Source organism: Lithobates pipiens, unplaced genomic scaffold (assembly GCF_037356315.1).
Source record: "Lithobates pipiens isolate NorthernLeopardFrog02 unplaced genomic scaffold, aLitPip1_a1.2 Scaffold_3, whole genome shotgun sequence".
Lineage (NCBI taxonomy): Eukaryota > Metazoa > Chordata > Amphibia > Anura > Ranidae > Lithobates > Lithobates pipiens.
The window spans coordinates 239362443-239606235 of NW_027507790.1; the positions used below are offsets into that span (position 1 = coordinate 239362443).

At 43.8% G+C, this 243793-nt stretch overlaps 1 protein-coding gene across 1 annotated transcript; it reads left to right on the top strand.

Moving 5' to 3' along the window:
• Window positions 1-85854: 85854 nt before the first annotated feature.
• On the top strand, window positions 85855-236054 carry LOC143941041 (phospholipid-transporting ATPase IC-like). Its single transcript, XM_077462950.1, is given in 29 exon segments — window positions 85855-86218; window positions 142924-143113; window positions 155259-155356; window positions 166437-166550; window positions 171345-171443; window positions 174756-174817; window positions 175888-175960; window positions 179097-179167; window positions 180207-180289; window positions 193212-193370; window positions 193997-194085; window positions 197250-197446; window positions 200919-201127; window positions 202324-202367; window positions 203125-203281; window positions 205120-205311; window positions 206925-207037; window positions 208856-209020; window positions 209439-209550; window positions 213336-213411; window positions 213683-213815; window positions 220993-221281; window positions 221688-221836; window positions 221838-221912; window positions 224099-224182; window positions 224281-224526; window positions 228015-228153; window positions 233826-233956; window positions 235355-236054. Coding segments are annotated over 28 exon segments (3768 nt in total). The 5' UTR covers window positions 85855-86218; window positions 142924-142935; the 3' UTR covers window positions 235586-236054.
• Window positions 236055-243793: the final 7739 nt, after the last annotated feature.

Genomic DNA, 243793 nt, shown 5'->3' on the forward strand with positions numbered 1-243793 from the left:
TCATAACTTAGTTTTGTTTGTAAAATCTCATTATGATCAGTGATACCAGTGACAGCTACAGACGACAGTGAGAAATCACAACCCAACTTAAACTTAGGGAAAAGCCAGGTCAAAAACTATACAATCAGTCTCAGATAACTACTACAGCTCAACCAAAAACTAAATTGACATAGTAGCCCTGTTTTGGACAAGGGGGCTACACGTGCTTACATTGGTCCAAGCAAGCTGGACTAACTATGCACAACAAAAAGACTATAACTGCATTTCAAGCTGTTTGTCCTGAGCTCAGCTTGTAACAATCTAGCCAAACTCTAATGTGTTTATTTGGAGTTGAGTTAGGAGGGTAATACATGTTTGGGGTGCGTACAGTCTGGGGGCACAAAGACTGTTCTAGCCCAGTTGCCCCATGTCATTGCGTTGACACAGGATCCTCCATCAGCAATGTAACTTCTCTAACGAAATGTGCAGAGCAAGCACAAGAGCTGCTGCTAAGAGAGAAATAAGAGAATCCCCCAGGAATAGGAGTCTTCTCTGAATGACATATATATCCCATTTCATTGGCATCCTAATGGGTGTTTAGAAGGAGATCTTTGCTCTAAGTGAAAACCAGGATATTGTTTTAAACGAGAAGCTGTTAAAACCACAGATTATAACCAAATACCACATTTAATCTCTGGAAATAGCTCAATTATTACTCAGGAACTCCCACCCAAAAAATGATCTGTGTGTCCACCTCCTCCGCTGATTCATTGATTGGCAACTCGGCATACAAAAAAACACACAGCAATATGTTTAAGTAGCAGAGAGGTTTGGATAAAGGACATCTGTACAGAAAGAAATATGTAGGCTGACATTGCTGCTACCAGTCTCAGTTTGTCATGCTGGTCCAGTGGCTTCAGTTTTCTTTGAATCACTGTCCTGCAACACAAGGAGACATCTGGATTCTTGACTTCACTCTGACTTCAGTGCTGCATGCTGGCCCTGAGAAAGGGCAGCAAAGAAGCCTAGTGGTTGACACTTCTGCCTTGTGGTACTAGGTTTATTGGTTTAAATCCCAACAATGATACCACCTGCATGGAGTTTGTATGTTCTCCCTGTGCTTGCATGGGCTTCCTCCCACACTTACAAGACATGGTCAGGAGAGTTAAACTGAACCTTACTCTGTCCTGCCTTCTAAGCCTCCATATTTGTCTATGGCCATCTGTCACCTTAAAGCAGTGGTCTCCAAACTTTTCAGTATGAGGACCAGATCATATATATTACAAATATTTGTGGGCCCAAATATCACAATCCCTCATGTCAGGTTTGCCGATCAGAGTCCCTCCTTACATCAGGGTCCCCATCAAAGTCCTCCCTTACATCAGGGTCCCCATCAGAGTCCTCCCTACATCAGGGTACCCATCTATATCCACCTTTAACCTCAGGGTCCCCATTCTTACATCAGGATCCGCATCTGTGTCCCCTCTTGCATCTGTGTCCCCCCTTACATCAGCGTCTCAGGGTTCCTATCAGAAACTCTCTTACATCAGCATCCCTATCAGAGCTCCTCCTACATCAGGGTACCCCTGAGGAAGTCATGTGACCTTGACAACACGCATTGGGCGGAGCCAGGTAATTTAGTGCCTGCTGAAACCAGAAGTAACACAGGCTGATACTTTTGCTTTTACTTGTAAGTGTTATTTTAATAATAAATCCCCTTTGTTTAAGCATACTGCCCTAAGGGGATCCCCTCTGTTATCTCAGTCCATTACAGGACATACACACAATATTTTAAAGTGCCATATACCCTCCATATGTGACCATCTCAGAGTGACAGAAAAAGGAGATTCACAAGAAGCACCTATACGGAGCAGGCTTCAAGGCAGCCCCTGCCTAAGGGGAAGGCGCTATTAGACCTGGCATTTAGTAGGTCCATCCTTTGAGGTGAGAGCATAGGTGAAAGGTGGTGGGAATTGCGATTATATATGGAAGATTGCACTGGATGAAATATTTCATCACTGGATGTGTACACAGTTGTTTTTTGCAAAAGACCTTTATTTGCTTCATACTAAAGAGACTCTTATGCATCATCCCTTGCACTGTGGAAATATATATATATATATATATATATATATATGTACAGTTGTGCTCATAAGTTTACATACCCTGGCATAATTTATGATTTCTTGGCCATTTTTCCAGAGAATATGAATGATAACACAAAAACATTTCATTCACTCATGGTTAGTCTTTGGCTGAAGCCATTTATTATCAATCAACTGTGTTTACTCTTTTTCAATCATAATGACTACAGAAACTACCGAAATGACCCTGAAGAAAAGTTTGCATACCCTAATTTTGGCCTGATAACATGCACACAAGTTGACATAAAGGGGTTTGAATGGCTATTAAAGGTAACCATCCTCACATGTGATCTGTTTTCTTGTAATCAATTAGTTTATGGACTCCTGACAGACCCTTGCATCTTTTATCAGTGCTGCACTGACGTTTCTGGATTCTGAGTCATTAGGAAAGCAAAAGAATTATCATAAGATCTGCGGGAAAAGATAGTTGAACTGTATAAAACAGGAAAGGGATTTAAAAAAAGGCATATAAAAAGATATCCAAGGAATTGAGTGCCAATCAGCAGTGTTCAAACTCTGATAAAAAAGTGGAAAATGAGGGGTTCTGTTGAAACCAAACCATGGTCAGGCAGACCAACTAAAATTTCAGCCACAACAGCCAGGAAAATTGTTCGGGATGCAAAGAAAACCCCCCCAAACAACTTTAGGTGAAATACAGGACTCTCTAAAAACATGTGGTGTGGCTGTTTCAAGATGCACAATAAGGAGGCACTTGAAGAAAGATGGGCTGCATGGTCAAGTCTCCAGAAGAAAGCCATTATTACACAATGCCACAAAAAACAAAATTTAGCTTTTTGGCCACAACCATAAATGCTACTGTAGCGCAGCGGTTTTGCCACCCAAGCTATCATATTCATATGTTGTTCCTTAAGTAAGAGTTTGGCTCCCTCTAGTTAATGTTAGGACTTTTCGTACAATTAATGAGAAACAGCGCTGCAAACCATTAAGGGAAATGTAGTTTCATGGCAGGAGGCCTGTATGTGGGCCCAGGGCTGGGGAAGCCTGCGGCCTACAGCGGAGAATGGATCGCCCGCCCTAGAGGGGATCATTGTGAACTGACCTGCAGATTGAGCAGGAGAATCACTCTGCATTACAGAACATTTGAGGTTTCCTGCTTTACAGTCACCGGCCATCTGAAAGAGCAGTGTGGTGTGATGATGCAAGCTTTTGATGAAACTGAATTTCCAGGAAGAGATATCAAAAAGGAAGCCTTGCAAGCATCTAGACCTGGTGTGGTGAGCGGGCACCTGCCCAGATCAATATAGTGCACTGTGACTGTGAGAATTAGTTTCAGCTTGAGTGATCTCATTTGTCCATAGACTGTGTATAGTGGAACTTCAGGGTTTGCCTTCCCTCTATTGCAAAGTTAATGCTGGCATTGTGAGTGCTTTACATGTGCGAGTACGCAGTTATCAGCAGGGGCGTACCTAGAGCGTTTGGCACCCGGGGCGGATCCTACACCTGGCACCCCCCCACCAACTTTTAAATGAAAAAACACCCACAACTTTTTTTCATTTTCTCGAGAATATTTATTGCACAAATTTGTCAATGGGAGGAATCATGCCCTATTGTTGGTGTCAAAGGAAGGAATGGTGACTCATTGTTGGCGTCAGTGAGAGGAATAGTGTCCCAAGAGCCGGATAAAGATTTTTTCCCCACAAAATTGTCATTGTAATTGGTCATTCCTCTCACATGGCATGTGTATACTACAAATGACACCCCAAAATAAATTCTGCTACACCTCCTGAGAATTACAATACCACATGTCTGGGACTTTTTCACAGCCTGGCCACATAGAGAGGCCCAACATGCTGGGAGCACTGTCACATGTTCTAGGAGCATAAATTACACATCTAAATTGTTGACTAACTATTACACTTTTGAAAGCCCTGGAGCACCAGGACAATGACACGTGACAACGATGTGGCACTGATACGTGGCACTGATGACACATGACACTGATGACAGATGCCACTAATACGGGGCACTGATGAAAGATGGCACTTATACTTGGCACTGATGACACGTGGCACTAATACGTGGCACCAATGACAGATGGCACTAATACGTGGCACTGATGACACGTGACACTGATGACAGATGCACTGATACGTGGCATTGATGACACGTGACACTGATAACAGATGGCACGTGACACTGACAGGTGGCATTGATGACAAATGGCACTGATACGTGGCACTGGTGACACTGATATGGTACTGATGACAGATGTCACTAATACGTGGCACTGATGACAGATGGCACTAATATGTGGTACCGATGACACGTGACACTGATGACAGATGGCACTGATACGGGGCATTGATGACATGTGGCACTGATAATAGATGGCACGTGACACTGACAGGTGGCATTGATGACGAATGGCACTGATATGTAGCACGGACACGTGACGCTGATATGGCACTGATGACAGATGGCACTAATATGGGGCACTGATGACACGTGACACTGATATGGCACTGATGACAGATGTCACTAATACGTGGCACTGATGACAGATGGCACTAATATGTGGTACCGATAACACGTGACACTGATGACAGATGGCACTGATACGTGGCATTGATGACACGTGGCACTGATAACAGATGGCACGTGACACTGATACGTGGCACTGATGACACGTGGCACTGATAACAGATGGCACGTGACACTGATACGTGGCACTGATGACAGATGGCACTAATATGTGGCACTGATGACACGTGACACTGATGATAGATGGCACTAATACAGGGCACTGATGACAGATGGCACTAATACGGGGCACTGATGACAGATGGCACTTATACGTGTACGTTATACGTATACCTCTTGCAATAAAACATATTTTTAGCAATGCATTGTGCGTGATTTATATTTTCATTCGAGCCAGCCTAGTGCAATTTCACTTTAAGACTAGACTGGCAATGGCTGCTCAGTATTCACAGCAGGGAGAATTTTATGAGAAAAGTGTCTTTGGAGGGACTGTCCCTCCAAAGACACTTTTCTCATAAAATTCTCCCTACTGTGAATACTGAGCAGCCATTGCCAGTATTGTTCTTTAGGGACAAACAGTTTGAGCATATGGAAATGGCTGATTAAATAATTAAAAATTAGCCTGTACTTTACAGCCATTTTACAGTGTAAGGAACATTTCTGGATCATGTGTTTAGTATAGCAGTCCCTCAACTTACTCACTGTGTGCACTGTGCAGGAGATGCCAAATGCTGCCGATGCTGAGTCAGTGAGCCTGAGTAGCTGAATGAGTTAATCGCCGCCTTACTGCTCCTACACGCGTCACTCCGCGTCGCCGGGGGGGGGGGGGCGGCACTACAGAGGACGCACGCACTGTGACTGGCTGGCCGTGACCGGACGCACTGTGCCTGGATGGGCGATCAGCGGCCATGCCCGTAGCGCTGCCACCCCTATAATCGCGGAGGGGGGTGCCGGCCTGACACCCCCCAAGTGTGCGGCACCCGGGGCGGCCCGCACCCCCCGCCCCCTACTTAGTACGCCTCTGGTTATCAGCATGTCATTTTGTCAGGGACCTACCAACAGGAGAACTGGCATTAATAGCCAGCAGAATCGCAGATCTGCAAATACTAATTTCCCAATGCTAATGCGCATACGCACTCGCACAGGCAAGGACGGCCAGGACAACATAGTCGCCAGTGTGCACGTACGCGCTAATGCACGCGCCAACGTGCACGCTGATGCACGCCAGTGCGCACACCCATGCACCAATGCGCACACATGTGCGCTAATGTGCACGCAATACGTGAGAGATGCCAGTGTCCTATTTAAAGCCTGCTGCAGCAGTGACCAACTGCTGCATAATCTTCAGCTTCTTGTGTGTTCCTGAGTTCCTGTTCCCGTTGTCTTGGATACCTGTTAATGACCCGGCTTGCCTGATCTGTGTTGATCCCGGCTTGACCCATGGCTTGTTCCTGTCTACACGCTTGACCTTCTGCCCTGTGAATGACCCCAACTTGTTCCATTGACTTTCTTCCTGCTTGCTGTCCTATGCATGAACTCCGGCTTGGCTCCTGATCTGGCTTCTGGTTCCTTGTGCTGCGCAATCTCATCTGGTACTCCTGAAGTACCCCTACCCAGCGGTCTACCCAGCTCATCAGCTGTCTACCAGTGGACTTCTCTTCTCCACCTCAGCCTGCCCCAGCTAGCGACCCCTGCTGCTTTGAGTATAGCTCTCCCTGTGTCACCTTCCGGGGGCGCTCTGCACTTAGTCGCAAGGAAAGCCCTCCCAGCATTTCAGCCTCCGATCAGGTACGTGATACATTTCTTCTGCAGTTTGCTACCTACTTGTTTCCTGGATTTACAAATACTGCAGTCTAATAAACTAGCTGAAGAAAGAAGATGACAAAAAATGTAATTTTCTATAAAGCAGCACGACTTTGGTTTGCAGAGTGGGCAGTGTATTGCAACCTAGGGGGAGCCCTTGAGTACTTGATATAGACAAATGTATTTCACTGCAAATTTGGTGTAAGCTCTGAGGTTGGAGAGGGAAGGTGCCCAATATAAGTGCTTTATCATATTGGACATTAGCAGCACTACTGCTTGTCTGCATATACTCTCCAGGTGACCATTGAGTTCTGGGTTTCGATTACACATTGATTGTTGTAGATTTTCATTCTTCATATTTGAGTTAGCACTGTGTCAATTGTGTCAAATAAGTCTTTCAGTAAACTGCTTAAATGGTTAACTTACAATCTGTGTGAGACTCTATCTATTACTACAGCTGGTAAAGTGATGAGTACCAAGGTGACGGTAAATATACAGTATAGTCTACCATTAATGTGTTTCTCTTTACTGCTTGGCCCCACACTCATATTACCATACAGGTGTGCCAAAGGGGTTGAGTCTGTTCTTGGGGTTGATAGGCAGAGTACAGGATTATACATTCATCAGCAGCTCCTACCGGGGTAGTGCTACAATATATTTGGAGAGGAGTCAATGAGGCTTATGATGAAAGGTACAGAGGTGGATCGCTGATGTTTTGGGGATGTGTGAGCTCCAAAGGCACAGGAAATTTGGTCAAAATCGTTGGCAAGATGAATGCTGTTGGTTTTAAAAATACTGGAGGAACATTTGCATTCATCAGCCAGGAAGCTGCTTATGGGACCTACTTTGACATTGCAACATGACAATGATCCAAAACACAAGGCCAAGTCGACCTGTCATTGGCTACAGAAGAATAAATTGAAGGTTCTGGAGTGGCCATCTCAGTCTCCTGACCTCAATATCATTGAGCCACTCTGGGGAGATCTCAAGCATGCAGTTCATGCAAGACAGCCCAAGAATTTACAGGAACTGGAGGCTTTTTGCCAAGAGGAATGGGCAGCTTTACCATCTGAGAAGATAAAGAGCCTCATCCACAAATACCACATAAGACTTCAAGCTGTCATTGATGTTAAAGGGGGAAATACAGGGTATTAGGAACTGGGGTATGTACATTTTTTTTATCAGGAACATTTGGGTAGTTTCTGTTGTCATTGTGATTTAAAAAGAGTAAACACATTTGACTGATAATAAATGGCTTCAGCCAAACACTAACCATGAGTGAAAGAAGATTTTGTGTTATCAATTATATTCTCTGGAAAATGATCAAGAAATCATAAATTCTGCCAGGGTATTTAAACCTATAAGCACAAATAAGTATATATATATATATATATAAGTATTAATATTTTCATTTTATTGCACATGTTATGCACTTTATTTTCCTGACGCCTTCATGGCAGCACACACTGGGTTGTGACTCCGCCCCCACAACCTGACAGGATTGGTTAACTATAAATTTGAAGGGGAGACCTCCCGCTGCATTCTCTTTTTTATCCTCACCTGACAGGTTGGATTGTTCGAGTTTCAAAATACCTACAGATGAATAAGCCTCTTACCGCATCACCCCAGCAGGTTCAAGCCTCTCCTGTTTTGAAGTCCCTCCTGTACAGTCTCTAAAAGAGCTTTATGGAGGGAATCCCCGTTCTGGTGGTCTCAGGGGACATCTAACAAGTTTCTATAAGCTTTAAATAAGCTTTCATTTTGCAGTGGACTCTCTTTTCTATATTCTATATCTCGTTTTATGGCTGTACCTTTTCTTTCCTAGTCCAGGAGTTGCTGAGCCTTGCTGTCCTCCAGTACAGCTGTCATGGCCGCCGCTAGTGTCCCTGCCGTTCTGCGCATGTCCGTTTGCAGCTGGATCGTTTTTTTTTCTTCCCTGAAAGAAGTTTTTCCCTCTTCCAAGATGGCGCCGGTTTCCTCGAGATGTTCATTACATTACTATGGCGCCCTTTTTAAAAATACAGTTGTGTGCTTCTGCATGCTGCTGTTTACCTAGATACTGCCCTGTATCTCTGTTTTTCTGCTGGATAAGGTAAGAACGTTTTTCTTTCTACTACATTTGCATTGTCTTCTTGTTTTTAGCTTCTGCAGGTTTTTTGTTAAGGTTCTAGGTCTTAAAGGGGCAGGCAAAAAAAAAATGTTTTATTGTTTATTTTTCTGTTTATCGGTATTGCAAGAAAATCTCTTTTTTTCCCTTCAGTCTACTCTGTCTACTTTTGGAGTCCACTGCCCACGCAGACCATCGACAGCTAGAAAGGTAAGAGGCTCTACCGTCGTAGGTGAGTATTGAAGAAGGGGAGAAAAAAGAGTGCCGACTGCTAAGATGCTGCTTTTTTTGGCAGCCCTACCAGAACAAGAGGAGCAAGTTCCAGACATGGAAGAGGCTCAAGTTGCACTTCCAATAGAAGATCGCACAGAAGTCGCTCCAGGTCCTCATCTCATCAGAGACATGGTCGCTCCCACCACAGTCACCCTCGGCATAGCCGGTCGGACCACAGGAGGTCTCCTTCCTCTCATCACAGCCATCACGCCAGGCCCGCAGCTAACGCCTGCTGGATATGCAGCGCACCAGCCCTTCCGGAAAAGCTTGCCTGCCGTTATTGCTTCAATGAAGCAACTAAAGAGAAGGAAGCAGACGCTAGAATTGCTACTGACCTTATAAGGGAATCAGTACGGGAATCTATTTTGGCAACAGCACCCGCTATGGATGTGGCAGTCCCTAGTACATCCGCTGCACACCCGTATCACTCCCAGGCTTCAGAATCATCTTCGGATAATGATGGCCAGGAGATGTCTGCAGGGTTTGATTTTTCTTTGGTGGAGCCATTTGCAAGATCAGTCAAAGAGGCTATCGGCTGGGAAGACATTATTTCTGAGCCTCAGAAAACCCGCAAATATTTCCCCAATGTAAAGAGACGACCAGAGTCCTTTCCATTCATTGAGGAACTCTGAGATCTTATTAAGGACGAGTGGGAATCAGACAAACGACCAAGCATTGCTAACAGATTAGCGAAAATGTATCCTCTGGACCAATCAAAGGTTAAACCTTTAGTTAATGCTCCCATAGTGGATTCCTCCCTGATGCGTCTGGCCCGTCATGTCACCTTACCCATCGAGGATGCAGTCTCTTTTAAAGACGTACTGGACCGTAAAATGGACTTGGAATTAAAAAAGGCGTATTCCATGGCAGGGGGTTCCTGCAGGACGGCTATTACCATGGCAGTGGTGGCAAGAGCCATTTCGGGATGGGCAACTAAGATAGAAAAGGATCTTCTAGAGGGTACAGAAATGGAGAAATTAGTTTCTTCTTTGCAAGAGATTAGATTGGCGGGTGACTTTGTAGCGGAGGCCTCAGTGGACATCATAAAGTCCTCGGCCAGAACAATGTTGGCATCGGTGACAGCAAGAAGGGCCTTATGGCTGAAACCATGGATGGCCGATACAACTTCCAAAATTAATTGGTGCAAAATCCCTTATGATGGTTCTAATCTCTTTGGTGCCAAACTAGACTCGGCCATTTCCAAGGTCACGGGAGGGAAATCTGGGCTGATTCCCTCCGATAGAAGACCCAAGGCTCAGAAAGGGCCTTCTTTTAGACGCAATCTCCCGGATAAGTATAGGGAGTCCAGATCCTACCGTCCCAGCAGAGAGTTCAGGAGAGATTGGAAGAATACTAAGCCTTCCTTCCTAAGAATGCAGAAGACCAAGGCTACACCCGCAGGGGAGCACCCAAAGTCTTTTTGAAGGTTTGCCCACTCACCCAGCCCAGGTGGGCACCAGGCTAAGAGGTTTTCTTCAGATCTGGACAAGACATATACAGGAGACTTGGGCACTGTCCACAATCAAGTATGGGCACAAGTGGGAGTTCGTGAACAGGTTTCCAAGAAACCACTTTCAGGCTACCAGACTACCATCCACACTATTCAGGAGAAATCTCCTGATAGAATATGTAGCAGATTTAAAACAAAAGGGGGCTATTGTGGAGGTTCCATCAACTCAAAGAGGGAGAGGTTTCTACTCTCCTTTATTTTTGGTGAAAAAAAGGACAGGAGATTTTCGTCCAGTACTGGATCTCAAGAGGCTCAACAGGAACATCAGAGTAGAAGCCTTCAAGATGGAGAGTCTCCAATCCATACTCCTAGCGATAAGTCTGGGCGATTGGATGCTGTCAGTAGATTTGTCGGACGCCTATCTTCACATCCCAATACATCCGGCTTTTCAGAAATTTCTTCGATTCGCCATCAATCATTGCCATTTTCAGTTTCGGTGCCTTCCATTCGGCATTTCGTCAGCTCCCAGGACATTCACCAAAGTTCTCTTACCGTTAGTGGCATTCCTCAGGGGAAAAGGTCTTCAAATTCATTATTACTTAGACGACATCCTACTGTTAGCAAAAAGTCAAGAATTATTGCTTCAGCATCGGGAAATTCTTCTTTCGACCCTCCACAACTTCGGATGGATCGTCAATTTGAAAAAAAGCAGTTTACAACCCACTCAGAAGATGGTGTTTCTAGGAGCACATCTGGACACCGAACTGAAAAGAGTTCAACTCCCACAGGCAAAGATTCAGCCCCTAATTCAAAAAATGCGGAGACTGCTGTCAGCAAATCATCTGTCAGCCAGGGTCTGTCTAAGCATGCTGGGATCCATGTTGGCTACCATACCCATGGTGCAATGGTCCCAATGGCACATGAGGACACTGCAAAACTCCTTTCTCAAGCAGTGGGATGGAGTGTCCATGCATCAGATCATTGTCATCTCCAGGTCGGTAAAGCGATCAGTATGGTGGTGGACACACCAAAACAATTTAGAAAAATACAAGCCAATAGTCCCTCCAGATCCAGAAGTAGTGACTTCGGATGCTTGCCAGAGCGGCTGGGGAGGACACTACCAGGATCTAGCAGTCCAAGGCCAGTGGCAGTTCCAAGCCCTAGGAGTGGTTTCCAATATGTTGGAACTCAGGGTGGCCTTTCGCGCCCTGACGGCATTCACGTCTCTACTTTCGGGAAAGAGTGTGCTTATCAGGATGGAAAACAAGGTGGCAGTATCTTATGTACAGAGACAGGGAGGTACAAGAAGTGTTACCCTGATGAAGGAAGTTCGTCCCATTTTAGAATGGGCCCAGATTCACCTAACGGACTTGAGAGCGATGTATGTCCCAGCAACGCAGAATGTATTGGCGACTATCTGAGTCGGAGGTCGTTGTCCAACAACGAGTGGTCTTTGAGTCCTCAAATTTTTTCTCTCCTGACGGAAGCCTGGGGGACGCCAGAAATAGACCTAGCAGCCACACCTATAAACACCAAATGTCACAGGTTCCTGTCAAGGAATCCGTTTCCATCAGCCGAGGGAATAGACTGCCTGGTCCATCCATGGAATTTCAAGTTGGGGTACATATTCCCTCCTACTCCTCTGATTGCGAGGTTCCTATCCAGACTTCGGAGGTCCTCAGTAACAATAATCGCAGTGATTCCATTCTGGCCGAGGAGGCCGTGGTTTACAACCCTTCTGCAGCTCAGTCTCCAACCACCAATTCTTCTTCCACTAGAACCAGACCTTCTCTCACAGGGGTAGTTCCTTCATCCTGCTCCCGAGAGGTTACATCTGATGGCCTGGAAGTTGAAAGGTCTAGGCTGAAGGCGCAAGGCTGTTCTCAGGAGGTCATTTCTACCTTAATGCAGGCTAGGAAGGTTTCTACTAATTCCATCTACGCAAGGATTTGGGAAAAGTTCTGCCTCATGGCCCGAGAAAGAGATTGGAATCCTCTTTCTCCGGAACCGCCTCAAATTCTGGAGTTCCATCAGTCGGGAATTAACAAAGGCCTCAGTTCAAGCACCCTCAAGGTGCAGGTTTCGGCTCTTTCTGCTAAAACAGGCACAAAATGGGCTTTTCATCCCCTGGTCATACAATTTCTTAAGGCTAGTCTGAAGATAAAGCCTCCTAGGAAGCCTATTTTCCCATCTTGGGATCTGTCGGTAGTTCTCCATGCCTTTTCTAGTCCACCGTTTATTCCTGTGGAGTCTATTTCACTATGGGACTTGACTTTGAAACTTACTTTTCTAATTGCCATAACATCAGCCAAGAGAGTGTCAGAAATTCAAGCTCTGGTTATTTCAGAGCCTTATTTGGTTTTCTTTCCAGATAGGGTAGTTCTTAGACCCTCAGATCGTTTCATACCCAAGGTGGCTTCTTCCTTTCACTATAACCAAGATATTGTCCTTCCATCCTTCTCTGATGATCAGGGAGAGCCTCATCCGCTGGACATTAAAACCACCATCACCAACTACTTGTCAGCCACTATCTCCTTTAGGAAAACGGACTCTCTCTTGATTATTCCTCATGGAACCAGACGCGGACAGCCAGCTTCCTCACGCACTATTGCATCCTGGTTGGTGAGAGCCATTAGAAAGGCATATTCCACTCAGCATTTGGCGATTCCAGAAGACATCAGGGCTCATTCTACTAGGGCAGTGGCTACCTCCTGGGCAGCATATTGCAGAGTTTCTCCGGAGACGATTTGTAGAGCAGCAACCTGGTCTTCTGAACATACTTTCATTTCTCACTATAGAGTGAACTCTGCCCATTTGTCCTTGGCAGATTTTGGTAGATCTGTTATAAGAGCCAATTCTTCGGCATTGTAGGAATTAAATATTTTTTGCATTTACCCACCCGTCTGGCGAGTTATTTCCCAGTGTGTGCTGCCATGAAGGCGTCAGGAAAACGGAAAATTGTATACTCACCTTTCCGTAATTTTCCTTTCCTGACGCATCTTCATGGCACCACACAATGCCCTCCCGTTTTATTTGGTTTATGATGATATTTACAGAGAATGCCACGGGAGGTCTCCCCTTCAAATTTATAGTTAACCAATCCTGTCAGGTTGTGGGGGCGGAGTCACAACCCAGTGTGTGGTGCCATGAAGATGCGTCAGGAAAGGAAAATTACGGAAAAGTGAGTATACAATTTTCAGTTTTTTGCGCTTTGCACATATTCATGATTAATGAGGATTGTGAGTGTTCTTTTTTAGAGTGATTTTATATATGTTTGGGGAGGCACAACAGGGTTATTTTATTTATTGATGTGGAAACACATTATACTGTTTGCAGCCAGCCGTACGAAAATAGTGTTTTTTGTTAGATGGTAGCGCAGGATATATAACTGTTTTCACTTTAATAGGGTCCCCATCTTCATCCCCTCTAACATCAGGGTTCCCATCAGAGTTCCCTTTTACATGAGGGTTCCAGTCAGAGTTCCCCCTTACATCTGGGTCCCCATCAGTGTCCCTCTTACATAATGGTCCCCATCTTCATCCCCTTTTAGATCAAGGTCCACACCTGAATCCCCTCTTACATCAGGGTCCCCATCAGAGTTCTCCCTTAAATCAGGGTCCCCATCAGTGGTGCTTCAAAGTGTCTTCAAAGCCTCCATAGTCTATGACAAAGCTTGCTTGAAGCACTACCGAAGCACCACTGAAGCATCAAAAACACATAAAAAAAGCATGTTGAAGCAGTAGGTGCTTTAATGTGTGTTGAAGCCGAAGCAAGTGTAAATGAGCCCCAAAAGTAAGTATCATTGCTCATTTACACTTGCTTCGGCTTTAACACACATTGAGGTGCCTACCGCTTCAACATGCTTTTATGATGTGTCTTTGATGCCTCGGTGGTGCTTCGATGAAGCTTTGGTGATGCTTTGGTGAAGCGTTAACGATGCTTCGGTGATACTCTTTTGAAGCTTGGGAGATGCCTCGTGTGTGTGTGCGTGGATATCTCATACCTGCAATTTCTCCAAAACAAAGCGAAGCTAAAGCTGAATTAAAGCCTCTCAAAAGCTGCAGGTGCTTCAAGTGAGCTTCATGCGATCTTTGCCATAGACTTCTATGGAGGCTTTGATGTCGCTTTGAAGCACCACTAAAGCGACATGGGGTATATTTTTTGAAGCGAAGCAAAGCAAAGCAAAAGCAAGGTTTAAACAGGACTGTAAGCTAACCATTTTATTTAGTGACAGGGGCTTTGACTGGAATTCAGAGAGCTTTAACAAACCCTGTCCGAAGCCTTGTTTTGAAGCAAGTGTAAACTAGCCCTAAATGAGCCCGAACAGTATGGCTGTAGCAGCAGGGCAGGATTTGGGAGACGAAACAGGTCTGGATGGAGGAAGTTCCACCCTCCCGTGAATGCTAGGGCAAGCATTGGTGGGTGGTCCTAGCAACCAATAACTTGGATGCACAGGGGAGGGGGGGGGTTAGTGGAGACCATGTGCAGCCTATGCGGACCTTAATAACCTAATATGTGCACAATGTGGATACGACACTGACCCTGGCTGTCTAGATATAATCTTTCTGCGTCTAGATGTGGCCTATGAGCTGTAGTTTGGGAGCTTTTGCCTTAGAGGACTAATGAGAATGTGGAAAGGAGTAGACAAGTTTCACTTTTGTAGAGAAAATTGCAATTGTCAATTAACTAACGTTACCTGTATATAAAGATGGACTTCACCCCCTTCTACATGCTTATTGGTAATTCTTAACTTTATAGACTAATAGGCAGGCTTCAAAGGCTTGACATTTACAAACGTCAAAATTTGCATATGACTTCAGCTTCCTATATCTCTGATATACGGATCATTGTGACATGCAATTTTCAAGTAAGGAACACATTCTTATGTACTTTATTTATTTCTATGCTCAATATAAATTATGATAGATCCACTTTAAATATTTAAGCAAATGAGTGCAATTAATGGTTTTGCTCAAATTCTTTCCAGCATTAAAATAAACTGTTATGTTATGTGACAATTAATTCGTTTGGGAAATTAAACATTTTGCTAGGCCAGATGTATTTTTCGTGCCTAAATGTCTATTCCTGATTAAACCAATCTGCTCTGTGAATATTATATAAGCCACTATACATGGCTATATAGCAATATTCATAACACTTGACCTACTTTGCTTATTACACATGTACAGCAATGTGCGCCAAATGAAGGACTGCAGTCAATCACAGTTAAGGCGGTTATCAGTCTGAGTTTGGGGAAAAAAAAAACACACTAGTAACAATTCAAAGACAACTTTACATATTTACTGTACATTATTTAAAGCATAACGTCAGTCCCTGGATGCCCCCAGCGTGTGTGCTTGTTTTTTGCTTTGTTTTTTGTTTTCTTTAAAATTATTTTATTAAAGTTATCAAAACGAGCATGAAAGTACAAAACAATACAACAACCTTGCTTTGATTCCTTTTCAGCATACATTATTGGTTAAAGTGGAGGTCCACCCTAAAAAAACATTTATACATTAAAATATTCTTTGAAATAAATAAAGAAAAACATAGAAAAAATACATTTTTACTTACCAGAAACCCCTGTTCCTAGGCAATCTTTCTAATCTGCCCCTTCCTAGTCTGCGGAGCTGTTCCGTCACTTCCTCCTCTTCGGTGAGCTCCCCCGTCGTCTTCTGGGACCTGTGTGTGTCCCAGAAGATGACTGGGCCATTCACAAAGCGCCGTGTGGCTCGCGCATGCGCAGTAGGAAACAGACAGTGGAGCTGCAAGGCTCCACTGCCGGTTTTCCTTAGTTGCAATGACGGCGCCGGCATCCGATCCGATGGGCGGATCGGCCTTGGGGGGCCAACATCGTGGGTTCGCTGGACAGGTAAGTGCCCTTATTAAAAGTTGCAGTGTTTGTAGTTGCTGACTTAAAAAAAAAAAAAGGCTTTACGATGAAAGATTGTCAGTCAATAGCATATAGCCTATAAGTAATCTATTAAGTGGTCAGGTTGCTAAACCAGAAGTAACATGAGGCCTAAACAGGGTATGAATAACTTGAACACAATTACCAAATAAAATAAAAAAACACCTAATATCTTTATTTTGATGTGGAATATCTCTGCAATTATGTGAGATCTAACGTTAACTCCACTTGATTTTACCGGATCTAATGAATATCTATTAGACTGAAAGATTTTTTGGTCAGAAAATTTGATGGGGATGGGGGGGGGGGAGCCCGTCCTTATGTACCACCTAATATCTCTATTTTGATGTGGAATATCTCAGAAATTATATGAGATCTAACATTAAAACCACTCGATCTTACCGGATCTTACCAATATCTATTAGCCTGAATGATTTTTGGCCAGAAAATTTGATAAGGGGGGCCAGCCCCCCCTTTTTAATCACTTAATAAATCTCTAATTATGTGAGATCTAACGTTAAAACCACTTGATCTTACCGGATCAAACAAATTGCTTCCAAAATAGCTAACTGTTTGGTCAAGTCTTTAATAAGGGGAGGCTGGTGACGGGTTAGCCCCCTCCCCCCCTCCAGCAAATAACTGTTAATATTGCTTCTTCTGTGTGAGATCTAACATAAACAACGGTTGATCTAGCCTGATCTAACAAATATCTAACAAACTGCATAAGATTTTTTTAAAAATTTTGATATGGGGGGGGGGGGGGGGCTAACCCGGCAGAGGTAAAAGTGTGGAGAAGGCTTGGAAATGCTTATCATCCAAAGCGCACAACATTATCTGTAAAACATGGTGGAGGCAATGTGATGACATGTGCATGCATGGCTTCCAGTGGCACTGGGTCATAGGTGTTTATTGATGATGTGACAGAAGACAGAAGCAGCCGAATTAATTCTGCTGTGTTTAGAAATATACTGTTAGCCAAGATTCAGCCACATGCAACAAATTTGATTGGACGGCGCTTCACAGTACAGATGGACAATGATCCAAAACACACTGCAAAAGCAGCCCAGGAGCTTTTGTAGGAAAAGAAGTGGAATATTCTGCAATGGCAAAGTCAATCAACTGATCTTAACCCAACTGAACATGCATTTCACTTGCTGAAGGTAAAACTAAAGGCAGAAAGACCCACAAAGAACAACTGAGGTCAGCTACAGTTAGAGCCTGGCAAAGCATTAGAAAGGAGGAAACCCAGTCTTTGGTAATGCCAATGGGTGCCAGACTTCAGGCAGTCATTGCCAGTAAAGGATTCTCAACAAAATATTAAAAATGAACAATTTATTTATGATTATATTCAGGGCCGTCTTTAATATTGATTGGACCCTGGGCAAAAATTTTCTTAGGGCCCCCCTCCCCCCATGCAATTTCGCTTTCCACCTTCTCTGAGACATACAATAAATAGCAGCTAGACTTAAAATCAGTTTACTGTATCAGATCAGGCAGCGATTGCCATTGGTTGCCAGAGGTTACAGCATATCATTACTGCTTACTGACTGGTTGCTAGAGGTTACAGCACTCCTTAAGGCTCACCGATTAGTTGCTAGAGGTTACAGCACATTTCTGCTTGTTGATTGGCTGCTAGAGATTGCTGTACAGTAATACTGCTCACTGGTTGCTATAGGTTACAGCACATCTTCTCCTCACTGCAGGGGGGTATGATATACCTATGAATGCTGCCTTTATTTTCATATCAATGCAGTTGGCCTCAGCTATTTACATATGCATGTCACTGCTATTTACATATGAATGCCAGTATTTACATGTAAACACAGGTCTGCAGGTGAGTCATCTGTACACAACAATAGGGCAGAGCTGGACAGCATTAGTAGCAGCACAGGACTAAAACTTCAAGGGACAAGGGAATGTAAACTGGGATAGTTGGCAAGCATGAGGCAGCTGCTTTGGGCTCCACAACAATGACAGGGCCCAGGGCAGCTTCCCCTTTTGCCCTGCCTTAAAGACATTTGTCCAATTTCATTTGAGTCCCTGAAAATGGGGGGGGGGGGGCTGCGTATAAAAATGGTTGCAGTTCCTAAAATCTGTACTTGATATTTATGTTCAACCCCTTGAATTAAAGCTGAAAGTCTGCACTTCAAATTCATTTGGAATGATTCATTTTGATTTTATTCTGGTAGCATACAGAGCAAAATACCAACCAAGCCGCTCTCTTCGGTCCTCCCATGACCTCCTGCTCTCTAGCTCTCTTGTCACCTCCTCCCATGCTCGCCTCCAGAATTTCTTCAGAGCTTCTCCCATCCTTTGGAACTCCCTACCCCAATTTGTCCGGCTGTCCCCTAATCTATCCATCTTTACACTATCTCTGAAAACCCTTCTCTTTAAAGAAGCCTATGCTGCTTCCTAACTAATTCACTGTTTTACTTTCTCCAACAGCTCATCCCCTTTTGTATCACTTGACCCTCTCTCTTAAGCTGCGTACACACGGGCGGACTGTATGGCCTACTTAGTCCGTCATACAATCCGACGGACAGTCCATCATACTTTCGAATGAACGGACTTGACCACACACGGATGCACAAACAGTCCGTCGAAAGCTTGCGCGATGATGTGTACAGCACGTACGACGGGACTAGAAATAGGAAGTCCAATACACAGCAATGCAACCTTTCGCCGTGTAAATCCTTTCTGAGCATGCACCATTCTTAGTCCGTTGAACTAGCCTACTCACGAGCGGATTGTCCACTGAAACCAAAGTATGACGGACAGAATTACGGAAATTCCGAAATACTTAGTACGCCAGACTGCACGCTGAAAAAGTCAGCTGAAGCCCACACACGAGCGGACTGTCCGCTGAAATGTGTTTCGACGGACTAAGTAGGCCATACAGTCCGCCCGTGTGTACGCGGCCTTAGATTGTAAACTCTAATGAGCAGGGCCCTCTGATTCCTCTTGTAGCAAATTGTAATGTAACTGTACTGTTTGCCCTCACGTTGTAAAGCATAGCTCCCAGCCGTCCCTGATTTCAAAGGACTGTCCCTGATTTGGAGCAATGTCCCTCTGTCCCTCATTCCACCTAATTTGTCCCTCATTTTCGTCTGATCTATATAGTTGTATATAAAATGCTGTTTTTATGTGTTTCCCAGTGCTAAACCTTTCATCCAATTTCTAAATTGCTGTATTTGTACATTTTAAAAGCAAATATAAAGGAATAGTAGAGGTGAAAAAAAGTCCTTGTGGATTTAATTAACCTTTTTTTGGTTAATTCTCCTTTAAGGGGGTGTGGCAGGGGGTGTGTCCTATGCCTACATACATTTTTTAGTAGGTGTCCCTCATTCCCATCTCAAAATGTTGGGAGGTATGGTAAAGTGCTACGCAAACTTTTGGCACTATAAAAATCCTGTATAATAATAATATATAATAATAATAATATATATAATATTATTACTTTTTTTCCCCAAATATTTTAAACAGATTTTTGTCTTGTAAAAATGTACAAAACTGAGCCGATTGGTCATACCCTGGCTCATGTAAAACATCCAAGCTTACAAAGTGTACTAAATACAACAACAAAAAACTGAGAACGTAAACATCCAGGCGTGCTTGGCTCAAGACAGGAATAAAAAGTGAACACAATCAGTAAACCTTTTTTTATTTTTTATTTATTGTTTTTAGTAGTACAGTGCCATCTTCTGGTCAATAATAGGTACAGCTTCAGTAAGACACCAAAGACATTTGAAGTCGACAGAATTGAGGGGTTTATTAAAAGGGTTTCAGAAACAACAGCAATGCTTGAGATGTAATCAGCTAATATCAAACAATAATTACTATGGGAAATTAAATCTCTTACATGCATTGCCTGCAACATCAACACACTGGAGTGGATTTACTAAAGACAAATAGACTATGCACTTTGCAAGTGTCACCAGAACTAGTATCCCCGTTGGCAGATTTTCGTCCATTACTGTTCAGTGGAACATGTCCATGGACACTGACAGGGCAGACAATTAGTGGTGGTGGGTCGGGTGCGGCCCGCGGGCCATGGGTTGCCAACCCCTGGGTTAGGGGTTAAGGTTAGGGGTTATTTATTTATTATTACTTAGTATTCATTTATTTCTTATTTATGATTTGTATTTATGTGTGTATTTATTCATTTCTTATTATAATAAATATTATTAGTATTATTAGTAGTAGTAGTAGCATGAACACCCTAATCCTAACAAATAAATAAATAAATAACTCTAACTCCTAATCCTAACCCAAACCTAACCTTAACTCTAACCCCTTACCCTAATGAAACAAACAAAAAAAAAAAATAATAATAATAAAAGAAATAAACACTAATGGAAAAGCTAAAGAAAAGCTGAAATGATGCAACAGATATTAGTTCTCTCTCTATCTAAAATAACGGCAAAGCTCAAAAATGCTGTATAAAAATGCGCAAGGCACGCATAAAAACATGCCAAAATCACACATAAAAATGCATGAAAAAACACAGTAAAACGCTAAAAGATGCTACATGCAGGTGTTAATTCAGTCTATAAGGGGTGAGCATGGGAATATCCATACACTTTGTTCTCAGAAGTCTTGTTTATATTATTTCCTCTTCTGGTGGAATGTTGTTAGCCTATAACAGCCTTTCTCAACCAGGGTTCCGTTAACCCCTAGGGTTCCTCCAGAGTTTGCTAGGGTTTTGTTACCAATAATTAATTTCTTCCTCTCGGATAAGTTACTATTGACATCATTGATCTTTTTAGCTATGTATAAGGGGGGTATTCTTCCCAATGACCACCAATGTATGAAGCATTCTTCCCACTGATCACCAATGTAAGGAGCATTCTTCCCAATGACCACCAATGTATGGAGCATTCTTCCTATTGACCACCACACTCATGTAGCGGGAGCTGGGGATATAGTAATTATTGGCAGGGGTTCCCTAAGACCGTAAAGTTATTTCAAGGGTTCCTCCTTGTGAAAAAGTTTGAAAAAGGCTGGCTTTTAAAGTGTAAAGCCTGTTACACATGATGAGACTATCAGACAAATGATCGTCCATTTTTCGTGGCATTTTGTCTAAAATTAAGGGGTTACTCCAGTTATGAAAATTCTCGTATTACAGAATACAACTTCAGAGGTGATGTAATGTAATGAATTGTATTGTAATAAATTTGTTTATTTCCTAGCATGCATAGTCTCGGTCTTCTGATTTTTTTCAGATGAAAACTGTACTAATTATACGAAAATCGGGCGTTGTGTTCACTTGCATTAAAAATTCTCTAGCCTGCGCCTGCAGTTTTTGTCATCCGAAAAGTCAAAATCCGCTGTGGAAAGCACTATACTAACGATCAGATAATTGGCCGATTGCTCATCATACAAAATTTTTCTTCCAATTTTCTTATAGTGTGTATGGGCCTTTACTGTTTTTTCTATTTGGCCGATGTTCTTTACTTCTCATGGTCAAATGTTCTTAAAGAGGTTGTAAAGGGTCAAGGTTTTTTACCTTCATGCATATACAAGGTGCAGGGGTCACGCCAAGCTGCAGATCAGACACCACTGGTCCTGTCTGCACATTCTGTTTAAATAGGCCGTTTGGCACTGAAAATCGCGCACACATGTGCACCAGCTTGGCCAGCAGCATTGTTTCTTCCACAGGGCACATCCTGAAGTCTAGATACAACTTCAGCTATGATGGCTTTAAGGAGTTAGTCATTCTCCTAAAAAACCTACCGATTGCAGGTTAGGTTGTTCATTGCTTATTAAAATATGTTTCTGCTGAGCCATCAAATAGATACATATATTATATGAACACCACTACTATGGTTGAATGATAGCCTGCTAGGTTTGTGTCCATACCACCCCCTCCCCTCTTTTCTGTTTTTTTCGGTATGTTTTGTCTTCTCCTTATCTACTTTGGAGGAATGTTATAGCACTAATATATACTTGGAGTGATGCTTTTGGCTACTTACCCCTGGTCACATGTATTTGAACGCTATATATGGTGTCGTTTGATGCTTAGTGGACTCCTCTGTGAACTCTGCTGACAAGATAGTGAGACCCACTTTTTCCAACAACCCCTGAATGTGTCCTGGCGAAGAAAAACAGTGAAACATGTTGACTCACAGGGGCTCACTCATGTGGTACGGATTTTCATTTGTTGCACAATGTACTTTCGTCCATTATATGATATGTATTTTTAACTCTCTTCTTCTTTTTTGTTCTATTGCCTTATGAATTATTATCAATAAAAAATATATTTTTATACTCTAATGCTGCGTACACACGATCGGAATTTTGGTCGGTAAAAGCTATGATGGTTTTTCTGACCGGATTCCGCTCAAGCTCTCTTGCATACACACGGTCACACCAAATTCCGACCGTCAAGAATGCGGTGACGTACAACACATACGATGGGACTATAAAACCTAAGTTCAGGCTGCTTCTGCTAATCTCGTGTTTATCTCGTGTTAGTAGAAGTTTGGTTTTACTGCTGTTCAGTTTGTGCTTGTGGGTTTGTACCTGTTTTTCAGTGCGTGTAGTCAGTTTGTATCTATTTTTTAGTGCGTTCATGTCCACTCATTTCTGATTTTCAGCTCGCTCTTCACAGGCCTTGCTGTTCTCCAGTGCGGTTAGTTCGTTCTGACCAGCCGACCGTTTTGAAGCCATGTTGCGGTTACGTAGTGGTCATAGAGTTCACGCTATACAGGGGCTTGGTGTTGGGGTTCTAACTTTGACCCAAGCCCAGTCCATGAAAAAGAGTGGGGAGGAGTTCATGGACTAAGAATTGGTTACTCCAGCATGACCAATTCTCTCATATGCCTTTACTGTGGGAGATCTAGGAGAATAACCCTGATGATTTCAGGAATTTTCTCCAGATGACGGACCCCGTTTTTCACCATTTGTTGGCTTTGCTCACCCCTTATATTAGGAAGCAGGACACCTGCATGTGGCAAGCCATTACTCCCGAGCAGAGGCTAGTCACCACGTTGTAGTACTTGACGATGGGGAAGAGTCTACAGGACCTCAAGTTATATACAGGCATCTCCCCCCAGGCTCTGGGGATCATTATTACAGATACGCGTTCTGCCATCATTCAGGTCCTGAAGAAGGACTATATTAGGGTAAGTTTTCTCATCACATTATATGTATTTAATGTTTGCTAATGTATTGTATTTCTTTAATCAATCCATAATTACCCTGATTGTAATATGCTGTGAATGTCCTCTTTGTCCTCATTCATGCTGTAATCTTTTAATGCTCCTTTTTTGTCCTTCATGCATATTTGCCTTCACTAACCTCCCCAGCATGCTATCCTGGGCCCATATACACCTAGCCTAGTCTCTTAATAATGTATTTTGTCAGCTCCATTGTAGTGCTTTACCCTAAACACCCCCTAAAATGCATCCAAATGTTATTGTTATTGTCATTAAATTCAGGCAGAGTGCCAGAGGCTTTTTGTTGGCTCCCAAACTCATTTAGAACACCCCCCTTAAAAAAATTACAATGGGCCATCTGAGGGGGTGAGGAATCTGATAAGTGGACCTTATACTTTTGTCTTTAAATGCTCCTTAAAATAAATGTTATACTGATGTTGGCCAAGAATGTAGGTGTCTAATCTGCTTGCAATGTTTATGTGTGAAATTACTATTTTTTTGGGGGGTTTGACTCCATAGTTTCCTTCAACGCCACAGGAATGGCAGACTGTGGCCTCCCACTTTGCTCATCATTGGGTCTTTCCCAACTGCGGAGGGACAATCGATGGGAAACACGTCCACATCGTCCCACCACCCCATTCGGGGTCATACTATTTTAACTATAAGGGGTTTCATAGTATCGTGTTGATGGCGGTGGTGTCAGCGACATATGAGTTTCTATATGTGGATGTGGGGAAGAATGGGCAGATGTCGAATTGTGGAGTCTTTGCCCAGACCGAGTTCTACCAATGTCTCCAGAGTGGTGGCTTGGGATTGTCACCTGCAGAAGAGAATTTCGGAGGACTCCCATTTGTTTTTATTGCTGATGAAGCATTTGGTCTGGGTGATCACATGATGAGATGATCACATTCCCCCAGAGGACCCTCACCCCAGAGAAGAGGGTTTTTAATTACCGGCTGGCCAGAGCCAGAAGAGTAATGGAGAATACCTTCAGGATAATGGCCAGCCGGTTCCGCTTATTTCTAACAGCAATTAACATGGCAGAGTACAAACTTAAACACATCGTTTTATCCTGCTGCATACTGCACAACTTTTTAAAGCGAAATGCACCTGGATATGTTGCCACAGTTGGGCCTGAGGCCGGACTTCATGAGAATCCAATGATGGCCCTGGAAGCTGGCCACCCTGGCTTGCCCCCCCCAAAATGCCCGTGAAGTGCGTGAAAAATATGTGGAATATTTTACAGTTAGGAGGACCATTGCTATGCCAGCTGATTTTTTAATATTTTAAAAAAAAAAAAAAAAAAGATATGATAAAATCTTAAATTTGGATTTACTGCTTGTGTTTCTTTTATCTGTCTCTTAGGTTCTCCTAGTGCACTTGTAGTGCCAAGTGGTTTTAACGTTATTTAAATAACGCCCATTGTCACTGTAAACACCAACTTAATACAAAAAGTGTTATTGAGCATTGAAATAAGAAGCCACACATTGTTGAGTAGAAAGCCTTTTACTCCATGCACATTCACATGTGTGTTCTAAAACATGTTGTGGTAAAAAAAGACACATCTTTTTTTTTCAAAGTTTTACCTTGAAATTTTAGAAAAAGTACAGAAACAGGCATGTTTCCAAACATAACATACACAACTCTGGAACTTACAGTTCAACATTGCAATAAAGAAGGCAATATCAGACATTATAGTGTGAAAAATGTCTTGATCTTGCCTTCATCAGATGGGGTGATGTCACCCCTGTAAAAGCCAAAATTTAGAAGATGCACACAAATTGTGAGTCAATATGGGGATTTCCTTTCTGATCCCATACCTAATGTCAACATGTGCTATCTCCCATCATGGGGGATCAGTGGACGTTTTTTGGGGGTGCAACCACTTCCTGTCACCTACTAGAGTTGGGAAGAAGGGGTTGCACCCACAAAACACGTACATTGACATCCCCTGATGGCAGATAGCACTGTTTTCAGTGCTAAACAGTACAAATATCAATATTTAAACTATAAACATGTAGCTAGTGCTATTAGCAATGTGTTTAGGTTAAACAAAAGTCAAAAAATGTATTTTTCCATTTACATGGTACAGGAGGGGGTCAGAGGCTGTATGGACATGGTACAGGGGTCAGAAGCATGTGCGGACATGGTACAGGGGTCAGAAATCCAGATCAACACTGACTGACTTGAGCTGGAAGCTGGAGCGATCAGACACAAGTCTATATCAGTTTTAATGTTCATGGCTTCTTCATAAAACACTAGTATACTCCTTTTCATATAGCCAAGCCACCTCCATGCAACTCTGCAGGGCCCTCACCTATATTTTGGCCCCAGTGGGTCCCCTGGTACTTGCCTCTTGAGTCAGTTTTGGTTGTGTGGGAGATATGGACTAGTAGTTTTGGGCTAAGCACCTCTCTACCATTGAGCTATGGCTCTGTGATGATCCCTTGGCTCAAGTACTTTTGAAGCGACCTCTGTGTACTTCTATGTTTTTAATCTGCAACAGTTGTTATTCCATAGTATAATACTAACTTTCTTGCTATAAACTACAATCCTGAAGAAGGAGAATTATATACCCACTCCAAAACGCGTTGGGTGCAAGAAATACTAGTTAATTACTTGTCATTTCCTTTTGGATGACAACCCTGTAACATGCGTTTTTATATGCTTTGTATATGTTTTGTATTTTCATAATTCAACAATTTTTAATAATAAAAATCCACCACCAAGGGGTTTTGTTTACATTTTTGTAACATTGGATGTGGCACATTTATATGCCCAACAATAACCGACTTACTTTTGTAATGGTACAGGGGTCAGAGGCATGTGCGGACAAGGTACAGGGCTCAGAGGCGTGTGTGGACATGGTACAGGGCTCAGAGGTATGTGCGGACATGGTACAGGGCTCAGAGGCGTGTGCAGACATGGCACAAGGGTCAGAGGTGTGCGTGGACATGATAGGGGGTCATAGGACTGTGCAGACATGGTATAGGGGTCTGAGGCTTGTGTGGACATGGTACAGGGTTCTGAGGCATGTGCGGACATCGTACAGGGGTCTGAGGTGTGTGTAGACATGGTACAGGGGTCGGAGATGTGTGTGGACATGGTACGGGGTCATAGGAGTGTGCGGACACAGTACGGGGTCATAGGCGTGTGCGGACATGGTCCACTCATCAGAGGCATGTGTGGACATGGTACAGGCATCAGAGGCATGTGTGGACATGGTATGGGATCAAAGGCATGTGCGGACATGGTACAGGGTTCTGAGGCGTGTATGCGGACATGGTACAGGGGTCTGAGGCGTGTGCAGACATGGTACAAGAGGGCGGACTGTCTCTGGGGATGGACTTGCTCCTGCTCTGTCTTTCTGTCCTACCTTCTCGGTTCAGTAGGTCAGCAGCAGCAGCACAATACATGTCTGAGGTCTGACTAACTTGGATGTATGGTCAGTCAGCACTCTGTTTCAGAATATAGGCAAAGGCAATGATCGACCTCCCCGGGCAGACCCCTGCTGTGACGAGGCACGGCCGAAAACGAACGCCTGCCATTCAAAAAGGGCACCAGGTGACGCCATCACATCACTGCGCATGCGCCTTCCCACAGTGCCCAACTGAGTGCGCACGAGTCCTGCAGGCTTCGGAACGGGGCATGCACAGTTGCGCTGTCGGGCCACAGCCATCTTTTTAACAGACACAGCTTCCGTAACAGACATTTATGGGTGGCCTGAAAATAGGCTGAAATTTACGGGGTGCCCGTAAATTAACGGGCGGTTGGCAACACTGTTTGGAAGTGGGGTAAAATTGTCTGTTTGGGCAGAGTTCCAAGTTGAAAACATAATTAATTTGCTTAATCAAGCTTGAATAATTACCTTTTTTTGGACAAGTTTCACACATGGAGACACCCCAAGTATCCACTGGAGCACCTGTGTGGGTCATCCTCAAAAATGTGCTCTGGTGTCCCACACTAGTGCTCCTGAGTCCAGATGTGTAAACAGCTGCTGAGTGTCCTCTCCTTACATTACACTGAATGAAGTTTGCAATTCATTCTAGTTTCAAAGACATCTAGACAACAATGTCCTAAACTTCTTTTAATACAAATTAGCATGACCGAATGTAGTTAACCCTGTATCTGCCAAAAACATTGCATTTAGTTGGCAAACGAATGATGTTTCCTACGAACGATTACTGTGCCCACGAACATGAAAGTAGCCATTTTTAACTGTACAACAGTAAAGAAAAGCACATGATGGAGCAGCATGAAAGTAATAATCATAATAGGAAAACACGACAAATACTTACTTTTTAGAAGCACTTTCTTGATGCTTCTGTACTGATCCTGCTCCTTCAATTTCAGGTCTCACCAGCGTTTCCTCAATTGCTCCTTGGATCATCATATCCCAAAATTCACAACTTTTCTCATGATTTTGGCCTTTCTCAGATTTGGGTTTAGGTATGTCCATGCTTCCCACCATAGTCGGTCCTCTTCAATATGTTGACCACCTCCACGATCTCACCAAAGGACATATTGGAGGCCTTAAACCTCCTCCTGGATCCGGACGTTTTGGCCCCTGGGCTTTCCTCCTCATCGTTACTACTAGTAGTAAGCACCTGCTGTGTCTCCGCCATGTTCCTCTCCCACTGCAACGAAAGAGACGGGGCAGGGAATATTATATAAAGAACGCCAGGGGCGTGCGACACAGGTCCCCAATGCAGACATCGAGTTTGTGGAGAAGAAAATTGGTAGCTTGAAAAGCATGTATAGGAAGGAGCTTAATAAGGTCCAGGCTTCCATGAGATCAGGAGCAGCAGCAGAGGATGTGTATGTACCCAGTCTGTGGTACTACAACAGGATGCGGTTTCTGGAAGACCAGATTGAAGCCAGGGAATCACTTTCTACACTTCCTGCCCCCCTTCCATCCACCCTTCCATCAAGCCCAGCTGAGGCTTCCGAGGACCAACCTGAGCCTTCCATCCTGGAAGAAGTTGAGCTGGAGCCAGGTATAGTATTTTTTAACATATTTATTGTCCAAAAAATATTGTTGTTAACTAGATGTTATTATTGATAACAAAAGAATGATTTACCAAAAAGTGTTTGACATATCAATAGACAGTAGGGGCCAAATATGATTGTGACAAGCATGAAAATTGCTGGGCTAAGAAGGATAGTCTTTTCTATTTATTACAATTCAATTTGCAACAATCATGAGCTGAAAATTGTGTGTGTGTTTGATGAACCAAAAACTAAAACTATATCCCTTTTTCATACACAGGAAGACCTCAGCCAGGACGGGGCAGGGGTGAGTGTCAGCCAGGAGTTGGCAGGGCCCTGTAGCCTCACCAAACCCCAGGTGCCTCCCCTCCGTCTTACAACAAAAAGGACCAGGAAGGGGAGTAACGTGGAGGAGGCAGCACTGAGCCTCATTAAGGAGGCTAATGAGGCCCTGAAAACCTCCCCCAATGCTGAAGAGGCCTATGGCTGCTATATAGCTGCTAATTTGCAGAAAATGGAGGCGGGACAATGCCTCATGTGTGAGAATTTTTTTGTAGAGGCTATTCATAAGGGGTTGAGGGGCTGTCACGTACCTGGTGGTAGGAGCCCGGAGTGCAGGGAGCGGCCTCTCGTAAGCCTCTGGCTCGAGACCCCCTGAAGGTGAGAACAGGGGTTCTGGAGGGCAGAGGGCACAAGTGCCAAGTCCGTGAAGGTGGGCCTTGGTCAGGAACTGGCGTAGACAGCGAAGGACGAAGTCAGGTGACTCAGGAACGGTAAGACGTCAGCAGCTGGAAGCAAGCAGGTGGGCACCAACACGAAGTGGAACAGCAGGCGGAAGCGAAGTGGTCACAAGCCGGGTCGTCAACGGGCTGGCAGCAGAGGTACCGAAGGATAAGGCAGAAGAGTAGTCAGGAGGTCCGAAGGTCAGGGCAGGCAGCAGGCAGGATAATCAGGAACAAGCCGAGGTAAACAGAGACAGGAACAATCAGGCAAACAGAGCAACTCTCAGGAACGCTGTAGACAGGACAGCAACGAGCCCCTAGAGTGAATCACTTAAGAAGCCTTCTGGGCGCCAAAGACGGTCGCACGGCACGTCAGTTCGTGCCCACGTCAAACCGTGCAACCGAGCGTGGCCCCGCGCACCCGCGTGCGCACGTCTGCAACTCTGCGCACCCGCGTGCGCCCGATCGTACCAGCTCGCACTCGCGTGCGTACGTCTACAACTCTGCGCACCCGCGTGCGCCCGAACGTACCAGCTCGCACCCGCGTGCGTCCGCTCGCGCCAACGCGCGCCCGGGAAGACCCATCAGCGCTCAACGGACCGACATTGTGGGTAAGTCTTCCACGGGCTGCAGGGACTCGGGACCGACCATGACATTGCCCCCCCCCGAGGGGCAGCCTCCGGATGCCCAATTGGGCTATTCTATCAGGATGGGCCCTTCTGAAGGCGAGAATCAATCTTTCGGCATGAAGGTTGGATTCAGGTTCCCAAGAATTCTCCTCGGGTCCATACCCTTTCCATTTTACCAGGAACTGGACTTGATTCCGTCTACGCCTGCAGTCCAGGATAGACTCCACCTCGTATTCGATTTCACCGTCGACGACCACAGGTTCCGGTGGGACAATCCTCCGGCTGACAAAGGGGTCTGGAACGGCTGGCTTGAGTAACGCCACATGGAACACGGGGTGAATCCGGAAAGACTCAGGCAATTTCAGCTCAAAAGTTACCTCGTTAATTCTTCTAATAATAGGGAAGGGACCCACAAACCTTGGTCCCAACTTCTTGGTAGGGCAGGCCATCTTCAGGTTTAGTGTGGAGAGCCACACCTGGTCTCCAATTTTAAGTTCAAGCTCCCCCCTTCTTTTCCTGTCAAAGATTTCCTTATTACGTTTTTGAGTTTTCGCCAAGGTCTCCTGCAGAAGCTTATTATTGGCACTAAAGAAGTTGATACTCTCCTGGACAGCAGGTACCGGGCTTTCAGGCAGGTCTTGGGACAAGAATGAAGGGTGGAAGCCGTAATTAGCAAAGAATGGAGACTGACTTATGGCAGAATGGATGGAATTGTTGTAAGCGAACTCCGCTAACGGGAGCAAGGAAGTCCAGTCGTCCTGGGAGAAGGACGAAAAGCAGCGTAAGTATTGCTCTAGCGTCTGGTTTGTCCGCTCTGTTTGCCCGTTGGTCTGCGGGTGGTAGGCTGATGAAAGACAGAGGTCAATCTTTAAAGCCCTGCAGAGAGCTCTCCAAAACTTGGATGTGAACTGCACACCCCGATCCGAGATAATATTCGCGGGAACACCGTGCAGCCTTACGATTTCCTTAATAAAAACCTCAGCGGTCTCTGCAGCAGACGGGGTGCCCTTCATTGGCAGGAAGTGGGCCATCTTCGTTAGCCTATCCACCACCACGAAGATAGTGGAGTGACCTTCTGATGGAGGAAGTTCTACGATGAAATCCATCGAAATCATTCGCCAGGGCCTCTCTGGAACAGGTAATGGCTTCATCAGACCCCAGGCCCTGGACTTGCTGTTCTTATTACGGGTGCAAATGACACAAGCTTCCACATACCTCTTGCAATCGGTTCTCAGCTGGGGCCACCAAAAGGAGCGCTTGACCAACTCGGTAGTCTTGAAGGCGCCGAAATGACCGGCCAACGGGTGGTCATGACATGCACTGAGGACTGATACCCGAGCTTCCTGGGGGACAAAAATTTTATCTTCATGCCAGAGAAGTTCGTCTTGGGTCAGAAGCGTGACATTTGGCGGAGGAGTGGCACCCACGGAGGCTTGTTTGATCAGGGACAATAAATCGGCCTGAAGAAAAAGAAAGTTCCCTGAGGCCAAGATGGTATCCGGGTGTGGAGTAGTCTCAGGTTCATTGTACATTCGGGACAGGGCGTCCGGTTTGGTGTTCTTGGAACCCGGACGATACGTTATGTGGAACAGGAACCTGGAAAAGAAAAGAGCCCATCTGGCTTGGCGTGGTTTCAACCTCTTAGCGGATTTCAAGTATTCCAGGTTCCTGTGATCCGTATAGATGAGGATTGGATGCGTAGCTCCCTCCAGTAGGTAACGCCATTCCTCGAGAGCCGCTTTAATGGCCAATAGCTCCCGATCTCCGACATCATAGTTAGCTTCTGCCTCCGTTAATTTGCGGGAGAAAAATGCCACCGGGTGTAAGCGGGCCCTAGGACCATGTCTCTGGGAGAGAATTGCCCCAACCGCGATCTCAGAGGCATCAACCTCTAAAATATAGGGCCGGGTTGGATCAGGGTGTTTGAGGATGGTAGCTGACACGAATAAGTCCTTCAGGGTGGAGAAGGCTTTCTGAGCTTCTGGAGACCATTGGAATTTTAGACTCTGCCTGGTCAGTCTGGTGATGGGGGCAATGATAGTAGAGAACCCCTTGATAAATTTCCTATAGAAATTTGCGAATCCTATGAAACGCTGGACGCCTTTTCTGTCAGTGGGAGCGGGCCAATCCTGGATAGCGGAAACCTTCTGAGGGTCCATCTTGATGCCATCTACAGAGATTATCAACCCCAGGAATTGAATGCTAGATTGCTCAAAGGTACATTTCTCCGGCTTGGCGTATAACCCATGCAGACGAAGTCGGGATAGCACCTTCCTGACATGCTCCCGGTGCTCTGCCAGAGAGGAGGAGAAGATCAGGATATCGTCCAAGTAAGTGATGACGAACAGGTCTAGGTAATCCTTGAAAATGTCGTTAATAAAATGTTGGAACGTGGCGGGAGCGTTGCATAATCCAAAAGGCATGACAAGGTACTCGAAGTGCCCGAAGCGAGTACGAAAAGCCGTCTTCCACTCATCACCATCACGGATGCGGACCAGATTGTAAGCCCCCCGGAGATCCAGTTTTGAAAATACTGCTGCTGATCCCAGTCTCTGAAAAAGCTCCGGTACGAGTGGTAGGGGGTAACGATTTTTGATCGTTATTTTATTAAGGGCCCGGTAATCAATGCAAGGGCGCAGGGTCTGATCCTTTTTTTCCACGAAAAAGATCCCTGCCCCTGCCGGAGAAGTGGAGGGACGGATAAATCCCTTCCTGAGGTTATCGTCCAAATAAGACTTCAGAGTCACCAACTCAGTTTCAGACAGCGGGAAGATCCTCCCAAAAGGAATTTCTGCCCCAGGAAGTAACTCAATGGGGCAGTCGTATGGCCTGTGAGGGGGTAAGGTCTCTGCACCCTTCTTGCTAAATACGTCTAGGAAATCGTGGTAGGCAGCGGGTACAACTTGGCGGGTTTCTTCGTCAGCTTCCAGACAGAACAAGGAAGAAGAAGAGGCCTGGTCGGTTCCCGGAAGGCAGTGTTGGAGGCAGTAAGGAGAAGGAAATCTCAGCTCCCCAGTGGTCCAGTCAATACAGGGGTTATGTGCCCTCAGCCAGGGCATGCCGAGAATGATAGGGAAGAGGGGAGAGGTGATAATGTCCAGGCAGAGTAATTCTTGATGGACTCCAGCAATTGTAGTTAACAGGGGTTGAGTCTGTTGGGTAACAGGTCCGGACTTGAGAGTGGAACCATCGGCCAGGTGTATAGAAAGACCCCTTGCCCTGGGCCGAAGTGGTATATTATGTTTAGAGGCAAAGGTTGAATCCATAAAGCCACTGCAAGCACCGGAGTCAATAATGGCGTTGGTCTGGACGTTCCCTCCTGGTAGCTGCAAAGAAATGGACACAGTCAAATGGGAAGCAGCACTAGGACAGTCTAATGTGAGGGCAGGAGAAACACGGAGGGACTTACGGAGCTTAGCAGGGCAATTGCGCACAAAATGTCCAGACCCACCACAGTAGAGACAGAGGTTTCCTTCCCGACGGCGCTGGCGTTCTTCAGGCGTTAAAGAAGGCCGGAGTAAACCCAGCTGCATGGGCTCAGGGAGGTCTTGACTGGTCGTGGTGGTAGCAGGAGGGATGAGATGAGGAGAGCTGGGGACTCGTGGAAGCATCCAGACCGGACGAGATGTGGTTGTAGACCGCTCCAGACGGCGTTCCCTCAGCCGTCTGTCAATTTGGATTGCCAGATCTATTAGGGCTTCTAGAGTCTCTGGGATGCCTACTCGGGCGAGCTCATCCTTTAATGGTTCCGATAGGCCCATCCGGAACTGGTAACGTAATGCTGCATTATTCCAGTCCGTGTCAGAGCTCCAGCGTCGGAACTCCGACACGTAGTCCTCTACAGGCCGACGGCCTTGCTGCAGCGAGTGCAGAGCTGCTTCAGCGGTGGCGGTTAACTGTGGGTCCTCGTACAACCGCGACATGGCCTGGAAGAAGGTGTCCAGGGTCTCGAGGGAGCGATCTTTTCTTTCAAGAAGACGGTGGGCCCAAGACTGAGGTTCACCGGTCAGCAAAGAGATCACATAGCCCACCTTAGTGGCCTCGAGGGAGAAAGTCCTTGGCTGTAGGGCAAAGAACAGTTCGCAAGAGTTCCTGAAAGACCGGAATTTCCCTCGATCTCCGGAAAATCTCTCGGGTGTAGGCACCCTGGGTTCGGGTGGCAGCATTACTACAGCAGGAGTAGCAGGAGATCCGGAGGAAGCAGGAGAGGAAGCGGATAGGGCCTGAACCCGTTCCTCCAGTTGACTGTAGCCTTCCTGTAAGCTTTTCACCGCTTGAGTGAGACCTGCGAGATGGTGGCAAAGTTCGTCCATTGGAGACGCTCCCTGCGTGGGCTCGGACATGGCTGTCCTGTACTGTCACGTACCTGGTGGTAGGAGCCCGGAGTGCAGGGAGCGGCCTCTCGTAAGCCTCTGGCTCGAGACCCCCTGAAGGTGAGAACAGGGGTTCTGGAGGGCAGAGGGCACAAGTGCCAAGTCCGTGAAGGTGGGCCTTGGTCAGGAACTGGCGTAGACAGCGAAGGACGAAGTCAGGTGACTCAGGAACGGTAAGACGTCAGCAGCTGGAAGCAAGCAGGTGGGCACCAACACGAAGTGGAACAGCAGGCGGAAGCGAAGTGGTCACAAGCCGGGTCGTCAACGGGCTGGCAGCAGAGGTACCGAAGGATAAGGCAGAAGAGTAGTCAGGAGGTCCGAAGGTCAGGGCAGGCAGCAGGCAGGATAATCAGGAACAAGCCGAGGTAAACAGAGACAGGAACAATCAGGCAAACAGAGCAACTCTCAGGAACGCTGTAGACAGGACAGCAACGAGCCCCTAGAGTGAATCACTTAAGAAGCCTTCTGGGCGCCAAAGACGGTCGCACGGCACGTCAGTTCGTGCCCACGTCAAACCGTGCAACCGAGCGTGGCCCCGCGCACCCGCGTGCGCACGTCTGCAACTCTGCGCACCCGCGTGCGCCCGATCGTACCAGCTCGCACTCGCGTGCGTACGTCTACAACTCTGCGCACCCGCGTGCGCCCGAACGTACCAGCTCGCACCCGCGTGCGTCCGCTCGCGCCAACGCGCGCCCGGGAAGACCCATCAGCGCTCAACGGACCGACATTGTGGGTAAGTCTTCCACGGGCTGCAGGGACTCGGGACCGACCATGACAGGGGCCAAATGAGTGATAACATGCACTTATGTGCGCTCGCCCATCCTCCTCCTCCTGCCACAAATCCACCTCCAGAGCCACAGCCTCCAAGGAAGGCTGCAAGGAAGGCTGAAGGAAAGCGTGGAGGGAAGGCTGCAGGGAAGACAAGAAAGTGATGGCCTGGGTTCAGTCTGGACTGACAGAAGATACAGGCTGTGCAGTACCACAGCCTGGGGACATATATGTCATCTGCTGCTGTTCCTGATCTCTGGGAGTCCTGGACCAGAGTGTGCTCACTATTATATGGATTTCCCAAGCTAACAAATTTGATTTCAAAAGAGTTGATATGTGCCCTGGGGTACAAAGGCTTCACAAATTCCAGCAGTTTCTCCAGCATTACCTTCCTCTTTATTTTGTTATGAGCCAGTGTAAATGGAGATTTTTTCATATGAAAATACTTGCCTATGAGTTTTTTTTCAAATAGGACAGTGTGTGAGTAGACAGGTACATTTCAAAAATATATGGCCAAATTAACAAGAGACACCAACCAACCTCCTTGAGCTTTAAAAATACAAGATAATAATGTCGTTGTGTAAACTTGACACACACAAAAAAAAATAATTATGGAGATGACTAGAAAATTATTTCAAAATATTCAAAAAAAAAGGAGTTATTGATTAAAATAAAATAAAATCACAATAAAAAACAATTCCAAACATTATTAGGGAGATCTAGCTTTAAAAACAAAAAAGATTATTCATAAGATCATGAGGAATAATAAAGAACGAAGTTTGTGAGAAATCTGTGTGAATATGAGCAGCAAAACAACTTCATTCTTCTAGCATTCTAAAGAAGAAGAGAATGTGCTGCATTAAACTATTTTAAAAATCTGAGCGTGACGAAAGTGCCATCTACATTACGAACGGTAGTTTTACCAGACCAAGCGCTTCTGTCTCGTCCTTGAATCTGAGCATGCGTTCGTTTTTGCGCATCGGAATTGCATACACACAAACGCATTTTCGGATGGGAACTTTTTCCGACTGAAAAATTGAGAACCTGCTCTCAATCTTTTGCTGGAATTCTATTAAAATGACGTCTGCAGGAGGGATCTCCCATCCTGGCCGGGCGTCATACGATGTCATCAGCTTCCCAGCTGTCTAGGGGGCACGCCGCGTGCCACTCGGGAGCTGATGGCCGTTGCGGACGGCTGCGATGTCCGCTGGGCACCTGCAATTGCCGGTAACAGAGCAGGGAAGTGGATCTGTGTATGTAAACACACAGATCCACGTTCTGTCAGGGGAGAGGAGACGGAGCATATGTGTTCCCAATGCAGAGGAATACCAATCGGTCTCCTCCCCTTGTGAGTCCCATCCCCTACAGTTAGAGTCACTCCCTAGGTAACAGTCAACCCCTTGATCGCCCCCTAGTGTTAACCCCCCCTTCCCTGCCAGTGACATTTACATTTATACAGTAATCAGTGCATTTTTATAGCACTGATCGCTGTATAAATGTGAATGGTACAGAAATAGGGTCAAAAGTGTCAGATAACTCTGCTGAAATGTTACAGTCATGATAAAAATCGCAGATCGCCGCCAATACTGGTAACATAAAAATAAAAATAATAATAAAAATGCCATAAATCTATTGCCTATTTTGTATAACTTTTGCGCAAACCTATCAATATATGTTTATTGCAATTATGTTTACCAAAAATATGTAGAAGAATACATATCGGCCTAAACTGAGGAAAAATGTGTTTTTGTTTTTTAAAAATTTGGATATTTATTATAGCAAAAAGTAAAAAAAGTTTTTTTTTTAAACTTGTCACTCTTCTTTTGTTTTTAGCGCTAGAAGAATTAAAAACAGAGGTGATCAAATACCACCAAAAGAAAGCTCTATTTGTGGGGAAAAAAATTATAAAATTTTAATTTGGGTACAGCGTTGCATGACAGCGTAATCGTCATTCAAGGTGGAAACTGAAAATTGTCCAGAGCAGGAAGGGGGTGAAAATTTACTGAAGTGGTTAAATATATAACATCTTTGACGGCACTTCCCAACTTAGCTCTGTTCCACTTCTACACTGCGGGACTTTTTACGTACTAGGCCTCCAGCTGTGGCACACCAGCTCGGAGACAACCCATCACCTGCAGTGCAATCAGAGGGCACATACCACCGATGACTCCTCCTCACTTCCATCTTGTAGGTTATCATTGCCACCATCAAAGACCACCACTGCCAATTCTCTGCTGCATGACATGTCCTGCTCGCACTGCACCTGAAAATAATGAAAACTGAACACACAAAAAGAAAGGCGGTTGGGTGGGAAAACTGCTCCTGTCCACAGCTTCCCCTGCAATGCTGCCTGGGTCACCCCATCCCATCAAATAAACGAAACCCCTCCTCACGTTCCTTTTCCTCCAATCACACTACACCCCCCCCCCCCCCACTTATACCCTATTTTCCTTAACCCCTTGTTATCTCCCTTATCACTCCTGTCATGCCGGTGTCCTATCATATATGGTCCCCCATCGGATAGTGTCCGCTGTGTACTGCGCATGCGCAGTCACAGCAACACAGATTCCGAAAATTGCAGAGGATGAACGGCACCTGCGACGTGAGTCCAGGTTCTATCCCCACCATCCAAGTGGACATAGAGTAGGAATATAAAAGAGCCGAGCGCAGCGAGGCCGAGCCTGAAGCGTGGTGAGCGAAGCTCGCCCGCGAGGGGCCCTCTAATTTTCACAACCCTATGTCCGCTTGGATGGTGGGGCTACCACCTCCACTCACAGCGCAGGCGCCGTTCAGCTTCGGAGATTTTCCGAAGCTTCTTCTGCCCCGTACTGCGCATGCGCAGTACAGGGCGGACACTATATGATGGCAGGACACTATCTGCCAGAACACCGGCCCTCTGCGAGCTCCTGTTCGCTCCTCTTCATTCCTCTCGCTCCAGGCCTCACTTGACCAGTGAGGCTAAGATGTCCCAACCTTCCTTAGACTGCCCAACCATTGTCAAAACCCAGCCCTAACCCACTTATTGTTACTCCTATCATGCCGGCCCTCTGCTAGCTCCTCTTCTCTCCTCGCGATCCGGGCCTCACTTACTATTTATTTCAGTAAAACCTGATTGTGAAAACGTAGGAAATGCTAATTTATGAGCCGTGATAAAAACATTGCTGTGTATTATTGTGTCTTCAATGGCAATTCTAATCTTGCTCACTAGGTGGTACTCCAGCAGTGCGTAAAAAGATTTTTGTTAAAACAGCTTCTAACAAATCAGCGAAGGTTCAGTAAAGTTGAAATGGAGAAATATTTTGAAAGTTTACAGTGTGTAGCCTGCTGGCTGGATGTCCAGCCTGGATTAGTAATTGACCAATTCTGGCACTGGCCAAAAAGTGAGCAAGTGTTTCTCAAACAAAACATACCTTTTAGCCTAGGTTCACATTGAACGCAGGTTTGAAATTGCGCAAGTTCAGCTGTACGCGCACAATTTCACACCGGCATTTCAGTCCGAGTTTGGGGGTGATTTGAGAAACATCCGGTTTCATGCACAGGTGTCTATTAAAATCGCACACCTGAAGATGCCAAAAGTAGTGCAGGAACTACTTTTGGTTATTGGTGCGGTGCCGCAAAATCGGCCCGATGTGAACGAGGGCTAAGTGTCAGCAGGCTATGCAGAGAACAAAAAACAAAATTGACCATGGGATGTTTAAAGAGCACACCTCAGGTAAAATCTATAAAGGATTTATTTAACATACATTTAAAAACAGCATTTAATACAGAAAAAATAAAACATATTAAATATCAACATATTAGTAAACTTTACATTCATATAATAGACCTTTCCATGAGGCCTGGATATTTCTTAATAATGACTGTCAGTAGTCTGGGATAGCTGTGCTAGGTCTCAGCGCATTTCGTGAGAGGAGTCTCGCTTCTTCGGCACAGAAGTACAGGTAGATGGAGATAAAGAGCACAAGTAAGTAAATAAAATACAAAAAAAAAAGGGGGAGGAGGAAGTGTTGAGCATATGCATATAAAGTTCAGTATATTCCACTTAGTTGCATAGTTGGTAAGGTTGAATAAAAACACCAGTCCATCCTGAGTGAGTGTGGGTGTCTACAATTATGCCTATTTATTTAAGGTACCCATATAGCGCTGTCAATTTATGCAGCGCTCCACACATACATTCACTCACATCGGTCTCTACCCCCAAGGAACCCACAAGCCAAGGTTCCCCAACTCACATTTATATACTAGGGCCAATTTTGGACAGAAGCCAATTAACCTGCCAGCATGTCTTTGGAGTGTGGGAGGAAACCGAAGTACCCGGAAGAAACCCACGCAGGCATAGGGAGAACATGCAAACTCCAGGCAGGTAGTGTCGTGGTTGGGATTCGAACCAGCAACCCTTTTTACTGCTAGGCGAAAGTGCTACCCACTACACCACTGTGTCGGACTTATGATTAACAAAGGACTCCTGGCCTACTAGCTTGGTATAGATGACTCTTTGGGGGTTATTTACGAAAGGCAAATCCACTTTGCACTACAAGTGCAAACTATAAGTGTAAAGTGCTCTTGAAATTGCACTGAAAGTGCACTTGGAAGTAAAGTCGCTGTAGATCCGAGGGGGACATGCAAGGAAAATAAAAAACAACATTTTAGCTAGCACATGATTGGATGATAAAATCAGCAGAGCTTCCCCTCAATTCAGATCTACTCCTTAAATTTACAGCGACTGCACTTCCAAGTGCACTTTGCACTTGTAGTTTGCACCTGTAGTGCAAAGTGGATTTGCCTTTCGTAAATAACCCCCTTTGTGAAGTAGTCAAAAGATGAGTATATATAGGTAGGTATACTACCCTGAATTTATAAAAGAAACTTCAAAGTAGAACATCCATAAAAGTAGATAGATAAATGCATAAAATGCCAACCATGCCACCAAGGTTCCCCCCGGGGGGCTGTGTGAGGGCGGGCAGATGGAAACCAGTGGGAAGCCGCAAGAAACCGGAACGGAGCGAAGGATGTGAATCCCACACCTGTCCAGTCAAGGAAATAAACCATAATGAAAACCTAACCAAACAATATAGTGAAATAATATAACCAATAAAAGTTATTATAAGAGGCGATCTGAGAATGTGTAATGAGTGATGTAGTAACATAATAAAATACAAATGATTATGTGATAGGTGAAGTGTGTAAGTGTCATGAGAAATAAGGAGTGGAGAATATTTTTTATATAAAAATCGGATAATATACTGTAAAAAGTGTATACCATAAAAAATATTATTACAATAAGAATACTAAATGTGCATGTGTTAAACTATTGAAATACAGTGATTGTGTGATATGAATTGAAAAGCGATTTGAATTATACCATTGAAAGACGGTACAAATATGAATGATACGTGATCATGTATGTGTTTGCTGTAAAAACAGCTATCAGGAGTAATGTCCGTATTAAAGTGCAAGACAGCACTCACTGGTTATGTATAAGTGAATGTGAGTCTGAAATAGTGAATACCAAAAAGAACAAACAAAACACATCCTAATAGATGTCCATACTAGTAATAGAAAAAATCAAACAGAAGCATAACCGTAGAGAAAACACCAACAATCACTCGTATGGACAACTATTAGGATACGTTTTGTTTGTTCTTTTTGGTATTCACCATTTCAGACCCACATTCACTTACACATAACCAGTGAATCCTGTCACACACTTTATTTCTCATTGCACTTACACACTTCACTTATCACATAACCATTCATATTTAATTATGTTAATACATAGACACTCATTACACATTCTCAGATTGCCTCTTATAATAACTTGTATTGGTTATATTATTTCACTGCATTGTTTGGTTAGGTTTTCATTATGTTTTATTTCCTTGACTGGACAGGTGTGGGTAGGTACTTTCGGTGTGAGATTTACATCCTTTGCTCCGGTTCCGGTTTCTTGCTGCTTCTCATTGTTTTCCATCTCCCCACCCTCACACAGCTCCCGCCGGGAAGCTTGGTGGCACGGTTGGCATTTTATGCATTTATCCATCTACTTTTATGGATTTTCAATTTTGAAATTTCATTTATAAATTTATAAATTCAGGGTAATATACCCACATATATATACTTATCTTTTGACTGCTTCACAAAGAGTCACCCATACCACACTAGTAGGCCAGGAGTCCGTCATTAATCATAAGTGGAATATAGTGAACTATATGCTTAGAATTTTTTATCTTACCAACAGATTAAATTGAAAGGATCTAGTACAGAGCCTTGTGGTATGCCACTAAAGACTGGTCTCTGTGCCTAAAGAACCTCATTTATAACCACTCTATGGTTTCTTTTGTGTAGCTAACTGCCTATCCACTGAAACACCCCATGGGTTAAGTCCATACTTGTACAATTTTTTATGAGATTTATTATGTGGAACCGTAAAAACATTGTGTAAGCTTGAATTTGAACGTTGTTTGAACTGCCGTCATGTACAATATTGTTTAAACTGCTGATGTGAATATGGTTTGCTTGAGACTGTTTATTGCCTAAATAACATACGCCACAGTTACAGTTACTGTATAACTTGCACAACAGCACATTCCTAGTAGGGATTATTACAGGTGTGTGAGCAGGATTAAGGGCCAGACTGAATGCCTGGTGGTATTCCATCCCATACACTTTGATCTCTCATATAGCTATTTCTCAGATGGCTATATCTTGCAAAGGTATTGTGTTGTGTTGGGTAATTCGCTCTAGGTGTCAGATTCTATGATGATTTCAGAAATTAAAGTCTAGTTTCCTATAATAAACCTCTGTAAAAAACATTTCATTGTGTGGATTACTAGTTCTGGTATGTGGTTCAGTGTTGGGTTATGTGATCTACACCTAAAGCTGGACTCCACGTGTGATCTTAATTACATATGTATGTAGAACCTTTCTAGCGTAAAATGGTAGGTAAATCTAGTTTTCTGGCTCCTTCTATAATCAAGGGGGCAGTGATCGTCTGTCCTAGTCTGTTCAGGGTTTCACAGGCGGGGAGTTGAAATGCTTTGCCATGCCTCTGGAAGAAGCTTCCAGAGCTTAGAGAGGGAGATGCAAATGACCAGCTTGAATATTTATCATGCTTCAGGCAATCCCTGGAGAGGAGCATCCAAAAGGGGGCTGGGAAGGTGATAAATAGTCTGAAGGTACTCCCTCCCCAGGAGAGCTTCAGAGACTGAGGGTCTTCTGCCTTTAGGCAGCCCATGGACTGTGCAGCTGTGAGGGCTGGGGGCCTGGTTGGATCTGCATAGAAGCTGATTGCCGGACCTCGCTATCATGGAAGTAATTTGGATCAAACTCACCATTTCCCTGCACAAAGATGCACACAAATTCGCGCTCCGACGCATGCACATTCACAGCCCTACTGAGAGGCATGCGCGAGTGCGCACAAGCACGCGCATAACGTGAATTCCCTGACCAGCCTATAAAAGTAGCCTTAGCACACAGACAAGTTGCTGGTTTGTCTCAGCTCACCTGTGTTCCTCTGCTTCCTGTTGCTGTTTGCCACTTCCTGTTGTGACCCGGATTGCCTGAAGACTCAGCTGATTCTCTCCTGACCTGACCCCTGGCTTGTTTAATGGACTTCCTGCTCTTAGCCTTGCTGCCTACCGGACTGATACCTGTGTTTGACCCTCAGCCTGCCTCTGGGTTAACCTTTGTCTGATGCACTTAGCCTTGCTGGCTCTTGGACTGATACCTGTGTTTGACCCTCGGCCTGCCTCTGGATTATCCTCTGCACTCAGCCTTGCTGACTCCTGGACTGATTACTTGTGTTTGACCCTCGGCCTGTTTCTGCACTTTTCTTACCTGTTTTACAGACTTGCTTGCTACTTACCTTCTGGTCCGGTCCATCCTGCACAAGCCCTCTTCCAGACCTTCACACAAGTCAGGTTTCCCGCTGGAGACTTGTGCCTCTTGGTGCAACCCACTCCCTGTATCACCTCCAGGGGTGGTGTGCGCTGAGTCGCAACAGCCACCGCTCTCTGCATCTTGGCCTCGGTGAGTACCTCTTTGCTGATACTCGCCACAAGGAATCTAGTCTGGTGAAGGACTGTCTCACTCACTGGACTGTGTCCAAAGGAAGCTGAAAGGTGTAAAGACTCTAAATAAATCCCTGTAACTGTGCAGTTGTCTGGAAATTGGCTATGAGTAGGTGTGCATAGCTGCAAGGTAACCACAAACTTGCTTCACGACCTTCAGCTGTGAGGTCTTATTTTGTTCTGAAAGTGTCAGCTGGGCTCCTATTTAGTAGCAGCTCTTTCTTTCAGTGCACAGAGGCTGTTCAGCTGTCAGTTAATTACCAGCCATTCATTGTTTCAACAGTGACTCACCTGGTGGTTACCATTACCTGCCTCATTGGTTCAACCTACAGCCAGCCCCTTTTAGTTATTTAAACAGCTTTGCTCATTTCCTCAGTGCCCTCATGTGGTCAACATCTCTAGTGTGTCCCTGCTGTGTCCCTGTGTATGACTTGGCCTAACTCACTTTTCTTCTGATTCCTGCTCCTGATTTTTGGCTCCTGACAACACTGACTTCTGGTTCCCTGATCCTGGCTTGTCTGATTACCCGCTCTGGCTTCCAAACCCTGGAGTCTGTTTCTGACTACGTTCCTGAACTTTTGTTATTTTTGCTATTACATTAAAAGTGTGATTTTTAACTGTATTTTCTGTCTCTGCTTGGTTTATGGTTCCTGATGGAAAGTTACCTCATGGTTACCAGCTGTGAGGTCTTAGAATGTTCAGAAAGTTACCTCATGGTCTTCACATGTGGGGGTTTAGACCATCCAACATTCACGTTTAAATAATGAGAAGATTATCCTCCAATTGTTATGCGCTAATCATTTTGGAGTATCCCATGCCCTAACCCCTCTCCTGTTAAAGTGGTTGTAAACCCTCCTCCACAACTTTGTCCCATGTAAATTAGCATAAAAAACCCTAATGGACACTGCTTGTAGATATCTCCTTACTTGCTTAGTATTGTTATAATCCTTTTTGTTCTTTAGAATGAAGTCACTGAGCATGCCCAGATCTCCCGTGATTTACGGTACACTCTCTATGTGCTTATCTATCTGTTATCAGGACTTCCTACAGGACAACACTAACTCCCAGGAGACTTCAGAATCATTCAGAGCTTCCTCCTACACACCATGTGACATGACATGCAGAGTAAACTTGGCAATTACTGCAGTCTTATCAGCTGAAGCTGATAAGACTGACAAAGGTAAACATTAGACATCTGCACAAGTAAATACTATGAAATAAAACAAGTCAGCTATGAACAGGGAAGCAGGGTTGCCATAGAAATGTTGGATTGAGAAGGAGGCTTGGTTAGCAGTACAGGAAGTGCTTAATGTAAGGACGGAAATACACTCCACTGTGGACTCAGAAAACAATACTTAAGATGGTGCTGCCTAACCCCTGGAAACAAGTTTTTTAAAGTTTCTTTAAACAGTAAGTAATATGCGATTTGGGCTGGATTACAGTGGCTATAGTCTGATAATTACTTATTATAATAGACTAAATGAAGAGAAGCATCAGAGTGGGAGAGTTTACTTCCTCTTTAAAGTCTCTTCAAGTATCAAATATCAAAAAAACATCCCCTAGACCAGTGATGGCGAACCTTGGCACCCCAGATGTTTTGGAACTACATTTCCCATGATGCTCCAGTACACTGCAGAGTGCCAGAGCATCATGGGAAATGTAGTTCCAAAACATCTGGGGTGCCAAGGTTCGCCATCACTGCCCTAGACTGTGGTATTGGAGGCGGTGTGAATGCACTGGTGCTTGCGAACCAATTAATGCCAGCGGCCCCTGCGGAGGTAGCATAATATGTAAGTTGGTCCAGCATGGCCTAATGTAAGTATGCTTATCCCATACCTGAGAAACTGCCGTGAAAGCTACAGTGATTGTCACAATCATCCAAGTACTGTGCCACTAAACATTGACCACAGGGGGTCGCTTGCCTGGCACTGCCGCTATTCACAGAATGCCTTGTATTTGTTCAATGAATACAAGATATTTTCTAATTGTATGAGGTAGAGATCTTGATGTCACCACCCCTCCTCTTTACCTCCAAGTAAAATAGAGATGGGGCAATCACTGTTAGTAACTCCAGAGGAAGCTCAGACTAGTGAATATTGAACAGATTGTCTTAGCCCTTGTACACATGGTCGGATAATCCGATGGACAATGTCCGATCAGACCATGTTGTCTGATAATCCGACAGTGTGCGGGCTCCATCGGACTGTTTCCGTCGGAATATCCGACGGACCAAGTTTTCCAGCTGGGCTATAAAATTTTCCAACAACATGATCCGATCGGACTTTGTCCAATCATGTGTAGAGAATTCCGATCGGACAAAGTGCCACGCATGCTCAGATCAAATTCCTAGACCAAAGCTATTGGCTACTAGCCTGAACGTAGTCCCGTCCTAATGAAATAATGTCATCACGTTAAGTACGATCGGATTTTCTGACAACCTTGTCCGACTGTGTGTATGCAAAAGTTTCGGACAAGATCCGTCGGACAAAATCCGACGGATTTGGTTGTCGGAATGTCCGACTGTGTGTACAAGGGCTTAGAGATCCCACACTTCGGACATCTAGCTCTAACGAGCAGGGCCCTCTTATCCCCCCTGTATTGATTTGTATTGTAAGTGTACTGTCTGCCCTCATATTGTAAAGCGCTGCACAAACTGTTGGCGCTATATAAATCCTGAATAATAATAATAATAATCTGTAAAATCACAGAAGCGCTTTGGGTAAAAAAATCTGGTTATATACTAGTAGAGTTTCAATCAAAAATTCATACAAAATCGAATTACATTCAATAGCTTGACAAGTGTCGTTAAAATAGAAATAGTTCAAAATTTATTTGGCTCTTAACATTCAATTTTGGAACAAATGGTCTTTACAAGCAAAAATCACATACAATATTAGAAATTTGGTAGTTCAAGAGAAAATTCCCATCCTGTTCCTGAATTTTCTCATCAGTGCAGTTGAAAGTAAATATCATTGTAAAATCACTAATGTTTAAAAAAAAATCAAACAAAAGTTTTGTGTAAAAAATTTGAATGAAATTCCATTAGTGTATAGCCAGCCTTAGTGTCCAATACATCGATCCAAGAAAACAAAATCCAGGACACTCATGGCATATCACTCTACTTTTTTGTGCAAAGCCCACACTTTTTCAAGGCAGTTGGATTCAATCCAAACAATGTGCCTTTAGAGCATACAGTGCTTTGAAAAAGTATTCACACCCCTTGCAATTGTCCACATTTTGTCATGTTACAACGAAAAACGTAAATGTATTTTATTGGGATTTTATGTGATAGACCAACACAAAGCAGCACATAATTAAGTGATGTTGCAGGAAAATTATAAATGGTTTTCAAAATGTTTTACAAATAAATATCTGAAAAGTTTGGCATGCATTTGTATTAAGTCCCCTTTACTTTGATACCTCTAACTAATATCTAGTGGAACCAATTGCCTTCAGAAGTCACCTAATTAGTAAATAGAGGTCACCTGTGTATAATTTAATCTCAGTATAAATACAGATGTTCTGTGAAGTCCTCAGAGGTTTGTTAGAAAATCTTAGTGAACAAACAGCATCACGAAGGCCAAGGAACACACCAGACAGATCAGGGATAAAATTGTGGAGAAGTTTAAAGCAGGGTTAGGTTATAAAAATATATCACAAGCTTTGAACATCTCATGGAGCACTGTTTAATCCATCATCTGAAAATGGAAAGAGTATGGCACAAATGAAAACCTACCAAGACATGGGCGTCCACCTAAACTGACAGGCCGAGCAAGGACAAGATTAATCAGAGAGGCAGCCAAGAAGCCCATGGTAACTCTGGAGGAGCTGCAGAAATCCACAGCTTGGGGGGGGGGGGAGAATCTGTCCACAGGACAACTATTAGTCATGCACTCCACAAATCTGGCCTTTATGGAAGAGTTGCAAGAAGAAAACCATTGTTGAAAGAAAGCCATAAGAAGTCCCGTTTGCAATTTGTGAGAAGCCATGTGGGGGACACAGCAAACATGTGCAAGAAGGTGCTCTAGTCAGATGAGACCAAAATGTAACTTTTCCGCCAAAAAGCAAAACGCTGTGTGTGGTGGAAAACTAACACTGCACATCACCCTCAACACACCATCCCCACTGTAAAACATGGTGGTGGCAGTATCATGTTGTGGGGATGTTTTTCTTCATCAGGGACAGAGAAGCTGGTCAGAGTTGTTGGGAAGATGGATAAACACAAATAGAGGACAATCTTAGAAGAAAACCTGTTAGTCTGCAAAAGACTTGGGACTGAGGTGGAGGTTCACCTTCCAGCAGGACAACGACCCTAAACATACAGCCAGAGCTACAATGAAATGGTTTAGATCAATGCATATTCATGTGTTAGAAGACCCAAAGTGTAGACCTAATTCCAGCTGAGAATCTGTGAAAATTTAAAATTGCTGATTACAGACTGTGAGGATCAAGGTATAAGAATAAAAATGGTTGACAGTATATTTCTTTTAAATGCTTATCTCGTCTGTTTTCAGTTGTTTTAAAGACATCATTCTTAAAGGCCGGATGGGTGCAGTCACGTACACACAAAGAGGAAGCCATGTCATAAGGGTCAACTGCTGCATCAGCTCTAAAAACAGAAGACACTTAGAAATTGTCTTTTATAGAAGTTGTTTTGTTTCAACATTTTTAACGCCTGTCTTTCCTTTGTGTATATAAGACCTGTGTTAATAAAGAGTCTCAGAGTGAGTGAGTGCGACCGTCTGAGCAGACATACTGAGAACTTTTTCCGTGTCTCCTTGCTTAGATAAGACTCTAATAATAATTGGGAAACGGTAACATAACTTATGAATAGGTGACTTGCAGTAGTCACACCTAACATTTTTGGCGCACGAACAAGGGACTTCGCTAAAGAAACTACAAGAGGCGAACGAACATAAGGACGGAACAAAGAGGTCGGGCACATCAGGAACCACAGACAAATCCTGCGCAGGTAAGAAAAGCTTTATTTTCTTATAAACTCTGTGCTTCTTAGATTTGTGCCCACCCGATCTGTCTGTATTGTTCTTCAGGTAAAACCAACCTCTGTAGTAAGCGAGTCTTGAATTTAATATTTGACTTATGTTACCGTTGTTTCTTGTCTGTCTCCTTGTCATCTGTCTGTTGTGACTGAGATAAGCCCTGTTTGTATGGTGTGAATTGAAACATATATCATCCCAATGGGTAACGGAATGCGCCCTTAACTCGTAAGAGTACTTGGGGGTCCGACACTTAAGTTTGATATACGCTTTTTGATTCATGAGCCTAAAAACGGGTTGAAAGTATAAGTCCTGACTGCCTCGATAAAGCAGGAATAAGAAACGAATGCTGAGAGATTCCATGGTAATGGGAAGGGAATAAGGTCTCCACAAAGTCCGGAGATCTAGTTATATGTGTTTGGCCACCAAAAGGAATGCTTGTATATGTTGTAGCCGTCAGTCTGGTCATAATATTTGTCAGTTGGCTAGCATATAAAGTAATTCGATTTCAGAAATCTCATCCAGGAGAGGTTTTTAGTATTTTGGCACCCTAGGAGGAGAAGGCAACGAGACACTTAGTAAGTGATCCAAACGCCACCTAGGCAGGACTGTCAAAATGGGCCAGACACATGGTAAACCCCAGGAGGAATCTCAGAAATGTTATGCTGTTAAAGACATAATTACAATGTTGTATGGGAAGGACAAGGCACAGGGCACGAATAGGGTTCTCAAGAAATTTGGAATGGATGGAGAAAATGGGCTAAGTGTAGAAGGTTGGGAGAATATAAAGAGAGACAGACAGGGAGAGGTCCTGCAGAACAGATGGGTATCACAAATACAATGTTTAATTAAGGTTTCCAACAGGGCTAAAGAGGAGGGATGGAAGTATTGTCATGAACAGGGTGGATGGGATATGAAGGTCCGACGCAAGAGTCTCCCTTCTGCTCCCGAGGATGGAGTAAAAACGGAAGGTACTCCACCTCCTTATACCACTACCACACTAGGTAGCGAAAGACCAAAACTTTATCCTTCCTTAAGAGGAAGAGGATGGGTATGCCGAGTATGCGGTACCCAGAATACAGACTGGGCACAGGAATGTGTACATTGCGGAGCTCAAAGACCAGAGCCCGTAGCTCCAGTCCACAGTCGGACTAGGGTAATACAAGTAAATAATCCAAATGCGGGTCAAGCAGGACAGCCACCTACAGTGACTCGACAAGTCGTTCTGAGGACATGGACACCTTGGTCGGCTGACACTCTTATGGCATTAATACAGAATGCTCCTGATCCCGTAGCAAAACCTGCCGCATTCTGTAGATTCGTGACACAATTACTAGACACACATGAAGCAGCTTGGCAAGATGGGGAAGATTTGTGTAGACATAAAATGACACTGACGATGTTTAATCAATTTATGAATGAAATTGCTCCACATAGACCACAAGGGGATCCAGCGGCAGATCCACCAGGAATACACCCCCGTCATATAGACTCTAGACCCCTGTTTATTAATCAGTTACGAGAATTTTGCCAAGGGAAACAGCAGGAAAGGGGTTCCACAGCGCCCATAAAACAGGCCCCAGGTCAGACTGTTACAGAATTTTACCTCAACATGGAAAGCATGATGGCTGACGAAGGTCTAGATTTAGCCTTACCCGTCACCATTAGGGCTTTCAATCGACAGTTTATGGAAGGACTAGTACCCCAAATAGGTGACAAATTGAAGGCATGTACTCCCGAATGGAGAGCCATACGGGACAGAGGAACATTGTTGCAGAAAGCACAAGGCATAGAGGCTGATTTAGCAGAAGCTAAACCCAGAAGGACACCGGGAGTTAACACTGTTGCCCGGGTCAATGAAGGAGGGAATTCCTCCCGTAAACCTCTTACCTGTTATTACTGCAACAAGGTGGGACATATAAAAAGAGACTGTAGGAAAAGAATAAAAGACGAACAGGAAGGAAACACGGACAGAGACACGAGGGACTACAGACAGAGGCGTACCAACGATAGGGACGATCCGACCGCATGACTTGCCCCAGTCCTAGCTGAATCAGAGAATAAAATGCTCCACATGTTGATGAAGGTGGAAGGTAAACATATTCCTTGTTTAGTTGACACAGGAGCATCACGCAGCTTATTATCTGATTCAGTAGTCCCTCCACACATGACATCCGGTGACACCATACCCATAAGTGGTTATGACGGTCTTTTGTCCGATGCCCCACTGACTAAACCTTTAAAAGTAAAAATAGGGAATGGCAACCACCTGACACTTGTGTATTGTTGCAATATGTAGATGACCTATTGTTATGTTGTCCGGATAACGATACTTGTTTAAAAGCCACTCTATCATTGTTACAATTCCTGGCTAAAAAAGGGTGCAAAGTGAATAGAACTAAGTTACAGGTATGCCAGAAAAAGGTTGTCTTTTTGGGCCACTGTATATCCCAGGGTACTCGACACCTCACTGAAGAACGAGTCCAGGCCATAAGACAAATGAATGTCCCACGCAACTTTAAGCAACTTCGTATGTTTCTGGGAATAGTGTCATATTGTAGACAATGGATACCACATGCCAGTTCTCTGATGCAGCCATTATATGATTGCTTGAAAATAGTACCCTATGTACTCACGGAAGCAGGTCATAAGTCTTTTAGCACCTTAAGAAAGTTACTAATTTTGGCACCTGCGATCAGGATCCCTGACTATACCAAAACATTTCAGTTGTACATTGCTGAAATCACGGGACACGCAACAGGGGTGTTGACACAACAACACATCAAACAAAGGCCGGTAGCATATTTCTCAGCGGCTCTCGATCCTGTCTCTAGAGGATCACCATCCTGTGTACGAGCAGTCGCAGCAGTGTCAATTATCATTGACAAATCCTCAGAAATTGTCTTAGACAATCCTGTAGTGGTACATACCACACATGACATACACGCCATCTTGTCACAAGTTCAGCCAAAGCACATATCAATGGCGAGGCAGCTGCGTCTGCAATGCACTTTGCTCCTACCTCCCAATGTTACCTTCCAGCGATGCACTTCCTTTAACTTAGCACAACTTCTACCCTTACAGACAGATTTGACAGGGGGGAGTAATGGTGAAGGCACAGCACAAGAAACTCAGGATTCTGACACACTTTCATTTCATGACATAACATCTGATGAACACGATTGTTTTCAACTTATGGAACAAGAGATCACGGGGTTCCCACATGTCACAGACACACCCATTGCAAATGCAGAACACACACTGTACATAGATGGTAGTAGATTTGCCGATGACAAAGGTAAATATCACACAGGTTATGCTGTGGTAACGGACACACAGGTAATTGAGGCAAAGTCATTACCAGCACACATGTCGGCACAAGAAGTGGAACTAACGGCCTTAGAAAAAGCCTTAGAACACTTAGAGGGACAAGAAGGGAACATTTACACTGACTCTGCCTATGCTTATGGTGTTGCACATGATTATGGCCACATATGGAAAGCTAGAGGTTACCTTACAGCAGCAGGCACACCTGTTAAACATGGTGAAGGAATCAAAAGAGTCCTGAACAATCTTCAAAAAGTTAGAAGAGTAGCCATTATGAAGATAGCGGCACACACGAGCGCAAAAACAATTGAGGCAAAAGGAAATGCATTTGCAGATTTAACTGCAAAACAAGCAGCTCTAGGGGAAGTAAGCCCTGAGACCTTAGCTACGGTAAAGGTGAGCATCCCAGAACCGACATGGCAGCAGATGAGTAAACTACAGGAGCAAGCAGGAGAGAGCGAGAAAGATAGATGGGTAAAAATGGGAGCAGCACCAGGCCTTGACAATATATGGAGGGAAGGAGGCAGAATATGCCTACCTGCCTCTCTATACCCAGCAATGGCAGCGGCTGTCCACTTGCCCACTCATGTCAGCTCCAATTCTATGTATAGGATTGTAAGCCAAGGATGGCTAGCCCCTGGATTCAGTAGTACTGCAAGGAACTACTGTGCTTCATGCCAAATCTGTCTGTTAAATAACCCAGGACAGAGAGTGAAAACCCCACGTAAACATCAGGTTCGGGCCCAGTATCCCTTTCAGAGACTGCAAATTGACTATATCCAAATGCCTAAGAGCGGCCCATTTGAATTTTGTCTCGTGTGCATCTGCTTATTTTCAGGCTGGCCAGAAAGTTATCCAGTGAAATCAGCTACAGCGAAAGCCACAGCGAAGAAACTGATCACAGAGTTAATACCTAGGTTTGGTCTTCCTGAAACCATAGAATCAGATAGGGGAACACACTTTACAGGAGAAATCATGCAGAATGTAATGGCTATGTTAGGGGTTCAACAAAGTTTCCACACCCCTTACCACCCACAGAGTTCAGGATCAGTAGAAAGAGTAAATGGGACAATAAAGTTAAAAATACAAAAAGCTATGCAAGAGTTAAATAAACCTTGGCCAGAATGTCTGCCTTTAGCTTTGTTCTCCATAAGGTATACTCCAACGGGAAAAACAGGGTTATCCCCATATGAAATACTTTTTGGGAATGCACCCAGACTAGGTTTATACTTTCCACAGAGTATGCAATTGCAATGTGATAGTTTGACTGCATATGTGATACAATTACAACAGCATCTAACTAAGATCCACAAAAGTGTGTATTCTTCTCTTCCAGACCCTAACTCAATAGCAGGTACTCATTCACTGAGCCCCGGAGATTGGGTCTATGTAAAGAAACATACCAGAAAAGCTTTAGAGCCACGGTTTGAAGGACCATATCAAGTACTGCTGACCACTCCCACATCGGTCAAGTTGGAGGGTAAAGCAGCCTGGATCCACGCTTCACACTGTAAAAAGGAGCCAGTTGGCAAATGACAACATGTATCTTTTTATTCTTTTTGTTTCAGTAATCCTGACCAATAGTTTGGTTACCTCACAGAATGAAATTCACAAGGATGAAGGATTTTCTAAAAAAATGTTATTACTGAAGTTTAAATATGCTTATGCTCGGAAGTCAGGATATGAGAAATGTTGGATTTGCAGTAAATTACACCCCAGTACAGCAAACATACCACTGATGGCAGTTCCTATAAATTATACTGACCTTGCTAACAGTAGCATTAACATAACTGGAACAAATACCAGCAAGACAGTAATGTTTAAATCAAATGGTCTCGCCTTTCCCCCTGCCTGGTGTTTCAACTTAGGGAACACAACGGGAGGAAATAGAGAATGCCAAGACAGCAAGTTTAATTTGTCCATTGTCGTATTAAATGGAAGCTTCTACCCCAGTAATTCCAGCACACACCAGACATTATCTGACTTCCTCACTAACATTGTGGATAATAATGTTAGGTGGTTAGTATCCAACTTATCCCTCTATGGATACACCTCTCGTTATAGAAATGATATCAGTTCAAGATCAGTAGCTCTAGGAAACAATATATACATCTGTTGTGGGGATAAGTGTTATACCTGGATACCTAGAAGGGCTCAGGGATGGTGCTACCTCGCAAGTTTGGTACCAGTAATGGGAGTAGTGGGTGATGAACGAGGTGATCACCTACTAGAAGCTAGTATGCACCCCAGATATCCCCTCAGATATCGTAGCAAGAGAGAAATATTCTTAGAGCAGGACATGGCATGGGCTTGGTTCCCGTCCTGGACAGGATGGGGTATAGACTTAATGAAGCGACTAAATAACTATACTGGAATAATTAATGATATTTTGGAGAAAAACTCTGATGACATTACTAAGTTAAATCTAGAGACCAGAGCCATCACAAAACAAATAGAATTACATGAGTTAGCGATTGAAAGTATGAGTGCAGCATTAACAGGACTCTGTGAGGCTACAGAAGACTATGAATGTTGTACTTGGATACATAACACCAGCATCGAGATACCCGACTATTATGACATCATTGCACGACACCGCACGGAAGTAAAGGATCTACAGGAGAAGGCCCGTAATATTGGCCGTGACTGGGATCCTTTTGGTGGAACTTTTAGTTTCTCAGGGTTATTTTCTTGGTTCAAGAAGGCAGCAATGACGATTATAGTGGTGCTTTTATTTGTATTTCTTCTTTATGCGTGCTTTAAACTGCTCATGTGCTTTTGCAAGAAAGCCAAGGTAAATGCTGTAGAAAAGATGGAACTTTTGTAAGTTGATAAGTTGGATAAGATAGGTGGATTTAGTTTCTTGACATCACCCATCTTTCAGAAAGGCCACTCTTCCTGAATTTTAGATGTTGGTACTATCCAGGGGGATGGGTGTATACCCCTCTGACAACTCGCGGTCAGGGAGAGTACTTTGGACATAGGCCGACTAGAACTTGTTCAGGTGGACCCAGGGTAAGAGGGAGGGGTGATGTCAAAGGGGGAAGTTGTGAGGATCAAGGTATAAGAATAAAAATGGTTGACAGTATATTTCTTTTAAATGCTTATCTCGTCTGTTTTCAGTTGTTTTAAAGACATCATTCTTAAAGGCCGGATGGGTGCAGTCACGTACACACAAAGAGGAAGCCATGTCATAAGGGTCAACTGCTGCATCAGCTCTAAAAACAGAAGACACTTAGAAATTGCCTTTTATAGAAGTTGTTTTGTTTCAACATTTTTAACGCCTGTCTTTCCTTTGTGTATATAAGACCTGTGTTAATAAAGAGTCTCAGAGTGAGTGAGTGCGACCGTCTGAGCAGACATACTGAGAACTTTTTCCGTGTCTCCTTGCTTAGATAAGACTCTAATAATAATTGGGAAACGGTAACATAACTTATGAATAGGTGACTTGCAGTAGTCACACCTAACACAGACGCTCTCTATCCAATCTGACAGAGCTTGAGCTATTTTGCAAAGAAGAATGGGCAACAATGTCACTCTCTAGAGGTGCAAAGCTGGTCGAGACATCAACAAAAAGACTTGCATGTGTAATTGCAGTGAAAGGTGGTTCTACAAAGTATTGACTCAGGGGGGCTGAATACAAATGTACACCACATTTTTCACATATTTATTTGTAAAAACATTTGAAGACCATTTATCCTTTTCCTTCCACTTCACAATTATGTGCCACTTTTTGTTGGTCTATCACATAAAATCCCAATAAAATACATTTACGTTTTTTGGTTGTAACATGACAAAATGTGGAAAATTCAAGGGTATGAATACTTTTTCAAGGCACTGTACATCAGTACACATACAGGTGCTTTACACAAGCCCCACAATCACATACAGCCACCTCTTCAACCTCTTACATGGGTGCCTGTATGTATTGACAGCAGGTCTCAAGAATGTCATTATGCAGCTCTACATGCTGTACAATCCTCTGCATGAAGCCTAAAAATCATGTTCATCAGCCCCTGTCCTTATGTTTTATCTCATTAATTAGAGCAGTATTTGCTCATTTGTAGATATGAAGCGGTTTGTATAAACCAGGAGTCTCCAATCTTTCTAAACAAAGGGCCGGTTCACTGTCCCCAGACTTTAGGGGAGCCAGACTGTGGCCAGTGGGAGTAGAAAATGTATTAGCATCAGTGGGAGTAAACAATGCCACATCTTTAGTATTAGTGGGAGGAATAGTGCCCCATCATTTGTGTCAGTAAGAATGATAGTGCCCTAATGTTGGTGTCAGTGGGTAGAATAGTGCACCATCATTGGTGTCAGTTGAAGGAATTGTTCCCCAACATAGGTGTCATTGGAAGGAATGGCATTCTAATATTGGTGTCGTTGAGAGGAATGGCCTCCAAACATTGGTGTCAGTAAGACAAATGTTTGTGTCAGTAGGAATAATAGTTCCCCATCGTTGGTGCCAGTGGGAGGAATAGTGCCCCAACATTGGGGTCAGTAAGAATAGTGCCCTAATGTTTGTGTTAGTGGGAAGAGTAGTTCCTCATTGTTGGTGTCAGTGGGAGGAATAGTGCCCCGTTATTGGTTTCCGTGGGGGAATAATGCCCCATCATTGGTGTCAGTGGAAGTGATAGTACCCCATTGGTGGTGTCAGTGCAGGAATAATTGCCCCATTTTTGGTGTCAGTGGGGGAATTAGTGCCTTATATCAATGGGAGGAACCGTGCCCCAAGAGCCAGATAAAGGCAAAGGGCAAGCAAGCAAAATCCAGCACCTGGGCCGCAGTTTGGAGACCACTGGTTCAAACACCACGGACACATCTCACCCGTCGTGGTAAGATGTCACTTGTATTTGGGCTTGGCCACAATATTTTAATTCCTGTATGCGGGACATTGCACAGTCATCTACTACCTTGAACAGCCCGGGTGATATCATTATCTAGTAACAAAACAACATTGCACAACAATTCCTTAATGGGAGTCTAATTTCTTTTCAATGTACGGAATCAGTGTAGTTTTTTTCCTGAATATAATTTTTGATACAACATTTACATGCTTGCTCTTCCAGGTTGTGACGCTTATACTACACAAAGAGATTTTCAGGTTCTCCTTCTAATGGTTTCCTGCATAGCAAGCAATGCAAATTTAGCAATCCTACATGACTGTTGAGATAAAAATCAATTAAACTGGTCATAGATGAGTAGAATTTTCTAAGAAAGTTCATTTGTTTTTCTAATCTTTAGTGGGATCAACTTGGCGTTTGTTTTCAGTGGCAGTGATGAGAAAATCTGAAGGAGCACAATGGCAATTTTTTTTTCTCAAATTAAAACATTTGGCTATGTGTTTTTTTTGTTCGATAAAGTCCAATTATTTCAAAATCAAGTGTTGAAAGCAAATGAAATCTTTAGAAAGATATTTGAATGTTCTGTGAATTTTTCCTAAGAATTGTCATTCAAAATTCGATCCATCTATGGCTAGCTTTAGTTTCAGGTGCAATTGTCTTCCATAAATCCTATGGATTAGTGTAGCGCGGGAGGGACGATATCGCGGCTCCGGCCACTCACATCGCCGGAGCCGCGATACCCGGAAGAAACGCAGAGGGAGCATGTCAGCTCCCTCGGCGTGGATCGGGCCAGATGTCGGGGCCTCGTTCTAAGGTAAGTATTTCATAATGAGCTAGTATGCGGTGCATACTAGCTCATTATGCCTTTTCCTTTGCAGGTGAGTAAAAAAAAAAAATCTTCAGCGGGTATACAACCGCTTTAAGAAGAGAGAGTCTCATTAGCTATGGGAATGAGACCCTGCCTTCTAAAAATATAGGAACAGAGTGTGTTTGTTGTTTTTTTTTTTGTGTGTGTTTTTTTTCCAGGAGTCATCAAGAACACCTATCAAGCTGCCAGAGAGTGGGTGGTATAGATAGCGGTAAGCCCAACAAAACCAGCTGCTCCTTCGGGGGGTCAGTGCTACATTAGCATTTCAAGAGATAACAGTAAACAACAATTTTTTCTGCATTACCAAGCAAGGAGCATATCATGCCTATGAAGTGAGTAAACATGGCTGCCCTAATGTACAGCTATATACACTCACCGGACACTTTATTAGGTACACCTTGCTAGTACCGGATTGGACCCCCTTCTGCCTTCAGAGCTGCCCTAATTCATCATGGCTGTTTCAACAAGGCTAGATTCAACAAGGTGTTGGAAACATTCCTCAAAGATTTTGGTCCATAGTGACATGGATAACATCACACAGTTGCTGCAGATTTGTCGGCTGCACAACCATGATGGGAATCTCCCATTCCACCACATCCCAAAGGTGCTCTATTGGATGAGATCTGGTGAGTGTGGAGGCCATGGGAGTACAGTGACCTCATTGTCCAGTGGTGAGATGATTGGAGCTTTGTGACATTATCCTGCTGGAAGGAGCCATCAGAAGATGGGGACACTAGTTATAAAAGGATGGACATGGTCAGCAACAATACTCAGGTAGGTCGTGGCATTTAAACGATGCTCAGTTGGTACCAAGGGGCCCAAAGTGTGCCAAGAAAATATCCCCCACACCATTACACCACCAGCCTGAAAAGTTGATACAAGACAGGATGGATCATGTTGTTTACTCCAAATTCTGACCCGACCATCTGAATGTTGCAGAAAAAATCGAGACACATCAGCCCAAGCAACATTTTTCCAATCTTCTATTGTCCAATTTAGGTGATCCTGTGCCAATTGTAGCCTCAGTTTCCTGTTCTTAGCTGACAGGAGTGGCACCCAGAGCCCATTTTCCTCTACCTCTGACATCAACAAGGCATTTTCATCCACACAACTGCCGTTCGTAATTTCCTTTTTTCAGACCATTCTCTGTAAAACCAAGAGATGGTTGTGTGTGAAAATTAAATCAGCAGTTTTTGAAATACTCAGACCAGCCCGCCTGGCACCAATAACCATTCCACATTCAAAGACGCTTAAATCCCCTTTCTACCCCATTCTGATGCTCGGTTTAAACTTCAGCAAATCGTCTTCACCACATCTAGATGCCTAAATGCATTGAGATCTTGCCATGTTATTGGCCGATTTGTGTTACCAAGCAATTGAATAGGTGTACCTAATAAAGTTGCAGGTGAGTGTATAGGGAAATTAAATTATTTCATCCCCTGCTGCTTTGTACGTTTGCCTATTACAAATAAATTAGGGGTCTATCATTTTTTATCATAGGTGTATTATAAATGATAGAGAAAAAAAAAAACACATGATACAAATGTTATAAATTGAGTTGCAGTTCAGGGATTGGGGGAATGTGCTGTGGTCAGATGAGACCAAAATTGAGCTCTTTGGCATTAATTCGACTTGCTGTGATTGGAGGAAGAAAAATGCTGTATTCATGTTGCTAAAGCTAAAAATAGTCACTTCAACATTAATTTATGTTGCACTGAACATTAATCACTTGACCTCCGTAAGATTACCCCCTTTATGACCAGCCCATGTTTTGCAATATGAAAATAGAAGTGTTTTTTTTTTGCTGGTATTTGATCACCGCTGCATTTTTTATTTTTTGCGCTATAAACAAAAGAAGAGAATTTTGAAAAAACAAAACAAACAAAAAAAACGCAATTTTTTTTACTTTCTGCTATAAAACATATCCAATAAAAAAGTTTAAAAAAAATAAAATTTCTTCATAAATTTAGGCCAATATGTATTCTGCTACATATTTTTTATTTAAAAAAAATTGCTATATATATATATATATATATATATTGTGCAAAAGTTCTAGATTCTACAAACTATTTGATATATACTAGAATTTTTATTTATAAATTTTATAGTAATGGCAGCAATCAGCGACTTATAGCGGGACTGCAATATTGCAGCAGACATTCTGACACTAACTGACACGTTTGACACTTTGTGGTAACCGGTAGGGATGAGCTGAACACCCCCCCTGTTCGGTTCGCACCAGAACCTGCGAACAGACCTAAACTTCATGTGAAAGTGTTTGGGGACCTGGGTCCTGCCCCAGGGGACATGGATCAATGCAAAAAAAAGTTTAAAAAACGGCCGTTTTTTCAGGAGCAGTGATTTTAATAATGATTAAAGTGAAACAATAAAAGTGTAATATTCCTTTAAATTTCGTAGCTGGGGGGTATCTATAGTATGCCTGTGAAGAGGCGCATGTTTCTGGTGCTTAGAACTGTCCCTGCACAAAGTGTCATTTGTGCAGGAAAAAAAGTCTTTTAAAATCACTTGCGGCTATATTGTCGGCTCCCGTAATACAGAGAACACTCAATGAGTGTTCTCTGTATTATCCGACAATTCATTCATTCACTGATAAAAAAAAAAAAAAAAAGCGTGGAGGTTCCCCTAAATCCAATTACCAGGCCCTTCAGGTCTGACATGGATATTAAGGGGAACCCCGTGTGTGTCAAATTAAAAAAAAAATTGACGTGGGGGTCCCCCTAAATATCAATAGCAGACCCTTGAGGTCTGATATGGATATTAAGGGGAACCCCGCATCAAATTTAAAAAACAAATTGACGTGGGGGTCCCCCTAAAAATCCATATCAGACCCTTTATCCGAGCGCGCAACCTGGCAGGCCGCAGAAAAAGAGGGGGGCATGAGAGCGCCCCCCCCCCTCCCTCCTGAATTTGACCCCCACGTCAATTTGTTTTTTAAATTTGATGCGGGGTTCCCCTTAATATCCATATCAGACCTGAAGGGCCTGGTAATTGAATTTAGGGGAACCCCCACGCTTTTTTTTTATCAATGAATGAATTGTCAGATAATACAGAGAACACTCATTGAGTGTTCTCTGTATTACGGGGAGCCGACAATTTAGCCGCAAGTGTTTTTAAAAGACTTTTTTTCCTGCACAAATGACACTTTGTGCAGGGACAGTTCTAAGCACCAGAAACATGCGCCCCTTCACAGGCATACTATAGATACCCCCAGCTACGAAATTTAAAGGATTATTACACTTTTATTGTTTCACTTTAATCATTATTAAAATCACTGCTCCTGAAAAAATTTCAGTTTTTAAAACTTTTTTTTGCATTGATCCATGTCCCCTGGGGCAGGACCCGGGTCCCCAAACACTTTTTAGGACAGTAACCTGCATATTACCCTTTAAAATTAGCACTTTCGATTTCGCCCATAGACTTGTATAGGGTGTTCCGGCTTTTCGAATTTGCTGCGAACAGCCCAAATTGTTCATTGTTCGCTGAACAGGCGAACAGGCAATATATCACTATATTAGTATCACTGGTTACTAGGGATGAGCTTCGAGTTCGAGTCGAACTCATGTTCGACTCGAACTCGAAGCTCATCCCTAGTAACCAGTGATACTAATATAGTGATCAGGGATAAAAATATGCACTGCTGTCATTGTACTAATGGCACTGGCTGGGAAGGGGTTAAACAGCTAGGGTGATCAAAGGGTTAACTGTATGCCTAGCCAGTGTTTGTGTGTACTATGTGTGCTGCTTTTACTAAGGCTGCTTTCACACTGGGGCGGTATTCAGGCGTTACAGCGCTAAAAATAGCGCCTGTGTAGCGCCTGAAAAAAAACGGCCCCTTTCACTCCAGTGTGAAAGCCGGAGGGCTTTCACACTGGGGCGGTGCGCTAGCAGGACAGTGAAAAAAGTCCTGCTAGCCACATCTTTGGAGCGGCGAAGGAGCGGTGTATTCACCGCTCCTACCCATTGAAATCAACGGGACAGCGCGGCAATACCGCCGGCAAAGCGCCGCTGCAGCGGCGCTTTGCGGGCGGGTTTAACCCTTTTTCGGCCGCTAGCGGGGGTTAAAACCACCCCGCTAGCACCCGCAGACCGCCGCTAAAACGACGGTAAAGCGCCGCTAAAAATAGCGGCGCTTTACCGCCGACGCCCGCACCGCCCCAGTGTGAAAGCAGCCTAAGGAATGTGCTGGATTTTATTCCCTTTGCAGGCGGTCTGGAAGTGGTTAATAAAGGACTTGTCAAAACCATCTCCTGTTTTTATTTACACACGACTGCTTTTTTTTAAACTCATACAAATGGGGCGGGGGGGCGAATCCAGTTTCCGATAAGCCCCCTGCTCGCAGACCCCCAAAAACCACTATCCAGGGTTGTCGGGAAGAGGCCCCTTGCCCCAAAGCACCCCCCGGCACAAGTTGGACCAGTTAAGACAGCTCTCATAGGGAACCATTCATTTTGACATGTCTTGTGACTTGTGCTCTCAAAGTCAGAGCGTACGTTGGACCAGTGTGAACTGGCCAGGGCCGTCTTTAGTGCAGGGCAAACGGGGCACCTGCCCTGGGCCCAATGTTTGTAGAGGGGCCCGCACTGCTGCCCGCGAATTGGGGCCCCAATGAAGGTTTTGCAGAGTGCGCAGAGGACATGGGACAGAAGGCTGTATTCCCGTGCTAGCCAGCTGAGAGGGGGCGGGGCCGGGAGCTCCACTGACGCTCTGACCCCGCCCCTGTGCAGCCTGTATGCTCGGAACAGAGCGGCTGTAGTGAGAGCCAGTGATCGGAGTGGGAGTGTCAGTGGAGCTCCCGGCCCCGCCCCCGGACCTCTGTATTCCCCAGCCAGTATATTCCCTCTCAGCTGGCTAGCGCGGGAATACAGCCTCCCGTGTCCTCTGTGCACTCTGCAAAACCTTCATTGGGGCCCCAATTCACGGGGTAACGGGCCCCCCTACAAAGCATCAGTGGAGCTCCCGGCTGTTGTCCTTGCACACATAAAATGCCTGACTGCTTAAACCCTGAGCTGTGTTATTCAACTGTCAAGCTGTGCATTGCTGAAAGTTCTCTGATTGTCTCCTGCAGTATGTCCGCAGTCTCTTATTGTCTCCTGCAGTATGTCCGCAGTCTCTTATTGTCTCCTGCAGTATGTCCGCAGTCTTTGATTGTCTCCTGCAGTATGTCCGCAGTCTTTGACTGTCTCCTGCAGTATGTCTGTAGCGGTCAGAGGTATAGGAGACCGCAATGCAGGTTTCAAGTACGGGACAGCAGACAAGGAGGCTGAAACAAAAACCGGCTTTATTAAACAGTAAGATATAATGGCCGGAGGAGGAGGATAACAGTATTAACAATTCACAGTAGTTTACAGTAAGGCTAACTGGAATGTGGTACACAAAATGGCTTTCCCGCCAACACATGCACAGTGATACAGGCTACCCTCTTCTAATATGTCCTGCCTGATTCCCGCTTATCGGGACACGTTTCTACAACGTACTATCTCAGTAGGGACTGTACTATTCCCTATCACAATCCAGCACCGGTGCTCACTCACAGTTTGTTAGACAGCTGGAGGGTCCCTTGTCTTGGCCTCCTTCATGAGGCAGGTGAAGTCCAGTTCCTAGTGCTGCAGCTTGCCCGTCTGGGACGGATGGATGAACACAGATGCGGCCCAAAATCACCACAGCTCTCTCTCTCTGCCCGAGGTGCCCGATCTTTAGCTGGATACTGCGACTCTTTATCCACACAAAGTCTCCCTCTCCTCAGGACAGACTTGACTTTTCCTCAGCTCCGCACAGGAATTCCTCAGCTGCCCACACACTCCTCACAGATCTCTCTCACTGCCACTTCCTGTTTCCTCTCCTCTGAAGGGTCGGCAGCAACAGTGACATCTTGTGGCTAAACTGGAAATAGCAGGCTGTATATATTATAGATGGAACACAGTGCAATATAGTTCAGTAATCCTAGGGGCTGACCCCTACATGTCCGCAGTCTCTGTCTCCTGCAGTATGTCCCCAGTCTCTTATTGTCTCCTGCAGTATGTCCCCAGTCTCTTATTGTCTCCTGCAGTATGTCCGCGGTCTCTTATTGTCTCCTGCAGCATGTCCGCAGTCTCTTATTGTCTCCTGCAGCATGTCCGCAGTCTCTTATTGTCTCCTGGAGTATGTCCGCAGTCTCTTATTGTCTCCTGCAGTATGTCCGCAGTCTTATATTGTCTCCTGCAGTATGTCCGCAGTCTCTTATTGTCTCCTGCAGTATGTCCGCAGTCTCTTATTGTCTCCTGCAGTATGTCCGCAGTCTCTTATTGTCTCCTGCAGTATGTTCGCAGTCTCTGATTGTCTCCTGTAGTATGTCCCCAGTCTCTGTCTCCTGCAGTATGTCGCCAGTCTCAAAATTGTCTCCTGTAGTATGTCCGCAGTCTCTGATTGTCTCCTGCAGCATGTCCGCAGACTCTGATTGTCTCCTGCAGTATGTCCGCAGTCTCTGATTGTCTCCTGTAGTATGTCTGCAGTCTCTGAACCTCTCCTGTACTATGTCTGCACTCTCTGACACTCTCCTGTGGTATGTGTATTAATGTGCCCCTTTACTTGCTCAATTATTTAGGATTGCTCCACTGCTCAGTGAGAGGTAATGATGTGCATTAACCTGTAGCAACCAATCAGCGAACAGTAGTGATCTGCTTTAATCTCTAGCAGCCAATCAGTAAGTGGTAATGATGTGCATTAACCTCTAGCAACCAATCGGCAAGCAGAAATGATGTGTTGTAACCTCTAGCAACCAGCCAGCGAGCAGTAAGGATAGGCTGTAACCTCTGGCAAACAATTGCAATCACTGCGTGATCTGCTGCAGTAAAATGATTTTGAGTCTACCTGCTATTTTTTGTATGTCTCAGAATGGAGGGGGGGCCCCAAGAAAATGTTTGCGCAGTGCCCAATCAAAATTAAAGACGGCCCTGGAACTGGCCCTTACTATGGGGCTTCTGTTGTTGGCTGCCTCTCCTTCACCCACCTACACAGAGAAGCCGTGGGAACGGACCAAAGAAGTTTTAGAAAAGGCAGTTTTAGAAAAGGTATGTATAGAAATTTCTTCTTTACAAGTTTAGCCTGAACTTCCACTTTAACGGGGGCACAGACAGCAATAAAAACCGCCAGGTGTTCTGTTCCCTTTCCCCTCTATCCAAAAGTAAAAAAAAGTTAGTTACACTTTAATAATAATATTTCTTAATGATGGTTATTATAGTTTATTATTTAAATTGAATAAAATCATTATTCATTAATTATAATGTTTAATACATTGTTATATTATTATTTCATATTAAATAATAATTATTTTATAATATTATTAATAATAATATTAATATTATAAAATATAAAAATATTTTTGGCTGCGAAAAAGAGGAGGGGGTGTCTATGAAAGCCTCAGCTTACAGAATGGGGCTGGATCATTTAACATAGAAGTCAGTGGTGTTAAATGGCAGAGAAGGGCATGGAGGGCATCATTAGAGTATGGAGAGGGATGGAATAGTGCTAAAAAAAATTCAAAAAAATTCACTCTAAAGATATGTATATATACAGTATATATTTGTTTTAATTGCACATAATAAAGAAAATGTGCAACTGAATAACAAGTAGATAACCTTTAAGGCTGGGTTCACACTGAAGCGATGCGGGAACGCCGCGAATCCGCGGACGGTTCCCGCATCGCATGCCTCCCGCCGGCAGTTCACACTGCCCTATGCGGACTGCTGGGAGTGTCAGTGAAACCTTAATGACACCCCCAGATCAGTTCGCATATCGCAGTGCGATCTGCAAACTCGGACAGGAATCGGATCGCATGGTGTGAACACCCATGCGATCCGATTCTGCTGCGGACCAAAAAAAGGGTCCTGTGCGAGTTTGCGGCGGATGCGATGCAAATTCAGCCATACTATCTGTATGGCTGAACTCGCATCGCACAGAGATCGGATGTGATTTGCACTGCAGTGCCCTGCGAATCCCATCCGGTTCTCATAGCCGCTCCAGTGTGAACCCAGCCTAAAGCAAGCTTGTGATTCACTCATATTCAGAATGTACAGAAACAAAACTAAGTTAAGTGAAGATGTGAAGAAGATTGGTATTCTTCAATAAATAAACTTTTCATGCCATTATCCCGTATTTCTTGTACCAGAGCCAGAGGGCACGTGGCAGGGTGTGTCTCTGGGTATCAACACATTCTGCAGGTCTGGCTCTATTCAAAGCATTCTTTAACCATCTAAGCTAACCACATACCTCCCAACTTTCTGAGATGGGAATGAGGAACACCTATCAGCAAAAGTATGCAGGCATAGGGCACACCCCTTGCCATGCCCCCTTAAAAGGAGAATTGTACAAAAATACAAGATTGGTTAAACCCACAAGCGCTTTTTTTTTACCACTACTATTCCTTTATATTGGCTTTTGGAATTTACAAATGCAGTAACTTAGAAATCAGATGAAAAGTTTACTGCTGGAAAACACTTTTTGATAGATAAAAAGTGCATTTTATACAAATGTAGCGCCGGCTCCTGAAGAGCACATGCTATGTTTTTGAAATGTAACTTTACACCTGAACTGCAGTTTGGTTTGGGTATAATTATTCTAAATTCTGACCTCAGCATCAGTCTGACTGGCCTATAGGGTGTTCGGCATGGCCATAGGGGGCGCTGTCTCTTCTGGCAGGCATAGAAACACAGTCTGGTTGGGTGCTTTAAGGTTACTTTCTCTCTGAGCCAGCCCAGTGGGAGGGTCACTCTTGCTGTGCTTTCTGGGAGAGGGTATTTAAGATGCGGATGTCACGTGGTTCGGGGTTCCGGTCCAATAGTATGTTCTGACTCTGTGGTCCTGGTCCTCCTGACCAGCCCCCAGGAGGCCTATGGCCTGGGGTGCAGATCCACCCAACTTTACGTCTCGGGGCTGGCTAGCCCGAGGCGAGGAAACTAAGGAAGGGATTCGGAAGTGGCCCAGTGCCATCTCAAGTTGTGGAGAGGCCCAGCAACTTCGTAGTTATCCAGGGGAGGACTCTTCAGAAGAAGGCCACGCAAGGGTTGGCTTCTTAGCAAGAGCCTGGTTAAGCTGAAGGACTTAAGTGAATCCAATTTCACACGGTATTGCCGGACCGCCTGCAAGATACTGGTACCACGCGAGTGTTCTACAAGTTTCTAGTTTCCTTGTTCATGTTCTACAATAGAGTCTGTGGCAGAGACTTGTTCTTGACTTAAACACCCTGTTGGCTGCTAGGCCTTGTGAGAGAAGGACTATCCAACTAGAGTGAACATCCAGCTGTGAATGGCTATTCTTTGGATTTATTCAAAGTAAGAAAGTTCTCTATTACTGACTTTGACACTAAGCGTACCTGGACTTTTCACCTAACCCTCTGATCCTATACTGAGAGACTGTTGTTAACTACGTTTTAGCAAATAAAAATCCCTTTAAGCGGATCTGTCATCAGTCTCTAAAGTTTCTGGGCCATCTACCATGGGAAACCCCTAGACAAGAGGAGCGAGTGAAAGAAGGTAACGGTAAGCCCATTTAAACCAGCAGCTTCTTTGGGGGTCAGTGCTACACAAATCTATATTGATCAAACCAAAAGAGGGACAAATGGGGAGGAATGAGGGACAGAGGGACATTGCTCCAAATCAGGGACAGTCCCTCAAAATCAGGAACAGTTAAGAGCTATGTAACCATTCACATTTTGTTTTTAAAGTCAGCCACAAATCCCTCCATCAACACAAAAAAACTTGGATGGAGGACTCTCCCCTGCTGGCTATTGTATTGGGGCAGCTGCAGCCCCCACACCTGCCTGAATATAAAACAGTGACTGTCGTGTGGTAGGAACCTGTCACTGGCTGATAAGGTTCTATGTGGCTCAGTCGATTTTTTGATTGATTTTTTCAACAACAATACTTACCTGCTCTGTGTAATGGTTTCACACAGAGCAGCCCGACCCTCTTCTTTTTGCCCCCCCCCCCGCTGGCTGTCCTGGCTTCTCCCCCGTGCCAAGTGCCCCCCAAAAACACAAGCCTCTTGCCATGGGGGCACTCAAGCAGGCTCACTCCCGAGCTGCGCTCCTGTGAATGGACATTGTCCATACACACACAGAGCACAGCTCAGCTCACCGCTCTCTCCGCATTGGCTCACTGGCTGTGGTTGACAGCAGCTAAAGCCAATGACTCCCACTACTGTGAGAGCCAATGAGGAGAGAAAGATCCAGGAGAGCTGCTGCTCTCATGCACATGGCTGGATCAAGATGGAGTTCAGGTAAGTATTGGGGGGGGGGGGGAGCAGCACCCATAAGGTTTTTTACCTTCATGAATAGAATACTTGAAGGTAAAAAAAAAACCTTCTGCCTTTAGAACCACTTTAAGGTTAGGTTCACACTAGTGTGGGTCAGTAACATAGGCAACATTTTCCACCATGCACATGTAGCGCTTGCTAGTGTTCTACTAGTATTTGTGCAGACAAATTTAAGTATGACTCATGGTTAGTTTGTGAGTCAGGAATCGGGTCAGAGTTACTGCAGGTCAGGCTGGATGGCTCTACAGAGGCAGGTTTCTGGAACCTCCCTCTGGATCTGGAAGTTTGGAGAAACTTCTAGAAGTTAGTGGGTGGAGGCCAGGAGAGTTGATCTGCATACTTGAGGGAACTTGGCCAATCCTCGGGCAGAATGCCATAGCAGGGTAAGCGAGTCAGCCCTTAAAAATGGTGGGGCTATGCCAGCTGAGGGGGATTGGGTGGAAGATGGAGTGCTGAGGAGACTGTTGGTGACCTAGGAGGGGACCCCTGGGTCTAGGGGGTCTCTGCCACCAGGCTGGGCTCAGGCTGGCTTGGGAAGATCCTATTAGTGTCTCCTTTTGAGGAGGAATCTTGCCTGAGGAGCAGCAGGGAGCAAAGAGAAAAGGTGGAGTACATCAGCACAACCAGGGGATTCACAAGGGGAGAGACTGCCACATGTACTAAGCTTTTAGGAGGACAGAGCTGTGCTTAACACTTCCTATCCATTGCCCTGGGAGATCTTCAGAGCAGACAGGTAGGCTGATAGGCAAGTAGCCAGGGGGGCGGATAGTTACTGCAGGCAGTAGAGCTGGGAGCAGTGTCTACAAAGGAGAGGAGATACTCCGGTATGCAGATTACAATGTACTGTGCTATTTTCTAAAGTGGACTGAGAATTCCTAGTCCTCAAGGGACTTTTGCTAAAGACTGTCAGTGTCCAGGAAGGAGGACAGTTCAGGCCTGTTGTACATAGGAAGGAAGCTGTCCCCATCTATTGTTCGGTCAAGCTGGGCATCCCATAAGCCCTATACTCCATCCAAGTTATTACTTCTAATAAAACCAATCTCAGAGACTATTACCTTGTGTCTGTATGGAAGTGAAAAATGCTTGTTGCCTGGCTGTACAGGGATTGGGGAACCAGTCCCCAGCAGTCCCTTTAGCAGACATGCAGCAGTTCGACCTCTGACTAGTCAGCTACTGGAGACCGAGTACAGAAAAACAGAGATAAGTCTCTTGCAGCAATAGACTACTGGGCTGATTAGTAGTAGTAGCAACAAGGAGGAGGAGAGAGAGCCTTCCTAACTGGAAGAATACAATGATCACTGCTAGCAGCTATAGCAGCTGGCAGTGACTCGGCGGAAAAAAGACTTCAGTACAACCAGCCTGCCCATAGATGGAACAAAATTCAATTGGTTCCTTCTGGACTGGCCAAATTTTAATTGGCCTATGTCCAGCTTTAGTAGTACAAATACATGAAATACCAAGAAATCTGTAGATAGCCCAAAATGGAAACTTCAGGCAAACATAATTAAATTAGTGTGATAAATTAGTACTCACACGTTTATGTTTGCTGTGGCAGGGTGTTGTACCATGTATTGACATGCATTTGCCACATGGCAAATAAGGTTTAATGTTGAAAAATGTAAAATAATGCATCTGGGTGCAAAAAATATTACTGCAATTTACTCTCTAGGGTGAGAACCTCTGGGGGTATATAGGATGGAAAAGTACATGGGGGTCTTAGTAGGCTCAGCAAAGGCATGCAATGCCAGGCTGCTGCAAGCTAGGCCAACAGAATATTGGCATGCATTAAAAAGGGGATTAATTCCAGAGATAAAACAATAATTCTCCAACTCTACAAGACTCTGGTCCGGCCGCACCTGAAGTATACCCTCCAGTTCTGGGCACCAGTCATCAGGAAGGATGTGCTGGAACTGCAGAAAGTCCAGAGAATGGAAACAAACTAATAAAGGGTCTGGAGGATCTCAGCTATGAGGAGGAAAGACTGCGAGCACTGATCTAATTCTCTCTGGAAAAAAAAAGTGCTTGAAAGGGCATATGATTTCAATGTACAAATGCCGCACTGGTGAACCCACAATAGGGAGAAGACTTTTCCGTGCAAGGGAATTTTAAAAGACACGTGGCCATTCACTAAAATTAGAAGAGAAGTGGCTTAACCTTAAAATTGTGTAGAGGGTTCTTTACTGTCAGAGCAGTAAGGATGTGGAATTCTCTTACACAAGCGGTGGTTTCAGTGGGAGGCATCAATAATTTCAAAAAACTATTAAATGGGGACCTAAACAACCACAACATACAGGGATATACAAGGTAATACTGACATAAAATCACACACATAGGTTGGACTTCATGGACTTGTGTCTTTTTTTCAACCTCACCAACTATGTAACTATTTAACTATATATTGTCAAAAGTATTGGGACATCTGCTTTTACATGCACATGAACTTCAAATGGTATCAAAGTCATAGTCTGTAGGGTTCAATACTAAGTTAGCCAGTGGCGGCTGGTGCTCAAAATTTTTGTGGGGGCACAAACAAACTGAAAAATTCTGAAAAAAACCCCATCAATTGCAGCCTCACTGTACCATCAATCGCAGCCACTGTGCCCATCAAACGCATGCCCCTGTGCCCATCAAACGCAGCCCCAGTGCCCATCAATTGCTGCCACTGTACCATCAAACACAGCCACTGTGCCAAACGCAACCACTGTGTCCATCAATTGCCGCCGCTGTACCATCAAACGCAGACACTGCCATCAAATGCAGACACTGCCAATCAAACGCAGCCACTGTGCCATATCAAATGCTGCCACTGTGCCCCATCAAATACAGCTACTGTGCCCATCTTATGCAGCCACTGTGCCCCATCAAATACAGCCAATGTGCAGCATCGAATGCAGCCACTGTGCCCATCATATGCAGCCTTGCAGTGCCCCTTCAAATGCAGCCACTGTGCAGCATCAAACGCAACCACTGTGCCCATCATATGCAGCCTCACTGTTCCCCATCATATGCAGCCTCACTTACCTTATAGACAGCCCCACTCAGGCTGTGCATTCTACGGAGCTGCCAACGTCACTTCTGGTTTCCCTGAACACCCGTGCACCTCCTATGGATAGGCCACCACTGAAGTTGACCCATCTTTTGCAGCTATAACAGCTTCAACTCTTCTGGGAAGGTTGTCCACAAAATTTAGGAGTGTGTCTATGGGAATGTTTGACCATTCTTCCAGAAGCGCATTTGTGAGGTCAGGTGTGAATAAGAAGGTCTGGCTTGCAGTCTCCACTCTAATTCATACACAAGGGTGTTGTATCAAGTTGAGGTCAGGACTCTGTGCAGGCCAGTCAAGTTTCTCCACCCCAAACTGGATCATCCATGTCTTTATGGACCTTGCTTTGTGCACTGGCGTGCAGTCATGTTGGAACAGGAAGGGACCATCCCCAAACTGTTCCCACAAAGTTGGGAGCATGAAATTGTCCAAAATGTCATGGCATGCTGACCCCTTAAGAGTTCCCTCTTAAGGGGTCAGCATGCCATGACATTTTGGACAATTTCATGCTCCCAACTTTGGAAGGGGTCAAGTCCAACCCCTGAAAAACAACCCCACACCATAATGCCCCCCCCCCACCCACCAAATGATTTGGACCAGTGCACAAAGCAAGGTCCATAAAGACAAGGATGAGCGAGTTTGGGGTGGAAGAACTTTACTGGCCTGCACAGAGTCCTAACATTAACCCAACAGAACCACTTTGGGATGAATTAGAGCGTAAACTGTGAGCCGGGCCTTCTCCTCAACATCAGTGCCTGACCTCACAAATGCGCTTCTGGAAGAATGGTCAAACAAGGGTCCCAATACTTTTGGTAATATAGTGTGTATATATATATATATATATATATATATATATATATATATATATATATATATATATATATATATATATATATATATATATATATATATATATATATATATACATACACACAGTGCCTTGCGAAAGTATTCGGCCCCCTTGAACTTTTCAACCTTTTGCCACATTTCAGGCTTCAAACATAAAGATATAAAATTTATATTTTTTATGAAGAATCACCAACAAGTGGGACACAATTGTGAAGTGGAACGAAATCTATTGGATTTTTGAAACGTTTTTAACTAATAAAAAAATGAAAAGTGGGGCGTGCAAAATTATTCGGCCCCCTTGCGTTAATACTTTGTAGAGCCACCTTTTGCTGCGATTACAGCTGCAAGTCGCTTGGGGCATGTCTCTATCAGTTTTGCACATCGAGAGACTGAAATTCTTGCCCATTCTTCCTTGCAAAACAGCTCAAGCTCAGTGAGGTTGGATGGAGAGCGTTTGTGAACAGCAGTTTTCAGCTCTTTCCACAGATTCTCGATTGGATTCAGGTCTGGACTTTGACTTGGCCATTCTAACACCTGGATACGTTTATTTGTGAACCATTCCTTTGTAGATTTTGCTGTATGTTTGGGATCATTGTCTTGTTGGAAGATAAATCTCCATCCCAGTTTCAGGTCTTTTGCAGACTCCAACAGGTTTTCATCCAGAATGGTCCTGTATTTGGCTGCATCCATCTTCCCCTCAATTTTAACCATCTTCCCTGTCCCTGCTGAAGAAAAGCAGGCCCAAACCATGATGCTGCCACCACCATGTTTGACAGTGGGGATGGTGTGTTGAGGGACATGAGCTGTGTTGCTTTTGCGCCAAACATATCGTTTTGCATTGTTGGCAAAAAGTTTGATTTTGGTTTCATCTGACCAGAGCACCTTCTTCCACATGTTTGGTGTGTCTCCCAGGTGGTTTGTGGCAAACTTTAGATGAGACTTTTTATGGATATCTTTGAGAAATGGCTTTCTTCTTTCCACTCTTCCATAAAGGCCAGATTTGTGCAGTGTACGACTGATTGTTGTCCTATGGACAGACTCTCCCACCTCAGCTGTAGTTCTCTGCAGTTCATCCAGAGTGATCATGGGCCTCTTGGCTGCATCTCTGATCAGTCTTCTCCTTGTCTGAGCTGAAAGTTTAGAGGGACGGCCAGGTCTTGGTAGATTTGCAGTGGTCTGATACTCCTTCCATTTCAAAATGATCGCTTGCACAGTGCTCCTTGGGATGTTTAAAGCTTGGGAAATCTTTTTGTATCCAAATCTGGCTTTAATCTTCTCCACAACAGTATTACGGACCTGCCTGGTGTGTTCCTTGGTCTTCATGATGCTCTCTGTGCTTTCAACAGAACCCTGAGACTATCACAGAGCAGGTGCATTTATACAGAGACTTGATTACACACAGGTGGATTCTATTTATCACCATCAGTCATTTAGGACAACATTGGATCATTCAGAGATCCTCGCTGAACTTCTGGAGTGAGTTTGCTGCACTGAAAGTAAAGGGGCCGAATAATTTTGCACGCACCACTTTTCAGTTTTTTATTTGCTAAAAAAGTTTAAAATATCCAATAGATTTCATTCCACTTCACAATTGTGTCCCACTTGTTGGTGATTCTTCACAAAAAATTAAAATTTGATATCTTTATGTTTGAAGCCTGAAATGTGGCAAAAGCTTGAAAAGTTCAAGGGGGCCGAATACTTTCGCAAGGCACTGTGTATATATATATATATATATATATATATATATATATATATATATATATATAAAATTTACACTAATCCTGCATATAAACAAGATATTGAGCGTAACCGTTCAATGTAACTGAATAGGATTCCCCATGCCCCGTCACCAGTGTTAATTTTGACATAAAATTTCAATTTAGTTTTAGTTATAGTCTTTTGACTAAAATGCCATTTTAGTTTTAGTCGTATTTTAGCCATCTAAATTGTTTAAGTGTTAGTCTATTTTAGTCGACTAAAAAAGTATTAATTGAGTAGACGAATCAATTTTAATCCACAAAATTAACACTGCCTGTAAATATGCTTCCAAGATACAATGTAACAAGGCCAGGGAAAAGATTTTTGGAAGCATTTAATAAAATGTAAACTAAACTAAATTAGACATCCTAGCAATCTATACACCAGATTTAGTGATTATATTATCAGTTCATGAATACAGCTCACAATAGACATTAAGGTGTGGTTGGATAGATAAGTGTGAGCAATCTGATTGTCCAAAGATACTCTTGGATTACTAGGGAGTTATGTTTATGTTAATGCACCGAGAATGGGAGCTCAACCAGGATAATAACAATGTCAGACAACATTATCAGTACAACAAATTGGTATGGCTAAGCACCGTGTTTGGTGTGAAACATGTCAGTGGCTGTGCAGTTAGTCTGTACATTAGCCTGGATGCTATGATTTTAATTATATTTCTGCAATAAAGTTGAATACCTTGGAGTGCGACTATCCAGCTACATTTTCTTTACTACAACAAATTGGTATTTGGACTGAGATAGACCAGACATGGATATTTGGTGCAGTCTTTTTATTAGGCCAGCCATACATGGTTTGAAATGCGGTCAGTACAGCAGAGACCGGTCAAGATTTGATCCATCTACGGGCAAGCTGATTGTACCCTAATCCAGCCATAAATTAATTTGGGTACAAGCAGCCTGCCTGATTTTTTTACATGTAATTACTGCTGGCGTCTATAGCTGCTAGCAGTAATCATTGTGTTCTGCCAGGTGGGAAGGCTCCCCGTGCCCCCACCGGCAGAACACAATAGCACTGCAGGAGGCATTCTCCCATCATCAGTGTTGATGTAGGAATTGAGACATTTTCTATTCTTCCACCCCTGGTGGAAAGAACTAAGATCGAGTCATCTATGGGCTGCTGTATGAATGAATGAATGAATGAAATACTTGTATAGCGCACAATGCAAACTGAATCGCTGTGGCGAGCTTTGATCATCTGCTAAAAGAGGAAGGTCTTGAGTTTTTACCTAAAAGCCAGGTGATTTTCTTCCAGGCGGATGTTGATTGGTAGAGCATTCCATAGCCGAGGCCCTTGGACAGCGAATCTCCGATCCCCATTGGATTTATACCGGGCTTTGGGCACGAGGAGGAGGTTTTTGTTGGCTGATCGAAGACTGCGGTTTGGTGTGTAATGATTTATTTTCTCTGTAGGCTGGGTTCACACTGCGGCAACCTAAAAGTCGCACGACTTGCGACTTTGCCAGGCGACTTCCTGGCAACTTGGGTACTACTTTGATAGAAGTATAGAATAGAAGTAGCCGTGAAGTTGTACAGGAACTTTTTCTGAAGTTGTGGCAACTTCATTAGTGCTAGGTAAAACAACTCTCATTGACTAACATGGGATTTCACATGTCAAGCGACTTGGGGTTCTCATAAGTTGGATCCAAAGTTGCGGCAGTGTGAACCCATCTTTAGGGTCATCTTCCAGTCTGGCTTTATCAAGCATCAGCAACCTTACGTCTACAGCTGGCCTTATATTTGGAGATTTTCTAAGTAATATTCATACAAAGAAGATTCGTGCAAAAATTCTCAGACATTCGATGACTTCAAAGTTTGCTTTTAACTTTCAGCTTCCAGGCAGGAAAATTGGGCCATGGGTGGTGGTGGTGCCACAACAGTGTAACCCTCACAGATACTCTTGTTGGGCGCAGGAATGGCCCTGCGTTGAAATATTATATCAGGAATTTTAATTACATGCCCCTGTTAAACAGGGGCAGAAAAATTGGGGCTTGGGTGGTGGTGGTGATGCCCTAAACCAAAAATATTGTTGGAAGCTAGCATCATCAAGATTGAGGCGGAATAGGATAGTCAGCATAGGCAGTCTTCAAGGGATCCCACATCCATAGAAAATTCAATCAGTTACATCAGCATCAGGTGCTTGATAGCTGCTGATCCAAGACTGATTCATTGTCATGAATGTGAGCCTATCAACAGAGTCTGTGGACAAGGGCACTCTATGATCCATTACAAACCCTCCAGCAGCACTGAAGGTGCGTTCAGAAAGAACACTGGATGCAGGACAGACCAGTAGCTCAATTGCATATTGAGAAAGTTCTGGCCAGTGGTCCATCCTCAAGACCCAGTAACCCAGTGGATGCTCTGTTGGAAAGGTCTCCAAATCTGCTCTTGCCCCTAGATATTTTCCTACACCATGTAATGCAGAGGCTGGCGATGGTTGCTTGAACCGATCAGACCTTGGCGTTGAGGACTGAAAAATTGTTTAAAGGCATCGGTCAGCCAGCCACCTTCTCCACCTCTCTTCCTCTGACTGAACGAAGCCTCAGCAACACGTTGTCCAGCACCAGGAAATTGTAACCACTGGAAATCTGGAAATGCATTTCACAAAACTTTCTTCAAGGCCTCCTGAAGATGTTTCATCCTCTGCTCCCTCTGCGAAGGCAGGATGAGTTCTGCAACCTTACCCTTATAATGTGGATTAAAAAGGGCTGCCAGCCAGTAATCCCTCTCCTTGATAACACAATTCCTAGGGTCCATTCACAGGCTTTGCAGCGTAAGTTTGCAGAGGCATTCGATTCTGAGTCCTCTGGGTCACTAAGGATCACATGATCCGTAACAACCTCCTCCCAGCCACGTACAATTCCTTGGGTTTTTGGGGACTGAAAACCATCCCTTGAAGACTGCTTCTGAGTGTTATCCTCCATGTCTATGCTGACACAATCCTCCTCCTTTTCTTCCTGAGTGTTTGGTGGACCTGCAGGAATGCTGTCTGGATAAAGGGGGCCTTGAGAGGTAAGGAAGTCTTCCTCATCCTCCCACTGTTTTCCCTCAAGTGCCCTGCACCATCAGATTCAAGATGTGTGCCAAACATGGAACATGGGCAGGGGCGGACTGACAACTCATGGGGCCCCCGGGCAATAGGAGATTATGGGGCCCCCAGGCAATCAGAGATTATGGGGCCACACAGTATACACACACACACAGTATATAATCACACAGTATACACATACATGTACACACACAGTATACACAGACGTTTCTATTGGCTGAGAAGGTACTGGAGAGGTGGGGCAGCTATAATCTCAGGATTTTTAGGCCAAAAGGTAAGGGACATTTCAGGGACAGATGTAAAAAAAAAGACAGATTTTTACATACTGTCCCTGGTTTTACTGAAGCTGGCAACCCTGATGGGGCCCCCTAATGGCCCGGGGCCCTCGGGCAGTGCCCGAGTGGCCAAATGGTCAGTCCGCCCCTGAACATGGGTCAAGTGTCCCCTTCGGAGGGCGGAGAGAAGGTTGGTGCCATTGTCGCATACAACCATTCACATGGTACATGTTAACCTATTCTGAGGAAGGGAAGGCACTTATTGAGGTGCCTACTACTGATTGGGGTGTTCTCACTTCTCGTAACAGATCGACTAACTCATAGACCCCATACATAGATTTTATTTTGTCTTCAGATTTACCAAAACCATAAAATATCAGGTCAAGCCTTAAAAGTTTCAATTTGTATACAATCAGACAGGCCATTGCACTACATGGTTTTGGTAAGTCTGAAGACATAAATCTGCAGAAAATCGAATAGTGTGTATGGGGTCTAAAGCCTCGTACACAAAGTACAATTTTTGACAATAGGGAAAAGATAGGTGCATATAGACAAAAATCTTGTCTCCAAATATCACCCAAATCGTCCCCTCCGCTCTTCTCAAGACCTCCTACTCTCAAGCTCTCTCATCTCCTCCCCCCATGCTCGTCTCCAGGATTTCTCCAGAGCCTCTCCCATCCTCTGGAACTCTCTACCTCCACTGGTCCGGCTATCCCCTACTCTTGCTACCTTCAGAGAAGCCTATTATGTGTCCAACTAATCTCCTACCACTTCCATCAGCTCATTCCCCACAGTTATAACCTTTTGTACCACCTGCCTCACCCTATTAGATTGTAAGCTCATCTTGTATTGTATTGTAACTGTATTGTCTCCTTTTGAGTTACTCCAAAATGCATAAATACCCTTGATCACCCAAAATACATTGGGTTATTCCAGTACCCGATATCCCAGAAAACCTTTAATAAAAATGATGTATAATTTATTAGAAAATATACAAAAAAATCATAAACCGGAATAGTCAAATATATTTTGGGTAATCAAGGGTATTTATGCATTTCGGAGTAACCCTTGCTATATCCACCCATCTTTACCCTATTGTCTGAAATTTAGGATGATGGTACCTATATCCCTACTTTAAATCATTTAAAGGCCAAATTCTTTCTATACGGTACAATTGTTGTCAGGGGATTGTCTGTTGACAGACTGTTGTCCTAAAATCTTACTGTTTGTAAGCTCCTTTTGAAAATTGTTGTCCAATTTTCGGCCAACAAATGTTGGATGGCGGCTGGTAAATTTTCGGCGGACGATTTGACGTCAGATTTTCGTATGGTCAGTACACAAATCGGTCACACAAAAGTCGACATTACAAACACGCATGTTTGGAATCAATGCTCATTAAACATGAAATTAGCAGAAGGGGCCCAAAGGGTGGCGCTCAAGAGCTGAAATTCCTCGTAGTACGTCACTATATTCGTGTTTGTGGCGTGAAAATTGTGTACCGTTAGTATGCAAGATAAGATCCTGGCACATACCCTTTCGACAAAAATCAGACACTCGGTTGGCCAACAATCATATTGTATGTACGAGGCTTAAGGCTCGGTTCACACAGGGGTGACTTGTCCAGGCGACTTTGCCACCTGACAAGTCGCGCTCCGTTCTGTACTATGGAACCGTTCTAATAGGAGCGACTCAAGTCGCTCCGACTTAGAAAAAAGGTTCCTGTAGTACTTTGGGGCAACTTGCATTGACTTCTATACAGAAGTCGTTTTGCAAGTCGCCGCTGATCGTGTGCAGGTCGCGGCGCTGCAAGTCGTGCCGCCCCTGTGTGAACCGAGCCTAAGGGTTTTTTTTTTTGTTTTGTTTTGTTTTCCTTTTTTCCACTTGTTTGTTTAAAAAGAAGAAGTTTCATTTGTTTGGTAATGCACACAATATAGAGTGAAAAGGGATGTGGAAAAACTTAAAGGTGCAGCACAAGCACAACAGATACAGATACTTGTATAGTTTTGTACATGAAGGCAAACATCTGAGATAAAATGTAAACTGCCAAATGGGAAGACAGGTGCAGTGAGAAAACAATGATGAACAAAAGGAGCGCATATAGATATCTCCAGGTGACAGTCCTAGTAGACGGACATCAGACCATATGGCCTAGTCCTACAGGTTAGGCAACAATGATAAGCGCTCAAAACAGTTTAGAATCCAACAAAAGGAAAAGTGCACATGGTCAGGGCAAACCACAGAATAATACAAATTTCCCCAGCACTCATTTTAATTCATCAGCACAAAAAGCCTATTTGAACAGTTTCAGAATTTTAGGTTAAAAACAGAGACTTTTTTGTTCAAAAATTTTTGTTTTAAGAACATTTGTTCAATTTTGTTTTCACATTTTTTATTTAAGAAAGTAGGGGAGGCAGCTTTCAAATATACGGTACATATACATACACATGCAAAATAGGAAATATACAATGTATACAATGACATTAAGTTACGATTACAACGAAGTTGTGTCAAAAGGGTCATATAAGAGGACAGCAGTCACTCAACACAAAGAAGAGGTCCTGACACGAATCAACCGTAATATTAACCGGGACCAAAAAAGGAAAACATTTCCTTATGTTACCAGACTATAGTCATGTTATGGTATAATTTCAGGACGTGATCCCAAAACGGGAAAGCTTCCGAGACCGCTCTATAGGTGGGAGAATACTGGCTAATTTTAACAGAATTATGTAAAGATAGCTAGAAAAATATCAAAAAGAGGAAAGAGTGAACAAGCATGAGAAAGAGAGAAGAGAAAAAAAAGTAGACTGTAGCCTTGTACACGGTACGATTGTTGACCAACCGAGCATCCGATTTTCGGCAAAAGGGTGTGTGCCAGGATCTTGTCTTGCATACTAACGGTACACAATTGTTGTGCCACAAACACGAATGTAGTAACGTACTACGAGATATTTCTGCTCTTGAGCGCCACCCTTTGGGCCCTTCTGCTAATTTCGTGTTTGGTGAGCATCGATTCTGAGCATGCATGTTTGTACTTTTGACTTTTGTGTGACGGATTTGTGTACTGACCATACAAAAATCTGACGTCAAACCGGGGTCCGCCGAAAATTTACTAGCCTGCCATCCAACATTTGTTGGCTGAAAATTGGACAATTGTCAAAAGGAGTGTACTAACGGTAAGATTTTAAGACAACAGTCTGCCAACAAAATTTGTTTGTTTTTCTAATCATTAGTGGGGTCAAATTGACGTTCATTTTCAATGCAGTGATGAGAAAATTAGAAGGAGCAGGATGGGAATGTTGTCTTGAACAAACAAAATTCTAACAAATTCTGGTATAATATGTGGTCAAATCCCAGGATTAGTATCAAAAAAAGGTTATGGCACCAACAAACAAAATTCTAACATGTGGTTTTCGTTAACACTTGATTGTGGAATAGATGGATGTTACCAAACAAAATCTTTAGAACGACATTCGAAGGTTCTGAGACTTGTCGTATGAATTTACCTAAAGGCCCGTACACACGGTCGGACTTTTTGACAACAAACATGCAAATTAGTTTCTTTGGAGCACCATCCGACTGTGTGTACGCTCCATCGGACAAACTTTTTCTGTTTTCATCGGACTTTTGTTGGCTGTGCGAATGGACAAACTTTCTGCCAACAAAAGTCCGATGGAGCAAAGTCCGACCGTGTGTACGCAAAAGCATCGGACTTTTGTACAAGGTACAAACACGCATGCTCAGAACCAATGCAAAAGATCAGACTACAATACAGAAGTTCACCAAAGGTGGCGCTGGAGTCATTGAACGTCCTCTTTTGAAGCGGCGTCAGTACGTTGTAACGTCATTACGTTCGTGTTTGTTGTCAAAAAGTCCGACCGTGTGTATGCAATGAAAACTTGTGGACCACGCCCTTTGTACAAAAGTCCACGGAAAAGTTTGTACAAAGTCCGACCGTGTGTATGAGGCTTAAGAATTTTTGCTTGAAATTCTATCCATCGATGGCAGCTTTAAGCCTCGTACATCTGGTAGGATTGTTGGCCAACAGATATTTGTCAAAAGGGTGTGTGCCAGGATCTTGTATTGCATTCTAACGGTATACAATTGTTTTGCCACAAACACAAATGTATTGACGTACTACAAAGGATTTCAGCTCATGAGGCCCCATTCACACCTGAGCGTAGCGTTTTCAGGCAGACAATCGCACGATTTTACTGTGATTTTGCAGCGGTTTTGTGCAGGGCAAAAGGTCACCAATGTAAAAAGAAGAAAAACGCCCAAATCTGCCTAAAAGAAAAGTTCCAGAACTTGTTTGAGCTTCAGGGGTTTTTGAGCTTCTGGCTTCAGGCATTTTGGAGTGGAGATGTGAACCATCTCCATACAGAATAATTTATTTTTTCCCCTGCAGCGTTTTGTAGCTTCAGGCTTCAAGCTACAAAACGCCCAGGTGTGAATGGGGCCTGAGAGCCACCCTTTGGGCCCCTTCTGCTAATTTCGTGTTTGGTGAGCATTGATTCCGAGCATGCATGTTTGTACTTGCGACTTTTGCAATGGATTTGTGAACTGACCATACGAAAATCTGACGTCAAACCACTGTCCGCCAAAAATTTACTAGCCTGTCATCCAACATTTATTGGCCGAAAGTTGGACAACAATTGTCAAAAGGAACGTACTAACAGTAAGTTTTTAGGACAACAGTCTGTCAACAGACAATCCCCTGCTAACAATCGTACCATGTGTACGAGGCTTAAGACTGGCCATAAATTACCATATCCCATTCCCACTCTTCAGCATGCTGATAAGAGTAAACTAGTAGGACCTTTTATGTGTTTGGTTTTGGATGTATTCCAATCTACAATAATTATATAATAGATCTGTGGCTTTTTGCTGAATTTTTGTGGCTGTTCTTCCCCAGTCTAGAAGTCCGCCAACAGGTTGTCTTCCACCCAAATTGGTCCTACTATGGGCCAACGTGGCTATGGTAGTTATGGTAAATTGCAAGCCCATTTGGGGCTCTGTGAATGGATCAGTATTGTCTGTAAATACCTGCAGAAACTATCTGTGACACGCAAAAAAAATGATCTGCCCAAAATCAGTTGTATAAGTAGATGATCTACTGTTTTTAGGTGCTCATATATCTACAAGTGATGAGTATTGTCAGTAAAGATCAGTGATCGGCACACGTTGGGTAGATCTATGTGTGTCTGGTGCCAGTTGTTTCCTGTTCTTTGAGCACAAACCATTTATTGTGCATGTAGTCATATCTCCTTAGTGTATTAATAATCTTTTATTTTTTTCCATTTTAGTTTTGGATAGGATAGTAAATAAGGATAAGCTAAGGTTTGGCCCAACTGAGTTTGATGGAAACTGTCACATGACAGCAGACCCTGAGGCAGCAGCCACTAACAAAGGCCTGGAGATGTTGGTAACATCATTGACCCAATTTGGCCAAATGGCCATATTTAGTCAATGACACTGTAGGAACTTGGCCATATTAGGTCAATGATGTCATCAGCATTCCCACCCCTTTGTTACATGTGGCTGTCAAACTGACTTTGTCCCGAACCTTAGCTCATCCTTAGAAGGGAAGAGTTATAACCTCTGTTAAGTTTGTTGTAGAGGTCTGTGACCCCAATAAGCAGAGTTACCCTCTCTATAAGTCATGCGTGATGGGAAATTCTAATTTTACAGTTGCCACCAGAACAAGAGGTGCAAGGAGATCTTCCACCACAGGAGACCTGTTTTGCTGACAAATGTCCCCCGCTCCCACTGTCACTTTTAAAACTGGTGCGACTCTGCAAGGCTCCACCGATACAGCCATGTCATTCATTCACGTGGATCTGTAAATAAATAAACTACAAGTCCTGTCTGCCACCAACACTTCCTCCAGTTTTCTACCTGAAAGCCATACAGAGGTGTGGGCAGAAAACTGAAGGGAGTGTGTCGTGGAGCCTGACATTGCTTCTGCAGTCTGCTGATCAGGTGCAATGCTTTGCAGGCTTCTGTAGGAAAGAGTAACAAATGCACATTTTTTAAAGGTGGCATGCTTTAAATTAAGTATAGGGGGCTGCAGAAGAAGCTCAATTACTTACCTTACAGTGCTGGCTCTGGCAATGTGGGCAGAGCCTAGCCAAGATCACATACATTGCAGGTCTATTACTCCTGTACTGTGGAGGCAGGAGCGCGACTGCAGATGGGAGCAGCTTACAAAGGAGTCTGCTAGGGATCAGTTGCATGTATCAAGGGATACATGGTAAGTAATGGAGCCTCTTCTACAACCCTGTGTTTGTTACCCCAACACTTCATTATCCTGATTTGTTCCTGCTGTAACATGTACCTGTATGTGAAAGTATCCTGTTCTCTTTGTATTGCTTCCTTTGTGTTATACCTGGTGTTCCTGCTAGTCCCTCTGCTTTCCTATTAAAAACTGACCACACTAAGCAGGAGAACACAACATGGTTACTTCTCTAGCTACAATATCTCACAAAAGTGAGTACGCCCATCACATTTTTAGAAATATTTTATTATATCTTTTCATATGACAACACTGAAGAAATGGCACGTTGCTACAATGTAAAGTAGTAAGTGTGCAGCTTGTATAACAGTGTAAATTTGCGGTCCCCTCAAAATAACTCAACACACAGCCATTAATGTCAAAACTGCTGGTAACAAACGTGAGTACACCGCTAAGTGGAAATGTCCAAATTGGGCCCAATTAGCCATTTTCCCTCCCCGGTGTCATGTGACTCATTAGTGTTACAAAGTCTCAGGTGTGAATGGGAAACAGGTGTGTTAAATTTGGTGTTATCGCTCTCACTCTCTCATACTGATCACTGGATGTTCAAAATGGCACCTCATAGCAAACAATTCTCTGAGGGTCTGAAAAAAAGAATTGTTGCTCTACATAAAGATGGCCTAGGCTATACGAAGATTGCCAAGACCCTGACAGAGCTGCAGCATGGTGGCCAAGACCATACAGCGGTTTAACAGGACAGGTTCCACTCAGAACAGGCCTCGTCGTGGTCGACCAAAGAAGTTGAGTGCACGTGCTCAGCGTTATATCCATAGGTTGTCTTTGGGAAATAGACGTATGAGTGCTGCCAGCATTACTGCGGAGGTTGAAGGGGTGGTGGGTAAGCCTGTCAGTGCTCAGACTATATGCCGCACACTGTATAAAATTGGTCTGCATGGCTGTCGACCCAGAAGGAAGCCTCTTCTAATGATGCACAAGAAAGCCTGCAAAAAGTTTGTTAAAGACTAAAGACATGGATTCCTGGAACCATGTCCTGTGGTCTGATGAGACCAAGATAAAAGTATTTGGTTCAGATGTTGTCAAGCGTGTGTGGCGGCAACCAGGTGAGGAGTACAAAGACAAGTGTGTCTTGCCTACGGTCAAGCATGGTGGTGGGAGTGTTATGATCTGGGGCTTCATGAGTGCTGCTGGCACTGGGGAACTACAGTTCAAAGAGGGAACCATGAATGCCAACATGTACTGTGCCATATTGAAGCAGAGCATGGACCCCTCCCTACGGAGTCTGGGCCACAGGGCAGTATTTCAGCATGGCAACAACCCCAAACACACCTCCAAGATAACCATTGCCTTGCTAAAGAAGTTGAGGGTAAAGGTGATGGACTGGCCAAGCATGTCTCCAGACCTAAACCCTATTGAGCATCTGTGGGGCATCCTCAAACCAAAGGTGGAGGAGCGCAAGGTCTCTAACATCCACCAGCTCTGTGATGTCATCATGGAGGAGTGGAAGAGGACTCCAGTGGCAACCTGTGAAGCTCTGGTGAACTCCATGCCCAAGAGGGTTAAGGCAGTGCTGGAAAATAATGGTGACCACACAAACTATTGACACTTTTGGCCCAATATTGACATTTTCACTTAGGGGTGTACTGTTGAGTTATTTTGAAGGGACAACAAATTTACACAAGCTGTACATATTATACAAGCTGTACACTCACTACTTTACATTGTAGCAAAGTGTCATTTCTTCAGTGCTGTCACATGAAAAGATATAATAAAATATTTACAAAAATGTGAGGTGTGTACTCACTTTTGTGGGATACTGTATTCTGGGAACTCAGTGTACTCTCCTCCAAGGATCAGACTTGTTCTGACACGCCTCCGCTGCACAGCCATTCACTGGGAAGCTCAGTGTACTGCTGCTTCTCTTCCCCCAGCTATTATCCAGCTGAGAATAGAGGGAATGTGTTCACTTATATAAAAGGAAAAAAAAGTATTTAGAATGTTTTTTTTTATATCTATACAAAAATGTTTTTCCTTTCATTTACCTTTTAAACTGAATGGTTTGTTTTACAAGGTGATCGTTTACTTTAAATTAAGTCCACCCTAACACTAAAATCCCTGCATCTACAGACATCCACAATCTAACACTAACCAATCGAACCGTTTAAAGAAGAAATCAGTATACATACCTTTTTTAAAGCTGAACTGACCCAATCCTATGCTGAGTTGTCAGCTGCGGCTTCGCTGTGGAGGCGTGTCCAGAGGACACAGCCAACAATGGAAACCCCATAGTAAGTCTAAGGGTGACGTCACTCCCCATTCATTTCACAGCCAGTGTCACATTCGGCTACCCATCACATTTTGCTATCCACTGGAGTGCACATGTGCGACGCCGCCATATGCGTTCCAACAGAGTGTTCCTCGCAGGCTCGCCATGCTTTGGGCGTGGCCTCGCTTCGCTCTGCATAAATATAATCAATCAATCTCTACGTCCACTTGGATGGTGGGGCTTGAACTTAGACTCAGGGGTGGAACCCATACAGAGGCGGCGCACATGTGCAGTCCAGTGGGTAGCCAAATGTGATAGGTCGCCATATGTGACAAAACACTGGCTATATCCTCTGCAGAGCTTCCTCTGCATGCTCCACATTCAGAGCCCGCCAGGAAGTCGGCGCAACGCTGGGCTAATCACATTCAGTGGGACATTGCCCCGATGCGTGGCTGCAGAGATCGGGCAACGTCTAACTGTCTGTGATTAGCACAGTGCTGCGCCGACTTCCTGGTGGGCTCTGCACGTGGAGCACGCGAACACGCTTGAGATCATCCCTACTTGCAGCGCGGGGGGGTGGCCCACTGCAAGGGTTAAATATTTTAGTGTGCCTGGACTTGGGCTTTACCTCTTCTATCCAAAACTAAAAAAATTGGCGCCATATGTATTTGGCCTGTTTACATTTTTTTTCGTTGCGTCAGTGCATACGTTACCGCGATGTGGAGCGTTCATCTTGAACGAACTAAGGCAACGCGCATATGTGTTGCAGCATGCTACAATGTAACATAGTAAGTTGCGGTTAAAATTATGTAGCATATCCTATTTTTTTTTGGGGCTGAGGTTAATGTGCCATGCAGATAAATGCAGAACATAACGCACATTTACGCACCGCAAAAAATGTAATTGGGCTCCTAGTTTTTTGGGTCACCTTGGGTTGTCCTAATCTCATTGGTCACCTTGTTGCCATTATCAGAGCCTTTGCAAATCTGAGCCAGGAAGGTGGCAAGGGGCCCCACCCAGCACACCCAGGGGCCCCACATTCACACACCTGGCGTGTACATACTATTGATTCACAGGCAGCCGACATTTGCCTACAATACTTATTCATCTCCTTTTATTTGACTGAGTAACCTGAGCACATTCAAATACCAGGAGGAAGAGGAGGGGGAGGCTGTGCAGGAGGAGGAGGAAGAAGAAGAAGGTAATTACCATCACTAAAGCCCCCGGTCGGTCCCTGCCCTTACCTGAGGTCACGTGACCCCCCCCCTGCTTGCCGCAGCCAGTCCCCCCTCCAGGTGAGACGTCTCCGGGCCGGCAGCGGAGACACACAGAAAAGTTGTCAGACGGGTTGGTCGGGTGTGACTCGGCGGGGAGGGAGGGAAGGAGCCATTGTGAGCATGGACTGACAGAGCCCAGCTGGGATTGACGACTGGATCGGAACCGCCAGAGAAAGCGATCGGCTGGAGAGAAGCGGGGCTCAGCCAGGTAAGGTGGGTGGGGGGGAACCCTCCGCGGTACACTGAGCTATGTGTCCTCCTGATGGAGAGATCCCACCTGGAGAGGAGCTCAGGATCGGGGTATGTTCTGAGCTGGTGGAAGCAAAGTCCTGGTCTGGGGAAGGCTGAAGGACATAGTGGGGTTCCTGGGTAGGTTCTGATCTAGTGGTGGAAGAAGGCAGAGGTTATGAGTTGCCTGATGTTTGGGGACTTTCTGATCTGGTGGATAAGGCAAGAGTTCTAATCTGGTGGGAGCAAAGCCCAGATCTGATGAAGGCTGGAGTAGGTGGTGGAGGCTTGGTTATGTTTTGATCTAATGTAGACAGGCAAAAGGTTTTGATCTGGTGGAAGATAGGCTAAGGTCATGAGCTGGCTTAGGTTTGGGGACTTTTGCAGCTGGTGGGGTATGGCAAGAGCTCTGATCTGGTTGAGGTTATATAGTTAGGTTGAAAAAAGACACAAGTCCATCTAGTTCAGCCATATAAATAAAAAATATCATACACCCCCATATACCAAATCCTAAACCCACAGTTGATCCAGACCAAGGCGAAAAAACCCCCCAGAAAAGTAGGAGGTTGGGGAATATGCTGAACATTTTTATAAAGCAGTGTCTTGGTTTTGAGGCTTGAGGATATGGTAGAGATCCTGGGTAGGTTCTGATTTGGTGTAGACAGGCAGAAGTTCTGTTTTGGTGGAAGAAGGCAAGTGTTCTCAAGCCTGGTATACATGATGAGATTATTAGACGAATGATCGTCCATGTTTTGCATGCTAATCTCAGATCGAATCTGATGAATTTGCTAAAGTCACGAAAATTTGGCAGAATAAAATTTTGGAAGTGATGTCATGTGTTGTAATGCATTTTTGGAACGACAGATGTACTGATTACACACAAATCGAACTATCTAGCGTTGTACAATTTTTTTTTTTCCGTAAATGTCCGATCAAATAATATCGGATGAGCTGTGCTGATCAGCTATGTACTAATGATCAGATTATCGTACGGTCGCTCCAAAGTCTGTATTTTGCGGACGATTTTCCGATCGAGTGTACCGGGCATGAGCTGGTGGATAAGGCAAAAGTCTTGATCTGGTGAGGTTTGGATGTTCTGATCTGGTGGAAGGCTTGAAGCAAAGCCCTGGTCTGGTGGAGGCTTGGGTATTTTCTGATTTAATTTAGACAGGCAAAAGGTTCTTATCTGGTAGAAAAAGGCCAAGGTTCTGATCTGGTGGAAGAAGGCCAAGGTTATGGCTGGCTGAGGTTTGAGGATTTTCTGAGCTGGTGGAGGTTTTGAGAGGATGGGAACATCTGGGGAGAAAGGCAAGTGTTTTCAGCTGGCTGAGGTTTGGGGACTTTCTGAGCTGGTGCGGTATGGCAACAGTTCTGATCTGGTGGAGGCTTGGGTAGGTTCTGGTCTAGCTGAAACAGATGGATTCTGATCTAAATGATGCTTAAAATTTTTTTGGTATGGCTGAGACAGGCAAAAATTTTGATCTTGTGGAAAAAAGGCAAGGGTTCTCAGCTGGCTGAGGTATGGGGACTTACTAAGCTGATGGAGTAAGGCAATAGTTTTGATCTGGTCAAGGTTTGGGAGGTTGGGATGCTCTGATCTGGGGAAGAAAGGCCAAGGTCCTGATAAAGCTGAGACAGGGATATGTTCTGATCTGGAGTTGGTACGATTGTGGTCTGATATGGCTGAGACAGGCAAAGGTTATGACTTAATTTAATAAGAAAAGGGTTCTCAGCCGGATTAGGTTTTTGGACTTCCTGAGCTGGTGCTGGAATGCAAGGGTTCTGATTTAGTCAAGGTTTGGGATGTTGGAGACATTCTGATCTGGTGAAGGCATGGGTAAGTTCTGGATTTGCTTAGCCAGGCTGAAGTTTTATTTGTGTATGTTTTGTTTTTATTTTTTTTGTGGGCGGTCTGGTCTGAGATGGCACAGGCGCTAGGTGATGTCCTAAGCCAGTGATGGTGAACCTTGGCACCCCAGATGTTTTGGAACTACATTTCCCATGATGCTCTGGCACTCTGCAGTGTAGTGGATCATCATGGGAAATGTAGTTCCAAAACATCTGGGGTGCCAAGGTTCGCCATCACTGTCCTAAGCTGACAGAGGTGTTGTGTGGCATCTTGAGCTGGCGAAGGCAAGGATTTCTACTGATTTGTCTTTGGGCTTCAACCGCTCAGTCTGACTGAGAGCTGTCACTGGTCCCTAATAAAGGGGACCTTGCATGGTTCTGTAACAGTATACCCTTCTACGATGACCACAATAAAGCTCCCTTAAATTTTGCTGTAATATGTAGTGTTTGGTGTGCAGCCAAAATACTATTGTGAGCTCTGGCTTCTGATCCAGCTTGAGTTTTGCTGCGCTCCCCACTGTGCACTGATCATAATCTGAGAGGTATTTCTCTCCTGACTTGAACTATTGGTGGATATAAGACATCACTCTGTAGAGATTTCACAGTATTGTTGATTTACATAAGGAAGGTCATACGAATCTGCAGGAAAGAGAGTACTTGGGCACCATTCACATCTAAGGGTAGCGGGAACTTGCGTTCCTGCGTTGTGTGTGTTTTTTTTTTGTGTGTTTCTACTCTTTGCACATAGGGCAGCCCATTCACTTGAATGGGCTGCCCTACACACAAGTGCCCCAAAGGAGCGCTAAACCTTTTTTGGCATGGAGCGTGGCGTTTTTTTTTTATACTGAGCATTTTAGTGCATTTACCATGTGGCAAACGCACATCTGCGGCCAATGCTTAGAGTGCCGATAACCATGAATAGCACATGTGATGGTGCATTTGTGACACCTTTCCAAAATGTGCAGCAAAGCACACATTTTCTGTGCGGTTTTGTCATGCTTTCCGAGACGCGCTGATGTGTACCGGGCCTGCGGCAGGTGTTTCCAGACAGCCCAATCTGTGTTGCTGAAATAGTTCAGTTATTTTACGTTTAAACTGGCAAAATACACAAATAAAATGCATGTATAGAAACCGTTTTACCTGCCAAAGGATTTGTATTTCTGTCCATCCAGTTCTGAAGTTTTTCAAAGCCCAGTCAGTGATTGGACGGTGAATGAGCAGAAGCAGACTGATGAGGTCATCTTTTTGATGACTATTTCTGGATTCACATGTAAAAACAGGACACCTGAATGGCCACCTAGTGACATTTTCTTAGTTACTCTAGTTGTGTTTTAATAATCGATGCAATTAATTGTAACCCATAATGCCTTTATTTTTTTTATATCTAAAAAAAGATTTAATTATTATGCACATTTGTTTCTCTTCCAAAGATGATTCAGCAATCTCCTTCCATACACATGTGCCTTTCCTGCACCTGGAAACCTTGTTTCAATGTGATCTGACACATTTGTATACATTCTGTAAAGCAAGTTGTGTGGGTTTATGTAATGATTGTGCCGAGATTTGTGTTTGAGTAATGACCGCACATCCGATGTACACTCACAGGCCACTGTATTAGGTACACCTTTCTAGGACCGGGTTGGACCCCCTTTTGCCTTCAGAACTGCCTTCATTCTTCATGGCATAGATTCAACAAGGTGTTGGAAACATTTCTCAGAGATTTTGGTCCATAGTGACATGATGGCATCACACAGTTGCAGATTTTTCAGCTGCACATCCATGATGCCAATCTCCCATTCCACCACATCCCAAAGGTGCTTTATTAGATGGAGATCTGGTGACTGTGGAGGCCATTGGAGTCCAGTGATTAGATGATTGGAGCTTTATGACATGGTGCATTATCCTGCTGGAAGGAGCCATCAGAAGATGGGTACACTGTAGTCAAAAGGAATGGACATGGTCAGCAACAATACTTGGGTAGACCGTGGCATTTAAATGATACTCAATTGGTACTAAGGGGCCCAAAGTGTGCCAAGAAAAATATCCCCCCACACCATCAGCTTGAACCATTGATACAAGGCAGGATGGATCCATGCCTTCACGTTTACACCAAATTCTGCCCCTACCATCACAGAAAAAAAAAAAAAATATATATATATATATATATATATATATATATATTATTCACTGTTTCTGATTAAAATTTTCGTGTTTGATTAATCAAATAATTTTTATTGACTACCGTATATACTCGAGTATAAGCCGAGATTTTCAGCCTCTTTTTTTTTTTTTTTTTTTTTTTTTTTTTAGGCTGAAAGTGCCCCCTCGGCTTATACTCGAGTCACCGCCGTCTGTCTACCCGATCAGCGTGTCGAGCAGACAGACGGCGGCCATTCAACTATTCAAAAGCCGCGCCTCCCTGTCTGTGATAGGCGGAACACTCAATTTCCCAGCAGTCAGTGGTCCGCCTATCACGGACATCCGCTCATCCTCATACTACGGACGAGGATGAGAGGATGTCCGTGATAGGCGGAACACAGACTGCTGGGAAATTGAGCGTTCCGCCTATCGCAGACGGAGGTGCGGCTTTTGAACAGTGGAATGGCCGCCGTCTGTCAGACGAGAAGAGGTGCGGCGATCCTGGCATGGCCGCCGTATGTGCAGAAGCACACAGGGATGGGCGGACACACAGGGATGGGCGGACACACAGGGATGGGCGGACACACAGGGATGGGCGGACACACAGGGATGGGCGGACACACAGGGATGGGCGGACACACAGGGATGGGCGGACACACAGGGATGGACAGGCATGTCTCACCCTCGGCTTATACACGAGTCAATAAGTTTTCCCATTTTTGTGGTAAATTAGGTGCCTCGGCTTATATTCGGATCGACCTATACTCGAGTATATACGGTAATAATAATATAATTAGATTAACTGACTAATAATAATATAATTCGATTAATTATAACGCACATACAGATCCAACTACTTTTAGCTGATCTCCTTGCATTGCAGCTTTGCATTAGTCAGTGGTAAATGTGGTATACACTATATACAATCACCCGACACTAGTTAGTTTCCACAATCCATGACTTAACTTCACAGTTCACACAAATACGTTTTAAATTCAAACTGTAGCACTGACGTAAGCCTTTTTTAAAAAATTTTTAAATTTTTTTTTTCTCCACAGTAGCGTGACAATCCCTCCACCTCCGGTCTAACTAATCACTCTCACCTTATGGCATGGACCCCTGTGCAAACAGGTGGTCATGTAAGTGGGTATCAAAATGGTTAACACGGACCATAAACTTCTCTCACGTCTCCTTAGATCTCAGCAAGGACGCCAGGTCATGGGTAGAAAGAAAAGATCTAAGTACTCACCACTTAAATATAAGATAACATTTTTGTATTCAAACATAAACTACTCACATAAAGATGATAAAAACACAGCATGTAAAGCCAACAATCGTGTTAGTTCTGTAGGGCAGCAGCGGGTGACGTCATGCGTAGCTCCTCCCTGTACATGTTGCATTCAATCAGAACTTTGACATCACCAGACCCCTTCCCTTCGTTGGCAGACAGAGACACTTGGGGAAGGGGGGAGGAGTCTGGTGACGTCCATGTCCGTGATGTCACCGGAACTCCCCGAAGACCCAGAAGCCGACGGAGAGGTGAGTATTTTGATCGATCAAAAGAAATGAACGATTGATCGAGGGAATATATGTGTGTGTGTATGTATATTAGGTGTAGTGCCCTCGACATAAGGGTAGGTGTGATATTGTGCAATTGGTGGTGTAGGATCTAGTGTAGGTAAATTTTTAGCCAGGCCTGGTTGTTTTGATTCTGGGTTGGAAGTGTTTAGAATACACCTGCTGGTACACATACCTGATGGTGAACTGGACCAGGAGGAGAGGATGGGCTGAAACCTGAATGGTAGTTTATGTGGGAGTCCTGACCAATCATTAATTTGTGTGGTCGAAAGGAGGTCTCCTATATAAACGAAGGTCACATGCTTCTAAGGGGGGAGGGGCCAGAGGGTCTGAGCACGGACAGAGGGCCTGGGTGCTCGGGAGAGTAAAGAAAGAAGTCAAGGAGGGCTTCAGGAGGTTCAGGCCGGACGCCTGGAGTGCAGTGGAGTCAGTATGTAGTGCTGGGAGAGAGACGGACATTCGCACGCGGGGATGTGCCAGGGGAGTGAGGAGGAAGCAGGAGTAAAGCGGAAGAAGAGAACTGGGTGATCGGCTTTCTGTGAGTGAAATATGGACTTTTGATTGGGAGAGAACAGGTCAGTATGCTGTGCATAGGGAACAATAGAGTAAAGCATGTGGGAGTGCATGAGCATCATAGGAAATGTAGTTCCAAAACATCTGCAGTGCCAAAGTTCACCATCACTGCTCTAAGGCCTGGTTCACACCTAATGCAGGTTGCAGTTTGCATTTTTCGATACAGGTTTTTGAGCCAATAAAGTTTTTATGGAACCAAACGCCAGAAAAAAAGTCCCTGGTCCTGTCCATAAAATGCATAGATGTGAACTACATTCATAGGAAACCAAGTTAAATGGACTGTAGTGTGTTTCTGCAAAACTGAAAATGCACTAAAAATGCATAGGTGTGGACCAGGCCTTAGGCCTCATTCACACCTAGGCATTTTTAGTGCATTTTGCAGATTTGCACTACGGAACGTGTTCTATATGAAACCATGGTAAATGCACTGTAGTGCAAATCTACAAAAAAAACACTAAAAATGCATCGCTATGTATGTGCAGCAGTCATGGACAACTAATCGAGCTAACACAAAACACCTGTGTTTGCCCAGTCCTACGCTTGAAAATTATCCTTATGCTGGCCATACACTATACGAAAAATTGGCCAAAATTAGGTTATTTGGCCAGTTGTTTTTTTTTTATTTTTTTTGCCAGTTAGTGGGCACAATTGAAAATTGTTTGGATGTTTTTGGGCTGAAAAAACAAAGGACAAGTTTGGAAATTTTCTGCCAAAAGATAACTTAAAATGTTAATGTGTTTGCACTAGGTATATGTGAACAAAACAAACAAAAAATGTATACATTTATTACTGAATGATTTATAGGTCAATACTATCGTTTGCTCTCACGGCCGAATTTTCGTTCTTTGAAAATGGGTTTGGCCGATTTTATTTATTTATTTTTTATAGATTTTTTTTCATATAGTGTATGCCCAATACACAATGTTGAGGATATTGGACAAATGCTCATCCTGTGTGTGTGTGTGTGTGTGTGTGTGTGTGTGTGTGTGTTTTATTTATTTTTGCATGCTGGTCTAGGTAGGTTACTAAAATTAGAAAATTTCTCACACAACTTCAGAAGTTATGTATTCTTTCGTGGTATTGGTCACACGTGTGTTATGTGAGGGTTTTTTTTTCCCCCTACTATACTAATTACACAAAAAAATGTTTGTTCTGTTATGGTACGAGGAAAAAATATAATGCTCGTTCCTCCCGGATGTTTTCAGATGAACTGTCGTGATAGGCTTTCGAAAGCTGTGTACGAACAATCGGATTATCAGACAATTTCTCTGAAAGTGGTATTTTTTGCCTGCTTATCCCATCCTGTGTACGAAGCATAGACAAAGATAGGCTGATTGCGACACTGCATAGAACCCAATCGGCTTCCTGTGTGTGTGTGTGTGTGTGTGTGTGTGTGTGTGTGTGTGTGTTTTTTTTATTTTTTATTTTTTGTAGAAAAATGCAGGTAAACAAGCTCTAATTGCTACGAATGTTTTTGCACCCAGCGGGTATTCCTGCACTCAACTTTCTTAAAAATCAAAACTTGGGTTGGACTGTTTGGGGCTTCTAGAACAAGGTGTGTGTGTGGGGTGTGTTTTTTTTTTTTTTTTTTTTTTTTTTTTTTTTTTTAATGCCTGATGATGGCACATCCTTATACCGTCCTGTGCCCGTGTTCCCACATGAGCCTCACCAGACTGCACTGTCCTCTAAAGCCCCATTCTGTCAGCAATAGCCCTTTAGGGTGGCTCCTGCTTGAATGATCATTGTGACTGCCAGCTATAGTAAACATTTGAGCCCTTACACCAGGGATATGCAATTAGCGGACCTCCAGCTGTTGCAGAACTACAAGTTCTATCATGCCTCTGCCTCTGGGTGTCATGCTTGTGGCCGTCAGTCTTGCTATGCCTCATGGGACTTGTAGTTCTGCAACAGCTGGAGGTCCGCTAATTGCATATCCCTGCCTTACACTAATTCAAAAAGGGCCGACCATAGATGGATCAAAATTTTTGGCCAGTTCAGCAGGGATCAGCTTAATTTCAATCCATCTATGGGCAGTCTGGTTGCACTGCAGTTGATCCATCAATCAAATTCAGTACTGTGTGTGTCAACATTGACTGTCGAAATTTCTATTCTGTTCTTTCTTTTTCTATTATAGTCAATTCGAATTTCTGAAAACTATTTCTATTTTATTCTATTCAAACGTATTCTATTGGAAATGCGAATTTCAGACATTTCAGGTTATATTCTTTCTAGAGATGCACTGAAATTTTGGCCGCCAAAACCGTACAGCTGAAAATGGTGTTAAAGGCATTTGGCTGATAAGAGAAAAAGTTGTTGATAATGGCACAGAAAAAACGCACAAGATTTTACCGCAATTTTACTGTGCTTAAGGTGTGTTTTGTTTGTTTTTGCTTAATATGTCGTGATTAAAAAAAGCGCATCAAAAATGTAACATGGGTGCGTTTAATGATGGGTTCTTGCTGTGTTGTGTGTGTGTGTGTGTGTGTGTGTGTGTGTGTGTGTGTGTGTGTGTGTGTGGTACTTTATTTTTTTTATTATTTATTTTAACAAAAATGCAGCAAGCAGGATTTTAAATGCCACACCGGAAGCGCAACAGACCAGTGTGAAGAAATGCATAGAATTGAAAGGGATACGTGTGTTTTTTTTTTTTTTTTTTTTTTTTTTTTTTTTCATGCTTTCCTTGCACTTAAGTTCCAATAATAGCTGACGATAAATTCATATTTAACCACTTGGGATCCGCGCTATTGCCAAATGACGGCATTAGCGCGGACCTACATTTCCAGGACTACGTCTATTGACGTCGTCCCGTGTACGAGCAGCCTGCGCGCCCCCTGTGATCGGCGAGTCCATGAGACTCGCCTAATCACCGATCCGTGCAAGGGGTCGATCCCGACCCCTTATCACGTGATCAGCTGTCAGCCAATGACAGCTGATCATGTGATAGAACGGAGCCGGTAATTGGCTATTATTCCTCCTCGCGCTGACAGCGCGAGGAGAAAAAAAAAAGCCGATCACCGGCGGCCGTGATCGGGACATCAGTCCCGATCACGGCCAGCAATACAAGGGACCACCTGCCAGTGCCCACCTGCCTCCCGCAGTGCCATCCTGAATAAAACTAAGTGCCCCCCGTCAGTGCCCATAGTGCCCACAGTGCCACCCACAGTGCCCACAATCTGCCTCAAAGGTGCCGCCCAGCAGTGCCGCCTATCAGTGCCACCTATCAGTGCCCAGCAGTGCCACCTATCAGAGCCACCTATCAGTGCCCATCAGTCCCATCTATCAGAGCCACCTATCAGTGCCCATCAGTCCCATCTATCTGTGGTACCTATCAGTGCCCATCCGTGCCACCCATCCGTGCCATCTTATCTGTGCCCATCTTTGCCCATCAGTGCCACCTTATCTGTGCCCATCGGTGCCGCCTTATCTGTGCCTATTAGTGCCGCCTTAACTATGCCTATCAGTGCCCACCAATGCAGCCCATCAGTGCCGCCTAATCAGCGCACTTCAATGAAGGAGAAAAATGACCCGTTTGCAAAATTTTATAACAAACTATTAAAACATGATTTTTTTTTTTTTGTTTAGCAAAAAATAAAACTCCGAGCTGTAACTAAATACCACCAAAAGAAAGCTCTATTTGTGGGAAAAAAATGATAAAAATTTCATTTGGGTACAGTGTTGTATGCCCGCGCAATTGTCATTCAAAGTGCATCAGCGCTGAAAGCTGAAAATTGGTCTGGGACTGAGGGGGGTTTAAGTGCCCAGTAAGCAAGTGGTTAAATTTACGGTATTATTTAAAAAGACAAATATACAGTTCTATATATATATATATATATATATATATATATATAAAAAAAAAATTTAAACTGTCATTTTTGGTTTTTGACCAAGTGCATCCTGCACTGTCACCAAAATTTCCATGAGGTGTACTTCTTCTAATTCTTTCTATTCCAATCCTTTATTTTCTATTCTAGTCTATTATATTCTGTTCTGTTCTTTTTATTTTCTATTCTTTTTTTGTTTAACAAAAAAAAGTGTCCTGTTTTTTTATTTACAAAATAGATAAAAAACAAAAATAAACAAAATATATATATATTGTTTAAGTTTTTTATCTATTTTGTAAATAAAAAAAACAGGACACTTTTTTTTTGTTAAACAAAAAAGGAATAGAAAATAAAAAGAACAGAACAAAATATAATAGACTAGAATAGAAAATATATATATATCCAACATTTTTTACAACAATCTTCCTGATATTTCTTCTCCCACTTGACTCGCTTCACTTCCCCCATCACCTTAGTTGTATTCCTTCTCCCTCTTATTTTCTATTCTATTTTATTCCCTTCGGGAGTTCAAATACAAATTTCACTTGAAGTTTTGATTTGTTATTTCTGATTCACTACCATTGTAATTTTTTGAATACATTTAAATTTCAGAATAATTTAAAAATTTGTCCGCATTTCAATTCGGTGCGAAACGACCCACACATGTCTAAAAACAGACCCTATGGGCTGCTGCTTAGCAGATTCAGAGCTTACCTGTAGATCTCAGCAATGTGAAAGTAGCAGCGCAGGAGCAGAACGACCTCAATCTTCAGTCATTCTGTGCCGCTCTCAGGGAGATGTAAACATTGATGTGCAATCAGCAGCAGCCACGCAGGCACAAAATGTACAAATCTATATAAAGTAAAATCTCTACGCGTACCAACTTAAAGTGATAAAGTCTTGTTTAAAAAAATAAAATAAACCTGTTATACTTACCTGCTCTGTCCAGAGGTTTTGCATAGAGCAGCCCCAATCCTCCTCTTCTCAGGTCCCTCGCCAGCGCTCCTTGCTTGCCTAGGTTTGAATTGGCCCGGGCTGCGGTAACAATGTCCCGCCTCCTATGATCACATCACACTGACTCAATGTCCCAGGATTGGATCAGTGTGCCGTCTATCACAGGAGGCGGGACATTGTCACTGCGGCCCAGGCAATTCAAACCTAGCTCTGTGACACATGGAGATTGTGGCTTTGTGAGAGAGGGGAGGATTCTGAGCCCCAAGGATGACACACCTGAAATGGACAGGTCCATTTCCGCCCCCTTTTTTGCTCCATTATTGGCACTTTTTCTCTTTCGGCCCCATTCGATATGTTTTGGGGGGTGAAATTTTGGTGCAACACACACACATCAGCTGGGGGAATGTAAACGGCAGCCACTGGTCTTCCCAGCAAATGGCTGTGCAGGGGGGGAGGGGCTTTGTAGCACAGGTCTGATCATTAGAGAACTTTTTGAAATTTTCCCAGTGTTATGCTTTAAATCCCTTTTTTATACTCTCCTTTTTTTGTTTGTTTTTGCAGATGTGCATGAACACCTTTTTAAATGTTGCTTTAGTTTGTCTTGTATATAAAAAAAAAAACACACACAATCTTTAAAGCCGGTTCACACAGGGGCGACTCGTCAGGCGACTTAGCCGCCTGACAAGTCGCGTCCCGCTCTGTGCAATGGAACCCTTCTGTATAGTCGACTTGAGTCGCTCCTATTAGAAGTCATTTTGCAAGTTGCCGCTAAAGTCGGATCCCGGTCGCCTGAGGCAGTCGTGCTGCCTCAGTGGGAACCGACTCTTAACTTTTTTGTTTTGTTTTTTGTTTTTTTTGTTTTTTAACTAATTTTGTTAAGAAAAACTTCACTGTATTTTATTTCATAAGCATCAATGGAAGGAATAGTGCCTCATCAATGGTGTCAGTGGGGAGGCAAGCAAAGAGCCACATCCGGCTCCTGGGCTGGAATTTGGAGACCACTGGTGTAGCTAGCTATTGGATTCGATTGTTATCAAGTCGGTCTCTGAGGGTCACACACATGGGTTTTAAAATGCTGAAATTTTATTTCATAGTTTTAGTGTGCGTGTGCGCACGCTTACACACTTTTCTTAATTTTTTTTCCAAGTGGCCTCAAAATCTTCAAGGTGTGTTTTTTTTAAGATAGACAGATGAAACAAAATTGAATTATTTGGCCTCAACACCAAAGAATATATCTGGCGGAAATCCAATACAGCTCACCATCCAAACAACTCCATTCCTACGGTAAAGCATGAAGGTGGTAATATCCTGTTATGGGGTGTTTCTCTGCAGCAGGGACTGGAGCACTTGTCAGGATAGAAGAAAAAATGGATGGGGCAAAATACCATCTAATTCTTGAGGAAAATCTGCTGCCCTCTGCCAGAAAGTTGTCAATGGGAAGAAGGTTTACCTTCCAACATGACGGTGATCCCAAACACATGTAAAAAATGGGCACACAGTGGTTGAAGGAGAAAAAGATGAATGTCCTTAAATACCGTAACTCAGGAGGCAAAAGGCTCCACTGGGAAAACCAGTCTCAAACTCAAAAAATTAAATAAAAAATAAAATAAAAAAAAAACACAGGCAAAAGGGCTGGGGGGAGAGGGAGAATGCCAAAAATAGGAGACCACCCTGACTCCAAAACAGTATTGGAAGGGACATGTGTAAAACTCGAGGGGCCCCACAATAACTCGAAAAACGTCCCTTTTTTAAAAATTTTTTTATTTTAATTTTTTTTTATCTTCTTTTTATACCATGATTGAACCCTGAGACCCACAATTAAAACTGATGCATGCTGCAAGTATTCTGTATGTTACTATCCAAAAAAAAAAACAAAAAAAAATTTGAATTACAAAAAAATGCTCTAATCCAAAAATATATAACGTTACTTTGAGCACAAGAAAAAAACATCTAAGTGGACAACTCTAAGTTTTGCCTTCAATTAAAACCACCTACACAGTCTGACATACACTGAAAGGTCAGGTGGTGAAGGACGTTAATTGGAGGAGGTACCATGTGATTTATGAGGCAAGATTATTGTTCAATGGGCACCACAAACTGCTACGCTCACTGCAAAATGTGCCAGCAACTTATCTGAAGCTGTAGTGAATGTGAGTAGGGTATAGGTCGGTGTTGGCAGATTGCTATCATTCAGATTATATAAACAGCAGGTCCTGATGTCGCAGTGCTCTGCTTGTACAGGAAAAGCTATAGGTCTTATGCGCAAGGCGTGTAGTCTATATGATCCTCATTGTGTTGGTTTAGTTTCATGTTGTCATCGCCCATCGTTTCCTGCTCGGGACGTAGACGTTCAGTTTCTGCATAGCTAGGCTCAGGATGGTTATCTGGACGTGATATGACATGTGCTAGCCTGAAGATCGCAGCTGAGATGAGAAGCCTCTGCCCACGGACTCCCCTGTCACAGGCCTGGAATTCTGTCTGACAAGTTTCTAATTGGGTGAATCACACCAACTAAACTATTTTAAAGTTTGTTTGTCACCTGTACAAACATTAATTGGCCATTTTGTGAATTGATTTGTTTTTCTTGGGCATGCAGCCAGGTGGTTTCTGACTGAAGATGGCAACTTAACCCCTCCGATGACAACCAGGGTACCGGGGCGGATACGCCAGGACTCTGATTTTTATGACTAGGTAAATGAACTGCCTATCTAATTCTTCCTGCTTCCCTTGTTTGGGTACAAATTTAAGCCAAACTTGGCAAATTGGAGCTTGGGCTCAAATTCTCTAGATGCCACCATTTGTGTGGCCTATGGTGAAGCTGTAATTCACTGTTGTAGCCTAAGCTACATTGAGCGACCGCCAAAAGGGGATTCTGCTTAATCGACTTCCCCTTTGTGCACTAGACATGGTGCGTCTGCACCTCCACTGCTCAAGAGAAGCCTCGTATCTATTTTAGTAAGTGCGAGGTGTTCTGCAATTGGCCAAGGTCAGAGATCGTGATGTTCTGTCCATCCTCTTCGCATTGGAAAATCAGAACATCTTGTATTCATTGGAAAAAAATGTAATAAAATACATGACTTTTCCCATGTGGCAGAGTGGATGGTGATGGCTGCAGAAAATTTTAAAATACCCTCTTCTGGCAGCACATAGGAGAATCAGATGGCAGCTTTTACACACAGCGCCCTTTCCTCCCCTTCCCTGGATGCTACTCTAATCAACGTTCTGTGAACGGGGGGGGGGGGGGGGGGGTCTTAGCAACCCATTGAATAGTCCGGCCAATGCTTTACTTGCGCAAAACACGGTCTGACTCTATGTGCTGCCAGCACAAGTCATTTTAACCCTTGCTGCTGCAATCAAGGTAAGAACACCCTATATTACTGTACATACAGCCTGACTACATTAATACTAATGTAATAGGGTGAAACTTACTTTTGCCCAAAAATGTATTTGAACCACCGTATATACTGTCCTTTAACATAACCAGAAGCTGTAAAAACGAATACAAGCTATAAATTATGCAATTTTCCCTTTTTCACTGCGTGTCTTGGTGCATTTGTATCATAACAAAATGTGCTGCAAGTGCGCACCTGTTATGCCGTGTACACATGCTCGGAATTTTGGTCGGAAAAGCTCTGATGGTTTTCCCAATGGAATTCCGATGGGATTTCGCTCAAGCTATTTTGCCTACACACGGTCACACCAAATTCCGACCGTCAAGAACACGGTGATGTACAACGCGTACGACATGCCTAGAAAAATGTAGTTCGATAGCCAGTAGCTTCTGCCTTGTAGTTGAATCTGAGTTTTTGCGCGTCGGAATTGCATATACACAAACGCATTTTCGGATAGGAACTTTTTCTGATCGTAAAATTGAGAACCTGCTCTCAATCTTTTGCTTGCCGAAATTCAGCCAGCAGAAGTCCGATGGAACATACACACGATCGCATTTTCCTACCAAAAGCTCTCATCTGTCTTTTTTGTTGTCCGAGTTTCTGATAGTGTGTACGCAGCATTATGCTTTTAACAACTAATGGCACTGCAAGTATGACCTTGATTTCGACATGGCAAAATGCATGTGTAGCACCCTCCTAGAAGGTGTGCATACTTGTTAAAGTAGGTACATTGGGCTTGGCTGCCAAATATGGGTCACGCCTGAGTGACTCAACAGGCAGCATCTCTGGTAACTCCCCCTACTCCCTAGAACCTTGGAGAAGCTTCCAGAAGCGGAGGATGGATTTTAGGAGGAGCTGCCTGGAGTATTGATGCTGGCCCCAGCCTATCCCCAGTAAACTGGCTTGCAGGGGGTTGTTACCTTATTTATAAATACTTATGGGTCAGGCCAGCAAGGGGCAGTCGGGTGGAAGAAGAAGGGGTGCAGAGGAAGCTGTCGGTGGCCCTTAAGGTGGTGCTGGGATCCGTGGCCACAGGGATGTAAGCTGGACACTGGACTTTTCTACACAACTAAAGGGTCCTGTCGTCCCTGCGTGTAAAGGGCTGGTGCTTTGCAAGATCCACTGAAGGTGTCCCACCTGAGTCTGTTTATTTTGCTAGCAAGTGAGTGCTGGAGGCAGAAGAGCAGTGTACAGTGCCTTGCAAAAGTATTCACCCCCCTAGTCATTTTTTTGTGTTTTTGTTGCCTCACAACCTGGAATTTACCATTATTGATGGAGAATTTGCATGATTTAATCTACAGAACATGCCCACAACTTTGTAGATGTGTGTTTTGTTTGTGTGTGTTTGTTTTTGTTTTTTTTGTAGAGCCACCTTTTGCGGCTACCACAGCTTCCATTCTCTTTGGATAAGTCTCTGAGCTTACCACTGGGATTTTTGCCCATTCCTCCTTGCAAAACTGCTCCAGCACATTGAAGTTGGATGGTTTGCGCTTGTGAACAGCAATCTTTAAGTCTGACAGATTTTCTATTGGATTGAGGTCTGGGCTTTGACTAGGCCATTCCAACACATTTACATGTTTCCCCTTAAACCACTCAAGTGTTGCTTTAGCAGTGTGTTTGGAGTCATTGTCCTGCTGGAAGGTGAACCTCCGTCCTAGCCTCAAATCACACACAGAGTGGTACAGGTTTTGCTCAAGAATATCCCAGTATTTAACACCATCCAGCTTTCCCTCAACTCTGACCAGTTTCCCAGTCCCGACGGCTAGAAAACATCCCCACAGAATGATGCCTCCACCACCATGTTCCACTGTGGGGATGGTGTTCTTTGGGTGATGTGATGTGTTGGGTTTGCGCCAGACATAGCGTTTTCTTTGATGGCCAAAAAGTTAAATTTTAGTCTCATCAGACCAGAGCACCTTCCTCCATACATTTTGGGAGTCTCCCACATGCCTTTTCACAAACTCAAAATGTGCCATTTTTTGTTTCTTGCTGAAAGTAATGGCTTTCTTCTGGTCAATCTTCCATAAAGCCCAACTCTATGGAGCGTTATTGTCGTCCTATGTACAGATATTCCAGTCTCTGCTGTGGAACTCTGCAGCTCCTCCAGGGTTACTTTTGGTCTCTGTGCTGCCTCTCTGATTAATGCCCTCCTTGCCCCGGTCCGTGAGTTTTGGTGTGCGTCCGTCTCTTGGCAGGTTTGCTGTTGTGCCATGTTCTTTCCATTTGGTAATGATAGATTTGATGGTGCTCCTAGGGATCATCAAAGATTTGGATGATATTTTATAACCTAAACCTGACTTGTACTTCTCAACAACATTGTCCCTTGTTTGGAGAGTTGCTTGATCTTCATGGCAGTGTTTGGTTAATGGTGCCTCTTGCTCAGGTGTTGCAGCCTCTGGGGCCTTTCAAAAAGGTGTGTGTGTGTGTGTATATGTAATGATAGATCATGTGACACAGGTGGACACACTTTCACTAATTATGTGACTTCTGAAGGTAATTGGTTGCACCAGAGCTTTTTATGGGCTTGACAACAAAGGGGGTGAATACATGCACACATGCCAATTATCATTTTATTTCTGAAAAATAGTTTTATGTATATATTTTTCGAATTTTACTTCACCAACTTAGACAACTGTGTTCTGATCCATCACATATAATTCAGATTAAAAAAAACCATTGACCTAAAGGCTGTAATGTAACAAAATAGGTAAAAAGCCAAGGGGGGGTGAATACTTTTGCAAGGCACTGTGTATAGGAAAGGTTGTCCCTGAAGAGTTTTTCTGAAGCCAAATGGGAATTCCGTAATACCTCTATCCCCATCCAAGTTCAAATCCCTCAAAATAAAAAAATAAAAGTAGTAGACTGTTCATTGACTCAAGTTTGTAGAAATTCGGTGTGCCTGGCTGTGTAGAGTGGGCAATCCCCAGTACCACAGCTCCTGTGTGAGGTGCACTTTGTGGCGCGTTTTGGAAATATCAGATGTGAATAGAGCATAAGGCCTCCTTCACATGGGCACTGAGACCTGTACATGGTGAATGGACTATTTTGTTTATGCAGCTTGAGCCACCAAGCTCCGTGCAGATTTAGATCTATGGGGACACAATGGTGGCACAGATGTTGTCTTATTTGGGGCTGCACCCCTGTCTAATTAAAAAAAAAAAAAAAAAAAAGTGTATTAATGCCGCTCACATGCACCCACGTACATGTCAAGGTAGGATAATTATGATCTATCTGTGTATCCCCATAGACCTAAATAACCGGAAACACAGCACCTGGTGACTTACTCTGCATAAACGAATGGCCAATTATGGGCGTCAGTAGCCGTGTGAAGGAGGCCTAAGAGTTAATAAAATGCCCATTGATTTGGAATTACACCTCGTGACATACCCATGTAGAAGGTGGTAGTGTAAACACAGGAGACAACAGTCATTAGGATCTCATAATTGTTAGATCCAGTTCACGCAGCTTAGAGGCACAAAGCCCGGGGTAAATTGTAACTCGAAACTAACCACAATATACAGCCAAACTGAAATGATGACTTTTATCCAGAATCCCCAGAACCAGAGGCTATGTTGCCTGGGGGTCAGTATTGCTGGCATTCTGTGATGTCATATACACAGACATCGGCGTTTGGTGTGTGGGTTTTTTTGTTATTTTTTTTCTGCAGCCCCCGATATAGTACTTTTGGAGACTGTACCTGTAGGAGAGCATATTTATCACCATGGATGATGAGGAATATTCCTTTCCTCGTGTGGCGAGGACCACTGAGTGTAACAGACCCTCCTAACCAGGGCTGTCTTTAATATAGGTTGGCCCTGGGCAAAAAATTTTGGGGGGGGGGGGGGGGGGATGCAGTTTCGCTCTCCACCTGCTTTGAGGCATAAAATAAACTGCAGCTAGACTCAAATTCAGTTTGCTGAATCGGATCAGGCAGCAATTGCTATTGGTTGCCAGAGGTTACAGTGTATATCGTTACCGCTCACTGATTAGTTGCTAGAGGTTACAGCACATGATTTATGCTTGTTTATTGGTTGCTAGAGATTACTGTACATCAATACTGCTCACTGGTTGCTAGAGGTTACTGTACATCATTACAGCTTACTGATTGGTTGCTAGAGGTTACAGCACATCTTCTCCCCACTGCCTGCACAACATGGACCAAGGAGGTGAGGGGACCCATTAATAGACAGAAAACACCAAGAGATCCTGGGATCAGTGCATGCCCCTCTATCTCCCCAGTGGACAGCATTCCATATAGGTGATGGTGGATATGACCTCAGGGGGGCATGATTTACATATGAATGCTGTTTCTATTCACATATGAATGCTACCGGTTTGCTGCTATTTACATATGAATGTAGCCGCTATTTACATATCAATGCCGGTATTTACATGTAAACATAGGGTCTGCAGGTGAGTCATCTGTACACAATGGGGCAGAGCTGAGCAGCATTAGTAACAGAACTTCACACTGAGATATCGGGACACAACACTGGACTAAAAACTCAAGGGATGAGGGAATTTAAACTGGGATAGTTGGCAAGTATGGGGCAGCTGCTTTGGGCCCCACAATAATCACAGGGCCCAGGGCAGCTGCCCCTTTTGCCCTGCCTTAAAGATGGCCCTACTCCTAACCGACATTGGCGATCTGGCCTACAGCCCAAAGCGATTGGCATTTACCAACACGTGCTTGTAAAATGTATTTTCCCAAACATCAGTTTCCCGTTCAGGAAACGTATATGGGCAGAACAGAACCATTGTCATTTTTATGTGTACAGCCATTAATTTCTATGGCTGACTGTATACCTACCTGTGTTGCTGTGTTTTTAGGGCATATTTGCAGAGCGTTGGCACACACATTATATTGGGAACTGATGTGCATAGCATTCAAGGTAGATTTTAGGCTTCTCTAAATCTCCCTTTCCTCTGAAGCCTGATCTAGGTTCGGATTGTGCTTCTAAAACTACTGGCAAGTGGTAGGGAAGCAATACTACGCCTCCTCACCAACTGTTTTCAACAAATTTTTTTTGGAGACAGATGTGCTGCAATCATGAGCAGAAAATTTGTGGTGCTAGCCCTTTTGCTTTACTGTGGCTTACCCACGCATTTTTTGCAACCCTATACCCCTCACAACCCCCCACTATAAACGCAAGTCTAAACAAAGCCTAAGGTGGCCCATTCAGAATGAAAGGACTGCCAATACATCAAAAAAGGGGCCAAGTACCATTCCTGGCAGCACACCACACCTCCATGCATATACCTTGGTAAGACACATTGGGGGTGCCATTCATTATGAATGGCACCACACCAACATGCTGTATGTAAGTTGCATTGCTGCAGGTTACGGCAATGCAATAGAACCTTAAAGTGTATCTAAACCAGGGACCAGAATTGTTATCTATTACAACTTGCCAGTCCTTAAATGTGGTGGCTGCATTTGTTTTATTTTGTTTAGGTTATTTTCACTGTGATTCTGATCTAGGGTGACCATGCTCACTTACTGCACTGTATCTATAGAGGAGCAGCGTTGTCACCATCAAAGTGTATCAGGAAGTACAGCTGCCACCTTCCTTTGTGTCATAACCTGGGTGGAGGTGTTCTGTAGTTCATAGAGGGGGATACTGCAGCTCTACAGAGTTCCCAGCACAGGATTTCCATCAAGATCCACAGATGTTTTGGAACTTGTCCAACCTTTGCAATAGTATACTCAAAGCTGAATTATGAGGAAAACTAAGTTATTTGCAGCGGGGCTGTGCTAGCACTGCAAGGATTAACTGCTCATTTATGTCTAGGGGGACCAGGTAAAACCGTCTTACTTATCTGATCCTTTGCTTCTGCAGGCTCCTCCATGCTGCTAGACCAGTCCTTGCAGCCTCTTCTAATCTACACTTGAGCAGTTTAAGGTCCTACTATGTTGTTCAGTCCAATGCACGCACATCTCTCCATTAGATGTGATATTGTTTAAGGGGCAGTCCATTGCCAGGGTGGAGGTAAGTACTTTTCCTTTCCTTAGACAAAAAATAGCATTTATCTTTAAGTGCAGGTGCATACCACTTCAAGGGAGGGCTTTTCCTGGAGTTGGGCTTTAACGGCAAATGGAACAAATAAAAGATGTTCCTTGTTCAGGTTTATATACTTTAAATGGATGGTAGACTCGTTTGTATGGTTAAGCTGCCCAAACACTGATAGTTGTTCATTTTCTTTCAGCCTTCATGCTATACAGCATGGATGAATGAGTCTCCCACTACAGCCATCAAAATACTCGAACAGCAGCTGCATCTGACTGGCTGTGACCTCTGTTTGTCACAAAATGTTCCAGCAGGCTTCTTGGACAAGTGTTGATCAAACAATTGATTTTTATCAAATGGAGTGGGCCACCCACTGAACATATTTTGGCCAGTTCCCCAGGAACTAGACAAAATTTGAATAGCGTATTGCCTAATTTAGTTGGTCTAACCCTCCCTGACATTGTAGCAGGATCCACTATTGAGACCCGGGCTTTGGGAATTCTTCCAAAACCATTATTGCCCCGCAGTATAAAAATTTTTAGTATGGGAAAGCAGCAGCAGGATTGGTAGCCCTGTAGGCGATGAGGTTTTTGGAGGGGCTGGGGTCTTTTCAGTAAGGTGGAGGCTCTGCAGGGGCACTGTGGGAGACTGGAGGACACTTGAGGGGCAAGGAGATACCGTGGGACACTGAGGTTTTGGAGTGCACACTTTGGGAGACTAGGGAGCACTTCAGAGGCAAAGGGGCAAGAAGGTTCTGTGGTAGGTTAGATGGCAATGTTGAAGCTTGGGGAGACACTGGGAGACAGGAGGGCACTTCAGAGGCAAAGGGGCAAGGAAGTACTGTGGTAGGTTAGACGGCAATGTAGGACATGGTGTGACACTGTGCAAAGTTTGGGGTCATACTATGGGAGATTGGAAGGCACTTCAGGGGCAAGGGGGTATTGTGGAAATTTAGGAGGTACTGTGAGACAGTGTTGAATTTGGGGGGGCACACTGTGAAACACTGGAGGGCACTTCAGGGGCAAAGGGACAAGTAAGTACTGTGGGAGGTTAGGAGGCACTGCGAGATACTGTTGAAGGTTGGGGTCACATTGAGGGGACTGGAAGCTCGGCACTGGGAGGATGGGTGCACTGTGGTAGTTTTAGGGGATCTTCAGCTGGAGGTGGGAAACCATGACCAGGCTTTGGCCATGCAAGGTATTTTGGACCCACTGATCTGAAGCAGTGGTCTCCAAACTGTGGCCCGGGGGACAGATGTGGCACTTTGCCTGCCGTTTTCTGGCTCTTGGGGCACTATTCTCCCACTGATAGACATTATTCTGCCAACTGACATCAACAATGGGGAACTATTCCTCCCAATGATGCCAACAATGGGGCATTTTTCCCCAACTAACACCAAATGTGTTGATGTTTACTACTCCCACCGATGCAAGTGGAATTTCTACTCCTGCTGGCCACAGTCTGGCCCAGCTACAGTTCGAAGAACAATAAACTGGTCCTTTGTTTATAAAGTTTGGAGTCAACTGATCTAGAGTACAACTTGTACTATAGAACATTTCAGTTGCGTTGAGTCCGTGGATTAAACCTGCACCAATTCTGTTACCTTATCTTTTATTAAAAAAATTCCTACACTTCTCCCCCATCCCCAGAGGCAATGGGAGCGTTTGTGTAAGAGCAGCTGAAAGGCAGAAGGTGTGGTCTGAGGGTGTTTTGAGAAATAAGATTGCCAGCTCTGCCAACAGCCAATCTCCATCTTAAGGGCGATGTTGTAATTCTGGTTTTATAGTTGCTTCGGCAAACGTATTACTTTGTGTTGAGAACAAAACTGTAGATCGATAAATACTAATGTCGACATGAAGTGAGGGTTGCACAACTAGTATCAGAAGATCTGAGCCAGGTATGGTTTATTGAGGCCAAGACAGCATGGGACTCAAAGAATTACTAAATCCAAGAAAAAAATATAGTGTGAAAAAAAAAAAAAAGTATAGCAATTTTCTTTTTGTCCATAGGTTGTTTTTGTTTTGTTTTTTTCCCTGAAAGCATTAACTAAAAGCATGTTACTAGCAAGCTATATACCGTTTCAGTCCAATTGCATTTCAACAGGCAACGGGTGTGATGGGGATTGGAAGGAGGGGTGGAAAGGAGTTCACAGGCCCAAAGCTGCTTTGAACTGCCAAAGAATACACAGGGGGGGGTGAATCTTCAGACCTCCTTAACGTCCAATTTCTAGTCTCTGAGCAGACTGAACCAGTCTGTGACACTCCTCTATGGAGTCCTCCTCCTCTCCCGCTGGTGGATGAGGCACTTTCTGGCGCTCCATAAAGCATCCTTAAAGCAACGCAGCACCCGCCAGGTGCCGTCAATGTCCTCCTGTGAATGAGTTTCACAGAAGAGTCCATTCAACACACCGAAGTGTGTGATTGCAGTCTGTGCCACAAAGTCTTTAAGTTCAGGTTCCAAGGCCCTCAACAGGCCCTGTGCAAAGCAGTTTCCTCCTGGATGAAACAAAAAGGGCAGTGCCTGTATCTGCACAGGTTTCTGGCATACATGAATGTCCTGAGTGGCATTCCCCCTTGGATTGCCATCCATGCCAGATCTTTGACTGTTGGTGAGTCTCTTTGAAGAAACATTCCTCCAGACCACTTTGCAAGGGGCTGAAGGGAGGCCTGGAACAGTTTCAACAATGTCTGATGTTCTAATCAACTTGTGTATAGTTTTTGGCTTCCACAAGTCAGGCTTAACTCCATACAGCCCCAGCTCCTTGATAAACTTAAGTATCCAAGTAATACCAAGGAGTTTCCCAGTTGTAGGGGATGGAACTCTCCCATTTGTCCCATCTAAGGGACTTCCGAGGAGACAGGAGGAAAAAACGGGACATAGTGTTACCACCAGAGTCCAAAGTCCTGCAGATGCAGTTGCAAGCAAAGAACACCCTCAGAGTGGTGATGTCGGGCACGCCCTTACCGCCCTTGAGAGATTCCTTTAAACATAACCGCCCGCTTCACTCTGTCCCTTTTTAGAGTTCCAGATGAAGTGAAACACTGCCTTGGTGATGGCCTTGCAGTTGTTAACCCAGGGGGGCCAGGCCTGTCCGAGGTACTGCAACACAGGGAGAATCTCGCTGCGGAGTACCAGTGTTTTACCTTCAATGGTGAGCTCTCCGAGGCTCCAAAGTCCAAACTTCTGTCTCATCTTGGCCAGTCTCTCCTCCCAGGACTTCAGGGCTATGCCCTCAGCTCTAAACCAGGCCCCAATAATTTTGACGAAGTCAGTTTTGACACTGAAAGAAATGGTTGCATTAGAAGGCAGGAACCACCTTCAGAAGAGCATAACTTCTGATATCCTGCAGTTGATCTTTGCCCCTGAAGCATTGCAGAGGTCCTCGCAGGTCTGGGCAAGTGTGTTGATGGAGCGCAGATTGGCACAAAACACAGCGTGTCCTCCAAGTAGAGTGAGCGCTTGATCTCCAGTCTGTCTGGTCCAGGTGTGGTGACCCCTCTGATCTCTGGGTTCCGCCTGATGCTTTGGGCAAAGAGTTCTATACAACAAACAAAAGCAGAGGTGAGTAAGGACAGTCTTGTCTGATCTCAGAGAGAACCGGAAAGGGGTCAGTTTTCCAGTCATTCACCAACACCAAACTACAGATGTAATTATACATCACATTCACATGCGAACAAAACATTTCCTCAGGACCAAACCTGTGCAGAGTGCTGCACATAAACTCATGGGAGGCCAGAAATGCCACAAGTCTGATCCGGTTGGATGATCTGTCTAATGACAGAATTCAGCCTGTTGGCTAAAACCTTGGCGAGTTATTTGTAGTCCACGTTCAAGGGAGAGTTTGGATGTCAATTTTTTAGGTCCGATCTCTTCCCCCTTCCACTTATACAAAATCGTGATCATCCCCTCCCTTCAACGGTGGTGGCATTCTGCCCTCCACCACCATCTCCTCATACAGCTCGAGCAGGTCCAGGCCACCAAGATCCCACAGCGCTACATAGAGCTCTACTGGGAGACCATTGCAGCCCGGCATCCTGCCCCGCCTAAAGGATTTGGCAGCAGATCGCAGCTCCTCCAGTGCCAAGGGAGCATTGGTAGCCAATGAAACTGCAAGATCAATTGAGTTAGAGATACCGGACGGGAACCTGTCGGCCGCCTTCGTGTCTGTTGCTTTTGGGGAGTAGAGGTTGGTGTAGTAGTCGCTGACAACTTGCATCACAGCCTCCTTCCCCTTCTGGAGTGTTTCAGTCTCGTCACGCAGCTCTGATAAGGGTGTGTGTCCTGAGAGAAGTTTCCTGAAAAAGAAAGAATTGCACTTCTCACCTTTCTCAAGATTCTCCACCTTGGCATGGAAGACAATGTGCCTGGATTCTTCCTCGAAGTGCCCTTTCAGGCTTTTCTTGGTATCCTCCAGGTCCAAGGGACAGAACGGCTTTGGGTGAGGACATCGCGGGCGCCCTGGGTGGGCAAGTGTCCATTTATTAAAAGTCAGCAGCTACAGTATTTGTAGCTGCTGACGTTTACATTTTTTTTTTCACCCAGGCTAGACCTCCTCTTTAAGTACCTCCCCAGGTGTTGTAACACATTGAGATCATTTTCTTGTCTATATTAACAAGTGAGGTTAATATGTATGTTGGGGAGTGGCTATACTAAATGTGTGCTGAAAATGAAAACATAAAAAAATATGTCAGGAGAAACTATGTCTGAAACCCCAAAATAGACCCATATAAATGTATAATGTTGTCCTTGGTGGCAAGTTTCTTGGCTCACATTTATTAGGCTAAGAACATTTTCAGTGAGCACAGAAAATACCTGTTGATCCTGCCAGAAATGTAGTGTCCTTGTTCCTTCCTGTGAGTTGTAGAGAAGAGACTGCAAAAAACAGTCTTCTCTAGCCTTTTGTAAACTACTCATCTTATTAATCCACCATGTAATGGCCATGAGCAACAAGACACGTTTGAAGTTTGGCCTGTGTGACAACCATAATTTCCTCCATAGATACAGTTAGTGTTACTAAACCCAGGAGCCTGCATTCACTATATCTGGTCTCCCACAGTACACAGAACATACAAATGCAGTAATTGTAGTAAATATAAATGGCTAAATACTTTCTCATTTAGCCATTATACATCAGTCTTGTGACTTCTATCAGTGTCCAGTTAAAGCTTGTAGGAGGAGTATTCATTCTCTGTTTGTCCTAATGAGGCTGCATGACCCCTGACCATCTGTCTGGATTGTGCTGATTGGCCCTGTGCTGATCACATGATCACAAACTCTCTAGCAATACACATCAAACTGAGCATGTGTAGCATGCCCCTCAAGGCTCTGTTCTATCGGGAGATGGATTGGGGACAGTGGAGGAAGGGGAGGATCAGAGAAGATGGGATCCAACAGCCTTTTTACACAATGCAGAGGATTACCACCTTAGGTTCCCCAGTGAGCATAAAAGTCATGCTTTACTGCATATACAGACTCATTTTAAGTGTGTTGCTCATGTCAAAATGTCTAATGTATCGGGTGGAATTGAGATTCACCCAAACTCTAAACCAGCCGTTCTCAAAATTTTCAGAACATGTAGAAACTCTTGAAATATCTTTTTGGCTTCAGGGAACTCCTGCTAATAATTATGTTTACAGTGCACAGTACATTAGTGTGATAGTCAGTGGGAAGAATGCTCCTTACATTTGTAATAGGCAAGACTTCCTCCCTTACAGATAGCAAAAATACTTCATGGTTACTTATTAAAGATTCTCTGATGAAGAGGGCATGTCCCTCGATATGCGGCAGCAGTAGCTGACACATGTGAGGCCCTGGAGTGTTGGGCTTCTGGCTCACCTTTTTCAGTTTTTTGGCTTCTGTACTACGTTTTTCTACCTTTTTGGTTTTTGTGAGTATGCTCTTGTTTGTTTTTTGTTCAATAAATTTAAGACTGTAATGCATTAGGCCTTTGTGCCGTTTTGTCTATTAGAGCTCCTCTTAATTGCTTGTGGAGTAATTTTGAGGATGGCATTTCATTTGTGTAGGTGCTTATTAGACTGAGAAAAAAGGAGACATAGCAAGGGATGAATTCATAAATCTCTGAATTTATTGTGGTAATAAAAATTGGGAACGGCATGTGTGACATTAATGCCAGTAATTAAGTAGTGACTTTAAAAAGGAGATGGTAAGTCTGAGCTCCATTGCCAAAAGGTTTCCTTTAGTTACTTCAGTGCCAGAAGGTTTACCCCCCCTCCCCTTCATTACCAGGCCTTTTTGTGCGATACAGAACTGCGTTACTTTAACTGACCAATTGCGTGATTAAAAGGATTGTAAAGTGAATTTTTTTTTTTTTTTAAAATAACAAACATGTTATACTTACCTCCACTGTGCAGCCCGTTTTGCACAGAGTGGCCCCGAACCTGCTCTTCTGGGGTCCCTCGGCGGCTGTCTCTGCTTCTTCCTGCAGGTGCTTCTCACGTTCATGCGAGCTCCCTCGCATGGTGAGAAGCATCTGCGGGCACGCTCCCGTGATACAGCCGGCGGCTATAGCCGCTCACTGTATCACATGGCCCCGCCCCCGGCGCTCCGCGTCAGTGGATGTGATTGACAGCAGCGCAAGCCAATGACTGCGCTGCTTTCCATCCATCCACTCCAGCCAATCAGCGGCCAGGCTGTATGGTGGAAAGGACGTCGGGGGACGAGCTCGGGACTTTCGAGGGGTGAGGTAAGTAAAACGGGGGGGCTGGGGGCGCAGGCACTGTCAGATGATTTGTTTTTTTGTTTTTTTTGCGCTATATACAAAAAAAAAATGACAATTTTGAGAAACTATATTTTTTACTTTCTACAAAAAAAAAAAAATCCAATAAAAAAAAAAAGTAAAAAAAATCAAATGTATTCATCAATTTACATCAATATATTTTCTGCTACATATTTTTGGTTAAAAAAAAAAATCCCAATACGCATATATTGATTGGTTTGCGCAAAAAGTTATAGCGTCTACAAACTATGAAATAATATTATTGTGTTTTTACTAGTAATGATCAGCAACTTATAGAGGTACTGCGATATTGCTGTGGACAAATTGGACACCTAACTGACACTTTTTGGGGACCAGTAACGCCAATATAGTGATCAGTGCTAAAAAACACATGCTCAGTCACTGTAGTAATGACACTGGCAGGGACAGGGTTAACAATAGAGGCCAATAAAGGCCTAAATGTGTTCCCTGGGAGTTCTTTCTAACTGGGGGGGGGGGGGAGGTGCTTTGACTGGGGGAATGTAAAGATTTGTGTTCCTACTTAGTAAAAACACAGGATTGGCACCTTCCCCTCTAAGCCCTTGTACACACAGTGGGACATTTCGATGGAAAACGTCCGATCGGACTGTGTTGTCAGATAATCCGCCCGTGTGTGTGGGCTTCATCTGACTTTTTCTGTCAGAATGTCGGACCAACAAAGTTTGAGAGCTGGATATAAAATTTTCCGACAACATGATCCGATCGGACTTTGTCCGATTTTTTTTATTTTTTTTATTTTTTTGTAGAGAACTCCGATCGGACAAAGTGCCACGCATGCTCAGATCAAATTCCTAGACCAAAGCTATTGGCTACTAGCCTGAATGTAGTCCCGTCGTAACGAAATTGCGTCATCACATTATGAATTATTGGATTTTCCGACAACTTTGTCCGACCGTGTGTATGAAACGCCAGTTTCCGACAAAATCCGTCGGATTTTGTTGTCGGAATGTCCGACCGTGTGTCCAAGGGCTTACAGAGTGGCGGTTTGCCTTTCTCCTGAATGATTGATGGGTTCCACCAGACATCATGTTCCTCCCCAGACCCGGATGTGTCAGATCACATACGTACATGAGTACGTGATTGTACACAGAGCGGCTGCCCTGCTGCAGTATATGGGCGTAAGGTGGCCGCTAAGCAGTTAATGAACATCTACCATTTCCAGTGTTCACTAACATTGTTTATTTGACAAAAGTGTGACTTCCCAGTGTTTCTGTACTTGCAGCTGAAACCCAACAAGGATACAGTCTTGGAACCAGCCGTATTGCACTAGACATGTTGTAGGATAATACTCCAAGCAATCAAATCCTGTGCAGGTAGACGGCCAACCATTAGTATGTAAAAGTCAGGAGAGAGCAGGTGTATGGGATTGCTGCTTGCCCAAGGACACTGGTCCCCTTTCTTACCTTTCCCAAAATCCAGGCCCTCCATCACTGGTGGCTGGAGATTAATATTTAGGATTTCTTGGATGTATGACTTTGAAACAAACGTCTCCATTGCAGTTGAATGGCAGTCTGTATGGAGTAAAAACATTTTACAAGGTTGAATATTGGAATCGTGGAAAATGTTACTGTAGCTTACCCTACTACATAAGTCCTCAGTCCCACTAAACCTCACCGTCTTACCACAGGAGGAAAATGCTGCTCTGAATTCCCTCTGGTTCCAATCGCATGACAAGATCACCAGTCATGTGATTTCTGATAAAAAAGTTAGGACACCCCTTTGATGTAAAGACATGTCCTAGATTCAGACCTTTGCATGACGGGAGCGCTCAAATTCGCACCCGTACACATGCGCACCAAATGGCATTGAATGGTGCGTGCGTAGGGCAGCCCATTGATATGAATGGGCTGTCCTATGCATGGGAATGTGTGTGTAAATGAAAATGCGCTCTGTTGCACCTCTAGGTGTGAGCCACGCCTAAAGGCCCGTACACACTATATGAAAATCGGATGGAAAAATTCGTATGGCGATTTTTTTTTCAGATGGTTTGTACGCTGCTTTCAACAGCAAATTTTATTTTATTTTTTTTTCCCCATCAGACAAAAGCTGGATGTGCAGACTATAACATTTTTGTTGGCTGTGACCGCAACATCTGTTTGTTTTTTTTTTGTTTTTTTGTTTTCATCAGTATGGTTTTTGTACAAAAAAAAAAATCGTAAGAGCAAGTCTACGCATACTCAGATATGAAATAACACATACAAAACTATTCAACACATTACATCACTTCTTTCGTATGAAAATTTTTGTATTGCGAGAAACCGTTTCACTTTCAACATGAGCATGCCACACAAAACGGACATTTGGTCATGCAAAAATCTAAGTGTGGTGTAGGAGGCTTAAGGCTGCATTCGCACAGATTTTCCCCCACATCATGAATGTCGGCGGCAACAGTCTACAAAGACCTGCTGGTAGGTTAGTTGGATCCTGTCTCAACCGGCCCTAGAAAGTGTGTGTATGAATGTGTTGGGGACCTTAGATTGTAAGCTCCTTGGCAGGGACTGATGTAAGTGTACAATATACAGTGCTCAGCATAAATGAGTACACCCCAACAGATTTATCAGAAGACCTTTACTTTTAGAATGAACGTTTTTTTCTATGGGACCCTATACTACAAAATACTCCCACAAATGCGGGCCATTAATTCAAGACGATGTTGAAAAAAAATGAATACACCTCAATGAAAGTCTTAGGAGCAAAGCTACATTTTAGATATCAAAATTAAGGACCAGCCTCGTTTTGGAATTCAGGTGTTTTAAAACGGTGTTTTTTGCTAGAAAATTGCTTACAACCCCCAAACTTTATATATTGTGTGTTTTTTATTTTTAAAAAAAAAAAATTTCTAACACCCTAGAGAATAAAATTGCGGTTGTTGCAATACTTATTTTCACACCATATTTGCGCAGCGGTCTTACAAGCGTGTTTTTTTAATAAAACAAAATAAGACAGCAGTAAATTTAGTCAGATTTTATTTTTTTATATTGTGAAAGATAATGTTACGCCAAGTAAATTGATACCCAACATGTCACGCTTCAAAATTGCGCCCGTTCGTGGAATGGCGTCAACTTTTACCCTCAATCTTCATAGGTGATGTTTAAAAAAAATTCTACAGGTTGCATGTTTTGCGTTCCAGAGAAGGTCTAGGTCTAGAATTATTGCTCTCACTGACCACTATTTTCATATGCGGGTGCTACTCCTGTATGCATTCGCTTCTGCGCCCAAGCTCGTTTGGATGGGCGCTTGGTCCGCCGCGGAGACCACCATTATCGTAAAGAGGACCGGCTCCTGAAAAGATGGCTATCTCGGTTGTGGCAGCAGCTGCCGTTACTGAGATATCCCTCTTCAAAGTGCCGACGTATATGTACAGGAGCCGGTTGGTAAGTGGTTAACAAGAATTCAACTACAGGTGAGTCTATTCATTAAACCGGTGTCCAGCAGACAGTTGATTTATAAAAGGGTGTTACTTAACAAAGAAAACCTCTTCCCATTCCGTGCTGTCAGCAATGGCACCACATGGAAGACAAATGTCACAAGGCCTGAGAAAAAAATAATTTCTTTACACAAGAAAGGTGAGGGCTACAAGAAGATCTGCAAAGCGCTACTTATCAGTCAGAATACTGTAGCGATATAGTGATACAAAAATTTAACAAAGATGGAACTGCAACCATCTCAGAGATGTCCAGGAAGTCCATGGAAGTCATCACCTTGACAGGAGCATCTTCTAATGAGAAGGGTTGAAGAAAATCTTCAGGACAGTTTATTGCAGTTAGATAAATAAAAAGCCAAACTAGAGTGATTGTTTCAGGTGACACAATACAGCGTACAATGCAGAGGAATGGCATGCATGAGTGTTGTCCACAAAGGAGGCCTCTCCTGAAGCCCATGCACAAAAAAGGCTGCCTAGGATTTACCAGGGCCCAAGCTATAAAAAGACTACTGGGACTCTGTATTCTGGAGTGATGAGACCAAGATAAATGTTTTTGGAACTGATGGCTTTAAAACTGTATGGCGTTGCAAAGGTGAGGAGTACAAAGAAAAATACATAGTGCCTACAGTGAAACATGGTGGTGCAGTGTCCTTCTGTGGGACTGCATGAGTGCTGCTGGTGTTGGGGAGCTGCATTTCATTGATGGTATCATGAATTCAGAGTACTGCTCTGTACTGAGAGAAGATGCCACCATCACTCTGTGTCCTTGGTCATTGTGCTCTTTTCCAGCATGACAATGATCCAAAACACACATCCAAGGCCACTGTTGCATTTCTGAAGAAGAGAGTGAAAGTGATTCAGTGGCAAAGTATGTCTCCTCATCTGTACTCAATAGAACACCACCTATGGAGAATTCTGAAGAGTCAAGTTGAGCATCAGGCTGGGTTCACGCTGGAGAACGCAGCGGCACACAGCAGGAGTCAGGTGCGTCTCTATTCACTGTCTCAGGTCCGATTTCAGACCGAATTTTTGGCTGACTTCGGACCTAAAGACCAAAAGATGCACAAGGCTCCTTTTTTAAATTCCCACCAGAGCCGCTGCGGAGATGTGAGCCGGCTTCATAGAGAGCCGGTCACAATCTCCTGCTATGCGAATTGGATGCTGGGAAAGCTGCGTCCAGTTCGCAATAGTGTGAACCCAGCCTCACTCTCCATCCAGTATCCAGACTCTAAAAGAGGTCGTTCTTGAAGAGTGGAAAAAGATAGATGTTGCTATAGGTCGCCAACTTGTTCATTCCATGCCTAGAAGACTTGGTGCTGTCTTATAAATAATGGCGGTCCTACAAAATACTAGCTGGAGTCGTTTTTGTTGTTGGATGTATTCATTTTTGCGTCAACTAATTTTGAGTAAAACTGTAGATTTTGTAATCTAAGTTATATTATTGACCTTTTCATGTAATGAGCTGAACAAATGTTCTATAAAACGCAGCTTTCTTATAATTGTGGAAATTGTGTTGAGATATTGATTAAAATCGTACTTTTCAAAAGAGGGTGTACTAATTTATGCTGAGCACTGGCTGTATGTAAAGTGCTGCGTGAATTATATAAATACCTGCAATAAATTAAAATAAATTTCTAAGCGTGGAATTGGCAGCTGTGTGCGGATAACCGTGACAGCTGAGCCCGTACAGTGTAATGACGGGCTGTCTGCAGCTATTCGTGACTTGTGACGTGATAAGGATGTAATAAAACCAGAAAAGGTTTTTTTGTGTTATTAGCATATTGATAAGGTGGAGGAGAGACGAGCCAAAGAAAATTATATACTTCCACTTCTAAACTTTTTGAGGCGTTCTCTTTCTGATATTAATGAAAATTGCTGAATGAAGCAAGTGTCGGCAGTCGTCACCAGGTGTCTTTAAAATGAAATCCCTGATGAGACTATCTTGACGCAATGGCTTGTAGTCCAGTTGTGTTAATCCTCGCTGACATGGCACAGGGTGTTGCCGGCTGTAATGTGGAAATGTGACCGGTTTCTTTAGTTTGTATTTGGTTTCGTTTGCATGTCTAAGCCTGCCATTCTATAGAATTCCCATTCCCTGTACTGGGAGATCAGAAGACATTTAGATGTACTTGTATAACCTGTCCGTTCACTGGAAAAAAAAAAAAAAAACTACTTTAAAAAAAAAAATTTAAAAGCCACAAAAGAGTTGGGAAGATGACAAATTCAGAAAAGGGGAAATCTTTGCTTGGAGACATTTAGGTTTTGCTGGCTTCTTATTGAAAATGCTTCCTATTCCAGTACGCTCAGGTGTGAATGAAGCCTTTTGAAGGTGACCAGTGGCTGCTGTTTCTACTCCCCCAGCTCTATCTATCTATCTAATGTATGTATATGTGTGTTGTTGTTTTTTTTTCTTCTGTTTTTTTAATTATTATTAAAAATTAGAGGGGTGGAAACGTCTTCTTCTTTGAACAGATTTCTAACCCTGTATTTTAATTTTAATTTTATTTTTTATTTTATTTGGGGGGGGGGGGGAGTTCTTTAGTTTCAAAATCGAAAGTTAAAAGCAAACAAAATTTGTGAAGTACTTTTTTTGAATGAGCTTTATCAATTCATCGAATGTTCTGAGAGTTTTTGTACAGACATTTGTTTGGAAATCTACTATTGTATGGCCAACGTAATGGAGGCCTAACCAATGACCATTTTGAAAATTGTGATGCCACCTTCAGAAAATTTTACTTGCCTGGCTACCATGATCTTGTAAGTTCAGTATTTTGAATGCATGAAACAAGTGTGTGTGCAAAGTCCCCATCAGAATCTCCTTTACATCAAAGTGCCCCCAACGTCAATTTTCACCATTTGGAGTTGTCCCCATCCGAGGCCCCCCCATAGCGTGCATCGGTGTCCCCATCCGAGGCCCCCCATAGCGTGCATCGGTGTCCCCATCCGAGGCCCCCCATAGCGTGCATCGGTGTCCCCATCCGAGGCCCCCCATAGCGTGCATCGGTGTCCCCATCCGAGGCCCCCCATAGCGTGCATCGGTGTCCCCATCCGAGGCCCCCCATAGCGTGCATCGGTGTCCCCATCCGAGGCCCCCCATAGCGTGCACCGGTGTCCCTCCTCACCACTGTAAGTGTAGCTGTAGCAGCAGGATGGGAGCTGGGAGGCAGGGAAGGTCTGTAAGGGGGAAGTTGCATCATGCTGGGGCATGTGCATCATTGGTTTCTATACTGCCAGTGGTCCAGCAACCAACTATGGGGATTAGACCGTTTTCACTAGAACATGTCTCCCTGGTGGAAGTTTTTCCTTTCTATACTTGTTCTGGTGACAACTCCAAATTTTGCAGTTTTGCTCCCATTTGAGTCCAGATGGGGGAGCGGGCGAATCTCCCTAGTAGGGATGCAGACATCAATTCCAACCTGAGAGGTTCTGACCCTTCCCTACCCTACTGTCCACACCTCGGCCACAGCCCAGCAGAAGTCTATAGAGGAGAAAGGTGGACTGGATTAGGTCAGGGGAAAGGGGGAGATGTGATAAGTGTACTTTTTTTGGTTTAAAGTATTTTCCCTTTAATTTTACAAACCCTGCCGAGGAAAGCTCTATTGTTGTAATTGCAGTGTGAGTAATTAGCATACCTCTCAGACTGGTTTCCATATTAAGCTTGTGCAATTCATGTAAATATGCACACTAGGCGTGTTGAATTTAAATGTGTAAATAACACATTTGCAGGACTGGTATTTCAGCTATAGGAGAGCTGAGGATGGCTTGTGTAAATCAAGACTAGAACAGCTGCTTTTTTTATTTTTACAGTGTATTTCCACTTTTGCAGCAAATTGGGATAGCACTGACTTTATCCACTTGCAGATTGTGCAGGCAAAGTGATGGACTAGTATATCGCTGCCTGATTCCGGGTTTACCCCACTGATTGATCTCGGCCAATGATTCATGGTTGGACCTGCTGTATGGCTGTGTCCAATCACAGCCAAGAGCCCTGTGTTAACAATAAACACAGAGCTCTGTACAGAGGGAACCATCTCTGTTTCTTATTTTCAGGGATAAGAAACAAAAATGTTTAGTAAATAAGCAACATATATAATGCACACATTTAACCCCTTGATCATTCTAGATGTTAACCCCTTCTGAGCCAGTATATAGTAGTGTCAGATTGTCCATTGCAGTCCCGCTATAAGTCGCTGATCACTGCCATAGACTTATTAAAATGTTGTTATTTTTTTAAATGCAATGTACTGTATATACTATAGTTTGGTTTGCGAGGAAAGTTGAAAAAACAAAAAATATATATATATATATATATATATATATATATATATATATATATATATTATTAACTATTTATTTATTAATTTTTTTTTTTTTTTTTACTAAAGCCATAGCAGAATACTTTTTTTGGCAAAAATTTATTGGGAATTTTCGTGTATTTGCATGCATACATGCTCTTGTTTTTGTATTTTTCTGTGTGTGTGTGTGTGTGTGTATATATATATAAATTTCCCCTCCTCATTGGCTGAGACAGCAGGGTGGCTCCATTGGCTCCCGCTGTTGTCAAAGTCACTCAGCCAATCAAAGAAAGGGAGCGGGGCCAGGCTGCAGCTCCATGTCTAATTGGACACGGAGCTGTGGCTCGGCTCGAGTGCCCCCATAGCAAGCTGCTTGCTGTGGGGGCACCCGACAGGAGGGAGGATCACAGAAGAGGGACCCGAGAAGAGGAGGATCTGGGCTGCTCTGCAAAACCAACTGCACAGAGCAGGTAAACATAACTTATTTTGTTTTTAAGGGGAAAAAAAAGTTACTTTACAATCCCTTTTAATAAAAATGATTTAAAAACTGATGGTTACCTTTTTAGGTGCTGTGATGTTTAGAATGGCTCTGCGGAGTAATGTTGAACACAATTACCCCTGTTCGTACTACTTAGAGCTCTTCATTGTCAGCTGTACAGTAGATGTGAACACTGTCCTAACAAAGGGTAATAAAAATTCAGAAACCGCCCTCCTGCATTGTATGTTCCAGAAAAAATTGTTTTATCCTGACCTTTTCTCATTGTGGCTGAAAAATGAATGTCACTTTGACCCCACTAACAATTTGAAAATTAACAAATGTTCTTAAAACAAACCTTTTTCTAATTGAATTCTACTAGTGTATAAAACATTTATGGTCGCTACTATATTCAGAAAAATGTAGTGTACCTTGGTTGGTTCTTTGTTCTTAACATATTGAAGCAGTTAAATTACTCTGATATGTCTGCCCTTGTGTGGGTACTTAACCACTTGCTTACTGGGCACTTAAACACCCTTCCTGCCCAGACCAATTTTCAGCTTTCGGTGCTCTCACACTTTGAATGACAATTACTCAGTCGTGCAACACTGTACCCAAATACATTTTTTGTCCTTTTTTTCCCACAAATAGAGCTTTCTTTTGGTGGTATTTGATCACTTGTTGACTACCTATTAAACTTTTGAAGGCCCTGGAGCACTAGGACAATAACACATGGCACTGATGACAGATGGCAATGATGACACTTATACGTGGCACCGATGACGCGTGACACTGATGACAGATGGCCCTTTTATTTTATTTTTTTCTTACACTCACGGCCGCTGCAGCCATTCATCTCTCCCCTCTCACACGCTGTCTGTGTGAGGAGGGAGAGCGGCGCTGAGAGATGATCTCATATGTTTACATATGAGACGAAAGCGCCCGCTCTATGGCCGTCATTCGGCTATAGGGAGGGCGGGAAGAGGTTAATATAAAATATTTATTAATATTTTTCTAATAAAATGATCGCTTTTGAGCATTGTGAGTCTATACCGTACCATGAAAGTCCAAGGTTGCCTCAAATCTTTCGCTCTTCTACTAGTGTATGTCTACTAGTAGTGAATTGCCTTACTTTCATTTTATCTTACGTTTTTATGTTGGGTTGTGCTTAAAGTGGAAGTAAACCCATCTATTTAAACAGTTAAAAAAAATAAAAAAAAATAAAAAGCATGCTGGGAATGCTAACTGCACATTGGCTGTGCTCTCAGCCAAACTATCAAACCATCCAATGGCTGGTGTCATAACGAATCACATGTGCAGCACCATAGCAGTTGAAGATTAAACAGAGGCAAAGATGGTAGCTTCCTTGGCTGAAAACGATAGGGGAGTTTACTTCCACTTTAATAAATATACTTGCATGCCCAGTGAATCCAGTGTTGATTTAATGATCGGCTCCTCTGCTGCATACCCAGTTCTGCGCTAACTTCTCCCTTGTTATGGGGAGGGGGCTGGCTTGTCTTGCTTCTTGCAGCCGCTTCCCTGATGATGTGCATGCATCACACTAAGTTATTAGAGGGCTGGCTGAAAGAACTAGGAACTCTTCTCTTGCAGTTGGCATTTTACTTTCGAGATCTCTATCTCTACTGTGAGAGCAGCAAGGATGTGGAATTCCCTTACACAGGCGGTGGTCTCAGCAGGGGGCATCGATAGTTTCAAGAAACTATTAGATAAGCACCTGAACGTCCACAACATACAGGGATATACAATGTAATGCTGACACATAATTACAAATATAGGTTGGACTTGTGTTTTTTTTTTTTTTTTTTTTAAACCTCACCTACTATGTAACTATGATGTCATGGTGCAAGGGAGCTGGCGTATGCAGGTCTGTGAGACTGGAGCAATGCAAGCCAGGAGCAGGACTTGTCAGTGCTGTTTGGACTGAAGGGATGACCTGGTATGGAGAAAAACAGACATATGAATGTTAATAAAGTTATATCCACTTTGAATTACTTTTGCTACAGTCCTCGTAAATGATGAAAAATAATAATTTGTGTGAGAAGTTGCAGAATTGTGGAAGGTGGGTGGACAGGGTTTGGCGGTCTTTTTGGCTTATTTAAGAAGTTGTTGCAAAGAGCAAAGCTAGGGAAATCTAATTGCAGAAACCCAGATTTTAGTTTTTGTGTTGCCAAATCAGAGATTTTGATTGGCTGTCTGAGCTGCCGTGCATTGCGATGGGTTCTTGTCTTTGCTGTAGTAAACTGCTTGTTCCCAGATCTCAGCAATGTGTACACACTCCTAGGTCTGGCAGTAATTTGCATGCAGAGAGTTCATTTCTATGCGGGGAAGAAGGTGGGGCAGCTGTAATTTTACCCCGAGGCGCCACAGGTCAGGGCAGTGTAAACGGTTAACTGTAAATAAGAAACCGGGGAAATCTACTTAAAGTGAAAGCAGTTGGCTTTGTTTAAAGGGGACATTGGCTTATGACGTGTTTATCTGCAGATTTTATATGCATTTGAGTTTACTGCATATCCAGCGATGAAACCCATGCAGTTGTGATATGCAAATCTGCCTCTTTTTGAGACTGTCCTTTGCACTGAATAACTAAAGCTGGCCATACACTGGTATATTTTCTAATGAACAGCGACAAATCACAGTACATGTATAGGTTTAGATTTACACTGATCTGGTGCTAGAATTATTGCTCTCACTCTGACGTTCAATGATACCTCACTTAACTATTCACCACTCTATCCAAAACTTAACAAAAAAAAATTAAAATGCATTCTCTGGTTTACAGATTACCAATAGAGGAAGCATTTACAAATCCTACAGTATGTCTGAATTTAATCAGAATATGGAGGAGCAAATCAAAAAATGTAAGGTATTATGTGTTTTTTTATTAAAATGTTAAACTCACTGAGAGCATCCTGACTTTTTACCATTTTTCTAGGATTTAAAAATTAAAAATGAATGTATAAAAATAAAACATTTTTATATATGCAGGTGCATCTCAAAAAATGTTAAATCGAAAAGTTTTATTTCAGTAATTCAGTCCAAAAAGGGAACCTCCATATTGTATAGGTTCATTACACACACAGTGATATAGTCCAAGCATTTCTTTCTTTTAATTTTGATAGTTGCTTACAGCAGGGGTTGACAAATTTGCTTGGAATCTAGGAGCCAGCTTAAAAAGTTAGGAGCCAAACGAGTGAGGGGAAGATAGCAGCGCCGTCGCCGACCCCCCCCCCCCCCCCCCCGTCTCCAAGTCATTGCCCATAGCTCTTAGAGGGACATTTTATTTATTTTTTTCAAATGACAATTTTTTTTTTCAATTGCATTTTAGTGTAAATATGAGATCCGAGGTCTCTCTGACCCCAGATTTCATATTTAAGAGGACCTGTCATGCTTTTTCTATTACAAGGGATTTTTACATTCCTTGTAATAAGAAAAAAAGTGACACAACATTTTTTTTAAAAGAACAGTGGAAAAAAAAAAAAAAAGTTAAAATAAGAAGAAAAAATAATAATTTTTAAACGCGCCCTGTCCTACCCGCATATAAAATCGGTGTTCGAACCACACATAGGAGGTAGCGCCGTGATCGGTAGAGCGAGAGCAATAATTTTAGCCCCAGACCTCCTCTGTAACTCAAAACGTGCAACCTGTAGAATTTTTTTTAAACGTCGCCTATGGAGATTTTAAAGGGTAAAAGTTTGTCGCCATTCCATGAGCGGGTGCAATTTTGAAGCGTGACATGTTGGGTATCAATTTACTCGGCGTAACATTATCTTTCAAAATATAAAAAATAATTGGGCTAACTTTACTGTTGTCTTATTTTTTTATTAACTAAATTATTTTTCCCAACAAAAGTGCGCTTGTAAGTCCGCTGCACAAATACGGTGTGACAGACAGTATTGCAACAACCACCATTTTATTCTCTAGGGTGTTAGAATAAAAAATATATATAATGTTTAGGGGGTTCTAAATAAAGGGAAGAAGAGGCAGGTAATATAAAACAGAGGAAGCTTCATTAGCATTGCTGGTTTGTCATACCAACTGTCATACCAACGGCGACCACAAGAGGGCGCCAGATTCCATATAGAATCATAGGACCGCAGAAGGCCTCAAAGCCGCGGCCTAAATTTTCGGCCGCCGGCGGAACGGCCCGACGCGATCACGCTGGGGGGGTCCACAGAGACAGGATACCCCCAGCTGTGCTGCCCCAGGCGCGAGGTCGCTATTTCTAGTCGCCAATGCGACCTGGCGCTCGGGTTTTGTCGAGCCCTGGCTTACAGGTAGTGAAAACCCAAGATTCAGTATCTCAGAAAATTTTGAATATTGTGAAAAACTTTGATATTGTATACTCATGGTGTAATCTAATCGGCTAATTAACTCTACTCAAAACACCTGTTAAAATTGTGTGGAGGAAGAGTGGAGAGGGACAAGAATCCAAGTTGCATGAGGTCCAGTGTGAAGTTTCCACAGTCGGTGATGATTTAGGGAGCCATGTCATCTGTTGGTCCACTGTGTTTTATTAAGTCAGCACAGCCCTCTACCGTTAAATTCTAGAGCGCTTCATGTTTCCCTCTGCTGACCAGATTTATGGAGATGCCGATTTCATTTTCCAGTAGGACTTGGGACCTTCCCACACTGCCAAAAGCAGTACCAATACCTTGTTTAATGATCATGGTCTCGCTGTGTTTGATTGGCCAGCAAACTCCCTTGACCTAAACCCCATAGCGAATCTGTGGGGTATTGTCAAAGATGCGAAAGATGACGCCCAACAATGCAGATGAGCTGGAGGCCGAAATCGAAGCAACCTGGGCTTCCATGACACCTCAGCAATGCCACAGGCTTATCAGCTCCGTGCCACGCTGCATCAATGCAATAATTCATGCAAAAGGAGCCCCGGCAAGTATTTAGTGCATACTATGCTGTATATGGACTTACTTTTTCAGTAAGCCAACATTTCGGTATTAAAAATCTAAATAAAAGCCATAATCCTCAAAACGGAAAATTAAATTAAATGCTTCAAATTATATCACTGTGTGCTATTAATAATAAAAATAATAATATTATTATAATACAGGATTTATATAGACCCAACAGTTTGCACAGTGCTTTACAACACTGGGCAGACAGTACACTTAGGATACAAATAAATACAGGAGGGATCAGAGGGCCCTGCTCGTTTAGATCCTACGATCTAGAAGGGAGGGTCAAGTGGAACAAAAGGTAATAAGTGTGGGGGATGAGCTGATTGGGGGGGGGGGGCAAATGAAAATACAGTTATTAGATGTGGGTAGGATAGGCTTCTCTGAAGAGAATGGATTTCAGGGATCATCTAAAAGCCAATATAGGAGATAATCGGACAGATTTCTGGTAAGGCATTCCATAGGATTGAAGATGCTCTGGAAAAGTCCTGGAGATGAGCATGGGAGGAGGTGACGAGAGAGCAAGAGGTCTTGAGAGGAACGAAGAAAATGAGTAGTTTGGTATTTAGAGACTAGGCTATTGATGTACCGTATATACTCGAGTATAAGCCGAGATTTTCAGCCTCTTTTTTGAGGCTGAAAGTGCCCCCCTCGGCTTATACTCGAGTCATCGCTGTCTGCCCGCTCGATCAGCGTGTCGAGCAGACAGACAGCGGCCATTCTGATTCAAAAGCCGCGCCTCCGGCTCCCCCTTCGCCTGTGATAGGCGGAACACTGAATTTCCCAGCAGCCTGTGTTCCGCCTATCACGGACTTCGTATCATCCTCGTACTACGGACGAGGATGATACGACGTCTGTGATAGGCGGAACACAGGCTGCTGGGAAATTCAGTGTTCCGCCTATCACAGGCGAAGGCGGCGGCGCAGCTTTTGAATTTTACAATGGCCGCCGACGAACGAAGAGGGCACGGGACGGAGGCAAGGCACAGGACGGCACGGCACGGGACGGGACGGGACGGGACCGGAGGCAAGGCACGGCGGCGAGGCACGGCGGCGAGGCACGGCGGCGAGGCACGGAGGCAAGGAGGCTCGGCACGGGACGGAGGCTCGGGACAAAGGCTCAGGACACAGGTAGGCTGGACACACACACACACACACACACACACACACACACACACACACACACACACACACGGATACACACACACACACAGGGATGGATGGATGGATGGAGACACACACACACAGGGATGGACGGACACACAGGGATGGACGGACACACAGGGATGGACGGACACACAGGGATGGACGGACACACACACAGGGATGGACAGGCATGTCTTACCCTCGGCTTATACACGAGTCAATAAGTTTGCCAGTTTTTTGGGGGTAAATTGGGGGCCTCGGCTTATATTCGGGTCGGCCTATACTCGAGTATATACGGTAGTTGGGGACTGTTGTGGATGGCTTTGTAAGTAGTTGTTAGTATTTTGAATTTAATTTGTTGGGCAAGCGGAAGCCAGTGGAGGGATTGACAGGAGTAACGGACACAGAGCTATTGGTAAGATGGATGAGTCTGGCAGCAGCAAGTATGGGTCTGACAAGTGCATGTTTTAGAGAGTTAGGGAAGATGCCAGAAGAGAGGGAGAGATCGAAGAGGTGGGTTAGAGAATGTAGAATAGAGTCAGAGGGTTAACATTTGCGATAGAAAAGGATCCAGGGAGCCGGTGGTAAGATGGATGTTAAAAAGTAGTTTAGCAACCTCGTCTATAGTGGTGGGGTTGAAATAGGGAAGTAATGATGTACCTGTGGGCATGAAGTGTAAAGCATGGAGGCTTACAGTACCGTAGTGATCTCCTCGTGAGTTGTATCAGTCTTCTGTTTGACGTGATTGGCGATCTCCTGGGCAGTGAGTTGGTGGGTGAAGGCGATGGAGGACGAAGTATTGAGTTGAAGGTAGATGAGTTGACAGAGACGGGATCATAAGTTGCTAATGAGTGATAAAATAGGTCTGCTTGGCAGTGAGGAGGCTGGAATTATATGTTTGGAGGGCAGATTTATATTGGTTAAAGTCTTTTTGAGACTTATGACCCGTACACAGGATCGGACATTCCGACAACAAAATCCATGGATTTTTTCCAACGCATGTTGGCTCAAACTTGTCTTGCATACAAATGGTCACACAAAGTTGGTCGGAAATCGGGAACATCAAGAACGTGGTGACATAAAACACGACAAGCCGAGGAACAATGAAGTTCAATAGCCAGTGCGGCTCTTCTGCTTTATTCTGAGCATGCGTGGAACTTTGTGCATCGGAATTATGTACACACGATCGGTATTTCCAACAACGGATTTTGTTGTCAGAAAATTTGTGATCCAGATCTCCTTTTTTGTCAGAAATTCCAATGGAAAATATCCGATGGAGCTTACACCCGGTCGGAATTTCCAACAAAAAGCTCCCATCAAACATTTTCCGTCGGAAAAGCCAACTGTGTGTACGGGGCTTAAGTCTTGCGCTTCAGGTGTTCATGAGCACGACTGTTTTTTCAAACTTCTAGTATCATCTGTTTGCCAAGGTTAAAGGGGTCAGGGCCTTATTCTGTGTCCAGTGAGGCCAGAAGTGAAGCGTTGTAGACGGAAGTGGCTAGTTCGTTGCAGAATAGGGGTTAGATTTAGTAATCGAGGTCGTCGGTAGCAGAGTACAAAAGAGAAGGGTTGAGATGGCGCAGGTTTCTGCAGGTAAGTTTTAGGCAGTTGGAGGGAGAGGAGGAGAGGGAGAGAGTGAAACTAATAAGGTAAATAGAGAGAGGGAATGGATAGTTGGAGAGGTTGCATGGCGTGCATAGGTGAGAGAAAACAAGGTCAAGAGTATTTCTTAGAGTGAGTAGGTGCATGTATCCATTGCTTCAGTTCAAAGGAGGTTAGGCTGAGAAGTTTGGAAGTTTGGCAAGAGTGTTAGTATTAATAGGGATGTTGAAGTCGCCCAGAATAATTGTGGGGATTTTAGAAGTAGGGTAGCCATGCAGAGAAGTCATCAAGAAAGGTTGATACTGGTCCAGGGGGCCTGTAGATCACAGCTATCCTTGGAGAAACTGGAGAGAAGACGAATGCAGTGTGCTTCCAAAGAGGAGAGTGACAGAGAGGGAGGTGAGCAAAGTACCTGAAAGGTGCTATGTGGTGGCTAGAAGGATTCTGACACCACCTCCCTTCCACTGGATCTGAGGGAGTGAGTCCAGAGAAGACCACCATGGGATAGGGCAGCAGAAGACGCAGTTTTGGATTCATGAAACCAGATTTCGGTAATGGGGAGTAGAGTTATCGATAAATGGGTCATGGAGAGAGGTGAGTTTGTTAGACAGAGCGGGAATTCCAAAGGGCACAAAAGAAAGGGAGTCTTGTCTTGGGAAGAAGAGAAATGGGAACTAAATTGTGTTTATTCGGGCCGCTGCTGGAGGATGTGGGGTGATGGGTGCATTGAGTACATTTGAGTGATGGAGGCCCAGTGTTTGGAGATTGGAGTTTGGAGAGAGGTCAGGAGAAGCAGAAGGATGAAGGAGGTAATATGGGGGTGAGATTTATATGAAGGGACATGCCCCAGTGTACTGGAGATTTTTTGTGTGTGGATTTAAAATTTACAAGAGTTGGTGGGTGCAGTAATACGGAGAGGACAGAAGTGAGGGTGATATATATGCTGTGGGGTGGAGACGAGGGATGAAGGAGAGACAGTTTAAGGATAGAGGACAGCTGTCAAAAGGAGTGGTAGAGAGTGCATGTTACAAGGATAAAGAGCTGAAGGGGTAAACAATGCCACCTGATGTCTGTGTGGTGTTTTTCAAAGTGTTTTCTTGTGTTCATTCGCTCAAGTGTGTGTGTGTGTGTGTGTGTGTGTGTGTGTGTGTGTGTATAATAGATATTATTCAGTACAGCACAGATCCGGTGAGAACAACTTTAAAGATGACCAGCAGCTGTACCCAATGCCAGGCTGCTCTCATTTAGGAAGCTGTAGTGGGCTTTTCCTGGTCAGAGCTTCCAAAGAATTAACCCAACAGTTTGAACCAAACATAAATAATTGAAGATGTGAACACACAACTACATCTGCTGAATGATTAATAAGCAGCGGTAGGCCCAAAGAATAACACATGGCTACACCAATTCACAGATATATTCACACTGCCAGCGAGAGGCAAAGTAAATATTTTACATGGTGTTCTGATCAAGTATACCTCTATAACAAAGGGCGCTGTAGAATGGAACTCCAGCTGCAACCAAAACTTTTTTTATTCTGTTGATGGAGTGGGTAAGAGATGAAACATTTTGTCTGTTTATTTTGCTGTGGTCTGTAATGCTATTGAGCGTATTTCCCATAACTCTTTTTCCCAGTAATTCAATGTGTCGTCAGGGCATTAGATGCTAGGAAATATCTACTCAAAATGCAACTCTGGGGAAACTCAAAAATGATCCTTTGCAATGGGGCATAGCAAAGAAGATCTACTTACCTGCTCCTTTATGCTGTTAGACACGTCCCTGCAGTATCTTCTCCCCCATGCTCCTGCAGTCTAAGGTCCTAATGTCTTCAAGATCGAGGCAGGAACCCTAGCTATGTGTTGATGCCAAGGGGCAGTTCACGGCTGGACCATGGGGCAGCGCCATCTGCTGGAGGAGCAGAGGATTGGATAAATTAGGCGCTTCTCCTCTCCCCTACAGTATAGAAAATACTTGTTGATCTTGCACACAAATGCTGTCCTTGTCATTTCCTGTAAGCTTAATAGGAAGCACAAACCTCCTATTCTTTCTTGTGTGAACTATTAATCTCAACTTTCTACCATGTCATGCAGAAGAAAAACGGCAGACCCTTGGCAATCATGGCTGTTCCCATCGATACAGCGGAGAAGTGAGTGTAGCTACAAAGGGACAGAAAGTATATTATCAGGATAACGGTGTGAAAATAAAGGGGGGAGCCTGAAAAAGACAAATGCTACTTCCCTAATAAAAAGGGACCTGTCATGCAGTGTTGCCCTAGATTCAGATACCCACCTTCCCAGAGGACCCAACATTGTCCTACTGTGATCCACTGATCAGGTGCTGCAGACTGGTTCCCACACTGCTATAGTGGTCCTCCTTAGGCTGGGTTCACACTGCGCATGGAGCGGCTCATGGCAGGGGTCTAGGGCATCCCTGTTCAACATTTCAGGTCCGATTTCAGTCCAACATTTTGCCTGAAACTGACCAGAAGACACACGGGACTCCTATGCAATTTTGCTCCAGAGATGTGTGAGCCGGTCACAATCTCCTGACATGCAAATTGGATGTGGAGAAACCCGCATCCAATTCACAATAGTGTGAAACCAGCCTCGGCCATCAGAAGCTGTCTGGTTTAGGCAGCTGACCACAGATGATGACCACAGCTCCTTCCACCCGTCACTGTTATTCTCTACTCCTGCTGCCTCCTGAGACACGTGCTGTGTAATCCCAAGAGGGCTGAGACAGCAAGAACTTGTATTTTTTTTCCTAGGCGGGAATGAGGGTGGGTTGGTGGGGCTGCAACTATTAAAAAAAAAACTGCCGGTTTATTTTGTGGAAGGAGGGTTGTCATGTACAGAGCTTCAGATGATCTGTTGAGTGAAGGTCCACTTTAAGGACTGCTAGATTTTGTTTTATTTTTATTTTTTTCATTCTGTTCAACCCGTGGGGAGCTTTCCACATTGGCAGAATATAAATATTAGTGTTGCCAGCTATAGCTTGCGGTACTGATCATTATGGAAAAAACCCATCCAATCAACTTGTGTACACCCATATGCAGACATTGCTCAAATGTATGTATAGGGAAGTGGCTGCATATATGAAGAGAAAAAAAAAAGGTTGCCCTCTGGTCTAGCCCTGAGCCACATTTACCTGCAAGGTCTCTAAGGTCTTCATTAAAGAGAGCAGCAATGGAAGTGATTAGCACTCTGTCCTCGTGGCTATGCTCATGTATAAAACACAACGTTACTTGAGCAGTGGCCAGTCCCGGAGGCTTTCATTAATCTTGCACAACTGTGATTTCCAACCTTCCACTCCATAATGGCACCTTAGAAAGGAAAACGGTGTACAGGTGTGTGCCAGGAAGATGACCTGCTCCATAAAAACCTGTTCTGTCCCTGGGGTACCAGAAGATCACCAAAGAGACTACCGTATAAAAGCCAACTAATGGTAATTGCTATAGTATGATGATTGTGACGTAAATGCCAGACAAACTGCATATGATTGTATAGCACTTTGCCTTAACCAATTTGCTTTGAATCTAGGCGCCATCTAAAGTCAGGATCTTGTGGTGGAACATGTAACATGTTCCCGTAGGCCAACGTATTCTTTAAAGCGGAGTTCCGCCAAACTATTTTTTTTTTTAAAGTCGGCAGCTACAAATACTGAGCTGCTAACTTTTAAAATATGGACACTTACCTGTCCAGGGCGCCCACAATGTCGGCACCTGAAGCCAATTTGTCCCTCAGCTCTCAGGTGGAGGCACCGCCATCTTTGGTAAGGGAATCGGAAAGTGAAGCCTTGTGGCTTCACAGCCTGGTTCCCTACTGCGCATGCGCAATCCCACTGGTCCCTGCTGTCTTCTGGGACCTGTGTGTCTCCCAGAAGACAGCGGGGGGGGGGGGGGGGGGCAGAGGAGGCGCTGTATATGGCAGGGATATCTGCAAATACTGCGACTATGGCCGGAAGTGGGAGCAAATAACTGGATTTGCTCCCCCCTGAAAGGTGCCAAATGTGATACCAGAGGGTGGGGGGATTCCGAAAAGCAGAAGTTCGATTTTTGGGTGGAAATCCACTTTGACCCTCTCAGTCTGAGCCATTTTAGATTACGTAAAACGTGATATATTTTTTGAAAGCAGACACCCTAGAGAATAAAAAAGGCGGTAGTTCCAATTTTTATATGTCACGACATTACCGTAAAGGTCTGGAAAACCTAAAATAACAGTTAAAAAAAAAAAAACACATTCAAAGTTAATTTAATTTAGGGGGCACAAAAGCTAAATCAATTGCCCAATTTCTTTGGCAGAATCTAAAAGCCGAGATTGCACCGAATAGATATCCAACATGTCAGTACCCTATATTTTCCATAGACGACGCTGCGTGCGCAGCGATATTTAACATGTATCGAAATCAATGTTTTCAGGTGTAGGCGGCCCGCTGCATGCATTTGTGCGTAATATATGGGGGGCCTCGAATTTTGGGGGGCGATGTTATGTGCTTGGGTGCAAGTTTAATTTTTTACAATTAAAATATATATTTTTTTCCGTCACATAAAAGTCCCCCATGTGTGTTTTTTTTTTTTTTTTTTTGTCATGTTTTCTTTAATGAGACACCTACAGTCTAAAAGACCCTGCATGTCTCCCCTGTGCTCCACTGAATGTAATGCAATGCACATTGCACTGCATTACATTTTTCCTTGGTGTCGATGGTCGGGGAAACTGTCAACGGGGACCCAGAGAGAGGTGACATCACAATTTAATTCCGGATCAACATCTAGAAGGGGAGGAGAGTGGGCATGTGGCGGCTCTGCTCCCTCCCCTCTAACCAGCAGCAAGCAGAGCATGGCATACATAGTAGGGGGTGGGGGGGGGGTGGTGTTGAGTATTCGGGCTGAGGCACCAGGACAAACTCCTTGTTGCTATGATGGCCTGGCGTCTGGGTTTTGTTGCTCCCTGTGCTCCGCAAATTTTTGCCGCTATATAAATCCTGTATTATAAAAATGATGCAGATAATGGGGTAGGTTGGGAAAAAAAAGCTAAGATTGTAGAGCTAATCCTACAGTATGGGCTAATTCACACTACTTTACCGTGAACTGGTCACATAGACGGCAATAGTATTAGCTGTGTCCATATGTTGCATTTGAGTAGATCAAAACACAGCTCAATGTACTAGATGCCAAGTAGGAATCGATAACTATAATCCTGGTTATTTGTGTGTGGTGTTTTTTATTTTACTATTCGCTTGTATATTATTGTGTAGTTGTGTTAATTATGTAATGCACCATTCATGGAATGCAAATTGAAAGTTAATTTGTTTTTATATGACCATAAAGTCTCATTAGGAATGTAAACATTGGGTCGGACATGTAAAATGAGCTGTTTCTTGCTCCAATTTTATTTCTCTCTGAACTTGGTGAACTGCTTAGATGTCTACATCCTTTTTGTACATCCATCCCCAAGCTAAAGGGGGGGGTTTGTAGTGGTGTATTTTTTTGGTTTTGTGCTACCTTAGGCGAGACTAAGATTGCCCCCCCCCCCCCCCCATCTCAAAATTTTGTCCCATCCCAGCCTCTTTAAAATTGTGCACGCCTGTGCAACGGCGACAAACAACGTACGTTTTACTATCCGTAGGCAACGCTTTAAAAGCCTTTTACAAGTTACTACTTTAGATTTACTGAGGAGGTCTGGTGCTAGAAATACTGCCCATGATCTGACGTTCGCAGTGGTACCTCATGTGTAGGACGATCGCTGTTTGTGTGCCTGCGGAACTGACGCTCGCTTTCGCATTTTGCATGAAAGCTCGGGAGGCTGGGGACACGTTATTTTAATTTTATTTTTAGCACTTTTATTGCTGTTGCAAGGAATGTAAACATCCTTGTGACAGCCATATGCATGTGACATGTACTCTTTATCGAGATATCTGGGGTCTAAAAAGACCCCAAATCCCTCCTCTGCACATTAAAGCTTTCAAAACATAAAGCATCGCTTCTGGTTTACTGTTGCGAACAGCTGATCAAAGCCAATCCCGGCATTGTTTGGATGTCTGGCCAGCTGGTCACCCGGTGGAATGGGAGAGCCTTAGAGAGCCCTTGGTGCTAGTAACCCGGGGAATGGGAGAGCCCTAGAGGACCCCCACCCACTGCTAGTAATAATAATGAAAAGGCTGGTAAGCTGCTCCAATTGTTATTGCAAGAGAGCAGATTGCACCTAGCATCACGGTACAGTGGCCCCCTCTGAAAAATGCCGCCCGAGGCAAACGCCTTGTTTGCCTCACAGTAAATATGCCTGTGTGTCTAAACAATATTACTAGAACCACTTTAAACACACCTTTAAGAGAAATAAGGGGGCAGACACCATTGACATCCTGATCTTGACTATGTGTGGTGTTTCTTTTTTTTTTTTTTTTTTTATGACCTTTTATGTAATTTTACAATAAACAGTTGTATTTTTTATTTATTTTTTCTTGAAGGTTGATAAAATTTGTCAGTATATTCATGAAGCCATGTGCGACCTGGAATTATAGGGGCTTTATGGTTGTAATACTATAATTATTGAGGTGTGTGTGTTGGTGTGTGGGGTTTTTTTTTTTTTTTTTTCTTCATTCCACTCATTATGTCCTTGTGAGACAGGTCCTGGGAATTTATGCGTTCCTGTTTGACTTGACAGAGGAATAATTTTAACATGACTCAGCCCACCAGTGCTTTCTATGTAAACCTACAAGACATCTCTGGTAGATTAAGCATATTTGTATGTCAATAAAATCTTAAATATTCTGTGCTTAATCCTTAAAGAAAATTGTACATAAATGACAAACCCTCTATTTGATTTGTAGTGTTCAAGCCCTCTTGATACATAAAATACAATAATGTAACACTTCTATAGATAATTTTATTAAGTATTTATCACCCACAGTGGTAGCAAATTTAAAAAAAGTGATATAACAATATTGAAACCCCACAAACCTTTTTATTTTTTTATTATTAAATCCTGTAATATGGGGAGATGCATTTTTCAGTGAGTTACCAGCAAACAGGAACTTCAGTTTTAGGCCCCTTTTACATGATTGGCCCACAAAGATCCACATGTTCGTTTTTCAGGCAGATCTGAGCGGGCCATCCATTGACCAGTATGGGCAGGTGGATGTCAGCGGGATGTGTACACTGACACCCGCATGCCGTCCGATCCAACAAAGCCACTCAAAACAGACAGATGGCAATACGTTCGCCAAGCATGCAGCGAATCAGATTGGATTGGACAAAAACGGACATGCTGTCTGTTTTTCATCCGCTCTTCCCATAGAGAACAGCAGGGCTATCACAGGTCCGCCCCTGCACATTGAGCAGAGACAGACCTGTCATCCACCTGCTCAATGGGGATCAGCTGAGCTAGTGGAGCCTGCCCCATGTGAAAGGGGCCTTTGGGGTGCGGTAGCCCACTTTTATTAAAAGTAACAACATGAAAGATCATACACGCATGGATTGTCCATATAGGTGGTGTTCACAAGAAATACAAATAGTTACATAGAAGGTAAGGCTGAATAAAGACAATAGTCCATCCAGTTCAACCTGTTGCACTTGTCGGTGTCTATAATTATTTCCCATATCCCTGTATGTTGTGTTCTGTGGAGCCATCTGGCTCTCAAGGCTCACTCAGCCTTGGCCACAGTACCATGCTGCACAGGTCCGCTCCTACAGGGGTGGACTGACAACTCATGGGGCCCCCGGGCAATCTGAGATTATGGGGCCACACAGTATATACACACACACACACACACACACCGTATACACACATGTTTCTATTGGCCTAGAAGGTACTGGAGAGGTGGGGCAGCTATCTTGGGATTTTTAGACCAAAAGGATGTCGGTAAGGTACATTTCAGAGACAGATGTAAAAAAAAAAAAAACCCAGATTTTTACATAATGTCCATGGTTATACTGAGGCTGGCAACCCTGATGGGACCCCCTAGTGGCTCGTGGTTTGGCCCAATGGTCAGTCCGCCCCTGCGCTCCTAGCCTCCTAGGAAAGTGTTCTCCTGAAACTGCAGGCTTTTTCACTCCTCCGACTCATGGTTTTTCTGTTCCCTAGGGGGCTCTCTCGCTCTCTCTTCCAGTTGTCTCAGCTTTGGTCCCCCAGACTCTATCAGCTGGCCCGACTCCCTCAGTCCACTGACCTGGAACCTCTCCCGCATGGCGTTCAGTCTCAAGGTTATTGCTGTGGTTCCTAAACAGGAGCACACTTCCTTTCTGGCTGCAGCAACTGCTCCGACACCAGCTCCTACTCCACTTCACCTGAGCTATGCTCAGATCTGCCAATGGGCTCTCATGCACATATTTGCAACCCCCCACCAGTGATGGGGGGGGGGGGCGTTGTCCTCTAAATGCTCGTACCTCTAAACGTATGCAAAGGCTAACATGGAGCGTTTAGACGCAAAAAAAGTCAAACGCCTGTAAAACGGGCCCTTTTTTTTCTTTTTTTTTTTAAATGGCTGCGTTGTGAATGAGACCTTAAAGTTCACGTTGGACCAGACTATAAAAAGAAAACAAATGTTCCCAATGCTGAGATTTCAGGTTTGTAATGTAATCTGTAGGGAATTGTGTGCGCTGTCAAAGTTGCTTAGAATGCAGTATAATCACCATTGTGCTGACTTGGTCTTGAATTTCTTGTTCTTAGGAGTGAAGACGTCATAGGCCCTCCACCCTTCAAATTATTTTGGCCCTTTTTGTCATAGCGCAACCCTTTGTGCGCACAGCATTGTAGTGCGGCTCTTGTTTTGACTGGGTCTGTGGAGACTGATTATTTTTTCATTCAGTGCCGCTTGCCTCTGCATAGTATCTCCAGATTGCTGGTTTGAAGAGCCTTGCACAATAGAGTATATGACTCAAGTTAATATTTAATCTGCTAAATTATTTACTCAAGGCTCTACTCTTTTCATTTTATGAAAAGTCCTCCTTTTACAATTGCTCAGGGAGTGTGCAAGTGTCCATTGTTCTGCCGAACAAAGCAGTTTTTTTTTTTTTTTTCCCCTGTAGTGTTCAAATAGATCTCCTTTTTCTATATATTTCTTTGGATGGATCTGAACATGGCCCTAGATGTTTGCCTTTGGGATTATGTTATGTGATCAGAAACGTGGGTAGAAATTCGTTCAAGTAGAAATTAAAAAAATAAAATTTTCCACTAGAGCATTTCATAACCTCATTTATGGACATATTTTGTATGAAAATTTTAAATTTAATTGAGTTGTCATGCCAGTGTTTTGAAATCTGTGTTCAATTTCAGGATGTAGATGCACATTTACAGCAATACATTCTTCATTGCATCCTTCATCCTTCTCCTCTGGTTTACCTTTACAATCCAAAATGATTGCCAATTAGACCCCTTTAAATAAAAGAATTTAACAATCATTCCAAAAGCTATTTTTTTTTCTACTGGTGTATGGCCAACTTTAGTACATCTTGTCTTATTGTTGTTATTATTATTATTCAGGATTTCTATAGCCCTAACTATTTAAGCAGCACTTTACAATATAAAGTGGGTTAGTACAATTACAATACAGTACAGAAGGAATAGGAGGGCCCTGCTCGTGGAGCTTTCAATCTAAAGGGAGGGGTAGGGGATGCAGTAGGTAATGCTGCAGGAAATTATCTGATGGTGGAGGTGGGGTAGGCCTCCCTGAATAAATTGGTTTTCTAGCATCACTTAAAGGCAGACGGGGTAGGAGCTGACCAGACATACTGTGGTAAGGAGTTCCAGAGGATGGGAGAGGTTCTGAAAAAGTCCTGGAAGTGAGTGTAGGAGGAGGCAACAAGGGAGCTAGAGAGCTGAATGTCTAAAGCCGGTTACGCCGTAGGTTGAATGGGGAAAAAAATTCCCAGTCGGAGCTGTTGTACTAACCATGCAAGGTTAGTTTGGCGATCTCCCCTGCTGAGCTGTTGTGTTCAAACACCCCCCCCCCCGGCAGAACATTCCGATCAACGCTCTCTGCCATTGGCTGAGAGCGCTGATCGGGAGTTGGTCGAATGCTGGTTTTCTAGTGTGCACGTCTGACAGAACGACCTACACACAGGCAGAATGTTAGACGGTTTTTATTTTGAACTGCCCGTTGTCTCCCGACATTCAGCCTATGTGTAAAGGGCTTTAGGAGGAGCGGAGAGGATGATTTGGACGATATATGGAGATGAGGTTGATGATGCAACAGGGGGCAGTGTTGTGGATGGCTGTGTGTGTGTTATAGTTAGTATATTGGATCTTATGTTGGGCTAGTGGAAGCCAGTGAAGTGTTAAGCAGAGATCCATTGAGCTACATCAATCTGCAACGACCATGCTGTCTCAATACAAGGGCACATAGAAAATGTTTTCTATGTGTCCTGCTTGCACCATAATACTGAGCTGAAGTGCACCTTAACACAAGCGGTGAACAAAAGGCAGCGGATAGAGCGTGAGAAATGGTGCTGGAGGAGGACAAATACAGAAGTAAGTTTTGCATAATGTGAAATCTTGCCCATTATGGATCCTGGCAAGAACTGTCTACCCTTTTTTTAGCCATTTTAAAAACCTTGTAAAAAAAATCTAAGTAAAATACATTCCTAATACTTAACAGAACTGCCTGCAGTGAGTCCAGTCTTCGCATTTTTTGCAGGACTAAAAGCAGAAGTAAAACCTTCATCGGACACATCTGGATATATTGGATGTCTGCATCTCCATGCTGCCTGCTGTGGCTATGCCACCCTTCTTCCCAGGGGCGCTACATCACTACTGTGTCCTATGCAACTCTGAATGGATGCGCTAGTGCGGTAACGACTAATTGAGAGGCACAGAATGCAGTAGGGAGATACAGGCACCAGTACACCTGAAAGTGTCTTGCTGAAGGTTCTACCAGGGCGTCTAGTCCAGCAAGCTAGTGATGATTGGATTAATTGGGGACAGTAATGGTTAGTTACAACAGAGTCAACAAATTATTACACTGAAGCCTTACCCTCAAATGCCAAACTGGGTGGCCCCCCAAAGAGGCAAACCTATCTGCTCAGTTCAGGGTCGATGACTTGGGGCCAATGTCAACAAGCTTTGGGCTGTGATGATGAGGTAGCTTTTGACATCCGTTTGAAATTCTTCTGAGATTGTTCATACCGTAATTCATTGACAGATGTAAACTATTTCTGATATGTACAAAAGCCTGTCAACGCAAGGCTTTAAAGCAGAATGTGCATGCACTGCCAATTTGTCTCCCAAATATAGCCATGTTTTTCCTCTGATTCCTTATTCCCACCACAGATCTCTGAGTGCAACACCAGCTCACAGCTGGCCTTCAACTATGGGTACTTGATGATGTAAATTACATCTTCCTGTACCAAACCAGCCATTGTCAACCAGTATTCCATGGAACCCTAGATTTCGTCAGAGGTTTCCAGGGTTCCTCGAAGCTGTGGCTAATTGATCTCCCATCTCGTGGTGCCTGCATAGTTCCAGGGCCAAAACAACTTGGCAAAACGAGCAGTATAACACTAATGATTTTTTTAGCTGTCTATAAGGGATCACCAATATATAAGGGTTGCATTATTCCTACTGACCACCAATGTAATGTAAGGTGCATTTTTTTCCCCATTGAAACCCCATGAATTGTTAATTGCTCCCTAGATGCCTTCAAATTATTTTAGGGGTTCCTCTGTGGTAGAAATGTTGAGAAATTCTATATACTACTATACAAAGCAATACAGCTCTCCCCTAGCACACTCTATAGCTAGTTGTCACTAAAACCCATTTAAACAGTTAAACATCTCCTGTCAAAAACTGAGGCTTTTGTTGCATACATTGCCACGGCAAGGCAGCCATGGTTCTGTAGTTCGGAACTCTGACAGTTTTTGGTTCACACTTTTAAATGGTTTCTTTTAAGTATAGTGATTTGAGCAACTTTGCTGAGGGCCAAATTGTAATAGCTAGACAACTGCGTCAGAGCAACTCCAAAACTGCAGCTCTTGTGGGATGTTACTGCTCTGCAGTAGTCGGGACCAACCAAAAGTGATCCAAGAAGGGAAAACTATTGAACTGCCTACAGGGTCATGGGCGGCCAAGGCTCATTGATTCATGTGGAGAATGAAGACTGGCCCATTTAGTCTGATCCAAAGGAAGAGCTATTGCAGCTCAAATTGCTGAAAAAGTTGAGGCTGGTTCTTACAGAAAGTTGTCTAAACAAACAGCGCATCGCAGTTTGTTGCGAATCTGTGTAGTCAGACAGGTCACACTGACCTGTACATGTGGATGGCTGGGTGCTTGTTGCAGGGGAAGACCTTGCACCATAATGCACTATAGGAAGAAGGCAAGCTGGAGGAGGCAGCTTGAATTAAATGATCTGCTTCTGACAGCTTAGTGTCAGATACCACGGGCATTCCTTTTTAGAGGTCTACTGGAGTCCATGCCTTGATGGGTCAGGGCTGTCTTGGTGGCAAAAGGGGGACCTACACAATATTAGGTGGTTTATGGTGGGTGGTCATAATGCTATGGCTGAGTAGTTTATGTATCTTATTTAAAGTGGAACTTCAGTATTTTTTTTCATCTTTTAAATCCTCTGCTGTTTTTATTTTAATTTTCGATAGTAAAACATATTTTTTTTCTGCCAGTAAATACCTAATGAAGCCTACTTCTTGTTTCTTGTTTGGCAAAAAAATGCCTAAGCTTATGACATCATGCACAGCTCTCACTCTCTCACTGGTGAGAGTTTGCCAGGAAGAGAGGGGGCATGAGTCATAAGAGGGCCAAAATAAAGCTGCAGGTGTGTGTGTCTGTGTAAATCCAGGAAGTTAACAGACGGCAGCTTCAGCTGCCCACAGTTAAAATGGTTGAAGCCAGACTCAGTGGAGAGAGATTTGCAGCATATTTGGCAAGTACAGAATGTGTGTGTGTGTGTGTGTGTGTGTGTGTGTATATGTATATGTATATGTATATATATATGTATATGTGGTTGGAGGGAAGTTTCAGAATGGTAAAGATGTTTTTATTACAAATTATGTGACCAGACTGCAGTTCCTCTTTAAGACCCTTTTCACAACACGCCGCCCATAGCGTCGGCGGTAAAACGCCGCTATTTTTGGCGGCGTTTTACCATCGGATTTGCCAAGCATTTTGGTCGCTAGCGGGGCGCTTTTACCCCCCGCTAGCAGCCGAGAGAGGGTTAAAACCGCCGGCATTAATTTCAATGGGGAGGAGCGGTTAACACACCGCTCCTTCACCGCTCCAAAGAAGCTGCTGGCAGGACTTTTCCTGACGTCCTGCCAGCGCACCGCTGCAGCGTGAAAGCCCTCGGCTTTCACACTACAGACAATGGTGCAGCAGTTTTAGGGTGGATTGCAGGCACTATTTCTAACGCTATAGCGCCTGCAAAACGCCCTTTGTGTGAAAGGGGTCTTAGAATAAGGGCTGGGCCTACAGATTGTTTGTTTGTTTGTTTGTTTGTTTGTTTGTTTGTTTAGTAATGCCCCTAAGCCAACTATGCATCTGCTGGATCCACCATCAACCCGATAGAAGCACAGTTTTCCATGCACCGCTCTCACAATGCCCAAACGGACAACACGACTAAAAGGGCTGTATCAAAGTTTGAAGTAAATTGCTGGATCTGTGCTTTAAACCAGCCATTCTGGATACACAATTGGTCCAGGAAAATAAAAAAAACACAAAGGTCGATTTTTAGGATTTGGGCTTTAAATGTTTTTATGTTGGCTCAACACTGTTCTTTTGTTAACAGGTTGCAGACATCATGGACACAGATTATGATGATACAACGTGTGAAGAGGATTCACAGGTCCCGAATGATGAAGTTGTCCCATACAGTGATGATGAAACCGATGATGAGTTAGAAACTCCAGATTCTCCTGAACCAGAACAAAACCGAATCAATAAACAAGCAGAACAGAACCGGGAGCAAGCCCCTAAAGGTAAGGATTGGTTCTGAGGAATGTCAGAGCTGACTATATGGCTATACTTGATAATGGCAATCTCCTACTGCTCAAAAAAACAAACTGATGGAGAAATGTTAGTTTTACTGATAAAATGTGCATCTGACACACTGTGAGAGACGTCAAGTGACCATCTATGAACTGAGAGTGACTGCTGAGGTCATCTGCATGTTGAGAGACCGAGCCACCCAGCTGCGTCTGCTCGTACAGTCAGTGTGACTGTATGAGCGCTGAGCGGACGGGCAGCTCGGCGGCTCACCCAGCGCCCGCTTACAGGGCCCTACTCGGCTGCAGGCCCCATAGCACCCGCGTGGGTTGCTATGGCAGTAGTTCCGCCACTGGTTAGAATCTCAACTGATTGCAGTTTTTGATTTAAGACAAAGGAGATTAACCACCCAACTAGGGCTACAACTAACTATTATTTTCATAATCGATTAGTTGGCCCATTTTATTGTTTTGATTAATCGGATAATAACTTTTTTATGTGGTGTATAATTTAGTTAATATGTAAAGTATTAAAAAAAAAAAAAAAAAAAAAAAAAAAAAAAAGCCAATTTATGCTTAAATATCTCTATGCAGTGGTAAATAATAAATAACCAACTAAATCTGTAATCCTATGCTCTGAGAATACCGGACAGAACATCTATACTGTATACTATTGTGTACTACTGTTAGAAGTTTAATTTTATGAATATCAAACTCTGAGATCACATTTTTTTTTATTTAAAGGGGGAAAAAAATGTAAAGACTGTTTTGCTGATTTTTAGACACAATTGTAATAATATGTTATATGTTGGGCATACAAAAACAAGGTCTTCCTTAAAAAAAAAAAGAAATTTTAATCTTAAGAACGTTTGTTCGATTTTCTAGTCGTTAGTGGGGTCAAATTGATGGTCGTTTTCGACCACAGTGACGGACGGGAAAATTCGAAGGAGCAGAATAGTAAACTTCCTTGTCAAAGGAATTTTTAGAGGGTGTATGTGGTTTTCGTTCAGAAATTGCCATATTTATTGGTGTATAACACATACTGCATTTGGGTGAAAATCGAGTGCAAATGTGTGTGTGTGTGTTATATGCCAATACTTGCATGGCGGGAGGGCAGGATGAGTGGACGAGCGTCATCAGATTACATAGATTTCCTTGGTGGCCTCTGTTATATGAAGTCATGTCTCCTGGACCGGCATTGGACCAGTGTTCTGTCTATCATAGGACCTGGTCCAGAAGGCGGGACTTTGTATTAAAGAGGCTGTCGAGTAAACGGGAGATTCCCGCAATCTCTGTAATCTGACATGAGGCTGCGGATGGGCACGGTTCAGGCTGCATTGATGAGGCTGCAGATGGGCACGGATCAGGCTGCAATGATGAGGCTGCAGATGGGCACAGGTCAGGCTGCAATGATGAGGCTGCAGATGGGCACAGATCAGGCTGCAATGATGAGGCTGCAGATGGGCATGGATTGGGCTGCTTTGATGGGCAATAATGAGGCTGCAGAAGGGCACTGACTAGACTGCAATGGTGAGGCTGCAGATGGGCACTGATCAGGCTGCATTAATGGGCAATGGTGAGGCTGCATATTGGCACTGACCAGGCTGCAATGGTGAGGCTGCATTGATGGGTACTGGTAAGGCTGAAAATGAACACTGATGAGGCTGCTTTGATGGGCACTGATCCCTTTTTTTATTTTTTTTATTTTTTTTTCCTGAAACTTCACTCTCAAAATGATGGTGCGTCTTTTCTAAGTCTGCGCGTGTTATACGCCTATACATACGGTACATTCATCTTAAAACAAAGTTAAAAGCAAGTGAAATTTTCAAATGACATTTTGTACATTCGCTGAAGGAAAGATTTTTCATATGAATATTCTCGTCTGAAAATCAATACGCGTATGGCCAGCATAAGGCTTGGTTAACCACTTCAGCCCCGGACCAATAAACAGCCTAAGGACCAGAGGTCTTTTTCCAATTTCGCACTGCACTGCTTTAACTGGTAATTGCGCGGTCATGCAATGTTGTACCCAAACGAAATTTGCGTCCTTTTCTTCCCACAAATAGAGCTTTCTTTTGATGCTATTTGATTGCCTCTGCGATTTTTATTTTTTGCGATATAAATGGAAAAAGACCGAAAATTTTGAGAAAAAATTATATTAATTTTTTTTATAAGAAAAATCGAATAAACTCAATTTTAGTCGTACATTTAGGGCAAAATTTATTCAGCCACATGTCTTTAGTAAAAAAAAATGTCAATAAGCGTATATTTATTGGTTTGCGCAAAAGTTATAGCGTCTACAAACTAGAGTACATTTTCTGGAATTTACACAGCATTTAATTTACGACTGCCTATCTCATTTCTTGAGGTGCTAAAATGGCAGGACAGTACAAACCCCCCCCCAAATGACCCCATTTTGGAAAGTAGACACCCCAAGGAAGTTGTGGAGAGGCATGTTGAGCCCATTGAATATTTTTTTTTTTGTCCCAAGTGATTGAATGACACAAAAAAAAATAAAGTTTACAAAAAGTTGTCACTAAATGATGTATTGCTCACACATGCCATGGTTATATGTGGAATTGCACCCCAAAATATATTCTGCTGCTTCTCCTGAGTACGGGGATACCACATATGTGGGACTTTTTGGGAGTCTAACTGCATACGGCACCCCGAAAACCAATCACTGCCTTCAGGATTTCTAAGGGTGCAAATTTTTGATTTCACTCCTCACTACCTATCACAGTTTCGAAGGCCATAAAATGCCAAAATAGCACAACCCCCCCCCAAATGACCCCATTTTGGAAAGTAGACACCCCAAGCTATTTAGTGAGAGGCATGTTGAGTCCATGAAATATTTTATATTTTGCCACAAGTTGTGCAAAAAAAAAAAAAAAAAAATTGTAATATTCCTGCAAAGTTGTCACTAAATGATATATTGCTCACACATGCTATGGGCATAAGTCAAATTACACCCCAAAATAAATTCTGCTGCTTCTCCCGAGTACGGGGATACCATATGTGGGGGACTTTTTGGGAGCCTAGCCACGTACAGGACCCCGAAATCCAAGCACTGCCTTCCGGATTTAAATATAAAATGCTACCAAAAAAAACTGTTAGCGATCGCAGGGATCAGGCCTGACTCTGCGATCGCTGCAGTTATGTGTTTAGTATTTTGTAAGTGACAGTGATCGATCGATACTGCACTTGGGTGGGCTGGGCAGAGGGGCAAAACGCAGGTGCCAGCAGGTATTTGGGCTGATCCCGCTAACAATGCGTTTTTTTTTGGAACCCTAAACTGCTGGGGATGCTAGTATAGATCTGATCAGATATTGATCTGTTCAGATACTATACCACTACGGGAGGTTTATGCTTTGCACGTGGGTGTTAGCGGTACTGGCACTAACCTAGCGCTGCCTGGGGCGACGCAGACCCTGACCCTAAAACCTAATTGATATCACCCGCCGGGTGATCAGGGGGTTAAACCTTTATTGGGTAATAAATGGTGGCTGCCCTGATGCTATAAAAAGCGAACTAACCAGAGTCACCCGTAACATGTATCACCCAGATCACTGGTGAAAGGGTTAACTAGGGGCAATCGGGGGGTTAAAATTTTTATTAGGTAGTGTATGGGGGTCCCTGGCGCTATAAAAAAACTGACGGGGAACCTAAATAACTAACTGGCTAACCAGCGTCACCAGTGACACTTATACTGTGATCGCTGGTGAAAGGGTTAACTAGGGGCAATCAGGGGGTTAAAACCATTATTGGGTAGTATATGGGGGTACCTAGCGCTATAAAAACCTGGCGGTGAACCTAAAAAAATAACTAGCGACACTAGTGACACTAATGCAGCGATCAGAAAAACGATCGCTTAGTGACACTGGCAAAAGGGGGTGAAAGGGTTAACTCTAGGGGCAATCCGGGGGTTAAATCTTTATTGGGGGGTGGTAGGGGGCTACCCTGGACCTAACACTAACTGCCCTGACAGTTTTTACTTTTACAACTGACACTGAATGCAGTGATCAGTAAATAAATGATCACTGCAACCAGTGACACTGTGACTGGGGGGGGAGGGGGGGGCAGGGGGCGATCGGGGGGGGGGGGGGGGGGTTGTGTACCTATGTGTTAGAGTAGTGTTTGGTGTACTTACTTTTGTCTTCTCCTCGTAGTCCGGTCAATAAGACCGCCCCGAGGAGAATGACATCACTTCCTCCCTGCCTGTGTATACAATACACAGTGGGAGGAAGCTTCTCATTCGCCAGGAGCGATCGAGAGGGGGTGGCCAGAAACCAATGGCCATCCCCTCATCCCGAATCGCTCCTGAAGCGAACCGGACCGCCGTATCCAGCGGGAGGGGGTCCGATCGGACCCCCCCACCCGCTGAAAGACAAGCACGTACATGTACGTGCCATTGCAATGACGTACATTGGCAATACGGCGGTCCTTAAGTGGTTAACACCTATGCGGTTCGCTTTTAATCCGTTTCTACACTGCTTTTTGCTGTGTGTTTTACATTTTTGCACACGCGATTTTGCTACAATTTGCATTTTGCATTTTTTTTTTTTTTTGGGCAGATTAAAAAACCCAAATTGCTGCGAAAAACGCACTACATGCTTTTCTACAGCTTCTCCATTGATTTCTATTGAACCAAAAAAAAAGCACAGTTTTCATTTGAGAAAAGTCTTTGACCCTTTCCAAATATGCAACGGCTGTAAAAAATCATAGATGTGAACATGTCCCTCAAGAAACCATGTTAAATGAACTGTAGTGCGTCTCTGCAAAAAGCACCAAAAAACACATAGGTGTGAACCAGGCCTAAGACGTTTAATAGTAGTAGCAGCAGCATGCTTTTTTTTATTTATTTTTGTATCGCCTGTAATAATGGGGTTAAAAAAAAAACTCAAATGATCCATGTATAGTACAAGAAGAGCAGATAATCACTACTAGAAGGGGTTCAGTTATATTGTGAAAGTAATATACATTACTTATAGCCTGTATATTTTAATAAATACACCCAGAAGTAGAATATATGGCATTATAACTAGGAGTCAAAAATGAAGCTATATGAAGAGTGTAAAGGAGATTTAAAGAGGAAGTAAACCCTGATGGGTTTACTTCCTCTTTGATTCCCTGCAAAGGTAAAGCATAATGGACTACTAAGTCACCGCTGTCCCCTGTAGTTCCGAGCGTCCTTCTTCTTGGTGGGTCGCGATCTGTGGCTTACCCAGTGCGCCTGTGCACCGCTGTCTACGGCGCATGCGCCGTAGACAGCGGTGGCTGTCTTCAGGTAAATATCTCCTAAACCGTGTAGGTTTAGAAGATATTTCTTGGACCTACAGGTAAGCCATAATCTAGGCTTACCTGTAGGTCAAAGTGGTTTGTAAGAGTTTACAACCACTTTAAATCTCTTATATTAAAGTAGTACTAAAAGCTGAGAGTTTGTTCTTTCATGGATATTCATTTTCAATATAATGCACAATACTGGTAACATTTTAATTTAAATGTAATTGTAATGCCTTATATTACCTCCAGTCTATCAGACTCCACCTTCTTTGGGTTCAGATGCTGATCTTCCCTGCACAGTGTCTTTTAAAGTAATTTTTTTTTTTATACAACAAGCATGTTATACTTACCTGCTCTGTGTAATGGTTTTGCACAGAGCAGCCCTGATTCTCCTATTCAGGGGTCCCACATCCTTGTGTCTGGCTCTTCCTCCTCCTTCCTTCAGAGTGCCCTTATAGTAAGCTGCAAAGTGTAATATACAGTGCCCCAATAGCAAGGTGAAAAAACTTCTGACTTTAGAACCACTCACTTCCTTCCCAGGACTACATGTCCCATGAGGCATTGCTCCTCACATATTCACAAGTTCCCAGGCACTTACTGACATGTATAGACGGTGTACTTGGCTGTATGTGTGCTGCACTGTGTCTTCTGACATGCATGGACACTCACTTCGATGACTGTGGTCACCTGTCAAATAGAAAGAAAGGTTGAGTATTCTGAACAGTGAAATGGACAGCCAGAAATGAAAACCTGATCAAGGATCCATCTCATGCTTTGATGAGTGTATGAGCAACAGATGCTGTAAAAATCCAAAAGCTAGCATGTATTTGTGCAACAAAGTGTAAAACATTAACATTTCACAGACCCTATGTTCCCCTTTATCAAGGTGTCAACCTGAGAAAGGGGACCTTTTGTTGCACAAGCTATGTGGTTATTGGAACTGGGATTTGAGTAAAGAAAAGATTTGTGGTTTTAACTTTTTGGAGCACTGTCCGTTTTTGTTGTGGCAATAAACACCAGATAGAAGTTCGAACCTCTCCACACTCTAAAAACAAAATAAATACATTTGCTTTGGACACAATCTAAGACCCCCATTCACACCTGAGTGTTTTGTAGCTTGAAGCTACAAAACGCTAGAGGGGAAAAAAATCTATTATTCTCATTGGAGATGGTTCACATCTCCACTCCATGTCGCCGGAAGCCGAACGCCTGAAGCTCAAAAAAGTTCCGGACCCTTTTTTGTCGCTCGAATTGAGCAGATTTGGGCGTTTTTCTTCTTTTAACATTGGTGACCTTTTGCCCTGCACAAAATCACGGCAAATCACGGTAAAAAACGCCGCGAATCGCAGTAAAAAACGCTGCAAAATCGTGGTAAATTCGCACGATTTTCTGCTTAAAAACGCTACGCTCAGGTGTGAATGCAGCCTAAGTCTCCGCTGAGTTTCGGTGGACTGACATCCTAAATGAAGTACGTTTGCTTAAGGCCGTCCTTCTAAACTGTATTGAGAATATGACCATTTTGTCAATGAAAACAATACTTCCTGGAGTACTTAACCACTTCAGCCCGAACCAATTTGCAGCCAAAGGACCAGGCCCCTTTTTGCGCTTCGCCACTGCGTCGCTTTAACTGACAATTGCGTGGTCTTGTGATGTGGCTCCCAAACAAAATTGGCGTCCTTTTTTTCCCACAAATAGAGCTTTCTTTTGGGGGTATTTGATCGCCTCTGCGGTTTTTATTTTTTGCGCTATAAACAAAAATAGAGCGACAATTTTGAAAAAAATGCAATATTTTTTACTTTTTGCTATAATAAATATCCCCAAAAAATATATAAAAACTTTTTTTCCCTCAGTTTAGGCTGATACATATTCCTCTACATATTTTTGGTAAAAAAAAAACATAATTAGCGATTATTGATTGGTTTGCGCAAATGTTATAGCGTTTACAAAATAGGGGAGTTTTATAGCATTTTTATTATAATTATTATTTTTTTTTACTAGTAATGGTGGCGATCAGCGTTTTTTTATTGTGACTGCGACATTATGGCGGACACATCGGACATTTTTTGACATATTTTTGGGACCATTGTCATTTATACAGCAATCATTGCTATTTAAATGCACTGATTCCTGTGTAAATGACACTGGCAGTGAAGGAGTTAAAAACTAGGGGGCAGTGTAGGTGTTGTGTTTTTTATTTTTATTTTTTGATTGTAGGGGGTGTGGCCTGGCATGTGACGTCACTGATCGTCCTTCCCTATAAAAGGGAACAGACGATCGGTGACAGCCACAGTAGGAAGCACGAGGAGAGGTTTGTTTACACAGACCTCTCCTCGTTCTTCAGCTCTGGCCTGATCGCCGGACACCAGTGGCAATCGGGTCTGCTGGTCCCGCAGCCACGGTCACGGAGCTCAGGATGGCGCGCTCCCGACCCACAGCTGAGCACTTAAAAAGCAACGTACAGGTACGTGCTTGTGCCCAGCCATGCCATTCTGCCGACGTATATGTGCAGGAGGCAGTCCTTAAGTGGTTAAAGAATATAGCTAAATGGTAAAAAAAAAAAAAAAAAAAAAAGGTGACTTGGCCATGGCTCAGTTGCAGCATGTGACTATTGTTAGTTATGAACTTCAATGGCTTACACATGCCAGCCTTTATTTCTAAACTGTATGCTGACAGCTCGACAAATCCTGCAAGTTCGTCCTGAATAATTCACATTGATACCTGGCAGCTTGTGTGAATGAGGAGAGGAACACTACACTCATCTCACCAACCTTAAATTGTTATGTGACCAAAAGAGTATTGTGGTGTTTTGGGAAAAGCGATGTTTAAGCTCTATGCTCTAGCCCAGCACAGTGAAAAAGTCCTTTGGCACCCTAGACAAAAAGCCAATGGGCACTCCCCTACATGGACTACCCTCTGGCCTTTTTGTGGTCTCTCCACTGGCCTGCCTTGCTTTACCCACCTATATTATAGTCCTATCCAAGTTTTTCTAGCTCTGCCGATTCTGTATCAGGCCACTGAAAAGCCATTGGCTTGTGGAGTATTGCATTACCTTTTTTATAGAGCAGAATATAGTAGGAAGTCCTTCATCAGTTCCAACACTATTGTATTCCAAATGAAAAAAACCCAGGTTACTCTCCTTAAAAGCAGCAATCCTAATTCATTTTATATTGGATAAAAGACGTTTTTTTAAGTATGTAGTGCTTGTTATTGGATTACTTTAACCCAGTGGTAATGTGTTGCACCAAAACACAGCTATTAAAAACGAGAATATTTAAGAAGAAACTAGCGCCAGAGTTTCCTCTCCCCTTAACGCTCTATTAACCCCGAGAAGCCTTGCTAAACCATTTTTAGGGGATTTTCCACTTTTAAAAGAAATAACAATATCTGTTGCCTGCATGTGTGGTCTGCTCCTTGACAAATAAAGTTGATTGCCTTCCATGGCTTTCAATACCATTTCTATGAGGATGACACACAAATCTACCCCTCAGCTCACTCCATCTGTCTCGTCGCACATCACCAACTTACTAACACATATCAGTCTGGATGTCTCCAGATTTCTCTCTCAAAATCGGTGGCTCAATTATCAACCCATCCCCCCACGCCTAGGCCCTGTAATCATGAACTCTGAACTATCCTCTTGGCACCACATCCAATCACTGTCCATAGTTTGCTGCCTCAACCACCGCAACATCTCCAAGATACACCCCTTCCTAACCAATGACGCCACAGAGCTTTTAATACACTCCTTTGTCATCTCTCACCTTGACTACTGCAACTCCTCCTTCATTGGCTTGTCATTGAATAGGTTATTCCCCCCCCCCCCCCCCCCAAAAAATGCTGATGACAGGCTCATCCACCTTACAAACCGCTCGGTATCCCTCTATTGGCTTACACCTTACCAACAAACTAAACTCAAGATACTAACAATAAGGTACAAAGCCATCCAAAATTTGGCCCCCAGCTACATCACTAACCTTGTCTCAAAATACCAACCAAATCGTTCTCTTGGTTCCTCTCAAGACCTCCTCCTCTCTAGCTCCCTTGTCCCCCTCCTCCCATGCTTGCCTTCAGGACTTCTACCAAGCCCCACTCATCCTCTGGAACTTCCTACCCCAATCTGTCTATCTCCTACAGTATTTCAGAGGATCCCTGAAAACTCATCTCTTCGAAGCCTATCTGGCCCCCACCTAACAACTGTACATTTATTTTCTCCACCACCTCACCCCCCCCCCCCCCCCCACAGTCATTACCTCTTGCCCCTCTTGCTCTCTGATTCATACTGTATTAAATTGTATTGTAGTTGTACGGTCTATCCTCAAGTTGTAAACACTGTGTAAACTGTCATCGCTATATAAATCCTGTATTATTATTATTATTATTATTATAATAATAATAATAATGTAGTACTAACCCCCGAAAGAGCTGCTGGTTATTTTTGGGCTTACCGTTACCTTCTGTTCTCCTTGTGGCACGTCTAGGGGATGTCCCGTGGTAAATAGCCCAGTAACTTGAGACTCTGAGACACTTGAATGGATTTTATTTGCAAAACTCAGTCAATTGTACAGTCTTTCAACTTGGGATCAGAGGGTTGGGAAGGAAGTTCAGGTACTCTTAGTGTCAAAGTCAAAAATGTTGAAGAACTTGCTTACTTTGACTGCATCCAGAGAATAGCCATTTGCAGCTGGATGATCACTCAGGTTGGACAGTCCCTCTCTCACAAGGCCTAGCAGCCAACAAGGTGCTTACTCAGGAACAAGTCTCTGTCACAGACGTTGTTGTAGAACGTACAAAATAATGTCTCTGCCACAGACGTTGTAGAACACGTAGGGAAACTAAACTTGAAATGCTAGTAGGGTACCTGGATCTTTCAGCCTACTTGGCGATATCCACAAGACTGGATTTTCTCGGTTACTTCAGTCCTTCCAGGCTCTTGTTAAGAAAACCAACCCGTACGTGGTGTTCTAAAGAGTCCTCCCCTGGAATGCTTGAAGTACTCTGGGTCTCTCCCAGACTGGAGATGGCACCCAACCACCTCAGAATTCTCCTTTAGTTTCCTTGCCTCGGGTGAGCCAGCCCCAAGACATTAGTCGGGTGGATCCGCACCCCAGGCCATAGCCTTCCTGGGTGCTGGTCAGGAGGACCAGGACCATGAAGTCAGCACATCATACTGGACGGGAACCTCCAACCACGTGACGTCCGCATTTTAAATACCCTCTCCCAGAGGGCACAGCGAGACGGCCACTCACACTGACCTGGCTCCGAAAGAGTGGCCGTGTGGCCAGGCTGAACATCTCACAGTCCAGTCAGACTGATGCAGAGGTCCAATTTAGACAAACCCAAACATAAAAAACTGCATTTTAGGCCAAGTTTAACTTTGAAAAAACGCATAGCGCGTGCTCTTCAGGAGCTGTCGCTACAATAATAAAAACTATTACATATTTGGTAAATTTGGAGAGATTAAACCACTAAAAATCTATGCAAATCTAGACTTCTCTTTTAAGCTAAATGTGCCTCTCCCCTATTACTTCAAAGGGAGCAGAGCCAGCTGTAGAGATGAGGATCAGTTATCATTGGGTTTCGGTGCTGACCTATAGACTTGTTTTACCGTGAGAGGAACAGTGATGGCTGATCACTGTGCAGTACTACTGAACAGCAACTGTATGTGTAACAAGCAAATTTAGCCATTCCCATTTACCTGTACAGTTACAAGTCATAGACAGAAGGTTAAACCAAATTGTAAAACATATATTACATCTTTTATATGTAGCACCCTCCTAGTTAGGTTGCTAGTAGTTTTTTGATCCTTTGTAGCCAATGAAGTGAAGCTTTTGGATGTTCTGGGTTCTGCTTTCCCCTGGTTTCTAGTGAGTTCTAGAATTTAGTGGGTTGAAAGAGACTGAACTGAACCTGCATATTCATACAGCCTCAGCCAATCCCTGGAAGTGTGACCAGTAGGGGGCTGAGTTTTATATAAATGGGGTGGAGCCTGGAACAGCAAGGCTTTTTACCTTGCGGGAGAAGAAGACCCAGCCTGAGGGCTGTGGCCCTCTGGGTCACTTGGCTAAAGCTTGCAGTAGGCCATTGGGGTCCCAGCTGTGGGACAGGTGAAGGGACAGGCGTCTAAAGTTGCTGGGAGCAGTCTGGAAGAAGTCTACAGAGGTCTGGTCTGGAGGTTCACAATACAGAAGCTGACTGGTACTGCAGGAAAGTGTTTAAGTACACAGGACATAGTGAGTACTGGCCTGGGAAAGATCCTAGAGACTGTGACTTGTTAACCCTTGATAAACTGTCCTAGACTTTCTGGCTTGCATTGGAGTCCACTGAGCTGTAGTATACTTAGTGCTGGTCTCTGGAGGGGTTTCAACCTGCAGAATTAACCACAGCCAGAGTGTGTTCTCTATTATACTGTGCACTAAAATTGGAGTATCCCAAGGCTTGCCCTGCACACTAACCAAATTCAACTAGCATTAAACTACTAAAATGCATGCACTGCCTTTATCTTGAGTTGAGAGACGCTAGTCTTCTGTGTGCCTGGCTGCCATGTGCCTCATAGGGAATGGAACCTGGGACAAAATTGCCAGCCTGGTCTGGGGTATAATCAGTCACAAAAAGACTATTTGCAATCAGATGCAATAATTTTGAGTAAAAAGATACACCTTTTGTTAAATTAAAAACAAAAAAAAAATCCTATTTTTCCCATTGCTTTGTGCATTTTTATAGTGGAAAGTAAATTTACTAAACTTTAATGAGTTTTTTTTTATTTTTTTTATTTTTTTGTTTTTTTTTGTCTGTCATTTTTGTACATGCCTGATATTGATATTCAATGCATTTTATATCTGTCTTCATCTCGTTTCAGAATGCAATTGGCAAGTGAAAGCAAATGACCGAAATTTCTACGACCAGCCAGAATTCCAGCAAAAGAAATACTACTGCTTTAAGAGAAGCAAATATGCGGTATGTATTTTTATTTTATGAAATAATTGTTTAAATAGCTTTCTTAATTACTAAATGTTGTAAATGTACTTGTTCTTCTTTGTATGCTCCATAGCTGGCTCACTACGTAAAAGCAAAGCACAAGCGCTTTCAAGTTCTATATAGAAAATGACAAACTCTCGATCAAATGTCAGTTTAGGGAAAAGCCAATTAATGTGCCAGTCTATTTGTTTGACTTGAGAAAATAAAGTGGAATACCTGAAGGTTTGGTGGATATGGGCCACTAAGTGAATGGTAAAAGGCAGGGCTTTTCTTTCTCAGATAATAGGTGCAGGAACTCTCCCCTTCTGAGTCACCCCTTGCCTCTGCCCCTCTGCCCCTACCCCCTATCCACTGTTACTCGGTTCTTCCCCTTACCCATCTCCCAGTAGCACCTCTTTTTGAGAATACAGAGCCAAGTATCATTTTGTGGAACTAAGTAATATGAATGGAATTTAGTTCACTAGAAAATTAGTAAAACAGATCCCCAATAGCAACAATAGATGCACCCAGAAATAACAGACCCCCACAACAAAATGGCACAAAAGACTCCCTCCCTCAACAGTAGAAAACAAACGATAGACTTTTGAAATCCCCCCCCCCCAAACAACAGATCCCCCAGCAGCTAGCAATAATAGACCCTCCAACACACCCCAGCACCCCTTGCCATTACATACATTCGGTGCTGGATGTGACGGTGTCCTGTCGTATTCTGCCTTTCGTTGAAAAATGCCTCGGTGGGTCTGCGTATGCGCAGTACCAAACGTCACTCCAGCTGATAAGTTGATCAGCTGGCGTGACGTCAACACAGCGCATGCGCAGATTGTCAGAGGCATTATCCAATGCTTTGCAAACAGCGGAGGGAGAACGTATTTGTCAGATTCTGTTTCCCTGTTGCGGGGCAGGTTTTCTGTGTGCTGGAGGGCATGGTTTTTTGTGTGTTGCCAGGCGGGTTTAATGTGTTCAAAGGCAGGTTTTTCCTGTGTCTAAGGGCAAATTGTAACACATACAAAACCCACCCTTCAACACCCACAACCCGCAACAGCGAGGCTCAATCTGACAAGTACGTTCTCCCTCTGCTGTTTGCATAGCGTCGGATAATGCCGCTGATATCGCGCCAGCTGATCAACATAGCAGCTGGAGTGATGTTTGGTGATGCGCATGCGCAGACCCATCAGAGGCATTTCTTTCATTCATTGACTGACACAGCACTTTAACCTTGACCTTAGGGTTATATCGCCACCTTTAGGAGACGACTAGGCAGAACACACAAAAAACAAGCACAGTACCACCTAGGGGGCAGTCCTACTGGCTATAACCCCTCACTCTGTTTCCAGCAACAGTTTTTTTTTTTTCTGCCTAGTCTAGAAGGACCTGGCTCCCTGTGGGGACCAGTGGTCTTTGAATTATTTTTTTTCTTCTTCCTGTGATCTACAATCCAACAGCTGGGCTGGGTGACAGGCTGGAAAATTTAGATCCTGGTAGTCTCCCCAGCCAGGCCATCGAGTGCGTGTAGACCTTAGCTCCGTGCTGGGTCGGCCGTGACAGGCCCCGTTCTGGTCCAGGGGCGGCCAGTGAGCTATATGCTCCAGGGTGCACACATGGCCGGGCTAATGCTGTCTGAGTCAGTGTGCCATGGCCGACAGCCACCCCGTACTGCTCGGGTGATGGGTCTGTCTATGGAGTGCGTCCAGCAGTCCCTACAGGAGGGTTAGGTATGGTTCCACCTGTTTTAGGCAGGTTAGAGCAGCTGGGCACTCCCTGGTCGATTAGGGGGTCTCTTTCTCTCTCCCTTTTCTTCTCTCCCTGCCTCTTTCCCTCCTCCCCATTCTAAGGGGGCGCTGTGTGGCTGGGCATAGGGGGTGCTGAGCACATACCTGGTCCGGGGGTCCTCCGAGTGGTCTTTGGGTCCTGGCAGGGGGTTGTGCTGTGTGTTCATTCCGCTCGTTTATCCTTTCTTTTTTACTCTGGTGGTTCTGATTGTTTATCACTTCATTTTAATGTTGTTTGGTCCACGCAGTTATTCCTTAGTTTCTCACCTTCATTTGCCGCCATGTGGGGTGAACGTTCGCGTGGGAACCGTGGCCATTTGTCTTAGTTTGCCACGTGCAGGGGGGAAGGTTCGCGGCGGGAACCACGGCCATTTTCTTGTAGCCCCGGCCATTTTGTGGTCATGAGGGACTGTGGCTGTTCTCTCACGCTGGGTGGCTGTTTAAGCCTGGAACAGCGTGAAACTGACACCGAACACCCCGTGTTTTGGAAGGCAGAGTGGAGTACGGATAGCAGCGTGGCAGCACAGCACAATGCCTGGGTCAGGGTGGTGAGTCCTGCGGAGGGCCCCTCAGTCTGTGGCAGCTAGGAGGGTAGGCATTTTTGTCTCTTGCCTTAGGTCCTGGGTGACAGGCAAGAGTGGGTCAGACATGGCGTCAGATGCTGGCACTTCTTCCCCATACACCCCTATGATAGAAACTGTCTCCACTGTACCTGCGGTACCCATGGACGCTTTGTTGGCAGTCCTGGAATCATTTGTTGCCAGGGTGGAAGCGGCGTGCGGGCACAAGGTGGGTAAAAACCGCCCCCTCGTCTGCCGGGGAAAGCTCTGATTCAGACTCTGACTCCACTGTGGTTGGGCGGCTCTTGTTCTCACACTTTAGAGGTCAAGGACCATGATCCGCTGGACAGTTAGGAGAGCCTCCGTGCCCATGCATGCAAGGTCTGGGCCTCATGTTATCCATTTTCGAGGCGGTACCGTAAGCTCAATTCCCAATTCAGTGTGAGGGGTTATAGCCAGTAGAACCCAGGGGGGGTGGTACTGTGTTTGTTTTTTTTTTTTTTTTTTTTTGTGTTCTGCCTAGTCCTCTCCTAAAGCAATATAACTCTAAGCTCAAGATTAAAGTGCTGTGTCCGTCAATGAACATCAGAGAAAAGGATTTTACGGAGAGTACAAAAATTATATTTTCACGACCGGAGGCATTTTTCAATAGAAAACCGGAGCTGCGTTCCTCCGCTTTCCCACTAAAAAAAACGCCAGTAATAGGAAATGAACAAGCAAGGGTGTTCCCAACACCACAACACGAACCTCTGGATTACAAATAAGAGGTTACTAGTAGTAGATGCTGCTGCAAAAGACCAGGATAGATAATAAAGCAAAAACATTGAGTCAAAACCAATAAAAAAACAACCATACCCTAACCAGCAAAAAGGGATTATGACCATTGTCGGCCAATTTCCAAGGGGAACCAAGCTCAATTTAAAGAATTTTTCAAGAGGTGCAGGGTCCTGTCGCAAAATGAATATATCCTTCACCGCAAGCACTTCTAGCTGCCTCAAATGGAGTAATGAGTGCAGGCAAATGATCGCATTCAGGATCAGACCATCTGCTGCGGGAGAAGCAGATGACGAAGACCTGCGATGTCACCAGGCCAAACCGAATGCACCTGGGGAAAAAAAAAGGCTGCTTGTTTGCCATACACAGCTTTGGCTGTAGGTCTGTCAATTGAGCAAGTGTGCATTGGGTTCTTTTACTGCTTGTTCTCCATTCGGCTTCAGGAACTATGTGCATGGACTTGTGCTAATTGTTTTTGTTTTACCTTCCATTGTTTGTTATTGTGTCTAGATGGTTTTTGTGATTTTATAAAAAATGTTTTCTTGTTTTTGCTTTACCATGTGAATGGTAATAGAACCCCTGACCACAGTTCTGAAAGTCAATGGGTGGCAATGCAGCTTTGTCTCACCCCCTTTGACAAAAGTGTACACGATGAGCTTCAGACTTAGAGGCATGCAGCCAACGACTTTTGAATAGCCCTCTGATTCCTTCTATATTGAATTGTATTGTAACTGTATTGTCTGCCCTCATGTTGTAAACTGTTAGTGCTATACGCCGGGGCCTTGCAAAATATTTTGTTACATTACAGCCTTAAGTTCAATGTGTTTGGTTTTTTTTTTTTTCTTTTTTTCTTTTTTTATGATTTATGTGATGGATCAGAACACAATAGTCTAAGTTGGTGAGGGCCGGTTCACGCTGCAGGCGAGGCGAGGCGACTCCGACTTGCCTCGCCGCGACCTGCCGCGGCCTCAGCGGCGACTTGCAAATGACTTCTGTATAGAAGTCAATGCAAGTCGCCCCGAGGTCGCCCAAAAGTAGTACAGGAACCTTTTTTCTGAGTCGGAGCGACTCGAGTCGCTCCTCTCAGAACGGTTCCATTGTACAGAACGGGGGCGACTTGCGAGAGCGAGGCGAGGCGAGTCGTGTCGCCTCGCATCGCCCGCTGTGTGAACCGGTGTTCTGCCTAATACAGTCCGCCCATCAAATGCTGTCCGCTCCGTACTGCGCATGCGCAGTACGGAGCAGCCGAAGCATCGGAAAAACTCCGAAGTTGAACGGCGCCTGCGCCGTGAGTGGAGGAGGTAGCCCCACTATCCAAGCGGACATAGGGTTAAGAATTTTAGAGGGCCCCTCGCGGGCGAGCTTCGCTCGCCACGCTTCGGGCTCGGCCTCGCTGCGCTCGGCTCTTTTTTATTCTAACTCTATGTCCACTTGGATAGTGGGGATAGAACCTGGACTCACGGCGCAGGCGCCGTTCGTCCTTGGCAATTTTCGGAATCTGTGTTCCTGTGTACTGCGCATGCGAAGTACGCAGGGGACAGCATCTGATGGGGGACACTATTTTACAAGACACCGGCTCTGAAGTAAAATTAGAACAATATATACATAAAACTATTTTTCAGAAATAAAAAAATAATTGGCATGTGCGTATGTATTCACCCCCTTTCTTATGAAGCCCATAAAAAGCTCTGGTGCAACCAATTACCCTCAGAAGTCACATAATTAGTGAAATGATGTTCACCTTTTTGCAATCTAATGCCTCGTACACATGATCAAACAATCTGGTGGAAAAGTCCCCGTGTGTAGGCTCTGGCGGACTTTTTTTTACCCAAAAGTCCGGCGGACTTAGAAAGTAGTTTTGCACTCCAATCTGTCCGCCGGACTCGCATTTCGGCGGACAATCCGGCCGTGTGTGTGCCATTCCGCCGTACTTATTAACGGATTTTTCCCGCTCAGAGAAAAGTCTGCTCATTTTGAGCGCGTTTCCTGGCCCCATCACCTGGTATGGACTTAAAGGGAACCCCCTATGCCAAAAAATCGGCGTGGGCCCCCCCCCCCCCCCCAGGTCCACATCAGACCCTTATACGAGCACGCTTCCCGGCCAGCCAGGAAAGGGGGTGGGGACGAGCGAGCGCCCCCCCCCACCCCAAAGCACCATGTCCCCATGTTGATGAGGACAAGGGCCTCTTCCCGACAACCCTGGCCGTTGGCTGTCGGGGTCTGCGGGCGGGGGGCTTATCAGAATTCGGGAGACCCCCCGAAGTCGGAAGAAGAGGGCGGCGGCGAAGAAGAAAGCCGGGCTCCTCCGCTAGTAAAAGAGCTAGCAGAAGATAGCAGAGGAGTCCGGCGAGAAGACCCCCGAAGACTAACAGAAGACCCCCGGAGCTGTGGAATAAACTATTTTAACCCTTGTGTGTTGTGTTTTATTTTATTTATTTTATTTTTTTGTTACTTTTTTTCACAGGTGAATGGGTAGGGGTACATTGTATCCTGTACTCATTCACATAGGGTGGGGGGCCGGTATCTGGGGCCACCTCATTAAAGGGGGCTCCCGGATTCCGATAAGCCCCCCGCCCGCAGACCCCAAAAACCAACGGCTAGGGTTGTCTGGAAGAGGCCCTTGTCATCAACATGGGGACAAGGTGCTTTGGGGTGGGGGGGCCGTGCGGCCCCCCTTCCCCAAGGCACCCCCCGATGTTGAGGGCACGCGGCTTGGTTACGTTTTGGGGGGGGGGGGGGGGGCGCTCGCTCGTCCCCACCCCCTTTCCTGATCGGCCGGGTAGCATGCCCGGATAAGGGTCGGATGTGGACCTGGGGGGGACCCCCACACCGAATATTTATTTTTTTTTTTTCGGCGTAGGGGTTCCCATTTAAGTCCATACCAGGCTACCTGGAGACGCGCTCAAAATGAGCGGACTTTCCTCGTGTGTGGGCGAGTCCGTTCATTTCAAAAGTACGGCGGATAGTCCGGCAGACTTAGTACGCCGTATTAGTCCGCTGAAAAACTACCGTGTGCGGGCAAGTAGCTCGTTCGGAAAGTCCAGTGGACAGTCCGGCGGGAAATCCGCCAGACTAAGTCCGCCGGATAGTTGGCTACGTGTGTACGCGGCATTAGTGTCACATGATCTGTCATTTACATATACACACCTTTCTGAAAGGCCCCAGGCGCTGCAACGCCTAAGCAAGAGGCACCACTAACCAAACACTGCCATGAAGACCAAGGAACTCTCCAAACAAGTAAGGGACAATATTGATAAAGTCCAAGTCAGGGTTAGGTTATAAAAAAAAAATCCAAATCTTTGATCCCTAGGATCACCATCAAATCTGTCCTAACCAAATGGAAAGAACATGGCACAACAGCGAACCTGCCAAGAGACGGCTGCACACCAAAACTCACGGACCGGGCAAGGAGGGCATTAATCAGAGAGGCAGCACAGAGACCTAAGGTAACCCTGGAGGAGCTGCAGAGTTCCACAGCAGAGACTGGAGTATCTGTACATAGGACGATGATAAGCCATACACTCCATAGAGTTGGGCTTTATGGCAGAGTGGCCAGGAGAAAGCCATTATTTTCAGCAAAAAGGCACATTTTGAGTTTGCAAAAAGGCACGTGGAAGGCTCCTAAAATGTATGGAGGAAGGTGCTCTGGTCTGACGAGACTATAATTGAACTTTTTGGCCATGAAAGAAAACTGGCGCAAACCCAACACATCACTCAAAGAACAACATCCCCACTGTGAAACATGGCGGTGGCAGCAGCATGCTGTGGGGATGTTTTTCAGCAGTCGGGACTGGGAAACTGGTCAGAGTTGAGGGAAAGATGGATGGTGCTAAATACACGGATATTCTTGAGCAAAACCTGTACCACTCTGTGTGTGATTTGAGGCTAGGACGGAGGTTCACCTTCCAGCAGGACAATGACCCCAAACACACTGCTAAAGCAACACTTGAGTGGTTTAAGGGAAAACATGTAAATGTGTTGAAATTGCCTAGTCAAAGGCCAGACCTCAATCCAATAGAAAATCTGTGGTCAGACTTAAAGATAGTTTGCACTTGTGAGCAGCTATTTAACTGGAAGGAGCTGGAGCAGTTTTGCAAGGAGGAATGGGCAAAAAATCCCAGTGGTAAGATGTGGCAAGCTCATAGACTTATCCAAAGCGACTTGAAGCTGTGATAGCCGATAAAGGTGGCTCTACAAAGTTCTGAATTTAGGGGGGTGAATAGTTATGCACATTGACTTTATCTGTTATTTTGTCCTATTTGTTTGAAGAATTTTTTGTTGTTATTGTGAAGCAAAGTTGTGGGCATGTTCTGTAAATTAAATGGTGCAAATCCTCAAACAATCCATGTTAATTCCAGGTTGTGAGGCAACAAAACATGAAAGACGCCAAGGGGGGGTGAATACTTTTTCAAGGCACTGTACAAATCCTGTATAATAACTCCCTGCTCTGTATAATGTTGTTAAAGCCCAATTGAACACTTATTTTAAATTGGCTAAATACATTCCAGGTGCATCAAAAACAAAAAGTTGTTCAAGGTGTTTGTTTTTCTAAAAACAGACACAACCTGAGTAGAAAAGCCTTTATTATGCCAATAGCTGCAAAGCCTGGCTTTCTATGGGGAGACGGTGGTCTCCTTGCATAGGTCAGACACATAGGAGGTTATTTACGAAAGGCAAACCCACTTTGCACTGCAAGTACACTTGGAAGTGCAGTCAATCTAAATCTAAGGGGTAGCTCTGAAATGAGGGGAAGCTCTGCTGATTTTATCATCCAATCATGTACAAGCTAAAATGCTGTTTTTTGTTTTTTTTTTCCTTGCACGTCCCCCTCGGATCTAGAGCGACTTTACTTCCAAGTGCACTTTCAGTGCAAAGTGGATTTTCCTTTAGTAAATAACCCCCATAGAGTTAGACCTATAGCTCTGCAATCAGCAGAACTGTTTCCCACTAATTGTAGAGCTCTGTCTCTAACTCGCCAATGTCGCTGCTCTACAGCATGCTGGCAGATTATTGTCTGGTTAGTACCATCTTGGTGCGTCTGTTTTTTTTCGTTCCCATGTGGTGTGTCTTTGCTTGCAAATTCATGTTAATTGGCTACCAATCACATGGGAATGTGCGAAAAGTATGGCAGCTGTGACTTAAGTTTGTGCCACACCAAACTGGATGGTACTGCGGTACCATGTGTTTTAATGGCTGCCAATGCACCTGCATTTGCAAGATGCTTGGGGGTGGCATTAAGAATTGGTGGAACCCACGCATTTCTGCAAACGGTAGTGCATTCCGCACCACGATTGGTGTGAACCGACCCCTAACATGGGTCAGCGCTAGAGCTTTCCAGACACCTGGGTGAATATACTTGGCTGATTGTAGAGCTATAGATTCAGCAGAGCATGTTACACCTCTGCAGAGTTGCCACTGCTTCCCCACAAAGAACAAGGACTATTTCTGACATGCTGGCAAGGGGCAAGCTTTTCTACTCGGGCTGTGACTGCTTTCTGAATTTCCATTTACCTCTGTGTAATGTGTTGATGTCCAATGCATTAGGCAGCCTGCTCTGCCTAGTTTAAAAACTGCCTCTGCTTACAACAAGCCCTGAATTCCATTGTAACTTTTGCTCTTAAGCAGTAGTTTTTTAGTCTTATGGTGCCTTGGAAAAAATATATTTATTAATACCCCTTGAAATTTTCCGCAATGTCATGTTGCAACCAAAATTATAAATGTGTTATATTGGGATTTTATGTAATAGACCAACACAAAGTGGCAAATAATTGTAAAGTGGAAGGAAAATGATAAATGTTGTGTTTTTTCAATTTTTTTTTACAAATATGTGAAGAGTGTCGGCGTGCATTTGTATTCAACCCCCCGAGTCAATACTTTTTGTAGATCCACCTTTCGCTGCAATTCTAGCCGCAAGTCTTTTTGGGGATGTCTAGATCAGCTTTGAACATCTAGTGACATTTTTGCCCATTCTCCTTTACAAAATAGCTCAAGCTCTGTCAGATTGGATGGAGAACGTCTGAACAATTTTCAAGTCTTGAGACTTGGAAGGTGAACCTTTGCCCCAGTCTCAAGTCTTTTGCAGACTCTAACAGGTTTTCTTCTAAGATTGCCCTGTATTTGTGCAGCGGATGACATGTTGGACAAAATGTTATACACATGTAAATTTAGTTTTTGCCTTAGAACAGTAGGGGTTCTGAGAGTTAATTGCATAGGTTGGCCTTAACACCAGACTGGCCAGGCTGTGTTTGGAAGTTCTGCCTGGTCATGTGAGCGGTGATGCGCACATGACAGGCCAGAACCAGGCCTGGTTGGATGTTTGGGTATCGGCCTTCTTGGAGCCAATCAGTGGGAGTGCCAGGGCCTGCTGAGTAGTCTGGGAGGGGGTACTTAAGAGGTGTGGGTCACGTGTTGAGAAGAGAGTTTGTGCGGCCCTCGTGGTCTGTTCCAGGACCGGGGTAGCCCCGTGAGGGGTCCCGGTCACGGGGTGTTCGACATCCCGCAACATGTTCCTGTCAGAGGCCCCTGGTAGACCTGCCTGGTCTGGGGTGGGGATCCGTATGTTGCCGAGTCTCGGAACCGGCTGGTCCGAGGCACAGTAACCGAGGGAGGATTCAAAGCTTTCTGGGTGTGCTCTCGGCTTGGAGAGGTGCCACAGCTTGCGGGAGTGACCGGGGGAGGACTCTTCAGGGAGGGCCGGCAAGTGGCATCCAAAGAAGTGCCTAGTTACGGAGTTGGGAAGAACATTGACGAATCCACACTTTTCCAGTACCATTGAGGAGACGGAGAACGTTCCAGGTACTGAGGAAAAAGGTTCCCGTTCACTCTTGGTTACAACTTGTACACGTTCATAGGATTGTTTCAAGTTTTGTGTTCAATGTGCTGACTGCCATGATCTCTGGCTAGGGATCTGTTCAGCCTTGAAGTACCCAGCTGCGAGTGGCTACTCTCTGGGTGGAATTAGAGACTTTATTAGACCTGCAGTTCAAGGTGCCTGAGTTCTTCACCCGTACCCTCTGTTCCCATGAGAGACTGTGTTATTGGATGTTACTACGGCAAAATAAAACCTTTTGAAAGGACTTTATTTGTGTCAGTGTTCAAGTCATTGGGTATCAACCCTGGGAACCCCTAGACGTGGAAGAGCAGGCCAAGAGAAGGTAACTGGTAAGCCCAATAAGTCAAGGCCGCCCTGCAGTGGGTTATGGCCGCTACATTTGGCTTTGTCCATCTTCCCATAAACTCCGACCAACTTCCCCGTCTCTCTACAGCTCCTCTAGAGTTACCATGGACCTCTTGGCTGCTTCTCTGATGCTCTCCTTGCCTGGCCTCTCAGTTTAGGTGGACAGCCATATCTTGGTAGGTTTGCAGTTGTGTCATACTCTTTCCATTTTTTGTTAATGGATTGAACAATGCTCCGTAAGATGTTGAAAGCTTGGAATATTTCCTATAACCCAACTCTGCTTTAAACTTCTCCACAACTTTATCCTTGACCTGTCTGGTGTGTTCCTTGGCCTTTTATGATTTTGTTCACTAAAGTTCTCTAACGAACCTCTGAGGGCTTCACAGAACTGTGTTTATACTGAGATTAAGTTACACACAGGTGGACTCTATTTACTAATTAGGTGACTTCTGAAGGCAATTGGTTTCACTAGATTTTAGTTAGGGGTATCAGATTAAAAGGGGCTGAATACAAATGCATGCCACACTTTTAAGATATTTATTGTATTTGTAAAAAAAATTAAAACCATTTATCATTTTACTCCCACTTCACAATTACGTGCCACTTTGTGTAGGTCTATCACATAAAATCCCAATAAAATACATGTTTATATGTTTTTGTTTGTAATATGACAAAATTTGAAAACTTTAAAGGGATATGAGTACCTTTTCAAGGCACTGTAAATAGTAGTTAAGCAGTAGTCATTGCAGCCTAACTGATACAACCTTCTATTTTATTAGGGGAATGCAATCAAGACTTACAAGTACAACCCAGTCACCTTCCTGCCGTTAAACTTGTTTGAACAATTTAAAAGAGCAGCCAATGCCTATTTCCTGGTCCTTCTCATCCTACAGGTAAATCCATTAGTCGATCGTTTTTATTATGTTGTGTGTTTTTTATTTTGTGTGAATCATCATCCGCTCTCATCTGTAATGTACGAGGAACCTAATACACATATGACAGAACATACAAATTATTTCATACATTAACAATGCACAAAGTATTCCAGTTATGGTAAAAACAGATGGAGATCTATCCATCTATCGCCTATCTCTTTCTTGTTTTCAAGTGTGAACAGTTTGCAAAACATTGTAAAACTTCTTTCCTTTCCTGATGTCTCAGTATCATTCTTATAGAAGTGTATTGTTTTGTCTTTAAAAGTGCTCTGAACCTCAACACAAATTGAAAGAAGGTCTGGGTATCCCTTTACTAGCAAACTATTATACCACACTGGCTCTCCTTCATGCATGCAGAGAGACTCCTATTTGGCTTCTTTTAGATACAATAGACTGCGATCTTGTCATAATATCTTACTTCCCTTGGCAACCAATAAATGTGAGACTGAAAGGGTTGGCTCTATCCTTAACCCCACTCTTAGTATAGGATGCCATCAGATTTTTGGAAGGCTTTATGACACCTCATTTGCCACTGTTAAGTCTTGTAAAATGCCCCTTATTGCCATCTGGTGTTAATTCCCCAAGTTCATTCAATTGGTGGATAAATAAGGCATTCACCGATTTTTGTTGACTTTTGATGGTCTAAAGTAATTTTATTATTTTAAAGAGAAATATATTGCTTCCCATCCATAACTTTTTCATTATATACAGTTACAACATTTTGTTTTCTCATTACTTAGATGCACTGAAACCCTGTAATGATTTTTTTTTAAATAAGTGCTATACAGATCCCCTACTCTTCTTGGCTTTAACTCTCTAAACCTCCTCCAAAAATTGCATTAGAAGTTACATGGGGGGGGGGGGGGGGGGGAGACCCTACCTGAACAAGACTTCGATCAATATTTTGGCTTGTACAAAGCACTCTTCCACTGGTACTTCACTCCATCTCTGATTGCTGAGTTTGTACCCCATAATTCTTCCTCTTGTTTTTGCCACTGTGCACAGGAAGGAACAGTGTTACATATTCGGTGATCGTGCCCTAAGGTACAAAGATTATGGCTTAGAGTCTACTCTTTAATACACACAGTATTGGGTTGTACATTATGCAAGCATCCAGCAGAAGTTTTTCAACAGACATACTTAAAACATCTTATAATCTATTGCCGTATTTACTAGTTTTATATTCTACACAGCTAAACTATAGCATGCTCTTGTAAATTTCTTGGAAGTTAAAACCAACTCAAATGGAACTGTGATAAATTAAAAGCTAAAGGCTATCATGCTAGTTATCCTAAAATTTGGACCCGATAGTTTACTCCTAACCCTGATACCAGAGCCTTACAACTCTAAAAAGACACTGGGGTTGATTTACTAAAACCGGAGAGTGCAAAATCTGGTGGCATGGTAGCCAATCGGCTCCTAGCTCCTTTTTTTTTTTTTTTGTTCAACCAACAGACAAAACATCATACACATTGAACCTAAAATATATTAATACAAGATCAAAATCCTATATATATATATATATATATATATATATATATATATATATATATATATATATATATATATATATATATATATATTTATATTTATTATTATGAATTTATATATTTATTATTATTAATATATATATATTAATATATAATTCATACATACATACATACATACATACATACATACATACACTGGGTGATTGATTGGATTTTTTTTTTTAAGTAGGTAAAAGTAGGTTTAAGATAAGTGTAGAAAAGGTAGCTTAAGTTCCGATCAGTGACCACTTGAGAGAGTAATTTAATATTATATTTAGTCCATGCAATAGGCTCTGGTACGTTAAAAAATTGAGGAACTGTAGGATTAAACCTTAAAGGGGTGTTTTGAAGAGATCTCACCCTTTGGATAACATTTGTATCAAAGACCAGGCTCCCAAACACGGATAGTATTAAGCATTGAAGCAGTCAACTGGTAGGGTGCCCTACGGCCCCTAAATAAAAGTACCTTTCAGAGCTTCTATGGAACCTACCACTGCTTCCAGCCAAGTGGAAGAGTTATATAAATCTGTGTTAAGCCACCATGTGGCCGTGACCAGCTGAGTGGCCAAGAAATATCTATATAAATCCGAAAAAGTTAAGCCTTCCTGTTCACAAGGGGGCATCAAAGTAGTTAATTTGTAACTGGGGTTCTTCGATCCCCATAAAGACAAAAAAAAAGATTTAATCTTGTAAAGGATGCAGGGAGCCACTGAGGAGAATGTCTGTTTGAATAAGTACATACATTTTGGTACGATTTTTCATTTTTAGAGATTAATACGTCCTAATAAAGACAGTGGTAGAGACTTCCATGCCTTTCGTTTTGACCCAATATCTCCTAGAATTGGTGTCAAATTCAGGGAAATAAATTCAGAAGCTTGGTGGGAAATTACAACTTCTAAATACTTTAACTTCTCTACCCACTGCAATGGAATATCATCTGAAGCTGTGCTATGGGCCTCCATATCAATTGGGAACAACACGGACTTAGTCCAATTTTCTTTCAAGCCCGTAAACATTGAAAAATAATCCAGTATCTCTAAGGCCCTTTGGAGTGAGGATCCCGCATCATTTAAAAATAATAAAAGGTGATCTGCATACAAGGCTACCCTCTCCTTCAACCAGCCAATCCGCAATTCCTTATTATTGGGAAGTGCGCAGAGCTTCCGCAACTGGCTCTATATAGCAGTAGCAAAGAGGGTTGGAGAGAGAGGGCAATCCTGCCGAGTACCACTAAATGAGAAAGGAGTTGACAACCCTCCCCCATTTTCACTGCAGCTGTGGGATCTCTATATAAGACCTGCAACCGTTTTATAAATACCACTGGAAAGCCCATTCTGCGGAGTACCTCCCACAAAAAGGTGTACTTCAAGGTATCAAAAGTCTTCTCAATATCTAGGGAAGCAATGGCCCTAGATCCTATAGTAAGATGTAAAGCATAAATATTTAGTATATAATCTCCTCAAATTCACATCGGTATCCCTACCAGGCATCTGTTCAGTTTTGACAAAAAAAAAAAAACCTTGAAGCTGATTTCTATGCAGAGCTGCACCAGATTTTGCACTCTCCCAGTTTTAGTAAATGAACCCCTCTGCGTCAACTCTTGCCATTCTACCCTCCCCCCTCCCTACCTCTCTCTCCCTACCTCTCTCTCTCTCTCCCTACCTCTCTCTCTCCCTCCCTACCTCTCTCTCTCCCTCCCTACCTCTCTCTCTCCCTCCCTACCTCTCTCTCTCCCTCCCTACCTCTCTCTCTCCCTCTTTCCCTCACTACCCTATCTACTCCCCCTCCCTACCCTCCTTCTACTTTCTCTACTCCTCACTCCTCCCCCCTACTCCCTCCTCCCCCCGGCTCCCAGTTGTCTTCTATACAGGTAACGAGCTGAGATTAGGAGGATTCTCTTAAAGGAAGTGCTCCTAATCTCAGCTTGCTCATTTTATAAAAAACACCTATCCACAGAAGCAATCAATCATATTCCAATCTCTCCACCATGGCCCAAACCAAAGCGCTGTCCATGGACGTCGGGGACAAGATTGTAGACCTACTACAAGACCATCGCCAAGCAGCTTGGTGAGAGGGTGACAACAGTTGGTGCGATTATTTGCAAATGGAAGAAGCCCGAAATAACTGTCAATCTCTCTGTCTGGGGCTCCATACAGAATCTCACCTCATGGCGTTTTAATAATAATGAGAATGGTGAGGAATTGGCCCAGAATTACACGGAAGAATCTTGTCAATGATCTCAAGGCAGCTGGGACCTACGGGACACAGGAGTGCAATCCGTTTTTGACCCGTTTTCAGCAGTGAGGGGTCTGAAGTCCGCTCTCTGCTGACGTCACTGGAATCGGTCCAGGTACCGCATCATCACGACAATGAAGTCTGGATCCGCCAGATGCTTGGACTGATGCCTGTCCCAGCCTCTCGGCGAGCCGCTGAGACGGCCGCTCCCCAACCCTCCACAGCTCATCGCTCTAATGAGCGTGGAGTAGCAGAGTGGCAAGCTGCTGACTGACACTAGTACAAAATCTACTATTACTACTATTGCTAAATCTATTGCTACTACTATTGCTACCATTACTACTATTATTACTATTAATACTACACTACTATTACTACTATTATTACTATTTTTATTATTACTACTATAACTACTATAAATCATAAATAAATAATGAACCCCTAACCCAATTAAAATAGACACCCTAACAGAAAATAAATTAATAATTTGTTTTGTTCAGGTGTTTATTTTTATTATCATTTTAATTTTTATTTTTTTTTAAGGTTAGGGGTTAATTATGTATTACATATTTATTTATGATGCTTTTTAGTTTGTGTATTTATTTTACATGTATTCATATATTACAATAACTTTTCTACAGTTTTCATTTAAGCAGAAAATTGCATAAAAACATGTGACTGGTTTGTTTTCCATTAATTTATTTGAGAATAATGTGCCAAAAACACTCAAATCTACCTGATTCGAGCTACAAAAAAAAGCTCCAGAACCTTTTTGCGCTTCAGGCAACTTGGAGTGGAGATGTCAACTATCTCCATAGAGAATAATGTGTGTGTGTGTATATATATATATTTTTATACTCCAGTGTTTTTTAAAGCTTCAAGCTACAAAACGCTGAGGTGTGAAGGGGGCCCAATATTTAGTAATGTTATATTGCCCACATAATATTTGTTAAAATAAATTTGTAATGTGTTCTTTTTTTTTTTGCAGACTATTCCTCAAATATCCACAGTATCTTGGTCCACCACTCTTATACCTTTGCTGCTAGTACTGGGAATCACTGCCATCAAAGATCTTGTGGATGATATTGTAAGTTGTGCAAAAGTTTACATTTTTAAATGGAGGAATGGGGTGGGGCGACTAGGTCAAAATTTATATGGTCTACCTTGTCTGCGTTCCCAAAATCTTATTAAACAGAATTTAACTTGATTAAAGGAAACCTGTACTTTGGTAAATTTGGGCGTCTACCATTGCTGACCTAATTCAGGAAATGCTGGGTACCTGGCAGTTTAAAGATTCACCACATGCATCAATGAAGTTAGCATTGCTTATGTTTTATACATGTTCCAGTTTAGTGACCTGGAAATTACTGAAGCTACTTTTATTTCCTTTTAAACATTAAAACTTGAAAGCTTGTTTCTAAATAAGGCACTATGGAGCAGTTTAGATTAAAAAAACGTAAATAAAACATAATATAAACTAAAGGCTGCATCAAATGGTGATAATTTGGGCTAAGACACATACCATTTTTTTTTTTTTTTTTGTGATATTCTCCCTCCAGTGAAGCCTGAACCTCCATCCCCTTAAAGTGTCTCCACTTTCCCATAGTGGGTGATGGGGGCTCCACCTGCATCCCACAGTGCAGTGTCCAGTGATCGTGACCTATCTCAAGGCATTACAAGGGCTGACTTTTTGAAAGTCAGTATTTGCATGTGTTATTCTTGAGTCTAGGGTGGAGTTAGAGGGGCACATTCCGAATAAAAGGGTTTTGCTAACGTCTTTTGCTGTCAGATGTTTGCTAAAGAGTTTAGTTTATTTCATTAGTGATTTACATGGGTTTAATTAAAGGCAAAACATTATTTTAATTTTGGATCTTGTAGAGCGGGAGTAGGACACCTGTAGGGTTTTTTTTTTTTATTTTTTTTTTTTTTTTGTGTGTGTGTTTTTGTCTGTTTCACCCTCTTTATTTGTCCTGTTTAGCGTTATTGAAAGTAAAGGTAAAAGAAAATCCTGAAATTTTGGGTTGACATCAGAAAAGTAATAGTGGAAATCTTCCAAAGGGTACACTAGTTCTGAAGAACAGGTGTGTAGGAGCTACAACCTTCCCTCATGAGCCATGACTAAGGACTAACGTCCCAAAGGCATAGGCTGTTTTTACATGTCAAGAAAGGAGTACAATTTTTTTTTTTGGATGTCATCCTGAGTGTTGACCATCCCTTTCCTTATACTAGTTCTGGTGACATGCTGGGATTCCACCACTTTAGAGGGACTTCCTCTCGCAAAACTAACAGGTGGTTCTATTACCCTTCCTTACTCCATCCAAAATGAGGAAACGTTTTGTCTTTAGTTCTAATTTAGGTAACCAAAAACAGGTACAGCTGTTGAAAGCGAATGAAGGAAGGTTTCATAAGAACTAGTCAGCAAGTTTATAAAAAATAAATATACATAGACATATTGATAGAGAGAGAGCAATAAATATATTTTCCATTACTGGTACTTCCTTCTAAAATTTGCCAGTTGCTCAGCACCCATTTCAGTGGAAGGCTGGCAAGGGTAGCCCCCAAATTTTATTTTAAAGCGTCGTTTTCGTGGGGGCTAATGAATTGATCACTAACTCAGTGGCGGCTGGTGAAGTTTTAGGATGGGGGGGCGCAAGACCCCGCCCATCCACGATTGGCCCCTCCCACTTCTCATAAACCACACCCATAATTTGTAGAATGATATTGGCGTGTATCCAGAATTTCATTGTCCTGCAAATACAGTAGCTGTGTACATAGACATACTGTACTAACATTATCTATGTATCCAGAAATACAGGGTTATGTATAGGCATACCTGTGTATAACTGTGTATAGGCGTATCATTGCCCCAGAATTGCAGAGAGCTGTATAGAAACTGTATATATTAAAACAGTAGTGTAACATTGTAGCTGTGTATTCAGAATTACTGAGTTCTATATGTATAGGTGTAACATTATTCAGGATTACAGACTTCTGGATAGACATATCTGTGTGTATATGTGTACCACTACCCAGGATTGCAGAGTGCTGTATAGATATATACTGTGTATTTATAGGTATACCATTATTCAGGATTGCAGACTTCTGTATAGCTATCTATGTATAGATGTGATATTATCCAGGTTTTGCAGACTCACATGGATTGCAGAGTGCTGTATTGATATCTATATGTATAGGTGTAACATAATCCGATATTTCAGAGTTTTTATATATATATATATATATATATATATATATATATGTGTATGTATGTATGTATGTATATGTGTGTGTGTAGGTGTACCATTATCCAGGATTGCAGAGTGCTGTATATATATCTGTATAGGTGTGCTGTTGCTCTCCTGTGGCCATTCCTCCGCAAGGCACATTACAGGGAGGACAGGTCGGAGTGGCCAGGAGATAATTATCTGTCATTAACAATGAGCAGGAACATCCAGGTATTTGTCGCTGGCGCCTGGTCCGGACAATGCAGAGCTCAGACAATAGTCCCATGTATGCCCAGGACCCGCACACACACCCGAAGCCCACTTACCTGACTGTGTGCTCCTCTCCGGTGTTCTCCGCTCCTCTCCTGCACACCGCTCTACTCCTCTTACTTCCTGTTTCCTCTCTCAGGTGAAATGGGAGAGAGAAGACAGGAAGTGACATCTGAGTCAACTCAGATGTCAATCAAACTGCCCGCCCGGCCGTAGTAACACATACTACAGCGCCGGGCGGAAACTACTCAGCGCTTCAGAAAGCGCCCTGAGGCGGGCTAAACGCCCGCAAATGAAGCGCCACGTCTGCAATCTCATGATTGCATTGGCGTGGCGGTTCCCATAGTGCACTGTGACCGGCGCTCGAGCACAGTGCACTTCCTTAAAGAACTTTTTTTTTTTTTTAAAGGGGCAGTTTTAAAACTTTTTTTTTTTTTACATTTTTTTTTTTTTTTTGTGACCACACAGAAGGGGGGGGCGGCGCCAGGGCGCCCCCTATGGACGGGCCGCCACTGCACTAACTCCTTTATTGTTTAAATATAATCATTACATTTTTCTGTGAAATCCTCCTTAACGTTCAATTTTTAACACAAAAACTAAAGCAAAAAACGCATTTTTTGATTGATTGGACCACTCTGAACTGAGAAAACCAAAACCGAGTTGATGGAAATAGGCCACTTGGCTCAGGAGCAGCAACAATTTATGTGCTTAAGGGTTTGACTGCTTTAATCTGCTTTTATGACAGGACCTCTTTAATGTCCTACCATGTCACTGCACCCATTGCTTTGGGGATTTCCAAGCCTGCTAGTTTGACAAGTGTTTTGACTTTATAATGAGCTGTAAATTGTAAGAACATTTCATTCTGCATTTAATTGGTTATTTATTTATTTATTTATTTTTCAAAGGCACGTCATAAAATGGATAATGAGATTAATAATCGACCTTCAGAAGTTATAGAGGATGGAAGGTAATGCAGTTTAAAAGTCCAGATAAGAAATTATCATAAAACTTGGTGATGAATATTTGACGATGTGTTTGTGATTACTCATTGAGTATTTCAGCTGAACAACTTGCCAGTATATACGTTAACCTGCTTCAAAGGCATTTGTTTCCTCACGCCATTGCCAAGTGGAGAGAGGAATTGGGTCCCTGATTTCATCATTTTCCAGCTGTAGAGAATTCTTCAGATGCGTTTTGCCCTTTTTGTGGCTTGATGATAGAGTCCTCTACGCTTAAGCCCCGAGGGCAAAATGCGTCTGTAGAGCACTCTACAGCTGGAGAACTGGATCTGAAGCCATCTTTACCCATCTCATTTACATTTATGTAACGGAGTCTGTCTGGGTGTTGATGGCCACCATTACGTTGAAGTCCTACTAGAGCCTGACAAGCTAATCCTGTCTGTCTTGCACCAGTCTATTCACATGTTGATCCAACTGACATAAGTGTAAGGGACATTTCAGTGGGTCTGTTTTCATTATTTTCCGCTACATGTATAGAGGACTTGGAGCAGATAGTGGGTCAAGAAACCCTTGAGAATTACTTTCCCTGTTTGTGCCCTGGACCTGAAGAGTTCCCCTAATCGCTTTCTGCACCCCAACTCTCCATTATGTAACCCCAATGTAATTTCAGTAAAACAAAAACATTTTATGTGTAAAATACAGTAATTGCTTTGGATGTTCCCATAGCTTGATCAGTCAAACATGAAGAAGAAATTAAAAGTGTAGGCGCTTTTTGGTCCTTCCTCCGCGCTGTTCCTACTCTCAGGGTTGATGGCAGGGACAGATACTACCGCAATGTTTTTAAGTAGGGTGGCAAAAACAAAGCTCTAATTGGGGTTTCATGGGTTATAATTAGGAATTTAAGCACGTCAACCGATACAAACTATAAAAAAGTTCCTGTTGTCTGAAGTTGTGCTTTAGAAGTATGCCTCCTGAAGTCCACCCAAACCATTGGCATTCGTTTTAGACATGCCTTAATCTGTGTGATTTGTTTGAGTGATTGATAGTTGATCAATATATTATTGCTGTCTTAATTTAGGTTTAAAAAAACAAAGTGGAAGAGCATACAAGTTGGGGACATCATAAGAATCAACAAGAATGAGTTTATTCCGGTTGGTATTTGTTACCATTATGGTATTAAGGCTGTGGTGTAGTGTTAAAGAAAAACTTTAGTTTAGGGGTCAATTAATAACTGAGAACAGATATCACTATATGCTGCTAAGTTACTGTATACCTCGGCCTGATTTTTTAGTCCATTTAATAAATACATGCCATGATGTGGATCTTGGTGTCATTTAGCATTCTCTCGATTGTATTTTTTTTTTTAGAGAAGTGGTATAGCTGTGTTCAAGCCATTCAGGTGCTGTTTAAAGCTCATCTCTGGACAATTTTTTATTTTATTTTTTTCACCTAAGCAGCGAGGCTGTGCCCACGCTGCATGGATTATCTGCTCGTTTTTGTCTAGCGGAGAGGAAACATTAGATATCTTTACCTAATCCTTTGATCCACACAGCACAAGACCGCTGCAGCAGTGTTAAAGTGTAGACTGTTCTTGACGTCATCAAGCCTAGAGCAGGCTCTATAGACCAGGAACAGTCCACAGCTGGACTATGGAGAAGTTGGGCTTTAAATAGACCCTTATATACAGTGGCTATAAATAGTCTACAAACCCCTGTTAAAATGTCAGGTTTCTATGATGTTAAACAATGAGTCAAAGATAAATCATCAGAACTTTCCACCTTTTTAATTTGACCTATAAACTGTACAACTCAGTTGAAGAACAAACTGAAATCTTTTAGGGGAGGGAAATGTATTAACGTGGTTGCATAAGTGTTCACACCCTTAAACTAATACGTTGTAGAAGCACCTTTTGATTTTATTACAGCACTCAGTATTTTTGGGTATGAGTCTATCAGCATGGCGCATCTTGACTTGGCAATATTTGCCCACTCGTCTTTGTAAAAACGCTCCAAATCTGTCAAATTGCAAGGGCTTCTCCTGTGCACAGCCCTCTTCAGATCACCCCACAGATTTTCAGTTGGATTCAGGTCTGGGCTCTGGATAGGCCATTCCAAAACTTTAATCTTCTTCTGGTGAAGCCATTTCTTTGTTGATTTGGATGTATGCTTTGGATTGTTGTCATGCTGAAAGATGAAGTTCCTCTTAAAGATTCAGCTTTCTAGCAGAAGCCTTTAGGTTTTGTGCCAGTAGTGACTGGTATTTCGAACTGTTCATAATTCCCTCTACCTTGACCAAGGCCCCTGTTCCAGCTGAAGAAAAAGAGCCCCAAAGCATGATGTTGCCACCACCATGCTTCACTGTGGGTATGGTGTTCTTTTGGTGATGTGCAGTGTTGTTTTTGCGCCAAACATATATTTTGGAATTATGGGCAAAAAGTTCAACCGTCGGTTTTATCAGACCATAACACATTTTCCCACATGCTTTTGGGAAACTTCAGATGTGTTTTTGCAAAATTGAGTCCGACTTGGATGTTTTTCTTCGTAAGAAAAGGTTCTCCGTCTTCCCACTTTACCCCATAGCCCAGTCATATGAAGAATACTGGAGATTGTTGTTACATGTACCACACAGCCAGTACTTGCCAGTTACTCCTGCATCTTCTTTAATGTTGCTGTAGGCCTCTTGGCAACCTCCCTGAAAAGTTTTCTTCTTGTCTTTTCATAAATTTTGGAGGGACGTCCAGTTCTTAGTAATGTCACTGTTATGCCATATTTTCTCCACTTGATCACTGTCTTCACTGTGTTCCATGGTATATCTAATGACTTGGAAATTCTTTTGTACCCTTCCCCTGACTGATACCTTTTTAACAATGAGATCCCCCTGCTGCTTTGGAAGCTCTCTGCGGACCATGGCTTTTTCTGTAGGATGTGACTAAGAAAATGTCAGGAAAGACCTACTAGAACAGCTCAACTTTATTTAGAGCTAATCAGAGGCACTTTAAATGATGGCAGGTGTGTACTGACTCCTATTTAACATGAGTTTGAATGTGATTGCTTAATTCTGAACATCTCAACACCGCTACGTCCCCAGTTATAATAGGGTATGCACACTATTGCAATCATGTTATTTTAATTCTTTAATTTTACCACCTCCCCTTAAAGATTTCAGTTTGTTTTTCATTTGAGTTTTTTTTTTTTTTTTTTTTTTATTAAGTAGGGAAGGGTTACGAAGTGTGTATTATTATTATTATTATTATTATATTTTTATTTTTTTTACTCTCTCTGCTCTATTGGAGAGATTTCCCTTCACTTGGCCAGTTGAAGATTGAAAGAAATCTAGGATGGTCTTGTGAATCTGTATTTCTGATGAAGTACACAGATGGTAGGCCAGTCATCAGCGCTACATCCAGGAGAACACCTTTGAGAAGTGGTAGAACAGTATGAACGTGCAGCTGACCAGTCTGCAAAGCTTGCATGATGCAATCATGTCAACATGTAACAAAATCTGAGAAGAATGTTTGTGGAATGTAGAATCCATGCAAACTAAGGCTGTTTTGACAGGAAAGGGAGTTCTCAACCATTACTAGTGTGGTGTTCCTATTAAGTTGCTCAGTGAACGTAACATTTTTGAGTCATCTTTTGATTGCTGAAGGTATGTGTCGTATGTCATAGCTGTTCCTTTCCCAGCTAACCAAGGACATACAGAATACATCATGACAGTCAAAGGTTCCATGATGTATAACAAGTTTGTAGCATCTGAGTGTAAGAAGGTACAGTTCTGGCAGTGAGCAAGCGACACTGGAGATCAGGGAACATTTGGCTTGTGGTTTAAAGGAAGCTTGTCCTAAGTTAAACAAGAGGCTGCCATTGCTGATTTCACATTCTGAAAACGCAAATTGCATTCCTATCATGATAATCTGATCACTGCAGTTCTTTTTAATCACTGACCTGGATCAAGCATAGACAGATGGTTCTGCTGCATGCATGTTTCAGGTCAGGGCCTCAAATGTGCTAAAATTAAATCTGTTTTTAGACTGAGGTCAGTAATTCCACCAGTTTAATATTTGTTCAGAAGAGGGAACTAGAGATTATGGGCTTGAGCAGAGCATGTGAATGGTGGAAGGTAATTAGAGACACTTGGCAGGTAGGCTGTTGAGCCTGTCTGACCAGTGTTGTGTTCCTTTTATGGGTTTAGAGGTGTCACAAGGTGATCCCAGATGATTTATGTACGTGCTTTTAAGCATTGAATCAACACGATCAAATATCCATCTGTTTATTTTCTTCTTCCTAGGCGGATGTGTTGCTTCTGTCCAGCTCTGAGCCAAACAGCTTGTGTTATGTAGAGACTGCAGAACTGGATGGGTACGAATGTTTTTTCTGAGCCATCAAATGTTTTCTCCATAGGAAGATATGTGAATAGTTTGTCTATACTCCCTGTGCAGCCCCCACCTGCTCTGTCGGGTTTCTTTTTTTTATAATATCCCAGCAATACAAGGAACCGCTCAAGATAAAAATATGGAAGCCACCACTGCTGAATTGTTTTTTTAAGGTGCAAGTCCCAATGTATGTTATGCACATGTTTCTTCCAAGTCAGCGACTTGCCAAGTGGTGGAGAAAGGATAAGGATAATTGTTCCGGAGCTTTCATCTTTCGATAGGATGTCAACAATGGCAGCTACCATATTTCCAGATTTTATGAAAGTGTAAATTTTTAATTAATGAAGTGTAGCCACCAGGTGACAGCAGCATATCCTAGCACACTCTTTGCAGAGAACCCTAGGAGACATATAAGAAAAGGTGACCCACTGTGGATGTACCTACCATTTTAAGAAACTGAAGTTTTTTCATTGGTCTGTGGGCCTAAAGTCCGATTCAGTTCCTGACATCAGTTTTTTCATTTTAATACAACATGGAGTGTGGAAGCCACTTTAGCACTTTGGAATCAATGTGTTTGAAGTTTTTGTTATAGATTGGCAGTGGCCTGCTAGCAATTGATGGGTGATAAACCATCTGCTCATTCCCAAATCCACCAGGACCCAACACTTTGTAGCGTGTTACTTGGTCAAAGTAGACTTCACATGCAGTTACATGTTCCCTTCTTTTCTAAATGAAATAACAGATGTCCCTGCGGTCTGTAGGCCTTCAGACTGGTCTCAATATGTGGAGATGAATGCCTCTGCCCTGACAGTTATACGCTTATTAGTGACCAATACGGAGCCCTAGTTGGCATGGTCCTCACTCAGTCTTCTCTTCAGACCACCCAGTTGACCTTCTTGTCATCTTTATTGCCCATGTGCATCAGCCCTAAGACTGTCCTGTAACCTGTTTGCACTTTAATTTATTTAGAATCATAAACCGTTGATCACAGTGTAATATAAGGCAACACATTTGCTATGTTTTAGAGAAACAAATCTGAAGTTCAGAATGTCTATTGAAGTGACTGACAAGCTGCTGCAGGATGAGAAGTCGCTGGCTGATTTTGATGGTAAGTCTTCTGAGCTTAGACAAGGCAATGGTGAACTGCGACATTCCGTAACCTGTTGCCGCCAATAAAATAGATATTCTTTCTGAGAGACCTTTTACTATGTGCCTCTGTTTTCATAGTCGTACCACCACTTCCCTGTTACAGCAGTTGTGCTTGGTGTCTAAATATGACTGTGCAATAGATTGCAGAACTTGACCCAGTGCTTTTGGTAATCAACTCTCAGTAACGGACCTGGTCAGACACACCCTTTATCTGCAAACAGCATTTTTTTTAAAAATATTAAAAATTATATTCAAGGTTTTTTTTTTGTTTTTGTTTTTGTTTTTTTCAGCAATTTATTCAGCAATTTATTCAGCAATTTATTCAGCAGATGTTAAGACTTGCACTTTTTTTTTATTAAGTTTCATTTTGCTCCAGTTTAAACAGGTCTTCTGGGTGCACATTCCGTTTTCAGGGTGGTTCCTCCTCTTTACCGGGTCTACAGGGACTACAGGGCACAGGCAGCATTCCCACATCAACAATACCGGGCATAGATTAGGGTGACCAGATGTCCCCGGTTTCAGGGGACAGTCCCCGGATTGAGGACCCTGTCCCTGGACCAAGTCTGTCCCCGGTTTTGTCCCCAGATTTGACTTCAACAGGAGCTGGGGCACTTTTCAAAGACAGTCAATGCAGAATAAAAAAAAATCTGAATTACACACCCCTGCTCCTACTAGCTTAGGCGGGTGTATTTTTTCCATTATCTGTGTCCCTTTCTGATGATGATTTGCTGGTCAGAGCACATGGACTATTTCTTCAGTTTCTAGCACATGCCCATTCAGCTCACATGTTGTTCTGCCTTGGCTCAAATTCCGGCCAGCCGCTTGCCTGCTTATCTCCTTGGCTTCCCCGGCAGTCATTTTCCTCCAGTCCCCACCCAGTAGTAGCCGGGCCCCGGAGAGTGAGACCTGAGAGGCTGTGAGGCCGGCTGAGGCGGCGACGGGCAGAGAGAGGCAGCTGAATTCAGCTGATGATGTCCAGCAGCAGGAATAGAGGGGAAGGAGATCCAATCGTGGGGCTGCCAGTGCCTTCAAGGCTTCAACACAGGTGTGGTTTGGGGGTGTCTGTGAACATGGGTGTCCGCAGAACTTTTTTCAGGGGGGGGGCATCATTTTAGGGTCACCCATGCACCGCCCCTTTTCGACAATTTCATTATCACATTATCATAGTCAGAGACTGCAGACGTAGTACAGTTCCTAAGATAAGTAATGGGTAATGACCAACAGGCCCTTTTACCAGAGCTAGCAAAACTACAGCAGTGATCCCTCTGGCTGGACGATTGATCACTCTGGGTCCCCCAGGGCAACTCTAGTCAGTAGTGTAGCATGTCATTACCCTGGTCTCTCTGGCTTCCACTCGGCACACTCCTCATTCTATTCTTGGTCCTGTAGCACTCTCTCCCTCAGCTTTTTTCCAGGTTGCAGTCTCTTAATCTCTCTCTTGATCAAGCTATAGCCTCCTCCCTGTGGAAAATGGGGCTAGCGATCTTTGGGACTACATGTCCCACAATGCTCTCCTCTTCTAGTCTCCTTTGATTGGCCCTCAGTTATGGCCAATAGGGAAGGAAAGGAGCGGGCAGGAAGCCCCAATAGCAATGTAACTGTGCTGAATTTAATATCTGATCCCCAATTCCAGGGGGGGGCACTTGACCCCCCTTGCCCCTACCTGCGGACGCCCATGTCTGTGAATAGACTAAATTGTACTGTGTCTGTCTCTCTGGCATAATAGATGCTATCAGAACTCACAGGCAGCGGGGAGCACTTATTGGTCAGAAGTTAACAAAATCAGCACCCAGCAGCCATGTCATGTGACACATTGTGACAGAGCCAGCCAGAGCCATGATAGAGTGCCCGCTGCCTGTGAGTTACCATAATGCTGATGATCTTAACCAGTTAACGATCGCCTGATAGCAGATTTATTGCTACAGGGTGGTCATGCTGCACAGGATCACGTATATTCGTGATCCTGCATTTATGGGTATCGGAGCCAAACAGTGGATCCGACGTACTCGCCTAGTGTAAACAAGGCAGTTCGACATTCTGTCAGTGTGGAAGACATTGATCCTGTGTTCCTGCAAAGCAGCTACAGGGATCTATGTCTTTCCTTAGTAAAAGCACCTCCCCACAGTGAGAAAACACTTGTTAGGCACACATTTAACCCATTGATTGCCCTAGATGTTATCCCCTTCCCAGCCAGTGTCATTAGTACAGTGACAGTACATATTTTTAGCACTGATCACTGTATTGGTGTCACTGGTTCCCGCAAAGTTTCAAAAGTGTCACTAATGCTGCATACACACAAGCTGAATGTCTGACAGAAAAAGTCAGACGGAATCTTTTCATCGGATATTCCAATCGTGTGTGTGTGTGTGTGTGTGTGTGTCTGTGTGTGTGTGTGTGTGTGTGTGTGTTCCTCATCAGACTTTTTTCTTTTTTTTTTTTTTTTAAATCTGACGGACCTAGAAGTAGAACATGTTCTAAATATTTCCGACCAATTCCTATCGGAAAAACCGCTCGTCTGTATGCTGTTCCAACGGACCAAAAACAACGCATGCTTTAAAGCAAGTATGAGACGGAGGCTATTGGCTACTGGCTATTGAACTTCCTTTTTCTAGTTCGGTCCTATGTCTTGTACGTCACCACATTCTAGACGGTCGGACTTTGGTGTGATTGTGTGTAGGCAAGACAGTTTCAGTGGAACTCTGCCGGAACTCAGTTGGAAAAACCTTTGGAGTTTATTCTGCCGGGAAAATGTGTTTATGCGGCATTAGTGTCCGATTTGTCCAGTGCAATATCGCAGTCCTGCTATGAGTCACTGATTGCTGCCATTACTAGTAAAAAAAAAAAAAAAAATGTCCTCGGATTTCATTCTAAAAATCTAGTCACCTTAGCATAGATGCGCACTGGCGCTATGCATGATGGGTCATGTAAGCTAATAAATAAAACTAAGCATACAAGTAAGCATTCCCCAACAGGCAGTACAGTGAAAAGGTGAACAGGAATTTTATTTCAGGTACTTGTATAGCACTGTCAATTTATGCAGTGCTTTACATATACATTGTACATTCACACCAGTCTCTACCCTCAAGGAGCTTACACTCTAAGGTCCCTAACTCACATTCATACATATTGGGGACAATTTAGACAGGATCCAATTAACCTCCCAGCATGTCTTTGGAGTGTGGGAGGAAACCGGAGTACCCGGAGGAAACCCACACAGGCAGAGGGAGAACATGCAAACTCCAGGCAGGTAGTGTCGGGGTAGGGATTTGAACCATCAACCCTTCTTACTGCCAGGTGAAAGTGCTATCCACTACACCACTGCACAACTGTGTGGAATGGGGTGGAATGGGGTGGAATGGGGTGGAATGGGGTGGATACTGTTGCAAAATGTCAGAAAAGTATGTTTGTTTTTTAAATTGGCAGTTTATAAAGGAATTGATTGCTGCACTGTGCAAGAAAAAAAAAATCTGGCTTTAGCATGACTTTGAGACCTTTTACATGTGCAAATCTGTCACAAATCACAATATGGGGGTTAGTGGGTTAAGAGGGTCTAAGACTTCAGTTGGGCTTTAATACAGATTATGTAACTTACAAGTAAAAAAACTAAACAAAATAGGTGTATAGCATATACTGTAAAATAATGGTAATTTTTTATTTTATTTTTTTGCTTGCGTTCCTTTTAAAAATGAAATGACATGTAATATTGGAAACAATGTGTTAATCCGTTGCATGTGAAGGAATGCAGAGGTATGAACAGTGTGACTGCTGACCAGGTCATAATGTGTAGAAATACTGAGCGCTGAGCCACAGCCAAATGTAGTCTGATTCAGGGAGGAAAAGTCACCCCAGAAAGAGCAGGATGACCGCAGAGAGATCCGTCACTGCCTGTTGTCATAGATGAGAGCTCAGCTGTCTATGAACGGCTAAAACCATGACCTTTCTCTATGAAAAGCCTTGTTTTAATCAGTCTAAGCACATTGCCACAACTTGTTATACCATTTGAAACAGTTAAAGCTGATATCCAGGCACAAAAACAATATATTTATACTGTGATACTGTGTGTGTATGTATATGTGTGTATATATATATATATGTGTGTGTGTGTGTGTGTGTGTGTGTGTGTATATATGTGTATATATGTATGTATATATATATGTGTATATATGTATGTATATGTATGTATATATATATATATATATATATATATATATATATCACACACACATATATATATATATATATATATATATATATATATATATCACACATTATATATATATATACACATTATATATATATATATATACATATATACACATATTTTTTATATATATATATATATATATATATATATATATATATATATATATATATATATATATATATATATATATATATGTGTATATATATATATATATATATATGTGTATATATATATATATGTATGTATGTGTATGTGTATACAGTATCTCTCAAAATGAGTACACTCCCCACATTTTTGTAAATATTTCATTATATCTTTTCATGTGACAACACTGAAGAAATTACACTTTGCTACAATGTAAAGTAGTGAGTGTACAGCTTGTATAACAGTGTAAATTTGATGTCCCCTCAAAATAACTCAACACACAGCAATTAATGTCTAACCCACTGGCAACAAAAGTGAGTACACCCCAAAGTGAAAATTTCCCAAAGTGTCAATATTTTGTGAGGTCACTATTATTTTCCAGCACTGCCTTAACTCTCTTGGACATGTAGTTCACCAGAGCTCCTGGCGTCGTCCTCTTCCACTCCTCCATGACATCACAGAGCTGGTAGATGTTAGAGACCTTGCGCTCCTCCACATTCCGTTTGAGGATGCCCCACAGATGCTCAAAGGGGTTTACGTCTGGAGACATGCTTGGCCAGTCCATCACCTTTACCCTCAGCTTCTTCAGCAAGGCAGTGGTCGTCTTGGAGGTGTGTTTTGGGGTCGTTATGTTGGAATACTGCCCTGCAGCCCAGTCTCCGTAGGGAGGGGATCATGCTCTGCTTCAGTATTTCACAGTACATGTTGGCATTCATGGTTTCTTCAATGAACTGTAGCTCCCAACCAGTCCCCCCCCCCCCCCCCCCCGTGCTGGCAGCACTCATGCAGGCCCAGACCATAACACTCCCACCACCATGCTTTACTGTAGGCAAGACACACTTGTCTTTGTACTCCTCACCTGGTTGCCGCCACAACACACGCTTGACACAATCCGAACCAAATACGTTTATCTTGGTCTCAGACCACAGGACATGATTCCAGTAATCTATGTCCTTAGCCTGCTTGCTGAAGACAAGCAGACTTTCTTGTGCATCATCTTTAAAAGAGGCTTCCTTCTGGGACTACAGCCATGCAGACTAATTTGATGCAGTGTATGGTCTGGGCACTGACAGGCTGACCCCCCCCACCCCTTCAACCTCTGCAGTGCTACTGGCAGCACTCATACGTCTATTTCCCAAAGACAACCTCTGGATATGATGCTGAGCACGTGCACTCAACTTCTTTGGTTGACCCTGTCGAGGCCTGTCCTGAGTGGAACCTGTCCTGTTAAACCTCTGTATGGTCTTGTACGCCGTGGTGCAGCTCAGTTTCAGGGTTTTGGCAATCATCTTATAGCTTGGGCCATCTTTATGTAGAGCAACAATTCTTTCTTTTCAGATCCTCAGAGTTCTTTGCCGTGATGTGCCATGTTGAACTTCCAGTGACCAGTATGAGAGAGTGAGAACGATGATGCCAAATTTAACACACCTGCTCCCCATTCACACCTGGGACCTTGTAACACTGAGTCACTTGACACCAGGGAGGGGAAATTGCTAATTGGGCCCAATTTGGACATTTTCACTTAGGGGTGTACTCACTTTTGTTGCCAGCGGTTTAGACATTAATGGCTGTGTGGAGTTATTTTAAGGGGACAGCAAATTTACACTGTTATACAAGCTGTACACTCACTACTTTACATTGTAGCAAAGTGTAATTTCTTCAGTGTTGTCACATGAAAAGATACAATAAAATATTTACAAAAAATTTGAGGGGGTGTACTCTTGTGAGATACTGTATGATTACAACAGAATTCGATTTCTTGGCCATTTTCAGAGAATATGAATGATAAACATTTTTCACTCATGGTTAGTGTTTGGCTGAAACCATTTATTATCAACCAACTTTGTTTACTCTTTTTAAATCATAATGACAGCAGAAACTACCCAAATGACCCTGATCAAAAGTTTAAATACCCTGGTGATTTTGTCCTGATGACATGCACACAAGTTGACACACATGGGTTTGAATTGCTATTGGTTAATCATCCACCTGTGATCTGTTTGTAATCAGTGTGTGGGGGTCAATGAGTTTCTGGACTCTTGACAGACCCTTCCATCTTTCATCCAGTGCTGCACTGAGGTTTCTGGATTCTGAGTCATGGGGAAAGCAAAAGAATTGTCAAAGGATCCACGGGGAAAGGTCGTTGAACTGTATAAAACAGCAAATGGATATAAAAAGATATCCAAGGAATTGAGACTGCCAATCAGCAGTGTTCAAACTCCAATCAAGAAGTTGAAAATGAGGGGTTCTGTTGAAACCAAACCACAGTCAGGTAGACCAACTAATATTCCAGCCACAACTGCCAGGAAAATTGTTTGTGATGCAAAGAAAAACCCACAAATAACTTCAGATGATATACAGGACTCTAAAAACGCGGTGTGGCTGTTTCAAGATGCACAATAAGGAGGCACTTAAAGAAAGATGTGCTGCATGGTCGAGTTTCCAGCAGAAAGCCATTACTATGCAAATGCCACAAAGTACCCCGCTTACAATACGCCAAACGGGTCAGAGACAAGCCTCAAACCTTCTGGCACAAAGTTATTTGGCGTGATGAGACCAAAATTGAGCTTTGTGAGCACAACCATAAACCCTACATTTGGAGAGGGGTTAACAAGGCCTATGATGAAAGGTACACCATTCCTACTGTGAAACAGAGGTGGATCGCTGATGTGTTGGGGATGTGTGAGCTACAAAGGCACAAGAGATTTGGTCAAAATTCATGGCAAGATGAATGCAGTATGTTATAAAAAAAAAAATACTGGCGGGACATTTGTCTTCATCAGCCAGAAAGCTGCTCATGGGACGTACTTGGACATTCCAACAAGACAATGACCCAAAACACAAGGACAAGTCAATCTGTCATTGCCTACAGCAGAATAAAGTGAAGGTTCTGGAGTGGCCTTTTCAGTCTCATGACCTCAATATCATTGAGCCACTCTGGGGAGATCTCAAAGATGCAGTCCATAAAGACAACCTAATGCCCCGTACACACGATCGGACTATCCTGCAGACTTAGTCCAGTGGACCAGAGTCCGCCGGACAATTCGATAGTGTGTGGGCTCCAGTGGACTTTTTCATCCCAAAATTGTCTGCCGGACTCTGCTTTCAGGCGGACAATCCGCTCGTCTGTGTGCTAGTCCGCCGGACTTTCCAAATGACCGGCTGGGCTGCGTGCTCGGATAAGGGTCTGGTATGGACTTTGGGGGGTCATATAACTCTGTTCGTGTGTGGTCGTGTGTCCGCTCGTTCAGAAAGTCCGGCGGATAGTCGGATTGTGTGTACAAGGCATTTGAATTTACAGGAATTGGAGGCTTTTTGCCAAGAGGAATGGGCAGCTTTACCATCCACAAATACCACAAAAGACTTCATTGATGTTAAAGGGGGCAATACAGGGTATTAAGAACAGAGGTATGTAAACTTTTGATCAGGGTCATTTGGGTAGTTTCTGTTGTCATTATGATTTAAAAAGAGTAAACACAGTTGATTGATAATAAATGGCTTCACCCAAACACTAACCATAAGTGAAAGAAAAGGTTTTGTGCTATCATTCATATTCTCTGAAAAATGGGCAAGAAATAAATAATATAATAATAAATTCTGCCAGGGTATGTAAACGTATATAAAAAAATAAATGTGTGTGTATATGTGTGTGTGTATGTGTATATATATGTATATGTGTATATATATATATATATATATATATATATATATATATATATATATATATATATATATATATATATATATATATATATATATATATATATATATATATATATAATTTTTATTTTTTTTTTATATAATTTTTATGTCAAAGTATTGGGACTCCTATCTTTAAAAAAAAACATGCACTTTAAAGGCGTCCCAGTCTTAGTCCGTAGGGTTTAATATTGAGTTTGCACATCCTTTGCAGCTATAACAGCTTCAACTCTTCTGGGAATGATGTCAATTGTTAATGGGAAAGCAGAGGGACTGGCAGGAACACCAGGGATTTCACACAAGGGAAGCAATACTAAAAGAACAGGATACTTTCTCATACAAGTACATGGTACAGCAGACGCATATCAGGGATATGAAGTGTTGAACTTGCATATCTTTTTAAAGGGTGAGACGCACTCAAAAATTGGAACTTCCTTGTATTAAAATATATCAAGTGTTTTAGTAACACAATAACAAATGATTACAGATAAACAATCTAATACAAAGGGGACAGACATTCATGTTCAACCCTGAACTAATATTACATATGCTAATATAGTTATAAATGATGTAATGTTCTTTCTTCATGCCCTAATTAGGAAATATGAATATTGAGAAGCCCTGGCACTATATAAATCCTATATAACAATTATACAGTAGAAACGTATCTACTCTTTTATCATATTAAATTATTGCCTCTGCATTCACTTTATTGGTTTTAGTAATGACTTAAGCTGTAAAGGGCAGGTGCAGACCAGCAGGGAATCCCCTCGCACTCCTGTGACAGATGATGTAAATCTAAATAGGAGGGTCGCACATTAGTAGTATCATCCACAAGAAACTGTTTAGGTTCTGCCATGTTGTCCTGTCTGAGCAGTCTCCAATGAAGTTCCCTACCTATAAGGTCATTCCCAACCTCGCTCCTCTATACCTTTCTGAACTCCTGCATATTAATAGACCCTCCCACATTCTCAGGTCGTCTTCTTCCTCCATTCATCTTAATGTTGCTTCCACCTGGTTGACCACTAGGGGACTGAGAGCCTTTAGTGGCTCTGCCCCTCGACTTCAGAATGCCCTGTCTCCTGAAATCAGGTGTGTGTGTGTGTGTGTGTGTGTGTGTGTGTGTGTGTGTATATAATATATGTATGTATATGTGTATATGTAATATATATACATACATACATACACACTATATATTTAATGGGGCAGAGATGAGCCTCTCCGCGGCTGCACGGTGAATTGCAGGATCTGACTAAGGAGTTGTGTCCTCCTTTCTGCAGCAGGCTACTGAGACCAGGTGAGTGTTGAGATGAGGGGTAGCCGCAGCTGCAGGAGAGGTACAAGGCTACATGAAATGGCCTAGCTGTCCGGATTCAACCTTGTGTTTGACAGGTGTTCTAGAGCCAATCAATATATTGTAGATTTCCATGTAGGCACTATAATGTCTGCTTGTCTAATTTCCCAACCTGGACAAATAAAACTTGAGAAATCAATAGTTTAGGGTCCTTATCTCTGGAAATAATGCCCATGTTCTAGTTTAGGGAGTTGCGCCTTTTATCTCAGTGTATAGGTGAAAGGAATCCAGTTGTTGTCATTTTTTCCCTCCATTAGGAAAACTTGGAAGGTAACCTGCAAATCATCCAGTCCCGGTCATTTACGGTCATTGTGCTGCTGGATAACCATTGAGGCGAGACAAATGTTCCTGAAACACTTCAGCTATGTGCAGCTTGGCTTGTTTTAAAAGTTTGAAGGAGGAATTCCAATAAAGACTTATATACAGTGTGTGGGGTTGTTTTTCAAGCCTTGTAGGGAGGGATTCTATTATAGTTGGCTGAAAAGTAAAAGGTACACCACCTGCCTGGATAGTTTTAACCCCTTAATATAGCATCTCGGAGAGCCCCCAATTTTAACTCCCTCATGCAGCTTGAACACATCAGGACACTACCACATAGAACAAAATTGTAATAACAAAATTGTACTATAATCAACAGTTGTAGCCTTTAGGCTTCATTCACACTTGTGCAATTTGTCATGTTACTTTGGACATCAAAGTCACATGACAGAACACACCCCATTCTTTTCAGTGCAACTTGGTTGGAACGACTTTGAAAAGGTGCCTGCGCTGCTTTCGTGCTACTTATCGATGTAACTTTGGTCCATAGAATGTAAATTCAGATCGAAATCACACAAAAAATTGCATCAGTCATGATCTGAAGTCGCACTGGAAATCTTGCGACTTTGGAGACACGCTAATATGAATGGAGCTTGCGTTGTTTTGTCTTTTTTTTTTTTTCAACTTTCCAAACGGTCTATAATCTCTTTATATTTTAATTTAATGTCAAATAATTATTTGACATACATTTTATACAGATTGCACCTGTGACCTATGCTTTTTTTATAGTCGGCACAGCAGCTGCTGCTACATTTTAGCCTGTCTCTCTAACTGAATGTCTCTATACAGAGAGCAATAATATGGGGATTAGGGTAGTAAGTCCTTTCACCCATTTAGCTTTAGCTATTCAGCTCTGTAACCAGGCTTCTTCAGCAATGCAATTAAAATTGGCCTGATAAACATGTGGATTTGCTGTGTCTATATGGAATATTCATATACACTATATTATAGTGGTATGAAAAATACCCCAAAAATAGAACAATGTCTTGAGCATAATGAATACATAGATAATAGGATTTTTATAACAGCTTGCCTGTAAAATCCTTTTTCTTGGCGTAAATCACGCCATCACAGAGCACCATAGTAATCACTATGTGGGTATGTAGGAACCTTCGGGTGATGGACACTGGTATACCCAATACAGGACTTTCCACCAGAAACCTTTGAGCGGGAAATATAGGGACATGCAGATATGCATCCCTGATGTCGATAGATGCCAGAAATTGTCCTCCTTTTAGGATAGAAACCACTGACCTGATTGACTCCATGCGATAGGAGCGGAGGGAGGGGGGGGGGGGGGTTGGAGGAGAATACAAACTACTGTTGTACCTCCCAGCCCCTTAGTTCCCTCAGGGAGCAAAAGAACATGTTGTTGAAAAAAAACTTTGTTCTAGAGGAGGAATCCCCCCCTGGCTACTGAGACCACACACATGCTGTTTAGCTGGGACACCGAGCTGCTGAGAAACAACGTACCAAGGTGCATTTTACTCCCTCTAGTGGAGACTTTAAGGCATGACAACATTTTACTCATGGAAGAAAAACAACATAGGTGGGCTTTTTACAGTTCCTAGGCTTCTTCCCTTACCTTTTCCTTGCCGCAGGATACTGCTGTAACAGACAGATCCAAATTTCACCCACCACGGCAGGCTGCGTTAGTAAACCTTCAAAGACCTGGTCCCATTTTATCAGGGGTTCCACTTCTTTGGACCTGTATTGGCACCCCGCCAGGAAAAACTTTAGGTAATGTAAGCATGACCAAAAAACCTGGGTCCTGGGGTCCCTGTTAAAAGGCATTGCAGGCAAAACCTTTGTTCTTTGTATGCGAGGCCTGGGTACCATCCATCTTTCCCTCAGTGGCACTTTGGATGGATCTGGTCTATGGAGGCTGTTTAAATCCAGCATGGATCCCTCCAGCAGAGCTCTTCAGAGCACATCTTCACTCATGACCAACACTTTAGACACTGGCGAAAAACTGAGGTACTCCTGGTAGGAGGAGGAGTTATATATGGAGTGAACTTCCTATATTGGGTATACCAGTGCCTGTATACTCACATAGTGATTACTATGGTGCTCTGTGTCCCATGATGTATGATAAAGAAATATTATGTGTGTGTGTGTGTGTGTGTGTGTGTGTGTGTGTGTGTGTGTGTGTATAAAATAAATATATAATTTATTAGTAGGAGGCAGTTTGTTCGGCGAAGGGCTGGAGAGGAGTACAAGGAGCGCCTGCAGGCAACTGCTGAAGCATGGTGGAGGTTCCTTGTGGTCTAATTTCCACAAATGGAGTTGGAGATTTGGACAGGATCAATGGCATCCCCAGTGCTGAGAAATAGTCAGATAATTATCTGTCATATAATAAAACCAGGGAGGAGTGTGATTGGCCCCAAATTTATTCTGCAAACCCCAGACATACAGTCAATGTCCTTAAGAACTATCTTCTGAGTAAAAAAGAACAAGGAGTCCTGGAAGTGGTTGTGATTGGAATTGTTTGGCCTCCCACAGAACCCTGATCTCAACATCATGGAGTCTGTCTGGGATTACGTGTAGGATTTAAGAAAGCCAACATCCACAAGTTCTGTGCTTGGGTCTCCAAGATGTTTGGAACAACCTACCTGCTATGTTCCTTTAAAAACTCTGCAAGTGTACCTATAAGAATTAATGCTGGTTTGAGGGCAAAGGGTGGTCACACCAAATGTTGATCTGAATTTCTATTCTGTTCATATACTTTAATTTTTTTATTGGCCTCAGTGTGTGTGTGTATGTGAGGAGGGGACCTAGGGCATGGACTGATGTCAATGTACATTATGTACACCACTGTGTAAAACTGTCAGCACTTTAAATGGCCTCCAATAAAATACATTTATAGTCTCCTATAGTTCTACCGGCAAATTTCCTCAGCTCGTCCCTTTTTTTTAATGGCCAGTAATATAACTTGTGCTGTCCTATGCAGACCTTCTTTTGTCCCCATACATAGCACATGATTATTGAGGCAAACCCAAAAATAAGAACCAAGAGCCTGCCAAAAAGTCAATGGTTCCTCCTACGCTAAAAATAGTAGGAACCTGAACCGTGTCAGTGCAGATTTGTTTTTCTAGTATTGTGATAAAATGTTTGTATTGAACACACTAGGGACAAAATGAAATGACTGTTTTCTCTTTACAGGAATGGTAATATGTGAAGAGCCCAACAATCGCTTGGATAAGTTTATTGGAACGCTGTGTTGGAGAGGCATGAGCTACGCGCTAGATGCTGATAAAATCTTACTACGTGGCTGTACCATCCGCAACACGTCCTACTGCCATGGGCTGGTCCTGTTTGCAGGTAGGATGCGTCGTGACCTTTTGGAAAATGTTGTTTCTGGTCCGTGGTGGAACTTTGAGGTTTAAATTGGCTGTTCTAGGCCCTATAGCAAACCCCTGACTGCTTTTACAGTCTCAGAATCCAAAAAGACCGTGCAATTTGTAAGTGTAGTTGCACACTGCAAGGGCAGTTGCTCCAGAACTTACTAAATGAAGTGAAGCTTCACTTTGCAAAGAATACCCAATCACATGCAAGGAAAAAAAAATGAAATTTTTCTTGCGCATGATTGGATGATGGAAGACCAGAGCTTCCCCTCATTTATGAAGATCTGGGGCAAATGCTTTTTGCAGAATGCAACAGCATTTGCAAAGTGCGTAGTCTATTTGTCTTTAGTAAATCAACTCCAGAATGTAATTCTTTACCGAGATTACTCATCTCGTGATGTAAGTTGTGGATCTTCCTTTTCCCTACAACAATCATCACCACCATGGGACCAAGTTTGGAGGGAAGCCAGTAAACCTACGAATATGTGTTTGATTGCAAATTTTGGACTAAATTCCTACAAACCTAGGAAGGATACACAAACCCCATGCACATAATAGTTCTGAGTACTAAAATTCACTTTTTTTTTTTTTTTTGTATTTCAGGTGCTGACACTAAAATTATGAGGAACAGTGGGAAAACCAGATTAAAAAGAACCAAAATAGATTACTTGATGAACTACATGGTGTACACGGTAAAATAATACACTTGAATATTATACAATATTTTCATTACTGCCTGTATCATCCATCTACTGTCATCTTTTCTAAAGCTCACCAAACACATTAAGCAAACTTTACACACTAAAGGGTTTATTTAGCTGTGTGAATGCCTCAGCAATCGCACAGCCGTCATGAAAAATACCCATATTATGTCTATACTGTGTTATTTCTATGATCGTCCGCTCCATCTAGTGGCTGTATTGTGGTGAAATATATTAATAGAGAAGTAAGGGATTTTTTTTTTTTTTTTTGGAATCTTACCGTGGTCCCCCACCAACTCTAATGCCACGTACACATGACCGTTTTTTCCGTCAGAATACACTGATGTTTTTTTCCTACGAAGTTCTGATGGTGTTCCACTGAAATGGACTTGCATGCACACGATCACACCAAAGCCCGATTGTTTAGAATGCGCTGACATACAGCACGTACAACGGGACTAGAAAAAGGAAGTTAAATTGGCAGTAGCCAATAGCTGCCCTTGTGTCCTTTTTGGTCCGTCGGAATAGCATACAGACGAATGGTTTTCCCGATAGGAATTGAGTCTGTCGGAAAGATTTAAAACGTGTTCTATTTCTAGGTCCGTCTGAATTTTCGTAAAAAATAAAATAAAATAAAAAGTCTGATGAGGCATACACACGATAAGAATATACGATCGAATGATTCAGTCGGACCTTTTCTGCCGGAAAGTCTGACCATGTGTACATGGCATAAGACTGAGAACTGAGAGATCAAACACTGCTGATTTCTTGGGTCTCAGAGTTCCGTGAGCAGAGAGCTGGTGACTGTCGGTGTCCGGCTCTCTGCTCTGCCCCCTCCCATGTTCACTGTAATGCTGGGCTGTGGTGGTGGTGGGAGCAGCTGGCTCAGGTTCTCAGAAGCTCACTGAGAGGCTGAGCCAGGTGCTGGTCCAGGATTGTGGGCAGGCCCTGACCACATTGTCGCAACCTTTCCCCAGCCTGGCTTCAGCCCACTGCCAGCTAAAAATGGGTCACAGGAGTGCCGAATGAACTACACTCCTGTGATCCTCAGGAGAAGTACAGCCAATCAGGAATTTACCTCTGTAGCACTAGCCCCAAAGGCGTCACTAGTGTCCCGTTTCCCCACTGTTGTACAGCCAGTCACACAGCATTTCACACAAGACTCCAATGCAGAAATCAGTCCTTGGCTTGTTTTTGATGTTTTATTAGGGGATGATTACTAGGGAACTATGGGATGCCCAACTTGAAAAATATCCAGAACTACGAACAAAGAGACAATTCCTCCCTGTTTGCAAAAAGTTCATTTTTCCTTCCTTCCTGCACAAACTTGGTTTTCTCAGCAAACACCTGCTGCTCTCTTGAGGAAACTAACCATTTTGTTAGCTTTGCAAAGGTCCATCACAGGCAGGAACTCTCAGTAGTAGTGCAGGTTCTCCTCCAACTGGTGGGATCCTTCTAGGCCAGCTATCCCACATCTCCAGCCAGAGGTATGGCCCCTCCCTACCAGGGGATTCCCTCAAGGACCGCAGACAGCCTCTCCTCAGCACTCCATTTCCGACTCCCCTGCTGGCATGAGTCATGTCTATTTATGGGGTTGTCTCGGCCCCCTGCCAGCCTACTTCTGGGGATTGGCTGTGGTTCCATAAATATTCATGGCAGCTCCGCCTAACCCCCGCCCTCCTAGTTCTATAATGTTCTCCAACCTTCCAGACACTGGGGGAGGCACCAGAGAGCTGGCAGGATGAGTCGCCCAGCCCTAGACTCTAGAGAACCCTGACCCAATTAGGACTCACAGGCTGTATCATGAGTCAGGTAAATTTTCCTAAACTGCCACTTCTAGTAGCACACACACTAGACCGCAATATAGTCATTAGGTGGAGCTGATGTTTAGCGCAAATGCACATATCAGGCACATTATTGAGATTATTTGCAATGCCGCATGGCATATTTTACCATAAATGGGCCCCTAAGATTTCTTAGAGACTTCCACCTGCTTGGAGAAATTCAATGGATTCCTCCACCCACGCTAAACAGCATCTCCTGCTGGCTATGGTATTCTGACAGCTGTGTAACCTGATGCCTGAATACCCAAACAGTGACTGCAGATGGTAGAATGTGGTAATTTTCCTACAGGGCCACCCATGGATCGAATTTTGATTGATTTTAGCAAGAGTCAGATGACATTCGAACTGTGTGTGTGTGTATGGCCAGCTTTGCGAATCTGACTACAAGATGTTTTCGTTCTAAAAAAAAAAAAAAAAAACTAAAGGACCTGCTTGTTTGGATACAGATTTATTTGATAGTTTAGGTAGGTCCTTTTATTACAGTTTGGCTAAATCTAAAGACTATGCACGTGCACTGTACATATGTATACATACATGGCTTTTTTCTCAGAGACTAGGCGCAGGAACCCCCCCCCCTTTCCAAGTTACCCCTTGTCTCCACCCCCTACCTACCTTCCATGACCACCCCTTTTCGCGAATATGTATGGAACTTGTCAATGATAACAAGAAAAGCAGTAAAATAGACCCCCCCCCCTCCCCCAGCAACAATGGCCCACCTACAACCAAATTCCCCCTCCCAGCAACAAAATACCCCCCCCCCCCCCCAGCTTTCAGCCCCTGGGAGCAAAATAAAATATCCAGCACTTCCAGGTTGATGGGAACATGTGATCCACTCCCCTTTCCGCCAATATGTAAGCATTGGTGATTGGCTGCTGAGGCACTCAGTTCTGCTCCTTGGGGGCGGGGAGAGCTTTCTCAGCCCTGTGTGGGGCTTACACGGGGCTAACTCTCTTCACTCCTAGTGCCTGAATGGTAGTGGTAGTGGTAGGGGTGGGGGCTCATGAAGAGGTGAGAGTTTATGCTTCTGGGGAAGAAGGTAAGTTGTGAGCACTTGTTTTTGTCCTGCATGTGCCCATCACAGGTTCACTTTAAACATATTTTTTGCCAAAGCCTTTATGATAAACTTTTGCTTTTAGTCTGAAGCTCCAACCACTGGCTTAAAAGAAAAAAAATATATAACATTTTATATTTGCCTGAGTAAATGATTTGATTTATGCCCTGAATAAAATCAAAATGTATGAGCCCCTATGCATTCCCTGGAACCAATGGTTGATTTTAGTTTACATTTGTATTTTTTGTTTTCCTTCCTAGATATTTGTTCTTCTCATCCTGGCATCAGCAGGCCTTGCTATTGGTCAGACGTTCTGGGAAGCCAATTTAGGACAAGCAAATGTATCCTGGTATTTGTACGATGGGAATGACTATTCTCCTACTTATCGTGGATTTTTAGCTTTTTGGGGATACATTATTGTCCTAAACACCATGGTGCCCATTTCTCTCTATGTGAGGTGAGCGACACCTAAAGAATCAGTGTACCGAGTAAAGGTTTAAATCCTTCTCTTGTTTTATTTCCTAGTATTTACTTGCCGAGCTGCCAATTGTCTAATGTTTGCCTATGGCAGTCTTATCAGCTTCAGCTGATAAGACTGCAGTAATGGCCAGGTTTACACTGCATGGGATGTCACATGGTGTGTAGGAGGAAGCTCTGAGTGATTATGCAGCCTACAGGGAGTTCAGTGGTGTGTGCCATAGGAAGTCCTGATAACGGATAGACAAGCACATATTGAGTGTGCCGTAAATCAGGGGAGATCTGAGCATGCTCAGTGACGTCATTCTAAAGAGCAAAAAGGATTACAATACTAAGTAAGGAGTTATCTACAAGCAGTGTTCATTAGGGTTTTTTTATGCTGATTTACATGGGACAAAGTTGTGGGGGAGAGTTTACAACCACTTTAAGCAAGTCACTTTGTTTCTTCTGTACTGAAATTAAAAGCTGTGTTATCAGTTCTGCTCATTATAACATTAAGGGATTTCAGTGCAGAAGAGGAAGCATTGTTGGCTCATTACAAGAAATTGGGTACTCACTGGACTTTTGTTACGATTAACAGGTTTTAATTTTCCTTTGCATTAAGAGGGATAAAAGATTAAGAGGAAGAAAACAAGTTACTGTATTTCAAAGGTGTATTGAGTTTTTTTTTTTTGTTTTTTTTTGTTTTGCCTTATTTCCTCCACTGAGAGATGCAGCGGGCAGGGCTGAGATTCCTCTGCTGACGTCAGTCTGGAGGGGAGGATGAGAGAGCTGGCTAGTCATATGATCGCAGTCTCGACTCTTAAATGAGGAATTTATGGCATTTATATTTATAAATCATTCACAGAGGGGGACACTGCAATAGGAGGCAGTGCTGATGGTGTATACAGGTTAGTGTTATGAGAGCAGCAGGAGGGACAGCTCACACACAGAGAGGGGAGGGGAGGAGTTCACAGGAATGTAGAGGAGAGCAGGCTGCTGACAGGCACGTAAACTGACCACAGTGTCTGGTCTCAGCAGCCATGATGCACCGTGGTCAGTTTACAGAGGGGTGGAGAGAAACTGGCAGGATCAGCCAGGTCAAACACTGTGTCATATAACATGCTTTAAAGGAGCAGTATCCATTTTTTTTTAGTTAAAAAAACACTTTAAGGCATATACAGGCAGTGAACAAATTTTGTTTTACATGAATTAGCATAATTAAACCCATCGATTTAAGATTATGTTCCCAGCACGTGTCGAATGTAGCTGTCAGGTTGGTTGTGTTCTCATCCAAACTGTTATACAATCAAATGGTTGATGTCATAACTGATCACATGTGGTTGAAAAAATTATCTGACCCTGGCATAGCCCTATCCATATCCTTTACCCTTTGCTCTTCAGCCCCTGGGTGCTTACAGGTATGTAGAATGTGACTCCTTTCATTCTACCACGTGACAGTGCTGGAGCTTGGTGATTGGCTACTCAAGCTCCCAGGGCTGTCACATAAGACCAATAAGAGTCCTCAGCTCAAGGTTAGCTCCAACTCTTGATTTAGAGAAAACACAAACTTTTTACTTTCAATGGCTTAATGGTGAAGGGAAGGTATGTACTGTATACCTTGCGAGTGTGGCCGCCATGTTTATTTACTCTGCATGAGCAATGCATAGATTCACTTTAGTATCTTCCTAACAATAGGACATGGTGCAGGGGTGTCAAACTTAATTTCATTGTGGGCCACATCAGCAGTATGGTTGCCCTCAAAGGGCCGGTTGCATTTGGAGTGCACCATGTACAAAATGCAGGATCCAGGATTACACTGCGTACAGAGTGCAGAGTTCATGACTAAGGCATACCAGAGGTAGATGTGCTTCCGTAGACCTCTGCAGCCCAGTGAATCCCACTTTCCACTTCTCACTAAAATGATAGGACTGTCCCACTTTTGGCTGTATCAGCCATATATTAACAATAAACATATCAACATTTCTTAGAACAGAAATATAGAGTAATAAAAATAATGACCCCAGGTCGCCGATCCTTGGAGGCACTACCGAAACCAACAGAAAATTTGCATCTGCGGAACCACTTGAAGAACCTCAGCTGCAGAACATCGGCTCGAGGGCAGTACCAAATTTCCCGCTGACACTTCCATCTCCACAAATACCATTTAAACCACCGTTAACCCGGGCTCAACCATAGGACGCCATACCGTAGACTGGTCCTTGCTCTGATCTTACACAGCAAAATTTGGACGCCTCTAAGGACCCAACCAACATAACACTACAGCCGATATAGAAGGTATAAAATGCGATCAGCGCAAATAGTAAACGCACAGTAGTTTACCAGCTGAACACTGAAGGTTAATAACAACACCTGAAATGGTAATAAAAGCATAAAAAGTGAAGCGCAAAATGCAAATTCAAATAAAAAAAAATACAAATGACATAAATGTGACTTTTTGACAATTTATATAATTTTTTTTTTTTGTCATGGCATTTTGCGCTGCACTTTTTATGCTTTTATAACGCTACAACCACCCAACAAGTCCAACATCCATAGGGTGAGAAGCTTCTTTGTCACCCGTCTGCCTCAAAGTGCCCCTCAGTCTTCACAACCCCACCTCCCTACAGTCCTTGCCCCTCCCTAGCATTATCCACACCAATCAATGCCTACAACCCCTTACCAACCTCTGACCACTTTACCATTAACCACCTGAATATGGTTCTACCCTGCTGGCCTTCATGCCTGCTCTTTGCCTTTTTTTTTTTTATTATTATAATTTTTTTGCTTCAGGCCTCTCTGGAGTGTGCTATGTACAGATTACAGGGTTCAGTGATACGCTCTGTACAGAGTGCAGGGTTGAGGCAGGGCTTCGCTGAGTGCAGGGTTCAGGCATGCGATGTGTACGGTCAGTGAATCTCCATCTTATCTGGCCTGGCTCTAGTACTTTTCTGTGTAGGCGGCTCTACTACCCATGTATTCATCTCCAGTACCTCCCTCTGTAGATTACTCTGCCTCGCCTTGCAGGGAAAGTGTACTCTCTCTGATTCTGGGGATCTCTCCCTGCTGTGGCTTGCCATGAGTGCATGCAGGAGTCTATTAGATCCAGGAACCGCTGAGAACAAAGCTGTTCCTTTGTAAAAACAGAAGGCTTCGGTGTACATGTGACAGTGGGTAGTGGGAGTGAAGGGCGAGAGTCTGAGGTGGCAGAATGGAGTTCCAGCTGCAGCCCTAAGGCCTTGCGGGCCAAATTCAGCCCACTGGCTTTGTTTGACATATGTAACATAGTGGGGGACAGTTACATATATTCCACTTTCAGTGTTCTTTTTGTTAAAGGGTTTTTACAGTTAAGTCATATGTTGATGTCCGCAATATAGTTCTGTCACTCAGAATATCAGGCTCATTGATACTGCAGAAATGTGCCCATAGAATTAAGAAGTGATTTACCAGGATCCTTTGTTCTCTTATTCTAGTGTTGAAGTGATTCGTCTGGGTCAGAGTTACTTTATTAATTGGGATCTGCAGATGTACCATGCCGAGAAAGACACACCAGCCAAAGCCAGAACCACAACCCTCAATGAGCAACTGGGACAAATCCAGTACATCTTCTCCGACAAGACTGGCACACTGACACAGAACGTAATGACCTTCAAAAAGTGCACAATTAACGGGGAGACCTATGGTGAGTTCAGAGATTGTGACGTTGCTCATAATATACGATCCTCCCATGTATTGGATGAAATCTACTTGCTGTGTTCCTATCCTTTGACATCAACCACATTAGTATCAAGAGACTTTATTGCGCATCCGGCATTTTGTTAGGGTACCTAGGGCATCTTGGTGTCCCTTCACACGATTCCACGTGTTAACGCTCAATATGTTGCACAATAATGTGTGTTATGTTAAAGAATATGTAAATCCCAATATTTCATATTCCTGATATACCATGTACTTGTATTAAAATGTATCCTTTTCTTTGTATTGCTTCCTTTTGGCTGAAATATCTGGTGATCCTATCAGTCCCCCTGCTTTCCTATCAAAAACTGACCACACTAAGCATGCGCGCACAGCATGGTCAGTGTTTTGTCTGTCTGCTGGGAACTCATCCTGCTCTCCAATGATCAGACTTGTCCTCACACCCCCCACACAGAGCCATTCACTGGGAGGACTAGTGTACTGCTGTTTCTCCTCCTGTTGCACTCTGAGCTCTTTTATGCAGGTGAGAACAAAGGGTATGTGATCCCTTTATAAAAAAAAAAAGGGGTTTTATATATATATATATATATATATATATATATATATATATATATATATATATATATATATATATATATATATATATATATATATATATATATATATATATTGTGTGTGTGTGTAATATACGAGTGATATACACACAGTTTTGCCCCTTTCATTCTTTAATTTCTATTTTACTGAATGTTTTGTTTTACAATCTGAAGGTTCACATACACTTTTTAAGACCGCCCATTCATTCATTTCCAACACATCAGGATGGAGTATAAAAACAAAAAAAATAAAAAAAATCAATCAGACCGCTATTTTTGACGCGTGATGCATGGTAGTTATCATAATTTCTGTGCTTTGTGTTGTGCCGCAACAAGTGTGCATCAGAAGTGCATTGGGTTAAATCATCCTGCAAAGAATGGCATCACAACAAGCGAACACACATAACATGCGTTTAAACACTTGCGCACCCCCCCCCAAAACGCTGCACTAGAAAGGTGTGAAGGGGCCCAAAAGTGATCATACGCCTTTTAGCCCTGGATGATTCTTTCAGTAGTTCCTGATAAATTTGGTCTTTGGAGAGATTTTCTTACGTGGCATTTCTGTAAAAATGAATTCCTATTTTTGCAGGTGAGCAGAGGCACGTTGCTGCGGAGAAGTCTGGTTATAGTGAGGTAAGTAAATTTATACTGTGTATTTATGTGCAGTTTTTGTGCAGTTATGGACAAACGTTCGATTAGACAAATGATTTCCTGAAGGATAAAAATAAAACAACAATTTTGTAATGTTGTCTCTAGTAAAGCTAAAAAAAAAATTTATGAAAAAAAAAAAAGTAATAAAATGGCCAATGCGTAGAAAAAGTGGAAATCCAAGCAAAAATAGCAATCTCGCATTTTGCCAGAGAGCTATGACGTAAGAGAAGCAACAAAGCTACAACAGCCACTTTGCATGGGTATTCTGAGATGGGATAAAAAGGCATGGTTCTCTGTGGAGGCCTGTGCCACCTGCTGGTGAAATATAAAACTGCAGTCAGACCAAGTTCTTGTAAGTACTGCAGATAACAGAATGTTGGGGATGAATTAGATATAGTTATGCAGCTGACAGAAGAAGCTAAAAACACCTCGATAGTGATGTGCACGCAAATTTATACTAAGGCTGGCTTTTTAGTTTGGGAGTTGCAACCCCACCAATATAGGTAAAATATTCTAAATCGAGTTACCGGTATTTCAAAAAGGTCAAAGGCTGATTTATGTTGTTGCAATTTCTGTTTTGGAAAATTTGGACTTGTTCCTGTGTGTGTGTGTGTGTGTGTGTGTGTGTGTGTGTGTGTGTATGTATGTGTGTATGTATATATATATATATATATATATATATATTATAATTTAAATCAAGTGCAAGGATTTTGTATTCATCTTATCTATCTATTTGCAGCCGGTAGACTTTGGCTGGAATCCACTAGCAGACTCCAAGTTTACATTTGGCGACCATTACTTAATAGAACAGATCCGTTCAGGAAAGGATCCTGATGTCCGTCTCTTCTTCAAGCTGCTCTCTCTGTGCCACACTGTCATGGTGGAGAAGACAGATGGTAAGTGCTTAACTTCACTATGCTGCAGTTATTGGGGTACTTTTAAAATGTGTGATATTGATGATCAAATATAAGACTGTAAACCTATATTAAGTTGTTCAGTTGGAATGTTTAATTAAAGGTAACCAAATAAAAAATACCCATTGGCAACACCCTGGTATTTACACCTGACCTATACATATAGTTGTCCAGCTGTCAGTAGACCATAACAGACGGCACCTGTATAGTGATGTGTGCAAATTAAAAGAAAAGTATGAGATTTCTTAAAAAAAAAAAAAAAAAATATATATATATATATTACACACACTCGCCTAGGTGGATGTCGCATAGATCCAATGCTGCATCTGTCCCCTCCCGCCTCTAAGACAGAGTGCTGGAGTGCTCTGCTGTGGAGGGGGTGGGAGCCGCTCTCGGGGGGCTCACTGAGAGGCTGAGCCAGCTGCCGGACAGGCATCTGAATGGATCCTGACAAAGTCCAGGATCTCTCCAGAGCTCGGACTGGAAGAGTAACGTCGGCCAACCATGGGCTTTAACCCACTGCCAGCTGAAAACAATTACCAGGAGTGCAGAATGAATTGCATTCCTATCATCCCCAGGAGAAGCAGGGCCAAAATAGATTTGGCCATATGTCTCCTTTTAATGCAAAGGCTGGCTTTTCAGTATGGAAGTTGCAGTTCTGCCACCTCAGTACAGTATGTGCAAATATTCAACAAAGATTTGCAGGGTTTGGCACAGCTTGGACCGTCATGATACCAGTCTGGTTTTGTTGGCTGTGGGAGTACCCTGGAAATTAGAATTGTATCCAATCTGATCCAAGGTACAGATTTTGTAGTGTGCATGTACTGGTATAAAACTTAGTGGCTCATTTATACCAGAGCATGGTTTACGCTCGGTTCCACACTGTGCCTACATTTTAGTTTTTATTTATAAAATTCAGAGCGTAGTGTGAAGCCTTGGGATGTCTTGGAGTGCCCTTTCACGTGACCTATCTCATGCATTCAAATCAGTGGGGTTTTGCGTACTTTAGCGTCCCAGTACATCTATAAAGCACACAACGATAAGTCCTGAAGAAGCCTAATCAAGGAGTTAGGAAATACCTCTGCTTTATGAATGAGCACCTTTTGTAATAACTGTCCTCTAAGTTAATGGTCCCGAAAGCCAGATGAAGCCCTTCACTTGCCTTTATCTGGTACTTGGGACACTATTCCTGCCAGTGATGGGACACTATTCCTGCCAGTGATGGGGCACAATTCCTTCCACTGATGCCAGTGATGGGGCACAATTCCTGCCACCAATACCAATGGCAGAGCGCTGTTCCTTCTCTTGACCACCAAGCCTTAAGCATGGTTACTCCCATTGACAAACAGACATTTTCTACTCCCACTAGCCAAAGTCTGGCCAACCTGAAGGAGAACAAACTGGCCCTTTGTTTCGAAAGTTTGGAGACCACTGTTCTACGTGCTTGCAAGCTGTACCAGTGGACTTACACTCCCTCTGTAAAACCCGAATTTGGATTTTATGTAGCAAGTTGGCCTCATCCCGGTCTACAACTTTCTATTAGTCCAGCAATTTAATGGGCAGTCTCAATGTCCAAAAGAAAGGAGGGGAGAATGGGGCCAACATTCCTGAATAAAGCCAAAATTTGCATAACAGGGGGTAATAGTTTATATTGCGTAGTGGTCTGTAATCCAGTTTAATCACAATGCAGATAAGAATGGGCAAACTAATGAAAGAAGAATTCTAATTGGCTGCTGAGATTTCCCATTACCACCCTTCCTTGTACTTAGAACTTTATTCAACTCTGCTTGAATGATTTTAAAGTTCACATTTCATTACAGACGGTGAACTAATCTACCAAGCGGCATCGCCGGATGAAGGGGCTCTGGTGACAGCGGCAAGGAATTTCGGCTTTGTGTTTCTAACGAGAACTCAGAGCACCATCACCATAAGCGAGCTGGAGAAAGAAGCCACATACGAAGTGCTCGCAATCCTTGACTTCAACAGTGACCGCAAGCGTATGTCTATTATAGGTGAGGTGCTCTTCCAAAACTGTAGGGTTCCTTCCCTAGATTTTGCCATAAAAGAATCCATACTGTGTATAAGTGTTATTTCTTTCTTTAAATGGAATCTCAGGGCACTGTGGTCTAGCTAAATGGCATACAAAGCAGGCCAAGCTAGATTTGAGGATTTCCATTGCTGATGCAAACATTTGACTAAGCTGTTTTATAAGGCATTGAGTTATCGCTGAAAAAACATATATCCAGCTAAAAGGCTGAATAAGAGAAAAGGAGACTAGAGCTCCATCCACTGGCTGGGTAGAAGATTGCATAATATGAATTTAATATCGGACTATGAAGAAAATATGATATATGATAGGAATAGGATAACGGGGGGGAGGTGAGGGGGTGCCTCGTTTTAGTAGGGTAGTAATGTGGCGCTTATAGCAAGCCACAGCGAACTGTGGGTGGGGGCACATTGCGTTATGCGTGGCAGGGGCTGCCCTTCACGTGATGCATGGGAACGTGCGCACTCGCATATGTCACACATGCATGATGTGAATGAAGCCTTACACTTACCAACTATGTACAGTAACATGGGTATTTACTATGGCAGACCCTTCCCTGCCTCTCTGCTCATCTCTTCACCTTTATCCACCTCCCCTCAGTACATCTGTGCATTCTAAATGCCCCCCCTATCCTCTGCACCCCCAACCCCATCATCTCTGCTTAAAGCAGAGCTCCACCCCAAAAGAGAAGCTCCACTTATCTGTCTCCCCCCTCCTTCGCCACGGTGAACTGAGCCAGAAGTGGGTGCGGGTACCTGTCAAAACCAGGTATCCACTCTCCCTCCCCTGCAAAAAGTGCCACGTCTGGCAAAGGGGGAGGCAGATTAAGCCCCTCCCCCCCCCCCCCCCCCCTTCGTAGCCTTCTGGGACACTTCACAGGTCCCAGAACACTGTTGAACCCAGCACGCTTCACACATGCGCATTAGGAAAGCAGCTGTTATGCTGCAAGACTTCACTGACAGTTTCCCTTAGTCAGGATGGGGGCACCAGCACCTGATAGCTGATCTGATTGAAGAACCGGCTTGAGTGAGGACACCGCTGGATGCCTGGACAGGTATGTGCCCTAATATCAAAAGTCAGCAGCTACAGTATTTGTAGATGCTGATTATTAGTTTTTTAGGGGGAGCCTGGAGCTCCTCTTTAACTCCACGCCTCTGCTCATCTTAGCACTCCAGCCCTCACACCCCCTCATTTTGGTCATGTTTACCCTCCAAACTAATCCTTTCTCTGTTTACCTCTGGAATTTAATTTTAAAGGTTGTTATAACTTTTATTATTTACTTTAATTGTTAAAATATCTGGGGATCCTGCCACAAAGGTACTTGCTAAGAACCTTCCCGTTATAAGGTGACAACAGTTTGTCCCTGTCTCTCAGTTGTGCTCCTATGTTGTCACACAGACCCTCTATTAGAGACTACAAGTGTCATTTTAACACACATTGAGTAGACCTAGTCCACAATGCTGTGCAGCTAGTGCTGGAGTAAGTGCATTTAGAAGTACTATGTTAATTTATTTTGCAGCCTATATATTTGTGTAATCAATCTTTATCCTTCTATAATTTATTTTTTTGCTTCCTTAGTGCGTGAACCCAATGGTAATATTAGGCTGTATTGCAAGGGGGCAGACACCGTTATATATGAACGTCTTCATCCTAACAACCCCATTAAAGAAGAAACTCAGGAGGCACTAGATGTAAGTATGGGTGGGTGTCAAAGTGGCACTATCTGTTTTTAAAGGGCACCTACATCCAAAACCGATTTTGTTTTACTATGGAGGCCAACTGCTTAAAGTGGTTGGTTCTAAAGGCTGAAGGCTGCTTTTTTTTTTTCCTTCATGTAAAAAACATTCAGTGTGCAGTGGCCCCCCTCAGCCCCCCCCCCCCCAACAAAAAAATGCTTTACCTCCATTGCGATCCAGCGATGTGCACGCAAGCCTCGGCTTTCCTGGGACTCTAACTCATTGGCTGAGAGAGCAGCAGGAGCCAATGGCTGCCTGTGAGCCAATGAGAAAGAGAGGGGGTGGAGCTGAGCCACAGCTCTGTGTCTGAATGGACATGCAGAGCAGCAGCTCGGGAGCCCCCACAGCAAGCTGTTTGCTCTGGGGGAGGAGGGAGGGGTTAGGAGAGTCAATGGGGGATCCGAGAAGAGGAGGATCTGGGCAGAGCAGGTAAGTATAACATCTTTGTTTGTTTTTTAAACATGCCTTTAATATCCCTTTTAAATCTTGTCTGGGCAAGATTACAAATATCTGCAGATTGCAAGATTAAAGATTTCTGCATTGCATGCATGCATTTCTCCATGTTTTTTGTTTCTTTAAAGTAAAAACTGCAAACACAGAAAAATGCCTGTTCCTAGCAGAATTTCACTGAGCTGTAAAGGATATACTCCACTCCGGTTGTATACAGGGGCGGACTGACAACTCATGGGGCCCCCAGGCAATCAGATTATGGGGCCACACAGTAGACACAAGTGCACACACACAGTATACAATCACACAGTATACACAGACATGTTTCTATTGGCTGAGAAGGTACTGGAGAGGTGGGGCAGCTATAATCTCAGGATTTTTTAGACCAAAAGGATGTCGGTAAGGGACATTTCAGAGACAGATGTAAAAAAAAAATCACAAATTTTTACATACTGTCCCTTGTTTTCTGAGGCTGGCAACCCTGATGGGGGGGCCCCCTAGTGGCATGGGGCCCTCGGGCAGTGCCCAAGTGGCCCAATGGTCAGTCCGCCCCTGGTTGTATGCACTGTGCTGTGCTTATAAATGATAGCATCAACACTACTTGGCTGTATGTGGTGTTCCATCCATTCAACCCTGGAGCATAGAATGTACAAGCATGCCAAGAGTTACTATATAGACTTGGCTTTACACACCTAATTGTGGTTCAGATAACCTGCCATGCACTATACCTGTGGACTGTGCACCATTCAGCACATACCATATACTTTAGTTCTGTTTGCATTCAGTTCTGTGCCTAATAATATACTACATTGTAGATTTGTCTGTCCTCACCCTGAAAGTCACTTGTTTCTAATTTCTTTCGTCATAAAAAAGGCAAGCTCTTTTCTAATCAGAGGACTAGCGGGGCACTACCAGGTGCTGTAAATGAGATGCAAAAATCTGTGCCGCACTGTGCGTAACGCTTCAGAGTTTATCAGGGAGGGGTTGGCTATATCTGCTCTCCATTTATAAGTTGGTCCCTAAATTTTACAAATCACTGCTTAGAGTAAGTTCTCATAGGTGATCACTGGGGAGAGAGGAGACTAAGCAAATGTTTCAATCTACCTGCAGCTGACTTGTGACTAATCCTTCTTGGAGATTTCCCTCAGGCATATTCAGTCTCATTTGACTGGAGCTCAAGTACTGCTTTTTTGTTGATAAAGGGTAACGTTTTTGGCAATGTATACTGTGCTATGTCAGGAATTCACGTTGACTTTTAAAGTAACTAAGACGTCTTCTTTAATGTTTTTATATACTTAAGTGTTCATGATTTTCCTCCATCAGGTTTTTGCCAATGAGACTCTTAGGACCTTGTGTCTCTCCTACAAGGACATCACTGAAGAAGAATTTGAGAAGTGGAGTAAGAGGTATCTGGCTGCCAGTGTGGCCATGGTTAACCGGGATGAAGCTCTGGATAAAGTCTATGAAGAGATTGAAACCAACCTAGTGGTGAGTGTGTGGTCAGATAATGGAAAGTGGCTTTCTGAGGGGAGGAAGCCATTTTTTGGGCCTGAGCCAAAGCTGGTTCTTTGAGACAATGTGAGACATTTGTTTTAGATAGCCATGTAGCATTGGACAACATTCTCAACTTGCCTTGTGTGCCATGACAACATTGCCTTGTGCAACACAATGAGCCTTGTTGGGCTGGACCAATATCAATTTACTATGTTGGAGTGACGCTAATGTGGATTGCTGTTACAGTATCACTTGAACCTAGGCAATTGAAAGTCTGTATCTTCTGGTCGAGCTCTCAAGATTGCTACTACTTTTGTTTGTGTCTATGGATGCGTGCACCTTAAATCAAAGATACTTTGATATCACTGCATGTTACATCGACATAATTACATCTATTACTTCTCTCCTTTAGCTGCTGGGAGCCACAGCTATTGAAGACAAACTTCAAGATGGCGTACCCTACACGATTTCTAAACTTGCCAAAGCAGATATAAAGATCTGGGTGCTGACTGGGGATAAAAAAGGTATGTACAAGAAGTGAAGGTCCGGTGCTTTCTAATGAAGAGAGATCCACTTAAAACTGCTAGCCCAGTTCAATAGGTGTTGAATCATTCTTCCCGCAATGGCTTCTTCTGGTGATGGTATCTCGCTTAGCTTCCTAGGACTGCACACCTGCTGCAACAGTTACAAACATGTCCCAGACTATGTGCTCAAGTATTTGTTTTATAGACCTTCCAACCAGTATAGTGGGTGCATCCAATCATGGCGAAAAAGCTGTTTGAGTCTATCACAAGGCACACAACCTTTGTGAGAACCTTCATACGTGTTTCAGTCCAGCTTCAGGGAAAAAGCAACAAAGTGCAATAAAGCCTACCAACCATTCCCATTGTTTTATTATTACTGTACGTCTGGTCAAAGAAAGGGGATATGATAGTTTTTGATATGATAGTTTTTGGCCTCTTGATATTGACGTGGTTGTGTCTGCTGCAGAAATTTCCAACAAGTGAACTTTCAGCACTAACCAATTATACTGCATGTGTTCTACACATATTGTACCCCCAAAAATGTATAAATGACGCCAAAAAAAAAAACTATAAAAAAAGGAAAAATGTATATGCCCCAAAAAGTAACAATTAAATTGTGTTTGTAGGCAGGACTTTTTTCCTGTTTTTTAAATGGAGTAGGCAAGGGTTATTACTGTTGTAGGGTTATTTTATTAAGACACAACAGGAAGAGAGGAAATGTTTCACAAGGGTATTACCCTCTTAGAAAGTGGTCACCAGATTAGGTGTCTCTATTGCAAGATTTTCACACCACATGATGATTGGAAAATTTTGGATTTCCCATCACTTTCGGTCTCTGTTAAACAATGGTTAAAGGACAAACCTTTGGCTGAATCTTTTTAACGGAAACAAGGGCAACAATAACTGCTCAATGGATCTGAAAAACCCGAATCCAAAACATCCTCACCAAATCAAATGTTTGAATTTAATACAGATTTCTGATTGGCTGCTGGGAGAAATTCTATAGGGGTATTTAGTATGTAACATAGTCAATGCCCACCAGTTACCATGAGTCAGTTTACATAAAAGGTTTTTCATTTTTACATAAAGGCTATATAAACATGACTACCAAAAGAAGGGTCCATATGGTTATCACGGTGCCTCCTGATACTCTGAGTTGCATAGCTGTTCATCCATTGAAACTGCATGTTCTGTGCAAATGGAGCAAAATCAAATATTCTCAGGCTATGTTCTCTGCAAAAAAATTATAGCTACTGGATCATCATAACTTCCATTTGGGATTAATAAAGTATTCTGAATCTAAATCTATGCCAGCTAGTGGCCATATTTGAGTATTTTCACATCTGCCAAGAATATCAATCTGCTGAAAATATAACCCAGAAAATAATAGATTTTGCCCTATTCTCAAAAAAAAATAAAAAAATTTTTTTACATAGTTTTCGATGGATGAATAGTTATCCTTTATTTTTATTTTGATTATTTATTTTCACCCCTCTGTGTAAAATACTTTTATTGAGCCTCAGACCTAGCACATGCAAGCACTTGAAAAACCTTTGGCTTTGCTTTGCCTATCATAGCTTTTTAGGACATCTATTATGAGAAAAACATAACGTTGCCATTGCTGGCCTGAAAATGATAGTTGGCTGGCTGTCATCTCAGCCCTGTTGATTCAGTACATTGAGACACTGGCCTGAAAAAGTATCAGTCTGGATTTTTTTTTATATATATAGAGAGGTCAGTAATTACATTCTAAGTTTATGCTTAAAAAAATTCTGTATCATTGGGTTTTACTGATGCCGCAGTCCCTGTTTATTTCATTTGCTCACCCTCCACTGCTGGATGTGCATGCCGTGCACTGACTTTGTTTACAAAACTTGAAAGTGGAAATTGATATGCACCCCTTGCATCTCTCACATGTGCACCTTTTCCACATCCCATGCATCTCTCGTGTACATCCTATGCATTTCTTGTATGTGTGGCACCCTGATGTTTAGGCAGGGTTGCTATCAAATTTAGTTACCAGGGGATAGTTGCCTTGGCCAATTGTTAGGAGATTAATTGATTCCTCTCTAAATCTGGACTTGTTGCACCCTTTCTCTTCTGTCACTAGGTGGCACTGTGCTAGTGACATTAGATAAGACAGGGGCTTTTCAAACTCAGCCAGTGAGCAGGGATGTTCTTTGTTCCCTTGGCCTGCTGAGAGAGCCTATTTATTTGGATGGAGTCAGGTGATCAGGGTTCTGTGTCACCCGGACAGCTGTCTGTGATGTGCTGCCCCTGGCTGCTAGGCTGGAAGCCTTAGGCCTATCTCTGGGACATTTAGCTGCTAGGCTGCCTGGGGGCCTTTCCAGGCTTTCTAGGGCAGAGTAGGGTTGGGACTGCTGGCTTGTAGTCCAACCAAAAGTAGTAGTTTCGCCGGACGGGGAAACCAGCTGTGGTCGGAGGTAGAAGGGGACGCTGTCGCCAACCACCTTGTAAATGGAGACCACTGTGAGTGAGCTGAAGCCATTACCAGAGCAGTCTTCTCACCAACCGGGGATGGTGAAGAAGTGGGAAAACTTTGTTGAGTGCCAAGCCAGTGACCCAGTGGGATAGCAGAGGTGACGCTTGCGAAGCATCAGTGGGTGTCAAGCCAGGGACTTAGCATGTCAGAAAGGATGATGCTTGAAGAGTATCTGTGAGTGCCAAGCCAGGGACCTAGCAAAGAAGCGGGAGTGACACTTGAGGAAGATACTGAGTACTAAGTGGAAAAGCGCAGGGGATCCAGTGGCTATTGGATCCGAAGTCTAGTGAAAGACTGGGAGTTTGTAAAGACTCAGTGAGTGACTTTGGAATAAGCTGAGAACTTTTTGTGTTGCCAATAGTTGAATACAACTACTGTTAGTAACTGCTACAAGATTGTTGCCATAGGAGACCGCAATCCTACCTATACCGAAGTGGTGTTTGGCTGGAGGCCTTCACCTGTATAGCTGTTTTCCTATAGAAGTCGGAGTCTGCCAATTATCATTTCATCTACTTAAGGGCGTCTTGGCCCTAATTCTCTCTCTTCCACAGTTCTGTTTAAGAGACGATAAATCACTTTGCATTCAAAGTGTCTGGCACCCACCTTTTATCTTGCAGTACACCCACCATGCCTTGTAGCTCACTCTACACAGAAGGATGTCAGCTCTCCCTGACTCTGGAGGTCACCATTGGGCCTCTAGAGGTCTCGGACCTTGCTACGTATGCATCATGTGTGCGTTCCATTGGCATCCTACGTATCGCTTACGTATGCATCCCATGGGAATTCCACTGGCCTTCCATGCATCTTTTATGCATACTGTGCATCCCATTGGCATTCTATTGGCATCCCATGGATCTCTCATGTGCATCCCATGTGCACTCCATTGCCATCCCATGGGTCTCTCGTGTGTGTGCTTCCCATGCACACTCCATTGCCAATTCATGGGTCTCCCATGTGTGCATTCCATTGGCATCCCATGCATCTCACATGTATGAATTCCGTGTGAATCCCATTGGAATCTAATGCATCTCACATGTGCGTCCCATACATCTCTCATCCTATCAGTCCATTATCTCTGAATAAACCACTAGAAACTTGAGGAGGCTGCTACCACACTTGGGTAAAAACGCAAACAAAAAAACAAGCAACTGGTGAGAGTGAAAAAATCTTTTACATTGGTGGCATTTTGAAGAAATTTATTTATGCATGTACTATGTATACCAGGTTTCATATCCAGTTTCTATGTAGTCACACAGAAATATATAATTCTTTTTTTCCCCAGAAACTGCAGAGAACATTGGCTTTGCTTGTGAACTCCTAACAGATGACACAAAGATTTGCTATGGCGAGGACATCAAGTAAGCAAAGACGATGCATCAGAAGATTTTTGTGTTTTGTTTGATCCTTTACCTTATGACATCATACTTAACCAGGAAAATAATTACATTCTAAAATGATCTATTCTATCTATCTAGCCAGACAAGGGGTCCCCACTTTTAGCTGCTAAGACATCGTTATAAATGTGTCCTTTCTTCTACTTAATTGTGGTGGACTGAGGGAGGTGGGGACGAAACTTTTCGTCTCCTGTATACTGAAATCAATCTAAATTATGGTTTCATTCATCTTCAGTGCCCTCCTCCAGACAAGAATGGAAAATCAGAAAAACCGAACAGCAGGCAATCCTGGAGCAGCTCAGTATAACTCGGAACCCTACTTCCAGACTGACCAAAAATGTTCCCTTATCATTACTGGATCATGGCTGGTATGTAGGTCACACAAGTGTAAGAACCTATATTTGACTGCTCTATCAAGACCTCCCTGTGGACAAGAATCTTTTTTTTTTTTCCTTTCAGCCTTCAAGTCCATTACTACAAGGCTTAAGCTAGTTACTTCCCTACTTTCAATGTAGTAGTAGTAGTGTTGTCACCCTTGCATGAGAGCTCCCGCAGGCTGACATGGCAAAGCACAACATTGCTATGTCATGTATGTCTGCCCAGCCATTGCCGCCCTCTGCCTGGTTGACAGCAGCACTAGAAGTTTGCAGCAGCCCTGTTCGGCCCCCCAGCCCATTTCTTCATAGTCCAGGACCAACTGATAGCGGTTACATAGGTGAGGTTGAAAAAAGACACAAGTCCAACCTATGCGCGTGATTATATGTCAGTATTACATTGCATACCCCTGTATGTTGTGGTTGTTCAGGTTCTTATCTAATAGTTTTTTTAAACTATCGATGCGCCCTGCTGAGACCACCGCCTGTGGAAGGGAATTCCACATCCTTGCCACTCTTACAGTAAAGAATCCTCTATGTAGTTTTACGGTTAACCACTTAAGCCCCAGACCAATTTGCAGCCAAAGGACCAAGCCCCTTTTTGCGATTCGGCACTGCGTCGCTTTAACTGACAATTGTGCGGTCGTGTGACTTGGCTCCCAAACAAAATTGGCGTCCTTTTTTTCCCACAAATATAGCTTTCTTTTAGTGGTATTTGATCACCTCCGTGGTTTTTATTTGTTGCGCTATAAACAAAATTAGAGCAACAATTTTGAAAAAATGCAACATTTTTTACTTTTTGCTATAATAAATATCCCCCAAAAATATATATATAAAAAAAAATTTTTTTTCCTCAGGCCGATACATATTCTTCTACATATTTTTGGTTTGCGCAAAAGTTATAGCGTTTACAAAATAGGGGATAGTTTTATAGAATTTTCATTAATATTTTTTTTTTTTTACTAGTAATGGTGGCGATCAGCGATTTTTTTTTTTTTTTTTTTTTTTTTGTGACTGCGACATTATGGTGGACACATTGGACATTTTTAACACATTTTTGGAACCATTGTCATTCATACAGCAATCAGTGCTATTTAAATGCACTGATTCCTGTTTAAATGACACTGAAAGTGAAGGAGTTAACCACTAGGGGGCAGTGTAGGTGTTATGTATGACGTTATGTGTTTTTTTTTTTATTGTAGGGGGGGGCGTGGCCTGGCATGTGACGTCACTGATCGTCCTTCCCTATAAAAGGAAGAGATGATCGGTGACGGCCACGCAGGGAAGCACGGGGAGAGGTTTTTTTACACAGACCTCTCCTCGTTCTTCAGCTCTGTGACCCAATTGCGGGACACCAGCGGCGATCGGGTCCGCTGGTCCCGCGGTCACGGAGCACAGGACCATTCGGGAGTGCACCGCCGGCGGCACGCTCCCAACCCACAGCTGTGCACTTAAAAAGCAACGTACAGGTATGTGCTTGTGCCCAGCCGTGCCATTCTGCCGACGTACATCGGCGTAAGGTGGTCCTTAAGTGGTTAAAACTCTTCTAATTTTAATGAGTAGCTACGAGTCATATTAAACTCCCTTTCGCAAAAAAGTTTTATCCCTATTGTGGGGTGACCAGTACGGTATTTATAAATTGAAATCGTATCCCCTATCAAGCGTCTCTTCTCTAGGGAGAATAAGTTCAGTGCTCACAACCTTTCCTCATAACTAATATCCTCCAGACCCTTTATTAGCTTAGTTGCCTTTCTTTGTACTCGCTCCATTTCCAGTACATCCTTCCTGAGGACTGGTGCCCAGAACTGGACAGCATACTCCAGGTGCGGCCGGACCAGAGTCTTGTAGAGCGGGAGAATTATTGTTTTATCTCTGGAGTTGATACCCTTTTTAATGCATGCCAATATTCTGTTTGCTTTGTTAGCAGCAGTGTGGCATTGCATGCAATTGCTGAGCCTATCATCTTCTAGGTCCCCCAGGTCCTTTTCCATCCTAGATTCCCCCAGAGGTTCTCTTCTCTCTTCTCCCCCCCCCCCCCCCCCCCCCCCAGTTTATAGATTGTATTCAAAATTTTGCCACCCAAATGCATTATTTTTAATTTTTCTACATTAAACCTCATTTTCCATGTAGTTGCCCACCCCAATAATTCAGCTCTTCTTGCAAGGTTTCCACATCCTGCGGAGAAGTTATTGACCTGCTTAGCTTAGTATCATTCACAAATACAGAGATTGAGCTGTGTACCCCCTACTCCAGTTAGTTTATGAACAAAATAAATAGGATTTGTCCCAGAAGAGAACCTTGGGGGGACCCCACTACCCCCTTCTCAACTCCGAGTACTCCCCATTTATCACCACCCTCTAAACTCGCCCTTGTAGCCAGTTTCCATTGATGTACTCACCCTATGGTCCATGCCAACGGACCTTATTTTTTACAGTGAACGTTTATGGGGAACAGTGTCAAATGCTTTTGCAAAATCCAGATACACCACGTCTACGGGTCTGCTAATGATACCGTTCTCGTTACTAAAATCTTCTATATAGTTCCTTGTCATCCTCTCCAAGAGCTTGCATACTATTGATGTTAGGCTAACTGGTCTGTAAATCCCAGGAATGTATTTTGGGCCCTTTTTAAATATTGGTGCTACATTGACTTTTCTCCAATCAGCTGGTACCATTTCAGTCAGCAGACTGTCAGTAAAAATTAGGAACAACAGTCTGGCAATTACTTGACGGAGTTCCCCAAGTACCCTTGGATGCAAGCCATCTGATCCCGGTGATTTATTAATAAGTTTCCCAAGTCTAATTTTAATTCTGTCCTCTGTTAACCATGGAGGTGCTTCCTGTGATGCGTCTTGAGGATAAACACTGCAGTTTTTGTTACTGAAGCCCCCCCCAATTCCCTCATGAGGACTGAGGAGAAGAATAAATTCGATACCTTCGCCATCTCCCCATCTTTTGTAACCAGATTTCCTTCCTCATTCTTTGAGGTCAATGTGGCCTGTCCTCCCTTTTTTACTGTTTATATACTTAAAGAATTTCTTAGGATATTTTTTGCTTTCCTCCGCTATGTGTCTTTCGTGTTCTATCTTAGCCACCCTAATTGCACCCTTACATTTCTTGTTGCATTCTTTATAAAATCTGAATGCTGCTGATGATCCCTAAACCCTGTATTTTTTGAAGGCCTTCCCCTTTGCTTTTATATGCATTTTTACATTGGTGTTAAGCCATCAAGGACTTTTGTTCGCTCTTTTAAATTTATTACCCAATGGGATGCTTTGGCTAATGCCCTTATTTAATATGCTCTTAAAGCAAATCCATCTCTCCTGTTCATTGTTCCTAAGATTTTATCCCTTCTAACGAGGTTCGTAGTTTAACCACTTGCTTACTGGGCACTTAAACCCCCCTCAGTCCCAGACCAATTTTCAGCTTTCAGCGCTGATGCACTTTGAATGACAATTGCAAAAGGGCATACAACACTGTACCCAAATGAAATTTTTATCATTTTTTCCCCACAAATAGAGCTTTCTTTTGGTGGTATTAAATCACAACTGGGAGTTTTATTTTTTGCTAAACAAACAAAAAAAGATGCAAAAAAAAAAAAATCATGTTTAATAGTTTGTTATAAAATTTTGCAAACGGGCCATTTTTCGCCTTCATTGAAGTGCGCTGATGAGGCGGCACTGATTGGCTGCAGTGATAGGTTGCACTGGTGGGCACTGATAGGCTGCACTGGTGGGCACTGATAGGCACAGTTAAGGCGGCACCGATGGGCACAGATAAGGCAGCACCGATGGGCAAAGACGGGCACAGATAAGATGGCACGGATGGGTGGCACTAAGGGGCACTGATAGGTACCACTGATAGATGGGCACTGATGGGCGGCACTGATGGGCGGCACTGCTGGGCACGGATATGTGGCACTGGGGTGCAGCACCTTTGTTGAGGCAGACTGTGGGCACTGCTGGGTGGCACTGTGGGCACTGCTGGGTGGCACTGTGGGCACTGCTGGGTGGCACTGCTGGGTGGCACTGTGGGCACTGCTGGGTGGCACTATGGGCACTGCTGGGTGGCACTGACAGGGGGGACACATTTTTTATTCAGGCAGGCAAAGCAGGGGGCAGGTGGGCACTGGCAGGGGGCAGGTGGGCACTGGCAGGGCTGGCCGTGATCGGGACTGATGTCCCGATCACGGCCGCCGGCGATCGGCTTTTTTTTTTTCTCCTCGCGCTGTCAGCGCGAGGAGGAATAATAGCCGATTACCGGCTCCGTTATATCACATGATCAGCTGTCATTGGCTGACAGCTGATCACGTGATAAGGGGTCGGGATCGACCCCTTGCACGGATCGGTGATCAGGCGAGTCTCGTAGACTCGCCAATCACAGAGCACGCCGCGCGCGACCCTCAGGGGGGGGGGGGCGCAGGCCGCTCGTGCACGGGACTACGTCAATAGACGTAGTCCCGGAAAAGGAGATCCGCGCTGTAGCCGTCATTCGGCTATAGCGCGGGTCTCAAGTGGTTAAGGAAGTTGGCTCTTTTGAAATTCAGTGTCTTTGTATTCCCCTTATGTTTCCTATTTTGTGTGATTTATACTGAAGCCAATTGACCTGTGACCACTGTTTCCTAAACTGCCCCATATTTCCACATCTGTGATCAGGTCTGTATTGTTTTTAAATCGGCAGATCCAGTAACGCTTTTTTTCTAAATGGTGCATCTACCATCTGAACCATGAAATTGTCCTGCAAGACATTTAGGAACTGGCGAGCCTTAGACAAATGCGTGGTTCCCTCCGCCCGTCTATGTCTGCATAATTAAAATCCCCCATAATAACACTTCCCACCCTTGCTGCTAATCCAGCTTGTGATAGAAGATCTGTCTCCCCCTCCTCCCTCAGGTTAGGGGCCTATAGGATAATCCCAGTATTTTCCCCTTAGCTTCATCCCTTTCAAGCTCTACCCATAAGGATTCCACCTCCTCCCTTGCTCCCTTAGTGATCTCATCTCTCACACTCGCGTGTACATTATTCTTTATATATAGGCATACCCCTCCCCCTTTTTTTTTTTTTACCCTCTCTATCCCTGCGATAAAGGGTATACCCTTGAATGGTTGCCAGCCAATCATGAGAGCTGTTGAACCAGGTCTCTGAAATTCCCACAAAATCCAAGTCCTCCTCGTACAATAGTATCTCTAGTTCACCCATCTTGTCCGCCAGGCTCCTGGCATTGGTGAACATGCCACATAGTTTAGATCGGTCGCATACTATCCTCTTAATGGGTGTTCTGAGATTGCAACTAGGACTTGTTACTATACTTACCTTGGGTTTATCTGCTTTAGTCAACCTACCACTAATGCCCCCAATACTACCCTCCCAGAATATGTTCCACACTGACTATCTCTACCCCCCCCCCCCCCCCCCAATTGCCTAGTATAAAAAACTCTCTAACTTATTGGTGACCTTTACTCCCAGCTGCACCCTCCTCATTTAGGTTCAGTCTGTCCCCTCTATAGTACTGGTGATTGACTGAGAAGTCGGCCCAGTCCTCCAGGAACTCAAACCCCTCCTTACTACACCAGATATTCAGCCACTTGTTTACTTCCCTAATCCCCCCTGCCTTCCTGAGAATATTACCTTTTGGAGGTCCTTTTCCTCAAGTTAGCTCCCAAGTCCCTAAAATGGTTCTTTAGGACACTCCATCTGCCTCTGACTTTCATTGGTGCCAACGTGCACCATGACACGCGGGTCTTCCCCAGCCCCTCCCAACAATCTGTCCATTAGATCCGTGATGTGCCGAACCCGAGCACCCGGTAGACAACATACAGTTCGGCGCTTCAGGTCTTTGTTAAAGATTGCCCTCATTGTCCTTCTAAGAAATTAGTCCCCTACCACCAGAGTCTGTCTTTCCTTTCCCTTCGCTTCCCCCCACTGTCACTGGAGGAGTTCTTCCCCCGGCAGCTAGGAGAGTCCCTCAGCTCCAGCAGTGCTGGTCCCTGACTGGTTTCACCAATGTCACTCAATGGAGCATACTTATTTGGATACTCAAGCCCTGGATCGGCCTCCCTGGCATTTCCCCCTCTACCCTTCCTGACTGTAACCCATCTACTTTCCTAATGCCTGCACCTTTTTGTCTCCACCGCCTCTGTGCTGGCCCCTGCCATGTGCTTTCCTGGCTCTTTTAGTATGGAGGGACATCTCAGTGCTGACAGTTGCTTCCCCAGATTCAGAACCTGGGCTTCCAGGGAAACAATGTGCTTACATTTTGCACAGCAGTATTCGCCCTCGATCAGATGATCAAGGAACACATACATGACGCAAGATGTACACTGAGTCGCATCTCCACACCCATCGTGCATTGTACCTACCAATTTAATGAGGATTGGGGATTATACCCTGTCCAAATTACCGAACAACTAGCTTCCTGACACTGATGCGCAACAAGGCAATACACAGGTACTCAACAAGACAAAACACAGGTACTCGCTGACCAAGGTGCACCCACTGACCAAGGTGCACCCGAACACACAGTACACAAGTACGAACAAATCCACACATACTACTCAGACAACACTCAGGTACTCACAATACACAGGTACTACCTGACACTAATACTCAATACAGCCCACGTGCACTGGCAGCACTCATGTGCTTACAATACACAGGTACACACTCGCCCTACACAGGTACTTGACCCCTGTTACAACCTCTTGTTTCCAACTCTGGTTTTTTAACTCACCACTTAGTCCAGTTCCTCTTTTGGTCTAAGTTCCAGCAAGCTCAAAGATGAGCAGGCACACAATGAGTTCTACAGGAGGTTATATAGGCCTCAAGCACCTGTGGCCAGTTAACCACTTCCCTTAGTAGGTTGAAGGAAGCAAAGAAAAAAAAGCTGTTTAAAAAGTGACAGAAAAAAGGTGTTAAAAAGCTACAAGGAGGAAAAGCCCCAAAAAGAACCTAAAAATGCAACCCAGCAATCGCCAGCGGTCAAAAAGCAAAACTTCTACAAAGCACACTCTTCACTCAAGGTCCCCACTGTTTAGCTTCCAACCAGCAGCACATGACTACTCTTGAACAGGATTTCACACTCAAATGACCAGAATATTATCACATAATACCTAACCTTCACTCTGTTGTATTAAAATACATTTCCTTTAATTTTGTCTGATTCTCTTTTAACAGAATGAAATACTTCTGGAAAAGAAAAAAAAGAAAAAGAAACGCCTGAAGCTCAAATTTCCCAGAACAGCTGAAGAGAAGCAGAAGGACCTGGTGGATAAACAGAAAGCATATGCCCTTAAAGAGCAACGACAGAAGAACTTTGTGGACCTGGCGTGTGAGTGCAATTCCGTCATCTGCTGCAGAGTGACCCCCAAACAGAAGGCCATGGTGGTAGACTTGGTGAAGAAATACAAGAAGGCCATCACCTTGGCCATTGGAGACGGTGCCAATGATGTCAACATGATTAAAAGTAAGAAGGAAATAGAATTGGAGCTGAATATAGATCTGTGTTTGCAATAGTCAACCATATTCAACAATTCTTGACTTCCAACTAAAACCAGTCATACATGACCCAGTACTTGCAAATGATACAACCAATTTTACCTTCTCATCACTTTTCATTATTGCTTGTAGAGATTTTCTGAACGTTTTGTGGCTGTTCCCGTTTGTGCCACCCAATGTTCTTGCAATAAAACAGCGGCTGTAGTATTTCATATTTACTTAAAATAAAAATAAAAATTTTTAGTCCTTGTCTTGGAACTTGTAAATTGCCTCCAACAAGACAATTGTCAGGAATAGAGAGATGAAATTTAGAAAACTCTGAAGATGGTTTGGTATGGTCTTTTGCCCTAAAGTTCTCTCTTCCTCTGTCTCAGCTGCCCATATAGGTGTTGGTATCAGTGGACAGGAAGGTATGCAAGCGGTGATGTCCAGTGACTACTCCTTCGCTCAGTTCCGATACCTGCAGAGGTTGATCCTGGTCCACGGCCGCTGGTCCTACATTCGCATGTGCAAGTTCCTTGGTTTTTTTCTTCTACAAAAACTTTGCATTCACGTTGGTTCACTTCTGGTACTCGTTCTTCAATGGATTTTCTGCTCAGGTAAGCAGAGCAGCCTGTATAAGTGTTGATGGCCCGGGTCACACAGGGCTGAATAATGCTTTTGTTGGGCAGCATATCTAGAAGGAGTTGATCAAACTTGGAATACCATCATAGTTATTAGTTGAGAAGACGTTGATGGCTGGAAAATCTAGGAACTATTTCACCAAATTAAAAAGGACCATCACTGGTTTCTACAGCTGTGTGAAAACCAATGATGATGATTTTTTTTATTTTTATTTTTTTGTGAGCTGTATGCCTGAATTAATTTCTGTATGCTTGACACTTTCTATCTACGTTCTTCAGCTATCTTAATTGTTACTTGACATGTATTGATGTGGGTTTTTTTCTTTAGTTTAGAACAGAGTAGCAAATGGTTAAAAAATGTCAACCTTACATGTCCCATTGCTCATGTGCTTGCTATACCATGTACTGATATGAAAAGGTATCCTGTTCTCTTTGTATTGCTTCCTTCTGTGTGAAATCTTTGGTGTTTCTGCCAGTCCCTCTGCTTTCCTATTAAAAACTGACCACACTAGGCAAGAGAGCACATCATGGGCAGTGCTCCAGCAGTGCTTGAAACTCAGCCTGCTCTCTTCCAATGAACAGACTTGTGCTGACACCCCACCGCACAACCATTTACTGGAAACTTCAGTGTGCTACTTTTTCCCATCCCTGAGTGCCTTATACTGATGAGAACATAGAGTATGTGACCATTTATAAAAATATGGAAAAAAGTGATTTGGATTTTTATATATATATATATATATATATATATATATATATATATATATATATATATATATATATATATATATATATATATATATATATATATATATATATATATATATATATATATATATATATTTTTTTTTTTTTTTTTGATGCACAAATGTTTTGCCTTTCATTTCTGCTTTAAACTGAATCGGTTGTTTTACAAGGTGAGGGTTTACATCAGTGGTCTCCAAACTGTGGCCCGGGGCCAGATGTGGTCCTTTGCTTGCTTCTATCTGGTCCTTTTCGGCACTTTTCTTCCCACTGATGCAAGACCCTAATCCTTCCACTGACACCAAAAATAGGGCATAATCCCTGTTACTGACATCAACAGGGCACTATTTCTCCCAATGACACCAATGATGGGGCACTATTCCTCTCACTGAAACCAACAATGGGGCACTATTCCTCCCAAAGACATGCAGGAAGGTTAATTGGCTTCTGTCCAAAATTGGCCCTAGTATATGAATGGGGACCTTGGATTGTGGGCTCCTTGAGGGTAGGGACCAATGTGAGTGTGTAATGTACAGGGATAGGGACAATTGTAGACACTCAGGTTGAACTGGATGGACTGATGTCTTTATTCAACCTTACTAACTATGAAACTATGATGCTAAAGATTCACTGTTTACTCCTACGGATGCCAGGACGATTTCTACTCCCAATAACCACAGTCCGATACCCCCCCCCCCTCCCCCAAAAGTCTGATGACTGTAAACTGGCCCTTTGTTAAAGTTTGGAGACCCCTGGTTTACATGTTCTTTAGGACCCCTGTTGTGTGTTGTTCTTTTTTTGTCTGTCTCATTGGGGAGATTTCCCTTTTACACCTTGCCACATAGAGATAGCAGGAAGTAGGAGGAGATGTCGTCAAAGTGAGGAAATTTTCTTAGTAGTTAGGTTTCCCATTGGAAGATTTTCCTCTTTATTCCTGTCAGAGGTGGACTAACAACTCATGGGGCCCCTGGGCAATAGGAGATTATGGGGCCCCTAGGCAATGCGAGATTATGGGGCCAGACAGTATACACACACACACAGTATACAATCACACAGTACACACAGTATACACAGACTTTCTGTTGGCTGAGAAGGTACTGGAGAGGTGGGGCAGCTATAATCTCAGGATTTTTAGACCAAAAGGATGTCAGTAAGGGACATTTCAGAGACAGATGTAAAAAAACAAAACACAGATTTTTACATGCGGTCCCTGGTTTTACTGAGGCTGGCAACCCTGAGGGGGCCCCCTAGTGGCTCGGGGCCCTCGGGCAGTGCCGGAATGGGCCCAATGGTCAGTCCGCCCCTAATTCCTGTTCAGTGACAATTTAATAATTACTGTTTTACAAAATTTAACTGAATCTGATTTCGATGCTGAAAATGAAACCCAAATATTAAAAAAAATTTCCTTGACATTTCAGACGGTGTATGAAGATTGGTTTATTGCCTTGTACAATGTCCTGTACTCCAGCTTGCCTGTCCTTCTCGTTGGCCTTATGGATCAGGTCAGTGCCTTCATAGAACATATAAATTATACATTGGAGCTTCAACAGTGCAGCTCAGATTTGTGCTTCTTTCCCTGATTTTAAAATTTTTGTTGCAGGATGTCAGTGATAAACTGAGCCTTCGCTTTCCTCGCTTGTATATACCGGGCCAGAAGGATCTACTGTTTAACTACAAGAAATTCTTCTTGAGTTTGTTCCATGGATTAGTGACTTCCTTGATCATCTTTTTCATACCGTACGGAGCGTTCTTGTTAACCATGGGGCAGGATGGAGAGGCCCCTTCCGATTACCAGTCATTTGCTGTGACCACGGCCACCGCACTCATCTTTACCGTCAACTTCCAGGCAAGCAGAGCTCATACAAACGCACTTTCTTTAACCACTTGCTTACTGGGCACTTAAACCCCCTCAGTCCCAGACCAATTTTCAGCTTTCAGCGCTGATGCACTTTGAATGACAATTGCGCGGGCATACAACACTGTACCCAAATGAAATTTGTTATCATTTTTTTCCCACAAATAGAGCTTTCTTTTGGTGGTATTTAGTTACAGCTCGGAGTTTTATTTTTTGCTAAACAAACAAAAAAAGATGCAAAAAAATAAAAAAAAATCATGTTTTAATAGTTTGTTATAAAATTTTGCAAACGGGTCATTTTTCTCCTTCATTGAAGTGCGCTGATAAGGCGGCACTGATAGGCTGCATTGGTGGGCACTGATGGGCTGCATTGGTGGGCACTGATGGGCTGCATTGGTGGGCACTGATGGGCTGCATTGGTGGGCACTGATGGGCTGCATTGGTGGGCACTGATGGGCTGCATTGGTGGGCACTGATGGGCTGCATTGGTGGGCACTGATGGGCTGCATTGGTGGGCACTGATGGGCTGCATTGGTGGGCACTGATGGGCTGCATTGGTGGGCACTGATGGGCTGCATTGGTGGGCACTGATGGGCTGCATTGGTGGGCACTGATGGGCTGCATTGGTGGGCACTGATGGGCTGCATTGGTGGGCACTGATGGGCTGCATTGGTGGGCACTGATGGGCTGCATTGGTGGGCACTGATAGGCTGCACTGGTGGGCACTGATAGGCATAGTTAAGGCGGCACTAATAGGCACAGATAAGGCGGCACCGATGGGCACTGATGGGCAAAGATGGGCACAGATAAGATGGCACGGATGGGTGGCACGGATAAGTGGCACGGATGGGTGGCACGGATGGGCACTGATAGGTACCACAGATAGATGGGACTGATGGGCACTGATAGGTGGCACTGATAGGTGGCTCTGATAGGTGGCACTGCTGGGCACTGATGGGCGGCACTGCTGGGCACTGATGGGCGGCACTGCTGGGCACTGATGGGCGGCACTGGGGTGCAGCACCTTTGAGGCAGATTGGGTGGCACTGTGGGGTGGCACTGTGGGTGGCACTGTGGGCATTATGGGCACAGACGGGGGGCACTTACTTTTACTTTGTTAAACTTCAGGATGGCACTGCGGGAGGCAGGTGGGCACTGGCAGGTGGCATGTGGTGACTTTCATTGCTGGCCGTGATCGGGACTGATGTCCCGATCACGGCCGCCGGTGATCGGCTTTTTTTTTTTCTCCTCGCGCTGTCAGCGCGAGGAGGAATAATAGCCGATTACCGGCTCCGTTCTATCACATGATCAGCTGTCATTGGCTGACAGCTGATCACGTGATAAGGGGTCGGGATCGACCCCTTACACGGATCGGTGATCAGGCGAGTCTCACGGACTCGCCGATCACAGAGCGCGCCGCGCGCGCCCCTCAGGGGGCGCGCAGGCCGCTCGTAACCGGGACGACGTCAATAGACGTAGTCCCGGAAATCTAGGTCCGCGCTAATGCCGTCATTCGGCAATAGCGCGGTACCCAAGTGGTTAATTATGACATTTGTGATTTTTATGGCGGAAAATTGGAGCGCTTTTGGAGTTTTTAAAGCAATCAGCCCGTTCCCCTCACTTCTGTCAATGTTGTAGTAATGTCACCACCCCTGCCGGGACAAGGTCATCTAGAGCCCACCCCCCCCCCCCCCCCAAGATGCATGAGTAATAAGTATCAGCAAAAATATAGGACCGGTGTAGATAAAGTCTTGCCAGCCCGTGGGAGAGTTAGCAAGCCATGAGATGCATTACTAGAAGGGACATAGAAAGAAAATGGTATTTGCAATATGGCTGTTAAATTCAGGATAAAAATAAGCTCATTGATAATCAATGGCTTATATTAAAATGGAAGTAAACCCTTCCAAACAACTTTGACCTACAGGTAAGCCTAGATTAAGGCTTACCTGTAGGTCCAAGTAATATCTCCTAAACCTATATGGTTTAGGAGATATTTGCCCGAAAATGGGCACCGCTGTCTACGGCGCATGCGCCGTAGACAGCGGCACGCATGCGCACTAAATGCGGCAAGTCCAAGAATGGATTTGCCAAATTTGTCGACTCCCGTGCGCATGCGCGGGAGTGACGTCATCGCGGCCTCGCCGTATGACAGCGGCGGAGCTGCGAGGCGCGACTCCCGTGCGCATGCGCGGGAGTGACGTCATCGCGGCTTCGCCGCTGTCATTGGTCGGAGCTGCGAGACGCCACCAGCAAGATGGACGCGGCGGACTACAGGGATCAGCGGCGACTTCGCTGGCTCCTGTGTCAGGTAAGTGACACATAATGAGCTACTATGCGATGCATAGTAGTCCATTATGCTTTACCTTTGCAGGGAAAAAAAGAGGAAGTAAACCCATCAGGGTTTACTTCCTCTTTAAGATAAACCATAAATTGAACCGTGTCCCAGAAGCATGGGGCTTACCTGAAGAGTGGAGGGTCAAAAATAACCACATATGGAATAGGTTTTTTTAAATTGTCAGACCCATTGAATGTCACTCCAAACATAGGTGGAGGATGGTTTTTCTAGCACTACAATCAAGAGATATAAATATATAGTTCAAAATCAATCCCCAATTTTTAACATTTATCCTATGTATTCTGTCCACCAGACGGGTATTTAAAATCCCACTATGTGTTTGTATATTGTGCCCTCCTAGCACTAATCATCTACCCCTAAAATTTCCTCTAAGTAGAAGTACTTCCCCCACTCCAAATCTTCTCTCAAACCACAAATTGCCCCCATCCCCCCTTCTACCACAAATCGCCCCTTCCACCCCCCAAATTTCCACTCCTAGCACAAATCCCCCTAATCATCCCTATTCGCACATATAAACCCCCCCCCCCCAAAAAAAAAATTCTCTTTCTAGCACAATGCCATTGCCCCCCCACCCTAACACATCTTCTAGCACAGCCCCCCCAAAACAGATACTCCTTGCAACCCCAAAATTTTGCCTCAATTCTTACTCCCTGGCACCCCCCCAAATCCCCCCCTTCCAACACAAATCCCCTTGCTCCCAATCTTCTCACAACGCCCTCCCACCTCACATGGTACCACAGTGCCCAGGCCAGCTGCCCCTCCTGGGTGAAGTGAGAGGAAAGCTCTCCCCTAAGAGGACAACATCAAGAACCTGGTAGACCTTCTGACCTTTTTCCACTCTACCCAGCTAATTATGTTTTTTTAAATGTATTAAAATAAAAAACACAATGCCCACACTATATAACACTACTAAAAGAGTACAAAAGTATTAGGAACTTGAAAAAAGCCTAAGAACTGCAGTGCTTTAAAAATAAAATATAAAGTGTACATCCATCATTTTTGGAGGACTAATATATTTGCATTGGAAATTACAAAAAGTCGGTGACATTGTTTTTTGGAAGTTAATGCTGCAGAATTGAATTGCATTTCTTTGATTGACCTTTCTTTCTCTGTGCTATAACAGATTGGGCTGGACACATCCTATTGGACGTTTGTGAATGCGTTCTCTGTGTTTGGAAGCATTGCCATCTACTTTGGAATCACGTTTGACCTGCAGAGTGCTGGGATCCATGTCCTCTTTCCTTCCAAGTTCATATTCACAGGTAGATGGTTCTACTAGGGCAGTGGTTCTCAACCTGGGGGTCAAATGATGATTTGCCAGGGGTCACCGAATCCTGCAGGGCTGTCCCTGGAGCCTGTGGCTGCCCACTCAGCCTCTTTTTAGCTGCACATTTAGTTCGCAGCATGGGTGAGGGGGCAGAGATTAGAAGTCAGCTGACTGGTGAGGAATGATGTCGGCATAGGTGTCACTGCTACGAAACACCACAAAGTTGGAGACACAGTGACTATAACACTACCTGTGATTTATAGTTGCCATTAAAAGTCCCCACTACAGTTCTCAGATCAGCAGATGACCTTGATCAAGAGCACCTTAGTTGGCTGATCAGAACTCCCCCCAGCGCTACCAATGATCCCAACTACGCAATGAAAAAGGGAGAGAAAGATTAAGAGAACAAGAAAGGCGGCTAGAGAGAGGGATGGGAAAAAAAAAAAAAAGAAATTAGGATAGAGAGTCGTAAAAGGGAAAGAAAGGAGAACAAAGAGAGTGGTAAACCCTAAAACGTACCATAAGGGGTTCTAATAGTGTACGTCTAAATGTCCGTGGGTTAGGGGTGCAGATTACTTGTCTTGGGTGCCAACAACCTCAAATACAAAAATAATTTTACTGTTAGGGGTCCCCACAACTTGGGAAATTTTATCAAGGGGTCACGGCGCTAGAGGGTTGAGAACCGCTGTACCAGGGGCAAGCTGGGATTTTCACTTCACCAAGTGTTTTACACAATATTCGTGAATCTGTGCTGTGATAGAAATGTAGCTGCTAGCACAAAAATTATTTCATCCTCCTGTGTGAAGAAATCACAGAGCACCACCATCTTATAAAGTAAACACTCACCAAAATGATATGCTGCAATTAATACAGCAGCTACAGCACGAAATTCAAGCAAGGATCCTCTCGGGGCATGTATACTGCAGTCTCAGGACATCTCCTTTTAACCCATGGTCCAGTCCCAACTGCAGTAAATAAAGCTCACCCAGAAGCCAAATAGATGTCAGCAATAGTGCAGTATTTTTATTAAAATAATGGGCATCAATACAGTAACAGTACAGATTAGGGGTCCACTTGGCTAACGTCAGATTGGACAAAACAAGTCGGGGTGGAGACTCTGTGCTGACGTCACACCACTGCACGACCCAGCTTTCTGTGTGAGTTTTTCATTAGCTTTAGCAATTATCTTTTATCTTCAGCTACCTCCAGTGCTAGGGGAGGTGGCTGACTGATGCATAAGCTTTGCCACCCTGATTAACAACCTGTGCTGGTGTCAAATATCAGAATTATTTGGTTGATTTGTTAAATGTTGTATTTAGCGGTTACAGGAACTTTGCATTTTAAAAGATTTCCTAGTGTTTAATTGGCCCTCTTTAACCACTTAAGGACTGCCGCACACAGATATACTTCAGCAGGGCGGCCTTCCCGCGGAAAATCACATACAGGTACAGGTATGTGATTTCGTGTAGTGGGTCTGGGTCATTCGTGTGTATCACAGGCCAATCACAGCAGGATCAAATTGGTGGGTCCGGAGGCCGCGATGACCCCTGGGACCCACCAATTGTTCACAGGAGAGGCAGAACGGCAGTCTTCCTATGTAAACAAGGCAGACCGCCGTTCTGTGAGGGAGGAAGATGGAGATCTTGTGTTTCTGCTAAGCAAAAACACAGATCTGTTTTCCTCCAGTCACAGCATTCCCCCCATTTAGTAAGCACTCCCTAGGAGCACACTTAACCCTTTGATTGCCCCTGATAACCCCTTCCTTGACTGTGTCCTTAGTACAGTGACCGTGTATATTATCTAGCACTGACCACTGTATTGGTGTTACTGGTCCCCAAAAAGTGTCAGGTGTCTGGCTTTGTCCTGCTAAAAATCGCTGCTAGTCACCATTACTAGGAAAGTTTTTTTTTTTTTAAATTCCATAAATCTATCCCATAGTTTGTAGATGCTATAACTTTTGTGCAAACCAATCAATATACGCTTATTGGGGGGGGACACAGAGTTAGGCTAATATTCATTACCTACTGGGTTATAAGCCATCTCTAGGTAAAGGAACCTGGTAGACAAAGTCTTATATAACTCCTCCCATACAGAAAGTACATCAGTTTTTTTACCAGTGTCTGCAAGGTGGATGGGCACGATTGTTTGAGGTCTCTGAGCTCCAGGTCTCTAGTCTCACAAACCTTTCTTAAATTAATCAAGGGATTGACAGATCGGAACCATTTGACACAGGCTCTATATGCTTAGATAAATGATACCCGAGCCTCACAAAGAAGACTCAAGATCCTGCGAAGTTTTGGCTGTAATGCTACCTCCAAGCGCTGGATCCTGCGAAGTGGAATCTTGGACACCACAGAGCTAAGGCATTACTGTACAGATCCAAAAGAGTGGACCCTAAACATATAAAGGATACCCAGTCCTTGAAGGTCCTCAAGTGACAGGAACCTGCTGTGATGGGTCAAGATTGGGCTCTTAGTTTCAATGATTCAGGACGAGTGGGTCACCTCAACTATATCCCGCGGTTATAAGCTAGAGTTGCTGGGGCGTTCCCCCTCAGAGGTTCCTAAGATCCAGCATTCCCTTGGATCCTCCAAAAATAAACGTATTGTTTCAGGCACTACATCATTTAGTGCATCAAGGAGTAATTACACAGGTTCCTGTATCCGAAAGGGGCGCAGGGTTTTACTCAAGCTAATTTTATGGTTCAAAAACCAACTGGGGACACAAGGCCCATTTTTGGATCTAATAACTACTAATCCAGTCCTTTCGGATGGAGGCTGTCCACTCCGTAGTAGCCTCACTCCAGATGGGAGACTTTCTAGCCTCCATCGATCTAAAAGATGCATATTTACATGTACCCATCTTTCAGCCTCATCAGAGGTTCCTGGGATTTGCAGTAGAGGAACGTCCTTTTCAGTTTGTGACTCTACCCTTCGGGCTTGACACAGCTCAGCGGGTGTTCACAAAGGTCCTAGCACCAGTACTAGGTCTCTTAAGGGCCCAAGGGATCTTGGTGATCAGGTATCTAGATGACCTCCTGCTCAGAGATCACTCTGGTGTCCTCCTTCGAGGCAGTGCCCTATGTTCCATTCCAGACCTATACAACAAGACATCTTGTTGGTTTCCCATAAGCCTAAACTGATGGTTGCAAGATCAGAACCTGCGAAAGGGAAGATCCTTCCTTCCAGTAACCTGAAGAGTACTGATCACAAATGCCAGTCTCTCAGGCTGGGGAGCAACCCGAGAGGGGCTCACAGCTCAGAGGAAATGGTCAGGGACAGGTTAGATCCTGCCCATCAACATCCTGGAGTTACGGGCAGTAGGTCTGGCCCTACGGTCCTGGATGGTGGAGCTTCCGGACTGCCCTATCGGGGTTCAGCCTGACAATGCCACTGCAGTGGCCTATATAAGCTACCAAGGCAGTAACAAAAATCGTTCAGCTCTGGAGGAGGTGGACCACATACTAGCCTGGGCAGAGGGACATGTGCCGATTCGATCAGCAGTCCATATCCCAGGAATAGAGAGCTTAAGGCAGATTATCTCAGCCACCAGCAGATCTGCCCAGGGGAATGGTCCCTACACCCAGGGGTGTTTCAGGAAATTTTCCAGCATTGGGGATGGCCAGTGGTCGACTTATTGGCATCCAGGTTCAACAACAAGCTACAGCAGTTTATCGCGAACCTGGGATCCTCTCGTAATTGGAGCAGATGCTCTGGAAGTTCCAGGGAGCCAGTACTCCCTGGTTTATGCTTTCCCCCGGTACCTCTCCTTCCACATTTGTTGTGCAGAATTCGGAGAGAGGGGGTTCCAGTCATTCTGGTGGCACCAGTCTGGCCCCGAGATTGTGAGACTGACAATAGATGGGCCATGGACGCTTCCACGTCACCCCGATCTACTGTCTCAAGGTCTTATATTGCACCCCAATTTACAGTCTCTAAATTTGATGCCATGGCTATTGATTCCAGGGTGTTGAAGGGCCGTGGCATCTCGGGACCAGTGGTGTCTACCCTAGTGAATGTTAGAAAAGCTGTCACTAGGAAGATCTATCATAGAGTCTGGAAAACTTCTATTGCTTGGTGTGAAGCCATAAAAAGGCATCCTCGGACATATGTGATTGGGAGAATTCTCTCTTTTCTACAGTCAGCTGTGGAAATCATATTGGCTTTGCATACAGGCCTTTTAGCCTCCCATTCGCTGGTCCAAACCTTTATGCAGAGGGCAACTCGTTCGTCACCAATGTGTCCTTGGGACTTTAACTTGGTACTGTCTGTTACAGAAACAACCATTTGAGCCTATCAAGGAAATTCCATTAGACTTGCTGTCACGCAAGCTAGCCTTCCTGATGGCCATCACCTCGGCTAGAAGGTTGTGTCGGAGTTGCCAGTCCTTTCGTGCAGGGAACCATACTTGATCCTTCACCACGACAGGGTCGTGTTACAACCTGTTCCATCCTTTTTGCCAAAAGTGGTGTCAACCTTTCATTTAAATCAGGATATTATTTTGCTGCCTTTTTTCCCTCAGCCTCGTTCGGCAGAAGAGAGATGACTGCATTCCTTTGGACGTTGTCCAGGCAGTCAAGGTTTATTTGTCTAGATCTGCGGAGATCCGAGGATCAGACTCATTTTTTGTTTCATGAAAAGGACCCAAGAAGGGACAGGCAGCTTCCAAAGCTTCCATTGCCAATTGGGTCCGTCAATTGGTCATTCAGGCCTGCGGTCTGAAATGTAAAACTCCTCCATTTAGGGTGAGCGCTCATTCTACCAGGGGTTGTATCGAACCTCCAGGGCTTTTCACCATCAGGTATCTTTGGCTCAGATTTGTAAGGCTGCTACCTGGTCTTCATTGCATACGTTCACAAAATTTGTGGATGTTACAGCAGCCGAGGATTTGGCTTTTGGCCGCAGTGTACTGTGAGCTGCCGTAAAGGGTCTGATGGCTATTGTTTAGCAGGGTGTTTCCCTCCCCTCAAGGCTATTGCTCTGGGACATCCCAGTACGCAATGAATATTAGCCTAACTCTGTGTCCCATGATGTATGAAAAAGAAAATAGGATTTTTACATTATACTTGCCTGTAAAATCATTTTCTTCAAGTAAATCATGGGACACGGAGGTCCCTCCCCTCTTTGAGGATTCAGTGCTTGCTACAAAACTGATGTACTTCCTGTATGGGAGAGGTTATATAGGGGATCACTTCCTGTCTAAGACTTTGTCTACCAGTGTCCATTCACCTAGAAATGGCATATAACCCAGTAGGTAATGAATATTAGCCTAACTCTGTGTCCCGTGATGTACTCAAAGAAAAGGATTTTACGGGTAAGTATGACGAAAAAAATTCAATTTTATTTTTTATTTTTTCCAAAATTGTCTGTATTTTTTGTTTTATACAACAAAAAATAAAAATCGCAGAGGTGATAAAATACCACCAAAAGAAAGCTGTGTTTGTGAGGAAAGCATCGGTTTTATTTGGGTAGAGCATGGCACGACCGTGCAATTGTCAGTTAAAGTAACGCAGCGCCATATCGCAAAAAATGGTCTGGTCATGAAGGGGGGTAAATCTTCCAGGGCTTTAGTGGTTAAACTATGTATATAATCATTATTTATCATTATTTTTAATAATATTATGGTATAAGATCTGTAAAATTATGAGATTTTGGTTCTTGTCTTCAGGAGCGGCGCCAAATGCTTTACGCCAACCCTACCTCTGGCTGACTATAGTCCTGACCGTGGCGGTGTGTCTGCTTCCAGTTGTAGCCCTGAGATTCCTGTGCAAAACTATGCGACCCTCAGAGAGCGACAAGGTAAAGTGGCCCTTTTCTTGTATTGTTGGCCAGTGTTGTATGTTCACAGCTAAAACAATACAGTTTAAAAAATGTCCGATAGTAAAAGTGTCACACAACACAATAATGACTCAAATATTTGAATTGTGTTGCATGACATTTTTTCTATCTGACATTTTCTAGGGTGTTGGAATACACATAACCGTGTGTTTTTTTTTTTTTTTTTTTTTTTGTGAATTTTATATTATCACTGGTACTTAGAGTGGATTGTGCAGAGAATACCATTTGACTATGTTTTCCAACGGTTTAAAAAACATTTTTATTTCTGAAGGTAAATTATTATTTGGGAAGAGGAGCTTTTTATATTTAGGAGTCCAGGTTTTCATATGAAATGTCTGTTTTTTTTTTTTTTGTTTTTTTTACAGCATTCAATACTACAAGCTCACATTACATATACACTATATTACCAAAAGTATTGGGACACCTGCCTTTACACACACATGAACTTTAATGACATCCCAGTCTTAGTCCGTAGGGTTCAATATTGAGTTAGCCCACCCTTTGCAGCTATAACTGTTTCAACTCTTCTGAGAAAGCTGTCCACAAAGTTTAGGAGCGTGTATATGGGAATGTTTGATCATTCTTCCAGAAGTGCATTTGTGAGGTCAGGCACTGATGGAGGCCTGGCTCGCAGTCTCCGCTATAATTGGTCCCAAAGGTATTCCATCGAGTTGAGGTCAGCACTCTGTGGAGGCCAGGCAAGTTCCTTCACTCTAAACTCGCTCATCCATGTCTTTATGGACCTTGCTTTGTGCACTGGTGCGCAGTCCTGTTGGAACAAGAAGGGGCCACCCCCAAACTGTTCCCACAAAGTTGGGAGCATGAAATTGTCCAAAGCGTCTTGGTATGCCGATGCCTTAAGATTTCCCTTCAACAGAAGTAAGGGGCCAAGTCCAACCCCTGAGAAAACACCCGGCCATTTGATTTGGACCAGTGCACAGAGCAAGGTCCATAAAGACCCGGATGAGCAAGTTTGGGGTGGAGGAACTTGACTGGCCTGACCTCAACTCGATAGAACACCTTTGGGATGAATTAGAGCGGAGACTGTGAGCCAGACCTTCTTGCCCAACATCGGTGCCTGACCTCACAAATGCGCTTCTGGAAGAATGGTCAAACATTCCCATAGACACACTCCTAAACCTTGCGGACTGCCTTTTCAGTAGAGTTTGAATCTGTTGCAGCTGCATAGGGTGGGCCAACGCAATATTGAACCCTATGAGCGAAGACTGGGATGCCATTAGTGCATGTATAGGCAGGTGTCCCAATACTTTTGGTAATGTATATTCAGCTCAATCAGGAAGATGTTGAAATCTTTTATATCATGTTCTTACAGTTGTATTATTTTTCCTGTTTTTCCAGATTCAAAAGAACAGAAAGAAGCTCAAGGCAGAGGCCCTGTGGAGGCCGCGGGCCAGTACAATCAGACGTGGTACCGCTGGCCGCCGTTCCGCCTATGCCTTCTCCCACCAGAGGGGATACGCTGACCTCATCTCTACAGGACGCAACATTGGCGTAAAAAAACGGGCTCCACTTGATGCTGTGCTAGGCGGTAACGCAGCTGAACTGATCCACGTGGCAGGAACTTCCTGATTGAGAGACGTTCGTTGTTGCCTTTTTAAAGCAAATACATGCACATGAAAGTTACAATTCTATTTTTTTAAATGCTTCCCCTTCTCAGGGCTTTTTTTATACAGAGATAAATCTATTCTTACATTCTACGCGACTGGATTTGTGGAGACAATGTGCACAAGACATTTTTTTTTTTTTTTTTTTAAAGAAAACTGTTTTTCACTAAGCGGGCATCTTTTTCTGTGGCCAGTAGGGAGCGCCAATCATATGTGAAAGTGACATTTTAGTAATGACTTGATCCTAAGAACACATTGGTGGCTGTGTAGTAAGGTGCAGACTTGGCTTCGCAGCAGTGTACACAATTATGTACTGACTTTTTTTTTTTTTTTTTTATTTGTGAAACTTTTATTTTGATCACAGTAATCTGTGAAATTGTTTACATTTTAGCTTATTGTCTTTATTTAATGCTAATAAACTGTAGTAAATGTTCGAGCTTGATTTATATTTTTTTTTTCCTTAACCACTTCAGCCCCAGAAGGATTTACCCCCTTCCTGACCAGAGCGTTTTTTGCGATTTGGCACTGCGTAATTTTAACTGACAATTGCGCGGTCGTGCGAAGTGGCTCCCCACAAAAATTTGGCGTCCTTTTTTCCCACAAATAGAGCTTTCTTTTGGTGGTATTTGATCACGTCTGCGGTTTTTATTTTTTGCGCTATAAACAAAAAAAAGTGCGTAAATTTTGAAAAAAAACTAATTTTTTATTATTTGCTATAATAAATATCCCAAAAATATATTAAACACTTTTTTTTTTTCCCTCAGTTTAGGCCGTTACCTATTCTTCTATATATTTTTGGTTGAGAAAATCGCGATAAGTGTTTATTGATTGGTTTGCGCAAAAGTTATAGCGTATACAAAATAGGTGATAGTTTTATGGCATTTTTCAGATTTTTTTTTTTTGTTTACTAGTAATAACGGCGATGAGCTTTTTATTTATTTATTTATTTATTTTTTATCGAGACTGCGACATTATGGCGGATACATCTGACAATTTAGACATTTTTGTGACCATTGGCATTAATACAGCGATCAATGCTATAAAATTGCATTGATTACTGTAAAAACGTCACTGGCAGTGAAGGGGTTAACCACTAGGTGGCAATGTAGGGGTTAAGTGTTCCTAGAGGCATGTTTCTAACTGTATGGGGGTGTGGCTGTGTGTGACACCACACTGATCGCTGCTCCCGATGACAAGGAGCAGACGATCAGTGTGCTGTCATCAGGCAGAACGGGGAGATATTGTTTACATCGGCATCTCCTCGTTCTTGAGCTCCATGACATGATCGCGGGTATCCCCGCGGCGATCGAGTCTGCGGGACCCCTCGACCAAAGTCACGGAGCTCTTGGCAGGCGCGCACGTACGGGAAATTCGTTACATTACTTTGACCTGCCGTGCCATTCTGACGATGTATATGTACAGGAGCCGGTCGGGAACCGGTTTTAAAGCTCCCTAGCGCTGGATGCACACAGTTTGTGTCCAGGGCTGGTGGTTCTAGCCACACATGACCTGAAATTTCCAGAAGCGTCAGATTCTTCAGATGATCAGCAGAGCTGGTAGCTGGAGAGGTAAACATTAAACATTTTCTTTGCAGCAGACCCTTTACTTTTAGAGTTGCCCTTCTCAAATGTTTTAACACAGAGGAACCCTTGAATAACTGTCCAGTCTCAGAGAACCTCTGCTATAAATGACTATCTACATTTCATGATGCATTAGTGTGATGGTCAGTGGGAAGAATGCTCCTTACTAGGGATGAGCCGAACACCCCCTGGTTCGGTTCGCACCAGAACTTTCGAACGGACCCCGCGTTCGTAACGAACGTTAGAACCCCATTGAAGTCTATGGGACTCGAACGTTCAAAATGGAAAGTGCTAATTTTAACGGCTGATATGCAAGATACTGTCCTAAAAAGGGTTTGGGGACCTGACTCCTGCCTCAGGGGACATGGGTCAATGCAATAAAAAGGTTTAAAAGCGGCCGTTTTGGCGGGAACACTGATTTTAATGACGATTAAAGTGAAAAAAAAAATGAAATATTCCTTTAAATATGGTGCCTGGGGGGTGTCTGTAGTATGCCTGTGAAGTGCCACGTGTTTCCCGTGTTTAGAACAGTCCCTGCACAAAATGACATTAAACGGAAATAACACCATTTAAAACTGCTTGCGGTTTTAATGTTATATCTGGTTCCTGCAATATGGTTGAAAATCATTCAGAAAAATGGCATGGGTAGCCCTCCCTGCCCATTACCAGCCTATTTGGGTCTTGTACGCATATTAAGGGGAACCCCGTACCCATATTAAAAAAAGGAAATGTGTGTGGCCCCCAGGCCCTATATACTCAGAACACCAGTATACAGGTGGTGCAAACAAGACAGGGACTGTGTAGGTTTGTTGTGTTAAGTTGAATCTGTTTGTAATTTTCAACTGGTACATTTTTAAAGTGTAGCTCCAGTCAAAAAAACTATTTTTAAGCTTTTTGGAAAACATAGGGAAGGGTTATCACCCCTGTATAATTTGTTTTGTCGTCCATCTTTTTTCATCTCACTTGCTGTTGTCTCCTTCCGTTTGCAAGTAGGAGATGTTTGTAAATTGGATGTTTGAAAGTAGGGGCCTGCCCTATATGCTCTGCAGAAATGGCGGAACAAGGTGTTGGTTTTGCCACAACATTGTAAGCCCTCAAAGTGACTCTTGGTGGGCGCTGGAGCGCCCTGCTGTGAACGATTATATCAAGAATTGTAATTACATGCCATTGTTGAACAGTGGTAGAAAAATTGACCTTTGGTGGTTGTGGTGCTGGTGCCACAACACTATAAGTCCTCACCGTTACTCTGGGTGGGCACAGGAAGGGGCCCTCCTGTGAAATATTATATCAAGAATTGTAATTACATGTCCCTGTTAAACAGGGGCAGAAAAATTGGGCCTTAGGCACTGGTGCCATCACACTGCAACCTCTGCCATATACTCTAGTTTTATTGCAGGAATTAGCCCTGCTGCAAAGCATTGCATCAAAAATTGTACTTAAACGCCCCTGTTAAACAGGGGCAGAAAAATTGGGCTGCTGGCATCACCCAGAACCAAAAATGTTCTTCCAACATATCAGCGGAGGAGGAAGAGGATAGACAATCAACATAACAGGACAGTCACTCAGCATCAGCATAGGCAGTCTTGAAGGGATGTGGTATTTCAAAAAAAATTATTCGGTTACATCAGCTTCAGGTGCTTGGTAGCTGTGGGTGATCCAAGACTGATTCATCTTGATGAAGGTCAGTCGATCAACTGATTCGGTGGACAGGCGCACCCTGTGATCGGTAACGAAGCCACCAGCAGCACTGAAGGTGCGTTCCGAAAGAACGCTGGATGCAGGACAGGCCAGTAGCTCAATTGCATACTGTGCAAGCTCTGGCCAGTGATCCATCCTCGAGACCCAGTAAGCCAGAGGATTTTCAGTGGGAAAGGTGTCCAAGTCTGACCTTGCCCCTAGGTATTCCTGCACCATGTAAATTAGACGCTGGCGATGGGTGCTGGAACCAATCATACCTTGGGGCTGCGGACTAAAAAATTGTCTGAAAGCATCAGTCAGACGGCCACCTTCTCCACCGCTCCTTCTGACTGATGCCTCAGCAACACGTTGTCCAGGACCAGGAGTTTTTGACCTCCCAGTCTCTGGGAACGCGTTGCACAGAGCTTTCTGCAAGGCCTCCCGGAGATGTCTCATCCTCTGCTCCCTCTGCGATGGCAAGATAAGGTCGGCAACCTTACCCTTGTACCGTGGATCAAGGAGAGTGGCCAGCCAGTAATGGTCCCTCTCCTTGATCCGAAGAATACGAGGATCCTTCCGCAGGCTTTGCAGGATCAGGGAGGCCATGCAGCGTAGGTTAGCTGAGGCATTCGGTCCGGAGTCCTCTGGGTCACTAAGGACAACATGATCCGCAGCTAACTCCTCCCAGCCACGTACAAGTCCACGTGTTTCTTGGGACTGTAAATCATCCCTATAAGACTGCTGCTGCTGCTGCTGATGCTGAGTGCCAGCCTCCACCTCCATGCTGACACAATCATCCTCCTCCTCCTCTTCCTCCTCCTCACCCTCTTCCTGTGTGATGGGTGGCACAGCAGGAACACTGTCTGGATAAAGGGGGCCTTGAGAGGCAAGGAAGTCCTCCTCTTCCTGCCTCTGTTCTGCCTCAAGTGCCCTGTCCATTATTCCACGCAGCGTATGCTCCAAGAGGTGGACAAGAGGTACAGTGTCACTGATGCATGCACTGTCACTGCTCACCATCCTTGTGGCCTCCTCAAACGGTGACAGGACAGTGCATGCATCCCTGATCATGCCCCACTGGCGTGGTGAGAAAAAACCGAGCTCCCCTGACCCTGTCCTGGTGCCGTAGTCGCACAGGTACTCATTGATGGCCCTCTGCTGCGTGTGTAGCCGCTGCAGCATGGCCAATGTTGAGTTCCATCTGGTGGGCATGTCACATATAAGGCGGTTCTTGGGCAGGTTCAACTCCTTTTGGAGCTCAGCCAGCCGAGCACAGGCATTAAATGATCGGCGGAAATGCACACAGACTCTCCTGGCCTGTTTCAGGACATCCTGTAAGCCGGGGTACCTGCCCAAGAACCGCTGCACCACCAGGTTAAGGACGTGAGCTACACAGGGCACATGGGTCAGTTGTCCCTGTCGGAGGGCGGAGAGGAGGTTGGTGCCATTGTCTCAAACCACCATTCCTGGCTTAAGCTGGCGTGGCGTCAACCACCTCTCGGCCTGCCCCTGCAGAGCTGACAAAACATCCGCCCCAGTGTGGCTCCTGTCCCCCAAACAAACCAGCGCAAGCACGGCATGGCATCGTTTTGCCTGCGTACTTGCGTAGCCCCTGCAACGCCTACGGAGCACCGCTGGTTCTGAGGACAGTGCACTGGAAGAGGCCATGGATGAAGACGAAGAGGAGGGGGTGGAGGAGAGAGGTGTGCCACAACCAATAGTAGCATTTTGGAGGCGTGGTGGCGGAACAACCTCCAACACTACTGCACCTTGTCCTGCATCCTTCCCAGCAGCCAGAAGAGTGACCCAATGGGCCGTGAAAGACAGGTAACGTCCCTGTCCATGCCTGCTGGACCATGAGTCAGCGGTAATATGCACCTTACCGCTGACCGCCCTGTCCAGCGAGGCAAGGACATTGCCTTCCACATGCCGGTAGAGAGCTGGAATCGCCTTCCATGAGAAAAAGTGGCGTTTGGGGACCTGCCACTGAGGAACCGCACATTGTACAAACTCACGGAAGGGGGCCGAGTCTACCAACTGAAAAGGCAGCAGTTGAAGTGCTAGCAATTTAGCCAAGCTAGCATTCAACCGCTGGGCATGTGGATGGCTGGGAGTAAATTTCTTCCGCCGGTCCAGCAGCTGGGGCAGGGACATTTGCCTGCTATAATCGGACGTGGATGTACCACTAGCAGAGTTCCCGGAAGCACTTGGCTGTGACACACCTAATTCTACACCTTCATTCCTCTCAGAGCAGGTTTCAGAGAGGACTGAAGGTCTAGTGGGGTTGGAGATGCCAGCTGATGAGGAGCAAGGAGAGGTCCGCTTTGTTCTTTGGTGTGGGTCTTTGAGGTATGCTTGCCAACGAGCTGCTTGGCAGGTCAACATATGTCTGGTCAAGCATGTGGTGCCCAACCGGCTGATGTTTTGGCCACGTGAGATACGCTTGAGACATATGTTGCAAATAGCAGCGGTGCGATCTGATGCACTCGTCTCAAAAAAGGCCCACACCAAAGAACTTTTAGAATAACGCGCAGAGGAAGCGCTCTGCGCAGGCGGAGCTCTGCGGTGTGATTCAGTCGGATTGCTGCCCCTAAGCTGGCCCCCGGAGGGCATCCTGCCTCGTTGGACATGTGCCTCCTCCTCCTCCTCCTCCTCCTCCCTCCTTCCAGGCACCCACGTGGAGTCAGTGCCCTCATCATCCCCTCCCTCTTCATCGCTGTAGCAAACCTGGCAGTATGCTGCAGCTTGTGGAACATGACTGCCAGATTGCTGTGCTTCTTGAGCATCCTCTCTCTCTGCGCTCACGCTACTGCCTTCCTCTAGCTGAGTGTCATCATCAGAGCCCACCAAACACTGGGCATCCTCCTGGAGCATGTACCCAACACTGTGCTCAAAGAGTTCAGGAGACTCCTCAGGAGGACGTGGTGGGTCTAGGGAAGGAGTCACTGATGATGACATTGAGAGGAGGGACGACGATGTGTTGGCAGCTGCTTTTCTACTACCCTGAGACTGGGTGAGAGAGGATGAGGAGGATGAAGAGGGCTTGGTCATCCACTCTACCAAGTCGTTGGCATGTTGCGGTTCAACATGTCCAGCTGCAGAAAAGAAGGACAAGCATGTCCCATGGCCACGTGCTGATGACAATGCACCGCGTCCACGACCAGCACTGTTGTCTCTAGACACAGAGCTTGCTTGCCCTCTTTTATCGGCTCGCGCCTGTCTGCCTCTCCTTGCTGGCCTTCCAGACATGGTAATGGCCTGAAGGGAGTTGGGTAAAACAGTAGTTGGGTAGTTTATATTGTGCTGGAGGCACACAACACCCACTAACTCCTGCAGATGCCTTTTTTATAGAACAGCAGAGTTAAAGGGGTATATACAGATGTATACTGTGCTGTGCTGGAAGCACACACAACTTCCTATAACTCCTGCAGATGACAATCGGGCCCAAATAGAGAACAGCTATGTAGGTAGATTATAGCGGTATGTACTGGGTACAGAGCACGCACACAGCACGCACTATCTCCTGAGTGACACTACTGACTGCAAGCTCTATTGTTAAAGATGGACCACTAGCTATATAGGTGAGGTGAATATCACGGTGTATACTGCGGTCAGGACACGCAGACAATAACCAGAAAACAGCAGAGTTAAAGGGGTATATACAGATGTATACTGTGCTGTGCTGGAAGCACACACAACTTCCAATAACTCCTGCAGATGACAATCGGGCCCAAATAGAGAACAGCTATGTAGGTGGATTATAGCGGTATGTACTGGGTACAGAGCACGCACACAGCACGCACTATCTCCTGAGTGACACTACTGACTGCAAGCTCTATTGTTAAAGATGGACCACTAGCTATATAGGTGAGGTGAATATCACGGTGTATACTGCGGTCAGGGCACGCAGACAACCAGAAAACAGCAGAGTTAAAGGGGTATATACAGATGTATACTGTGCTGTGCTGGAAGCACACACAACTTCCGATAACTCCTGCAGATGACAATCGGGCTCAAATAGAGAACAGCTATGTAGGTGTATATAGTGGTATGTACTGGGTACAGAGCACGCAGACAGCACGCACTAACACTACTGACTGCAAGCTCTATTATTAAAGCTAGATCACTAGCTATATAGGTGAGGTGAATATAGTGGTGTATACTGCGGTCAGGGCACAGACAGTAACCTCTACACAAGAGCAAGATGGTAAATCAGCCAAAAACGATTGGTGTGTAACTGTGTTGAAGGTACACAGAACACCCACTGCTTCAGACGCCAACACACTGCACGAGGCTGCCTTAATGGCGGCCTTATATAGTGTGGGGCGTGCACTACACAGCCTGAGCTATGATTGGCCACAGGCAGGATGCCTGTGGCCAACCATGGCTCTCCTCGCTGCTGGCGCTGCGATTGGCCAAGCATGCGGGGTCACAGTGCATGCTTGGCCAATCGTGAGACAGCAATGCATTGCGCCATCGCAGTGCATTGTGGGCCACACGAATTTTGCCGCGAACGGCCCAAACGTTCGGAATTCGGCGAACGCACGAACGACCGATGTTCGAGTCGAACATGCGTTCGACTCGAACACGAAGCTCATCCCTACTCCTTACACTTGTGGTCATTGGGAAACATTTTCTTTGCGGCAGACCCTTTACTTTAGAGCTGCCTTTCTCAACCTTTTTAGCACAGAGGAACCCTTGAAATAACTGTCCAGTCTCAGGGAACCTCTGTTATAAAGGACTATCTACATCTCATGATACATTAGTGTGATGGTCAGTGGGAAGAATGCTCCTTACATTTGTGGTCATTGGGAAGAATTACCCCCTACAAATGGCAAAAAAAAAAAAATCAATGGTCTGAATGGGAACCTATGAAACAATGAGATGTGCATAGCTTATGGAACCCCTAGCAACCTCTG